Source organism: Corvus moneduloides, chromosome 4 (assembly GCF_009650955.1).
Source record: "Corvus moneduloides isolate bCorMon1 chromosome 4, bCorMon1.pri, whole genome shotgun sequence".
NCBI classification, from domain to species: domain Eukaryota; kingdom Metazoa; phylum Chordata; class Aves; order Passeriformes; family Corvidae; genus Corvus; species Corvus moneduloides.
The window spans coordinates 7,680,402-7,968,759 of NC_045479.1; the positions used below are offsets into that span (position 1 = coordinate 7,680,402).

General features: G+C 43.2%; 4 protein-coding genes and 3 long non-coding RNA genes across 14 annotated transcripts in view; 4 read left to right on the forward strand and 3 right to left on the reverse strand.

Annotated features, from left to right (window-relative positions):
- Nucleotides 1-38,139: 38,139 nt before the first annotated feature.
- LOC116443040 lies at nt 38,140-104,598 on the reverse strand. Of its 4 annotated transcripts, XR_004239737.1 has the most exons (6): nt 104,454-104,598; nt 103,318-103,473; nt 101,879-101,956; nt 90,809-90,886; nt 45,831-45,889; nt 38,140-38,569 (listed from the first exon to the last, which is right to left on the reverse strand). It is a non-coding gene; the product is annotated as an uncharacterized LOC116443040 (long non-coding RNA). The 4 variants fall into 4 exon arrangements; XR_004239736.1 differs by lacking the exon at nt 104,454-104,598 and having other exon boundaries at nt 103,318-104,018; XR_004239738.1 differs by lacking the exons at nt 101,879-101,956; nt 104,454-104,598 and having other exon boundaries at nt 103,318-104,017.
- Nucleotides 104,091-120,642, forward strand: NUP50 (nucleoporin 50). Of its 3 annotated transcripts, none has more exons than XM_032106833.1 (8): nt 104,091-104,338; nt 106,900-107,003; nt 108,116-108,199; nt 111,193-111,388; nt 112,891-113,550; nt 114,775-114,853; nt 115,890-116,008; nt 116,694-120,642. In XM_032106833.1, the coding sequence occupies exons 2-8, from the start codon at nt 106,935-106,937 to the stop codon at nt 116,894-116,896; spliced, it is 1,410 nt and encodes a 469-aa protein (XP_031962724.1). In that variant the 5' UTR covers nt 104,091-104,338; nt 106,900-106,934; the 3' UTR covers nt 116,897-120,642. The 3 variants fall into 3 exon arrangements, with proteins under 3 accessions (XP_031962724.1, XP_031962722.1, XP_031962723.1); XM_032106831.1 differs by having other exon boundaries at nt 106,925-107,003; XM_032106832.1 differs by lacking the exon at nt 104,091-104,338 and adding an exon at nt 104,614-104,796 and having other exon boundaries at nt 106,925-107,003.
- Nucleotides 120,643-126,115: 5,473 nt separating this feature from the next.
- On the reverse strand, nt 126,116-215,285 carry KIAA0930 (KIAA0930 ortholog). 2 transcript variants are annotated; one of them, XM_032106836.1, is made up of 10 exons: nt 214,910-215,285; nt 188,971-189,119; nt 146,919-147,023; nt 145,626-145,703; nt 141,140-141,241; nt 139,946-140,086; nt 137,695-137,889; nt 135,378-135,540; nt 132,597-132,752; nt 126,116-130,934 (listed from the first exon to the last, which is right to left on the reverse strand). In XM_032106836.1, the coding sequence occupies exons 1-10, from the start codon at nt 215,031-215,033 to the stop codon at nt 130,894-130,896; spliced, it is 1,254 nt and encodes a 417-aa protein (XP_031962727.1). In that variant the 5' UTR covers nt 215,034-215,285; the 3' UTR covers nt 126,116-130,893. The 2 variants fall into 2 exon arrangements, with proteins under 2 accessions (XP_031962727.1, XP_031962725.1); XM_032106834.1 differs by having other exon boundaries at nt 146,919-147,026.
- Nucleotides 151,785-153,805, forward strand: LOC116443033 (endogenous retrovirus group K member 8 Gag polyprotein-like). The gene is made up of 2 exons (XM_032106830.1): nt 151,785-153,633; nt 153,679-153,805. Exons 1-2 carry the CDS (start codon nt 152,282-152,284, stop codon nt 153,746-153,748), a joined length of 1,422 nt encoding a protein of 473 aa, XP_031962721.1. The 5' UTR covers nt 151,785-152,281; the 3' UTR covers nt 153,749-153,805.
- LOC116443038 lies at nt 179,074-184,210 on the forward strand. Of its 2 annotated transcripts, XR_004239732.1 has the most exons (5): nt 179,074-179,107; nt 179,200-179,300; nt 179,799-180,031; nt 181,980-182,066; nt 182,872-184,210. It is a non-coding gene; the product is annotated as an uncharacterized LOC116443038 (long non-coding RNA). The 2 variants fall into 2 exon arrangements; XR_004239731.1 differs by having other exon boundaries at nt 179,092-179,300.
- A 34,497-nt stretch (nt 215,286-249,782) lies between the features above and the next one.
- Nucleotides 249,783-259,733, reverse strand: LOC116443441. The gene is made up of 2 exons (XR_004239898.1): nt 259,104-259,733; nt 249,783-253,974 (listed from the first exon to the last, which is right to left on the reverse strand). It is a non-coding gene; the product is annotated as an uncharacterized LOC116443441 (long non-coding RNA).
- A 28,622-nt stretch (nt 259,734-288,355) lies between these two features.
- UPK3A (uroplakin 3A) overlaps nt 288,356-288,358 on the forward strand; it is a 3,620-nt gene continuing 3,617 nt past the window's right edge. Inside the window, 1 exon segment of the mRNA XM_032105711.1 lies at nt 288,356-288,358. This exon segment is cut by the window's right edge and continues 291 nt beyond it. The gene's annotated coding sequence lies outside the window, so the exon portion shown is untranslated.

Sequence of the window (288,358 nt, forward strand, 5' to 3'; positions counted from 1 at the left end):
AAGTTGTTTTAGCTTCCACTGTGCTGGGCCAGCAGAGAACAATCCCATCCTCAGCCTTCAAACTTGCTATATACAAAAAAATCAGTAATAAAACAGTTAATCTACATCTGTTTATTGTTTTTTCAAATCTGTACCAGGAAGCCACCAAAACAGGAAGCTTGGGAAAATTCAAGTATAATGAAGAGAAAAATATGCAATGGGAACACTGTATTTTTCTTGCACTAGTAAGTCCTTCAGTCCTAGAAGTCCAATCTATAACACCAACTGGTCTGACAGCCTCAGCAGCCAGAGCTGCGGATTCAGAAGTATAAACAAAAGCTAAGAGCCACAAAAAGATCACCCAAGTTAGTTATTTGCCATCTGAGATTGGGATTGGTTGGAGATCCCACCCCAGGATGAGAAGTGGCACCTGGAAAGGGACAGCAGAGGTGGCAGGCTGGGCATCCCAAGAAAGGCTGGTGGGCACCCCTTCTTACCTACCTCTTACCACTTAGAGGTTTTCTAGTGCATGGAAAGCCATTTCTCCCTTCAGCCAGCACCTGCTTGAGCCATCTGTTCTACTTCAATAATCAAAAAATGAATTCTCTAGAACCATGGGCTTCCTAGCAGGGCCCATCTTCATGTGACTTCAAGTTCTAGTGTAGCCATTATTATTACTATTCTTATTGCAATAGTCCTTGCCCTCAACTTGGTTGAAATTGTTAAATTCTTTTGTTCCAGGAAGCCAGGAACACACCACACTGTAACAGCCATGAGCTACCCCCAACCACAGAAGCCCTGCCAGACCCAGACCATGTCCGTGCACACACATGGCAACACATCACACATCCCACATTCTGCTCCCCAGGTCCACCCATGATTCCCCAGGGAAATACAAGTTATGAGCATATTCAATAATCTTCCCATCAAATAATTGCTGCCCTACTTTACAGGTCAAACAAAGTGTTTAAAATTTTAACATCAAGGACAAGGCTCCCACTTGCTCCATTAGGGAACAGGAGTTCACTTTCCAGCTTTAACTTCCACAAGCCTGTTATAAACTTATATTGTAATATTGGCTTCTCACAAGTATTAAGGTATATATTATATAATGTTAGAAATGCTTTTGCTGTGTGGATGTAGTTTTCTTTCTTTTTAGCAAGAATATTAGCAAGTGTGAGCAAGTCAGATAACCTCCAAGCGAGCAGAGGATGAGGCCCGAGAAGCTGCTGATCAACACTTTGTCCAGGGAACAAAAAGGCCCAAAAGCTACTCTGCCCGGAGAAAGGTGGGGGGGGGGGGGGGGGGTGGCCAGAGAGGCCCAGAGCCGCTATCACCATTCTGCCCGGGAGGCCAAAGAGGCCCAAAGCTGCAATCAGCCCTGACTGTCTGGAGAATTGAGAGGTCCACTCTACTATCAACTCTCACCTAGCGAGCCCAAGCCCAAGAATCAAAAGAAATAAAACCGCAAGGCAGAAGAATACGCATGCTCTAAAAAAGCGGAACCAAGGAATGGCCATACAGAACAGCTCCGGGAAAAGTCTGAATATGCATAAAGAACAGACAGTAAAAATGGTATAAAAAGGACTAACCTCGAGCTCTTGGCAGAGCACCAAGGCACCCGGCCATTACCTCTTTGCTTTATTTTATGTGTCTCTTATTGTCTTTATATTAAACCCTTTAAATTCTCACAGGAGAGTGAACCTCGTTTTTCACAAGCCCTTTCATTTGCCAAGATAAGTGACTTTCACTCCAGCTGTAGTACCTCAGCAGTAGTTCCTAACATTCCTTCCCCTTCCCTCACCACCACTTCAATGCTATGCGTATTTGCTCTTGGATGTGTCAGGACTGTGTTTTGGAAGAGAAAAATGACAATTAAAGAGGTCGCTGCTGCTTCTTCCCCCCCTCACTCTCTGCCATAATTTTCTGATGTTCCAAGAGTCCCTTGCACTAATCACCATTGAGACCTGTTAGTTTATACAACCATATTTTAAGATTCATGCTTTTGGAGGTCATTTGACTCATTTATACATCCACAGGGATGGTGTTGGAGACTGAAATGTTATAATTTATGGCTTAAACATCTTCATGAAGGACTTTTGCCTATTATAGCAAAACCATATAAAAGCTGCAGGGAAGACTACCAGGCCCTGACTAAGGCCCTGGACTGCTCATTGATGGAGATAAGATAAAGTAACTCAAGTCTGGGCTTAGGGAGAAGAGTACATTCACAGAGGGATTCAAACTTAGCACCTTTGGGGTGGAGACCACAGCCCCAGGGCTATCAGCTGCCAGGCTTGCACAGACCCTCACATCAAAGGGTGGAGGGAGGAGAAGAGGTTTTGGGTGTGTAGCGAAAAAGCCACTGGTGAGAGGCAGTTAACACCCATCCTCCACTGTGCAGAAGAGCTCAGCTGTGGGGCCCCTCCACCCCAGGAAAAGCCGCATGCACATGAAGCACAGCAGAGGGAATGTCATGGCCCATCAAAGGCCCCCCCAAATGGGTCCCCAGACTCTGCACCAGGGCACTACATGTGATGCAACACATCCACAGTGTTGCAAGGGACAGTGTCAAACTCCCCAGGGGAGGCACGTGGGCCTTCCCACCTGGCCCAAACTACAGAATCCACTGGACTCTATACTTTCCAGCAGCAGGTGGTGGGGGACCCTCACCACCAAGAAGACCAGGTGGAGGGGAGTCATGAGATGTCGTTGGGACCCTTGGAAGGGTGATATGTTTCTACTTAACCCCTGTCACTCTCTCCCTGTCCCACCTCCCTTCCCCCCCTGTTGGAATTGAAAAAAGTCCGTGGACTCCGGCGGTGGGAGAAATTGCAGTCCAAAACCAATGTGGTTGATAAGAGCAAGCTCCGTTTATTAGCAATCCAAAGGCACTTATATAGTATACCAGCTTGTTAACTCTTAAGTGGCTTAAAACTTACCAAAGCGAATTTCTGCTTCTACATAATTGGACTTACATTGGCAAGCTTCTACAGTTATGTTATGATTAAAAGAATTCAGAGTTCACCCTCCTCCCTCCGGGTCTTATCTCCACAGCTGTACCTTCTCAAAACTCCCTTCTTGTTCCCAGCCCTGTTTTTCACACAGGGATTTTCTCATGGAGAGTTTTTCTCACACAGGCCTTTTGCTTGCAGGCTCTTGCTACAGTTCTTTTATTGATCCTATAATTCTATCAATGATCCATGTCCCTGATCCTTTAATAATTTCCCAACACCCCCCAAACATCTTTTTCTATTTCTTTCTTTCTCTTTGCCTCTTTTACTATTAAATAACACATATCAAATTTTTTGGCACCGACATCTAACCTCATTTGGTTTTAATCAAGTTTTGGGGTATATTTCAAATCTTTCTGGGTTTGATCTGTTTCATTCACAGACACTTAGTTTCCTTTGCTCTTCTGTGTTTAAGCTGGTTCATAACAGATGGTCTGATTTGCTCAGCCTCACAGCCTTCACTTACAGTAGGGCTATGTAATTGGCTTTAATGAACTCATGAAAAGAGGCAAAGCAAAAAACGTACAACACGATGGACAGATATATGCATAGAGAAAAGTTTCTGCTGGAATGAATCAGAAAGAGCTAACTGCTGTCTGCAGTTCCTGCTCTGGCTTTATTATGATTTAACACCCCAAAGATTTTTTTTAATATTTTATCTTGTCCCTACCTGCTGCCATCTTACAGTCACAGAAAGCTCTTTCAGTGGAAAAAATACATGTAAATGCTGCCCCTTAAGATTTAAACAGTACATTTTCCAAAGCACTCAAACCCTTCACTCAGAGAAACATCTTTATACCAAACATTTGGAAAACATTGAAAATGGGGGGTTTGAACAGCTTTAAAAAGACAATACAGACAGAAGCATGTGTGCTTGTGGGATCGTCACATCACCATTAGCAGTCAAAGGAATCTGGCTGAACCAGCAAGGCTGAGGAAGTTATCATAAAGAATTGATCTTTTCTATAATTTTTCAGTCAAATGAAGAAGAGACTCTGGGAAAAAGACATTTTTTCTCATTTTGAGCAACTTCACCACTACCTGTTACATTCTAAAGAAAAGTGAAGCCAGTGATGGGCAGAAACCATGCTCATTTTATGTCAGAATTAAGTCTATACCTGCAGCTACAGGTTAAGTGCCACTTTCTGAAAAACGAAAGTCTTGTGCTTCTCGGATGGCTCTGGAGCTCCCATTGGTATATCCCCTGCAATTTTTGTTTGTCCACTGCACACATCAGGTGTGATACAGTGTTCTTATCCCAGTTTCACAAACTGCACAAAGGCAAAATCCTGTTTGGTATTGCTACAGGTAAGCAGGTCAGCTAAATGAATGAGACATTGCTTTTTTCCAGTCAGTTGTTATCCTGGTTATTGGAAGACTCAGGAAGCTAACACTGAGAGTGTGGTAACAGTCCAGGTAAGCAGGTAAATCTTCATAATGGGCTCCCCTTTGCAAACCCAGTATAGCCATCACACCTGGTGGAAGGGCTTCTCATGAGGTTCGGCTTACTGCTGCACAGAGCAAATACTTTTGATTGGAGCTCATTCTGACTCCTTTCAGGAATTCCTGTGGCCTGGAGCAGTTCTATATACTGTGGAGGGAGGTGATGGAAAACCAGCATTAAGCCCTTTACATTCATCTTCTGCAGGATGGCCTGCAACCTAATTCAGGCAAGGCTGACTGGAACCAAGCCAGCAGAGGTTGGAAAGGGCTTTCCTGAGAATAGAATTCCTGCCTCAATGGACAGCACCACTCAGACTCACCAGAAGGTTTCATGGTGGTGTTTATTTTAAACTTGTTTTGTGCTCTATTTTAAACTTGTTTTGTGTTCGTTTTTGTACAGAGTTTTCATTTTCCCCTACTTTGCATGTCCTAATTCTATGTAGAGCCAGGAAAAGATGTGGGAACAGACTTATTGTGCCATTACTGAGAGCGAAGACAGAAAAGATCATGTTCTCAGACCTCTAGAGCAGCTTGTAGGCCGAAAATATGCGTGCAGTTGGAAGAATCATTAAGGGGTTTGGGTGTCTATTAATCCTGATGTTTCACACATACAATTAGAAGTCAACCAAAATAGGAACACTGCCAGGGAGCTATTAATTGCTGTACTGATACGTTCAGTTTCTTAGCATACAGCAGGTGAATGGACTGCATGGCTATATAGTGTTATGACTACCACTTGAACATGGATTTGTCAAGTCATCCATGTGTTTACAGCATCTATTAATCCTTAAAAAAAAAATCAGCTAATAGCTTCTTATGAAGAGTCCTACACTACAGACAATCCACAGTCATGCATTATCCTGGCAGCCTTTCCAGGAAGAGAACAGCACTATTTATGTCATGGCCACTGAAGGCCATCTCTTCTTCTGGCTAATGCCTTAAGCCTTGCAGTACCTCAGTGGATAAAGCAGTGGCCTTTGGCACAAGTGAAAAAAGAAGCTTCAAACAGACTTCTTCTCTCTGCCTTTATGCTCCATACAACCAGGATGGGAACTACATGGTTTGTGCTTCAGCACATACTTGAAAGTTTTCTGGATGGGAATTTCCTGGCAGTTAATTTTCTTTGCTAGACAATGCACAATAATCCCTACTTGGGCATTTACAGCAGTAGACTAAATTTGCAGAAGAACTTGTGACTTTTAAGATTGAGCTGTTTCACAAGTCCAGGGTTATGCATCCAAAGGAATTGAGAAAGCCCACAATAGACTTTGTTGAAATAAAACTCCTTTCTCTGACTGCCACAACAGTATAATATTAAAGCAGCATACTAAGGAGTCGACCCATCACAGAGTCCTAACCACTCAGAGCAGTTCTACAGAGTTTATTGTACACACAAACCTACTTTGGGATGTGATTTCTTTTAAAAACCATTATCACACCACCTGAAATAAATACAGTTAGAGGAGCATTAATGCAACTTACATTATCATACATCTTATTACTTTTTTTTCCTGTATGGAAATAAATAATAATTATAAACAACACTTCCCCAAGTGCACACATATCAACAACAAAAGGGCTGCAGATGACTTTGTGATAAAAATTACCTTACTGTTCAGTCACATGAGGGCCCCAAACAGATCTTCTCCAGCATCTAGCTAATGCAGTAGAAAATCTCATACAGCATACCTCCACCCAGATGCAAACTGACTAATCCATTTTTGCCCAGAGGAGGATTTATAAATGCTTCCTAATTTCAATTCTGGCAAAACTCACCTGGACCAGCCTAAGCAGGCTAACTTGCTGTGAGTCATCAGCCTGATTTTGGCTCAAGCATTCAGGCTGGATTCAATCAAGGTAGCTATCCTCACCTGACAGAGGTCCTACCAAAGGCACCTTGGCTGACACCTCAGGACACCTAGGCCAAGAGAGAGAGGCAGCAGTCTTGCCTCATGGCCATGGAGAGCCCCTCATAAACCAAGTGCTACAAAAATCTTGCCAGACAAGCCAGCTGTTGGACAAAACCTGCTATGCTGTGCACAGGATCACACATCCAGCACTTTTGTGTTTTGTCTGAGACAAGGTGACTAATGGTAGAGTGAATCTTGGAGACAAAGCCATCAAACTGCTCTCTTCCTGTCAACAGAATAGGGTAGTTAAGAAAAAAATTTCAAAAGAAGCCTTTATGTCTAGCACAGAAAGTACATACTTGTCAGCATATTTAAATCTTAAAGGGGATTTAACACAGATAATTTCTAATAATGGTTTATAATTTCAAAATGAAGAAGTCCTAAGAAGTCTCTGAAGGGAAAAAACCCCCAACATTAAATGACAAAAGATCTTCCATTTACCATCCTACATACTGGGGTGATGCAAACCTCATACAGTCTTTTCTCCTGCCTGAATCATTGAATGGACTGAGATTCCTCTTTACTACCCTAGCATTGACTGAAGAGACAGTCTGACACATTTTGTTGCATAAAGGTTCACTAACCTTTTGCCTATTTTGCTTTGTTCTTAGTGTTGTGGCCATGCATTGTCGCTGTTTTACTGAGAACTGGCGAGAAATGACACAATCCAAATCCAAAGAGAAAAGGAATTATTTTATTATTTACAAGCTAGGTTATATATCTTTGTATGTGAGAGAGCATGATATGATTGGTCGCTTGACCAGCCACCCCCTAGAGGGATTGGCTGAGGTTCTCTAACACCTATTCAAAATATTTTTTCCAGAGTACCAAAACAAGGCTGGAAAACAAGCCCAGGTGCAGAGATAGAGAATTAGTTTGCAAAACCGTCTTTCACTGTTTCTCAGCTAAAGCATGAGAAAGAAAAACTTCACAAAATGCATCAGCAGCTGGAAAATTCCTCTGCTCCTGCCTTTTAGCATCCACAATGCCTTTATGCTCCTCTGTTAGAAACTGCCATCCTGGCCTTTCTAATGTCATTGTACACCTGATTTTGAAGTCTGCTAAGAATATAACTGTTTCTGAATCTCTACTAAGAAAAAAGTGGAAAGACCTGTGGTGGTATTTCTGAAACACATATGGGCTCCAGTGGCTTTGGAGCATCTAAATCCTATCTGAAAACCCCAGGCTTAGGTTTCTATTATGAACTAGATGCAACTTTTCCAGTCTTCTGCCAGAGTTCCATCAGTGTTACAGCTCTGTCCATTCCCTCTCACTCCCTGTTGAGTAAACTGAAGTAAATTATCTATGCCAGGTAAATTGGAAAGATTGCCTAAAAAGCCCTGTTTCTTCCTCAGACAAGTGTTTGAGTTAAGGACCCTTGCAGAGGGAGAGAATGAAACTCTAATTTCAAGTGGAAAGAATTAATACCAATCTCTTAAAACAGAGAAATTTCTCCTCATCTTTTGGTAGGAAGCAGGGGGTTTCCAGATCAACCCTGACCTCAGCATAGTGTCTTCCTTGCCTTGAAGCGGCAGCACGTGAGTGGTCCTGGACCCCATGAAAATCACCACATGTGCAAAAGCACATATATGTACACACAATGTAGATGCATATACTATATTATATATAGTGTATATCTATATATCTATATATGTACTATAGATGAATATATATGTGCATACCACACACTGTCCTATCTAACACGGTACAGGAACATTACTCTGGAAACCTGTGGGCTACAAGTTAGGCACTATAACTCAGAGTCACAGAAAGCCTGTGCTCAAACAGAAAGGGATTGCCAGACCCCTCGACGGCTGGGCAAACAGCCTAATGAGTCGGTCACCCTTTCCTCCCGAGCTGGAATTTCTAGAACAGGAAACACCCAAACTAACGGAGGAGAAACCTCACAAGAAGCAGTTATAGAGCAGCAGTGACCCAACCTGAGTTGGCTTTGGTGCCCAGTACCTCCCCCTACCGCACCTCTGTTGTCCCGAGGGACCACCAGAGCAGATGGAGCCCAAAGTCACAGACCAGATGAATTCAACAGCCATTTTGTGGACACTTTATGGACATTTTGCAGGGGTGGTCCATAGACTAAGGGAATGATATCTGTGTGTTATATCAAAGAATGGGAAGGGGGGTGGTGATTAATGAGGTTGTACTGAATAGTGTGGATCTGAGCATGACGTAAATGGTGTGGAATAAGGGGTGCAATGTGCTGATTTGGGCTGGGGTAGAGTTAATTTTCTTCCCAGCGGCTGGAATGGGCCTGTGGTTTGAATTTGTGCTCAATACAGGGTGGGTAATATAGACATGTTATTGCTGAGCAGGGATTGCACAGAGCCAAGGCCTCTCCTGCCCTTTGTATGGTCATGCTGGGGAGGCGCTGGGGGTGCCTGGGAGGTTGGGAGGAGACACAACTTGGACAGGTGACCCTGACTGACCAAAGGGATATTCCAGACCATGTGACATCATGCTCAGTGTCTAAAATGAGGAGAAAGAAGGAGGAAGGGGGGTGTGTTTGCAGTGATGGTGTTTGTCTTCCCCAGTCACCATTCTGTAGGATGGGGCCCTGCTCTCCTGGAGGTGCTGAACACCTGCCTACCCATGGGAAGTGGAGAATGAATTCCTTGTGTGAAGCTTTTGCTTTCCCTATTAAATTGTCTTTATCTCAATCCAAAAGTTCACTTTTGCCCTTCTGATTCTCTCCCCAGTCCCACTGGTGTGGGAGTGAGCGAGCAGCTGTGAAGGGCTGGGTGCTGGCTGGGGTTAAACCACAACAGACCTGTATTATTGCAGGCCTGGGCCCTAGGGTATATCACCATGTCCCGCAGCCATAGGGAGGAGGAGGAGAGAAGATCCAGCAGGCAGGAATTGTGCAGCAAGATTGATCAATTATTTTACAAACTCTTTTTGAGACTTTTTTCTTCATAGTCTAATTGGACAAAGGATCAGTCACCCCTTGGGGTGATTGGCTAAAATCCTAAAACATCCATTGTCAAAATATTTTTCTACTATACCATAAACAAGACTTTTCAAGGTTGCAGGTGGCTTGGTTTTTTACATACTCTGTTACCTCTTCTGTGAGAGAGAAAAGTCTCTCACGGACTTAGAAAATAGCAAGAAAATCCTTGCTAGCAGCATTTTTGTATCTACAGACCTGCAAAGAGCTGCCTTCAATGGCTGTGATAGATGGACAGGGTTTCTCAGTTCTGAATAAGCACAACGCAAACTGAGTGTGAGTAGGGAGCATTTCATTGAGCAGAGTACATATAAGGATCTGTGACTTGGCAATGGGGGCTCACTGCATGATGTGCATCCACAGGGCATGTCCACAGGACAAAGAGGTTTCCTTCACACTTTACAGCTGGTGTGCATATTTTTTAAACTGTCCACATAGTGAAACTCTGAGCCTGCTACTTATTAAAAACTCCTTTTCACTTATTTTGCCACCAGTGCTAAAAACTATAATTACCTGATTTTGCCATCCCCTGTCTGCAGTGCAAGGCAGTGTGGATCAGCTGTGGCTGTCTGTAAGGGAACAAGAAGTACACAGCTATGCAAATTGCCCTGCATAGTAGCCAGGTATCACCAGAATTTTGGAATACATGGGAGAAATGCACGATCTGAATATTCAGTGTAATTATGTGCTCTTAATCACATGTTGCTTTCTCTCAGCTGTTTGCCATGCAGCACCTGTTGTTCCAGCAATGCTGGAATAAAGGGTCATTCAGCCGTTATGATGCCATTGCTTCACCCTAATTACCGTTATTAGCAAGGACCAGGATGTGACCCAGGCCAGATGGCACATTTGTGCAGAGAAACACCTTTGGACTAATGGTGTCTGCAATACTCCTAATATTTTTCCAGGTTACATCCTTTTTCATTTGCATCATAAAGACTATAAAGTACTTATACATGACAACTCTAAATATCTTATAATGAGTCACGTCAGACAGCCCATTTAGTTGAGACTCTGTGGTATAAACAGCATAATACACTGAAGTTGCTATGCCAAATTGTGTCAAAAGATCTGCTTTTTTAAGTCCTCCCTAATTGTATGGATGGAAATAGCACATTGGAGCACTTCAGAAGTTGTTCCAGTGTGGCATGTCAAATACTGCAACACTATTTTGACATCAAGTCATCACACAAGACAATGAGATGAGACAAATATTGATGTGCCAAAATGTTTTCCTTTCTCTTTTTATTTTATTATTTTCTTTCTACTTTCTTTTCTTTTTCACTTCCTTTTTCTCTTTCTTTTTCATTTCCCTTTTTCTTTCAATTTTCTTTCTTTTTTCCTTTCCCCTTTTTCTCTTCCTCCTCCTTTTCCTTTTCTCTTTTTGCCTCTCTCAAATCCCCACCGTGGAGAGAGGAAATGAGGTGACTGGGAACGAGGTGCAAAGTAGTTTGGAAGCAGCTGACCTGCCATTAACAAACTTTTTTTCAATTATGTAAGTGAAAACAATTACAGACACATTAAAGCTGTGACTTGCAGCAAAGAAGAAGAATCGAACTGAGATGCCCTGGAGGGATTAGCAGCCACTGGGAGCTGGCAGGAGGGGGTTTTACCCCTCGCATGCCCACACGAAGAAGCCTGGAGGTCAACACTGAAACCCCTCTGGAAGGCAGTACCTCTCTGGTTTCTGGGCCCCGGACGAGCACAGGCACCTTCTCCTTTAGTCTTGCTCTCGGCTCATTGGAGAAGTGCCTCAGGACAGGCAGATCGGGCTCTTCAAAGGTGCAGTTCAGAAAGTTCAGGGTGAAGAGAGCTTGGCTCAGATGAACAACAGGTGAATAAGGTTCGAAGCCCCCTTTCTGCTCGAGGAGTCCCTTCAATGAGTGAGTCCTTTCAACGATCACGTGTCCTGTTGGCAAGTGTGGAATGCTGGTGGTGTGCTCGATTCCCCAGGACTGTAGAAACCTCTGTAGCTGTGCTGACATATATGCAGGCCCATTGTCGGTTTTTGTCTTTTGCGGAACACCAAGTGTGGCAAAAGCCTGAACCAGGTGCTGTTCCACATCAGCCGCTTTCTCACTGGCATGGGCTGATGCAAATGCGGCCCTGGAAGATGTGTCTACAGACATATGGAGGTACTTGAGCTGGCCAAAGGCTGGGAAATGGGTGACACTGGTTTGCCACACCTCACAACTATTGCGTCCCCTTGGATTTACCCCACTGCCAAGAGATGGAAGTTGGTGTCTTTGGCAGCCGGGGCAAGTCGCCACAATGGCTTTTGCCTGGCCATGGGTGAGGTGGAACATCCAGACCAAGGTGGGCACATTCTGGTGGAACTTTTCATGGCTCAGCTTAGCCTGATGGAAAGTGTCTGGCAGGTTGACATGCCAGACAGGCATGGCCAAAGCATCTGCTCTGCGGTTGCCCTCTGCTATAGAAGGGCTGGTGTGCAACCTCACATGCATCACATAAAATGGCTGCTCTCGGTGGGAGATGAGACAGATTAACTTCGTGAGCAGGCCAAAGATCTTTTTGTTTGAGATCTCTTTAAGCAAGGCATTTTCAGCTCTCACAGTTACTCCTGCAACATACGCCGAATCCGTAACCAAATTGAAAGGTTCTTTGAATTTCTCGAATGCTCTGACAACAGTGGCCAATTCTGCAACTTGTGGCGACCCAGATACCACTTTGACATTGGACTTCCACTTCTCTGTCTTGGGATTTCACCAAGTCATGACTGATTTATGCGATCTCCCAGAGCCATCTGTAAAAATGGTAAAAGCATCAAGTGGTTTCCTGCTTTGAATTTCACGTGGGATCAGGCTAAAGGTTGAATTGAAAATTTTATGTTTTGGGTAATGAATTGAAACCTGTCCCGGGTAACTATCAAGTGCGAACTGTAAATTTGCATTGCTTTGGAGTAGGTACTCCACGGTCTCAGATGTGATTGGTAAATAGATGTATGAAAGATCACACCCTGCGAGGGTACGTAGGCATGCTCTGGCCTTCATGATAAGTTGAGCCATGAGCTCCTGTGGTGTGGTGAGACTCTTAGTGGGCTGGTGAGGGAGGAACACCCACTCAATGATAAGGACTCCGAGTCCCACTGAAAAAGAATGCCATGAAGGCATGGAACCTTTCCCAAGACTGCAAGTTGGAATGGCAGTCTCAGCTCTTACCTGTGGGCCTTCCGTTCCTCCAGCGCCCACTGCACCCTTAGAAGCGATGTCTTGCCTTCTTTTGTGAGGGTCCTCGGTGACTTCAGGTCTCGGTCTCTACGTAGCAGGTTTAACAAGGGAGCAAGGTCCTCAGTGGAGATCCCAAGCCGGGTCCTCATCCAGTTGATGGACCCACATAGCTGGTGCAGCTCCTGCAACGTCTTTGGATTGTCAATTAGTTGGATGGGCTGGGGAACAATGGTGGTCTCACGGATTCTGAGGCCAAGGTACTTCCAGGGGGAGAGGCGCTGGATTTTCTCCTCCTGGAGTTCGAACCCATGTACCATTAGGGCCTCAGTCACCTTTTTGAAGACCCACTCTAGGCTATTGTCGTCAGGGGCACAGATGAGGACATCGTCCATGTAGTGAAGGAGGATGGCCCCTGGGCCAGCATGGCGTACAAGTGACAGGATGTGGTCGACATACCATTGGCAGATCATGGGCAAGTTCTTCATGCCCTGAGGAAGGACCTTCCAATGGTAGCGCTGCATGGGAGCTTCTCGGTTAATCTATGGAACCGAGAAAGCAAACTGAGATGCGTCATCAGGGTGCAAGGGGATCTGAAAAAAGCAATCTTTGATGTCTATGGTAAACAGCTTCCAATTCCTTCGAAGCATTGCAGGAGAGGGCATTCTGGGTTGTAGGGGTCCCATGTTGACAATGATGTCACTAATTTTTCTCAGTTCGTGGAGGAGCCACCATTTGTCTCTACCCGGTTTACGAATAACAAATACCGGCGAGTTCCAAGGGGAGTTGGTAGGTGCTATGTTCCCCTTGGCCAGCTGCTCATCCACGAGCTGATTGAGTGCCTTTAATTTCTCTTCAGATAAGGACCACTGATCAACCCAAACAGGCAAGTCAGTTTTCCAATGGAGCGCTTGGGTTGGGTGCTCCACAGTGGCCCCAATTAAAAATCCTGCTGCTTGGCAGGTATCTCAACTCTTGCACCCCATTGCAACATGAGGTCCCTACCCCACAATGTAAAACTGGAATCGATAACATATGGGCATAGAGTTGCCAATTGTCCATCTGGTCCCTCTACTTGCACGACATCTTTGCTGACTTTTGCTGCTGTAGATCCACCTATGCTCTTGACAACTCCACCTGCGGGCTGCAACTCCCAACGTGACGGCCACCGGGTCTCAGAAATGACCGTGACGTATGCACCTGTATTGACCATGACTCTCAAATTGACACTACTGTCTTCGAGATGCATTTTGCACTCCATCATGGGTCTGTCCCCCCTTACCAGCTCAACCCATCCCACTGATGGAGAGCGTCCCCGGGGGGACTGTGGTAGGGTGGTGGCTCAGGTAAGGACACAACCTGATGGCATAAAGAACGGAGGTGCAATGCATCTCACCGGGATTTGCAGTGCCCCTATGGTGTCCACTCTGCTGACAATGGGCATGATCTCTAATCCACGTAGTGTGTCATTGGTGGTCCCATGTATAAACAGTTGCATGTCTGGTGTGTAACGCTCGCAACTTACAGCTACACATGTCCAATCCGGTAAAAGGAGGTACAGGCCTTGGCTGGCAGTCAAAGGAATGTCAAGTCTGGTGATAGTTCGTGGTTGGGCCCACCCGTTGTGGTCTTTGATGGCTCTGCTTATGTCGTCACGCGAAGCCATCGTGTGCTGACCCTTCAGTTTCCCTGCGGCTGCATGGAGTGACGGTCTGCGGAAACAGGCTTGGTGGCTTGGTTAATAGGGGCTGGTGCCTTACATTGCCTTGCTATATGGCCTCTTTTTCCACACCTGTGGCAGATTACTTCTGCACTTTGCCTTGGTGCACCACGTGGTTGCGCTGACCTCGCTTGGGTTGGCATCACTTCCATGGTTCTCACTGCTCCTCCTATTCCCCCTTTTTTCCTATGGTCATCAAATGTTGCCAGCTTCATGCAGGCTTCTGTCATGAGGTCTAGGGTGAGAGCAGGATGGAATGGAAAACCCAAGATGATTTCCTTACAAACCTCATTTGCATTGGTCTTTGCCAATTGGCAAAGCAACTCATCTTGGGCCTTTGGCTCTCTAATTTGTTTCTCCACCACTAGCCTCAGCCTCTCCATGAAACTCATAAATGATTCAGTGGGGGCCTGTTTAATTGACACAAAGCTGGGACTGGGGGTTTCAAAAGGCATTAAAAGCCACGCCTTCTCTGCAGCTTCTTTCATGGCGGTGAGCACTGGTGCCGGGATCTGCCTGGCCTGATCTTGAGGCTTGGCCATCTCACCTTCGCCGCACAGGTGGTCGAAGGTCACCTTAGCATAATTTTCATTAAGAGCTGGGAGGATGCCTTCAAGCCGCCTTAGGTACAACAGGGTGTCTCCCCTTTGAGAAGTCCCTGCTCTGCTCGGGCGCCACTTGAGGGGTTAGCAGCCACTGGGAGCTGGCAGAAGGGAGTTTTACCCCTCGCATGCCAACACAAAGAAGCCCGGAGGTCAACGCTGAAACCCCTCTGGAAGGCAGCACTCAGTGCCCAACACACAATGAGAACGGGGTAGAGCTCCTCACCCAAAAGGGGCTGTATCCTCCTGTCGCTGTTAAGCAGGCACACAGGCAAAGGCAAAGAAGTAAAGAGAGGGGACTCTCCATTTGTGTTCCATGCAGGTTAATTCTGGTGAAATGACAGGGACAAAGAGACAAATTGGTGGGAGGGTCCAGGGATCTTATACTGGGTACAAGATAGGTGGGGAAAGGGATCTCAGCCAATGGGATAGAGACAAGCAGGTGGGATTGACAGGAAAGGAACCAATGGGAACAACACATAGGAGGGACTTAGGGAAGGATCCAATGGGGCATTGAGGAACAAAGAACTTTCTAGAACTGATACATATTAAAGAAGGGAAATGAAAATACATAACTTCATACTTTATGTATGAAGGGAAGGAAAAACATTAACCAATCAGGGGAAAACATGCAAAAGACAGAACAAGGGCATCATGGGTTCTCACCATGTCTGAAGTTACATGCTAAACTGGGTTGCCGACCACCACAACTGGTTGTCTGAGTTCTTCTCAGGAGACAGAGTGGCTGGAGCCATCTGCACTGCCACAACGCCCTCTACTCTTCTGGCAAAGCCTTGCGTTTACACAGCTTCTGCTCCAGTGCTAGGGAGTGAGTTGGAAGTAACAGAGCAGTTTTAATGCAGGATTTCCTCACCACTGCCAAGCCAAGAGAGACCTCTGACATTGCTCTGGGCTATTCTCTGTACATTGGGACAGATGTCAGATGAAGACACTGAACCAGGAGGCAGGAGGTCTGGACTTACCTCCCAGTTCTCTCACTGGAACTGGTGTGCCCCAAGCTAGTCTCTGGAGTGGAAGCTTGCTTTCACCCGCTGCTCAAATGAGCAGAAACACAGCATTTCAAGCAAGAGACTAAAGGGACAATGAAGGGAACATAGACAGCAACCTCATCACCTGTAGTAAAGATTCAGGATAAAATCTTTGTTCCTTTCACAGGAAATTCACATTTTCTTTTATGTAGATTAAGAGAGACCATGTTGGTTACAAAACTGGAAAACAAATTCTCGTATTAAGACCCAGTTCACATGTAGGCACAAAAACTGAGTTGGTTTAGTAAACTCACTCATTCAAGAAGTTCAAACAGATTCTGATGGTTTATTTGCAACTCCAAGCAGCACAGAGAGTAAACTAATGCTTGCACCTTATCTAATTTAAATGAGAATGGGACTGCTCCGGTTTACATGATATACCTGTCTGAAGACAGTCTTGTTTCAGGCTAAACCCAAGCTAGTTATAGATCTGCCTAAAGTGGGAAAGCACAAAACCAGGAGTGTCTGCAATATCCATATTACTCCACATCCAGTTTCTCTTCTGCTTCTCTGCCCTCTTTTTCTTCAGCAGAAGGTGATAGTTGCCTGTTTGTAACTAGCACTGTCAAATACATGCCAAGTGAAAGCAACCTAATTATATGTATTTGGCATGCTCATATAGCCTACCATAGCTTAAGAAGGTTTTAAAAGTATAGTTGTGCTAGTAATTATTATATGTTATAAAGTGAGGTAAAAGCCATATGACAGAGAACCTTGTGCTCATTACATGTCATATGCAGTAGCGGAACACAAATCTGAATCCTGATGTCCACAGCCAGGTTTCTAAATGCTTTCTGAAGGCAAGTGAGCAGCTACTGAGTCCACATTCACCACAAGGAGGGAAGATTAAGTGAAGCTGAAATGCAAGACCAGTGGGTTGAGCACATGCACGCAATCAGTGACTGTGAGTCAGCTGACATGCAGCTACTTACTGTGCTGCAGTAACTTGTGTTTGAAGCCCTTGCCCTTCCAAATCAGCTCAGAATTGGGATCAAAGCCTCTTTAATATAATTATCTACCAGAACGCGATTGCAAGACATGTCTCTAGTGGCTGCCAAAGAACTGGGTAGTGGGGCACCACTGGTGTTGCAGGAATGGCAGTAGGATTCCCCCATGACTGGAGGTGTGGAGGAACCAGTATTCCTAAGGGCAAAATGGAAGACCTGAAGGCAAGGAGTTATTTTCATCACACAGGACTTCCCCTCTCATTCCAGGACTGGGCCACCCCAAGCAGTTACCTCTCTACAGTATTAATGTGTGATTTTGAACTTGAGAGAAGTGTATTTGTCCTCACCAGTTGTTCAAATAAAATACATCTTACAGTATTGGCTCAAAATAACTTATGATGCTGCCCAGACCAACAACAGCTGGTAACCTTGTTCATCACACACTGGCACTGACATCACCTGTAGACATGGCGTTAACATCTCAACCACAGTGATATAAGAAGAACTTGTCAAGTCATCTGAAATTAGTATGGGCAGCAGGTGGGGGGGGGGATTCTCCTCTCTGGCCCCACTCAGGTGACACCCCACCTACAGAGCTGCCTCCAGCACTGGGATCCAGCACAGGAAGGACATGGAATTGCTAGAGTGAGTTCAGAGGAGGGATGGAGCACCTCTGCTGTGAGGAAAGGCTGGGAAAATTGGGATTGTTCAGCCTGGAGAACAGAAGCTTTGGGGTGATCTAACTGTGGCCTTCCAGTACCTGAAGGGAACTGACAAGGAAGATAGAGAAAGACTATTTACAAGGGCCTGGAGTGACAGGACAAGGGGAAATGGCTTCAAACTGACAGAGTAGGTTTAGATTAGATGTTAGGAATAAATTCTTGGCTGTGAGGGTGGTGAGGCCCTGGCACAGGTTGCCCAGAGAAGCTGTAGCTGCCCCATCCCTGAAACTGTCGAAGGCCAGGTTAGAGCAGCGTGGTGTAGTGGAAGGTATCCCCACCCATGGGAGGGATTAAAACTGGATGGGCTTTAAGGTCCCTTCCAACACAAAGCATTCTAGGATTCTAGAGGTTCTATGAGGGACTGTATAACCAGAGTAAAGTTAAAGCATTACCCACAGCAAACTAAACCACACAGTGACAGCATTAAAAGAAGAAATGCCAGACAGACCATTGCTGTGATGCCTGAAATTTCCTTGGTCCTGACCAAAGCAGGCAGCTGAGTCCATGCAAGTCAAAGGCACAACCGTCTGCTTGCAGAGGCATGCTACCTCACACAGACATTGTTTAAGTGCCTTTTTTTTGCAGGCACAATTAATACAAACACAGCTGTATTTTGATTTTTTTATGGTATGACTCACTTGAGTTTTGGCAAGGCTGCAGGGGAGCATCAGGGGACGTATAGTTCAGGTGTTCCCACAGTGCTGGTTTTTTGTGTGGGACAGACTCCATGCCCCACCATGGAATGTGGCCAGAGAATCCCATTCTGCCCATCAGTAAGTAGGTCAATAAGAAAAACATCCTTTTTCACTCTGCTGTAAAGTTTCTTCTACCAAGTACATTGTAGCATGTTAAACTGAACTCTAAACTCAATCTCCTGCAGAAAATTAGTGGATGGTCAGTTTAATTTCAAATTTTTAGCCAATCCAGAGCGTGAAGAGAATTTTGCCCCTAATGACCCCATTTTCTGGGGCAAGCTCACCAAAAACCAGCAATGGTTAAACATTGTATGTATTGTATGTAGTGTATTATCAAGTGCTCAGATGCAGTAAAATATGTGTTGTTTCCATGGCCTGACAGGGGCCTGGATAAAAGAAAAGAAAAGAAGCGAAGTTCTCATATTACTCTATCCCTGGCTCTCACAACAATAACCAGTTCTCTAGAGCCTGTCCCAAACTTTGCAGCCAGTTTTGAATTTTAACCTTGAGTCTTTAATGAATTTACCATGCGCTAAGGAAACTCAGTCCTTCCCAGTCAAAGGCTGGGTGAATCAGTTACTGACCCTTTTTGGATGCAGTTACATTTTGATTTTTGCCTAATAAACTCACTCTTGTCTCCAGGGTAGCATACCAACTTTCAGATATTCTGGTTTCTCTTAGATCATCAGTCCATAAAGCCAGATGAACCTACACATCAATAAACTTTTTTTATCCTAAATCTTGGCATGTAACTGTGCTAGCAGTATCCTTTTGTGTCAGGTCCCCACTCCCACTTCAACAAGAGTTTTGTCCTTGTAAAGCCTTAGGCATAAATGAGCTTTTTATATTTGTACATTCTGTAAAACTGTGAGATTACTTTCAAGGAGATAAAGATTTGAAGACAGATACACCACTTAATGCTAGGTTTGGATATTTTGGGCACACAGACAAATAGATGCAATCAAACTTAACACTCACTAAATATATCTCTTGCCTTGAGTACTTGTTATTAGAGTCCAAAATTAAATGAAAACATGCAGATTTAAAATTAAATTAAATTCTCCAGATTTCAAATAAAAGTGGAGTCTGGAAGCTGTAGTTTTTCTTATCATACAGTACTGAAGTGGTTAAGGATTTTTTCTGAAGAATTTTAGAGGCACAATGGAGAAGCACAGAAGCATAAATCTGAAGGTTAAATTTGTATTGGCTTTGTTCCCCCTTCCCATAATAGCACAGATGGTAAAAACCTTAAAGCTACCCCACTATTATTATGGAATAAATGAATTATCAGGATTCTCCCTCACGATGCTGACTATGGAAGGCAGCTTCCTACTCACATAATGGTTAAGATCATTTAAATGAAGAACTGATTTTTATTTGATCCAAAAAAAAGAAAAAAGGAGAAAAAAAGAAAGAAAGAAAAAAAAAAAAAGACATCTTTAAAAGTCCTGGATCACCCTTTGGACTTGGAACATTCACTCCTCAGCTTCTGCATCAAAGAGTTGCTGCTTATTTGTTGTGGTGGCTGCAAGAGATCATGATACTGCAGAAGTGGCATTCCTGAAGAAAAGGCAAAGAAAAAAGAAATCAGCCTTGTGTGTAGTTTTCTGGGAAGATAGTAAATCAACGTGAGGCATAATGAAAACTCAAAGCAAAAAGGCAACTCAAAGCACTAAAAACATACTGGAGAGAAATGTTCTCTCTGATGCCGTGATTAAAATAATCTCTTGGAAAAGATGAACCCCATTCTGTTCATACTTCTGCAAGCTTCAGTGAGGAGTTAAGACAACCTTAACTAACATTAAGACCCTGGTAGGCTTCAGGAAAGCATCTCTCTTCACACATAAGCAATTAAAGTGGATGAAACAGGGATTTCAGCTGCTGTTCCAGTGTTAAAACGTGGATGAAACACAACCAAATTTAAATCTGTATGCCAATACTTTTGTTCAAATTCAGTGATAAAAAAGGAGCAGACTGTGAGAACTCAGTGAGATAGGTCTTAATTAAATAACATTACCAATTGAACTCCAAAGGTCAACGCAAGCACTAACTCTTGTGTGCACTGCCTACAGTTACTTAGTGATTTTTATCATCTCTTCTCAATCCTCTATATAGTGAAATAAAAAAAAAAAAAAAAAGCTGTAGTTTTGCTGTAGTTTGGTTGTTTGGTTTTGGTTGGTTTGTTGTTTTTTTCCTCTGGATGTCTAGGGTTTTCATTTTTTAGCTGTTCAACCAGATGAAATTCTCAGTAATCACCTTGTTCCAAGAGCTGCAGCTTCATGATCAACTTGAGGAGTCCCAGCTCAGCAGCAGGAGGTGGCAGCCAGGTATACCTGCATATACGTTTGCTTCTGTATGTTCTGTGAAGACAACAGTGTGAAGTTAATGGGGTTGTGTTATACAGCTAATTTGTAGCTTGAGGTGTCAATGTGATAGGTCTGAACAAGAGGAAATGCAATTTTATTTTAAAAGGTAGGGATAATTTAAAAGAATATTTGCTTTTCTTCAGTCAAGTTGTATAGAGGTGCCTTTTCCCTTTATTTGTCATGGTATATAATTTGGAAAATATTAGTCATTCCTTTTTCAAAAATACAAGTAGTGAAATAACATAGGCACTGAAGCATTCAGATGCAAGTGATATCATTAAAAATAGGAGAAATACAGTAAGGAGAAAATTAATAGTTGTTCTCCTCAAAAAAGTTCAGCAAAATGCTTCCTCTGGCTTATGAATTTAGTCATTTGGGCTTCATCATTTGGACAGATGAAAGCAAGTTACTGCTCAATTGAATAACACATTTAGATTTTTATTGCTGAGCTCTGCTAGGCCACTTTAGAGCTGCTGTCTGCAGCACAGCAACTGGCCCCACCACACAGTGGGACCAGTTCCATGGAATATGATCAGAAACCAGCAGGGAGGAAGGAGTTCACCTGCTCGGGACCAGTACAGGTGGAACAATGAGTGGAAACTCAGTATCTTAGCACAGCAGAGGCTATTTTTTGCATCAAACCTCACTCAGTAGGTATGGATTTTCCTTGGGGTGCTTGGTCTATCTTCTGGCCAAGGCTTTTGTGGCCAACTGCTCATGCGGACCCACTGCTTTACTCAACACTGAGGTTTCCCTGGCTTGTAGAAACTATCCTTTCAAAGTCCCAGAAGCCCAAAAAGGAACTTCTAGTGGAGAAGCAAGCAAACTTTTCCCAGCTTTTCTGTTGGAAAAGACAAGTGCTTTTAATATCTTTGAGCCCCATGGATGCCATGAAGAAGGAGGATAGCTACAGGAATAATCTTGGATGTGGCTGTACTCTTTCACAGCCCTTTCCTGGACAGCTGAATTTGCAGAAAGCTCACAGCCATCCTCCCTGTACATCCTGCTGCCCCTAAAGCTTGAAGAGCAGCTGTCTCCTCATGCTTAGCTCCTCAGAAGCATGGTTGCTCCTAGAGCTCTCTGAGAAACACAATATAGGGTGGAACCGAGCACCACATCAATCACTAGTGTTTATCGCACAGAGAGACAGGGAAAAAACTTGCAAAAAATAGCAAGAGAGACAGTAGAGAGAGCTCAGGGACCACTATTTATCCTTGTAGGAGGCAAACTCTCAATGGATAAAGAATAATATTGCATCTCTACCAACGGTGGTATCTCAGCAATGGAGCCAAAAAGGCGTCGTGTGGGGATGGAGGAGGGGGAACAGATGAAGGCAACAAGAGGTAAGGAATACATCTTGCCACAGATAGGCAAGACAGTTCCCTGGTTTGCCACCTCCATGTTCCGCTCTGAATCCTGCTGTAAAGGCACAGACAGGCAGAGGTCATTCACAAATGGCTGGCTTGTGATTTTTATGGACAGTAGGTGAGCACTGAGTACCTCCTTTACTGTGAAATGACGCATGGAAGAAGAAAGCATCCTTGTCCTAGAAAACAAAGACAGAGGTGAGTTTAATTGGGCAGAAATGGTTTTCAAGCTGCAGTAGGGGCAGAGGGCTCTCTGAATGGGAAATGGTGAGGTGTAAGGTAGAGATACAGCAGCAGCAGCAGCAGCAACAGCAGTGATCAGCTCCAGAGTGGAGCTCTAATGCAAATTATGCACTCAGTGGACATTTCATAGGATCAGAATATCCTGAGCTGGAAGAGAGCCACGAGGACTGTAGAGCCCAACTCCTGATTCCACACAGGGCAACCTATAAGTCAAATCATATATTCTAAGATCGTTGTTCAAAAACTTGGACACAAAGAGGCTTGTGTTAACAAACACTCCTCTGGGAGCTGTACTTCCCTGCTTCAGTGCTGTACCACTCTCTCAGTGAAGAACCTTTTCCCTATATCCAAGCTGAACTTTCTCTGATGCACCCAGTCCCTTGTGTCCTATCACCAGACAGCAGAGAGAGGAGAACAGCACCTCCTTCTCTTCTCTCTGCCCCTCATGAGGAAGATGTAGACAACAGTGGGATCACTCCTCAGCGTCCCCTTCTCTAAACTGAGCAAACCTGGTATCCTCAGCTAATCCTCCTAAGTCTTGCCCCCTAAATCTTGCACTGTCTTTTTCTAGAATTTTTATACTCCTATGCTCTGGAACACAAACTGGCATGCAGCACTGGAGTTGAAGCTGCACGAATGCTGGGGCTATGAATTCTTTTACCCGATTAGTTGCTAAACTGTGCTTAGTGTGTCCTAGCTTGACCTGCTGCATGCTATCTTTCATTTCCATGGTCCTCAGCTCCTTGCATGGGAGAGGAGCTTTGAGCCAATACAATCAGACAGTAAAAAGTGGGAATAAGCAGAGGTTCCACCTGAGGACCACCATACTTTATAAAGAAAGACTCCATTATGTTGAGCTGAGGGAAAAAAAGACAGAGATAATCATCTTGAGCCAGACACAGCATGTGGAGGGTGATGAAGGTTTCATTAATTTCTCTTGAATATTAAAAATAAAAATTTAATAACCATAATAATGACTTGTGGACAAAATTCCAGCTAAATGCTTTCAGAATAGCTGCCCTCTGAAACAATCTGACCAGAAGATGCTATAACAAAATAAACTGAAGGTTTGCTTTAGGGTTGGTCAAATAACAGGAAAAAAAGGATTCAAAGCATATCAAATTTCATGGAACAGGTGAAATTAGTTTTCTCCAAATATAGCTCCCTGAAAGATGGAGGGAGCTCAGTGCCCATTCACTCAACCTTGTATTTGTCAAATGCTATTTGTCTGGTCCTTTGTTTAATGATGTTGCCTTGTCCTGTCTGATTTCATGCTTTCTGTCTAATTAGTTTTCTGTGGTAAAAGCCCAAAAGGTATTTGTTGAATGTTTCATGCAGACGTTCCTCACCTGCCTGTCCTACCAAATTTGCAGGTCTCTGACTGGCAATGTTTACTTTTCAGCATCCACTCGGGTGTGCTCTGGCATCCACATGCTCAATGACAGCTGTGAGAAACTGTTTTAATTAAATGTTTGTCGAGAAGAGGGAAAGATGTGATCTAATCACATGAACACTGGACTGGGGATGCTATTAATACCAAATTCTTCCCTAGTTTTGAGGCAGTGTCATGGTTTTGGCTGGGATAGGGTTAATTCTCTCCCTAGTAGCTGGTACAGTGGTGTGGTTTGGATTCAGGGTGAGAAGAATGTTGATAACACAATGATGGTTTAGTTGGTGCTGAACAGTGCTCACTGCAATCAAGGACTTCTCAGTGTCTCATGCTCCACCAGTGAGCAGGACACAAGGAGCTGGGATGGAGCATGGCCAGGACTCTGTCGATTTAAACCAGTGTTTCTGTGTTATTGCCTTTATCTTAATTTTCCTATTAAATTGCAATTCTGACTTGGGATCTCCCACTGGTTTGCTTTGAAACTAGCACACCCGAACTAGCCAAAGGGATATTCCACACCACAGAACATCATCTCCAGTACAGAAACTGGGGGCAGTTGGCCAGGAGCAGCTGATTGCTGCTTGGAGGTGGGTGGGCATTGGTCAGTGGGTGGGAGCAACTGTATTGTGCATCACTGGTTTTTCTTGATGTTTTTTCCTCTCTCTTTCTCTCTTATTATAATTACTATTATTGTTGTTATTAACATCATTAGTATCATTATACTTTACTTTGTTTCAGTTATTAAACTGTTCTTATCTCAACCCACAAACCTTACCTTATTTTTCTGATACTCCTCCCTATCCCACCAGAATGGGGAGAGTGAGCAAGTTGCTTAGTGTTTCTTATTGCTGGAGTTAAATCACAACAGCTAGTTATTTCAGTGCTTTACTTCAAGTTTTCCATTTTTAAAAGAGAAATTTTATTTCCTTGCCTCATGAACCACATTCCCACTTCACTGTGCTCACTTATCCCTCCAGATTGATAGCTACAGTTTTAAAACGTAATGCTCTTATTTAAGGAGGAAAGGGACTTCAGATTACTGGAAGCAATGGCTCTTGGAGTTTGAAAGCAAGTTTTTGTTTTAGCTCCTGGCAGGGCTGGTTTACCCTAGAAGCCTGTAGAATTCACTTACAACAAAAAAGAGGATGCAAAAACCATGACAAATTAATTCCCGGACAGATCTTGGTGCAAATCATGAGCCTGGTTGGTGAATTTCACACCTACCTGAGTATCCTGAGCACAAAAAAGGGAAAGAGTTGGAGATTGTCCATATTCCTTTATTCTTTCTGACTGGTGATTCCCAGTGAGTGTTTGAACACCCAGGGAAAGGTTTGAATAATACACCAGAGGGCTTGGCGGGTATGCACATTAAGCCACGGCACTGGCAGGACATCTTGAGCGGTGAAGTCTGTGCTTGAATTCTTTAACATGTGTGTGCCTTCACAAAGGAGGGCCTCTGTATTTTTCAGGCTACAATACTAAATGTCTCAGTCCTCCAGTTCTTTAATTCCCTGACCACAGTCAACCTGAAGTGATGTGAGGTCCAAATGAGAGGACTCTGTTCTCATGTACACTTAGCAATTCATTGCATTGAGAAGCATTGAGCTTCCAGCTTCTACTCCTGCCAGGTGAAGTTATTTCTCCTCCATGTTAATCATAGCCTACTGCAATAGATCATTAGTAGGTATTTGTAATTAGGGACTCATTACTGGGGTTCCTCTTTGATATACACATTGAAAAATCACTTTGCCCCCTCTGCCTCCAATCAATTTGCTATGCAGTTTGGGTTCAGCAGGCCTGGTACATTAGAAGTAAGGTCGTAATTATTGAGCCACTAGTTAAGCATGGTAACTTTCTGATTTTTCCTCCCCCTAAGTTGAATCCCAGAGAAGGTACAACACTTAAAAGTGCTTAGTAACCATCATCCATATATAGTGTGTTGGCACTGGCTGAATTCCAGGCACCCACCAAAGCTGCTCACTCACTCCCCTCCACAGCTGGACAGGAGAGAGAAAAGACAAGGAAGGATTCATGAGTTGAGATAAGGACCAGGAGAGATCACTCATCAAATACTGCCATGGGCAAAACAGGCTCAAATTAGAGATATTAATTGAATTTACTGCTAACAAAATCAGAGCAGGCTAATGAGAAGTAAAATAAAACCTTAAAAACACCTTCCCCCCATCCTTCTCTCACCCCCAGCTCTACCTCCTACCCCAGTGGTAAAGGGAGACAAGGAATGGGGGTTATGGTCAGTTCATCACCCACTGTCTCTCCCACTGCTCAGGGAAAGGAATCATTCCCTGCTGCACTGTGGGGTCCCTCCAACAGGAGGGAGTTCTCCATGAACTTCTCCAATGTGAGTCCGTCCCATGGGCAACGGTCCCTCTCAAACTGCTGTAGTGTGGGTCACTCTTCCACAAGGTGCAGTCTTTCAGGGACAGGCTGATCCAGTGTGGGCTTCTCTCTCCAAGGGTCTCCCACGGGGTCACAGCCTCCTCAGGCATCCCCCTGCTCTGGCATGGGTCTCCTCTACGGGCTGCAGGTGGATCTCTGCATCTCTCATGGATCTCCATGGGCTGCAGGGGCACAGCTGCCTCACCATGGGCTGCACCATGGGCTGCAGAGGAATCCCAGTTTTGGTGCCTGGAACACCTCCTCCTCCTCCTTCACTGACCTTGGTGCCTGCAGAGTTGTTTCTCTCACATTCTCACCCCACTCTTCTCTGGCCACAATTACAACTGCACAATGACCTTTAGTTTTCCTTTCTTGTTAAATATGCTATCACAGAGTCGTTACCACCATTTCTAATTGGCCCAGCCTTGACCAGTGGCACGTCCATCTTTGGAGCTGCCAGGGATTGGCTCTGCCGGACATGGAGGAAGCTTCCAGCAGCTTCTCACAGAAGCCATCCCTGTAACCCCCCCGCTACCAAAGCCTGGCCATGCAAACCCAATACATGTATATTGGACTTTATCTGTCTGGTATCAAATGCATTGGTCTCCTCTTTATCTCAGTCAACAGATCCTGATTTCAGTCTCCAAAGAAATTTGTGTACACTAATTATGATCACCTTCCTGTCTTGGGGTGATTTCATGATGATATTGTATTCCGTAATCGTCTGCTTTATGCCCAGAAATGGCTGCTGTAGCTTTAAGATGAAGTAGGGGAGGGGCAGGGAGCCTTGGAGCTCCTGGCGGGCTCTATTCAAAGTCTCCCTCCCCTGCGTGCTTTCAGCTGCTGTGCGGATTGTTACATCATTGCCTTCGCTGGATTAGTTTTTGCTAGCTTAGGCAAGAAGTTTCCTTTTTTTCCCTCCCCTGTCCTGGAGGCTTTCACTGGCAAATCCTTTCGGCGCCTTTTTGTTGTTTCTTTTTTTTTTTTTTTTCCCCCTTGAACTGTTTTGGCTTGTTTTTTTCCAGTCTGGAGAGCTGGCGGGAACCGCCCTGAGCACGGAACTCAGAGAAACCGAACCAACATGAGAAATGACACCAAAATCCACAAGCTTCACCTGCTGTGAGGAGGAGACTAACCCCAGAAGTTCAACAGGTTCCCATCTGTTCTGCCCAAGCTGCTTCGTGAACTTTTTTTTTCCCTTCCCGGAGACAAAGGGGCCAGCTGTCATTTTGCCCCCTCCCTCCCCCCATCCCGCGGCCAGCCCATCTATTTCTTCTCTGGGCATTTTTGAAGTTTTTTGTGGGTGGGTATGTGTGGAGGGTTAAGTTTTGAAAGTTTAATACCTAACATTTATTCAATCTTTTTTTTTCCTGTGCCTTGCAGGTATCTTGCTTTGTTAATAACCAGGGCTTTTTTCACTTTCACCCACTGGTATTCATTTATCTCATTGGAAGAAAAAGGGAATTGCCAAAGCCCTTCTCTTTAGAGAAAACACTCTTTCCAGAGCATTTTTCTCCTAAAATCTGTCCCTAAACCGGGACACTTCCTCACAATGGAGACCTTGTTCTGGCATATGAAATGCTGACTTAAAAAGAGAAGAGTAAAACTGTGCACAGATATACAAAGTGTTCCCCTCTGAAAACACACAGCTTGGATTTTCTGCAGATGAAGGGCTGGAGACACTTGCCTGGAAAAAATCAGCCCTGTTTATTCTGTCAGCAGGGAGACCCACTTTCATAGGCTTCCCTGCTCCTGGGCCTCAAACACTGGCCTGAAGGAACCCAGAGCTACTGTAGCTACTCACAGGGTACTTGCAGAAAGCAGCCAAGGTAGGAAGAAGTGAAGCCTTGCTAAAATCCTCCCAGTCTCTGCAACTCAGGTGTTACAGGGGTAGTCCCACAGAGTCCGAGCTGTTGGCAAAGGAGGATGAGATGGCACCCAGAGGCAGAGGGGCTCCACTGGAAAATGGGCTATCCCAGAGAATGCTGCTGATGCCATTGGGCTTGGGGTAAATCTGCTTAGAAACATGACCCCAGCCCAGATGCACTCAACTAGATTCAGGACAGGCAAAGCTTCTTGGCACCTGCTTAAAAGCCATGTGCACATGCTCTGACATGCCCCACAGGTGTCCACATCTTTGCCATGTTCATGCAGCACAATTCTGGGCTCTGAAGACAGCTGGGGTAGCTCTGGAAACCCTGCCTGCTACTTGCAAGGGCTTGGTTAAGACCTACACCACCATGGCTGTACTACCTCTGGCACCTGCACAAGCTCATTTAAATCTCATTTGAGTGTGTGTGATCTGGCACTGTGCTTTACAAAGAAATGCTTTAGGTTGTTTCCAAAGAATGGAGGAGAAATTTAGTTCCTCATGGCAGCAGTCAGATGTTCCAGTCCATAAAAACTTCATTTCCTTTCCTGAATCTCCCACCCAAATAACAACTTATTTCAGTAGGACATAGGACATGGAGGTCCTATGACAAAGGTTTTCTACATTATAAAGCCCTGAGTATACACTGCAAACATCCACTGTTGAAAGAGCCCTATGGAAAAACATACCACTCAAACTGATTACTAAAGTTTCTGTCATACTGTATATACAGGAAGAACAACCTTAACACTCACATTTCACAACCTTTTTATGATTTACTTTGTAACCTTCATGTCATTCTTTTAAATACAGTTGTTTGTGATGTCACAAAAATTGGCAAATATCTTACTTGACACCAGAAGTACCCTCTTAACTTAGAAACACCCATTTTCTTTCCTGGAATTACTATTTCTAGGAACTGACAATGACAGATGAGTAGTAAACAGAGCTCTTTCAGATTCCCATGATGAGTGCCAAAGCAGTGAAGCCAGGTGTTCTGCTGCTCTCACCTCCCTTCCAAGATGTGACCCTGTTTGGGTGGTATGTCCACAGTCGCTCCCCAGTGAACAGTGAGCCCACAGTTGCTGCTTCGTATAAGAGACGTACCAGGAGAACTTATGCCCCCAATTTGCCTTAACTATACTGAATTCAACCACTTCTTTGAAGAAAGGAAATGTTGTTCCCTGCCCACCTGCGTATTGAGTCGCCTTTCAGATCCAATCCCACACTGCAAGTCACTTGCAGATATTTCTCAGCATTTATTACAAAATTACACTTTCAGCATAGAAGCACATAAATTCAATTTAGACAAATAAAGGAAAAAGCAAAAAGCCCTCTCTGTTCAACCCTGAGTTTTTTATGTTTGACTGAGGACTGGCATTTTTTCCCAAACTGTTGATTGTCTTTATCTCTACGAGCACGCAGCTTTTCCCAAGGTGTAGACTTAGCAGTTAATAGAGTGACTCCAACACAACTGGCTGCTCTCCAGCACTTCCAGGCTCTAGGAAAAAAAGCTTTTATGAAAGAAAGACACATTCCTTCCTGCCTGAAGTTTGCTGGGTAGCAGAGGTTCCCTGGCAAAGGGTGTTTGGACATATGTGGGGACTGAGAATAAAACTATTGCTTAGAGATCTCTGGCCACTGAAATAAGTGTTACTCATTTCTACCTACTGACTCCCAACAATAACATCCCCTTGGTGGGCTACCTTACTATACTCATATGCTGAAAAAAATTTAGAGCGAGAGGTGTCTTTGAACTATGCAATAATTAAACTAAGACTGAGCAAAGGAACAAGAAACACCCAATCAAATCAACTTTGACCTTGGAATAACTCATGTCATTGCTAGGTTCAATTTGGCTCAGTATTTTTAGGAAAAAAAAGCAAAAAAGGAAAACAATAATCTATCAGATTAAGTGTTGAAGAGATGACGTTGTCCTACAAGGTGAAGTTGTGGTTGGGATCTCTTTTTCATCTTATGAGCCTGTGCTGGCTGTAACTCCTCTTAAAGCAGTATCAGACAAAAACATTGGAAAATTCGGTTTCTTGCAGCCCTGCATTCCTGAGTTCCTAGAATAAATGAAAGACAAAAAGGAGGAGGGAGGTGGGAGTGAAGCCTTAAGAACCAGGGGAAAAGGAAAATGGAAACAGATGAACAACTTGAAAAACAAAGGCCCCAAAGCTAGTTTTTCGCACCAGCTGTGACACAATCCTCAGCCTGGGAATGCTGTGGATATACCACCCATCTGTGTGACCAGTGTGCCCTGGCAGTGCACAGCGTGGTCCCAGCCTGCAAATACTGACACGCTCATAATGGCCATTTACATTTTATGGCCTGGAAACAATAGTAATGATGCTAAGAGAAATTCCTATAATATAGCAAATTAATATTGGTAGCAAACTGCTCAATAATACCTTTTCCAACAATGTTACAGAGATAGGAGAAAGCCCTAACAAATTATGTGCAAAGTATAAAAAATAATAAATTAAATTACAAGTGAGCAGCAACTCAATATTTTGCATGAAAAATCAATTTTCTCTCTCAGCTCTTGTAATACAACCAGAAAAAGAAAGAAGAACCCAGAATATTATCTCCTCAGAATCCCAAACTGCCCAAATAGGGACCTTATTGCTATTTTTCTAAGCCACTAAAGCATTTTCCTTTTGTACTGGGTTTTGTTTTGCATTTCTCCTTTTACCCTCTGCTGTCTTGGTGACCTGGTAACTCTAGAGGTGGAGCTGATAGTGCTGCCTAATTTCTAATCAATATTTGACATTTTGAGACCTGTTTTCTCTAATTATGACTTTGCCAAACTCCAAGTGTTTCAGGTGAGTTTTACCATTCCAGTTATCAGGCTTATGCAGAAAGTAGGTGTTTTTGTTTGATTTCATTTCATTCCAAGGGAATCCACTCTTCCTGTAAAAAAAAACCAATGGGAAAAGATGTGGACTTACCCTGGGAAAAGTAAACACACAAACTTAGTGCTCCTTTTGTTGAGTAGTGCCCAAATCCTTCCTTGTGATTCGTACCCTGAAATTCAGGAGAGAGAGCTTGCTTGATGGAACAAAAGCCTTTTGTGGGCAACATGAAGTTTTGGCAAAATTTGGCCCAGTTGCAAAACCTTTAAAAAATCAGTTTGTACATGTATGAATGTACTAGTTTGAAAGCAAACCACTGAGAGACTCCAAGTCAGAACTACAATTTAATAGGAAAATTAAAATAAATGAAATAGTGCAGTAACACTGACAGAGTCGGGATACAACCTGACATGGTGTTGGTCAGGGTGGTGGTAGCATTAAATGGCAGCTGCAGTCCTCTTGAGGTGATAGATGTGGTTCTGTTGAAGCAGTGGTCCTGTAGAACGATCTGGTCTTCTTCTGAAGGGCCATGGTGGTTATATAGCCCTTGTCCTCTGGAAATCCGGTAGGTAAAGGCTGACTGTGGTGTTCCAAACCTCAGATTATATCCTGGTAGGAATGCTCGGTTCCTTTCCCTGGGCAGAGCATCTCACAATGGGATGATGTAATTTTATGTCATACATGAACTCCCTAATTAGCTTGGTCTTTGCATGTTAAGTGTTTTGATTAGTTAATTTTGGGTTACACAACTTTAATTGAGTGTTAATGTTCACCCATCAGTCCAGGTACAAATATCAAGTTCTGCTATTAGTGTTTTCACTTGTTCAAAGCAGTTTATCTGCACCAGTTCCAGTTAAAATCCCCTAGTTAAAAGTGTCCCAGTTAAAATTCCCTTTCCAACTTTAAAAAAAGTTGTTTTTCTCATGTTCTCTGTATACTTTTGCAAATGTTTTAAGATGTGTTGGATGTATTTTAGTATTTATTTTAAGGGTTTCTACTTTGCTCAGAACCAGCTCCAAACCCCAGTTTCTAACAGCCAACAGGCAGTTTTAGACCTTTAGCCCTTGGTCTGTAAGTAAGCTCCATGGCAACCTGAATCTTAATAAGGACATGTTACCACTCTTACTCCAGCTGCTACTATCCCCCTGACAACGACGAGCTATTGGTAGACAGAGATAATCTGTCAAAAGGGAAGCACCAATCACTTAGGACCAAAGGGGTGTGCCATGGGCGGTCCGTGGGCGGACTGGGGTGGAGCAAGGGTACTATAAAATAGTGAGTCAGCCTCAGAGCAGGTGTAGACCTCTGCAGATTCAGCTGTAGTGGGCGCCAGTGCTGGGCACTTAAGCCTTACTCCTATTTAGGAGCCTTCAGTAATTTTTGTCTGACTTTTGGGTTAGCTAAAAGTCAGCGCAGCACTGCAAGTTTTCCACCGGAGGTCCAGTGCTGTCTAAGCCCAAAGATCTCTAATCCCTGCGTTTCCGGAAATACCTCTTGAGCCACTAGGATCCCAAATTTTGATATTTTCCTGATTTCTATAATTTTTCAATTTTTCTGTTTTAATAAATTATTTTAATTTTTCTAAGAGTTGTCTCGTTCCTCACATTTTATGAGTCATGCAGTGAGGCTAGATGGTCCATTAACAGAAGATATGTCCACAGAGGGAGGTATCAGGGATGTGTCATGGAAGAGACAAAGAACACTGCCCCACCTGGTTTTAACAGGTGGTGATAGAATATATACTTTTGGTTACATCTTACATTGTAACCTAAGATAATGGACAATTCTTTCTAGGCTTCACAGCTCATTTCTTTAACTATTTTATCCTCACTGAGACGGTGATGGATGCAGGAGAGACTAAACAGAATACTCCCTGAGACTGCAAGTTTAAGCGAAGATCTCAGGAAAAGTGTTTGGAAATGGCACCCTGGAGCACACTTACCCAGCATGACTGGAAACCCAGATGGGAGAGGACACTGGCTGATGGGGCTCAGAAGAAACCTGTGACTGGACCGAGGGTGCAGAAAATAAGACTAGTTGACACTGAGAAAAAATTAGGTGGAGATGGCTAGGACACAAAGACTGGTGACCCAAAGCCAGGAATCATAGAATATCCTGAGATGGAAAGGACCCCCAAGGATCATTGAGTCCAACTCCTGGCCCTGCCCAGGACACCCCAACAATCCTGCCCTGTGCCTGAGAGCATTGTCCAAATGCTCTTGGAGCTCTGACAGCCTTGGAGCTGTGACCATTCCCTGGAGTGACTGTTCAGAGCCTGAGCACGCTCTGGGGGAGAACCTTTTCCTGGTATCTAGCCTAAACCTCCCCTGACACAGCTCCAGCCATTCCCTCGGGTTCTGCCCCTGGTCTCAAGAGAGCATAGATTGGAGCTGCCCCTTCATTGCTCCTTAGGAGGATGTTGAAGAGCAAGGAGGTCTCCCCTCAGTCTCTTCTTCTTCAGCTGAACAAACCAAGTGCTTTCTCTAGGAGAATGTTCGTAACATGGCTGGAAGCATAAAAAATGAAAAAGCACATGATGCTGTCAATTGCTAACTCGAGCTCTGCTTCTGTGCTGGAGCGTGAGGTGTTGCAATCTCTAAAAAGCATCTCCCAAGCGAAGCCACTCAGCAGGATCAGCTGCATACACTCACACGCGCGCACGCACAAACACACGGATAGCTTCAGTAATATGGGTCGACGGCAAAGAGGCAGGAAGAGTCTTTGCGTGGAGTTCCACAGGAGCAGTTTCTTGCTTCCGCACTGCGAAAGCTTCTAAAGGCAAAGACCCGGAACAATGGAGGGTCTAGGTTTAAGTATGGGGGCGGTACAAAGGCGGGGCTAGGGAATGGGAACCAATGGTGACGCTCTGCGGGAGTGGCGAGGGGCAAAGGCCAATGGGGAGAACCTGGAGTGGAAAACTTTCTATTGGCATGGAACATATAAGGCAGCAAGGGGGTGGAGGGGCCATGGGCGAACCAGGGAAGCAGAACTGGGGTAGATTATCATAACAGAACAACGTATCCTGGGAGAAGCCTTTCTGGTCACCCTAACCTGAGGAAGTCCTTTTGGTACTAGGGATTTGTCTTACTGAGAACTCTCTCTGTCCTTTGTACCACAGGCTAATTGGCCACCACAGCTGTCTTCTAGGATGAGATGGAAGAAGGCTCACATCCCAGGAAAACCAGAGAAGTTTCCTCCCTGTTAGAGATCAAAGTGACCATCAGTACAATGCTGAGCAACAAATTTTTTTTATTAATTTGCTACTAAAAAACCTTAGGTGATTTCTTAAATGCATTAAAAGGACATTATTAAGATCAAAAAAACTACTGTGAAGAAGTCAGAAAAATGCCCTTGAGTATACAACAGTGACATGGAATTACACTACCTTTGTTTTGCCTTTTATTATGTCTTTATTTGACATTATAACCCTGGTGATGCTTTTTAGTGCAGCCTGTGCATCTGTTTATGTGTGTGATACTCACCACTGCAGACTTTAGATGGGCAGACTCAGAAATACCCTCTGCCTGACACTGGAGATGGCAACCAGGCTGTGTTCAAAATTCCACTATTGGACTCAGCAGGTCAGAGACAGAAAAAAAAACCCAAACCCGCACAGCAGGTAAAACATCTCCCACAAAAGTGGCCCCTTTTGACCTCCATCCAAATCCAATTAAAACTTTGCAAAAGCATCATTCTGTAGCCCTTTCTCTGGGATTCATTTCAATTGGCTTTGGATCAGGACATCAGTAACATTTTTACCCTGCCAGGTGGTATTTTTTCACCAGTGCAGATTTCCCATAGAGAATATCAGAAAGCCATTGACTAGCCACTGAGCAGGGGAAAAGAGGCCACTTAGAGACTTTGTCTCTTTGGATCTTACACATTCCTGCTGAAGCTTTCATCTTGTCACTGAGTGTGCAGTGGTCCCCATTTTTCTCTTGAAAGTCAGCAGTAAGTTTCCTGGTGCAGTCTTGACAGGGTTTGTTTTCGGGGGAGCTAATAAATGATGGCTTCAGCTGAAGGCCATGTACAGCTGTAGGCACACGTTGCTGCTACTAGTGTTAGAAGGTTGCCTTCTAGGGGTCATGTAAACGTAAGTTTAGCTGAAAGAAATGTTTTTATCACACTGAGGTTGATGGGATGTAAGCCCAGCTGATGCTGTTTCCTGGTCCTAGAATTATAAGCCAGATATGGTTAAGGGATATAAAGGGTTTTTTACCCTTGGTATTTAATAATAAGGATTCTTATGGTACCAACTGTAGTGATTTTGGTTCAAAATATTCATTACTTACTTATTTTCCTTCTGTGAGATAAGAATTAGGAGAAACCAAAGCAGGCACAAACCTTAAACAGTTTGCAGTACAATGAAAGAGTTTTATTACTAATAGAATAAAAGTAAAGAGAAATAACAAGAAATTAAAGCAAACCCCCCCCCCTCCACTTTCCAGCACTTCTCTCCTTTTACCCAACTCGCACAAAGGATAACAGAACATGGGATGTTAGTCAGTGTTGCAGCTCTTGAAAAGTCTCTCTCTTATACTTAAGGAAAAAGGGCTTCCTTCAGTTGCACGTGGTTCCCAAACTGCCACCAACAGCAGACCCGCCCGGAAACAATCAATCTGCTGTGGTGTAAAACATCTCTCCCATGAAAAATCTCACAGTTCCTTCACACTACAAAACATGGGCCATCACATGGGGTTATTCATCTTTTTAAGGATGAGTTATTTTGGCCTTCACACAAAGGCTTTCTTGGTCACAAGTTTCTAAAAGCCTCTCACTGCTTCTATATAGCCTGGCATAGGCACTCTTCACAATCTTCACAGGCCACACATGAATTCTTCATCCCCCCATGTTCTTCAAATGGATTAAAGGAGACAAACAGTTTGTGATATTACAGCTTTTATTACCACGGCATGCAAGGTTTTTTAAGCTACACGCGAGAATCGCTGGCACCGCCCTCTTTTCTCCCGTCGCCATGCTCAGCTCCGTCCCACATGACTCACTTCTCTTTCTCTCTGACTCTGAAGCCACCATGTTGAAGAGTGTTCTTGTTCAGGCTTTACGGTGGGGAAAGCCTTGCTCCCTTTGTGCTGCTGGCTGTGTAGTGTCCTCTTCAGTTCAGCACGAAGTGTGCTGGGCTTTGCAGACAGGAGGCTTGCCGGCTCCCGTTGACTCCGCCGGGTCTGCATGGAGAGGAGAGGGACCCGCCTGTCCCCAGAAGCCGCGCTGGATGGGTTTAGCTGTGAGCAGTCCATGGCTGGTTTTAGCTGCCTGTGGCTCTGGAACAGTCCCCCCGCAGCAACCCATGGGTCCGTGGCCACAGCGTTGGGAAAGGGGGGAAAGGGGCAGTGGCCCCAGCCCGGCCCGGCGGGACCTGGAGGCTCGGAGCCCCCCCCACCTTCCAGCAGGCAAGCTTGGACAAAAGGCAATTCCTGCCTTTCCGTGCGGTTTAAATATGTAAATTGTGAGAAGCCTCATTAGTCTAAAGGACTGTCCATCGACTCAGGTTCAACCCACTACAACAATTCGTCAAGGTGGAATATGCCGCAATGCATGCCTGGTATACTGCGTATACAAATTTTATAGACCTTGCAAATTAGCATATCTGACAAGGATTCCCCAGTAAGAAGCTTTAATGAATGGCATGACATCTCCCTATTCTAAAGTATTCCCCCCCAGATGGGGCTTGAACCTAGATTACAAAATATGTTCCAGAGAGAGAAGGTTAAAGCCTTGGTTTCTCAAGATAGCATAAGGCTTTCCGGCCTCCAAGTGTGAGGCCTTTAGGATGTTTGATCTTCGTGCCTAGCAGAATACTGGGACTAAGCTAAGATACCAGGCTAAAAAATTACAACTATGTATGCTAAAAATACTGAGAATACATAAAAATAAAAATATATTTAAAAGTATATAAAAAAAAGGCAAAAAATTATCATGGCATCACAGTTTCTAGCAGCAGGCTACACCGTATATCCAGTACAATATCTGGGAAAATAGGTATTCCCTACTTCTTTACCTTGGTAAAAACTTGTAAGCTACAAAATCTTCTGCTGATGCCCTGGAGGAGGAGCAGCAATGAAACCACCAATTTATGCCAGAAAACGCCCTGCTGTGTGAGATGAAACAGAGAGGTGTGGCAGAAAAGGCAGGATAGCCCCAAGGTCCACAGGGTGAGGGGACCATAAGCAGTGCCCCACCAGTCCCTGGAGGAAGGTCTATTGTCTGCCTCGGACTCACTTGTGCCTCTGGAAGCAGATGCAGTGCTGAGTTACTTTTCTGGGCACTTGGGCTACTGGAGTTTACTTGACACCTCTTGATTTCATAGGTGCCTGTCCCAAATCCACCACCACTGGATGAATTTTGCTGGAGGGCTGGCTCCAAGTCCAGAGGATAATGGAGAAGGCATACACATATGCCCACTTCCCCCTTCTCCTCCAGATGGATTTTGTGGAAGCAGTGAGATACACATTCCAACACAGCAGCTGCAAAATCTGGAGGAAAATTACGTCTTTATGTTTTGGGGGTGGCAGAAGGGAGCTGCCCCCAGCAGCAAGGTAACATTGGTGGCTGCATTGCCATCCAGCCCATGGGCATGCTCCAGATTAAGCTGGGATGGTATTCATGATCCAGACCTGCAGTTTTCATCCTGCACTGGAAACATTCCCACAGAGTAAGAACAGCCTCCAAGGGGGTTGTGGCAGGTCATGCAGTGAAGAAAGCCTCGTCCATACACCTAAATCCACTCAATAACAGGCTGAACTGCCACTGGAAAATATTAAGGGGTCTGCAATTGGACAATGTTGAAAACTCACTGATTTAGACTGGTCAAGCAATTGCTCAGCTTCAACAGCAAAACAAAAGCCACAAAAGTGTTGTGGAAGTGGAGTGACGCACTTGCAAGCAAAAGTATCGGTCAGGACAAAGTCAAGTGAGCCACTTCTAGAGCCTCTGTAGGGTCAGAAAATAAGGGCCTATTTTTAATTAGTGTCTTAAAGCCCCAGACTGTGTTGGTGTCCTTTCCTGTTTAGTCATAGCAGCTCCTCACTTTCAGGACACTTATAATGAGAGCCATGAGGGCAATGTGATCCCTTAGGAAACTTGCACTCAACAGGTACAATGTTCTGGCCTCAGCAGTGTTGGCAATTGAGTCACGGACCCAGACTGGCAGGGAATCTGAATGGTTATTCAAAGGAATGAGCTGGTTTTATACACTTTTCCAAGGCCACAGTATTTCCTTTATATGGCAATCCTCACTACATGACCTATATCCCATGTTGCCACATCAGCAACACACTTTCTAAATGTCCTTCTATGGGATGATCACTCGCTGTTCACCCATCCGTCAGCTCCCGGCAGGCTCCTTTCCATAGGGGTCTGCCGTGTGACACCTCCTCCCCCCAGGGTCTGGTGGAGACAAGCTTCTCTGTGCCGCCATGTGCTCCTTTGTGCTGCCATGTGCCTCTGCAGGCAGATTTTACAGCTCACAACCCAATTCTATCTTACTTCTCCCCATACAGCATTATCATCACACTCTTTGCAGAGGCAGGTCTGTCATTCCAGGGCTGCTGTAAGAGGCATTCACCCTCCAGGCTCCAGAAGAAATCTAAGTTGTTAACCCCTTTCAGAAGGCACCAGGGTGAGAATGAATGCAGGGTGGTAAAAGCATAATTATCTATTTGCAAAGGTAACAGCTGCAGTTTCTGCAATCAGATTTCATGCAGGAACATCTATGCAAGGGCTGTGCCATCCAATACCTGTCAGGTCCATTGCTGCACAAGGATGCATGCATGAGTTGAGTAGGGATGTCAGAGGAAGAACTGCACTCCCAGCTGAGATGCTGTGCTGCCCTGCTAAGGAAACAGGGAGAAGTTGAACTTAATGGAGATGTTTTTCACTGCCCAGTTGGCATCACATCCATACTGCCATGACAGGCACAAGGACGAGTGCAATCCTGCTATTGACACAGGGCCCCAGAGCAAAGCCATCCCAGGAGACAGCACTTGACTCCTTCAGCAAAGCCATCCCTCAACACCCCACATTCAGCAGCAGAGACAGAAAACATCCTGTCTGTTCCTGAACACCTGCAGGATTGGGACAGCCCAGCCAGTGATTCATCCAGCCCGTCTACTTATAAAAAACCATAAACAACTAATCACGCTTTTCCAAAATTGGCATTTTTAAAAATATCCAAGACAGATGCTTCGTCTGTTCTGCAGCAGTGTCACCCAGCTTATGTAAGTGGGCAGAAATGGCAGAACCAGAAACAAAGAACAAGAAACAAAGGCCCTTTGGGGCCAATGTCACTCAGACATTTCCCTCTTCCCTCACAGGTTATATGGATTTGGGGTTTGTTACATTTTCTGGTTTAATTTGGCTGAATTGCAAAGAAGAGGCGTGAACTATCTTACAGTTACATGCTCAAGTTCTTTGTTTTGAAAGGGCCAAAGTGACCATCTGTGAAATCTTGAGGGACCAGGAGGAGCAGATTCATCTCACAATTAAGTGTCCCTTTCTGTATGAGAAATAATAATGCCTCTCAAAGCAGCCAGCTAAGGCTTAATGAACACTCACAAGCCAGAATAAACTTAAATAAACCTGAACTGATAAAGACAAAGATAATCACAAAAGAGAAAGTTCTGCTCCTGTGGTGAGATGAGCTTGGGTGTGGTCACCACAGCACCAGCAGCAGGGAAACCTTTCCCCAAAGCATCCCATGGGCCGGAGGAGAGTCCTCACTGCTCTGGGAAGCTACAAGCTCCCTCAAAAGTGCCCTAAAACAGATTGTACTTAACCAGCTCACAGCCCACCCGGGTGAAAACCAGAGCTCACTTGAGTTCACAGTTCAGGTTATAAAACTACATGCTTCTAACAAAAGTATTCCCCAGAATAATGCCTGGGGCCTTGCCACTTGACAGTCCTCAAGTGCACACTCCAGTGAAAATAATTTGAGGATATAAGGGAAGAAGAAAAAGAGGCAATCTCTTCATAATATAATATTTTTAAAGTATTTCCTTATTTTAAATTGATCTGGTTCCCACACAGGTAAGGTTTAAAATTAAAGAATTGTTGCAGTGGGGATACTGCAACATGCATATATCAAACCAGGAGTCCCGTGGAAAGGAAATATTTAGGACAGACAGATTCTTGATAGCTGTTTCAGAGATGTTTATTTCTCCAGCCGCATGGCCGGGGCTCTGCCGAGGAACTGTTCCAGTCACGGGACCAAGGGTCCTTCTGCCCGCGCAGGGAACACAAACCAACCAATGAGAACGAGGCTGAGCAGGGGCAGGGAAACCCCATGTCTGTGCCCTCAGGGCCCCTCTCCCAGGGCTACATGGCAGGGGAGGGACCCCAACAAAGAATAAATCAATAGTCCATCAAAACAATAGTGTGATTAGACCCCTTGCTTTTGCTTTTCTGTTTGTCTTGCTGGGAGCCCTCTTCAGCTCCATTATTTTGTCTTGATATCCTCTGGCCAGGTATGGGAAGAAATAACCATGTCTTGGAGAGAGAGCTTCCTCCTCACTAATGCAGGCGAGGCTCTGGTGAAAGTTTTCAAATTATGGGCATGGGAGAGGGAATTTCAAAGCAGTAAACAGTATTTTGTTATATCAATTTTCTTGGCATTGAATTTTCTCTGAATGCTGGCCACATATTGGAATACATTCCCAAGAGTTGCTAACAGAAAGATGGTTTCTCATAACAAGGAGTGCTGACATGCAGAGTAACTGCAGCAATTCAAACATCATTTTGTCTTGTCTTATATAAACTCTTCCACTGAAAATAAATTTTTTTATGTTTGCATGCTCAATTCCTTCACCTCAAACTTCTCACAGACAAAACCAAATACATTCCAAATTCTCCTTAGGGATCAAAACTTATTCTCTCTTTTGAGTCACACCAAAAATATAGCTGACCCAATTACCATTGAGATGCTCAGTCAGAAATCAGCTGGGGAAAGCAGGATGAATGACATTCTGGATCAAATACATAATTAAAGGGTACTAAATACAGCTGGCCATAATTTTTCAAAGGAAGAGGATTTTGTATAGCTTTTTGTAAATCAACATCTTTCAGTATTTTTTATGTTGTCAAAATTTTCCAATTTTTTACTGTCTCCCATATTTTGAATTTAGCTATTTCTACCAAAGCAGCTAGGAACTCTTAAGAAAAAAAAAATAATCAAAGCAAGTTTTCAATAAGAAGTTTGTTTTCAAGTACAATTTTTTTTTTGTGGACTGTAACCTCTCTCCCCTGGAATTACAGCTTTATCAAAAAGGGAAGCATTGAATTTTTCTCTGAAAACTTTTACCTAAACTTACTCGGTTTTTCTTCTCAATTTTTTAAAATCCCAAAAATGTCTTTTAAGTAACAATTATTTTTCTGGTTAGATCAATAATATCTGCTTAACTGACATCTGCTTGCAAGGAGGTTATTTATAATTTTGAGGTGATTATCAGTACTTTCATTTTGCCAACGAGCTACATTAAACTCTACTCTTCTAGTTGGAACACTTAGAAGTTTTCCTTATCTTCCTTTATATGTGGTTGATATTTGGTCATGTTTTGCCATTTGACTGAAACATGAACAGAGTACATTATTTTTATTAGTTCTTCATTCAAGAAACAGAAGTTCACATTGACTGAAATGCTGATTACAGTTAAGTTGTTTTAGTCAGAAGAAATTCCTAAAAGAACTTCCTTTAATCTGTTCAGACTGGTCTTAGAGTTTTGTTGGAAACAAATTTAACCATGAAGACATGAAGTCACACAGAAATGTTTTATATTGTTTCAACTGAAGTATCTCCTTGTAGTGCCATCTTGACATTAACATTGTTTGATTTCTTTGTCTCCAAACTATTCTTTTTTAGCTCGTTTGCACTTCGAGAAGGAAACAAGTTATTGGCAGAGATCTAGACTTTGTAGCAAGTGTGTACATCTGCATGTCTGTGTGTTAATCCATGAATTTTCACCTACTCTGGGAAATTGATCTTGGACCAAATCACAGCAATGCACATGGCTGGGTACATGGCAATTATGTTCTTGCTAAGCTTCAAATTCATTAGATGGGAAAGATTTTTCCATCATTATATATACTGTGTCATAGGAAGAGTTGACTTGTCCCACCCCAGACAGGATGGCATTTAGATCTAAACCTCATGAATAAATTTAATCCCGTAGGATGGAAGATATTAAATATTGAATTATCTTTTATGTGTTTTATGGTCTTCCACCACAGCTTTATTTCACTATGAGTTTAGAAAAATTCTTTAAACTTTACAACTTACTTTCTTATCATTTGATATGATAAGCTACAGATTTTACTGTAGAGAATTCGGGTTCTTATACTATCAGTCTTAGTGCAGCCCATGTTGAGAATTAGTAACATCAGAAAAAGCGAAAGGGGGACTTACAGTCTCAGATAAATTAGGACAAAACTCCATGATTTATATTCAAACTAAACTTTTTCAGAAGACATGGAAAATTCTTCTCATTTCTGTTTTCCCCTCTCCTGGGTGCAGAATAAACAAACTTCAGCAACTGATACAAGAGAGAATCTGTTCAGATGTTCCTTTGGTGAGCAGAGAGCAGCAGAGTCCTATGGAAATTAAAGCATTTCTCTAGTGCTGCAAGATGTACTGAGAAGGAATTTGGGAAACAAAGCACTTGGAAGCAGAACAAGGGGACAGGCAGGCTAAAGAAATGAAGTTATCAAAACATGACAGTACAGTAACAAGAGGAATATACACTAAGCTGATGAAAAGCAACACAGAAATAGGAACGAAAGCTGCTTGTCAAATTTAAGTACTCAGTAGGCAAGCGTTTGGGTGGAGATTCTCCAAACAGCAGGCATCTGCTGAGAGAGCATTTGAACTTCATCGCATGGCTGGAATCCCCCAGCGTTAGCTGAGCTGCACAGGGAGTGCAGGATTGCCAACATGAGCTCTGAATTTTCTGGCTTTTGTGAGTTCCGTTATTTTATCACTGTAAGTTTTGTGTCAGTTTTTTTTTCCACGTATAGAGATTGTGATTCTGCTTACAGAGTTGCAACATGTGAAGAGAAAACTGGCTGCCCTGGCAATATTCCCTGATACACTTTGTGCAGCTCCTGATTGCATTCCCATCTCTCCCACAGCAGTCCCCTGTGCACAACGAGCGAAAAATACAGGCAGCAGAAAAACCACTGCCAGAGCACCAAGCTTTGACTAGCCCCTTGATTGCCTGTGACACACGCGAAGTGAGGAGAGGTGGTGGGTGGTCTAACGGTGACTGTTGTTGGCCAGTGAATACAAATTTCATGTTTGGGTGTCCTTGGTGTTGTGGAATTTTAATTTTTTACTGGTGAAGCTGACTTTTGAAGGTGATTTTTCTTGAGCGGCCCATGCAGAGCCATTGGCTGCAAGGAGGCAATTAGCAGGAATTAGTGCAGGTGCTTCTCTTGGCTCCCATCCATGGGAGCAGCTCGGAGCTCCTCACCCTCCATGCCAACCTGGGAAGACTCCTCTGGCAGGGTTGCACTGTGGTACTCAGCTCCTCCGCACAACATAATTGAGACTTATGCAAAGTCAGATTTTTGCCTGGGCAGTGGTTAATTTAAAGCTGACTTTTCATGCTAGTTACTGTCTCTGCATAATGAACAAGAGCACTTTAGTTCTCCTCCTTTTTGCTGCTGATCAATTGATCTGAAATGTTGATGTGGTCATTATGCATTTAGCATCTCTGGGAACCAGAGCTGGAAAAGTAAAAATTTGTACATGTTTCAGTTCCAGTTATTGTAAATTAGTCATGGGATATAGAGATTTACCATGCCAGTAATTCCAAGATGAACTGGTAAGATGAACAAAATTATTTTAGAGTTTAGTAGCATCACTGTGTGTTCAGCATCAACAGCTCATGCTTAGACTATCATTACCTGATTTTGAAGGGGCTTAAGAGACAAGTGCATATAAGATGGAGCAGCTGAGGCAAAGTGAGGTTCAGGGATTTCCAAAGGGATTTCAATGGATGCCTTGAGGAAGCTAGGAAAGAAAACCAATTCTCCAAGACGTAACCCTTCAGTAACACCCCTTCCCTTTATGGCCCCTTCATTTTCATTTCCTGAGAACCCACAGTTCTCAGCTGAAGAGTTGAATGTTATGAGATGGTCAAGGAGAAGGACTAAGTCAATCCTATGTATAAATGTGGTGCCTCACAACTATGACTGACATCCCTAGGGCTGACACTTACAAATGCTAGACATGCCACAGTGAATATGTTGATTAGAATATCTGATTCTTCACGATGTTACTGCAAGTAAACAGAGTCCCATACATAAACATAGTTATTCCTTGGAATACTGACTTTAACTTACAGATGAAGTACAACTTGTAGCTTGTTTCCTACACTTTGTTCCTAAAGTTCCAATTTGTACTCTTAAGAAAGAATATCTTCACAGAAGGATGAGGGCTTCCTTAAGAATTACAGGAAAGATGCTCTTAAATGGCAGGGGATACAGAGCAGTGCAGGAGTTGACCATACGGAGCCCTTGCTTGTTGATAAGTCCAAAAAGGTAAATTAGGGTAAAAATAGGCTCTTGAGACACTGAATTTATACTGATGGGCTAGAAGGGAGTGTTAGGTGAAATGATAGCAGGAAGTCTCAGATATCCTGGTAAACTGGTGGGTAATACAGCTGCTGGAGCATGGGTACTCTCCGTCACTACTGCACACACCAGTACAGTTCATCCCTTGCCTGCCCCCACATTGCCAGGCCCTACCCCAGAACACACATTCGCTATCTAAATCACAGACACAGATAACAGGCAAGGAGGGACTAGAATTTGTGCAAGAACAACTTTAACTGTAACCACGAGTTTCCAGCATACAGAATTTCATGCAGTGCACAGATCTGGATGACACAGCTGGCACTTCTCTACTGTCTCTTTATTCTCCAGCTGTACATAAGCTACAGCATAGAGTTTCATTAAAGTAATGGATATATCAGAACCTACTTGGCACAGTAGAACTACATTCCCACACAGCTTAACTGAGGCTGCAAAAAAAATGGAAGGTTGTCCTTCATAAATATATTAAACTGCAGAAAAGTCTGACTTATATCTCATCTTTGTGAACTTAAAGATGACTATTTCTATCTCTACACCTACATATGTTCCCATACAAAGTACTGCACTAGTTTACAGTAAAAGAATACAAAGGGTTGTATCCTGACTGAGACTCTACCTAAAACACAATAGAAATTATGATAATCAGAGATGCAGAAAGTACAGAGTGGAAAGATACATTGGGGGAAAAGGTAAATTAATAAAACTGTCTAAAAATCAGGTTTGTGAAGGGAGTTTCATTTTTGTTGCTGCAACTATAAAGGGGAATGGACAAAGGAGAGCCACGCTCCATGATATGGCCAAACCTTGATTAACATAAATCAGAATTAAGACTGACATGCAAGTATAACTTTCATTACAGACTTATATCTGATTGTCTTGATTTAAAATATTATATGAAATGTAGAAAAAGTTAGTGATAAAGATTATACAGGAGTTTTCCACTATTTCACGGTGGGGTTTTTTTTTTGTGTACAGTACAGCACCAATTTCTGATTATTTTTGGGTTACTATTTGCGTTCTTCACTTTTTGGAGAGCAAATTCCAGATTCATTACAATGTTTAGGTAAAAAATGGGCTTTTAAAAAGAACCTTCTCTAGGCCATCTGCATTTTTGCATTCTGTGCTGCATATGTAAAGCCAGTAAAGGAGATTGTAGGAATTTTTCCACTTACATTAGTTACAGTGCTCCATCCAACCAAAGCCAAACACCAAAACCCCAGGGACATGGCAGCTGGGTCTCCCCATTTCACTGTCTTTTTTGGGATTCATGGGATTTTTACCTTCATTTTTCACAGGTCTGCCACAGATAGGCAGGAAGGCTTTGAGGAAGCCCCATCACTGGGAAATACTTCTAGTCTCCTAATATACTGAATGCAAATAATGATACTTCCTTCATGTGCTGGAGTCCAGTAGGGAAAACTACAACAATAAAAGCCCAACCAGTTGTTACAATTAGAATAAATTTTCTATGCGCAGCTATTGGCTAAAAGAAACATCAGAAAATCTTACCATCTCACTGGTCCCCGTTAAGACTCTCCAATATCCATGCACTTAGAGTTATGCTGGTTCTGAAAAACAAAACAGCAGCAAGGCAGTATAAAAGATATAAAACCACCACTGCCATATAACTCAAAATGCTGCCCTAGTATAAGTCCACTCTCTGATTTTTACATATGTTCAGGAAGCACAGGCAACAGTGTGCAGTCTGGGCAGGTTTTTATTCCTACAGCAAGTATTCTCTGTCCTCCTGCAGCTGGGACAAAGCTGAAATGGGTGCTCTGGCTAATTTGATGGAAACAAAGTGGTATTTGTTTAGGAGCCCGCACACACTCTGGACCACAGTGGTGCTGCAGGTGACCAAGTCAGGCACAGACCCAGTTTTAGCTCCTGTAGCACCAAGGCCAAACACCCTGTATAGTGTAACCTGTGCAAGCCCACACTTGATTTGATATCTGCATGTTACAGGGGCCCATGATAATGTCCACTGCCCACAGCACTCAGGATAAACCTCCAGTCTTAGCACTCACAATGTCACTGAATGAAACCAGGATCAAATGGATCATCATGCTGGATTTGCTGCAGTCTCCAATAAGGCAGTGTCTTGCTTTGAAAGACAGGCGTCTGCTAAGGAAGGCAGGAGCCCCCCTTAGAATGGCAGATGCAACCCCCCTTCCCTCTGAGTTATTATAATTTTGAAATCAAGGGGCTTTTAGGCAAAGATGTGGAAAACAGGAATAACAGTTCTTTACTATTATATATCTATATGTGTATAACAAGGCAAACAACAGTAACTATGGCAGTAACAGCAAACAATCACAAACCCAGTCCCAGCCTTCTCGGCTGTCGGGCCCTTTCCCCTCGGGTGCAGTTCCGCTCGCAGCCGGCAGGGGCGCTGGCGGCTCCCGGTGAGCAGGGCAGGTGCGATGGTTCCCCCGCGGCTGCAGGGGGCGCTCCGGAGCGAGCTCGGGGAGCACGCGGCACCGGTGCCCTGGGATCCCGGGAAGAGATGGAACAAAGAAGCTTCACAAACCCCTGGGCAGCCGAGCCCGGTGTCCAGCCAGACCCTCGGGAACAGCAGGCTGGAACGGCAGGCTGGAACGGCGGGGCACAAATCCCGGGTGGCAGATGAGATGTATCCAAACGGGGAACCCCCCCAGAGGTCTGGGCAGGCAGGGTGAGCAGGGCTACAACGTAGCGAAGGCTCAAAGCAACGGCAGGGCAGGGCAGCCACAGCCCGGCTCCTAGCGGGGCAGGGAAGGTGGGCTGGGGATCCTGGTGTTTTTCTCTGCAGAAAGAAAAACAGTCGACAAAAAACAGCCTCCTTCTCCGGCGTTTGGGGACCAACTAACCGCACACCCAGGTGAAACAAAAGAGTAGCCAGATGCACCCCACCCCCAGTGGGTAGTTCTTTGTTTTTCTGAAGTACCCAACAATTTGCTAGCAACACGTATGGGGATATTTCCTTTAACAGAAAAAAACTAGGAGAACTCCTAAAACCCCAACAGGCAGTTCTCAACCCCACTGAACACAACTTTTTGGCTTGAGAGGCTCCAGCTGTATCACATACTCAGAGAGTGAACTTGAAAAGAAAAAATCCCAGACAGGTTTTCCCTGGATACCAAGAGCTGCATGTTTCTGCTCCCTGCAAAATTGCTTTCCCTGTAGCCATCTAGTGGAATGCAACCAGAATGTTCCCAATCAGGAAAAAATGAAGAGAGGGTTATTGCAGTCATTCAGAAGATCTCAGTACAAATAGAAATCAAACAGGCAGCAACCTTGCTGAAAATCTTCCTAAAGCATCATTTTCAGCTACACAGTAGCAATTCTATTAGGCAAACTCCTCTCTTTAAGAACACCCAACACCCCAAATGTATTAGGCTGGTTTCTCTTAGCAACTTGGCTCTACTTTGACATAACTCTGTTCTGCATTAGATGAGCTTGTTTCTGGTTACATAAAGGTAAATGAGGTGGGAACTGGGCATATTAAGTGTATATTGAGCTGCTTTCCTAAGCAATCTATTTTTTTGAGACCCAGAGACTGTCTATTTGAGATAGGTGTAAACAACTACTAGAAAAATGAACTCAGTGCTTGGTGAATCCTGGGTTTGTTCATACCATTAGCACAGCCACAGGTGGCCCCAAAGAACTGAAGTTTCCCTGCCGCTGTGAGCAGGTGTGTACTGATCCATTCAAGAAAATCCCTACTCTTAGAATGGGAAAGGAAATGCACAAAGTACTATACCAAATTAATAAGGAAACAAGGAACAAATAGGATATTTCTTTAGCTAACTGCCATAACTAAGTGAGGGGACAAAACAGAGTCAGGTCACACTGCATACCAGGCAAATACCTCATTTTTCCCCACATACTAATGAAACAAGAATGCAGAGCTGCACTACCTATCCTTTCTCCTGGTTCCTTCTTCACTCCAGTACTTCCATTTTAATTGTCAGCTGGGTTCACAAGAAACAAGTTACTCTGAAGGACTGCAACATGCTTTATTGAAGGGCAGCAGTGGTAACTGAACGTTAATTCTGCTCCTGACTTCCACTCACTTTTCAGACTAGAGCAATTTACAGCCATGTTCCTCCCGCAGTTTCTCCACCTCTAAAACAAGAAACGGCAGGATAAAAAACCACTAGCAGTTGGAATTCTTTTACTGTGAGGTTGGTTTCATCTTGTAAATTTTAATATTAACAGCCATGTCTTGCTGAAATAGTCCTCCATAAGATAAACAAGTAATCACCTCTTCGTGCCTTTGTCTAATTTACAAGTGCTGTGAACTCTGATGGTTTCACTCCTAGGTCTGGGTTATGCCAAAGCATTAAATGACAAGAGAATATGGCTGAACATTTGAAAAGCATTTTGAGGATAAAAAGCACCCATAAACTGCAAAATGGGTGTTATTGAATCTATACAGAGATGAACTGGAAAGGTGAAAATACCAGTCATACTAGTACTTTCAGATCATAACATTGAATTAAAATTCATCATTTCAACATGATTCCTCATGTTGAAAACTATATTTCTGAATGATGCCAACAGAGCAAGAGGATAACCCTATATAAGAAATGTATATGAAGGTTTCAGACTGGGAAGCAGGAGGTTCATACTGCTTTATTTGAGTTCCTTTTTACTCCACAAAAAAGCTGGGACAACTGAACAAGTTTAGATTGTCTAAAGAGCAAGTTACTGTCTAGGCTAAGCTAGGACTGTAGAATTTGTCTTTAACTGGGTGGCTTTTATTTGTATTTGGAGCTCTTTTTCCCATCCAGGATTGTCCCATAATACAACCAATTACAGATTCTGAGTTATTCGAGGCTTTTGGTTGCTAGAAACACAAAGGTCTGAGGTTTTATATTTCTGAATTCCCAGGGTTTACTTGCACAACTCCCGTTAATATTGATGTGAGTAAAATATCTTAAAAATCCCAATGCACACAAAAAAAGAATAGACTCCTAAGTGAATGTCTATTATTAAATGACAAAGAGCTGTAGTCTTTGCAAAAGCTAGCGAAGAGTATTCTATTTAATGCCTAATAAGTGTCACATTATCCATTTAGTTCAATTACATTGAATGAGTCTGTTTTTTCCAAAGCCTTTCACTTTGTCACAGGGAGTATGGGAGGCTGACAAGAAAGATGAGCCACTGTGAGCTCTCAGGTTGTTACACTGATCTCTCCTGAACCTCAGTGAGAGCTGGATCCACTCATTAGCAGAAAGGAAATAGGCATGACAATGGCCCCCAGTAGAGCCCTCGAGGTACTGATCTGACAATGATTCCATTGTAAACCTCTTGCCATCAAAATGTTTTTATTCTCATCCATTACTCAGTCTTCAGGGACTCAGACAACAAGAAGGAAATGGGTCCCTTCTGAACTTCTCTGAGGAATATAATACAGTGCTGAAAATTTAAGCCATGAGCTGCATCTTTTTTATGTACTGCTTAATTCTCAGAAGTTTGTCTTGCTGTTTTTCCACAACAGTGCCTTTTTCTTTTACGAGACATCGCTTGTCTTTTTAGGACAAGCCCTCCACGGTGCCACAGAATGGGACACAAATACACAGTGCTTTCCAGCAGAGAACACAAATACTCAGTACTTTCCATCCAGAGGTTTCTCAAGCATCAGTGACATCCATCACGAGTGTCTTAATCTTGTCCTACCAAGAGGGTCAGTATTTGAAAACAGGGAATGCAAAACAATTACTAACAGGGAATGCAAAACAATTACTGATTTCAAAAATATTTCATATTATTTCAGCATATGCTAAAAGGTGGAGTGTAGGGGCAGAGTTCTGTTTCATCACACCTCATTTTTCATATTTCATGTGCTAGCAATTCATCCAGCATGCAGAAGACCAGAATAATAGAACCATGGGACATCCTGCACTGGAAGGGACTCACAAGGATCATCAAGTCCAACTCTAACCAGTAGCAGAAATCTTACATATTTTTTCCATTAAGTAAATCATCCAGTTTCTTTAACTACTGAAGCTCACATGTATGCAGTGGAGTGTCATTGGTCCCCAGAAGCCCCCTTAATATATTGGGTAATAACACATGTTAAAAATTTCCTGCCTTTTCTTTTTCTTTTAATGATGTATACCATAACAGTAGCTTCTGAGGCATTACAACATGCCTGGTTGTCATGGGTTAGCTAGCATAGTCCCAGAAGTGATGTTCTCTCAAAGGAGTGCTTACAGCTTCCCCCATGACCTGACAGAACCTATCAGCTGGCCAGTTTGAATATGGACAATTCTTTAAGCCACTTAAAATTGTGACTGCCTCTGTGATCCTCACTTAAGAATAGACAAACCCCCCACAGCTCTCTCTCATTTCCGGTGCTGGGACAGGTGGCTGCAGGCCCCGTGTGGGGGCCAGTGGGCCTGGCCAGGCCCTGCTCGGGCCAGGCTGGGCTGGGCCACGGCCATCCTGGAGCCGATGGGCCCTGTTCTACCCACGGAACGCCCCCACAGCCTTGCTGTGGGCAGCTGAAAAAGCTCGGCTTCCCCCCCGCCCCCCCCCCCCCCCCCCCCCCCCCCCCCCCCCCCCCCCCCCCCCCCCCCCCCCCCCCCCCCCCCCCCCCCCACTGCGACAAGCCACATTCCAGCTGCAAGGCCGAGGTGAGATTAACCCTTTTAGTGCTGTGAAGAGCTGAAAACCTGAGGGAAGAGAAACAGGAGATGGTTAAAGCTGAAAGTCTGTTGTGAAGCTATGATATATCAGAGTATCTCATTGTAATTTCATGAAGATATGGGGGGGTGGAGTGTTCAACTCGTAAGCAAAAGCACCTGTGCTGAGATAGGCAGATGCTGACGCAGCTGTAATTTCATGAGAAGTTTGGACAGGGAGAGATGGACCAGATGAGGACTTTTGCTCCAAATGGGAAAGGAGAAAACCTCAGTTCCTAGAGATGCTCCCAGAGATAGTCCTAAAGATGAAGATGAGGAAGACCCTTTGCTCCCAGGGAAGGAGAAGGGCCTCTGTTCTTAGAGATGAAATGCTCCCAGAGATGGGTGAAGAGAACTTTTTTTCTGAACGGCTCAACCTTAAAATTGTACCCCAAAAAACTTCAAGAGTGGACCCTCGAAAGCAGTTGTGGGAAAAGCTGTAAGTCGTGGGAAGGGACTCACATGCGAGCAGAGAGACTCCTCTTCCTAAGTGGACTGAACAAAGTTATTTGGAAGTGGGCGGCTCTCTCGTTGTGATAATTTGTTCATAGCATGAGCAAGAGAGACTCCTCTTCCTAAATGGACTGAACAAGGTTATTATGGAAGTGATAAACAGACTGAACCTCTTAAGGGTTGTCTTTTTACATTGTCAGTGGGAGAAGGGAGGAAGGTGGGGGGAGGAGAAGAGTTCTGAAGGTGTGATATGATTTTTTTTTTTTCTTCTTTTAGGTCTGTTAATAAACTTCTTTATATTCTTTCAAGGTTGGTGCCTGCTTTGCGTTTCTCCTAATTCTTATCTCACAGAAGGTAAACAGTAATGAGTGTTTTGGACCAAACCACTACACTGGTAAACCACAAGAAACTAAAAAATTACATTGGTAAACATACACATACATAAAGATATGGCCTACATATATGTATATAAATGCTTACATACCCGTTATGGGTATTTGAATTTATTGCAGGGATTGGATTAAAAGGTGTTGTCCCTACCTTACATACAGTTACTCTGACACCATCATGTCTTGTCCCAGGTACTACTGTCCTACCCCAAGGAATAAGCCTTATTTGAGAAGTCACATTTTATTTTAATATAAATAAATATTCAATAAATCAACTGCAAAACAACTTCTGTGGAGATACTCCAAGTGTGCAGGTTTATTTTGCTCATTAGAGCAAAGTGTTGTCCGTGTATTCTCACGTCTTCCTGCTCCCAGCACAAAACCCAGCCTGCAGCCTGCACGTAGGGTCCTTCTTAATTTCCCTCATGAGAAGTGTTCAGCATTCTTCTCTGCCCTCTCCATTGCCTTTAAAACCCTTTTCAGTATTCAGTGATTCAGATCAACTCTTGTCTTTATGCATATGATAATCTAAGAGCTAGAGACTCCAAAAAATTTGAACTTCTGAAATAAATGAGTTTATCAATGAGGACTAAAACAATACGCAGAAGTATAACAAGATCAGAACAAACAAACAAAACACCCTCCCCAAAAGCAAAACCCAGAAAATCATCTGCAGAATTTCAAACACAATTCCAAGTCTGGATAGCTATAACACCTCAAAGACAGCAGGTAATTTGGACACAAACAATGTGTCAGGCCACTTTTATGAGTTAAAAATGTGCTGCTGTTTAGGAGACTGAACTCACTGAATAATTTAATAAATGCAAAGATTACCACTGTCATCAATGGGAATTGTATTGATCTGAAAATTAATTGCTGTCTCACTGCTGTGTATTTAAAAGTTTATCCTTCCCAATGTGTATTGGCCATGTCAAAATCCTGATTTTCAGAATCAATATTCTTGCTCAGATTCATATTCCTTTTATTTTTTAATCAGTGCCTACTAAAAGGAAATTACACTTTTCTGTAACACATTCTTCACAATACTTTTAGCTGATTAAAGGAAAGAAATAAGGCTTAAATAAGTATATCAATAAAATCAGAAGACTGAAGACCCATAGTCATATCAGCCTGGACAAAGATTAGCAAGCTAGAACTGACATTGGTTAGACTGAATTTATATTTGTATGTGCTTGGATTAAAACTTTGGATTTCCTTTTCTATCTTTCATCTGCCAGAAGTGATTGTACTAGTATGGTTTATTATCAGCAAGTTGTGCACAAATATCAAAAGTATTTCAGGAATATATACTGAAATCAGGATGCATTTTGTTCCTTTGAAATCCCATTTTCTTCCACTCTTCCATGAAAATTTCAATAGTCCACTAGGAGAGCAAAACTAATGCAACACAGACTTCGGCTTCTTAATACACACCAAAGAAGGCAATCAAGGATGCCAACTTTCCAGTGACCCTTGATTTGCCATGAATTTGATAAAATTTTGGGTAACAAACAGGCAGAAGTACCAGAACATGTTTTTGAACAAAATTCTAACATACTGAAGGTAAATGACCTGCCAGAAGTATTTTTCAGAGCTCTAGTTCATCTGGGGTTAGATGCAGAGAAAATTGCTTTGGTCAAACTGCAGCACATTTCCCAGCATGGCTTCAGTACATTATTTGCTGAAGGAAACAGAGATCCAGAAACTAAATTCCAGATCTCAGATTAAATTGATCTGAAATTAAAAACAAGCAAACGAACAGGAATTGAGGAAAGCTTACAGAAATAGGTGTAAACTGTTTAGAAATAGATGTAATGATTTAACACCCCTGGTACTCCACGCCAGTTTTCCAGGAGGCTTTAGAGGACAAGCAGAAATAAAGGCTTACTCATACACAGTCTTTAAACAAATGAAATGCCTGATCCAATTTGCTGTTCCCTAAAAGACGGTGTAAATAGCCACAAAAGGCAAATTCAACTGTGTTTATAGCCCATTGTTTTCTTTTCTGAAGGCTACACACTGAGTAATTATTAGAACATTCCTTATTGTCAGCATCTGAAAGGAATAAATGACTAGGTAGGAGTGTTTACCTGAGCACCATTTATTGATCAGTTGGCTTCCCAGTCATCTTTGGCAGAAGGGCCATTTCCAATTTTCAGTATGCAGCTGAACACTAGTTATTTTAGCAAATAACTACTTACAAGCCTCTCCTGGCTATGCCTGAAGAACCTGTAGGTTTCACAGCACTTTGAATTTTTTTGAATAGGGTTTGGAAGCTTGTATTTTTATGGTCAGAATTGTATCAAAGGTTGACAGAATTTAGAACTTTAACACTCCAACTGACAGTAGCTATGAGCCACACAAAGCCTGCAGTCCCAGTCTTGTGAAAGTTGTATGTGTGCCATGAGTGCACAGATTGAGATACTATATAAATTTTATGAAAATTTCTAGCTGAAGACAATAATGAGAATTTCACCCGTAAGAGAGTTTATGGCTGAATAGAATTACAAGAATTTTCAGCCATATGAGAATTTCTGGCTAAATAGCAGAACTTGGAGGTCCTCTGGAAGGTGCATCACAGCTGTCCAGCAGACTCCAGCTTGCAATCCACTCTTGGTGCTTCCCCTTATCCTAGAACTGCAAATGCTAAAAGAAATAGGCTTGTTACTTGCCTTTTCACCATCCCACTGCAAGGATGAAAATGGTCTCTTTCATGCATTGCTGTCTGGCTTCTTGAAGGACAAGGTTTATATTGCAGAAATCAGCCCACCTACTTCATGCTGTGGTACAGGAGTTGCCATGGGAGGTGCTTGTTATAGCAAATCCTTCCACCCAAGTGCCAACAGCATAAAATTGACTTGCTCTTAATATCTCACCAACTTTTTGAAAGTAATAAACGGAACATCTCTCAAAGTAACATGAATATCACAGTATTACAGAAAAGTAGTAAGCAATAGAAAAAAAACTGAATTAGAGTCATGGGATATTTGAATCATTTTTTACATTTGTTCCCAGAGCAGTTTTGCGAAAAGCTACAGAAAATGACTGTTCTTCAACCAGTGGATTTGTTTTTCTTTGGTTAATTAATGAAATTAAAAGACAGAGAGACTGGGCTTTCTAAAATAAATGTACTTGGTTTTCAGACAAGGGAAAATAACTTTGCTCTGCTAGGAGGCAACATAATGTAATCCATAAATCTCTTCACTTTATGGACAAAGAACTCAGCTGTGAACTAGGCTGCAGATACTTTCTATCAACGGAGTACCCAGAAAATTGGCAATCATACGCTGAAAATCTTGTCTTTAAACCTTTCAGGATAGGAAAAATAGAAAGAAAACAGCATTTCATATATTTCATGTCATGACTATATCATCACTTAGTCTCTATATAGGTACAGAGAGGGACATCTCATCATTTATTTCCTAGCAGAAAAAAATTACCATCCCAATTTCAGATGATGAAATGGCCAGGACCCAGTTCAATACCTTGTGTACTGAAACATGCTCCTTAAACTAGTCAAAAGCCAGCAGAAATGGCCACTGCGTGATGAAGACATGGCCTTCAAGTGATGAAGACATGAGCCTGTCCACTTACAGTTTTGGCCTCTAAGATGAAGGCTGAAAAGTTGAGATCAGTGTTTTTTGTTCTCTGCTTCAGATCCAAGACCTGGGTCCATTTTCTTTAATACACTAGGTACGTTACTCAATAAGGAAAAAAAGTTCTTCCAGTCATGTAGCTCAGTGGTTCAACTCATAAAACCCTAACAACTATGGAAATTCTTCTTTGCAATTCGACTAGTGAGATTTGCATTAGTAGGAAACATACTCCATACACAAAACTCCCTGTTGCTTTCAAACCTCTTTGTGGACTGATGAGGCAACACTGCCAATGACACTGAAAATTTCACAATTGCCACAAAAACCTAACATTTTCCAGCAGTTTATTGTGGGAAAAAAAATGTCATAAACAGCATTCTGTAAAAACCCCCTTGCCTTGTGTCTTGGTTTTGAAAGACAGGTGTCTGCTAAGGAAGGCAGAAGCCTCCCTTGGAATGGCAGATGCAACCCCCTTCCCTCCGAGTTATTATAATTTTGAAATCAAGGGCTTTTAGGCAAACATGTGGGAAATAGGAATAACAGTTCTTTACTATTATGTATATAACCAGTCAAACAAACAACAATAACTATGGCAGTAACAGCAAACAATCACAAACCCAGTCCCAGCCTTCTCGGCTGTCAGGCTCTTTTCTCCTCGGGTGCAGTTCTGCTCGCAGCCGGCAGGGGCGCTGGTGGCTCCCGGTGAGCAAGGCAGGTGTGATGGTTTCCTCGCGGCTGCAGGGGGCGCTCCGGAGTGAGCTCGGGGAGCACACGGCACCAGTGGCCTGGGGTCGGTCCCGGGGAAGGATGGAACAAGGGCTTCACAAACCCCCAGACAGCTGGCCCCGGTGTTCAGCTGGAGCTTTGGGAACAGCAGGCTGGAACGGCAGGCTGGAACGGCAGGCTGGAGCAGCAGGCTGGAGTGGCAGGGATGAGCACAAATCCCAGGTGGCAGACGCGATATATCCAAACGGAGAACGTCCCGGAGGTCTAGGCAGGCAGGGTGAGCACGGCTACAACGCAGCGAAGGCTCGAAGCAGCGGCAGGGCAGGGCGGCCACAGCCCAGCCTCCAGCGGGGCAGGGAAGGTGAGCCAGGGATCCTGGGCTCTTTCTCCCCAGAAAGAAAAGCAGCCAAAAGAACCAGCAGCTTCTCTCTCCAAACACCGAGAGCGAACTGACCCCACACCCAGGTGAAACAAAAGAGTAGCCAGGTGCACCCCACCCCCAGTGGGTAGCTCTTTGTTTCTTAAGTACCCAGCAATTAGCAACAGTATGGGGAAAATTCCTTTAACAAAAAAAAAAACAAACTAGAACTCTTAAAACTCCAACATTATCCACCCCGAATTTTTTCCCATACTAACATGTTACATGAAACTTAACCCTTTTAACCATATAAATACATGTATCACCTGAATTATATACATATATACATGCAGATACTGATACAAGTACAGAGCCATGGGTAGTTCACCCTAAAACAAGGTCCCCTTGAGGTATGCATCGGGTCTCTCCATCCCTTTGCATCACCCACCAGGTGCAACCTGATCCCTGAGCAAAAACAACCCCACGGATGGGTTTGTCTTTGCTCAAGGCAGACTTAACCCAGTTTTTCCAAGCATACCTTTCATGTGCACCACTGGAACCTTATCCCCATCTGTTGTTTGTAGGGGTTCAGATTGGGCAGGGCCTGCTTGGTTGGTGGAGCCTCAGGTGTTAACTAACCAGGTGGCTCTTGCTAAATGCACCTCCCAGTTTTGGAAAGTCCCCTCACCCAGTGCCTTCAAGGTGGTTTTAAGCAGTCCATTACACCGCTCAACCTTCCCAGCTGCTGGTACATGGTAAGGGATGTGGTACACCCACTCAATGCCATGTTCTCTAGCCCAGGTGTTTATAAGGCTGTTCTTGAAATGAGTCCCATTGTCAGACTCGATTCTCTCAGGGGTACCATGCCTCCAAAGGACTTGCTTTTCCAGGCCCAGGATGGTGTTCCGGGCAGTAGCATGAGGCACAGGGTAGGTCTCCAGCCACCCCGTGGTGGCTTCTACCATTGTGAGCACGTAGCGTTTGCCTTGGCGGGTTTGAGGCAGCGTGATGTAATCAATCTGCCAGGCCTCCCCATACTTGTATTTGGACCATCGCCCACCATACCACAGGGGCTTCACCCGCTTGGCCTGCTTGATCGCAGCGCATGTCTCACAATCATGGATAACCTGGGAGATACTGTCCATGGTTAGACCCAGCCCTCGATCTCGTGCCCACCTATAGGTGGCATGTCTGCCCTGATGGCCTGAGGCATCATGGGCCCATCGAGCTAGGAACAACTCTCCTTTATGTTGCCAATCCAAGTCTATCTGGGACACCTCTATTTTTGCAGCCTGATCTACCTGTTTGTTGTTATGAGTTCTTCATTAGCCCGGCTCTTGGGGACCTGAGCATCTACGTGACGGACCTTCACGGATAGCTTCTCTACCCGAGTGGCAATGTCTTTCCATTCCTCAGCAGCCCAGATTCCAGGAGAATTTGAATTGTTCTGTCTCCTTTCTCAAACACTTCTGTTGCGGTGTTCCCCCACACAATGATGTCATCAATGTACTGCAGATGTTCTGGGGCCTCACCCTTTTCCAGTGCAGCCTGGATCAGTCCATGGCAGATGGTGGGACTGTGCTTCCACCCCTGGGGCAGTCGGTTCCAGGTGTATTGCACACCCCTCCAGGTGAAAGCAAACTGAGGCCTGCACTCTGCTGCCAGAGGAATGGAGAAAAATGCCACGATAGTCCACAGTAAATCTCCATTCCCCGTCAGACTTGCGCACAGGCCAGATGGGGCTGTTGAAGGGTGAGTGGGTCTTGCTGACCACCCCTTGGCTCTCCAGCTCACGGATCATCTTGTGGATGGGGATCACAGCATCTCGATTTGTCCGATACTGCCGGTGGTGCACTGTCGAGGTGGCAATTGGCACTTGTTGCTCTTCCACTTTCAGGAGCCCAACGGCAGAAGGACTCTCTGATAGTCCAGGCAGGGTGTTCAATTGCCTAATGCCCTCTGCCTCCACAACAGCAATCCCAAATGCCCACCTGAGTCCTTTCGGGTCTTTGTAATAGCCGTTCCGGAGGAAGTCTATGCTCAGAATACATGGGGCCTCTGGGCCGGTCACAATCGGATGTTTTTGCCATTCCTTCCCAGTCAGGCTCACCTCAGCTTCCAAAAGGGTCAACTGCTGTCATCCCCCAGTCACCCCAGCAATGGATACAGAGTCTGCCCCCGCATGTCCTGATGGCATTAAAGTACACTGTGCCCCAGTATCAACCAATGCATCATATTTTTGTGGCTCTGATGTGCCAGGCCATCGAATTCACACCGTCCAGAAAATGCGGTTCTCCCGTGCCTCTTCCTGGCTAGAGGCAGGGCCCCTCTAGTCCTGGTTATCATTCTTTCCCTGGGCGTACATGCTCGAGGTACCTTCTAGGGGATCTGACATATCATCCTCCCTTTTGTAATACCTGGCAGCTCGGTCACGGGAGGCTGAGGCTACCTTCACCTTAGCGGAACCCCCTCGGTTAGTGCCTCCCTCCTTGAGTTCACGCACCCGCGCTGCCAGGACAGAGGTGGGTTTCCCATTCCACCTTCTCATATCTTCCCCATGCTCACACAGGAAAAACCACAGCTCAGCTCGTGGGGTGTACCCTCTCTCTCTAGCTGGGGGACGACGGGCTCTGACTTGGGGGCCTGTGACTCGCACTGGTGCCACACTGACCTTCCTCATCTCCTCCCTTATTTCCTTCCTCATCTCCTTCATCTTCTCTTTGAGGTCCTGGACCACAGCAGAGACATGAGCTTTCAGCGGGCCATTGACCATACTGTCATAATTCCTGAGCCTGTTGGTGAAAGAGCCCACTGTTTCTTGGTTATTGTCAGTATCAATCGTTGCAATGAAGGTGGTGTATTGCGGTGGCCCTAGCTTTGCCAGGTTCCACATCATCTGTCCTATGCACCTGACCTTATTGGGGTCATTATCATATTATCATATCCCTCCCAAAGAGTACCTCTAATACTGCCACCTCTCTTAGCTGCTGGATCCCTTCCTCAAGTGCATTCTGTGATGGTACTCCTGCATTCTCTCTTCGTGAACGAACCTTTCTCTCACACTCATTAAGAGCCGCTCCCAGAGAGAAAGGGGCCCTGGCTCCCTCACAAATATCTGGTCCACACCTGGGTCCTGGGTCAATGATCCCAGATACCTTGCCTCACCACTATCCAGTTGCACACCTGTGCCCATAAGGTCCCAAGCCTGAAGCAGCCAGGTTGTATAAGGCTCACGCCCCCTTCGCACAATGTCTTTTCGCATATTACGGAGACTGTCGTACGACAGGGACTCAGTGATGATTTCTGGCTCTGGCTCTCCTGCTGGTTGTGAGGGCCCTGGTTCCCCATCATCATTAACTGGGAATACTGATTTGGTCTTATACTTCCTCCTTTGCGCAGGGGCGACTGCTGCTGGCTGTGGTTGTCCTTGTGGTTCGGCTGAAACCTGGACGGTTGTAACATCCGTGGGTTCCACTGCTGCACCATTGGACTCACCCTCTTTGGGGCAGGGAGAGGGTTTTTCACTAGCTGAGGAGGTGTATTCCCTTAGCAATTGGCATCTCTCCTGGCTCATCTCTTGCATCCCCTTCACCAGTACCCCCACCCAGTTCAGGTAGTCCATTTCTGAGGTGGACTGTTGGGTGGTATCAGGCTCTGGGGCTGAATCAGGCTCTGGGGTAGGATCTCTGTTGGGGTCCCTCCCCTGCCATGTAGCCCTGGGAGAGGGGCCCTGAGGGCACAGACACGGGGTTTCCCTGCCCCTGCTCAGCCTCGTTCCCGTTGGTTGGTTTGTGTTCCCCTGCGCGGGCAGAAGGACCCTTGGTCCCGTGACTGGAACAGTTCCTGGGCAGAGCTCCGGCCATGTGGCTGGAGAAATAAACATCTCTGAAACAGCTATCAAGAATCTGTCTGTCCATATATATTTCCTTTCCACGAGACTCCTGGTTTGATATATGTATGTTGCAGGATCCCCACTGCAACAGATCTCTAGTGTCTGGGGCCGTGTCAGGTTCTGGGGCAGGATCAGGCTCTGGGGTAGGATCTCTAGTCTCTGGGGTCGGTGTCTGGGTAGTTATCCAAACCAATCTCAACTTATCCCTGAGAGCAGGCCTACCAGCACCAGTTGGTTAGTACTCAGAGGGAATCTAAACCCTTCGAAAATTGGTGGGGTGGGCCCAAAGAACTGGTTGAGGGGTTGGGAGAAAACTTCCCTGGTGTCATTTCCTCACAGAAGGTACCATTTTTAACATAACCCCAAAAATATGCACTTAGTGTGTGATAGCCCTTTATCCATGTACCCATATTCCGGAGGAAGTTAAAAACCCATGAATTCCTCACCTTCTCGACCCATAGTGCAAACTGGATAACACCAACGGTAGCCTTAGTCAGAGGACCCATGTTTAGGTAAGGAGCTGCAAAGGGGAAGAATATAGCCACAAACACCTGCCACCCGAACCAGGGTATTTAGACCACATAGTGCTGCCTAGCAAGGTTCCTATATCCAGCACACAAAACTAAGTTATCCAGGAACTGTTTTTCCTCTTTCACCCCTCTCTCTTAATGCCCTCAGGCCCCACAGTTGGGCGCCAAGACGTTGAGACAGGGTATTTATCAAAACACAATGGAATCTCTGAGTAGTGCTTTCTCACTGGCACTTGGCTACATGTAAGAGAGTAAAGACCAGGTTAGTCAATAACTTTGCACTTTACATAGGCTGAAAAGGACATAAAGTTAATTTTTAATTATTGGTTATTGTGATACTGTATTTTATAGGTGTCCTGGTATAGGAATGGCACTTCCCAGTTTAGTACTCCCCCTCCCCGAGACTCTCCCAAACCAAACACCACTTGCTCTGTGCTCCCCCATCCTTCCCCTCCCTCTTCCCACTCTGGGGATGGCTTTGAGAACTGGAGGCACAAAAAGGTAAAAATTATGTGTTGAGAGAAAAAACAATTTACTGGAAGCAGAAATTAGATAAGAAAATGAACTGCAACAGCAACAATATTAATAACGAAAGGTATAAGGCAAAAAACCGAGTTGCACAAGAAACTGCGACAGAGTACCAACTGGCTCTTCCCCCCCCACACCACTCTGAATGGTCACTGAAAGATCTTTGCACTTCCCTTGGATGACGCTTCTTTCAAGGTGTGACTAAATACATTTATTTCCTGGAAACAGATTTGATGAGTAAGAGATTAGTATTCACTCCTGTTCTAACTCTTCTGTACTCCTCCCAACATTGTCTTCATCAGTTTGGGAGGTTATTGCCACTTCAACAGTTCTGAGACTGAAGTCTTGGTCAGGTCTGGAGAAGGATCTAGCTGAAAATAACTCTAAAGGAGAAAGCAGTAACTGAAATAAGATCAAGCCCTAACAGTCAAATAACATATAATAATCTCTAGCCTATGACAGACTAAAAGCAATGTTAACACAGCTGATTTTGCCAATCTGGGAGCAAAGTGATCCAAAAGAATGGCAACAGTTACAGTCTGAAATCAGACTAAAATAATCTTCCTAAAGAAATCCCACAGAGAGTAAAGCACATTGATTCTACTGCGGGATCTGAAGAAGCAAAATTTCTGTTACTCTGCACCACAGGGCAGAGGTCATAGGGTAAGAAAGACAGGCATGTAGCTCTTTTAATGCATTAAAACATCTTTCTCTTGTGTTCTGCTCTCTTCTGGCTACAAAGATTAAATATGTCGGTTTAAGGAAGCTACTGGGGACTCCAGCACAAACTCTGACAGGTTTCTGATCCTAAGGCTGCTGAACTTGGAGAGTACAGGAATCAGCAGGCTCTACATTTTAACACACAATGCTCTCTTCACTCCAAGGATGTGTGGAAACAGCAATGTTAAACAAAATGAAAGGTTTTGCATTAAAAATATTCAGTGTATATTTCAGCTATGGTTAATACAGACAACTGCCCCAGCACTAATGATCCCTTCAGTTAGTATTAAACTCCTTATATCTTCACAAATACACCCAAAACCCAAAGCATTTGCAATCCCAGGTGCACCATGCACAGTATTTTTAACAAGATTATATAAGTTGCCATGCACTTTGCACAGGGATGACTGACCCAAGTGCATCAGCTGTCAGAGGCTGATTGGAGAAAAGGCAGCTTTCCATGGACAGGCACAACTGGCACATCAGTCAGGACCAGCTACTAACACACAGATCACCACTCTCTCGAGGAAAAAGCACCATCAAGAGTCCTTCAAAATAAGAATATTACAGGACTGATGTAGTCATGTTAATAATGGACAATACAGCTAAGAAGAGGCTTTTTATTAAAGCCTATTATTTGGCTTAGTGAAAATAATAGCATAACTGCTGCTAAGTCTGCTTCCTCCCTGTAAAGCATATTATTTCAAGTATTTCTAGAGGTGAAATGAGGGCTTTATTATCTAGGATTTTGAAAAATAAAGTAAAAGATGAGAGCAAATAATAATGTTTCCTGATATTTTTTTTATACTTGAATCACAAGGACTTCGAAAATATCTTGTACAATAGCTCTGAATACCATTTTCTTGAAATATTTGATTGTGACAAAAGCAAATAGCAGTTTCAAATAATTCAGACATCAAATGTAGCACCCTTAAATGTTGATCTCCTTAGAGTCCTCATTTTAACATTTATTTCAAAGTTATCTTCTAAAAATGCTTGTTCTCCTTTTCTAAGGACTTCTGAAGCTTATAATTTGTTTCATTTCTGACACTTATTAGTTATAAGCACTGTTGAATTTCCAGCCAGCTTGGCTGCCAGAAGAGCCCCTCTCTTCCTGGGAAGAGGCAATGGAATCAGATCCTATCTACAGAGCGGTAAAAGTGACTTCACCTGTGTGGATGACGGATGGAGAAACAGGTGACAGACTTTGCAGCAGATCTTATCTTAATTATCCCTACTTCAAATAAAGTCTATTCATAGTGTAGCTCATAATTATTAAGATGAGAACACAAATGCAATGGCTGCAAACTGAGCAAAGCAAAGACAGCACTGATGTCTATATAATTTAAGTCAAAGTAACGAAGTGCTTATATAGCTTGGTTTATAAGATATCTATGTAACCTAATATCAATATAACCTAAATCATGACTTTTTATCCATATAACCTGAAGAATATCAATATAACTTGAAGCATAGCTTTCTATACTTAGATAGCCTGAATCATAGCTTTTACTTATGTAGCCTGAATCATAACTTCTATATCTATTTAACCTGATGCTTATATAACCTGAATCATAACTTCTGATACCCATATAATCTGATATGAATAACTTTTTATATAATGTAATGGCTAGTATATGTTAACTAGTTGCTTATATACAAAATAGAGAAAAAGAGAAAAACAAACAAAAAACAAACAAACAAAAAAAGCCCAACTTGCCAGGTCTATAGTTTTAGAGATAGGTAAGTGTAGTACTAATGAGAAATTGGCAAGCCAAAACCACTTAGCCACAAAACAAAGAATTTAAGCTGGTTAAGACCAGATGGACCAAGGAGCACCGTAACTGTGCATGCCCCAAAGACAAAGTTGAAAAGTTCAAGTGTGAAGAAGACTTTAGAAGCCTTCATCAAAGACTCCCAAAGACCCCCGAATTGGGGAAGTGCATGCGCAGTGCAAAGAATTATCTAATAACCATGAGATCGTGCTATGTAAATTAGTTCCAGCGCATATGTGATGATGCTGTAATGACATTAAGCAAAATTTACTGTATAAATATACCACAGCACTTGACAAAGGCAGGTGAGTTAGGAGGAAAAATCCCCCTCACCACCAGCGCTGCAATAAACAAATACCTGCGCTATAGACATTGGTCTGTGGGGATTTATTTCCAGCCTATCTTTTGGGCATCAGTACCAGACTTCCTTCCTAGCTGGTGTTAGATGAACAGTGGAAAGATCCAGTTAGTTTTGTTTTTACGAAAGATCATAGAGCACATTTCATGAATATACGTTATATAAACTCCCTCAAAATTTGCATCTGGTTTAAAAATCTCTGATGGTAAGGAAAAAGTTACTCTTTGGAGTAGGGTGATTGCCAGGAACAAGGCATGAGTTGATACTCTTTTCCCTAAAGACAGCATGTGAAACTTTCTCTTGTCTCTATAAGGGAGATTTGCAGTGGCACCTCCTTGCTAAGAGAGACAAACAAGCAGAGAAGTCAGCAAAGCAGTACTCCACAACTTTTACTAGCCAAAATAACAATCAAGATATATCTCTTACTAAATTTAGCATCAATGTTTTCCCCTTCCATAAATATTTTAGAGATATCAACTCCCATTCTTTGGGAGACCAAATAGGAGGACTTTTGTTGGGGGTTAGGATTTTTCCTTTTGTTCCTTTCTCTCATGGAATTTTGTCCCACCTGTTGCTAAGAAATGATAACTACCAATACTTAAGAGAACAAAAGATGAGGCTGGGAGGAGTAAGAGGAAGGGTGCAGCTGGCTATTCTCTTAACTGAAGGCTTTTCTCTTGGGAAGGGCAGAGTTACCTTGAGACTTTAGGCTGGGGGGAAGGAGGCAGGGCGTAGCTCCTCTTGGTCTCTCGCTGTGAACATTGGGGGAGAACAGTTGAGCTGTTGCTCACTGTGGGGAGAATTCACTGCCACCGCCAGAACCCAGCCCTGTACTGCTTCTTCCTTACTGTGGGTGAGCCTTCGCTCATAACAGCAGCCATTGGACCTTATTAACACCCTACCTCACTAGAAAGGACTCTCACCATCTACTGGGCTGCCTCAGGGGAAAACCCGGGGCCCCGACCCCCTCCGAGGGAGCCTTTCCCGGCCGTGCTCGGGAGCCAGGCTGCTGCTGCCCAGCCCCACCGCTCCTCTGCCACTGCTCCAGGTTTTTTGCTACACGGTAACCCCACACCCCCTGCCTGCCGGGACACCCCGCGGCTCCTGCTACAGCTGTGGAGTTTCTGATACATTTCATTTGCTCGTCCCTGCCATCCCAGCCACCGCTCCAAGGTTCCTGCTGCAGCCCATTGTCACCACCCAGCCCGCCCGCCATTACCACGTGAGGGAGACACAACTGAACTCGCTCCGGAGCGCCCCTGCAGCCGCGGGGGAACCACCGCACCGGCCCTGCCCGGCCGGGAGCCACCAGCGCCCCTGCCGGCTGTGAGCGGAACTGCACCCGAGGGGAAAGGGCCTGCGGCTGAGAGAGGGCTGTCACTGGGTTTGTGGTTCTGTTTGTTTGCCTTGTTATACATATATACACTAGTAAAGAACTGTTATTCTTTGTCCCATATCTTCACCTGAAAGCCCCGTAATTTCAAAGTTATAATAATTCAGAGAGAAGGGGGTCATATATTTTCCATTCCAAGGGAAGTTCCCGCCTTCCTTGGCAAGCACCTGTCTTTCAAACAAAGACAACTTTTGAATGAGAGAGAGAGCAACAGACTGACTTTCAAGGTCAGCATAATGAAACCAAAGAAAACACTTCAAACAAGATACAAAATATGCACCTCAGCCATCACCCAGCCATGCTAGTAAATAATTCACTGACCACAAAGATGTGTCTGACAAAAGCAATAAACCAAATTACTAACTTTTTCATTATTATTTATTGACTCCTTGGCATATAACATAATATGCCACATTAAGAAACTACTTTATGTTAATGAATTTAGAAAAAAGCAAAACTCAGTAAATGTGAAAGAAAGGGTCCCATTGACAACAAGGTGTACGCAGCAACTACAGGGCACAACAGAGGTGATGTGTGGTGGGTTAACCCTGGCTGGATGTCAGGTGACCAACAAGTCACTCCATTATTCTCCCTCTCAGCTGGACACAGCAAGTAAAAGATCTTGACCAGCTCATGGTCAAGATAAGGGCAGGGAGACATCCCTCACTGGTTACCAGCACAGGCAAAGCAGACTCAACACAGGGAAATCAGATGAATTTTTACCAATCAAATCAGAGTAGGATAGTAAGAAAAAAACCTGAATCTTAAAGCACCTTCCCCCACCCCTTTCTTCTTCTTGGGCTCAAATTCACTCCCAATTTCTCCCTGTCCTCCCCCTGAGCAGCACAGTGGGACTGTGGGGAATGAAGGCTGTGGTCAGTTAATCACTCACCTCTGCCACTCCTTCCCTGTCACACTCTTCCCCTTGCTCCAGCATGGGGTTCCTCCCATGGGAGACTGTTCTCCATTAACTTCTCCAATGTGGGTCTTTCCCATGGGCTGCAGTTCTTTATGAACTGCTCCAGTGCAGGTCCCTTCCCCAGGGCTGGTCCTTCAGGAACAGGCTGTTCCAGTGTGAGTGACCCACAGGGTCACAAGTCCTGCCGGCAAACTTGCTCCAGCCTGAGCTAATCTCTCCACAGATACAAGTCATTCCAGGAACCTACTCCACTGCAGTCTCTCCATATGCCCACAGCTTTTCTCTGCCATCCCGCTGCTCTGGTGTGGGCTCCTCCATGGGCTGCAGGTGGATCTCTGCATCCCCATGCCCTCCATGGGCTGCAGGACAAAGATGCCTCACCCTGGTCTCCACCACAGGCTGCAAAGGAATCTCAGATCTGTTGCTAGGAGCAGCTCCTGTCCCTCCTTCTCCACCAAACTTGGTGTCTGCAGAGCTGTTCCTCTCACATAGTCTCACTCCTCTTTTCTCTGGCCATAATTGCTGTTGTGCAGCAGTTTTTCCCTCCTTCTTAAATACTTTATTCCTGAGGTGCTGCTACTGTCACTGACAGGCTCAGCCTTGGCAGGTGTCAGAGACTGAAATGTTATAATTTATGGCTTAAACATCTTCATGAAGGACTTTTGCCTATTATAGCAAAACCATATAAAAGCTGCAGAGAAGACTACCAGGCCCTGACTAAGGCCCTGGACTGCTCATTGATGGAGATAAGATAAAGTAACTCAAGTCTGGGCTTAGGGAGAAGAGTACATTCACAGAGGGATCAAACTTAGCACCTTTGGGGTGGAGACCACAGCCCCAGGGCTATCAGATGCCAGGCTTGCACAGACCCTCACATCAAAGGGTGGAGGGAGGAGAAGAGGTTTTGGGTGTGTAGTAAAAAAGCCACTGGTGAGAGGCAGTTAACACCCATCCTCCACTGTGCAGAAGAGCTCAGCTGTGGGGCCCCTTCACCCCAGGAAAAGCCGCATGCACATGAAGCACAGCAGAGGGAATGTCATGGCCCATCAAAGGCCCCCCCAAATGGGTCCCCAGACTCTGCACCAGGGCACTACATGTGATGCAACACATCCACAGTGTTGCAACGGACAGTGTCAAACTTGCCCTCGCCAGGGGAGGCACGTGGGCCTTCCCACCTGGCCCAAACTACAGAATCCACTGGACTCTATACTTTCCAGCAGCAGGTGGTGGGGGACCCTCACCACCAAGAAGACCAGGTGGAGGGGAGTCATGAGATGTCGTTGGGACCCTTGGAAGGGTGATATGTTTCTACTTAACCCCTGTCACTCTCTCCCTGTTCCCCCACCCACGCACACATTTTTTTCTCTTCTCTTCTCTTCTCTTCTCTTCTCTTCTCTTCTCTTCTCTTCTCTTCTCTTCTCTTCTCTTCTCTTCTCTTCTCTTCTCTTCTCTTCTCTTCTCTTCTCTTCTCTTCTCTTCTCTTCTCTTCTCTTCTCTTCTCTTCTCTTCTCTTCTCTTTTTTTTTCAGGGGACAACCTGGGGCCCCGACCCCCTCCGAGGGAGCCTTTCCCGGCCGTGCTCGGGAGCCAGGCTGCTGCTGCCCGGCCCCACCGCTCCTCTGCCACTGCTCCAGGTTTTTTGCTACACGGTAACCCCACACCCCCTGCCTGCCGGGACACCCCGCGGCTCCTGCTACAGCTGTGGAGTTTCTGATACATTTCATTTGCTCGTCCCTGCCATCCCAGCCACCGCTCCAAGGTTCCTGCTGCAGCCCATTGTCACCACCCAGCCCGCCCGCCATTACCACGTGAGGGAGACACAACTGAACTCGCTCCGGAGCGCCCCTGCAGCCGCGGGGGAACCACCGCACCGGCCCTGCCCGGCCGGGAGCCACCAGCGCCCCTGCCGGCTGTGAGCGGAACTGCACCCGAGGGGAAAGGGCCTGCGGCTGAGAGAGGGCTGTCACTGGGTTTGTGGTTCTGTTTTCTTTTTTCTTTTCTCTTCTCTTTCTCTTTGCCTCTTTTACTATTAAATAAAATATATCAATTTTTTTGGCACCAACATCTAACCTCATTTGGTTTTGATCATGTTTTTTGGATATATTTCAAACCTTTCTGGGTTTGATCTGTTTTATTCACAGGGGCTTAGTTTCTTTTGGTCTTCCGTGTTAATTCGGAGCGTAACAGCAGGTCTGTCCTGGAGCCACCTGGCCTTGGCTTTGTCAGAGGGGGGGGAAGCTTCTAGCAGCTGCTCACAGAAGCTGTCCCTGTAGCTCACCTACTACCAAGACCTGGCTATGCAAACTCAATACAAATACAAAATATAAGAGCTTCCAGGCAGATGCCTTCAAGGTAGATGCCTACTTACGGCAGTGGTGACTTGCTGCCCGTGTGGAAAGAAGAGTAGGGAAGAGGAAAGGGAGGGCAGTCTGCCTTCAGCTGCTCCTCCCATTTCTGGCATAGGAGAGGGAGGCAGTAGATGTCATGTGCTAATTCATCTTTGTCCTCCCTCCCTAGTTTGACCAGATTAGGGCTTTTAGCACAAACAAAATGGAAGTGGGGGCAGACAGAGCAGAACCAAATGTCCATGCACATTCAAATTCCTCATCATGATGTGAAGAAATAAAAGTATTACCAAAAACTCGGTAAAATAAAAAACTCTTTAACACCAATGTAGCATTAAGAAGCAGGCATTCTTTATTTGGCCGGATGCACGGGGGCATAGCTGCTCCTAAAGCCATGCATCCTGAGTACAGGAAAGTTTGTCTTTGTATACGGTATTTTGCATACATATTCATTGATTGTCCCGGACTAAACATACATACAATAATCATTTCCCTGAAACCATTAACATATTTCTCCTTCCCTTCACACATGCATTCTTCTGTCCTGGGGGTCTCTCTGGTGGTCTCTGGTGGTTGTGGACCCCAAAGTTCCAGTTGTCATGATCCAGTTATTAAAGTTCTTAGAAAGGTCTCTGCCCAAATTAAGGTGCAAATGAGACCACATGACAATTTCAATACTATGGGTTTTATTTGATAGTAAATATGAGAGAGACAGAAAAGAGAGAGGAAAGAAGAAAAAGAAATAGAAAATAGATGGGGGGGACAAAAAGAGAGTGACAGAGACGGAATACGGAAAATATCACCAGTCCATGGATCCCAATGATGTTCCGTTGATTCTCTCCAGCTGGTGGTGAAGGTCCCCCCAAAAAGCACAGAATCCAATGGGTTAATATACGCTCAGGCTAGGTAGGAAAACCCAGGCACCTCCCTGGAGCGGGAGAGTTTGCCATTGTCTCTTTCAACAGACTCTGGGTTTGTTGCATCACAAGCAAGGCTTCAGGAATGACTCTGGGGGGCACTTTGGGGGGTCTTTGAGGGATTATGACACCCCCTCAGCTGCCTCTCATGTGAATGTCCTGTGGATGTGGCCTGTGGGGCTGGGGGTTCCACAGCTGGGCCAGTTTGTGTTAGGGAGGATGGGTGTTCACTGCCTTTGACCAGAGGTTACACCTGAAACCTCCTTCCCTCCTTGTTTCAGGGGGAGTAAACCTGGTTTCTGTGGGCTGTGGTCTCCCCCACCCCAAATTCAGCCAGGGAAGAATCTCTGCTGCGCTTGGCTTTCTTGTGGATGCATTCCTCTCCCTCAGCCTTGTTTCTTTTTCCCTAGGTGTTGCAGCGGGGATTTCTGCAACATGTATTGACAGCGAGGCCCATGGAAAGAAGCAGGGATCAATTCTTGATAGATGTTTTAGAGATCTTTATTCTCCAGCCGCATGGCCGGCGTCCTGCCGAAGAGCTGCTAATCACGGGACCAGCTGGGTCCTTCCCCATGCAGGGGAACACAAAACAACCAGTGGGGAACGGGATGCACCAGGGAGTAGAGAAACCCCGTGCCTCTACCCCAGAGTCCCCTCCCCTGGACCCCACGGCAGGGGGTAGGAACCCCAACAATTCACCTTTTTGTTTTAACTAAAAGAGGTTTAAAATTGAACATTGAAAACAACTGGACAAACATAAGATAACAAGAACAGTTTCAAAAGAAAACAAGCCACCCTCCTGAGTCTCTAAATGTCCAAACAGATTTTTTCTCTGGAGCATCTTAGGGTTGGCAGAAGGGAGACAGGACTCTCTGAGCATGCTTTGTGGGGAAACTGAGGCAGGAGAAGGTTTCTTCTATTTGTACCTGTTGGAACTCTAAACAACAGTAGTTAATTTCTTCCCTCCCCTTTTTCATCCCCCCCTCGGTATCGGAGAGGAGTTGTGGGGAAAGGGAATTGTATAGGGAAGCCATGGGGAGAAAAACAGATTAGGAATAAATTGGGGAGGGGGTAAACTTAGGAAAGGGTTCATATTGGGTATAGGGTAAAAGGGGAAAGTAGGCTGCAGGGAGGGAAGTGGCTGGGATGGATATTGTTTATAATTTTGTGCATAACGGCTGCCTTTGACTGGAATACCCCCAGGCCCTGTTACGTGGGCCACCTGTGGGCCTTTTCTTCCTTGCACTATGTCAAATTGTACAACTTCTCAATCTCCTGCACTGTGGAGGTATTTTTCAGGGTTATTCCTTTTAATGGCAGTTCTATGGATGAATAAATCTTCCCCTGTATCATCTCGTGTTATAAATCCATAGTTGTTTTTGACATTGTACCATTTCACAATTCCTGTGATTTTCATTGCTAGAACTTCTCCTATTACGTGCTTGCTTCTGTGTCGTGGCTGCTGGTCCTGCGCAGCCACTGCCTCGCTGACTCCAATGTCTCGGTCTGGCCCCTGCATTGCTGCTGCTCCGCGCCCTCTGAGCGGCGCTGCTTCAGCTCGGCGCTGTGCTGCACGGCTTCTCATGTCGCTGTGGAAACTGCCGCTTCTTGCTCTACAAGGCTCTCCGAGCCGTGTGCTTGGAGCGGGTTTCCACACTGACCCCCGGTTCTTGGCTGCTTGTGGGGGTTGCCTCTCTGCTGCACGTGGCCCACGGCACCCATGGCGCCTGCAGCGTCACTCCCTCGCGGTTGTGTGGCTGGGGACCCTGAGACAGGGATGGGGTCCACGATAAGGCGCGCGCTCCCAAGGGGGCCGGGCGCATCCAGCGCAGGCACCTCCACTGGCACCGGCAGGGGAGATCCCGCAGCTGCAGTCACGCGCCCCTGGGATGGCTGCCGCGTGCTTTCAGACGTGATGACAGTCATCTTCCGCCACAGAGGTAATGGGACCATGCAAATGCTCCTGAAGAGCTTCACTGATTACAAAAGATGCAAGGATAAGTTCTATCACTAGTCCATGTTCTGATTGAGCCTTTATCTCACCCAAGATCTCAAACCAAAAATTCCAGTTACCAATTCCAGGAGGATCAATATCAAAAAGTAAGTCTCGAGAAATATAAAAGAAATTTTTGAAAAGCCAGTCAAAAAATTGTTCTAGATCTCCCAGAGCAAGTTTCCTGTTTTGCTGTGCTAGGATTTCTTTAACTTCCAGATACATTTCCTTCTGTGGCATAGAAAGCCACATTTCCCATGATTCCTCCATAGTCCAGAGAGAACAGCCAAACTAAGGCGAGAAGAGAGAGATACAGAGTGGTTTTTACTCATGAATTTTCGGGGATCTTCAGAATTTTGGTTATTTCACAGGCGCTGTCTCCAAGGGATCGTCATGCCCACGTTCTCCGCCATTGTTGCAGCAGGGATATCTGCAACATGTATAGACAGCGAGGCCCATGGAAAGAAATAGGGACTGATTCTTGATAGATGTTTTAGAGATCTTTATTCTCCAGCTGCATGGCTGGCGTTCTGCCCAAGAACTGCTAATCTTGGGACCAGCCCGTCCCGTGCAGGGGAACACAAAACAACCAATGGGGAACGGGATTCACCAGGGAGTAGGGAAACCCCGTGCCTCTACCCCAGGGTCCCCTCCCCCTGGACCCCACAGCAGGGGATAGGAACCCCAACACCTAGGCTGGAATAACTGAAAAATAGCATTATCTAGGCGGCATAACTTACAGTCCAAAGTTCTAGTCAGGCATCTTCAGGAAGGTTTCTTTTGTTGTAGCTTCTTATACAGTTTTTGTTATAATGGGCAAAACTCCTTTATATCAATGTTTGAGGCATGAACTCTTTCAGTTTCTGACACCAGTTGACCTGAATGAGTTGGCAGAACACTCGCTGGTGAACTTCCAGTTCTCCTTCTTACACAATGGGCATTGTGCGATTTCCATAGGCCAGTAGTTTTGGAGAACAAACATTGTGTTAGTTCACCAGACAATTTATCATCTGGTAACATCCCCTCCTTTGAGGCTTGTGAAGCTTTTGTTCTTTTCAAGCCTTCATAAGCCTCACCTGGTTTTTTTTTAGTAATATCATATACATTTTTAAGGCAGGTAGCATAATCACAATTATTACTATGATTACGATTATACTTTGCAAAAGTGAGGCCAACCAACCAGTCAGAGAAAATCCAAATTCTTTAAATATTTAATTTAACTAGTTACTTTCTAATCCTGTCCTATTTGATCATTCAGCTTAGCAGTCACATTTGGAATATGCACACAACAAACGTTGTTTAAATACAAGTAGCCACATACTCCACAGTCATGTAACAGTAATCGGTCTAAAGCTAATCTGTTTTTTAAGGCCCCACATGTGTTCCAAATTTTTGTCAAATTGTTGACTAAAGTTCCCCATGGAACTAGATTTTCTGCAGAAGTTGGTGCTGGCAAACAAACTCATTATAGAAGTTATATTCTTTAATCTTTCAAAATCTTGCACTAACTTCAAGACTACAATACCTTTCCTAGAAATTAAGAATACAGGTTCTATTATTACTATAAATATGCAATTAATTATAATTTTCATCTAGATCCAATAAATAATATTCCTCTAGAAAATTATATCCTTTACTTAAAACGATAGGATTTATATATATACTTAAAAACTCCATGGTGTTAGTCAGCCTTGTTTCTGCTTTTATGTGTTGCTGGTTTTACCCACTTGTGATGAACTCAGGTTCCTCAATTCCTTCCACCTTGAGTACAATGTACATTACATGGGGACTTGATACCATCATCCCTTTCCCTTCTCCTGGATTGGTCCAAAATTCTAGGTTTTGGTGCCCATGGTATCTTTTGGTTGTAAAGGATGTACATGTAAGTCTAATGCCAATGATTTGTTGATAACAATGTACTTTTTAAAACTTAATTAATTTTAGTACTATTATATAAATTTCAGCAAAAGTTTGAGGCTTCCTTTGCCTTGTGGGTGTGACATTGGAAGGTTTCTGGCTATTCAGAAAAGTACCAGAATACCAAAATGTACTAGCCTGCCATTCTGCCTGGGCAGTTCTGTAAAATCAATTTGCTAATAATTACCTGGTGAATTCTTCTGTTTTACTAGTCCTGGAGGTGGCCTTCTTCCTCCCTTGAGATTATTTTGAAAAACAAATTATTTATTTTTCAATAACTGATCTATTAATTTCTGTTATTTTTATGCTTACCATATTCCTTTGTAAACTAGTTACCATATTCTCTATTTCTTAATGTGTTTCCTTATGTTTTAATTTTATTATCTTATATATTAATTTGGAGGTACAATTATCTGCCCACATGAGCTTACCAATCACCTGCTGGGATTTTCTGTAGTTTCCAACGATGGGGCTAACTGCCTGTCGTGATTCGGCTTCTGTTCTAGGACATTCAACTTTTTATTAGGTGTTAGTGCAAGGATACTTTTTTCAGCAACCTCTTCGTTTTGTCAGCTGACTGATTCCTTGTATTAACTGGGGAGTCTCCAAACTGATGGGCTTTACAAGGGCATCATAGCCACCTTTTTCAGTTTTTGCACACTTTGTAGCAGATGACTAATTTCTTCTTTGTACTTCATAGGAGACCTCTGTGCCGGTAACAATCCTCTTTCCTTCCACATCGTTTCATTGGTGTGTACTTTCTTTCCTTCAATGATTTCTAGCACTCGGTGTGAGGTCATTCATGCTGCTTTTTGTGCCGATGTCTGTACTAGTTTGAAAACAAACCAGTGGGAGATCACAAGTCAGAATTATGATTTAATAGGAAAATTAAAATAAATGCAATAGTACAAGAACACTGACAGAGTCGGGATACAGCCTGACACCCTGTTAGTCAGGGTGGTGGTAGCAGTCCAGATAAAGTGGTCCTATTGAAGCAGTGATCCTGTAGAAAAGGGTGTGGTCATCACCTGAAGGTCCAGTGATAGCTCTTGTCCTTTGGGAGTGCCATAGGTAAGGGCTGCTCATGCTGTTCCAAACCCCAGACTATATCCAGGTGGGAATGCTTGGCTCCTCCCCCTGAGTGGAGCATCTCACAATGGGTTGATGTAATTCTATGAGTCATGTGGTGGGTCCTTGATTGCCCATTAAACAGAGATAGCTCCCAGAGGGAGTTATCAGGGATGAGTCATGGTAGGAGATAACAAACACTGCCTCACCTGCTTTAACAGCTTGTGAAGATGATAATAGAATGCATGCTTTTGGTTACATCTTACATTGTAACCTAGGACAATGTATTAAAAGGTAAAGCCTGGGCTTATAGCCTGCGTCGAGGCTCCCCCTGCATACCCAGCTGCCCATAACATGCTGCTCCCATTAGTATGCAGGTCCATTTCCGGGTCCTGAATAGGATTGCTCTTGAGATCCAGTCTGCCAGAACACACTTGTTCCATGGTTACCAGGCAGTCATGGCACAAAGGTCTCCGGGCTTCTGAAGCATGGAGAAACACAGCTGGGGTTTAAATTAGTCCTTACCTTAAGTTCAACATTGTCCTGCTCCAATTGAGCAACCTGCTATTTCAGCATCCTGCTGGCAATATCCAATGTTTTTTCTGTTCCAAACCATTCATTACCATACGGGGTACATACCAGCTTTTGTGTTTCTCTGCAGCTACCACTGCTCTCAGGTATTCAGGTCATTCTTCACTTGTATTGTCCGATAGTTTGGATAGGATACTTCCATGACCCCAAACACTGTCCAGTACTTCTAGGGCCAGGTGCATCCTTTCATGCACAAATAACTCAAATGGTTTGATTTGAGTGTGAGAGATCCAGTGCAGGGGTTGTCATTAAGGTTCTTTTAGGGCTTCAAAGGTCCTCTGACTCTCAGGAGTCCATACCAAGAATTTTCGGTGGAGGGCCATGCAAGGGTTTTCGCCAGTATCCCATAACTGGTGATCCATAACTGACACCATCTGGCCAAATCTATGGCATGTTGTAGTCCTTGGCTCCGGAGTCTGGAAATGGCTTCTTCTCAGCTGCTTCACAAGCTTCTTTCCTGAGAGATCTCAAAACTAGACTATATTACTGCTTCTTTGCCTATTTGTGCCATTTTCTTTGACCTCCTGTATTTAGATTGTTCTAAGAAATGTAACAGACTTACAGTAGCACTGAGGCAATTATTTTCAGTCTTGATTGCTGTCAGAATACTTTCCATTTTTTTTTTTAATTTTTGTTTTGCTTTCACAATTCATGTTAGCTTGTTAGCTGCACCTTTCACCCAGTGTTTAAGTTTCCCCACTGAAAAGCAAACAGTTTCTTAAAAATTATCTGAGTCAAGAGGTATTACAGAAAAAGGCATCCTTAAGATCGAGCACCATGAACCATTTGTATTCCCTTTTATGTGCTGTCAAGAGTATGTACAGATTAGCTACTACTGGATGAATATCAGGTACTTTTTATTAATGGCCCTTAAATCTTGTACTAATCTGTAACTGGTAATACTGGTATGTCATACTCTGATTCACATTCTTTCAATAACCCATATGTTAAAAAATTTATTTATAAGTTTTTACTAGTTTTTCTAACTTTTTCTTTGCCTCACAGTTAATAGAATATTGGTTTTGCTTTACTGGTCTGGCTTCAGGTTTGAGAGTAATCCTCACTGGTCTGGCCACCTTTGATCATCCAGGCATTTCAGTCACCCATACCAACAGGGTTACAGCATTCTTTGCTCCCTCTGGGATTTCTTCCAACTCTTCTGATTCCTGTAATATAAAGTCTTTGCCTCGATGGCTTTTGATTCTGGTGTTTGAATTTGTATTTCCCCATCTTAAAAAGTTATTTGAATCAATTTTCCCAATAAATCTCTCCCCAACAAGGGGATTGAGCATTTGGGCATATACAAATTGGTGTTTCCCCCACAGTTTTATTAATTTAAATAGTAATAGTTGTAAAAAAAGGCCCATTCTCTTTCTTCTTTGTCACACCCACAATGCTTACAGGTTCTGAGCTTAATTTTCCTCTGCACGTATTCAGTACTGAATAAGTTGTTCTTGTAGCAATTAAAAAATTTACCTTTTCATTCCCAGCAATAATGTAACCAAGGCTCAGATAAAGATGATTCCTCTGTTTCCTTCAGGGGTGTTTTTCATTTTCACTTAAGGTCTTGAGTTTGATGGCTTGAATAGCCTGGTTTAGGTTCTTTGTCTGACTTCCCCTGGCTTGGGGACACTCCCTTTTCCAATGTCCTCTTCCTTTACAAATTGCCAAATACACTTCAGCTACCGCCTATCACAACGCAAACTGCCAAATACATTTTAGCCACTAAATATCACAAAGAAATTGCCAGATATACTTCAGCAGCTAATTAATACAAATTACTAAAGTATACTTTAGTCACCAATTATTATAATAATTAACCAATTGTTTCTGAGTCCTGAGTCCTAATTACGGTTTCAAATACTTTAGCAACTCTGTCCGGATTTTCCCTATAAACTCCTGTCACCTTTCTCCATGACATTAAATCCACTATTAAAACCAGGATTACCAGACCATAATTCCCGACTACCTGCCAGAGGCACACCATCAGAACTTCCCCAACTTCTCCCCCAACATCTCTTTGCTGCCTTCTAGTGCGTCCCACAATCAGACCAAAATCCTCCGATCCCCTAAAGTGTTTCTCTGTTCCAGTCCACTTTCCTATGACTTACTCATGTGTCTAACCGTATTCTCAGGTACATCATTCACCCCCCCCAATTCTTTGCCACAGAGCAACCATCAGTCCTAAATCCCCCTCCTCTTGCCCGCACTTTAAGCATCTCTGTCCTATGCTGCACAGAAAACAACACCTCTTTCAACCGTTTGCCTTTCTTTTCCTTTTCAAGTGCATAAGAAACTTCATCCCACTTATTTTCCCTTCTACAAAACAACATTAATTGCAGTATGGTGTTATACTGTAAGGTTCCATCCTTAGGCCACTTCTCTTGATCTTCCAGCATGTAAAGCAGCCAGAATTGATTACAAAATTGTGTAAGTTTTTCACGTGTGAGAGGATAACCCCCAATTTGTTTCCAGTGTTTCAAGATACATCCCAGACATGACACCTGTGATACCCCTTTTGAGGTTTCGTTTCCCATTATAACAAATTACCGTAGAGGAGCTCCTGGGAAGGGACTCTAACCCTTCCCTTTTTGAAGGGACTCTAACCCTTCCCTTTTCCCACCTTAGGTACCTTTAAACCAAACCCTGTGTACCTTTTGCTGCACTTTACAGGTAGGTTAACAGTTAACACCTTTAAAGTAAAGAATGCCTTTATCTTACCAGGGCTCTTGCTCCAATTTCCTTGTACCAAGGATCGAAGTTCTCCCCAAGAATCCCTTGGCACTGGCTGGAGGTCCTGCGATCCCTCAGATCCATTGAAATTCAGGAGTCTATCCCATCTGGGTTGCCAAAACTCTTACCATAAATTTGGTAAAATAAAACCTCCTTAACACCAATGTAGCTTCTCCCAAAACCGTGCATCTGGCCGAGTAAAGAATGCCTGCTTCCTAATGCTACATTGGTGTTAAGGAGTGTTTTATTTTACCAAATTTTTGGTAACAAAAAGGTCTCTAAATCCTGGAGACAGTTGAGGAAAATGGACTGGTAGAGAAGCAGCTGTATCTGCAAACTGCTTTCCAGAGTATGGCCATCTACATGATACCAAAATCAGCTGGATAGAAACTTTCTAACACAATTTTGAGTATTAGAAAGCAGGCCTTCTTTATTGCAGCGCACTGGTCACTTGGAGGATTGTTCCTCCAATTGAGTGCCCAAGTGTTGGGTGAACAGTTTTTATCCTCCTTTTTCTTAAGACTAAGTTCCTTATGGGAACCAGTCTCTTGACATCTTTATTTCATTTTATTGTGTAAGGCATTACAACAGCTATAACACTGAATCATGATGCAAGCTAAAGTACATACAGCAATTATGATGGTAATGATTGTAAACAGATGTTTTAACCAAGTCCGTGTGGGTAACCATGAACTAAGTTTGCTCCAGATTTCTTCAAATCCCTAGAAGGTGTAGTCTTGAGCTGTGTGTTGTAAAAATTGGATTCAGATTTCCTGGGCATCTGTAGACACTCTACCACTTTGATCAACGTATACACAGCAACTGGTGTTACTGACCATGCATACTCCTTCTTGTGATGCTAAAAGAAGGTCTAGTGCCATTCAGTTTTGTAAAATAACTTGCGACAAGCTCTTGACTTCTTCCTCCAACACAGTAATTGTGGAGATACAGCTAGAAAGAAGAAGTGAGAGCACTGCTAAACTCATGTCAGAAGTAGACGCGCTAATGCTGCTAGGCCGCAAACTGTGGCAGGCAGTACAGCCTATAACGAAATAGTCAGCATAGAAGAAAGGCATGCTTGGTATGTACCTGTGATAGTTAGTGCTAGCTTTTAGTTTTGCAATGTTATTAAGAAACATAGATATGGTTGTTATAGTGATTGCTGCTTATATAAGAATTTATTTTTAGTAACTGCTGAAAAGGTATAAATACTCAGCTCTGTATCAATAAAATTGGCGTATTGCATCCAAGCAATCTGCCCCGTCTCTTTCATCGCCAACTGTCTCACAACAGTAATGGCATCTATTGTACGATTTTCTATATATTCTATGTGTTGGGGTTTTAGTTTAGTCCTAGTTTTTTTTTCTGTTAAAGGAATTTTTCCCCCCCTATACATGTTGCTAAGGGAACAAATCGCTGATCGTTGGATACTTAAGAAAACAAAGAGCTACCCACTGAGGGTGGGGTGTGCCTGGCTAGTCTTTTGTTTCACCTGGGTGTGGGGTCAGTTCACTCTCTGCGTCCGAGTTGCTTCGGCTACTTTTCTTTCTGCTGGAAACAACACCAGGATCCCAAAGCCACCCTCCCTGCCCCGCTGGAGGCTGGGCTGTGGCTGCCCTGCCCCGCTGTTGCTTCGAGCCTTCACTGTGTTGTAGCCGTGCTCACCCTGCCTGCCTAGACCTCCGGGACGTTCTCCGTTTGGATACATCTCGTTGTCCTCCTGGGATTTGTGCTCATCCCTGCCGCTCCAGCCTGCTGCTCCAGCCTGCCGTTCCAGCCTGCCATTCCAGCCTGCTGTTCCCGAAGCTCCAGCCGGACACGAGGGCCAGCTGTCTGGGGGTTTGTGAAGCCCTTGTTCCATCCTTCCCCGGGACCCCAGGCCACCGGTGCCGCGTGCTCCCCGAGGTCGCTCCGGAGCGCCCCCTGCAGTCGCGGGGAAACCATCGCACCTGCCCTGCTCACCGGGAGCCGCCAGCGCCCCTGCCGGCTGCGAGCGGAACTGCACCCGAGGGGAAAGGGCCCGACAGCCGAGAAGGCTGGGACTGGGTTTGTGGTTCTGTTTGCTGTTACTGCCATAGTTATTGTTGTTTGTTTGACTGGTTATATACATACATATAATAGTAAAGAACTGTTATTCCTATTTCCCACATCTTTGCTTAAAAGCCCTTGATTTCAAAATTATAATAACTCGGAGGGAAAGGAGTTACATCTGCCACTTCAAGGGAGGCTTCTGCCTTCCTTAGCAGACACCTGTCTTTCAAAACCAAGACACTATGGTAGCAGAAATGTTTGCTATTGTCTTTTCTAATTTACTTACTCCTAGCCAGGGTAAAAACCATCTTATAAAATCATGAAATTTAGCTGGTCACAGCTATAGCCTTCAAAGTTCATTTTGTATGCCCCAAATAGTTTCTCATCCGAAGTCCTCAGGTCTTTATCTGTGGTGATCTGTTTACCCACTGCTTTTCTGATCCCATATTTCCCCCCCGCTTTCCCTTGCTCCTAGCCCTGGCCACTCCCTCAGGCTCTCCCTATTGGTTCCTGTACTCCAACTCTGCCCATGTACCGTCCCTGAGCCCCTGAGAAAAAGCCCCTGCACCTGGATCATGAGGTCTCTCTGCCTCTGGGGATTGCTGGGACAAGATGTAAGATTAAAGATCCTCTTAAACCCTTATGGAGAGACCCTTCTCGCCTCCTTTGCCATCACTGTGTTGTAAAGCTGATAGCTAGCTGGAGCAAAACTGTGGAGCTGTTCGAAATGGACTACAGGAGGGGGAAAATGGTCGCACTGCCCTAGCAGCTCCGCTGAGTTCTCAGGGGAAGCTGCAGCTTGCTAAACTAAACTTAGCATTACAACATTTACCAATTATTGTTATGTTAGGGACTAAGGCTCCTAAAGTATAAATGCCTTTCCAGCCTAGGGACAACCCTTTATGGGCTTTATTATCCAATATCACCCTGTTCCATTTGGTACTGACCAAGGATGATTTACTTTTCCAATATTAAGTGTTTGCATATATTGTGTGTCATTTCATTCATTAGTTCAATCTAGTTCTCTTGTTCCTTTAGGACAGTTACATCTTTGCACACATATGTGACCATAAGAGAAGTTGGTAGGTACTTGCACACTAACTGGTATGTCTTCTTCTTGGCAAAAGGAGTGTTCACCCAGTAAATAGTATTAATTTCTCACGAAAATGGAATTGCATTAATGGTTAATGGCTTCATCATGTTTTCAGCTAAATGGGTGCACACCCAACAATCATTTCTGTGCAACACTTGGATCACATTTTGTAATAAAAGTAGATGAAAGTTTTGCTCCCAAGTCAAGGCTGAACTGACTATTGTCAGGACAGCAAAACAAGACTTAAGCATCTTGTTCTCAGACAACTGTTCAATTACCCAAGGGGCTTTGATCCTTTTTAATTTTGGAATAATGTATCCATTATTTTACTCCAACCAGTTTCAAAGTTATCAATGGGACTTAGGAAGGTCCCTTCTGGCTGGAGCAGAGTGGTTCCCCAGTCTTTCAAGTAGACTTAGTCTCCTCGTTGGAAATTCTGTACTGGTGTGTCCAATCCCATCAGTCTGGAAATCACCACTGCTAGCTACAAATCCTGTAAGATTTTACTAAGAAACACGAGGTAATTATTCAAATTGATCCCTCCTTTTACATGTGTGTTTCCTGGAATGTGTGGTACTTGGTAGGGTCGACCATATAGCAGCTCATAGAGGCTTATTTTGCTGGTGCCCCACCGGTGAATTCTAATTTGGAGTAACAGGTAAAACTTGGAGCCATGTCAAGAAGGTGTCCTGACATATTTTACCCAATTGCAATTTGATTGTATGATTCATTTGCTCTACTTTGCCTCTAGCTTCGGGCCTCTAAAGCGTAGGAACATCCCAAGCTATTCTCAAGGCTTTCCTAACCTGTTGTACCACTTCTGCAACAAAGTGAGAACATCTGTCTTACGACATTCCCAAAGGTATACCTTGAATCTAGGTATTATTTGATCCAACAGTATTTTAGTCACTTCCCTAGCCTGATTGGTGTGACAAGGGAAGGCTTCTGGCCACCCAGAAAAGGTATCCACCAGAACTAGGAGGTATTTATACTGCCCTTCCAGTAAAATCAATCTGCCAATATTCACCTGGAACATTTCCAGATTTTATGGCCCTAGCCCTAGCCCTATTTTATTAGCTTTGTTTGGGTTGTTCCTTTAACAAACTATACATTGTTGGATTCTTGATTGTACAATCTGAGCCATTTAAGACCCAACAATAGATTTTTGCAAATGTTTCAAAAGTTTTTCAGTACTCCAATATACACTTGGCTTTGTGTTCATGTTCCACTACTTCACACAAGATTGGTTCTAGGACTACTATTTGCCCTGTTAGGGAAACTGCCCAGCCTCATGGATAAGATCTTGCTTCTAAGGTTTCAATTAATTGACAGTTCCTAGCACTACACTCTATTTTTTTCTACTGGGAGAGGTATCTCTAGCAGGGTTATCAAAGATAAAATTGTTTTTTAACATGCCTTTTTCTGCAGCCTCTTTGCTAAATGATTCCCCAATTAGTCTTATTGGCTAAATGATTCCCCAATTCCAGTTTGGTCTTACCCACTTGGTGTGCTCAGCAATGCACGATGGCAACTTCTGCTGGTTTCTGGATACTTTCAAGTAAAGTCAAGATTTGTTTTCCATTTTTGATCCATTTTGATGTGCCTTGAGATATCGAAAGGCCTCTTTCTTTCCAGATGGCCCCATATGCATGTACCACTCAAAAAAAAAAAATTTGAATCAGTCCAAAGTTAACTCATTTTGCTTTACTCAATTCCAAAGCTGGAGTGAGTGGAATTAGTTCTGCTTTCTGAGCTGAAACATCAGAGGGGAATGCCCCCAATTCGATTACCTCATGGTGTGTAGTCACTGCATATCCAGAGAGCCATTTTTCATTTCAGACAAAGCTGCTCCCAGCAGTAAACAATTCCCAATCAGGTCTTTCCAAGGCGCTGTCTCCTAAGTTAGGTCTGTTGGAATACACTTCTTCTATAGTCTGTAAGCAATCATGATCTGGGCTTCCTTCTACTTGTTGGGCAGATAAGAACATAGCAAGGTTAACAATAGAAATTGTTTTGAGCGTTGTTGGGGTCCCTTCCCCCTGCCATGGAGCCCTGGGAGAGGGGCCCTGGGGGGGAGACACGGGGTTTCCCTGCCCCTGGTCACCTTTGTTTCCCATTGGTTGGTTTGGGTTCCCTGATAACGCCAAGGACCCTCGGGTCCCGTGACTGCGGAGTTCCTGAGCTGAGCCCCGGCCATGCGGCTGGAGAAATAAACATCTCTGAAACATCTACCACAAAACTGTCCATATATACTTCGTTTCCACAGGACTCCTGGTTTGAAATATGCTTGTTGCAGTAATCCCCGCTGCGACAAACTGGTGGAGGAATGCGAGCAAGATACCGATCCCTGAGGAAATTTGTGAGTAAAAAACCACTCTAGACCTCTCTCTTCTCATCTTGGTTTGGATATTCTCTCTGGACTATGGAAGAATAGTGGGAAATGGGGCTCTCTGAGCCACAGAAAGAAATGTACCTAGAAGTTAAAGGAATTCTTGAACAACAAAACAAAAAAGTAATGGAACCGGGAGATCTAGAACTTTTTTTCAACTGGCTTTTCAAAAATTTCTCCTATATTTCTCGAGACTTACTTTTTGATATTGAACCTCCTGGATCTTGTCAGGGGTGTTTTTGGGACGAGATCTTGCGGGAGATGAAAGATCAAACAGAACATGTATTAGTGATTGAACCCTTGCGTGGATCCATGGTAGTCAGTGAAGCTATTCAGGAGCATTTATATGGTCTCATTAAAGCAAAGGAGGGCCATAGTCCCGTGGCCGAGGCCGCGCGGCCACCATCCCTGTGGCACACGCCGGCGGAGGTGCCTGCGCTGGATGCGCCCGGCCCCCTCGGGAGCGCGCGCCCTATTGCAGACCCCATCCCTGTCTCGGGGTCCCTGGCCATGCGACCGCGAGTGAGGGAGCGATGCCGCAGGCGCCGCGGGTGCCGTGGGCCACGAGCAGCCAGGAACCGGAGATCGGCGTGGCAGCCCGCTCTGAGCACACGGCTCGGAGAGCCCTGCAGAGGGAGAAGCGGCGGTTTCCACAGCGACACGAGAAGCCGCGCAGCGCAGTGCCGAGCCGAAACGGGGCCACACTCAAAGCAGCGTGGAGTTTGCGGAGCGGAACCACTCACAGGGCACGGAGCCAGTGGCGATGGCAACGCAGGGCCGCGCAGAGCCCAGACACGCACCGGAGCTGCGCCGCTCGGAGGGTGCGGAGCAGCCGCAACGCGGGGACCCGGCCGAGACGTCGGAGTCGGCGAGGCGGCGGCCACGCGGGACCAGCAGCCACGACAAACACGCAAGCATGTGATAGGAGCAGTTGTAGCCACGAAAGTTACAGGAACTGTGAAATGGTACAATGTCAAAAACAACTATGGGTTTATAACACGAGATGATACAGGGGAAGATCTATTCATCCATAGAACTGCCATTAAAAGGAATAACCCTAAAAATTACCTGCAAAGTGTAGGAGATGGAGAAGTTGCACAGTTTGATATAGTGCAAGGAAAGAAGGGTTTACAAGCAGCAAATGTTACTGGGCCTGGGGGTATTCCAGTCAAAGGCAGCCGTTATGCACAAAATTATAAACAATATCCATCCCAGCAATTTCCCTACCCACAGCCTATTTTCCCCTTTTATACTATAACCAATATGAACCCTTTCCTAAGTTTACCCTATCCCCAGTTTATTCCTAATCCGTTTTTCACCCCATGGCTTCCCTATACAATTCCATTTCCCTACAATTCCTCTCCGATGCCGAGGGGGGGATGAAAAGCGGGAGGGAAGAAATTAAACCCTCTCCTGCCTCAGTTTCCCCACAAAACATGCCCGGAGAGTTCTGTCTCCCTTGCGTCAGCCCTAAGATGTTCCACAGAATCTGTTTAGACATTTAAAAACTCAGGAGGGTGGCTTGTTTTGTCTTGAAACTGTTCTTGTTATGTTTATCCAGTTGTTTTCATTCTCCTTTTATTAAAATAAAACGGGTGAGATGTTGGGGTCCCTTCCCCCCTGCCATGGAGCCCTGGGAGAGGGGCCCTGAGGGGGGAGACACGGGGTTTCCCTGCCCCTGCTCAGATTCATTCCCCATTGGTTGGTTTGGGTTCCCTGATAACGCCAAGGACCCTCGGGTCCCGTGACTGCGGAGTTCCTGAGCTGAGCCCCGGCCATGCGGCTGGAGAAATAAACATCTCTGAAACATCTACCACTAATCTGTCCATATATACTTCGTTTCCACGGGACTCCTGGTTTGAAATATGCTTGTTGCAGTAATCCCCGCTGCAACAGAGCATCACATTATTTTGCTCCAGAAAGACTACCTGGTATTTTAGCATCCAGCTGGGAGATAGCCAGTGGCCCCCTTTTTGCTTAAATATCAACTGGACCACATGTGGTACATAAATGACAATGCTTTGTCCCAAAGTCAATTTTCAAGATTCTTGGATCAAGAGAATTGTAGCTGCTACTGCCCTCAGACAACCTGGCCAGCCTTGGTTGACATTATCTAGTTGCTTTGAAAAGTAGGCCACAGCTTTCCTCTACTCCCCAAGGAACCATGACAGCACTCCCAGTGCTATGTTTCGCCTTTCATAGGTAAATAGTTCAAACGGACACACGGGGTCTCTTGGGTTTGCATGGCCTGGTTTTGGTAGTGGGGGGGTTACAGGGATGGCTTCTGCGGGAAGCTGCTGGAAGCTTCCTCCATGTCCGGCAGAGCCAATCCCTGGCAGCTCCAAAGATGGACGTGCCACTGGTCAAGGCTGGGCCAATTAGAAATGGTGGTAACGACTCTGTGATAGCATATTTAACAAGAAAGGAAAACTAAAGGTCATTGTGCAGTTGTAATTGTGGCCAGAGAAGAGTGGGGTGAGAATGTGAGAGGAACAACTCTGCAGGCACCAAGGTTAGTGAAGGAGGAGGAGGAGGTGTTCCAGGCACCAAAACTGGGATTCCTCTGCAGCCCATGGTGCAGCCCATGGTGAGGCAGCTGTGCCCCTGCAGCCCATGGAGATCCATGAGAGATGCAGAGATCCACCTGCAGCCCATAGAGGAGACCCATGCCAGAGCAGGGGGATGCCTGAGGAGGCTGTGACCCTATGGGAGGCCTGGGGAGAGAGGGGCCCATGGTGGAGCAGCCTGTCCCTGAAAGACTGTACCCCACAGTAGGGTGAGCCACGCTGCAGCAGTTTGAAGGGGACTTTCATCCACAGGATGAACTCACATTGCAGCAGCTTGCAGAGATCTGTTGCTTGTGAGATGGACTCACATTGGAGAAGTTCATGGAGAACTCTCTCCTGTGGGAGGGATCCCACGGTGCAGCAGGGGATGACTCCTTTCCCTGAGTAGCAGGAGAAACAGTGGGTGATGAACTGACCTTAACTCCCATTCCCTGTCTCCTTGTGCTGCTGGGGTAGGAGGTAAAGCTGGGAAGGATGGAGGAGTGGGAGGAAGGTGTTTTTAAGGTTTTATTTTACTTCTCATTAGCCTGCTCTGATTTTGTTAGTAATAAATTTAAGTTGTATCTCTAATTTTGAGCCTGTTTTGCCCATGATGGTATTTGATGAGTGTTGTCTCCCAATTCTTGTCTCAACTCACGAACCCTTTGTTACATTTTCTCTCTCCTGTCCAGCTGTGGAGGGAAGTGAGAGAGTGGCTTTGGTGGGTGCCTGGCATCTGGCCAGGGTCAACCCACATCAGGTCTGCATAAGGGCTTGCTTAAGTTGGAAAAAGGCAGCCCATGAATCATCAGTCCAGACTATAAAGTCCTTCTGAGTTGTTTTCAAGAGATCATACAGTGACTTTATCAGCAACTGTCCCGGTTCAAGACAGATTTGGAGGAATGTCCAAATTTGAACATCCTCTGATAGAAGGCAGGCTACAGCCCCCCCTCCCCCGCCAGGTTCAGGAAAAAAATATTTTCCTCGGAGGAAAGTGAAAGGGGAAAAAAGCTATTTATTTAACAGACACAATGCACAATGGGAAAAGAATAATGCTAAATAATAAAACCTCTTGCTGTGAAGAGAAACCTGGGAAGATTTGAGAGTCCTTTGTGGGTGTGGCTTTCTCCTCTTCAGAGCTGGGTTGGCTTGGGCCCCCGGGCCTTGGTGCAGGGTCTCCCAGTTCGTTCTGGTATTGTTGAAAGTCCAGAAGAGAAGAAGAAGAGGATGCCAAAGTCCCGGGGGAAAAAAACTTTCTTGCCTTAGCTTGCAGACTAGCTGAAAAGCAAAGGAGTTTAACTCTCTGTCTCTCTCCTGAGAAAAGGAGCCAAGAGCCGGGAAAAGCAGGAAGGTGCTTGCCTCTGCTCTTGCTGCCACAGAAGCACACAGAAAAGATAGAGTGACCTTGGAACACAAACTGCTTTGAAAAGTTTGTCTGGCTTTTTTTTTTTTCTTTCTCTCACACCTAGTTTTAAAGACACAGAAAGGCACAGGAATCATGTCTGGGCATAGAGCAGCGATAGGGGATACAACGTCATAAAGTCACCCCAAGATAGCAACCCATAACTGCTGATTCACAGACAACACCATCCCCCCATCCTGAGAAACGCATGCAACTCTCTTACTATTCATGGCTGTGGGAGTTGGCAAATTGCTTCTTTTTGTTCCTGTCCCAGCCTCCTTTGTCCTTGAAGGATTTTTATTTCCACACTGGTTACTCTGGTCTGGACTGTTTGTGCTTTGTCTTTGGATACTCTATATCCACTTAGTCCCAAAAAACTCAACAATGCCACAGCCTGATCCCAACAATGCTGTTTAGTTTCAGTGGATACCAGAATGTTATGTACATACTGTAACAAGACTACAATAGGGTTCTGATTTTTCCATTTCTCCAATTCTTTTGCCAGTTGGTTTGCAAATATGGTGGGGCTATTTTTAAACCCCTGCGGCAGAACCATCCAAGTGTTCTTCTCCCTGTGTTTGGATTTTCCCATTCCGAAGCAAAAAGCTCTTGACTTCCAGTACTCAAAGGGATACAGAAAAAGGCATCTTTCAAATCTAATACTGTGAGCCATTTTAATTTTTCACTCTAGGTTGTTAGCAAGGTATAAGGGTTTGCTACTACTGGGTGTATATCTTCTATCTTATTTATGGCTCTAAGGTCCTCTACTAGCCAGTAATCCTTTCCAGTTGCCTTCTTAACTGGCAAAATAGGGATATTAAATTTGGATTCACATTCTTTCAATAGGCCATATTTTATCAATTTTTCCACAAGGGGTAACAACCCCTTACAACTTTCTATTTTCAAAGGGTATTGCTTTTGCCTTACTGGTCCCACTCCAAATTTCAATTTAATTCTTATAGGCTCTGCTCTTTTGGAACGCCTGAGCACCTCTCCAGCCCAAACTATTGGAATCACTGCATCCTCAAGTGATACTGGCAGACAGATCATGTCAAATTTCGGAGATTGTAGTGCAAAAATAGAGGATTCCATGTAATTAGATTCTGGAATAATCACCTGTATTTTGCCATGTCTAAATTTAATTTCAGCATTTAGTTTTTCCAATAAATCTCTCCCAAGTAGAGGCTTTGGTGAATTGGGTGAGTCACCCATTGTTTTCCTAGTTTAAAATCAATGGACTTCAAAAAAGCCGAGTTTTGTGATTCCCTTTTGCACCAATGATTGTTATAAAACCATTCACACTTCCTTTTACTGTATTTAGCAGAGAGTAAATACCTCCTGTATCTACTAAAAATTCTACCTCCTCATTTACCTCCTCACTCTCCAGTTTAGCTGTAATCAGAGGTTCTGCCAGGCAAGAATCCTCAGGTCTCCCTCAGTCATCATCAGTGATGGCCATGAGAGTTGTATGTTGCAACTGTGACAGTCGCTTTTCCAACACCTGTCTTTCTTACAATATGCATATTGATTAATACCTAGTCTCCCAGGGGAGCTTGAGATAGGTTGTCCATGCCCTCATCCCCTTTCTTCCCCCGGGAGCACTATTCCTTTGGAGATTCCTTCCATAACTGCAACTATTTTTTGTTTAGTTGTTTCTTGGTGTTTTTCTCTATTCTGATAAACTCTCCAAGCAACATCTAACTGCTTCCCTAAATCATAGTGATTTTGTCCCTCAGCCTTTTGTAGTTTTCTTTTAATATTATCTGAGGATTGAGCCACAAATATACGGGCTAATTGAGTTTTTCCTTCCTGTTTCAGGATTGATATTAATATATTTTTGAGCCGTTTCTTTTAAGAGATTTGAAAATTCAATAGGTGATTCCTTATGATCCTGCTTAATTTGGAATAATTTGGACATATTGATAGCCTTTGGTATGGCATGTCTAATTCCATATAGTATCCAAAATCCCTCTCTAAACATGGGCACATTAGGGTCACACTCAGAATCCACAGTGGGAAAACTAATATCTAATGTACCTGTAAATTTACCAGTCAAAATTAGCTCTTCCACAAACCTCCTACTGGTTTTAACACCCATCTCTCTTTCTGTACTACCAAACAACATTTGTAACATAGTAGCTATATCCTTCCAGTCCAGATCCTGAGTTTTAATCATCATTTAAAATGCTTTTGCCATTTTGTCTGGGTCAACTTGGTAGGTGCCAGCCACTGACTTCCAATTATTAAGGTCTGTTATTGAAAACAGAAATTTTACTGTGATTGGACCATCCATACCTACCCCCTGATGGAGGGGAGCTACTATCACATCTCCGTATTTAGCTCTAGGTTGCCCTGTAATTGGACTAAACCCTCTGGTCCTTGATACATCCTCTTTATCCTGTCTTCTCTTCTACATGTGCTAAACCTGCCTCTTTATGTGCCAGTTCCTTCAAAATACCAGTCTCAACAGCCTGATTATCTGTATCCCCATCCAACCTGCAGTTAGGACTGACCTTAAGATTTAAATCACCCTCCTTATAAGGGAGATGTTTATAACAAATTTATCCTCTGCTGAATATAGAACAACATTTTAACTGTTTTCCTTGATTCTCTTTTTCAAGATCCAGCACAAAAGGGTCTGAGGGCATTGGATCCAACCCACAATCTTCCTGCCATTCTGGATGATTCTGCAAAGTGAAAAACATACCAGCATACGTCACCTTATGCCATTTCTGTTGCCGTCTTAAAATAGCGTTAACTCTAACAATGTATCGTAATTCAAGGTTCCATTTTGTGGCCACTTTTCTCCAGAGTCTAGTTTGTACAGTGGCCACCATTGATTACAATATTTAATCTCCCTGGTCACTGTTCCCCCAGGGACCACACCAATCTTTCTCCAATGTCACAAAATGCAACCAAGTGGGGATTTTTTCAGAATGTCCCCCTTAGATTGTCCACTACCCATTTCTGAATAGTAGACCCAAAATGTTAAAATACAGATACAAATACAAATACGAAACAATTATCAATTGATAAAACCAAGTCAAATACCAAATTCTGGGATACCTAAAAACTCACCCACTGTGCTAGAAGATCCACATGCCTTATTTGGGCAGGATTAAAAAAAAATTCCTTTATATCGAATGGGGTCTTACCAGTGTCCCAGACTGGTACGAGGGTCTGTGGTCTTCTCCAGGAAAGTCTCAGTGCTTCCATGAAGATCCAGAGACCTCCTTGGATCCATGGGAGACCAGGCAGAGTGTTCCATCCAAAGTTGCCAAAAATTATATCAAAATTGGTTAGATAAAAACTTTCTAACACAGTTTGAATATTAGAAAGCAGGCATTCTTTATTGCAGCATGCTGCTCACTTGAAGGATCCTTCCTCCAGCTGAGTGCCCTGAGTGTTGAGTGAACAAAATTTTTATCACACACACTGATTACATATTCATGAGCTATTTCCATTTCCTTGACTTTATTTGACAGTCGCACCCCTTATTGGAAGTCCTTATATGGTTCTTTGGGGTCTGTCTTCATTCAGTGTCCTTTTTATGTGGCTGTTCCTTGACCCCCACTTTTGAGTAAGCACAATATCATTGTTTTGCATAATTTCTGCTTTATCAGCCTTGCAGAGCTGAGCTGGCATCCTGCTTGCGTTTTGCATGACTTCTGTTTATCGAAGTTACATCCTTTATTTATTTTTCCAAGGCTATGCTGTTCTGTTCAACTGTCCTTGATAAGAGTAAAATGTTCTGTTCTGCTATCTTTATCAAGTGAGTAAAATCCTGTTCATTTCTACTGTCATTATACAATCAAAAGGAATGGACCAGAGAAGTATAAAGATGGCCACCATAAATCCCTCTAGGAACTGGCTGTAGCCCTCACACTATAACGGAAGAAACTTCTCTTCTACAGACTTTCACATCTCTGCTAGGACCATACACTCTTATCCACAGCCCAAGCAATCTGCTTCAGGCCTTCCTATTATTCCCACCAAGCTGTGGCTACAGAAATGACCTTTGCTGCTGCCAGCAATGGGATCACACAGGCAACTTTGCCCCTTACCCTAAGGGTGGTACAACTTCATTTTACCTACACTGCTGAGAAACACTGAACTTGCTGCTTACATGTATAGCAATATTTTTCCTCAAATGCCCGTTATTGAGAAGAAAGACACTTCAAATAGGTGCTGTAAGAGTGACAGTCTTGAAGAAATCTCAGTGATGGGAGAAGTATCACTGTTTACATATATGCATGAATACATATATGAACATTGTATTGTATATGTATTATAGATATATTAATATTGTATTTACATATATAAAAGGTAATGCTGAAAATCAAAACCAGCCAGCAGCTCAGTATACTTAATAACCAGCAAATTATCATTTGAAGAAAACAGAAGAACACTCAGAATGGAGAGATAATTCACAAATCCCACACAGCCAATACATTTGTACTCAAGAGTACAGATGTACTCCTTCGAAGAGGTTGTGCAAGATCCCTGTTTGTCTACCAAATCAATAAACACATCACTTACTCCAGAAAATACCATCAAGTGCTAACAGTAAGGAAAAGTGGGGTAGTGGAAGTTGTGTTGCTCCAGGACTATATTGTTGGTGACAAAAGTAAGTATTGTATAGGGCTGGTGCAGATATAGTCAGTATATGAAAAAGGGAAACACTTAGATGCATTCAAAACTAAAATACATTCAGGACTGCACCAGGACTGACTACTGTTATCACTCATGCTTTCTACTTCCAATACAATGTCTGCATATTTCTTGTAGACAAGTCCTGGGGGAAGAGAGAATTGAAATGAGATACACCACACTTTGGCTGTCTTGAGTCAGTCTGATTAGACTTTCATATATTCTGGAAGATTTACAAATGTATTGTGTGCCTTTATTTTGGAAACATCCTTGTCTACATGACAACCAGCCAATCCAAAGCTGCTGCCCTCTCAAGAACACCTGTCCGGAGCATAGGAAGGTGTAAAATATATTGACAATGCAGTTCAAAATCTTTCAGCTTCTGTAAAGCAGGAAACGTGAGACAGCCTGTGTAGAGGGATTCCTCCTCCCTCCAGGAGGGCTTGGGCATCCCAGGGCTGTTGCAGAAGTACCCCTGATGGGGCCTCAGGCCGAAAACAGGCTTGCAAGGCACCTGCTAGCTGGCAGCCTTGAACAGCCTTGGGAAAAGGTATACACTGGTCAGCTCCCCCGCTGCTTAGAGGCTTTCTCATGGGAAAGGGGCGTGAACTTTGGAAAAAGTATAACTTGGTGTAACCGAATAATAAAACTGGAGCATGATGCTCAAATCGTATCGGTGTTCGTATCGTGACTCTGGCTGGATTCCCCTGCTGCCGGGACCCTCCCCTGCTAAAAGCCTGGAGGCTTTCAAGAACCTCAGCTAAATATTAAACATCTATTCTGTTGGCTTTGAAAATGGATTCAGTTATGAAAACTTAACTAGAACCAAACATTCACCATTGCAATTTTTTCTGCATCTCCCTCACAACGCTATCTGTATTCTTACAGTATTATTCAAAGTCTTTCTGTAGTGTTCATGTGTCACATAACTTTACATCCCCTTCATACCAGCAGCCACTGACAAGCTTTGGGGCCTTGACATGCATCCCCAAGTGCCACAAGGAAGGCAGTGCAGACCTTCAACAACCAAGTTCCCTGTTGCCCTCTCATGTGTCAGGAGCCCGGCATCAGTGAGTGCCACAAGCTGCTCTCTAGTTCCTTTTCTTGTCAAGGCCACGGTCACAGCCGTGGTCACTGCTGCAGCCACAAAGGTTTGCCTTGCACTGAGCTTTCCTGCTGAACCATTTATTCCTTGTTTCATTATAATCTTTCCAAATACTGACAGGAAATGCTGCCTTGCTCCTACTTTTCTTAATGATTTCATGGTTTTTGCCCTTTGTTCACCCATCTCAGCTCTGGAGACACATCCTGGGTGCTAAGAGGTGCTGAATGAGACACGCTGCACCTGCCAGTAGATCCCTGGGGTCTGAGAGTTCCCTGGGGGGAGCAGGGCAGGCTGGGGCTTGCCAGGGACAGCCCCTGCCTGGACACGGGGACAAGACAGGTAGCATAAGCTAGCCCTGCTTGCAATTACGTCATACTGAAATCTATACTATCTCCTGACTTTGCTTGGCCTCTTTCATCAAAGTAATTTTTGTATACTGTGTGAATTATTCTACATGATCCACTCCTCTAGCTTCTTCTGCAGCACAAAGAAGCTGGAATAAAAGGATTTTAGTAAGGCTGAGGGAATTCTAAAAGTCTCCATTCCTTAATTCATCAATTCATTAATTTCTTTAATCCATTTCTCTCCACAAATTAGAACTAAAGACATCTTCTGAAATAATGCACACAAATATTGCACATATTGTGGACAGCATTCAGCTCCGTAATTAATTTACGTATACCCTCTGTAACTTGTCCAGCTGAAATGTGTGGATTCATAATTCATATTCTTATATTACTAACCAGGGTGGCCTAAAGAAAAATAGCTTCCATTTAGAGCTCTATCCTGGACTTTGTGATGCCATCCCCCTGAACCGGCAGTGTTGTTTCTGCAGCCAGGTGGTGGAACCTGATCAGGAAACTCACCTAAGTGGAAACCATCCTGGCAAAGAAATAAAGACGTTAGTATTAATCCAAACCAGCTCTCCAACGTCAGCTGCAAAAAACATGTGCCAACACAGAGGAAACAACAGCTCGAGCTGGGAATGGGCAGTAGAACTACCTTTTCTCTTCTGGCAACAGTACCAGTTGAAGTGCCTATAAAACTCAGCTTTTCTCATTGTAAGCCTTATACAAGGCTTTCAATGCCAGCTGCACACAGACAAGTGGTTGAATGCCTTCTTGAAGAAGCCCCCAGAAGAGAACCCTTCAGAGGAAAATCAGATTAATGATCTTTTCTCATTAATTTATGATCAACATTTTGTACTTTGTTGTGTTGGTTGTTTGGGGATTTTTTAAATTGAAGTTTTCAGTCTGCTTCCCAATGATCTATGTGATGCGACACGGGGCTAAACCATGACTTGGTTGAAGAGACTGAAGAGAAAACTGGTGTTACAGAGGGTACAACTGACAGTAGTAATTTCTGCTAGAAACTTCCTTTCTGAAGTCCTTACCTCCTCAGCCTGAAAGAAGCATGGAAAGAAAATTACCCTAGTTGTGGGGAGATAAATAGTGAAACCCCACTCTTGAGTCATTGAACAATCCTCACAAAGAAATAGCTACACTTGTTTCAAGTTTAAAATGTTGTTTTTAAGTTTCCCACCAATTTAGAAACACTTCCTTAATGCTCCTTTAAACTTTGCCCCATCCCATTTTAACTAAATCTCCTTAAAATCAGACCTACATTTGAAGACAATACATAACACTTAAAACTGTTAAGGATATTTTGCAGACCTTCTGGAGACTCAATTCAACTCAGAGTGATATCAGGAAGATTAATCAGTTTTATCAGTAATTTCTTCTAGAGGAGAATTGTGTAAGGCTGCAAGATCCTCAAGTGTAAATTAGGAGCACTTAGAGTAATGAATACTGCAGGGGTGTGGAACAGTCTCTCATCAATATAAGGTAAGATTTAACCCTAACTGTGCGTAAAGCTGCTCTCCAGGAAGTGCAACAATTTAAAAACAAAACTATTGATTTACTTTATGACTAAAAAGACACATTTTCTCTGGCTCTCTTAGGGAAAAAAACTAAAGTATTTTTCAAAAACTGGGACTTCCAGTTCCACAGGCGATAGTTTTTTCCATTATTTATCATGTAGAGGGAAATACTAAAGAGATTATATGAGTATTACAAACAAACACAGGGATTTATCAAACACCCAACATGTATCATGACACCTGCAGAGTGTTTTAAAAGTTTAACATCTTCCTAAGGTTAAAGTACATTAGAAGCCCTCTTCCTTTATTAATCTGTTGCTCTGCTCTTCTGTCTATTAATTGATATCATAGTATATCATACTATAAAATAGGACTGTATCTCGATAATGATGCCTAGAGGAGCAAGCTTCCGAAGCATTTTCAAAACATTTTCTGTACTTTTGAAAATTATTAGAAAGTATTTCCATTACAACCTTATAAATAAAATTAATTTACTTTAAAATAACCCAACAATTAACATATAAAATTTCCCCCATTTGGTAAATGAGACTTCTTCCTTTCAGTTTCCTTCCTAAAAAACGACAAAGCCAAAAAGGCATTATCCATTGAAACCAAATCCAGGGAAGTTGTATACAGTGTGATGCATTTACATGTACTGAAATTCCTGCCTTTATGTGGGTACATCATAAAACAAGTTAATAGCACAAACATACCTTTTTCAAATGCATGGAACTATTTCCAGTCAGGTGAAATGCAGATAAAAAAACTATACTGAAGGGCAAAGCACTGGTCTAAATCCCTTTCCGTATACTTGGGTGAACAACAAAATTATCCATCACCTGATTAAAAAGCCAAGTACTTAAACCCAAGAAAACGAGTATTTAAAGACCCTATAAATCTTAGGCTGCCTACATCGTAGATGGACCATTATTTCTAGGTATAAAAAAATGTCTACTTCATCATAACAAAACAGCCCTCACTACAAAAATCAGAATAAACATTATTCTATATGTAAATATAGCATAAAAAGCCCTGCAAAAAAATAAGCATGAAAGCATGCAACACTGGCTGAAAAAATAAAGAGAAATAGAAACAATTTCTCTATAAAACAAGGTTGAAAACTGCTCCTCTTGGATGGCAGGTACAGTATTATTGCCAAAAACCAAGATATATAAATATTTTATAACATATTACTTAACAGAGTTTTTCTGAGCTGAAAGGACATGTCCATACCAGTGTGTCTATATCACAGCAGAGACTAGCCACAAAAGCCTGTGGTGTCTTTTAAAGCACCTCCAAGTTTCTCCCTCATGGAAAGTGTCTGCCACAGGACGGGTGCTGCATCCCAAGGACACCATACACTGCTGTAAAAAATGCTTTGTAGTTTCCCTTATATTTGGCAGAATTTTTAGATGGATTTCCAACAAAAACTCATGCCATTCAGCACACAAGGATGCTTGCTCAATGAGAGACTCCAGTCTTTCTTATTGCACACTATTCAAATCCTGCTCCAAAAATGCGCATTTTCTCCTTGCCCTTTATATTTTTCACTGTCCTAATATTTCTCATCAAACATGTGTCTCTCTTGAGTAGCCAGTCTATTCTTACCTAGCAGAGTAAAAGAGTTGTGCTGATGGCAGCTGAAGACCTGAGATCACATGAATCCACCGATTTTAAGTGTTAATTTGAGCAGAGAGGGTGCACCAGGTTTTCTCTAGGTAGTGCAAAACTGCACTGCCTGCCTTCTGCAGCTTTCTGTTACTTTGGGATTTCTAGGGAACAACTGCAATTTCTGTCCATGTGAAGTATCACTAAAGTACTTAGCAGGGAAGTTTATGTATGAAGACTGTTGTGGCTTTAAATCTGCTTGAACACTGGAAAAATCTTACTCAAAGTACAGAATTTTTACAAGTGTTCACAAATAGTGATCATGGACTACACTTTGCAGATAACTCAAACACTCAAGGCTGTAAATGAAATCAATTACTGCTGTCCTTAAATATGAGGTAACTGAATAACACTAATTGTTGAAAAAAACCCAAACAAAAAACAGTAACAGGAAAAACATGCTAAGAGATGTCTCTTTCATCAAACCACTTCTCTTTCTCTACCTTCAAGCTCCATGTTTCTTAACTGATCAATAAAACTGGTCATTAGACAGCACAGCCTGGCCCAGGGAAGAACAAAACACAGGTTACCTGACAACTATGTACAGTAGGTGACAGGCACAAAAGCTGCAACAAAAAAATAAAAATATATTGCTTTTAGATGCAATATGGCTCATAAGCATGAGTGTTGCACATCTCCAGCACAAATTATCCAGAAATTTGGATAATCCCAATGGATTATCCATCCATAAATCCACCAACACAAAGCCCACAGATGATACCCATGGTTACTAAGAACCTTCAAATACTCCAAGAAGAATTAGTTCTAGACTCCTCAAATGCTCAAATCTTTCAATAACACTTTTAGTGATAATTTTTTTCCAGAAAAATGTTTCATTTTCTCCCTCTACCCCAGTAATTAGTGAGGGTTAAAGGTATTTGGTTTGATTACTCTGGGGCTGATTCTGTGGATGAGTAAGCAGGTTACTGTGGGGAAAATACATTATTCTCAGACAACAGAGAAAATATTGACTACCATGCAGAACCTGAGTTTTAAGGCTTAGAGATATCCAAACCGCCTTAGTAAATATATATCACAATTTCTGCAGAGCAAAGTTAAATGAGGACAAAAATAAAAATTCATTTGTAAAAAGCTTAACAGTTTGATTATTTTAAAAGTTTGTTACCTTTTTAAAATCTATTTGTTCTTGCTGTCACATCTTTGGAAGAGGTTTTCCTTAATACTGACTGAAAATCCCCAATTCACTCCTTAGACATCCCTTAAAAGCCCAGTAATTCACTTTCCCTATATATTACTTTGTTCAACTGCTTCCTTTATAATCTATTAAAAGCAAAAATACAATTCCTTAGGGAAAAATACCATTATGTCAACCCTTGATTTCTGGGAAAAATAAAAAAGTCAAACTTAAGAGATACATCAGAATCAATTATTTCTATAACTGACTTGTGTTTTAACTTGTCTTTACCCAGCCCCCCTGGACTAGACAGTATTTTGAATCAATACAATGAGAAAATAAAATAACTTGGGAGTGTGCAGAAAGCCGTGTGGCTTTTTGCATTTGTGGCCTATAGCATACTAACACACAGAACCTGAATGCAGACTGTATCTGTTTCTTAAAAGTACCCAGAAACAGGCAAGGCTACACATTTTCTAGAAGACCTCAAACTGTAACTAGTACTGCAGGTGGCAGGAACCTCTTTCTGGCTTATATATCCCTAAACCGGGGACTGTTGGGCTCAAAGGTCTTCAGAGGTTGGACTCGATTTTGGAGCTCTTTTCCAACCTCAAAGATTCTAAGATTCTGTTCCATTACCTTGTGAGAGGGAAACATGAAAGTCAAGCAAGACAAACCCCCAGATATGTGGATGCTGAGTGTTTTTGAAGGCATATGTTCTCTGCAGAGGAACAAAGGGAGACAAGGAAGGTGCTTTTCAAATGGACCAGGCAAGCCCATCTCTTAAGGAAGAGATTCTTTAGCAAGCAGCAGCAGGGCTGTAAATCACTTTCTGCAAACATGAGGTGAAGACTAATGGTCTCCATTAAGTCAAATTTCAGATGATTATATTGAAACCAGCTTTGGAAGGTAATAGGGAGACTCATGGCAGATCTCAGTCCTGAGATGAAGACATAAATCTAGATGTCTACCTGTAGATGACTATGCAACCAAAGGAGATATAGTCAGTATCAGCTGGTGGTTCCTGGAAAGCTCCCAAGCTGGCCTGACATTTAGCATGTCTCGTCTAGCAACTGAACTGAACTGAATTACACACTCTGTGAGAACTCATCGTCAACAAGAGCTCATGCACAAAGAGCACGGGCAGAGACCCAGATCCTTAACTCTTGAGAGCATTCATGTTATTTACAGCATTACGAGTTCAGCCATGGGGGAAATGGCTTCCTCTGGTTCAGGCAACCCCAGCAAGTGACATTTTCACAGACCTGTTTACCACCACATGAATTAGGATTAGAACCAGTAGAGCCCCTGTAGCATAAGATGGAACAAACGGACCCTCACCTTGCTGGGAAAGGAGAAGACAGATTAACTCTGTACTACCAGAAAGGCTCCATTTATCCCACAGGAACCAGGTATGAAGAGCAAAGAAATGTAACGTGCTATGCCTGGACCTCTCCCATTGGTTAATATTTGCACATGCCCCACAATCCAAAGTGCTTTTGACGAAATCTACTCAGGCAAAGTACGTTTGTTGAGGAAGTTCAATATCTTCTGTCTTCCTTTGATCTTCATTAACACTGGCCTAAGCCAGGAATGCAGAAGTAATACAGCTGGCTCTCTGTGAGCGTGGATTCACCAGGAATCTTGCTGGGGAAAGCCAAGTTGGTGGCAGAAGATGAGAGAGCGGAAAAAGAAAAGAGGCTGTTAGACTGCTAACTATGTTAACGGTTTAGAGTTCTTGGAAATACAGGAGAGGATACAAGATCTGCCAAACACATTTACTTGGGGCGTCAGACTAGCAGTGGTCAGACTTATAGCCTGCTGTAGCCAAAGGAAGTTAGGAAAGGAGTGGCTAAGGAAAAGCTGGGTTAGAAACAGGACTAGCTATGATACATAAAATGACAATGCCATTGCGATAGATACTCCTAGGGAAATGGACTGACAAAAGGAATCCCTGCCCTTCTTCCTCCTCAGCATTTTATGAGTGTATCCAGACATGCAGCCAGCATCATTAAAGCAAGGCCATGTTTCATGAAATACATCAACAGTTCAACAACTTTTATTCAACTAACTGCGAAGTATCTGAGGCTTCTGGAAGTTTGGCCCATGACAGCTAAGATATTTTTGTGTATTGAGAAGTCTACCCTTGATTTAGCATGTCTTCAACTTAATGAACATATAAAGTCTGTTTAATAGCAAGCTTGCTGTCATTTAAAAAAAAGCTTTATAAGTTCTGTGGTCAGGATAGGACACAATAAAAATCACAGAAGCAAATGAAGATTCATAATGAAATGTGCATCTGCCTTGGCCACCAGGTTAAATCACCAGCAATCCAGAGTACTTCATGCACAGTGGTTTGAGGTTTTTCGGCTCAGAATTGGCATCAAATGCTGCCTAGAAAAAGGTGGTTTCTGTTGATTTCCCCTCAGCTTCCTTCAGTCAATAGCAGATGGAATTTCAGTTTTCTCACAAAGACTGTAGGTTTAGAATAACAATTCTTACATTTCCAAAAGAGATGATGGAAAGCAACAGCAACAATAAAAAAACCCCCACAAACATTTAGTGGCCATCTGGCCACTGAAAGGCAGATCTGATGCTCCACTTCACAGAGGCTCTTGTAAAGTGCCCACAGTGGCACCATGGGGAGAATCACGTGGCTGTATTTCTACCAACTATCCAGCTGTAGATTACAATGTAACCTGATGATTCATGAAGAAATAGCTTTCTAGAAAATGTTAATAAACCTGATAGCTTCCTAAACTTTTATAGAGATAGAGCCAAAATGATGTTACCTGTTTCTGCAATAAGGAAAAGCTTACATGTGAAAAATAGCTCAAGGAATTAGTATTTTTTAAATTAAGACAGTTACTGCTGGAAAGAGCTGAAAACTTGGTACAAACTAATCTTTTGCTTGAAGTCTGGGAGAGAAGAATTTACATTACAGTCAGAGAATGAGAAAAACTGACAGTCCTGACCTATTGGCAACTGAGTGGAATGGTGCTTTAAGCACTTTTGGACTGCTGAGATATGTTATTATGACAAAATATTACACTCTTTCAGAACAAGATTCACCTTAAATATGAATTTGTATGTGTATTTGGTGTATTTATAAATATGAATTAGGACTAATGACCCCACTTTGTAGTGAGTAACTACTATTACAATGATGATAAAGCAGAGTTCTAATAATATACACAAGAATATTGAAAATGGCATCAAAGAAATCTCTTTCACAGACATTTTTCCAACTGAGCTAGCAGAAACCAAACCGAATAGATATACCCCTGGCTTGGAATTTTAACTTGGAACTGTGTCTTCTTTGGACAAATCTGTGATCTCTATTTAGGGATTATATATTAGTTGATGAATGTTTAACTGAAATTTTACCCCCTCCTCAATATAGGGAAGAATGCAGAAAATTGATACATTTTCCTTTCCTTTTCCAATTTTCTAAAAGAAGAATTAAAACACCCCCACACAAAATGAATGAAAACCTTTAGTTTCATTTTGGACAAAGTTTGTCAACTTGTCCTCAATTTGTAATTTTTGCCTTTCTTTGCCAAAAAAACTTTTTGAGTTAATATGAAATTCTCATTTTTAAAAGTATTTTAAGGGAAGAAACCATTAATAATTGCATAGATCATCTACTGTACTGACCCTCTGTAAGATGATGTGGAGATCTGTCTCCTTAGGGAAATGGATGTTATGTCTTCCAGAGCTCTTTGATGCCTGGAGATGAACCTTCTTATGCATCATACCTGCAAAACCTCTATAAATGTTCTAATTACCTTAGACAGTCACCTTTGGTCCTTGCTGTGCTGGAGATGAGCACAACACGTCAGAAATAGTTTATGGCAAGGACAATCCTATTAAGAGACAAAAAGAACAAAGTTGTGTTTGTTCCTTCCATGAGTATTAAAAAATTGGGAGTTCTGATACGTTTTCCAACATCCTCCTCACTGGGGAGAACAGCTCTGTTTGAGGCACCTTGATTTTAGCAGAATTTGGAAAAATAAATTGAAAATACAGGAAAGAGGTTTCAGGCCTAACTTTACATAAATTAATAGATTAACAACTGAAGTCAACACATCTTATAGACCACTAGGAGAAACTTTTCTTTTTTACCCATATTAATCCAAAAGGTTATTTTTAATGCAAACATTAATCCCTTTCTAAGAATTGCATTTACTATTATTTCCATCAACTTTCAAATTTCTAAGTCAGTTGATATTTTGAAGTGCAGCTTTTGTAAAAGATCTCCCACATGACCTCTCACTTTGCTATTGTGATTTTTGTTGTTTAGAACATATTTAGTTTTGTTATTTAAGAAAAAACTCTATTTCATTTCAACTCATATTCTTTCCCACTAAGGACCAAGAGACAACATGGTATTTTGAGGGGCTCATGAAGAGATTGGTGGTGACATTTTAGCAAATCCAATTCACTGCTGGGAGACATTAATTCTCTCTTTTATAATATTTGGTCTACACCCAAAAAGCCCAGGAAACAAAGCCTTTTAAAGATAGTTATTTGAGGTACTTGGGTTTTTAACAGTTGATCAGGTAAATACTGCAAGCCAGAGACAATGACAAAAGGAAAACCTCTAACAAAACTCTAACCCTGGATCCACACCGAGTTTGTCACCTGGTACCTGGTACCTGCCAACAGAAATAGGTGCCGACACCTGTATTACCACACCGGGCTGAATATTTCTAATCATCAAGTTCTTTTGCTTAGCGTAGATCAGGAGTCCTTATACAACAGAACAGCCACGTTTCCAGTTCAAATACTTGCTAGGAATTCCTCGGAAATCTTCCAAGCACCGGCACAAACATAAAAAATATCAATGAGGAAATGCCTGAATACTATTAAGTGACCCTTTCTTATTGAAAGAATATTTTACAAATGGACTTTCCCTTCAGCACCATGAGTGCCTTACTTACAACAAATAAGAGTTGACAGATAAAGCAATTTAAAAAGCTACACTTCTGGAATAACAAAATGCACAAACAATGAAGAAAATGTTTACTTTAACAAAAATGTATTTTAAAAAAGATTTTTTTCCCCCTGCTTCTTGGTATTTGACTTTCTTGGTTCTTTCCAGTAAACCACTTCAAACGCCTCACCCTTGGTAAAAGCAGTCTGCCACAGCCTCATACCCTCAGCGGCCGTCGTGATGCAATGATGTGGGCAGTGACCTTTTCAGCTCAAATCGAATGTGTCTAACCAGGGCAACGCTGGATTCGTCTTTCTGCTGCTCTTTGCTGTTCTCTGTCCCCCACTGAGACAAAATTACCGTCTTTATTTTCAGCATTCAGGCCGGAGAAAGTTGGATGGAACCCCCTGCCTCGGGGTGACTTTCACCCTGTCACGAAGGTATTTCCTATGATCATCGGAACAAGCCACCATTTAGCAAGTTTCTGGACTATGTTTTCCTACAGGTCTAGTGCACACACTACCACACTGCTTATAATTAATATCCTGATCATGATTAATTTAAAAAATTAATTAAAAATCAACGAGAAAAGTGAATCAGCGGCAGCGAAGCAGGGAAGAGGAAGCAGGGCCGAGCAGCAGGATAGCCCGTGACAGCCCAGGGCACGGCCGCCCCTCAGCCGCCCTGAGGCGCCTCCCATGTTGGAAATGATTAATTATGTAATTTAGAAGCAGTGAACATTATTTTGATAAAAATGTATGAATAGGTGAGAAAGTTTTTATCAGCGTCTGTGTGGAGGCCAGAGTTTTGTCAGGCACCCACAAAAGGCTCCTGGCCAAGGATTTAGTGTCAGCCCGACTCGCTGACACTAAAAGACGACGTTGGGGGGTTTATTTTTCCCGACCATTTCGGAGAGTTTGGTAAGACCGCGGCTTGCGCCGGAAGCCACGTGACGCACGGCTCGAACGGCGCCCCCCTTCCCTCGCAGCGGCCTTTGGGGCGCCCCCCCGCAGCCGCCGGCGGTACTGCACCTCCCGGCCCCGCCCCGCTGCCCCCGCCGGGCGCACGCGTGGTGCGGGCAGGCGCGGGACGGCGGCGGCGGACGCGGCGTTCCTGGTTTGGCTCCCACCGAGCCCCGTCCCCCGTGGACACAGCGGGGGCGGCCGGGCCGGGCGGCATCGGGGATTGTGGGGGCACAGCGGGGGATGCTGAGTGCGCCCCGGGGCCGCGCAGCCTACGAGTAGACCCCGCCTCCCGCCCGCCGCAGCGTCGGCCCCGCAGCGCGGCGGGAGAGAACCGCCCGCCCGAGCGGGTGAGTCCCGCTGGGGGGTGGGAGGGGTGACCGGGCATGAGCGGGACCCGCACACGGGGGTGCGGGGTGGGGATGGAGGGAGCGGGGCGGCGGCGGGGGTTTGGGGGCCTCGCACCGGTGCAGGTTCGTAGGGTTCGGAACGCGCGGAGGGGTCTGTGAGGTGTGCGGGGAACGTGCGGCGTCCCCGGAACGGAGGGAGCGGAGCCGGGAGTCAAAGCAGAACAGCAGCTCCACGGGGGCGCGGGGTGGCCACGGCAGCATCCGGCTTCCGCTTCCTCCCGCCGGAACCGCGGCGACACCGCCGGGGCCCGGCACCCGGCTCCGCTCCCTCCAGCACCGCGGGGGCTCCGGCCCCTCGGTATTCCGGTGATGCTGCCCCATGCAAATCTCCAACTAAGCCTCGCTCGCAAACGGCTGCGTTAAATAGGGCAGTGAAGCTCCTGGGCGGATCTCTGTAGGTCAGCAAAGCATCTATGTTGTGTTATTTTTAAACAAGAAGAGCTTGTTAATCGAACAAGAGTTAGGCCGGATATCAGGAAAAGGTTCTTCCCTCAGAGGGTGCTGAGGCACTGAACAGGCTCCCCGGGGAATGGGCACGGCCCCAAGGCTGCCAGAGCTCCAGGAGCGTTTGGACACCGCTCTCAAGGATGCACAGGGTGGGATTGTTGGGGTGTCTGTGCAGGGCCAGGAGCTGGACTCAGTGATCCTGGTGGGTCCCTTCCAACTCAGGATATTCTGTGGTTCTTTGATATGTTTCTCAGAATACTTCCATCTCAGCCTGTTCAGAGCTTGTGTTCCTAAAACTTCGAGAAGTTTGTGAACACCAACCAGATGTGGGTTTGTGTTGGTTCTTGTTTCACGGGATAGAATATACATCAGGTTCTCTGGTTAGATTCATGTTAGATTAATGCGTGCTAGATCCTCTACAGTGCTTTTGTAGAGAAACTGTGTAAACACAGATGGGTGCAGTGAACATGGAGCCCAGGTTGAAAAGGTTTTCCCTCTTTTGGTGGGGGACAGGCTTTGTAGTTAATGTGCTCTTTAAATAACTCAAATATTTAATTTAATAATAAAACGAATAAATTTAAATAATATAATACTACATTATATGTTTAATATATGCAGAATATATATACAGAATACTGTTATTTATTATAAGTTTAAAATTAAAATGTATTACATAATATAATATATTCTGTATAAAAATAAAGTAATGAAACAATTATTTAAATAAATGTGACTTTAAAATAACTTCTTTTTTAGCTTTTCAATGGGTTAGATTGAAATAGTCTCCCAGGGATCAAGCAAGGACGTCTACTTTCAGGACAGTGTGGATTAGGGTATTTAAATATGTATACACAAGCCAATCTTTGTCTCTCTACTTAGAAGCTCTAGTAACCTGACCTTATTTGTGATGTGTGTCAGACAAAATTCAGGACCTGGATGTGTGATTTCCAAGACTGCTGTGCTGCTGGATTTACTGTTCTAAAACATTTCAACAGCTAAACAAGATAGTCTGTAACAATGTATTGCTACAATTTCAGGCTCTGAAATTCAGCTATTTTGGATTTTTTTTCCTTTTTTTCTGGGCAGGTCTTAATCACAAACCCAAGGGGGTTTTGGGAAGAGTTTTAATTTTTGTGCTTGCTTGAGATTTAAATTGCAACGAAACTACATATTTCCTTTGGAAAGTTTTCATATTTAGTGTCAGAAGATATGACCATAGTTAGTAAAAAACCTCTTTTTTCACATAAAATTCCAGTAGTGTGATTGCTTACCAGGTTTTTAGATTGAACCCAGCTACCATGTTTTTTTTCTTTGGTTTATACACAGCTGATAAGTTGTACTTTAGTAAAATGGGACTCAGAACTGTTACAGAAAGTTACTTCCCCAAGCTGATTTTGCTTTACATCACAGAGAAAAACAGCAAAATGATGATTTGTCTGCTTACAGTAATTGCTCTAAAATCCATAGTATGACCTATGTGTCCTTTGTAGGAAAACCAATCTGATTTATTTGTAATTTTTCTCAAATTTCAAATTAGTAATGGCCTACCAATCCCATTTTTTAAAGGAGAGCATTGTCTTCAGTCTTAATCAAGCTCTCTGCCCAATTGATTCACTGGGTCCTCATCAGTATTTATTTTAGACATTATAAAGCAATTTACTTTTTTCTTGCTGCTTACATGGGTATCCTGAGGTGGCAATGTGGACTGGAATACGGAATGTTTCAGCCACAGCTTTGGGGTTTTTGTAGCCCTTCAGAATGAGAGTGTATGAGTTATGGTTCTGAAAGGAATTTTTCCAGCTGCTGAAGGAAGCTTGTCACATAACTGAACTGCACATTTCTGTTGTTGCTTTAATTTAAGATTGAATATGGCTGATCACCACAACTTTAATCTCAAGTGCTGCTGATTGTTTTTGCCACAACACTTGGTTTTCAGTTGTCATTCCAATCTTGACCTGCTTCTACAAGAACTGCAATTCCTGTTTTTTTGTTCTAAGAATACAAATTGAAGATCACTGCTGCTTAGAATTTAATTTCTGTGTAATTCTTTCTAGGATTTTTTTTTTTTCTTCCACTTAGGTGGGGGAAAATGGCAAAGAGAATTGCAGAGAAGGAACTGACTGACCGAAACTGGGACCAGGAGGATGAAGCTGAAGAGGTAAACTACGCATTAGTTCCCCCCTACACACCCCTGGAGGTAGTAGAGTTGCTGTTTACATGTGCTGCGTATCTTGTTCGTAAAACCTACACTAAAACTGGTCAAAAGTGTAGCAATTAGAGATAATTTTATAGAAGTGAATTTTTAAAAAAATTTTTTTATAAAACTTGCAGTTTTGCAGACCATATGGCAAAGCAGCTTTTAAGAGTAAAAATTACATCCGTGGTTCTGGAAAAAGGAACTTCATGTTTCTAGAGGGAACCTCAGGTTTGTTAAAATGCTTTTGGACTCTTCAAATGTGTGATAGGAATTTATTTAATTGACAGGAAAACCAGGTTTGATTTTTGGAGATAAATGCTCTTCATGCCTCCAGTATTTTTTTGGAGGGTCAGTAATAGTTAATTTCAGAACTATGTTAATTTTAGCTGAATGCCCCCACACAGCCAGAGGAATTAGGCAAATAGCTCAAGTGGTATGTTTAACCTGATTGTAAGAAGAGATTTTCACCTTTAATGTCTCACACTTCCTTATGGCTCATGTTTAAACAAACTGGTTTAGTTTTTGTCCGAATGAAAGTGTTAAATGCTTAGGCCTGTAAATGTAGGAGACAAAACTGACTCTTTCAGGAATTTGAGTATAAGAAAACTTAATTTTCTTATTTGTTTCAGGGAGCCATTAGCTCCTACTGAGCCATAAGCTGCCTTTGCTAAGTTTGAACTACAGCAGGCTGCAGGAGGTTTCCTTAGAGCCTACCTCTCCATATATCTGCTGCAAACTGTGGATTACTGGCAGATTCCCTTTGGCAGAGAGAGCTTAGAGCTGTGTTTAAGAAAAGCAAAGCAAAACTTACATTATTTGTTGTAATAAAATGGAGATAGCACAAAGAGAAATATATTGCAGAACAAGAAAGAGTTTTCCAAGTATCAACTCACATTCAGGTCACTGGCAAGCTAATAGATGGTGCTGTATTTTTGGGGTGGGTTGGTTTTTAACTTCTTCCCTTGTTTGTTTGGGAGCAGTGTTAGAGTTGTGTTCAAAACCTGATCTTGGCTGTCCCTTCATGTTGTGCATTTTGAGAATTCTAGTAATGATTCCATAACTTCCTCTTAAAGGTGGGAACATTCTCTGTGGCAAGTGAAGAGGTCCTGAAGAACAGAGCTATTAAAAAAGCAAAGCGCCGAAACATTGGGTCAGAGGTAATGTAGTCACTGAACATGAGTGCTGGAGATTTACTCAGTTACAAAATACAACATCATGCTCAGGATTTTACTTACTTAGGTTTGTGGTGATGCTGAATATCATTTCAACTCACCAGCTCAGATGTGCACATGAACTTTGGCTGTACTGTACCATGCCAAGAATAAGGCTAAGGCAAAAAAAGGATAAAAGTTTGACTGGGTGAGGAGGGTGTTCTTGCATATTTTTGAAGTAAAAATAAAGAGCAGTTCGGACACAGTTTTGTTTACAAATGGGTAAAACAGCATTTTTACTACTTCCATTTTTTTACAGAGATGGAAGTATGGAAATGCAAAGTTACTGGTTATCCATACTGGAGGGCTGGAGGATGTCTCAGAAGCTGTATTTGTATAGACATCCTTTGAACAGGACGTGCATCATGTTAGAAATAGCCCTGGAGTTTTACCTGTTACATAGATTGCTTTAGGTTTGGATGGGACTAGGCACAGTTAAGAGCTAGACAGTCTTCTATGCTTTTGATTTTCCTTCTGCAGTCCAAGCACTGTAAATGAGGAAGCTGCCTTAGCCCACTAATGCTTTGAGTAGTTTTAGCCACAAATGTGGTAGAGGATACAGTTAAATAAAGGATTGTACTGGAAAGAAGTGATGCAAGACATAAACTACAACTTGAGAAGGAGACATTCAGGGGCAAATGGAATAGGAAAAACAGAACAGTATGAGAAAGAGGACCAGATGTGTTGTAGAAATGGTTGTAGAAATAGTCAGGAGACTGGGAGGAGGCTGTTAGAGCTGGTAGAAGGGCCTGGTGTACTTCAACCCCAGCTGACAACTAAGGACCATGCAGCCCCTCACTCACTCTTCCTCCTAGCGGGATGAGGAGGCAAATCGGAAAAAAGGATAAAAACCCTGGGTTGAGGTAAGAGCAGTTTAATGATTGAAATATAATGATGATGATGATAAGGGAACCAACAAAAAGAGAAAGAAATATACCCCAAGAAGAATCAGTGATGCACAGGACAGTTGCCCACTACCCGCTGACCTCAGCCCATCCCCAAGCAGTGATCAGCTGCTCCCAGCCAACCCACGCTCCTCCCCTCCCAGTTTCTGTGCTGGCCATGACATTCTGTGTTATGGAATATCCCTTTGGCTAGTTCAGATCAGTGTCCTGGTCATGCTCCTTCTCAGCTCCTTGTGTCCTGCTCACTGGCAGAGCATGAGACACTGAGAAGTCCTTGATTGCAGTGAGCCCTGCTCAGCACCAAGTAAAACATCCTTGTGTTATCAACATTCTTCTCACCCTGAATCCAAACCACACCACTGTACCAGCTACTAGGGAGAAAATTAAACCCTATCCCAGCTAAAACCAGGACAACAGGCTGGACAAAGTCTAAAATGCAGAAGAGATGACAGGACAGCTGAGGTTGCGTAAGAAACCTGTGAAATAGTTACAAAAACGTGAACTTGAAACTAACTGATGTTCCCACATGGAGCAGGCAGAATGCTGCAGTGAAAAAGACTGCAGTTTAACTGGAATGTCCAGAGAGAGAGGTGGGACTGACCAGAGAGAGACAGAATAAAAATGCCTACCTAGTAATGAGGAGCAGAGGACTGCACTGGAAAAGATAGCACAAAAGGAAGCAAAAAGACCCATACCCACAAGGTCACATACTGGAATACAGCTAAAATTGACAAGCTTTGCTATTTCTTCAATGGCAAAAGCAGATGAAACTTGGAAGCAGTTCTCCTCTGATGGTTTTCCAGAGAAACTGAAAGTTCACTTCCAGTAGTAAAAGTTCATTACCTCCAAAGACCTAGAAGTGGCAGTGTGTTGCTATTTGGGAGAGACGAGGGTAGACAACCTGGTGTGTCACGACCTTCCTAGAAAGAGTGTCCTGCAAGGAACAACTCTTCCAGGAGTGGTCTCTGGCTTCCCTGGGCAGCAAGTGATTTCACCAAGTGTAGTGATTTCTCAGCTACAAGTGATTTCAGCTCTTGTGATTCAGCTCGTTGTGAAATTACCCAAGGCGAACTTGGGAACAGAGAGACAGGAGCCTCGTATAGCAGTTCCACAGAGGTGGCTTTTATTGTCCAGCAGCCCCTGTGAAGGGGAGGCCAGGGACAAGAACTCCCTGTTGAGGGGCAGAAACAGGGCGCTTTTATGGGAAAGGCAGGGGTTGGGGTAGAAACCAGCTAGCCAACTGGGTACAGGCTATTACCATAGAGAAACAAGGCCTGCTGGGGGTGGTTCACTTTCTCGCCATGACCGGGAGGAAGGTTGCTTATCTCTGGGGAAGGTTGTCTTGCCCTCAAGCCTCTCTGCTCCAAGGGAGTGCAGAGGGCTCTCATGCCAAGGGCTCCCAGCCCTCCACAGCAGTGCTTTATTTGCATGTTAATCAGACTTTGTCTTTTAGAAACATGTAAGAAACTATACCATGAAATAATATTGTTGCAAAGACAGTGGTCAGAACTGGGTAATGAAAAGGCTGCAGAGATAGATATTTTGTGATCAAGTACAGTCTGTCTTTGCATCTTCCATCAGTCACATTGGAATATTTTGGGTAAATCACAGAGGTTTCATAGGTGACTCCAGAGTAATGAGTGGATTGAAGTATTGGGCTCTTGATTGCCATTGTAAATGCTAAAAGTTGTTGAAAATAAACCTGAAATTCCTGTGTAATTATTTAAAGAAAACAAGACGCTGTGAATGTCTAATAAGTAGTCAAACACGTCCACAGCTCTGAACAACTTCCATGTATCCACATCCTAGACCCAGTTTATTTTCATACCAAACATCTGAGTCTTTTAAGAACAGTAGCAGTGTGTGTCATAAGGAAGCCGTTAATTTTGTTTGCATAGCTGACACACTAATGCATGGAATGACATGCTGAACTGGGGAAAAATAAACTGAGGATATCAGGAATAGTAAGTGGGGATAGGATTAGTGTGGAGAAGATGTATGTAACTGGTTGTCTCTCTTCTTTTCTCTGCCCAGTCTGAAAGTGGAGGAGCTTTTAAAGGGTTTAAAGGCTTTATATTGCCTTCTGGAAAAGGCGGAGGTGGCTTCAGTGGATTCGGGAATGGTGCAGGAATAAAGCCTTTAGAAGGGCTATCTAATGGAAGCAGTAGTGTCTCTGGTACTCCTCCTTTCAGCAGTTTGAAGGGTGCCTCCGAAACACAATCAGCATTTGGTAAGTTTTAAATAAGCATACATATTTATCAACCTTCATGACCTTTAGTCATAAAATCTGTAGGGTTATTTTAGTAGGGAAAAAAACACATTTAGACCATCCTGTAGTTGTGTTTTAAGGTTTTGAGACTTTAGACCTCTTTGTAAGATTTCTTAAGAAGATTTTACAGTGCTGGAGGGACAAGTTTTCAAATGCATGCAGTTTAAAGAGGTGGCAGCTAAATTCATATTGCTAATACTGGAGGTAAAAGTTTTGTAGGCACAGATGGAAACGGAAGGCGCTGGCATAAGGCAATCTGCAAAAGGTGTAAAGCATCTGGTAACATGTTCCAGTTAAATAGTTGTCCCAGTTCTTTGAATTTCAGTAAAAAATACATGCTGCATAGCTAAAGTCTTCATCTTTTTTCCTTGTACATCTGATGTTGCAGACAGTCTTACTAGAATCTTATCTGTTACAGTTATACCTACATTTTATGCATTTGAAATACTTTGGCAAGTTGAGCTCTCATGCTTTGGAATTCCCTGAGAAATATTAGTTCTGTCCCTTTGTGTTGGAGATGCAGAGATGTTAACCCTGCCACCACAGAATTTTGGAGTCACCATGCTGTAGAATAGAAATGGTGGAGTTTGAAGTTTAGAGTAACTGAGATTTCAGTGAGCTTGAATAAATTAAGGGAAACTTAATTTATGTTAAGAAATATATTCAATGAGACTTTTTCCAGTTTGCTTCTTAGGTTTTTTTATATGGAAGTGCTCAAAAGCATGTAAAATCATGGGCTAGTGCACTCAGGGTGGTTTAAAGCCCAAATGGAAAGAGATAAGTTGAGTATTTTGATTTAATAAGTGTTATAACTTGCTAAAGTTGTAAGATTTTTGTAAGATTTTGAAGGTTTTGGCAATATATAAAACATGTATTTTTTTGATGTTCTGTACAAGATGTCTTTGGATTTTTTTTTTTATACACCAGTGTCCTCCATCTACTTTGTCTATCCCTAACTTACTCGTCTAAGCTTAAAACTTGGGTCTGCTCACTGGCATGGCAGTACCTGGGGCACAGTGTGGTGACCCAAAAGAAGAAGCTCAGCTGAGTAAGGATAAGTGATTTGATTAAGAAATATTGAGCATGTAAGTTAGACTTTTAAGAGAGCTGTGCTTTCTGGGGAAAAAAGAAGGTTCTAAGCCACATTTCTTACTAGGTCAGCAAAGCATCTGTATTGTTTTGTTGTGTTATTTTTTAAAATCAGAGCTTATTAACCAAACGTATTAAGTTGGATATCAGGAGAAAGTTCTTTCCCCAAAGGGTGCTCAGGCTCTGAACAGCCTCCCCTGGGAATGGTCACAGCCCCAAGGCTGCCAGAGCTCTGGGATCGTTTGGACAACACTCTCAGGCAGAGGGTGGGATTGTTGGGGTGTGTGTGCAGGGCCAGGAGCTGCACTCGATGATCCGTGTGGGTCCCTTCCAGCTCAGGATATTCTGTAATTCTGTGATTTTTCTTGTAACAGGATCCCCAATGTCAAATGGTCCCACTGCTGCTGTGTTTGCTGAGAAAAAGGCCGTGAGCCCAAGAGCCAATGGTGGCAGCCAGCCCTGCTCATCTGGCAGCGCCTTGAGTGCGGCACATGGCTCCGGCACCTACCACAAACAGCTGGCTGCTCTCAACTGCTCCGTGTGTGACTGGATAGTGAAGCATGTTAACACCAACCCCCTGTGCGACCTGACCCCCATCTTCAGGGACTACGAGCAGTATTTGGCAAGCATTGAGCAGCAGCATGGAGGCAGCAGTGACAGTGGCTCTGAGAATGAAAGCAGCAAGACCCCTGGCCCACGGGCTGTTCCTGCGTTTGGGAGTTCAAAGCTCCAGCAAGGCTCCACATTTTTGTTAAACAACAAAACTGAGGATACCTCAGACAAAAAACCTGAATCTGCATCAGAAAAAAGAGACCCATCGTTAGGAGCTACGTCAACTGTCTCGTTTAATTTTGGCAAGAGTGTTGACAGTTCTGTTTTGGGTTCCCTTGGTTCAGGAACACTTAGTAGTTTCTCATTGTCTCCTGGGAATTCAGGTTTGTTTGGAAAAGACGCAAACCAGGCTAAGTCTGTCACTGCAGCATCCACCAGTTTATTGGAAGCTCAGACAGACAGTGGCAATAGTGATGACAAAGGTAAATTCTATGTATTTCTATTGTAGTTATTTTAATGGTCAGCTGTGAGTGTATGTGACTTAAGAATACTATAAAAATGCAATATTGCATTGATCACGATCATGGCCTGGTGTAGTGTCAGAGGAAGTTTGGGTTGGTTATCAGGGAAAGGTTCTTCCCCTAGAGTGTGCTGGGGCACTGAACAGGATCCCCTGGGAATGGCCCCAAGGCTGCCAGAGCTCCAGGAACGTTTGGACAACGCTCTCAGACACAGGGTGGGATTGTTGGGGTGTCTGTGTAGGATCAGGAGCTGGACTCAATGATCCTGGTGGGTCCCTTCCAGCTCAGGAAATTCTATATTCTGTGATCATCATTATTCTTGAATTTGAAAGTGCAGAATTATACTCCTAACTGGAGATCCCAGCCTTATGTAAGCAACACCAAAAGTATGTGCTTTTCAAGACTTACATATTTCTGTCAGATTTATACATTCTGTAATGTAATATATAATATAATCCTTTTTCTGAGGACAGGATTTGAACTGATGAAATTTAAAGCAGCTGGTGTGTTCATCTTTGAGCCGGCTGGACTTCTCAATCCTACTGCTTTTCCTAGTAGGTTTATCAAGAGATCCCTGCAGTAAAAAGCATGAGAAACAGAAGAATTTAGTCCATTTGACTGAATAGATTGTAAAGCACACAAAGTTACATAGTACCTGGCAGCTTTACTCTGCTCTTTACCTGTGCTGGTTACAGTAGGCTGATAGAAATCCCAGTAGCTGAGGGGCTGGAAAGGCATAATCTGCCACTCTCTCTTGTCTGTCATTCTGCAACTTAATTCCCTTCCCCTAAAGTAAACTTGGCTCTTGGAAGTATTTATTGTGCTTTACTTGAACCCATTTGTGGAGCATATTTGAAATGTGAAAACTGTTTCTGTTCAAACAGGAGGTTTTGACTTACTAAGCTTTATATTTTTGGGGCTTGATTGTTTGGTATGGATTGGGTATTTTCATCGCATATAAACTGAAGGTGAGGATGAAGTTGCTTTAAGAGCTGAATGAAAAGCAAGTAACACTTTTTTTCTGTAGCTGAAGCTGCTGCAGAGTTCATGTGGACTGAAAGGTGTTCTGGCTGTCACTGACTGGCCACATGTGTCCGTGTCAACCATGGTGGGCATAAGGGACTTCTAATACAGTACCAAAATCTGTGCTCACAACATTAACATATTAAAACTTTTTCTGTAAAGGAGGGGAAGAGGAGGAAGAAGAGCCACCAAAAGTCATTGTTAATGAAATAAAAGAAGATGATGCTTTCTACTCAAAGAAGTAGGTGACTTTAACTTGGAAAATAAAATTAATACCTGCATATTGCTATTCTTCACCACTGCAGTGCATAATTAATGATACGTTTGTGACTTCCTAATTAATAAACTTGTTAGGAGTCCACACAGAATATGAACTCCTAAAAAACCTTAATTATAGGCAGGGATGTGTAAGATCTTACTAAAATTCTTCTGTATCTTGTACACAACTCTAATAGTTTGTGTTGTACATGTGATCAGCTTTTTTACAACTGAAGATGTTTCTGCCTGCATCAGGTTTTGTACAGTTAAATTGCAGGGCCTGTACCACAAAAATCATGTACTGTACTGCTGGAAAATCCATCAGATAGATATGCATAGCCTAAAATAAGACTCTTCCGTTGGAAAATGCTGATTATTATTATTATTATATAAAGCAGTGAACAAGTTGCGCTTTTAAGCTCAAAATGAAACTAGCTCTACTAGAAGCAGTTTTTCTAATCATGTTCAGTAGTCCAAGTAATTGCATGTCTGCTTGACACTCAGCACAGAACTTGTCCTGCTACAAAAAGCCATTAGCTTTATCTGAAAGAAAGTGTGTGCTACTTTATTAAAATGGCATTAGGTTAGAGCTTCAGTTAGAGCTTCACTTAAAAAATGTTTATAAATTGTACATTAAAGTCCTATTACAACTTCAGAATGATACAGCAAATTCTTCTGGCTTTCTAATTAGTGTTTTTTAAAAGTAGCCTACATTTATTGCTCCTCACAGACCCTGAGTACAGGTTGCTGTGCCTTTTACTTTTCCCTGAAAGTAATGCATTTATCATTTCAATACTGAAAGAAATAATTCACTTTCTCTTTGAACTGCCAGTGCTGTCCATTAGCACATGAAACAAGGTCAAGAATAATAAAGATTTATGTTACTCACAGCATGTTAACTCCTGATTATTGTTACTGTGAGTCAGATGGATACCTGTATTTGGAAGATATCTTTGTATTTCATCTCTACATGGCTGCACAAACAAGGATTTTGGATTTGTTTTATTTTTTCTCCACAGGTGCAAACTGTTCTACAAAAAGGATAATGAATTTAAAGAAAAAGGCGTAGGAACATTACACTTAAAACCAGCAGGAAATGGAAAAACTCAACTCTTAGTACGAGCCGACACCAATTTAGGTAAGTACATTTCTCCCAGTAACAAGTCTTGATGTCAAAATTCCTTGCTAAGCATTAGGATTTTTCTGTCTTTTTTACACAGCATTAACAGACACAATTAGTGAAAACCTTTCTAGGTTTTTTTTCCTGAATAGTTTAGAATACTGACAAACACTTGGATGCCTCTAGTGAGCATTACAAAAGAGAGCGCATGAAGCAGTGCAAGAAGTAAAGGTTGTGGTGTATGTTTGGGGATACAAAGTACCTGTTTTACCCTGGTTCGTCCAGGTTAACATGTCTGTCTGTATCAGAACATTTTGCTTTGCATATGAACTGCGTCTGGTGGTCAGAATGAGTAACTTGGCATAAACTAAGCACTGTGACTGGATTCCTCATTTGCTGCTTCTCCCTTGTCCCCTTCCCTTTCTCCTGTGTGTCCCTACTATCATTTGATATTCAGTTTCCTCCATTTAAAAAAGAAGGATGCAGTATTTGCAGAGATTTTCTCATTTCTAGTGAGGAAAGAAATCTGAGAACAATGGCCATGAACGGATGCTATGGGAAGAAGACCAACATACACGATGTTTCTGAATTGCCTTCCTTCCAAACACCACCCTAAATCTCTAGTTAGTACCTATACTAACACTGTATTGCAGTAAAAGCTAGAAAATGACTAATTGTAATTTTTTCCCCTCCTCATATGCAGGAAATATACTGTTGAATGTTCTAATTCCACCTAAGATGCCATGTACAAGAACTGGAAAAAACAATGTTCTTATAGTTTGTGTTCCTAATCCACCGATTGATGAGAAGAATCCAGCTGTTCCTGTCACTATGCTAATAAGGGTGAAAACAAGTGAGGATGCAGATGAATTGCACAAAATCTTACTGGAGAAAAAGGAGGCTTAAATAAGTTGCAGTCCATAATTTGAGGAATTATTGCCAAACTGCTGCTGCTCTTTTTTTTCCCCCTAACTTCACTTGAACATTTAATTCTTTACTCTGATATTAAAAACTGTTATAGGAATTCTGGAAAAATGATGTGAGGAAAAGCTAAACTAGCTAATAAAAGCTTTAATAGAACTCAAGTGTTGGACTGTGCTCCCTCATTTTCAGTATCTAAATGCAAGACCTCTTCTGGATAAAGCACATGGATGTAAATCCAAGCATATGCTTTTAGCACCAGTCGACCAAATGGACAGAAATCCAAGTACAAAACCATGGTACCAGAGCTTCCTCACAGACAATGCAATACAATGCAACCACCTCCTCTTTTGAGAAGGGAGGATGTTCAAGTTTACCTGTTGAAACTGTTTCTAGACTGCAGATTTTTAATTGGTCTGTTGTATTCTGGTGAGACTGACTTTTCAGACTCGGTGACAATACTGCACCCCACCAGTAATGATCTACATTGTGCTGTGTCTGTACCCTTGCAGACCCACGTGCTTTCAGGACTCAGAAACTGCAGATATTTAAAAGAGAATTTGCTTGGGTAGTCTTGTTGACAGTAGTGGTTCCGAGAGAGGAACTGTCAGTTCTGTTCTTACTGTAGCAACAAATGAATGATGTGCAATATAGTACAAGCAGACAACTGGAAGACAGTTTTATCTTGGACACTCTGGCATCCCCTGGCTTCTGACAGGTCAGAGGCAAAGGGTTGTAACATGGTCCTTCCGAGGTGTTTGTCCCTAGTCCTGAAACCTGGCTGGGGCAGAGCTGGACTTGCTGCTTTGGTCCTGCTGCTGGTACTTTGCTGAAGAGAGCTCTTCCCACCAACAAACTTCAGGACTTTTATAGACCTTTCTGTTGCCTGTGGCCCTTGCCAGGAGACACATACACAAGGGTGTCTGTCAGTATGTATTCTTCCATGTGGTAAAGCTTCAACGCTGTGCTGCACTGCATTAAATAAAACAGCAGAGTGCAGCTTTGGCACAAGCTTTCTGTTGCATGTAGGGGGCACGGGGTAATTTGTAAACATAGTTTTCAGCTGTGTTAAAATTAATCAGATGGCAATAATTTGGGGATCAGAACATTCATTCTGGTCTTGGTTTCCCACAACTTTGTCAGACTGTGTTTGGTGGTTTAATCCTTTTCTTTTTTTCAAATGTTTGCTGGAAACTCCTTCCCTAGTAACTTTTTCTACTTTGCTTCCAACTCTGGTGGGACTTCTCCAGGAGCTTGATGTTAGTATGAAACTTGAACTGCTCTCAGATGTATTGCACTGACTAGCTCTGGCAAGATGGAACAAACGTACTGTTTTGTCTCTGGAAAAACAGAGGAAAAACCTCTGACACAGAGGAAAAACCCTTTTCCTTAAAAAAAGTCGGTGTGACACAATTCATATAGGGGACCTGGAAATCCAGCACAGTGGCATCCTGTGGGCTGGGAGCAAGGAATAACACCATTTGAGGAGGTGCAGCACATCTCACCTGCCCCCCTTGCTCTGGGGGGTCACAAATGGCTGCCTCTAGGCCTAATTCACTGCACAGTTCAGGTTATGGCCTTTTTTCCCCTCTTCATTAAAAGGAGGAAAATCTTGATTTTATCTATAGCCCTGTTGACCAAAGTTCCAAAACAAAGGCCTTTGCTCACATTTCAGCCATGCTTAGTCTACAGGAATTGCATTTTTAACACTGGAGTGTGAAGGGAGCTTAGATGCCATTTGAGATATTTGAAAAATAAACTGGTGCCTTTTGGGGTTTCTTTTTGCATCTGGCTAAGTTCTTAAACCATTAAAAGTCAGTGACATTGCTTTCCTCAAAATAAGATGCTTTTTTAAAAAAAAACCGTCTTGCTGCTACCTTAATTGGAGGTCCAAAGCTGACACGGTGTATCTAAATGTGTATGAATGAAAAGCAGAACGTTGCCTAACAGTTTAGTCCAGGCTCTGTTTAGTCCAAGGGCTCAGTTAATTTTGCATTTGTCTTTTGACTAATGTCTTAACCCTGTCTCTGTGCAGAAAGGTTTACAGAGCTTTCGTTATGCATCCCATAAAGAACAGCTCTGTCTATAAATGCTTGGGCTTGTCTTTGCTTACTTCCAAAAGCTCATGGATTTGGAACTGTTCCTTCATCCATAGAAACGTGGACCAACAAACTGAACTTAACACTTCTTTCCTTATGCTTTGCCTCTGAAGAGGGGCAGTTGTGGGGTTTTGCACGCATGGATGTGGCCCAATTCAGACAGTACATCTCAGGCCTCTTTCAAAGGGGAGGGCACAAAGAAAAAAGAAGTAGAAGAATAATAAATTGTGTTGGAAAGAATTAAACCTTCCCCTAGCCATGAGTCCTGAAGTTCAGCAAGTAACACCTGAATTCTTCAGTGCATGTATCTAATCAGTAGAACCAGGGGAAGGTAAAAAACTGGGATGTCACCTTCATTAGAATATCAAATATATGTATAAACATACAATTTTGAACATTTTACATCGGGAAAATTGCCTCTAAAAGAACAGGGAAGAATTTCCCTGCAAGTCAGATTTTAATCAACATCTATTCATGGGGACTGTATCATTATGTGGACTATGAAGCAGGAAAAGTCAGTCACACACTGACATACTTGGTGCTCAGGTATAAAGCACAGCCCTTTCCCAGCACTGTTAGAAATTTTTGATGATGCTTCAGTTTCTGTTTAAGAAATATTAAAATGCTGTAAAAGGCCAGAGATTGTTACATAGAAATAAAGGCCTTAAATGAAAAAGCAAAGTTCATGGAGTGCACAGACATCAGTGTACTGCTGCCTTCATAACAGACTGGCACATGCTATCCAAGGAAAGAATTTTGATCAGAATTCCAACTCAAGGAGGCATTCCTATGTTTTGGTTGGTAATGTATTTAACAGCTGGATATCAGACACCTGATATTAAAGATGCGAGTTTCTGCCCGCATTTGTGTTAATGCCTTTGCTGTTCCAGCTGCATGTAGATGTTGGAGTGTCTTATCCATTCCTCCTCCTCCTCTAATTTTGAAGTTTCAGCTGGAAAATATACATCTCTGCTTCTTTTAATTCTCAGAATAATTTCTAAGGGAGATTATTACAATTGGCTTGAATTTTATTTTAAAATATTAAATTGCAATATTCAAGTTTTAGTTTTTTGGGGTTTTTTTTGTTGTTGTTGTTTGGTTTGGTTTTTTGTTGGTTTGTTGGGTATTTTTTTTGCAATGTACTCAAAATTACCTATTTTGGAGGACAACAGTGTGTTCCTTGAACCCCTTTTGGGTGATGGATGTGAAAGTTTAAATTAAATTTACAGTTCAAATGAACATACTGTAGAACATAAACCAATCAGGAGGTTTGCTTTGCTATTAAAACTGAAGTTCAGCTCCCTTTGCAGCACTGTAACATTTAAAATGTCATTAAAGACTTTCTTTCTGATGCCTTAACTTACTTGCATTTAGTAAAATTTTGTAGCTGATGCCTGTGTGCAGAAATTAAATGACATTAAACAATGTAAAGTGGCATGAGCTAGTCTAAATCCAATGAAGATGCTGAATGTGATGATCTGTTAGTTGTTAGTAGATTTCAAAATGCTCTGAATTTTTCAGTGGATCCGTAAGTTTTACATAACATGTATATTAATGTTTTCATTAGTTCTGATACACTGAGGACATGTACAAAAATCCATGGAAAATGTGAATAAATGAATGGAAGAATAATTTGCCTTGTGTGAATCACTTTCATTTTGAGTGTATAACATTGCATTAATAAAATGAATTGTATAACAAGTTGCTTGCAGGTGAACTCCTGCCTAGAAAATCCTGCTGTTAAAGGATCTGAAGACAGCTGCACCCCTGAGCACTGACCTCGCCACTGCGCAGTTTGTTTGGCCTGTGCCATGGCCAGTGTTCCATGCAGGCCTCATCAGCTGGTAGCTGCCTTCCGCATTGAGAACACTTTGAGTGCCTAGTGAGTCTTGCTTGCCTTAGAATATACAACTTTATTGTCACCTGCCTATGGCTTTTATCAGCCCTTAACACTCATGGTAGTTTCCTCCAACAGTCTTGAAACAACATTTGTACAGTTTTGCCACCCCATAACTTCCACTGTTGCACCCAGCTTTCTATAGGCCTCACACCTACTTTAGTTTGGTTTTAAACTGAAGGATTCTTAACACTGAATTCCCCAGCAGCTTTTGCAGCCTTTCCAAGCCTGCCAAGAGATAACCCATTATTTTAGCAGGATGCTTGCCACAGTGTCTATCTTACTGTGTTCCTGCTTCCTTCTTTGTTCCTACTGGGATAGTCTGTGAGCTTATGACTGAACTTGACAACCACTGCATTTGAGGTTCCTAGTCTCAAATAATCCAGTTTGTATGACTTTGTCCAAGCCAAACTTCTTGCTATTACAGAAAAGGGTAAGCAACAGAAAAGGGTAAGCACTCTCACTGGGACAGTGCCTACTTCAAAGAAGGAATAGTGTGTGTGGAGCAGCATGACTCCTCTCCTAGGAGGAAATGAGAAGGGGTTTGCAGGTTTGGGCTGGGGTAGAGTTAAATTTCTTCCCACTAGCTGGTAGTGGCTGTGTTTTAGATTTGTGCTGGAACAGTCCTCATAACACAGAGATGTTTTAGTTAGTGCTGAGCAGGGCACGCACAGAGCCAAGGCCTTTCCTGCTCCTCTCCCACTCTACCAGCAAGGGACTGGGGGACACAAGGACATGGGAGGGAACATGGCTGGGACAGCTTTTCCCAGCTGGTCACAGGCACATCCTAGACTATATGGTGTCGTGTTTAGCATATAGAGCTGGAGGGAGATGGAGGGAGACATTTGGAGTGATTGTGTTTGCCTTCCCAAGTCATAGTTGTGTATCATGGAGTCTGGCTTCCCTGGGATGGCTGAGCACCTGCCTGCCCATGGGAAGTGGAGGATGAATCCCCTGTTTGGCTTTGCTTGTGTGCATGGCTTTTGCTTTTCCTGTCAAACTGTCTTTATCTCAACCCACCAGATTTCCCACTCTCATCCTTTTAACCACCCCCATCTCACCAGGGGGAGGAGTGAAGGGCTGAGCTGCTGCCTGGGGCTAAACCATGAGAAGGCTGTGCATGTGTGTCACTGGCTAGAAAATACTGATGGCAAGAAGTACATTTTAATCATGATACAAACAATGCCTCAACAGACAAGTTACCTGCTGTAATAAACCTCATGCTAAAGACAAAACTGAAAGTGAATGCAGAGCAAGAGCCAGCCAAGGAACTCTGGGTACCATCTTTGCACAAGGCAGGACATGTGAAGGTGTGAACAAGTTCAAAGTTTGGACAACAGCTTTGGTAAAATACTTGCTTCATTGGAAGTTTGTAAGAGACTAGACAACTAAAGTTGAGGTGGAAAAAAGCAACAAACTGCTCTGAATATTCAGGAGGTGATGGCTGGAGGGCAAACCTCTGCACAAGCTACAGTATATTACTGTGAGCACATGAAGATGAGTTGCATGAAATACAGCAGTAGCACAAAGGAACCAAAGGCTGTACAAGATGAATAAAGAAATAGCAGCAGAATTACACTGTCTGAAGTAGTCAATGTACTTATCCCAGTTTCTGTTAGGTTTGTGTATTTTTTTAGGCATCACACTTGTTTAGAAATTCTTATTTGCTTAAGAGCATCCTGTATATGGATATTTATTTTGATTACAATCAAAATTGATTATAATACAAATAAATACCCATAATAATCAGTTTATTGGGTACTACTGTTAGGGACATCATAACCTTTACTGAGAGGTAACTCAGAAATTCATCATCTCTGGAAGTCTGCAGAGGCTTCAAAGATATGAACAGAATTTTCTTGTTCAGGCAGTACCACTGAGGAAAAAGTGTGACTTTAGTTTACTACCTTACAGCATGGATGACATAATACACTATAAATTTTTTTGTCTGAACTATGGTTGATGCTGTATCTGGAGCCCTACCTGGACTGGTGGGCACTTGGGGCATTCTACTCACCTGCAAATAGCAATTCTGTTGATGGCAATTACAAGGAAAGCTTGCAGATGGTTTCTTCATTGTAAAAAAAACAAAACAAAACCACTGAAAAGAAAATGGTGGTTTACATACCAAACTTACTTACTTTGGCAGTTTACGAAATCTGTTTTTCCTTACCTTTACAGTGAAGTCAGGAATGACACCTCTGCTGATCTCCTGTGGTGGGCAGGGTAACCACAGACACCCATAGCAGGAAGCATGGCATTCCCAACTCTTGCTGAGAAGGAAGCTTGAATAGTAATTACTCTTCTTGCTCCTTGATGATACATCTATCACTATTTTTCAAAAGAGAACCTAGTCTGACACTTGCAGTGATTAAAGAGTAGGTTCTGGCGACCCTCTCATCCTTCAGGAGCAAAGGAAAGCCTCTAGACTTGGTGCAGGCTTAAAGCATTCACTATTTCCAGTAGGGTTTAGATGAACAGAATGATTGCATCGGAATTAAAGGCTGAGTGTGGGAATTCAAAAGGCCTGTAGACTTGTAAACTGCTTTTGCTGAATCTCCACAGCAATATTGCTCCAGCAGGAAAAGCAGAACTGTAATCATAACCACATTTTAACGTCTGGGGGAGATGTGAGGTGGAAGAGCACAGGGTGAGTCAGCACGCATTGTGAAATTCTGATTCATGAATCACCAGAATCACCCACATGTTGGCATAAACAGGTAACAGGGAAAACCTTAGTGCAGCTGTAACTAACGAGACAAGCTTTTTTGTAGTGTAGGTACTCTCCATTGAGCTGTGCAGGAAGACTTGGTATTTCAGAAAATTATCAGCCAGCTCCATTCATTTCAACAAAGGTTTAAAACTGTTTATTCCCATTTTCCTTGAAAGAGTTTATTTGAAGTGAATTCAGGAACATGCAGTTTAACGACCTGCACACTTACTATTCATACATTTATGTCATTACCTCAAGTTCACCCATGTAACAGCAGCAGCTCCAGCAGAATGCTCACACTGCCCAGGAAGCTTCTGCAGTGGCCTCATCTGCTTTGCTGAACAGGCACATCCTTGTCCTCTCCGACCCCTCCCACTCGTATCATGTTCCAACCAGGAGATTTTGCCTAAAAATCCTTCTTTCTGTGCAGGTGCCATGAGGTACACATGTGTGAAGGTCCAAAGACAGCTGTGTGGCAGGTCAACTTTATCTTCTGCAGTGGAAGAGCATGTGCCTCACGTAAGTAAATCCTGTTTGTGCACACAAACCCTTGTGTCTTGTCTAAACAAAAGAGTGGATCATCTTACCTTAGTTTTCATACCACCACCTCAGTCAACATTAACCCTACTAGGAAAAGTCAACTAGTTTGTCTTGGTGAAGAGTTTCCTGGCACAATCAAGCATAAATTACTTATTTCTGACATTTGAAATGACTTATTTCTGAGTACTTATTTCTGACAAGAAAGTCACTAGATCCCACACTTACCTCTGTGAGGAACCAGGCTGGGGACAGAGTTTGAATTAACTCATATTTTCCTTGATGTATTTTAATGTCTTCTTTACTGAGGAGCATCAGCCCCTCCCAGATTCTCATCTACACTGTTAATGGAAAATCAGACCCATATTCTTCCTGCATTTTACTCCTTTGCTTTCTGCAAAGTTTCAATTACAAGTTTCAGGAACAACACACTTCTGAGAAGAGTACACAAGTAACTGTTTGCTAACAAAGATGGCTAGTTTTCCTTTAATCTCCAAAGTGTGATTTTACTTTGTAAAAGCAGACCTCAATGATAAACTTCTGTGCCAAGCAATATTAGGGTATTTCTTGGGAGGATCCCTCCAGGTGTGGCCAGGCAGGACACAACACTCCAGGACAAAAGAACATGAGTTAACTTGGCTGCCCAAAGCAGGGACATTATAGAGCAAGATGTATTTCCACACTGTTAATCCTGTATTTGTATTTTAGTATATTGAAGAAATTAATTCAGTAAAGCTGGGAAAGCTCTTCAAATATGTACATGGCAGTCTTCTGTTCCCTCAGCATTTGGATTAAAAACCAAACCCCAAACCAGCAAACGTTTTTCTGTCCGAACTCCTGAATGACTAATAAAGCAGGGGAGGTTTATTACCACCACTCGTGAGGTTCTGCTGTTCTTTACCTTTTGTACTGGTTTAAATAATGCTTCTCCATTATGGCTGCTTCCAAAACCTTTCAACTTAAAGCATTCAAGGAAAAAAATCAGTTTGTTTCAAAGCCATATTTTAGTATTTCCCAACCAGCTAAGATTCCTGCCCAGTTGCATGTGCAGTCACAAAACAACACTGCCAACAATCTGCTCAAATATCCATGTAAAGAACTGAGACATCCTGCTCTTCTTAAGCTCTGTGTTATAATTCTCCCTAATATCTCACACATTTCTGAGCTATCACACATGGCTTAGCATAAATGTTGTTACCTACCACATGGATTCATAAAACATCCTGGTCTGGGATTCTTTGAAATGGAATCCTCAGCACACCAACTCATGGAGATTGTTGGTAACATTTGTTCAAGGAGAGTTTAATTAATTTAGACAGAAAAATCCCCTGAAGGTTTATTTGACTGTGAAATGTTAGTCATAAAAATCAAGTGGAGAGGGAGGAGCCAGAGCCCTGCATGTCTGTAAGTCAAGGCAGATCCCTGCCAGTACACACAATTTAAGGCAGTGTAAACAGTGCAGATCTAAATGCAACCTCCTTTTCGTGACAAGCACAAACCCGCACTGAAGTTCTTCCTGAATTCATCAGGAAGAAACCATTACAGCCATCAGTCCTCACTATTATACACTGCACAAACATAAATGTTGATGACATAATCAAGTTTAGAACAAACCACAGATCAGTTTAGAAGGGTTGTTCTAAAGGCAGAAATGAAAAACTTTTGTAAACAAATTCAGGACTACACTGACTTTTACCTTCTTTCCCCTTATCCAATGTCAAGTTGTCAGGGGCTGACCACTGAGAGGTTCCATAGCAGAATCAGAAGTTGGGCTTTCCTCCAAATGCAGTAAGAATGAAGAGCAATGAGGCCACTCTGCCTCATTAGTCTGGTATCTGGCAATGCCTACATGAGTGCCAGGGAGCACTATTCCACCACTGGTGCCGGCCACCAGAAAGGAATACATCCAAACTCCAACATCACCAGGTACAGTAGAGAGAAAACACCACTAATAGAGCTCATGGTCATTAAAGAGGTCTGTTTATTTGCTGCAGGGTCCAACACTTTCTTCACTGCTGCCATAACCAAAGTCAGCTTTATTTTTGGTGCACAACATTCTCCTTGCTCTTTGTTCAAATGGCTCAGTACAGTGCCAGCACGATTTTCAACCCATCACCTTTTAAGCAACACCAATGATCGATGAGGCAAATAAAACCCAAACCATGCAACGTGTTAGGCTGATAAAATTAGGCTGAGAATATTTATATATTTACACAGAGAACGTTCAACATTACAACCTGCTTGCAGACTTGTATTATCTTGACGAAGTATCCGAACAGCTACATTCTGGTGTAAAATACTCTTTTTGTTTAAGGTTTGGTGTAAAAGCTACTTACTTCACAATGCCTTTGACTGGATTCTACTGCACCTATTTTTGACACAGAATTTCTACACACCAGCACCACACACTTTCAGTCACACCTCACAGAATGTGTAAGGCATTTTCAGACATCTGATCACTGTGAGCACAGGAAATCCACTTTCTAGAGCTTTCAGCCATGACCTTTGGAAACCATGAGAGTCTTTCAAACATAAAGGGTGAGTCCATAAGAGAGACACTGTTCTTCCAAGAACTATAAACTTGTCATTTCTTGACACTGCTACACACAACACAGATAGAATTTAAGACTAATAAATTATTTTCCTAAATAAAAATTTGTTCTTAAACCCCACTGGGTAACAACAGGGCTTAGGCACTTCTGAAGATTTTATCTGTCTTTAATATGGAAGCTTCAGACTACAAACACAAGGGCAAGCAATCATTTCGAAAAGGAAAAAAATAATGACTGGCAAGAAGCAGGTCAATAGTCTAAGAGTGTAGTCTATTTCCCTGAACTCCACATCCATACAGAACTTCAGTGACCAGACAGGATTCTGCACATGAGGGTCTGCTGGAAGAAATCTGCCTGCCGGGCCAAGGACTTCACTGTCTAAATTATGAACATACTTTGGGAAAAACACGTTACTGTGAAAAGCCACCTGTGCAAATAATTCTCTTTTCTGGAGAGCACAACATGCCCAGAAATAGAAAACTGAGTAACAGCAATCCAGAGCCCAACATGCCCAAGCCTTGTAAACAATGAAGACCAGGAAAATAAAAAGAGAAGGAACAGGGACCAACACAAACTGGATTAGCCAAGACAGATGAAAGGCTCATAGAGATTCTAAAAGCATCTTCTTTTAAAAGGAGATTTGGAATCCACCTTGTCCTGGCTGGCAGTAAGAGAACATAATTTCATGTACATGGTGGTCTCTAAGGCAGAGCAATAATCAGCTAACAAAAAATCATTGATTTAAGAGCTTTCTTTAAAAAAAAAACAAGCTTTTTATATTGGTTAAATTGATAGCAGTGAAAAACTTGTTATGGGTGAAAAGATTCAAATCCTTGTATTTGATAATTTGATATCTATCAATATACAACATCTATGAAGAGCTCAAGTGGTAAGCCTTGATCTCCAGAGGGAGTGAATGGGCAGAAGGATGGAAGGAGTTAACTGAGCAATGACATATGATGGAATTCCAAAAAGAAATAAAGCTGTTCTGCAAAGTTTCCCGAATTTGTTAACCGAGCTGCATCTTCAAACATCAGCATAACTGATGAAAGTCACTGTGCCCCAACCATTAAGACACTGACAGCCAAACAGCCTTCAAGGCATTGCAGGACACGCCAGCTCCCTCTGCAGCAATTACTTAATGGCCAACAGGGGCTGAATCCAATTTACTGCTTAGGAGCTACAGAATTAAAATCCCTTCAAATTAATATGGTGAGAGGTTCTTACTAACATTCACTTTTCTTTTTTCATGTAGTGCAATAGAATGCTAAGGGTCCAGCTGTGCCATCCTGACCCAAGCAAAACTGATCAAATTCTCTGTCAATCTGTCCACACAAGGACAACCAATTATAATTTTCAGGGTTTGTTTAAAAGCAGAAAAAAATGTGGAATTTGATAACAGAAAGTGGGAACCACTGGCTACACATAAGAAGTCCAAGATAGTTGTTTAAAGAAGGAATAACCGAGAATCTCGCACATCTTTGCTTCCAAAAAGCACACAAAAAGCACATTCAGTAGACTTTTTGACCTCTATTTTCCATGGATGTCCATGAGGGCATACTTGTAGTCCTTTTCTACTAGAAAAGGAGAGTCTTCAACGTATCTATAGCATATCGCACTAGGAAGATACAAGAAATAAATTTACTTTTTTTAGGACATTACAGCCCTTCAAACACTAGACATCAAAATCCAACCATATACATGTAACAAAGCAGATGATACCTCCTGAACAACAGATGTAGGATCTAAAGTGTACCTTCCATAGCACTGCTTTTAAACTAATGCACTAGCTTAGAATCATTCCTCGTTTGCTCTGAAATCTTACACAGCAAGATTTTCTCAGTCTTTCAAATCACACAAAATTAAACCACCTAAACATAATACACAACACCAAGGGAGCATTACAAATCCCTGTCCACTGAGAAGTGTTCAGGCACCTACCACTGAGGGTCCTATCTGGATACACTTCATTTTTACATTGTTCCTCCAGCTGCCTGACTGAAAGGTATCTATTGTCACGATCAGTACAAATGTGAACCCTCTCTCCCTTCCCTCTGCAACGAGCATTTAAAGGAAAACCAAGCACTGATTTGCCCAGTCCAGCAGTATGAAAGCACAGAGTAAGGAGCACACTGAGAAGCTTGTTTTCTAGCTGAGGAGTGGTTTAATTCTCAGCATGGGCAAAGAGAGAATATTCGTACCAGCTGATGTCAGGCACACTACCTGGGGATCTCAGGTACCCACCCAGGCTGCCTGGCAAGTTCCTTGAGAGAGCACTTCAGCTGCTGAGTGAAGACTCCACCTCTCCCCGGGCTCAAGGAGAAAGCCTGGGGCAACCAGGTTAGATGGTAGAAACACCCTCACATACACACAAACCACTGGCAACATTCCAAGGTTGCAGCATGAAAAGTGGGTGTGATGGTAATGACAAAGGGAACGTTTTTCTAACGCCTTGCAACATATTTGAAGCCAACTGAAAACTAGTCAGCTGTCTCTGTCATACACTCATGCTGCCGGTGTAAGAAAGGCCACCACGCTGTGCTAAGGTGACAGCTTCCAGGCCTGGCCTCAAATACTGACAGACCTCCTTACCATGCCAGTCATCAGGCTGGGCTGAAAGGCAAATTTGGTCTGCCTTTATGCTGAAGTAGAGCTATTTCCATGGAATCTAGCCTGAGGAAAAAAAAGCAGAAAGTTCTATTTGAGAGGTTAAGTCAAGATGCTACTGTGAGAGTAACAACAAAGCACTTGGGAAAGACCAGGTATGAGGGAGACAAAGGTCCAGGCTCAGAGCACATGCCACAGCATCAGGTTTAGGTGCTCAGAGTCTGAAAAGTGACAAAAACGGCATCTTTGCTCTCACTCTGTGCGGGTGCTGGAGTCTGACGTGCCCCAAGAGACACACCACCCCTCCCACTGTTGTGTGGTCCTAAATAAACCTAAGTATGTACTGGCTCTCACATCAAAACAGACAGTCAGAGCACAGTAACCTCAGCATTCAATCATTTTGTTTTCAAATGTCAAGGACAGCAGTTTTGCTGTTTAGAGAGAGCTGCACTTCATGTGTAAACATAAGGCTGTTTTCCTGAGAGCTCCTGACACACAATTTTCAGACCTCCCACTATGCAATTTTTAGTCACTTTTCAGAACAGAATTATGTTTCCATCTTTTGGATTTCAAGAAAGGTCTCTGTGCTTCAGCATATAACAACCAAAGATAGAAAATCCGGGCAAGCTGCCTGACCATAAAGCAGCTCCCATGCCCTCCTTGGCTACAAAGGGTACCGCAAGGACGAGTCTACAAACTCTCAAGTCCAGTGCATGCAGGAGGATGGGTTACTGGTAAGGTTTTAGGCCTTTGGAGACCGATTACAGTCTCCCATTTTTTCACTTTAGACTCAAACTGGTATTGACTCAGCTGAGAGAAAGGTAAGCAGCATTAGTCCTGGAGATGAACCTCAGCTTTACTATAGCAGCACATTTTAGCCTTCTTTTCACTGGCTTGTTTTCTTAGCCAGTTCTTGAGGATGAAAATGTTGCTGTTCTTTGGTAGATACAGAAATCTGTCAGCAGAGTTCACCTCTCCTAACACTGACAGATGAAAAATGGGAACATTTTCAGCCTCTTTTAAGCTCTGACCTGACCTGCTGCACAAACCAAAACAGTGATGTATCTTTTTCCTTTTCCTCCCTTAGCAGGAAGTTGTTCTCTCCCCCACTCCGCTCCACACACACACGTGCACGCGCTCGCACACGGCTGATGAGATGAGGGTATGGCCAGAGTCTATGGAGCGATGTCCAATAGCAAATCATTATGGAATTCTCAGAATGTTTCTCCCAAAGAATATAAAGTTTAACACATTCTGTACATATTGTTGGCTTCTTAGTTATAAAGTAAACACAGTAGCAAACTGTCCATAAAGTGTTGACTCAGTTTAAACACAGCCCCTTCTCATTTTATCTTGCTGAAAGTCCTCTTCCAGTCAGAAACACTCCAGTGATGTGGGCATTCGGTGTGTGACAGCAGAGGAAGGAAGAAAGAGGCACTTTTGATCGGCTGGTATTCCTGGACTTCCCTTTTTCCTGCGGAGGTCTATGTTCCTGACACTAGATGGTAGTGTTAGCACGGAAAACCGCTGTGGATAGGCACTTGGCAACAAGGCTCCAAGGCAGTGCCCGCTCTCTGCTATGTCATCAGGATTGGTTTCTGCCGCACTTCCAGGATATCTGGGCATGGGAGAGAAATAAAGAGACATAGTAAACTTAAGAGGCTTCTGAAAGCAGCCACAGTACCAGGAAGTACAGAGAACTGGAGATGTAAGCATGGACTGCGGCACAGCCCACCAGGAATCTAAAACATGACAAGTACGCAGCTTTGCCTGTTAAAATCTGAGTTAACCAGGATGCAACTGGGAAGATCTGAGAGATGAGAAACTGCAAATATATCCCATCATGTGGAGAGGACAGGTGATCTACAATCATTTATACTGGGATGAAGCAACATATGTTATACAGGGAGTGATTTTCCAGGGAAACAAGCGCAAGTGCCATTAACAAGAGCTGCTAAGGGGTTTTCCATTCTTTAAGGGAGAAATGCAGCATCCCCAAGCCCCTTAAGGAGACTTCTGTGGGTACAAGTATTTCACCTCTTTTATTCATTCTATAGTCCAAAGCCTACATTCCTGCACTCAAAAAGCTGCCAAAAAACCCCACTCCTCTTTTTGGCTTCTCAACTCCATATTGCCCAAGTGGGACAGAATATGACCCTGTAAAACTTCTGTTGTAATCATGGGCATCTTTCTAAATATGGGTAGTAAAACCAACGTGGCAAGGCACTACGCAGAAATATCTGGAAACTGGGCTGCTATGTTCTTTTCTAGGCTACACAAAGAACAAGGAACATGGAAAAAGGGAGCACACAATTAAAAGGCTGATCAAACACAACTGCACAAAGAGGATGACATGAGCAAAAATTGATCCCCAGCTCCAGAGGGCTCCAACCACACCTGTAAAGAATTGAACACAATGGAGCGAGTCCAGTGAAGGGCCACAGAGATGACTAAGGGACTGGATCATCTGACATTATAAGGAGATGGTGACAGAAGTGTGATTATCCAACATGGACAGAAGGGTCAGAGTGAAGTCTTATCAAAAAACTCAAGACATTTTTAGAAAGTATTTTGATCACTATCACTGGGATTTTAATATCTTAGTACAGGTTTTCTGAACTACCCAAGAGAAATGAGCACCTTTCCCACTTCACCCTGCCCCACATGTAATGCTCCTGCTTCCTGGAAAGCTGCTACTGGCACAAATATATTGATTACAAAAAGGCCTTGGAAACAGGACCTACACAACATGTCAAGCTAAAACAAATGTGGGTAGTGAAAAACTGCAGATGAAAATTCTGCCTTACAGCCCAGAAATTTCATGCTCTATTTCTGTGTATCTCGATACATACCCCAACTCCTGCAACTGTATGTTCAACAAATTAAGTCTTAGAAAGATGTTCAAGCTCAAAGCCAGTATTTGAGCATGGAGGCATTTGTGCCACTCTCTTGAGCATGTATTAAATGCCAGCTGAAACAATACATCTTCTGTGAACTCCAAAATGCCTGTGCTGAGAGAGTGAGTGACCTTGGTAATGCCAGCTAACTTGCTGTAAGACTATCAACACAATGATCATAAGGAATAATTACATATTTTGCTGAAATGTTCAAAATCCATCCTTAAGTACAAATGACCAACTTTTTACTGGAATCTGTAATTTCTTCTGAATTGAAATAAACTCCTATTTACAGTGGCATTACAGAGGAATACTCCTTCCTCTGTCTTAACAGCAGAATCCCCCAACATTGTAGGCTGTGCACAATGCATGTCAAAATTCACCTGTTAAAATTCGATGCAATGGCAAAGTGATGTATGTTAAGTGTGCATAGAGTAGAAAATTTTCATCTGTTCTGTTCAGCTTCAGCCACGAGCCCACCAGTGAGCGTCCTGTTCCAGACAGGGACCGCGACCGGAGATTTGTCGCGTTGTGAAGATCTGCAAAGGCAGGAAGAGACAGCAAGTCTCAAGGGATTGTACTTTACTGGAACACTTCTGAAACTCAAAAAAGAGGAAAGCCTCCTATTCATTGTTTAGAGACAAATCACATGCAGGACACTATCATAACTGCTTTTTAAAAACCAGACAGACCTTGCCTAGCAGAGAGTTCACCATTTACACTGAAGCTAATGGTAGCAGTAGCAGCTGAAAAAAAGTCAGGAGAGGGCTTGTGCTACCACACTGCACCAGCAGAACCCTAACTCAGCCTTCTCTCATGCACAAAGTCATAGAATAGCCCTAAGATTAAGTACTTACTCATGCAGAAATTCACCAGAGTAACAAAACAGAAATTGTTTCTTTTGAAGAAAATTGACATCTAGCAGACATGCGGAGATGCAGCATTAATACCACAGTTTCCTGCACACCTCCATGCACACCCTGAGGCACACCTACGACCCTTCAGCTCAGCCACTGTTCTCCGAATTAGTTTAGATGTCCCCAGGTAACTTTTAAAACAAAAAGATACTGAGTCCCCTGTAGGCCAGAGGAGTTTTTTATAGGTGCAGGTCTCTACCACAGCCATGTGCTACATTTTTGAAATGTTTTTAAATCTTTGCTCTATTGCCCTGTAAAATTCAGCCCTGTCCCACAATGCTAAAAGCAGATGTTGAAGTTAACATATCGATTCTGAACCAGGGTGATCCAAGCTCTGGGACTGAAAGCAGATCCTGATCCAAACAAAGAGGAAAATTCATGGTGGCAGCTACTATAGAAAGATGCATAACAATGTGGGAGGAAAAAAATTCTGAAAATCTTTCCCTCCTTCCCTATACAAGTGTATGTATAGTCAAGCTGTATATTCCCTCTTCCCATGCATGACCACTATGCCAGGAGCACTGTGGTGATTAGGGTAGAAGGAGCTGACTCTGGTAGCTGCAATAAACACAACTCTCCTGGTGTATCATGCTTGCACACAGCAAAGCCACTGACTTGGGCCTAGATTGGCTGTTCCTGTTCACCACAGGTCTGTCTGCACTGGGGCAACTCTGCAGCAGCACTGGCTGTACCAAGGACACTGCTGATCTTTACACAATCCACATCTTTTCCTCCACCCACAAAGCCAAGATGCACCCAAATCTCTGCTCCTATCTCTGCATCTTCTGCATCTGCATCTGGCTTTTTCATGACAAAATAAGAAGGTTTCACCACTGCAGCTCCTGAGCAAACACTGGTAGGACACTCAGGTTTCTGAAGTTTGTAAAAAAATCTCAATTTAGGTACTACTCCTTGTAGAAAACTCATCTTTGAATAAATTAAACTTCCTAGCATAAGCTGTTAAAATAGTCCTCTTTTTATTTTTCACATGAGGAACAATAAGGTCAAAACACTTAGAAACCATTTCTTGGTATTTTATATGAATGCTATAAAATATCTGAAAAACCTACAATTTGTTTACTTCCATAAATATATTAGAAGGAAAAGGATATGAAAATAAAAAACATTTCCATCATTATGATTAAATAGTCTAGGATCAGACCCTGCAAGACAACCCTGAGGACACACTGCATCATGCATGAAGGCTGCCAGAGAAACACCTTGAACCCTGTTCTCTCCTGGGCAACCTCCAAAATAAAGACACCAAAAACAGGACTGCATGTGGGGAAAGCTGCCCTTCTCCCCACACTACACTGTGCCTAGTAAAACATACTCAAACACATCACATTTCAAGTAACATAGATGCTGATTAGACAAATTAAGGAAAAAGAGATGAGCGAAGGTTTTTATTGATAGAACCCTGAATTAACTACCATCAGGTTTTTTTTTTAAACTGCCACAGAATTTGCATTAAACATTATCACTTCAGTTTGTTTTTTAATGTGCAATTCTTTACTAGCTAAGGTGGTCCAGTACTTCTGATAGGCAGTATCTTTGCTACTTCAAACAGAACTTGTAATCTGGAAATTACCTTTGTGTTTATCTGTTAGAATGCCAACAGACAGATTTGTTGACTGAATTGTTTTTAAACATATGAAAAGCAGTTCGGACATTGACATTTTTGAGTTTCCTGCCTCACAAGACTGTGATGTGATTGGGATTTATATACTATATTCTGAGTCAGGCTTCATCTTGTCAGGTGTTTCCTGCTGAGTAACTAGAATTTAAAGGAAGAGTTCCACAAGTCATTAAACTATTATACAAACTCATTAGGTTTTCTCTTTATAGAGTTCAGAACTGATTTAAAGCCAGTTGAAGTAAAACACCTTTTCACCAGCTTTAACCAACTCTGGATCAAATCAGAATTCAAAGAACTTGTTGCTGAGAACATGCCCTACCCAACTATACCTGGAGAAGTGCCCCCAAAGTGTGTGACATCTGGGAAAGGGGGAGGATCTCAGCTGCTCCAGTTTCTCTCAAATGGGTCCACATAAAAGAAATAAGTTTTAACATATTCAGAGATACTCAAGCTTGTGAAAAATCTTATTTTCAGAGAGGCACTGGCTGTTTGTGGAGCTCTCGTTTTTCCACCCTGCAAACCTGCTTGAAAACCCTTCACTGGGATACCTTTCCACAGCTCTGTGCCCTCTCCAGACAAGTCTGTTTAGCTGTCAATACTTCTCTCACCTCCACCATCATCATCTCTGAAGAACTCCTCACTGTCGTTTGCTGAATGGGACTTTTTCATCTCAGCAATTCGATTTCGGGGCACTTTTCTCTTGAGGGATGGGGAGAAGAAGGATGGGCGGTTGTTACGTTCTGGGGTTGGCGGTGTGCTGAAAGAGGTAACCTGAAAGGGAAATAGAAGAAATGCTGGAGAAAGTCTTGGCTTTCCCTCCATGTGCCACAAGGCGGTCACATGTGTAAAAATCAGAATGATGACGGGTATCTAGATATGTTTTATCAAAGCAGCTAGAGAATTTCAACTGAGTAAACATTTCAGCTTCAAAATGCTCATCAAGGGGAAAATATTTTGGTATATCACAACCCTCAACTGTTACATGAATAAAGAAAAACCTCTCTCCTCAGATGATCACTTTTAACAAGGATTTACAGTCATAACGGCACAAAATTAGTAATTTAGGCACCAAGAATGTCAATCTTATTTTTGCATATTGAAATTCAGGAGACTTAACATGCTAAGAATGTATTGTATTGAACACACTCAAATCGTGCACCTTCATTTCTTTGGCACGCACAAGGCAGCAGTTTCCCTATTGGGAAGGCTGTCCCACGGGATCCCTGTGGAAGGTCAGTGTCCCTGGGGAGCAGGGTCACAAATTCCTGAGCACAACACACTGAGGCAGACATGAAGTCAATGTTCTCTTTTATGTGTGTCATGTTTCAATACTGGAAGGAGAAAATGAAGCTGTGGTGCCTCAGATGATTTGGTTAGTCCAAGTGATGACAAATACATGGATGGAACCATCTGTGGTGAAACACAAATTAGGGACAAAACTGTGGAGACACCCTTCTTTCAGAGCAGTAGTTGCCATTGAGTAAACTACAATTAAAGCCAGCACACCTGTTTTGGAGAGAACTGAAATGTAGTGCTGATGTACTGGCTGTGATTGCACTATTTTAATAGTTTCATTTCAAAAGGAAAAAAAATAGGGATAACTACTTTGCAAATGGATGTGAGTAACTTTTATCTTGTCTTTTCTTCTTCACACAGTCAATTTAACAACCCCCTAACTCTTCCTCAGCTGGCACCTGACACTGCTCATATCTGTCCAAAGGAATGCAGAGGGAGGTGACATGGAGTGACAATGGCAGCCAAGCCAGGCTGATGTTACACTGCAGAAACACTCCATGTTGTCCCTCTATCACTAACGTTAAAAAAATAAAAGAAAGGGATTGTAACACCCAACTGATCCTCTCCCCAGCACACTTAATTTCTAATTTGTGCTTGCCTCTGTTTTTAATTTTGGAGTCATTTCATATCACACTGTGGGTGGAATGAGAAACAGACATATCACCGTTAAAACCACTAGCAAAAAGCAGTGGTAACACATTATCAAATCTAATTTGACATTTTCCAGCTGACACTGGAAGCCTTGGAGACAAAAGATCATGTTGTCCCTCCAGGCCTGATTTCTTCAGGCTGTATTTCTGTGGTAGAGAGCAAGAACATCCAGTTAATGAGTTCTGTGCTGGTAGCTCATGTTGCTTTCTACCAAGTCAGAAACAAAAACCACACTGCCTGCATGGAGATCTCTAGAAGCAGTTCTTCAGATCTTTAAATGATACAGGTTAGCCACACTACACAGAAAACCATGCTAGACTCTAGCAGGTACTGACCCAGCCCAGGTCTGTGCAAATATTTTGAAGACATGTTGCCTAATCCCCATCAACCAGGTAAAATGTTGTAATGGAAAATAAAGCTCAGGATTGAATAAAGGCCAAATTGGCATCTATGGTCTGATTCTATTGGCATTTTACTGTACTTGCATTAAAATTAAGCATATGTATGATGCATCTGGGTCCGTGATCTTTGTTTAGCATTATACAGGCTTTGTGTTGGCAGTATTCCTCAGTGGCAAAACCTAACAATACCATTTCCTGTGAGGTTTAGCAAGCAACCTATATAATACACAAATTCCACATTTCTAGGTAAATCCCATTTTGCACAGAAGTGGAATCTACGTATTTAATAGAAAACAGGCAGAATCCTCGGTTTCCTTGGCATCAAGACTGCTGTTGTTTCAACAAAACACTCCTCCAGAAGTATGAATCATCCAGTCATCTCTGTATTCAGCATTTGCTCAGGAGAAACTGCATTAAAAAAATCCATCTCATATACTGAGTTCAACCAAATTACACAGAGGCAAACTTAAGTGCAGCACCTCGATGTGACTTAACCCCAGCTTCAATCTGCCTCCTGCCTTTGGAACAAAGCATGTTCATGCTTCACCTTCAGAAAGTATTTCTGTCTGCTACTTACTCTCTCATGCACTGGGGAGTCTGGATTTGAATCTTCTTCTGTCCCATACGGTGAAGTGTCACCAGTGGAAACTCTACTCACTGCCATCTCCGCATGCCCTTTTCCCTGCGGTCCTTTCATTCGGACAAACTCCATGTTGTTGTATTTATAAAAGCCAAAAGACATTCTTTGAGCCATCTTAGCTGCAACGCTCACCTACAATGCATCAAGACAGGAGAGAAAAACATGTAATAACAGCTCTACAACTTGAAAATAACATCCTCTGAAAGCAGTTATCTAAGAAAATGTCAGAACCATAGTGGATAATGATTCCTAAGAAACATTTTAAGCCACAATCTGAAGTGATCTCCAAAAGGAAAGTAATTTTACAGAGACAAAAACAGGTTCTGAGAAGAACCAATTCCTTCAGCCATCCAAAAGGCAGAGTTACCAATGGCACACTGAGAGAAAACCAAAAGTTTTTATCCAGGCCCACACACTGTGGCACAGGAGAGCACAGGCAGGTACATGCACAACACAATGCATCCTGTGCCGAGGCACTCGTTTGAGTCCAAAAGGCAATAGACACACACACACAAGATGCTTCAAACCAGCAAAGCACACCCCACAACTGGGCCACTACTTTGTGCCAAGTAATTTCTGACATTTTTATGTCCATACTGTCAAGGCCAAAATATGAGGAACCAGCCCCAAGCACAACTAACTTGCACTGCATGGCTCACCAAGACACCCTGACAATTTTAAATCCCATAAACAGACACAGGGGCTCAATTTCCAGTCAGCAGAACTGAACTGAGAATTGAACTGAGAACTGAAAAAAGGAACAGACCAATATGAAAACAGTCGAGCTTTTGCTAAGTGATGTAAGTAGGATTTATCCATAAGTTTAAGTGATTTATTGCAATTTTCGTCAGTTTATGAAAAGGACAAGATGCTCATCAGCTTGTATAGTACTGAGAATTACAGAATCCTAGAATAATTTAGGTTAGAAACTACCTTTAAGATCATTAAGTCCAACCAAGTCCACCACTAAATCATGTCCTTAAGTGTCATATCTACACATGTGTGAAATATCTCAAGGGTTGAGGACTCCACCACTTCCCTGGGCAGCCTGTTCCAGTGCTTGAAAACCCTTCCAGTAAAGGAATTTTTCCTAGTATTCAATATAAATCTTCCCTGAAACAACTGAAATGAAGTAACCTTCAAAAGCATAGAGATTACTCCTGTTCTGTAAAAATAATGGTAAAATTTCAAGGTTTGCCTCTGGCCATAATGGAATATTTGAAAAATTAACAATTTTACTTCATCTAACAAAATAATGTCAAGTAGCTGTGTGGTCAATCAGAACATTCCTAGACTATGTGGCGACTTTACCACATCAGATCTTATCTTTCCACTGCAGGACTTTCTTTTTATGTTGTCCTCAGTGATTCTGCATTCCCATTTATTTTAATAACCCAGCTGCTGATTGTGTAAGGCCATAAGATGACAGTGGGAGAGAAACAACTTCTGTTTCATATTCTCTCAGAAACCTGCTGGAAGAGTGTAATGGCTCACATTTAAAACAAGAAGAAGGGAAATTATTCAGCATCTCTCCTGACAAGGGCAGAAACAAAGAGAACTTTACAAACACAGTAGATATTGTGGGAATTTCTTCTGTTTGTTTCTAAAAATCTCTCAGGATTGTCTTCATAATAAGCCATTTAAGAAGTTTACTGACTTGAAGGTGAAAGTGCTGGTATTTCATGTTTCTGTAGAAAGCAGAGAAAGCTTTTCTCAGTGGCAGTGAGACTACAAGGGTCTTTTGAAAACAGCCATGAGTGCAAAATACAATGAAGAAAAATACATGTTATCGCAAGGTAGTTACCAGAGTTTAAGATCTCCCATGAAATCATACCTTCTCTGAATACAGAAATATCTATGACCTTTCAAGAAAATGAAGGGGCTCAAAGAACTGTTGTTCAAGTCCATTCCAGTGTCACACTCTTGACTACTTATCCCTACCTCCCCTCCTTTTGGCAAACAGCAGAGGAATATATCCCAATCTCAATACCCTCAGCTATCTGAGCCAAATCCAGTAGCTTTCACCTAACTTTCAAAGCCAAAAAAGACAGACAATGATGCAGCTGATCTAATAGGACAAAAAAAGATGACAGCATCAGCCAAAGAGAACCTAGAAATTTTCTTTACAAAGAAAATTTAGTCAGAGCACCATTGCTGCAAAGGACATGGTCTTTCAGAAGCTCCTTACCCTGTTGTCATAGACCTTCTTGAGTGCTTCATAGCGGATGGACCCCTGGAAAATCACCCCTTGGAAGGTGTTGCTTTTATCACTGGCCACCAGCTCCACACAGACCATTTCTCCTTCTCCCACAGTCATGTCACTGAAAACCTGCCAAAGATGCAAGATGAAACACTTGGATGCAAACTGCAGTTGTTCAAATTGAAAGACGTTCCGATTCCTATGGCTGTCCTTACACCCAAGGAACTTTCAATATAAATTGAAAGGGAGCAGAATGTTTCACCCCAGCCTTTCAAGAAAACAGACTCCAGGCAGTGCACACTGCAAATCACACATTGAGATGAGCAGCCCTCACATCAGCCTTTCATGCTTTAGCCCATCATAGGTACTGATGCCTAAATACAGCTTTAAGATCAGATTTCAAATATTAAAGACAGAGGAAGGTAACATAAAATAAAATAAAATAAAATAAAATAAAATAAAATAAAATAAAATAAAATAAAAAATGTGGAGGGTGGGGGGCCTGCTGGACAAGGAACAAAAGGAGTCCTATGGTGGAACAAGTCCTAGGTTCTTTTTTAGGTTAGGGTGACTGAAAAAGCTTCTCCCAAGATGCTCTGTTCTGTTATGTTAATGTACCCCAGTTCTGCTTCCCTGGTTGGCTACGTTGGCCGCTCCACCCCTTGCCCCATCACCACACTCTCAGAATTTCCCTATTGGTTCCCTTACCCTGGCCCCACCTGTGTGCCGCCCCCTGCCCTCAGATCATTGGTTCCTGATGCTCAATCTGCTCCCATATAAAACCCTGGACCTTGCATTGTTCTCAGGCTACTTCTCTGGAACCCTGCACGAGTGTGGCTGCAATAAACCTCTCCTGTAAAACCCATGCGAAGACCCTTCCTGCTCCTTTATCGTTGGACTGTTTTTGACAGCTATCTGGTGTATCTGTGCGTACGTGTGTGTGTGTGTGTGTGGTGGCTGCATCGAACAGCTTCCTCCCTTGGAGACGCTTTTGGGAAGGTCGCGGCATTTTACCATCCAACACCACTGCGACAAAGTAAAATAAAATATAATAAAATAAGATCTCGCAGAAGATAAACCACAACTACCCAAGAACATTTGTTCAAAAGGTACAAGAAAACAGCTAATCAGGACCTACGACTAGAATAGGACAAAACTTTGCTGCTGCGACAAGGAACTCACCTCTTCAAAACTGTCAATCATGAAGAATATATTGGGGTAGCTGATCTTTGACTCCTCTCCTTTACTGTCCATTGGGTGTTTGCTTGGAGATGCAAACACTTGCTGAGAAAGATGCAGAAAAAGATACCTCTTCTCAGTTAAATGTGCTTGGGAATAGACACACAAACACAAGGCAAGTAATTACAAAACATCTCAGGCTGGCACTGCTAACTTACGCTAGAGATGCTGGACATCCTTCAAGCACAGCTGAGCTGGTTTCTGACTAAAGCCAGATTTGCAGTAATGGCACTTGAGAAATCCTTGGTTTCCACATGCAAGTAATCAAAAACCCATTTCTCCACAGTAAATCTACCTGTGTACCTAACCTCTCACCATACTACAGTATACCATCCTACTTTTTCATCATCACTTTCAGATGCCTTTATGTTGCTGCAATGTGCTGCAAAGTAAAATACCACAGTGCAAGAAAGTTACCATGAAGCAGCTGATCCAACACCTTTAATTTGTTATTGTTTACTTAGTACCACACTAAGATCAACCTCCCTCAGTAAGGGCAGCGTGGCTGTCCTGGGGTGATTCATAATGCTATTTTATTCCATATCTACCTGCACACAAAAACCGTTACTGTATCTTTATAACCCTACAGCCTCAGACCTTGTGTGTGTGAGGTGCTATCACAGGCATTTTTGAAATCGGTGCAGAGGCAGTTTCTGGGCTCTTGGCTGTGTAGTATTCACTTTGCAGGCTACTTGGTCTTTGTTCAGGCTTTCCTTCCATTTTTTTGTTCTCTCTTAATTTTGCGGGTTTTTTTTTCCTTGTATAGGGGAGACTGCAGTTAGTGATTTTGGGCTGCCTTGGGGCGAATTCCACAGGCGCCCACCTGTAGCAGCCCTCGCTCCAACCCAAGCCCTTCCAGGAGAGAAGGCTATGGAGAGTCTCTCTTTTGTGGCGGCTTTGGGTTTGCAGCTGTAGCTACTTGTAGAAATTGCATTTTGCAATTAGAAACTGTTTCAAAGTGAACTTGCAAACTCTGCCAACAGCCAGAAAAAAAGCGAGCGAGTTCCTGGGGCCAGGCCGCCCTGTGCCAGTGCCCACAGACTGGCCCTTTCCCCCTCAACTCCACACCCAGGCTGCAGAGCCCGGCAGCAGCAGCAGAGCCCGCGAAAGGCAGGAGGAAGCGGCTGCAGCAGCGCAGACCCCACACAGGCTGGTGAGTTTCCATCTGCCTCTGGAACTGCTCTGTGGGCTCCTGCCTTCCTGGTAGGGGTTGCCACCATCTTGTCTCTTTGTTCCTGGGGACATGTGGTCACCTGGGAGGTGCCATCTTGGAAGGGAACAGTGTGACACCATCTTCCCTTTGTCCCTTGGTTACATGGCTGCCTCCTGCAGGCGCCATTTTGGGAACAGGTATTTCTGGCATTTTGGGTTTCTTTTTGTTCCCATGGGGTTTTGAGTTTTAACAGTTTGGTATCTAGCAGTTATTTACTTTTTCGCCCTGCCTGTTGGTGTCTGTTTGTTAATAAAATGTTATTTTTTCACTTAAATCTACTTGTATTTCATTCGTTATTGGGGGAAAGGGATTGGTTGGAATCAAGGGGGAGGTTGCTCATTTCAGAGTGCCCACTTCTTTAGACTGTCTAAAACTGTTCGAAATGATACCAAGTTTAATTTTTTTTAATGTAAATTTAGTCAGGGGTTTTGTTCATCTTTGCCCTGGGGGGAAGGCAATCAAAGTTTCTTTTCAGGGGACTGTTTCATCACTCGAGGCCTGATGAGCTTAACATCTCGACAGACTGGGAGTAGCACAGAAGATACACAAAAAATAATGACCATCAACAACCATTAACGAATATCAACTCCAAACATCACCCCTGGCATGGTCAGAAACACCTGGTCTAGGAAAAGAGAGATAAGGGAATGAAGAATGAGAACCTATTAACATTGAAGGCGAAGAGATTGATAACCAATAGGAAAGCAAATACTAAGAACTGTGTAACTTGGGGCCAATGAACATTGAACCAATTAATTTCTATGGGTTTTGACTGTATAAGTATGTGAAAAATCTAGTAAAAATTATGTGAGAATGTTGTGGTTTAGTATAGCTTGGTTTTCAGCTAAGGAGAAATCCATCATGATGGAATGAATTTCTCTGCACAACCCGGGCAATGTGCGGATGAAATGATTTCTGTTGCACATCCTGGCAGAACAACATCCTGGCCAGAATAAAGTAATGCCTTGATTCTCTAACACTAAAAATGTTGTTGGAGAGTTTTTGTTTTCCCCGCAGTTCTGGTGACAAAACCAAGACAATGGCTCACAGCACTTGGTTTCTCATCCGCATCTTCTGGTTCTTTCCCTATCACTGTGCTTCCTCTTACACATTTCTCCCTCCTAAGCAGTTCCTGAACTCCTTTAGTGACTTTGTTTAAATAGCTAAAGGCTTTAGATTTTATCATTCCAAAAAGTTTAGCGACCAGGTAAGGAGGGAGAAGGAATTCATACCAAGCAGATTTCTTTCCTTCCGCATTTGTTTACAAACAAAGGTTTGAATTACAGAAACCTGTCAAATCTTAGCCCACTGTGAACATGCTGAAAGCTCTGGATCTGACCAGGCTGTCAAGTTCGAGACATTCTTGCTACAAACCATTCAACACAAAACATAATTAAGGATAGGATATTAGATATTCATGAGAGGGTTGCTTTTCCTTATTTGTATCTATGTGGCCTTTAAGCACATTGAAATACAGTTAAAAAGAAAGGTTGTTTCAACACCAGAAACATCATTAGAAAGTACCCAGACTCCTCAAAAATGCTACTTGCACCAATGCCTGAAACAAAGATGTCTTCCAGGCATCCTCATTTTTATGCCAGCCAATGAACAGCAAAACATCCTCCCAAATTCATCTCCAGTCGGGCACACCTGAGGAAAATACAGTTTGTGGAGATTTTATTGTCAAGCCAGCAGTTTTCAAAATAAAGTCAGCCTTTTTCCTTCTGGCTTCATGCCGTATGCATTCAGTTGTATGAGCAGAGTAGATTTGTCATAGGTCTGGAGTAGGACAACAGGTCTTAGGCCATCAACATCTGGCTACATATGGGCAGGAGAAGACGCATTTTTTAAAGCAAGAACCATCAGAGCAGTAATGCAGATCCAAACCAGCTGGATTTCCTTCATTTAACACCAACAGCTCAATGGTGGACGTGACAACGAAATGCCCAACTGCAAACATGCTTTCACAGCATATGGAATTGCCTTTGCCCTCTCTATAGATCAACGCAACGATGCTGAAATGTTACTGGTATGTTCTGGTAAGTTTAAATGTGGAAAAAGGGAAGACACAATTTATAAGCAGTCCCACAGTAGGAGCCTCTAGAAAGGAGGAACAAAAAACTTCCTCTTCCTTCTAAATACTGCTCACATGCAGTAAGGGCATATCCCTCATCTTCTCCTTCCTAGTTTTCAAATCTGCAAATAATATTCACAGATTTTTCTCAAAAACATTTGCAGAAGTTAACTTGGGGTGAAATTTGGACTAGCCAACAGTGAAAAAAGCAATGAGAAATAACAGGCTTAAATCAGTAGCGCAATGTGGCATCTCAACAACACCTAGAGAAAAAATTATGTGCTTAATCAATGTAAATCACAGAGACAACAATCAGCATTCCTAGTTTTGTTTGTAGGCAAAGAAAAAGTTCTTTTAAAGTGGCAAAACATAATTAAAAACTAAAGAGCACTGGTTAATTTCGGTAAAGCCATGCAAACACCTGCATGAACTAAGGGAATGGAAATGCCTGGGATAAACAGGCTTTTGAAGGCAACAGGAGCCTTTTAAAGAAGAATTTCTGCTAACTAGAAGAAGTTGTTGCAAGATCTACTGGAAATTGAGTGGGGAAGCCTCAGGTTTCTTGCTCCTATCCCCTTTATGCTTGTTATTCAGTCTCTTCCACTATGCTAAACCCTGGATTAACTGCACAGAAAAGATAAAAGCCTAGGGTATGGAGAATAAAGGAATGAGCAGGTTAAGAGACAAACTAAGAATCTTGTAAAATAATAAAAATATAAATTGGTAATCAGTAAATTGTCTGCCATTTAGCAGCTCTACATTAGAAACTTACCCTGAAGGCTCCTCGTAACCCAGATCTCATACAATTTCAGGTTTAGTCTCGGACTGGGGAACAGTTAGGCATCATATTCCTTCCCATCCCCAGCACCTTCCCTTTCTCCCCTAAATCCACCAGGCAAAGATATACACCCTGAAGCATGCAAGGGTCTTTACAATTTACAAAATTTACAAAGAGGGGCTATAAAGGATATTTACATCTCCCATCTAGGTAACTGGCAAGAAATGTCACTATACAAAGACTTGAGATGCTTCACAAGGATGAATCTGTCAAAGCACAGCCTGAGAACCACTGCCCCAGCTTTTAAGATTAGGTAATACTGGATACCAACCTCTGATCCACAGCAATAAAAGGGGAAGCTCACCTGAGATTTCTTTTTGTGAATATGAATATCACCTCCATCAGAGCGTGTGCACACAGCACAGGTCACCACATAATCCAGCTGGAACAGGGCACCATACAGAGAAATGAACATTTAGAGTCGGGAAAACAAAACATTGGTGTGCATGAAGCAGAACACATTCTGTTTCACTTTTTTTTAGCTGTCTGTCTAAAAAGCACGATATTTTGGTGTTGCCATTTTCTTTACTCTCTTTACTATACTGAACCTCCTACGATTTTCAAACCTGTGTTTTTTCATTAACTAAGTAACACCAAAATCTCTTGCACAGCTGCTTGTTGAGGTGCACAACCAATGGGTAAGGAAAGTCCTGCTGATATAGTTTAACATGAACTTAATTTCAGATGGGGGAATAAGCAGCGCGCGCGCACACACACACACACACACACATCCCTAAGCACACTTTATGATAGAAATGGAAAAGATTTCCTCCCTTTGAACAGGGAAAAAGAGACACACTAATGAACACCAGTGACATGTTAGAGATATCAGAAAACACTAGCACAGCCTTCCAAACAACCTGAAAAAACTTAAAAGGAGAAAGTGCAATAGCTCTGGACAGCAATGGCCAGCTGTAACAATATCTCTGAATTCTGACTGTGGCAAATATATCCTGGTTTTACTGAGTATCAAATAAAGGCAAAAACTGCTCTCTGCAGAGAAGTTCTGCAAAGAGAGTTCTGGGAGAAAGGAGGGAGAATGAAAACAATTTATTTTCCAGGATGTGTGCCTGAGCCAACAGTTTCCCATTCTGAGATCATAATCAGCAAAACTCTTAAGGGATCTCAAATGATTACAGTAATATTCAGCTTTCCTAAGCACCAATGTAACACACACAATAACCAAACAACCTACGAATTAATTAAAGAAATAATTAGTTCTGCCTTCATGTTCCTACCACCAAATGTTTTATTAAAGTTCTGCTGTCAAGAGCAGTAACCCTCCAGCATAATACATGACACTGCATTTACACTTACCACTCTTCTGTCTTAGCTGCACCAGTACTGTGAACTCTAATGGAAATGCTGCTTGTCTAAGTCTCATTCACTCTCAAAACCCATTAAAATGGATGAAGCCTTCCTTTTGCAAAACTTTGTTACGGAGAACAAAACTCAGCCCAGCTTCACTGCATACAGTTAAAGTTTTTTGTAGAAAGCTATTAGGACTCTATCGAAAAATAATAAGTATCTCAGTTTAGATTCTGAAAGGCAAAACTGCATAAATAGCCTGTGAAAATTAGATAAGCATCACTGTTACCTTCTGCAGGATGAGGTTCAAGTAGACACTCTCTTCCCAGTCAATATCGGGGTCTCCCAGGCCAGGAAGCTTCTTAGAATCCCTCCGGTAAACTTCAACTTCAACCTGCTAAGAAAATACCACATCTCTTTGAAAACTATTACTTAGAGGTACCTATTTCCAAATATAAAAGTGGTATCAGAAGCTGCACATCATGTAGCTTCCTAGTTTTCTGCCAGGATCAGATTTTGCTGATGATGCAAGGCTTTGTGTAGAAATGAACTGGGGAAACATGGGATGTGTGGGCAAACAGGGAAGAAAGGCAAGTCTGTGCAGGAGAATCCCAGTTTTGGACAGGAGCTTCATTTATTTCCTGTAACAGGTATGTTTTAGCAAAAATGAAATTAATAAAATCAGGGATGCACACACATACATATTTCTCTTAACACAATCCCTCAGAATCAAGCAGGTCACTACACTAATGCTCAGCATGGTCCAGCCTGTAGCTATTGCTTATTTTCCATTGGTATGGGAGTCTCTGGGAAGACAAAGTCCAACAATTAATCACAGAATATGACAACTTGGAAGAGACCCAGAAAGATCATCAGTCCAGCTCTTGGCCCTGTACAGACCATCCCCAAGAGTCACATCATGTGTCCCTTGGGGATGGTCCTGTGCGCGCCACAGAGGATATTTTGGAAACCCCTTTGTAATGGGTTTGTGTGGCCAGGTTTTGGTAGCAGGAGAGTGTCATGGTTTAGCATAGTATGGTTTTTTGGTAAAGAAGGCTCCATCAGCCACAGAAGTGATTCTCTTGCAAAGAGGTGCTTACAGCTTCCTCTATGACCTGACAGATCCTATCAACTGGCTAGTTTGAATATTGGCAACTTTTTAAGCCACTTAAGAAGCTTGACATGCCTCTGTGATCCACATTTAAGAACAAACAGAGCCTGGAAAAGCTCTCTTGTCTTCTGGCTTTCGGAGAGGTAGCGGGGGGGGGGGGGGGGGGGGGGCCTGCAGGCGGCCCAGCAGGGCTGGGCTGGGCCTTGCTCAGCCTGGCCAGGTCGGCCGTGGCATGGTCCGTGCAGGTGGCGCAGCCCAGCTCCCCACCATCCCCGCCTCCAGTGTGGCCGAAGATTCATCTGAGGATGCCCACTGCCCAGCAAAGATTATGTGACGAACAGCAATAAGCGAACTCCACTGCAAGGCCCAGGTGAGATTAACCCTTTTTTAGTGCTGTAAGTTTCCTCCAGAACAGATGAAATCTGCAGACATCAATCCTCTCCCAAGTCAGAGGAAGAGGAAAGGTGAAGGCGTGTGAAAAAATGCCATAGAGACACCAAAGTCAGTGAAGCATGAAGAGCTGAAATGCTGAGGGAGTAGAAAGAGGAGTTGCTTCAAGCTTAGAAGCTGAAATTCTGTTGTAAAGCTATGGTGATGGAGTGATATATCAGAGTACCCATTGTAATTTCATGAAAGCATAGGGGGGTGGAGCATTCAAACTGCAATTGTGAGCAAAAGTATCTGTGCTGAAATAAGCAAATGACAGTAGCTGTGATTTGATGAGGACCTTTGCTCCCAGGGGAGGAGGAGGGCCTCTATTCCTAGAGATAAAAGTGATGAAGACCCTTCAGGGGGAGGGCTTCTATTCCTAGAGATGAAGATGCTCCCAGAGATGGATGAAGAGAACCTTTGTTTCTGAACAGCTCATCCTTAAAAATGGTACCCCACCCAGTAGCTCAAGACTGAACCCTCAGAAACAGTTGTGGGGAAAGCTGTAAGTCGGGAGGAGGGACTCTCACATGCAAGCAGAGAACCAACCAGGGCAGCTCTCTCCCTGTGGCACTGAAGCCATGAGAGAACTGTTTCTTGTGGAGATGTCTCCATAGCATGAGCAAGAGAGACTCCTCTCCCTAAGTGAACTGAAGAAGGTTATTATAGAAGTGGTAAACTGACTGAACATCTCAAGGTTTGTCTTTTTACATCGTCAGTGGGAGAAGGGAGAAAGATGGGGGGAAGAGAAGTGTTCTGAAGGTTTAGTCTGATTTTTTTCCTTTCTTTTAGGTCTGTTAATAAACTTCTTTATATTCTTTTAAGTTTTGTGCCTGCTTTGCTTTTTCCTAATTCTTATCTCACAGAAGCAAAATAAGTAATGGATATTTTGAACCTAACCACTACACTCAATTGGTGTTCCTGCCCGGTTTATGAACTGAACCCTCTACAGGGAGCAACACGGGCGGCTCCTTTGAGCAGCTGCCAGAAGCTTTTCTTATGTGCATCAGAGCCAGTGCCAGGGCAGCTCCAGGATGGATGCGCTGCTGGCCAAGGCTGAGCCTGTCAGTGATAGTGGCAGCACCTCAGAAATAACAGGTTTAAGAAGGGGCAGGTGGATGCCCGACAGAGGCTGTGACCCTGTGGAGAATCCACAATGGAGCCGGTTCCTGGCAGTATCTGTGGAGAGAAGAGTCCAGGCTGGAGCAGGTTTGCTGGCAGGACTTGTGACCCTGTGGGGGACCCATACTAGAACAGCCTATTCCTGAAGGACTGACCTTGTGGAAGGGACCTGTTGCTGTTATCCCCAGAGAATGGCGAAATCACGACAATGCAGGTCAGATGATATGGCCAAAGCAGAGCTAAGACCTCATTTAATGAATTTCTCCTCTTTTATAGTGTAGTTCGCAATAAAGAAATTACATGATTGGCTTATTCACTCACCACCTCTCAAGGTGATAGGCTGAGCAGTAAGACACCCATTTCCAAATATTATTCTCACAAGACTGAAAAAAATTCTACAGTTTCCAGAACAACTTGCAAGTGCAAAAATGGTTTACATTCTTACAAACTGTTATCCATCCAGTTCTCATGAGAATGAAAGCTCTCACAGGGAAGCTGTGAGAAGCTGGATTTCTCTGTTTCTCAGCTAAAGCATGAGAAAGGAAAAACTTCACAAACTACAGAGCTGGAAAATTTTTCTGCTCCTGCCTTTTAGCATTCACAGGGACCCACACTGGAGCAGTTCCTGAAGGACTCTCCCATGCAAGGGACTCCGCTCTAGATGAGGGAAAGAGTGTGATGAGCCCTCACACTAAGGACAAAGTGGAGGCAATGTGTGAGGAACTTAGCATAACCTCCATTCCCCATGACCCTGTGTTACTGGAGGGGTGAAGTGGTGGAGAAAACCAGGAAAGAAGGCCACGAAGAAGGGAGGGGTGGGGAGAAGGTGTTTTTAAGATTTAGTTTTATTTTTCATTGGTAATAAGTGGAACTAAATTCCCTAAGTTGTTTTGCCCATGACAGTAACTGGTGAGGAATCGCTCCCTGCCCTTACCCCAACTCACGAACTTTTCGTTGTATTTTCTCTGCCCTGCCAGTGATGCTGTGGTCTTGGTGGGCACCTGCCAGCATCAATATCCCACACTTTCTTCTAAAGATTTCACAATGGAACTACTGACTGGATGCAACTACATACACGATTTTCAGCTATACTAAAAACCAAGCAAATGCAAAATCCCAAATAATCTCAGAACACAGAAACAACTCTACCTATCCTAAAGAACTGGAGCAGCTGAGACAAATATAAAATGATGACGTAGCACACTGAGGTAAATGTAGTTAAACATTTCCAATACAAACTAGAATAAAAATAAATAAAGTTGGAATACTAAAATATAGTGAAGAACAGCAAAACAGTAAAATTTCAGGATTGCCACTATCATCCGATACCATGAAAGCTGAACACACTGTTCTTAACCATTAATTTTTAAACTTAGAAATATTTTTTTAAAGGTCTATAGACTTATCATTCTTCTTTTGCTTTTTTTTTATTTCTTCCAAGGTTCCCATCCATGATTTTTTATTGTCAATATAATTACACAAACTAATGACAGTTACTGCAAAAACCTAAAGATGTGAGCAGTTGAGGCAAACAACCTAATTTAAATTCATCTCCAAACAAAGGTAAAAATTGCACTTCTGCACCTAAAAGCACAGAAACACGACATGAACGAAAATCCAGAAATATCCTGTCTCTGAAGGAAAGATGCAGTGAGAAAACAGGGTGAAGGCAGGACTGAGTAATGGCAGGGTAAAACTCCAGCTCTAAGTAACACCAGGGAAAGCAAAACCAAGTGCTCAGCAGACACCGTTTCTGTCTCTCCTGCCTCTGTATCCATGGAGCCTTTATTTTAAGCCAAGTAGTAGTTAACCGCTTCATAACACTGAAGTTTAAACCTCCCCCTGCAGAAGTCAGTCACTAATTCTCTCTGCTGGTGAAATTCACTCACATATGAACAACTTCTCCCCAGCAATTACAAAGCCAGTGCTCAACAACTCTTTCTTGGAATGCCTCGCAAGTCTGTCACAGATATTGAAAGGAAAAGGGCTTTCTTCAACCTTTTTTCCCCCTGTGCACTAATTCGAGGTAGGATTCCTTGGTGTACAACCTGTGGGTCAGGGCAGAGTGGATCTCCATGAATTACAGCTCTCCGTGGACTGGAGAACTGTGAGAGATTGGTTACGTGAAAAGGGACATATAGATTTGGGATATACAGATTCTTTGCAGCTTACTGATCTGAGAAGCTGGCTACGTGAGAACGGGCACATAGACCCTTGCAGCTAGCTGAGCAAGGTCTCATAAGACAACGCACCACACATCCTGTGTAACAACTGAAGTTACAGAATATTACATGTATCTTGCTCAGTAACTGAACCACCATTGAGTCTTACTGCTGAACTATGGGTTTATTTGCAGAGCCAGCAAGGTTAGGTTTTGGCAGCAAAACAATGGACATCTGTGGTTAGAAGGCCAGAGAAAAAGGCAGAACTGCTGACCACGAAAGGGGAACTAAGGAGGGGTTTAGAATCAGCTTAATCGACGTGAACCACTTAGAATGCGCCGTTATGAATATGCATAAAGCTTATTATTGTTAGTATATAAGGAGTTCTGGTACAATCAATAAATCGGATTCCTGCTGATCACTCATATTGAGCGTCTGGGTTTCCCCTCTATCGCGACATTCTGGCGCCCGAACAGAGGACGGAAAAAGGGACCGTAGAGACGGATAGCCTACATCCGTCAGCCTGCGGGGGATGGGGACCGTAGAGATGGACAACCTGTAGCCACGGCACGATAGAGAGTCTGCGTCGGTCCCGTAAGCAGCTCGGGAGGCTGCAGAGGTGGTGAAAAGTCCACACGTCCGAGCCCAGGAGCACCTACAGAGGAGTCCTGCTGGCCACGCACCGCCGGGTCTTGCAAAGGCTGCAACAGCGCTGACATTTAGGTATGGCTAAGAGACAAGCGGTGTATCAATTGCTCAAATGCTTTTTAGGAAAGTGGAGCACACCAGGGATAGATTGTAAAAAGGATCTCCCTGGACTTTTAGATTATGGAGTTGCTAAGGGTTGTTTTACTGATCCGAATGAAGTTTTTGAGAGGGAGCAGTGGAAAGTGTTTGGGGATATTTGATGCAGCTACGCAGGATGATAAGGTGGCTAAAAAGATGATGAAACCGTGGCGGGCAGTGAGTAATGCTTTGGCACAGTATGAGGCAGAGCAGAAGGCTGCAGCAGCCGCTGCGCAGCGCTTAGGAACGCCGCTTACTCAGGAGAAGGACATGGGTGAGAGCAGCTGCCCATTACCCCCCTCTGTGAATACTTCTACCATGCAAAAGGAGAGGGCAGCCTCAGATCCTGTTTTTTCGTCTCCCGCGTCCCCTCAACCTGTTAGTGCACCATTAGCACCTTTAGAGCATGAGATAGTACCTACAGCTCCTTCGTTAGAGCTGCCCACAGACCCCCCGCTGTTTGTAAAAACAAACTCAGAGAGTCAAGAGATAGCTAAGGAACGAGAGGAATTTTGGAGGGAGGTTGCTAAAAATATTGCTGCTGAGGGAGACATAGATAATGCCAGAGAACTTGCACATGCTTTTCCAGTCGAATTTTCACCCTCTGATGCTCAAAGACAAGTTACTGTTAATATTAAACCTTTAGATTGGAAATTGCTTACCCAACTGCGAGCCACTGTTAATGAATCTGGGTTAAAAGGGGAACCAACTCGTCAAATGCTTGATTTTTTGTTGGGCTCTATGCTCTTGCTACCGAATGATGTTAAAAATATTACTAAGCTGATATTAACACAACACCAGTGTCTATTGTTTGGAGCTTACTGGCAGACTTTATGCCAGCAGTCGGTAGCAACACAGCGGAGAGCAGCAGATCCTTTGCATGGGGTAACCCTAGATAAACTAATGAGTACGGGAAATTATACGCAGATAGAGACACAGGCTCTCGTAGGTCCTGACAAGGTCCGGGAAAGCGTGCAGCTAGCTCGGCGAGCAATAGATCAGATTAAGGACTCAGGAGGATTGCCATCATATATGAGTATCAGACAGGGAAGAGAAGAACCATTTGGTACCTTTATCGATCGAATAGCAAACGCTATTATTGCAGCCGGGGTTCCAGAAGCTCTGCATGGTGCCTTGCTTAAACGATGTGTCATTCAGAATTGTAACCCCACTGCACGTAGTGTGTTAGTTACTCTGCCTGCTACTTGGACGATTGAGGAGGCATTAGAGAGGATGTCACAGGTCCCTGTAGGTCCACAAGCTATGCTTGTTAATGCAATAAAGGAACTTGGAAAGGAACTAGGAATAGGGATGAAACAGCAGGCTGAGGTAGCTCAGAGGCAGATTGAGGCAAATCAGAGTCAGGTTTTAGCTGCCCTTGCACCTTTGCAAAATCACTGGAGCGGGTCTCGACGACAGACCACCCAACTGCGATGTTTTCACTGTGGAGTCTCCGGTCACATGAGACGGGACTGCAACTCTAGCAACGTCTGGTGTCAGCATTGCTGATCGGACACCCATGCCAGCACTGCCTGCCGGAGGTCGGGAAACGGGAAGCTGAGCCAAAAGCGGCAGCATACCCAGCGACCCAGGAAATCAACACCTGCATGCCTCTACCGACTCTGACCAGCACTTTCGTCTCCAGCCCGCAACCCGGGGAAGCCTCGGATTGGACTTGGCAATCTCAATAAACTGTACTCTTATAGACAATCGACCGCAGCGTGTCCCCACCGGGATTAAAGGACCTATAATTATAAATGGGAAAGCGGTCGGAGCACTTTTAATCGGACGCTCATCAGCTGCTATGGAAGGATTACAAATACTTACAGGACTAATTGATGCGGATTATACTGGAGAAATTCAAATCATGGTACAGACTTTTTCCACCAATGTTCATAGAAAAGGGCACTCGACAATTGGTGCCTTTGCCGGTTCTCACTGAAGGACTGTCACCCATACACTCTGATCCCAGGGGTGAGGGAGCCTTCGGATCCACAGGACCGGCAGCCATGCTCACTGTGAGCCTGAAAAGTTGGCCACGCCGCACAGTGGCAGTAACATACCAAGAAGAGACTGTTACCCTGACAGCACTCTTGGACACTGGCGCTGATGTATCCATCATCAGCAGTCACCACTGGCCTCAGCATTGGCCCACCTTTGAATCTGGATCTACAGTCACTGGAGTGGGAGGACTTACCCTCGCTCGCAAGTCCCCTCCATTGCAATGGACTATAGCTGATCAAGTGGTAAATTGCAGTGTGTCTATCATCCCACTGCCACTTGGTGTTGCTGCTCTGGTGGGACGAGACATACTCGCTCAAATGGGCATGGTTCTTACCACAGACCAAAATTTTTAGGAGTGGCCATTGCTTGGACTTTTCCCCCCCACCAGCTCAAAGAGGGACTGGAAGCTATGTTCACTTTAAGGACATGGCTGCAGGGGAATGGAAAGGCCCTGCAGAGGTGTTATATTTTGGTCGTGGCTATGTTTGTGTGCTTACTCCTACAGGTCCGCAGTGGATACCCAGCCGCTGGGTCAAACCAACACCGTGCAAGCCTGGAGCCTCCACAATATCACCTTCCAGAGCTGAGTCTGCTTCGGCTACATCTAGTAGCTGATCCGGTGATCGCACCTCTTGCAAACATCGTGCCTACCCGACTTAGGCACTTTGAATCCTGGGAGGAAACAGAACAGCTACTGGACGCCCTTGAACAGTATTATCCAGGGAAACTTAATTGTCGAACCTGTGGTGTTTGCGGGAAGCCAGGGCATTTTGCATGGTTTCTTATCCGATGTGGGGGTTGTAACAAAGAGTGGTGGGTTCATCAGACACTTCTGTTAGGGGGAGCATGGTGTATTAATTGTGAGGGAACTTGGCGACGTGACACGTTACAGAGAGATTTAGAACGGGAAACTGGTTTACCAATTTTTCAGGGTCTTACTCTTTATGAGGCAGTAGAACAATGAGCTATTGCTGAATTTCGCTATCGAATTAATCACGAGGTTGCTCGCATTCGCTTACAGCTTAAATCCGCAAAAGTGCATAAAGTTTGCGGAGATGGCCTTAAAATACCACGCCAATGGATGGTGCGTACCCATGAGTGGGAACGCATGTGCTATCGCTTTAGCGCTTGCAACATTGCTGATAACCGTGCACGCTACCGATCCACACCACGTTAGCGCTATAGACCACCGAAAAAACATGTGGATTACCTGGGCTAACCAAACAGGCCAAGATTCTTTTTGCTTATCCTTAGCAACGCCTTCTGACCCTTTCCGCACTTGCCTTATTGGGGTTCCATTAGCAGAAACTGGTAGCCTTAAAAAATACACCCTCAGCTACTCAGAGCCGGAAATTGCACTCTCAACCTTTTGTAATGCAAGCCATTCTACCCTCACTGATAACTATCTCGATACTCACCTCTCTACTTTTAACATCTGCAATGACCTGAAAATAAAGAAAAACCCTCTAGCTGCCCAAGCACGAGCAATTGCCTTAGGCCTTAATACATCTATGTTTGAGCCACAAGAGCTAGATCTCTTAGGCTCTCAGCCTAGTCCCTATTGTCTTATGTTTAAAGGCAGTCACTTTGACAGCAGTGTCAGCCCCCAAAGGCCAAACAAAGACAGTACATGGCTGAGCCCTACCACCTCATGGTACTTTAACACCACAGTGTACTGCAATGGCTCAGTATGGCCAGTTGATAATCCTCCACAAGAACCTAGGGCTTTGCCCTCAGGAACTTTCCTCATTTGTGGGGACAGGGCATGGCCAGGAGTGCCTTCTAAACCAGTGGGAGGACCGTGCTATTTTGGGAAACTAACAATGTTTGCTCCTAGCATTCAGCAACTGTTAACTATTACACACAAGCGATCACGACGAAGCGCTCTTCCATTAGATCCTAATTGCAGAGACGATATGCAGTTATGGAAAACTCCTGCTGTCTTTTTTGCTTCTCTTTTAGCCCCAGGAGCTGCATCAGCACGTGCCCTCACTCAGCTTAGAAGGTTGGCATGTTGGACAGGCAAGCAAGCAAATGTCACCTCACACCTGATAGGTGAGCTTGTTGCAGACGTGGATAGCTTACGCCACGCCTTACTGCAAAATCGTGCAGCCATTGATTTCCTACTGTTAGCACATGGACATGGATGCAAAGACATAGAAGGAATGTGCTGCTTTAACTTATCAGATCACAGTAAATCCATACATTCTCAGCTTCAATGGCTCACTGAACATACCAAAAAGCTCACTGTTCAGGACAGTCCTTTTGATAGATGGTTTCAAGGGACCTTTGGAGGACTTGGAGTTTGGGCCGTAAGTCTCATAAAAGAAGGTCTTAGATGGGTCGGCATCATACTTTTGCTATTGCTTGGAGCACGCATTATATTTTCTTGTTTAGCCAAACGTGTAGATCAACTAACTCAGGGAGTTTTGCTTGCTCAAACTAATATAAACGGGGGAATTGTGAGAGATTGGTTACGTGAAAAGGGACATATAGATTCAGGATATACAGATTCTTTGCAGCTTACTGATCTGAGAAGCTGGCTACGTGAGAACGGGCACATAGACCCTTGCAGCTAGCTGAGCAAGGTCTCATAAGACAATGCACCACACATCCTGTGTAACAACTGAAGTTACAGAATATTACATGTATCTTGCTCAGTAACTGAACCACCATTGAGTCTTACTGCTGAACTATGGGTTTATTTGCAGAGCCAGCAAGGTTAGGTTTTGGCAGCAAAACAATGGACATCTGTGGTTAGAAGGCCAGGGAAAAAAGCAGAACTGCTGACCACGAAAGGGGAACTAAGGAGGGGTTTAGAATCAGCTTAATCGACGTGAACCACTTAGAATGCGCCGTTACGAATATGCATAAAGCTTATTATTGTTAGTATATAAGGAGTTCTGGTACAATCAATAAATCGGATTCCTGCTGATCACTCATATTGAGCGTCGGGGTTTCCCCTCTATCGCGACAGAGAACATGCTGGATTTCAGACAGCTGAGTCCTCCCAGGAAACAAATCTGTCCCAGCCAGGCATCCAGAAGACACTGGGTCTTTTTCCAGGCCTGCTACTGACTCACTTGGCCATGCCTCATCTTTGTGCTTGTTTACCTGGCTCTAGATCAGATGTGCCCTTCTGCAAGTGCGAAAAGTTATTAACAGAAACAACTATATAAATACTAATTATTTATTCCCAGTGAAATTTAGAAGCCAAACTAGATATTTGTTCATTGAAGTGAGTGACCCTTCTGGAGCTGAAATCCATGATGCCACCATTGTATCAAGTTCCTGAGGTTCCTGAGCCACAGCTGTAAAGAAGGGCCTCAGCCAGGCTGACCTCCCACATGCCACAGACATTTACCCTTTTACTTCCTCACATAACCCAGTTAAATGACCTTTGACTAGACAGTGCCTGGGAAAATACCTTGTTTTGAGAACTCCAATGATTCCAATGATTAATCATCCTCTTGGCTCCAAGTGTGCAACTTCATTTAATTTGGCTGCTTTCCTTTTGCCAGCCTCTGGATCTTGTCATGCCAATTTATATATTTATATATATATCAAGAAGATCTTGAATACTCAGTTTTGGGTTTTTTGGTTTTGTGCTTGGGCTTTTGGGGTTTTTTTTGTCATGTGTTAATCTTTGCTAATCTTTTAGACCAGACAAAATACTTTTAGGACACCTCTGTGCCTCTCATTAGGCACCTCCTCAGAACTTGTGCTCCTTTGCCACCCACTTAGTGTAACATAATGCACACCTTAAGTTATCCACTTTCAGATAGCTAGAACATTTTTATCATTAAACATGGAAAAATCCATTTAAGACCCCAGTCCAGGTTTAAAGTCTTCATGATAAACAGGGTTTACAAGAAGCACTATTTTGTTGGCAGTGAGAAGCCAGCCAAAACAGCAGATCCTGGTTTTCTTCTAAATAGAAGTCTAATGGAATTACAGGTCTGCTTGTAAGTAGAACCATTTTCCAGGATTTTTTCAGACCACATTCACTAAAAAGAGTAAAGGGGAGAGGATTGAACATGAAAAGGGAGAGGAAAAAGACTCAGGGAACAAAATTCAAGACTTTTTCCACAAACACAAGTTCAACAAGAAAATACTTCTTCTGTCCCCAGAGCCAGCTGAAATACAGAGACCAAAATTTGATTTCTATGATCTTACATTGACATGTTTGCTTCAAAACACCAGGAAAAATCCACAAAAGCAAAAAGCTTCTTTCAAATGGATCCATCTGCAATGAAATTAGAATGATGCCCCAGCACGTGCTCAGGTTTGAAAAGCCCCATCACACAGCATGTCCAGCTCTCATGGCTTCAACATTAGAAGCATCACTCTCACATTTATCCAGGTACTTCCTTTTACCTCTCTTTTCTGTAGCAGAAAAGTGTCATTTCAAAATGATGTCTTAAATTCGAACCAAATTAAATGGTCTTTCTAAATTTGCTGACCAAAGGAACTAAAATCCTTCTCTTCCTCAGATTCACACCCAAGCAGCCCTAGTTTCTTCTGCTCTTTTCTTGTACATTATCCATCAGCCCCTTGTTTTATTTCCTCACACTTTAAAAACCTCTTTTCATACTGAGTACTTTAAATGGTGTAACCTGGGTGGACATTAACAGAGCAAACTGGTATTACCACTGCAGAGCATAATCTCCATTTCCAGACAACACTTCTCTTGGACAACCAATACTTTGTAGCTCCACAGACACTTACTTAAGCACCTCATCACACAGCTGGGATTTCTGTGTGCCATCCTGTTCCCTCATTCCAGCAACTCAACTTAGAGCAGCAGGAAACCAGATCCCTTTGGTACCAGTACCTATGGATTGCCACAGCACGAGCCTGGCACAAGACAGCAGCTGTTTGGTATTCCTGTTCCATCTAAGCAGCTTTCCATGAAGCAGCAGCACCACCACAGTGTGAAGCTGTTTCAGAGTTTGCAGGCACAGACATACATCCTCATCCATCCCCTCTCTGAGCAGCAGTATTGGTTCTCCAGGATCCAAAGCATCAGGAAAACCTCCCTGGGCCAGTGGATACTCAGTTGCTTCCATATCAGTCTCGTATATAACTAATACAGATCACACTTCACACAGCACAAGCTATTTAGTTATAAATTTGGACTTACAAGATTAGTTTTTTACAAGAATAAACACTCAGGAATTTTTTTTCTCTTATGGGAATGAAAGATGTCTTAAAAGAAAAAAATCACTAAAAATATGCAAGGTACAACAAAGAAGTGGTGCTAAATGCTAAACACCAGCCATCAAGCCACAGCAGGACAAAAAAAAAAATTAACATTGCAGTTACAGTTAACTTCTAATTGCATATTCCTAAGATGGGCAGAACACTAAATTTCCTTTTCTTTCTGTATCCTTTCAACACACACATTTCAAATAACTTGAACCACTTCATACAGCACCAGAGGTACTACTGCAGTAAGGTGGTTTATGGATGCGAAGGAGAGAGAATTCGTGACTAAAGCAGATTTTTATTCAAACCACCTGGTTAGACAGCAAGAACAAACTCTGGGGCATAAGTAGTCATCTCTGGCTCCTTCTGCCACAAAACTTAATCTATTTTTCCCCAATACACACAAAGACATCAATTCTCACCCCAAACCTCAGCTCTCCAGTGCCCTTATAATGTAGTATCTTCAATGAATTCTCAAAATTCATGGATTTCTGCAGCACCTCTGTGACTAATGTAACCAAGGCTATCATTGATAAATGTGTTTTGGAGGTAGCTCAAGCTATAACAAGTCATTGGAATGCTTAGAAGAGTCCTAAAAAAGGGTCTGATTGTAGTGGTTTGGTTTGAAATATCCATTACTTACTTATTTTCCTCCTGAGATAAGAATTAGGAGAAAGCAAAGCAGGCACAAAACTTAAAAGAATATAAAGAAGTTTATTAACAGACCTAAAAGAAAGGAAAAAAATCAGACTAAACTTTCAGAACACTTCTCTTTCCCCCACCTTTCTCCCTTCTCCCACTGACAACGTAAAAAGACAAACCTTGAGATTTTTTCAGTCAGTTTACCACCTCTATAATAATCTCTTTTTCAGTTCACTTAGGGAGAGGAGTCTCTCTTGCTCATGCTATGGAGACATCTCCACAAGAAACAGTTCTCTCATGGCTTCAATGTCACAGCAAGACAACCGCCTGGGATGGTTCTCTGCTCACATGTGAAAGTCCCTTCCCTCGTCTTACAGCTTTCCCCACAACTGTTTTCGAGGGTTCAGTCTTGATCTAACGGGGTACCATTTTAAGGATGAGCTGTTCAGAAGCAAAGGTTCTCTTCACCTATCTCTGGGAGCATCTTTATCTCTAGGAACAGAGGTCTTCTTCTCCCCTGGGAGCAAGGGTCTTCATCACTTTCATCTCTCTCTGTTCAAGCTTCTCATCAAATCACATCTACTTCAACATTTGTTTATTTCAGCACAGGTACTTTTGTTCACAACTGCAGTTTGAACGGTCCACCCCCCACGCTTTCATGAAATTACAATGGGTACTCTGATGTATCATAGTCCATCACCATAGCCTTACAACAGAATTTCAGCTTCTGTGTTTGAAGCACCTCCTCTTTCTCCTCTCTCGGGGTTTCAGCTCTTCCTTCTTCACTGACTTTGGTGTCTTTATGGTGTTTTCTTCATGTGCGTTCACCTTTCCTCTTCCTCTGACTCGGGAGAGGATTGATGTCTGCAGGCTTCATCTGTTCTGGAGAATCTTACAGCACTAAGAGAGTTAATCTCACCCGGGTCTTGCAGCTGGAATTCACCTTTTGCTGTTGGTCACCTAATTTCTGCTGGGTGGCGGCCAGAGCTTGTTTCGGTGTAGCATTTCTTTTCAGCGACCGCACTGGAGGGGCTGGCTGAGCTGTGGGGCCAGCACGCACGAAGCAGGGCCACGGGTGGAACAGGGCCGCGCGGCTCCAGGGTGTCTGTCTCCCAGCCGGCCCGGCCCAGCCCGCACTGAGGGGGCTGCGTTGGGTGTCCAGCAAGCAGAAGCAGCTGAGATCTCAGCCAAGCCACGCCACGGCCAACCCGGCCGGGCTGCCCCGAGCAGGGCCCCACCTGGCTCCACTGGGCTGTGCCGAGCAGGGCCCCCAGTTACCTGTCCAAAAGCCAGAAGCAAGAGAGCTTTCCCAGGGTTTGTTCATTCTTAAATGTGGATCACAGGGGCGTGTCAAGCTTCTTAAGTGGGTTAAAAAGTTACCAATATTCAAACCAGCCAGTTGATTGGTTCTGTCTGGTCTAGAGGAAGCTGTAAGCACGTCTTTGCAAAAGAACCACTTCCGTGGCTGATAGAGCCCTCCTTAACTAAAAACCCAAACTATGCTAAACCATGACAGTCATATAGCAGTGTACCTCCATTGGAATGCAAATGATAAAGGGCCTTCAGTTTCTTTACTTTCACCGTAGTTCCTGAACACTTCAAATCCCAGTAGGCTTGCTCCTAACGAAGTGAACTAAAGGAATAAAATACATATACACACCCTTAAAACTTTCAAAATATTATTTTAGATAAAGATTTAGAGACCCTAAGGTTCAAATCAGCCTCACAAATGTTCTAAGTTAATTTAATATACTAGTAATGGGGAAAGGATGGGTTATATTGATTTCTGCAATTAAAAAAATTGAAAAAAAAAATTAGTAAGCCACATGACCCTGATTTAATGCAGAGCAATCTTCCGAGGCTGAACATTTCATGGTGTTTTTACCAGCAGATGCCTAGTTTGAGATTAGCAGAAGGTAGATTCAGTCTGAGCAAAAGCTACTCAGCTTTGGTTGGGTTTGTGTGCTGTGATTCCTGCTCGTCTGGCTCTTGAAGAGAGGGTGCAGGTAATTCATTAGGAAAAGGAAACACTGCACACAAGAGTGCCTGAAACCAGCAGCAATGTAGGTCTGTGTGACAAACATTGCAATCTTTGCAATGTCTCTCTTTAGCTGTAGCACCTCCTTCAGCTTCAGCAAGGTTGGTTGTACGGAGAGTGACCTGCCAAAACATGTCCAAACTTTCCCTGCAGCACGAAGCTTTTCTGGCAAAATCCCCCAACTCCAGACAGGGAAACACAGGTGACTTCTGATTTCCCTCTCTATACACATCAACAGCATGATGCAATTCAGGAAAAAAGACAGTATCTTGGAGCTGCTTGGACCCTTTAGCACAGGAAAAGGGCGTTTTTTTTCTCAGACCAAGAAACCGCCACAAACAGCATGGGGGTTGTTGGTCTAATATCCCAGGACTTGTGCTTCCTGTGTTTTAACAAGCTGGGAAGCCCCAGAATCACAGAGCTGAAAGGAATGAGGGATTTACCTTTACAAACAAGCTGTGGGCCTGCTGGTAGATACAACTAGCATTGAGAGATAAAAGAAACAATGGTTGACGGATGGAATGAGAGAGATTTGCCTTTACAAACAAACTGTAGGTCTGCTGATAAATGAAATTAGATACTGAGAGATGAAAGAAACAATGGGAAGAACCATAAATTCCATAGGAATTAAAAGGGGGGGTATACACTATAAGGAAGTCTTATGTATTAGGCATTTCAGGAAGTCTGTACCTCTCACGTACCTCAGCCAATGCGGAAAGAGAGAGGGAAATGCGGCCAGGAAATTAGGATAAATAGGAGGCTGCGTCCTCCAAAAATTTGAGAGACCCCAGGGGAAATGCCCCATGGCCTCTCTCTTTATTCAAATAAAGTAACAGGACTCCTCTGTCTCCTTTTTGGACATAAACCTCTAGTGTTTGTGGATTAATTTTCCTGAGAGAGCCCTGTTCAGAGCAGGGCTTGGCTGACCAGCAGCCCTGTAGAACAGGTAATTGATAGGACACAGGCTGGGCTGGCCAGTTGGCCAGGAAAACCCATCTGCTCATGCATCCGTTCACCAGCAACATCCCTGTCTCTGCTAAATGGGAAGGAAATCAAAGGAGCCTGCTATTTTCTGAAGCACGCAGAGAAGCCCTGTGGGAAGGGTGCGCTCCTAGTCATGTCATGCAGGGAAGCTGATGTTACAAGCCTCCACTAGAATATTTACATCCAAGATAATATTTAAAAGGGGACAATTGTATTCAACAATGCAACAGTGTCCTAAAATGAAAAAGAAAGATTATTTCAGATGTCATATGGAGGACCTTTCTTCTTAGGATTATGGCTACTGAAGTTTTCACCAGTGGTAACAGCAGAGGACAATGCAAAGAATGCCCTCCAAGACAAAATTCCTATTCCCTTTTTCTGGATACTATCAATTATTCAGAAGTTGCACCTGATTCTCCCAGAACACATTGTGGAGCCCACATAAAGGCCCACATAATAAAGGCAGCATAGCCCAGTAGCTATGGCAACTCAACACCCACCATAGCTATAAAGCTGAAACAAAGCCTGCTGCAACAGAGCAACTGCAAACTGTGAGAAGCAAAGTTCAGCTACAGACAAACCACCCATTTTGAAAAATTTGCTTCAGTGTCAATTACTTGAATTCTGTACCCACAACCCCTTTGTATAACCAAATGATCACAAACTTTAGGAACTTTTCCTTGTGCTAGTGTCTTGGTTTAGAGACAAGTTTAGGAGAAGAATGCTCTGGAATGAGTGTTTCCTCTAACAAAAAAGGGGTTCCAACAATCCCTTTCTGCCAATGAGAGATTAACAGTAGTGGATGAAAGTGAAGAAAACCAACCATTTATTCACAAACAGAGTGCCAACATGGCACGGGAAAAAATGGTGAATAAATGCTAGATACTGAACTGTCAGGCCTTGCCCCCCTCCATACACACCCCCACACCAGAACAAAAAAACCCCAAAATGCCAGGGAAAGAGAAAAAAAAAACCAAAATGGCTGTCACATAGTGGGGAGGAGAAAAAAAAAGGTGTCAGCTTTTGTCTCAGGGAAGGAAAAAAACCAATGGGTTCACACAGCAGCCTGGGCAAAAACAGATGGGAACCTGATGAATCTCTGATGTTGGTCTCCTCTTCACAGCAGATGAAAATGGTGGATTTAGGGTCCTTTTGGTAGGGAAGATGTCTTTACAAACAATTTGATGGGTGAAGGTATGGGTGTTAACGTCTTTAAAACGGGTCTTAATGTCTCTACTAACTTTGGGCAGCAGGTTTGTTACAGAGCCCGGACAGCTGGGCTCCTGAAACAGCAAGGGGGTCTGCACAAGCCTGAACTTCTGAACTTTGGGGTAAAATGACAGATTCAAGAGGGGATATGTGGTAGGCCGTTCAGGAAGGCCGTACCTTCCTAGTACCTCAGCCAATGGGGAACGGAAGAGGGCACCATGCGGCCAGGAGTTTAGGATAAAAGGAGGCTGCACCTTCCAAAATCTCAAGGGAGAAAACACCACAGGCGTGTGCCCCAGTGGACTCTCTCCCTTTATTTGAATAAAGCTGTAGGTCTCCTCTGTCTGCTTTGTGGACACTGGCTTTTCATAGCATGATTTTCCATACAAATGGGGTATTGTCCCGAATCCTTCCACCGTCTGGGTCCGGCATGTAGCAAGAGGAGCTGGAGGCGTGCCACACCCAGTTTTGGTGACCAGCTCTCTTCGGCGCTGGCCACTGGGTGATTGATTGGTACCTGAGACTGTCCAGGAGACAGATGACAGGTGGACCAGGCAGGTCCGTGAAGAGTCCACAGGAAAGGACCACTGGACATGGATGCCCAGAGGGGGCAGTAAGGGAAAGTTGAGAAGGGTCTCGGCAAATCTCACCAGTGAGTACAACTTTGGGGAGTAAAACATGGCAGGATGCCCAGGATGGGCAGCAAAGGAAAGTCAAAAAAGGGTCTCAACTATAGGGATGATGATCCCAAAATACCTCTGAAAGATCCTTTGGGAAAATGTTGAGATGGTTTGCACATTCTCCCAGAGGTAGTTAAGGACATGGATGCCTAGAGGGGGCAATAAGAGGAGCTGAGAAAGGGTCTCAGCAATCCACACCCAGAGGGGGTAATATGGTGCTGGTTTGGGAAAGGATTGGTTGAAGGGGAGTGTGGAGAAACATGATTAAGGCAAAGAGCAACGGGAGGCTATGTGATAAGGAAAGAAAAGAGAAACAGGGAGGTCTGGGAAGCTCTCCACCTTAACTTCAAAATCTGCAGTCTAATATAGGGCTGGCTGCAAGTCTTTTGTATTCCTGGCTTCCAGGATAGGGAAGGCAGGGAGGTATTGTTCCTACAGCCCTACCCCTCCTCGGGCCATTATGGAGCCAGGGGGCAGGATTTGGGTTTGTGCACTTACTACTCAGAGCTTAAGGGGGTTTCTCTATGGTGAGGAGCGCCGAGGCCAGGTGTGGAAATGCAGGACCAGCAGCACGGGTTGTGGACCTGTGGGGGAGATGCGGGACCGAGCCAAGGCTGTGGGGCAGCCACCGCCCCCGCGGGCAGGGGCAGCAGTGGCCCCCGGCCCCCATGAGGTTGCAGGACGCCCTGGCTACCTGCCCATCCCTGTGGCATTGTCGGCTGTGCCCGCCCGCTGAGCTGTGCCTTGGACCCGGTGCTTTACAGAGCTTGCGGTGCTGGGAGAGTGGCCCAGGGGCCTGGACAGGTGTGCTGGGGGGGTGACTGGACACTGTGTCAGGACGGGGAGCGGCTTTGGTGTGCGGTGTAAAGTACAGTGACCTACTTTGATTTAAGATACAATGTGTCACCAAAGCTTGGCCCAATATCAGAAGGGATTTTGCTTGGGTCACCAGGGAGGAGAGTGATTTTGCAGAGAGTTCGGTGGCTGTGGGAGAGTGAGAGCCCACAGACAGTGGGAGCAGGGGCTGGAGAGGTGGCAGAGTGGGCCCTTGGAAGAATTGGTTTTGAAAGGCACATCAGGTATGTGAAAGAAAGGATGAGGAAAAGGTAAAGGTACAGGCAAGGATAATGGCACAGTTTTTACAACCCCCAATGAGAAAAAGTGCAGGGAGGCCCAGGACCAAAGGGAAGGGGGTAGCCACCAGGACAGCGATTGGGAAGGAATGAATGTGCCATTTGTAAAAAAGAGAACATTAGAAATGGATTGTTAAGGGTATCAGGATCTCCTATTGTAGCAGGGGCTCAACACACTGGAGCCCTTGCTGGACTGAGAAGCGTGTTTCCTAGTAGACATAGGAGCCTCTCTGTCTAATTTGAATTTTATGCCAAAGGGGGGACAATTATTCAAATGTTCTTTTGCTAAGTGGGAAAGATGAGCAGGTGTGTTTCAGTCAACCACTGTCGGTGAATCTGTGTGTTAATTTGAACTTAGCCAGTATAAAAGTAACACAGGGATACCCGTGAGTGTTTGCTGAATGTGTGGAGCTGCCTTTTTGTGTAGTTTGTTTGCGAGTATTGCAGCTACAGAATATCAGGTTTTAGTCCTGCAAGGTGTACCTGCCTGGGCTATTCATGTAGCAGGGTTTGCTTAGGTGCTTTGAATTTTTTAAGGGAAGTGTGTTAATTTGAACTCAAAAGTGTGGGCAGTCCCAAGGGAATATGGAAAACTGGATATGGAGGCCTCTCCAGATTACTCTGAGGTAATCTCTGGACAACTGGTGTCTAAAAAAGCAATACCCTCTTTCAAGGGAAGGAAGGAAGGGGCTGCAGCCTGTTGCTGAATCCCTGCTAAAGGCAGATCTTCTGGAGCCGTGTATGTCCCCCTATAACACTCCTATCCTACCAGTTACGGTGCAGGACCTGAGAATAGTAGGTGAGACTATTAAAACAAGGCACTCCATGGTCCCAGATCCTTATACCATCTTGAACCAGGTTCCCTCCTCACACTGCTACTATTCAGTACTTGATTTAAAAGATGCTTTCTGGGGATGCCTACTTAGAGAGCACAGTAAACAGTATTTTGCCTTTGAGTGGGAACAAGGGGGAGAATGGATTATTTGTGCAAGGTATTAACCGAATTTACTCCATCCCTAGGAATTAAGTTATTTCAGTATATGAAGGGCTTGCTCCTATTGGGAGAATGGGAAGAGGTACGGGAAGCCACTGTGATTTTCTGGCTGGAGGAGGGTGACTTGGAGTGTCTGAAAGGAAGGCACAGGTTGAAGGAAAGGTTGAATGTTTGGGGCGTATTTTAATGGCAAGCTTGCAGTGTGTTGGCCCAGAGGGGGTCCAGGGAATCTTGGAGATGCCATTGCCCAGAACTGAAGGGGAGCTGTGACAATTTTTAGGATTAATAAGGTATTGCAGGACCTGGATTAAGGACTTTTTATTCTGTGACTTTTAAAATCCAGATAGCCCCGATGTTGTGGTATGGACACCAGAAAGACAGCAAAACTTTAGCCAGACTCAGAAAAGGAATTGGAATTGTATGTGGATGTTAAGCAGGGCTGTGCCAAAGGAATTCTAGTGCTAAAATGTTTGACCCATTGGCAAGGGGATGGCCCATTGTTTGCTCTAACAGTAACTGAGGCTCTGTTGTCTGCAGAATTGTGCAGCCACGGCTTTGATGGTAACTGATGGCAGAATTGTTAAAAGTCTGGCATCAAGTTCTAAATGGATGACCAGCACCAGGCTGTTACAGTATGAAACCTCTTTAATGGAACAGGAGGATTTAGAACTGAGAACCCAGCCTCCTGTTTAACTGGTCCTGAGAAAGGAACCTTAAAGGAGACTCATGACTGTATCCAGGTAACAGATCTCCAGACTGGAGCTAGGGAAGATTTAGAGGATACCCCCTGGCCAAATGGGGGAAAGGTATTTATTGATGGATCTTCAAGAGTCATAGGGGGAAAACAAGTCGCTGGATATAGTAAAAGGAGGAGAATTGCAAGAAGAGGGGAAACTACCATGCACATGGTCAGTACAGACCACAGAATGGTATTCCTTAATAAAAGCCTGCAAAGTGTATCAAGGAAAGGTGATGAATATATCTATAGATTTAAGGTATGCATGTGGGGTGGTACATGCATTTGTAAAACTGGGAGGAGAGGTTTGTTAACTTGCAGAGAAGAACGTTTGCTTAGGAGAGCTCAATTACTCGCCTCTTGGAGGTGGTGAATTTACCAAAAGAGGTAGAAATAATACATGTTAGGAGACATCAGGCAGGGTACTCAGAAAAGTCAATAGGTAATCAACTGGCCAGTGGAGATATTCAGAAAGCAGCACTTCTGCCAGAGGTCTCTGAGATCCTCCCTTTGCTCCCTGGCTCAGCCACTGCCAGGGGGAGGGGGCAGTGGTGCTGTCTTTTCCACCAGAGGAGTTGGAGATAATTAAAAGTGGTGGGGCAGAAGAAAGAAGGGAGAATTGATTTACAAAGGACAGTGTAAACAGTGGATTCCAGGAGCTTTGACCCTGCAAATATTAAAACAACTCCATGGGGGGGTGTCATTGGTGCTGTTGAAGATTGGCAGAGACCTTCCTAAAGACGTACTGCCTTGGGTCTTTTTGTTTTAGCAAAATGAGCTATTGAGATTGCAAGGTGGGGAGTGACCCTGGGTTATATGTCCTATCCAAGGTGTGTTTTGCTTAGATGCCCTGGGCGAGAGGGCTTGAATATCTTCTGGTAGTGGTATGCTAGCTGGCAGGATGGCCAGAGGCGTTTCTGGTCACATCAGCAACTATTGCATCAGTTATTAAAGTATTTCTGGAACAAATAATTCCAGGATGTGGGATTGCAAAGACAGTGGACTTGGGAGAACTCATTTTACAAGGGGATCCTTCAAGGGATTATGGCTGCTTTGAGAATTCACTGGGACCTCCATAGCCCCTGGCACCCTGAGAATTCCAAAGAAAGGATAAATGGAGAAATAAAGAAACACTCTTTGAAGCAGGTGACAGAAATTAAGATGCCATGGGTAACGGCTTTGTCACTAGCTTTGGCAAGAATAAGAGCCAAACCCCGAGGAAATCATGCCCCTTTAAATTAATTTTCAGTGTGGTGGGGAGGTGAAGATGTATATTTAAACCAGTATGTGGCCAGAAAACTGTGTCTCGTGAAATCTCTTTGACAGGACACCCAGTTAGCACAAACGCTGCCTTTGGACTTTGCTGTTCGTAACATCCAACCAGGACTGCAGGAACAGCAGTCAGGACAGCTGAACACAGGTGGACCCGTCATATTCTAGTCAAGATCTCTAAAAAGCCAGAGATTTAGACTTCTCAGCAGGAGGAAAAGGATGGGAAACTCTTGGGGTCTCCCCCCCTGCCATGGAGCCCTGGGAGATGGGCCCTGGGGGGGAGGCACGGGGTTTCCCTGCCCCTGGTCAGCCTCATTCCCAGTTGGTTGGTTTGTGTTCCCCGGTGTGGCCAAGGACCCTGGGGTCCCGTGACTGGGGGAGTTCCTGAGCAGAGCCCCGGCCATGCGGCTGGAGAAATAAAGATCTCTGAAACACCTACCAAGAACCTGTCCATATATACTTCTTTTCCACAGAACTCCTGGTTTGATATATGCTTGTTACAGTAATCCCCGCTGTAACAGGAAACCTTTGGTATCAGTAGCCATGGATCACCTACAATGACCTCTAATGATTAATGGGCTAATATGAACTGTCATTGTCTACTTTATTCTCTGTATTTACTTGCCACACCTGATGCAGAGGCCAGATGTGGAAAAGCTGGGAGGGGGTGTTTCAAACGTTAATCTTTATACCGTGCCAGGTTGCTAAAAAAGGTTAAGTTAATGTCTTGGTGTGACTTTATGATGTGTGTCCCCTGTTATCTGCTCTATGCCCAGACATGAACCCTGTGCCTTTCTGTACCTTTATGGGAGAGGGGGGAGAGCTGGTGGAATTCCTTCAGCGCTGTGTTCAAAACACAAGATAAGCTCGCTGGCGTCTCCTGCCCAGCTGCTCTGCTTCTGCAGCAGGGAAGAGTTACATTCCTCTTGTTTTTTTAGCTAGTTTTTTGCTCGTTAGCTAAAGCATGAAGCCCTGGGACTTTGGTTTCTTTTTCTTCTCTTTCGGAACTGTTTAGAACACCGGAACATCATCGGGATACCCTACATCACTGGCCCGGAGGGGGCCCACGCCAAACCCCAGCTCCGGAGAGGAAAAAGCCACACCCACAAAGGACTTTGAAATCTACCCAGGTTCTCTCCACAGCAAGAGGTTTCATTATTTAGCATTATTCTTTTTCTTTCCCGTGTCTGCATGCACTTTACTTATTAAATAAACAGGTGTTTTTTTCACTTTCCTCCGAGGGAAATTCTTTCCAAACCTGGTGGAGGAATGGGATGGCTGTAACCTGCCTTCTATCAGAGGATGTTCATTTTGGATGTCCATTTCGGACATTCCTCCGAATTTGCCTTAAACCAGGACAAATAATTAGTTGTGCTCAGCACAGGGCCTGCAAGAAAGTGAAAAACTGTGATAATTACATTTTGGTTTTAATTACTTTTTTATTGGGGTAAAGTAGTCACCATGTTGGTTGAGTTCATAATGTCTCTCTGGTTTGAGGTACTAATGTCTATCTGGTCTCTAGGCCTGTTTGCCTATCCACAGATTGGTCCGTTTTTTTCCCTGGTACGTAACTTTTACCGAGTAGGGGCACGAATCCAGATTTCTATTTTGCTGTGCTCAGTGATAATGGTTTATAGGAAGTTAACAGAGGTACTGGAAGTTGTTGAAAATGTGCAGGGTCTTTTGTTTCTCCATCCTAATCCCAGTCCTACTTTCAGTAGCCTGTTTTGGGGATTTATTAGTAATTGCATCCAGTTTGTTAGAGGAGGAGGAAGGGATGGGGTTTCCCTGCCTTTCATCTCCTTCCCCCTTAAATTTGATACGTCACCTTTTGAGAATGTTCAGTTTCCCCTGGATGTTAGAGAGACCACCTTCCTGGTATTTTATCTGGTAGGTTTCCTCTATATGGTCTGCAGCTTGTCTAGAATGAGGGATGAGATTTCCAGGGTGGCTGATGAGACACCTGACCCAGGCGTGGAAAATCCTGAGTGGTGTGGGGAATGGGAGGATATGGGCCAAGCCCTGAAGGAATTCTCTGACTCAATAGCCTGGAATTTCCCCCCCGAACAAATGCAGAACCCAGCTGAGGTGGGGAAATATCTGAAAGAGAAGTGCAATGACAAGTCTAATGAGAAAAAGTTCATTGCAATATGTCGGGCCTTGGCATATGCCTATCACACACTGCAGCAGGTGAAGGTAGAGGGGCAGGAAGATAAATCAGCAGACACCTCAGTCACTCAAGCTGCAGCCAAACCAGACTGTGAGCCTAAGCCATTGACAGTTGTTCCTACCATGAGAAAAAAACACACAACCAAAACCAATCGCCCAGTGAAAGATGATGATGCGGGGTAAGGATCCTCAAAGCCAGCAACTAACTCAGAACCAGAAATCATTATTGAGTCCATGTCCATGAAGGACCTTCATGGCCTGAGAAAGGACTACACCCAACAGCCTGATGAATATATATTAAATTGGATGCTCCATATTTGGGATGCTACAGGCAATGATACAATTTTGGACAGTACTGAAGTGAGGCATATGGGATCCCTGTCACATGATCTGGCTATCAACCAAGGGATAGTAAAGAGGCCTGAACCTCTCAGTCTTTGGACACGGCTCTTGAGAAGTGTGAGGAAAAGACCTGTGCCAAGATGATTTCTATGTGCAGCAAACCCCATGGAAGACCATAGAACAAGGGATCCAGTGCTTGAGAGAACTAGCAGTGGTAGAGATTGTCTAAACAGATGACCCAGGATTGAGGAGTCCAGACAGGGTAAGATGTACATCAGTGATGTGGCAAAAACTCGTATGACTTGGGCTGCAAGAATACGCTTCTGCTTTAGCAATGATGAAACCAGATGATGGGGATGAGACCATGGGTGAAATGGTGAAGAAGCACCAAGCATATGCAGATGCTGTACATGGCCTAACACATTGTAGTGGGTTGAGTTCGAAACCAGGCAGAAACACCAATTAAATGTAGTGGTTTTGGTTCAAAATATTCATTACTTACTTATTTTCCTTCTGTGAGATAAGAATTAGGAGAAAAGCAAAGCAGGCACAAACCTTAAACAGTTGCAGTACAATGAAAGAGTTTTATTACTAATAGAATTAAAAGTAAAGAGAAAATAACAAAACAAAATTAAAGCAAATCCCCTCCCCTCCAGCACTTCTCTCTTTTTACCCAGCTCACACAAGGGATAACAGAACATGGGATGTTAGTCAGTGTTCCAGTTCTTGAAAAGTCTCTCTCTTATGCTTAAGGAAAAGAGGGTTTTCCTCCAGTTGCACGTGGTTCCCAAACTGCCACTAACAGCAGATCTGCCCGGAAACAATCTGTGTGTAGAACATCTCTCCCATGAAAAATCTCACAGTTCCTTCACACTACAAAACATGGGCCATCACATGGGGTTATTCATCTTTTTAAGGATAAGTTATTTTGGCCTTCACACAAAGGCTTTTCTTCGCCACAAGTCTCTAACAGCCTCTTACTACTTCTATATAGCCTAGCATAGGCATTCTTCACAATCTTCACAGGCACACGAAGATACTCCATCCCCCCATGTTCTTCAAATGGATAAAAGAGACAAACAGTTTGTGGTATTACAGTTTCTTACCACGGCATGCAAGAAGGTTTCTTTTAAGCTGCGCGCCAGAATCGCGGCACCGCCCTCTTTTCTCCCATCGCCATTTCCAGCTCCGTCCCACGTGACTCACTTCTCTTTCTCTCTGACTCTGAAGCCACCATGTTGAAGAGTGTTCTTGTTCAGGCTTTATGGTGGGGAAAGCCTCGCTCCCTCTGTGCTGCTGGCTGTGTAGTGTCCTCTTCAGTTCAGCACGAAGTGTGCTGGCTGCAGACAGGAGGCTACACCGGCTCCTGTTGACTCCGCCGGGTCTGCATGGAGAGGAGAGGGACCCGCCTGTCCCCAGAAGCCACGCTGGATGGGTTTAGCTGTGAGCAGTCCATGGCTGGTTTTAGCTGCCTGCGGCTCTGGGACAGTCCCCCCAGCGACCCAGGGTCCGTGCCGCAGCGTTGGGAAAGGGGGAAAGGGGCAGTGGCCCCAGCCCGGCCCGGCGGGGCCAGGAGGCTCAGAGCCCCCCCACCTCCCAGCAGGCGAGCGCCGACAAAAAAAGGGGAAGTCCCGCCTTTCTGTGCGGTTTAAATATGAAAATTGTGAGAAGCGTAATTGGTCTTAAAGACTGTCCATCAACTCAGGGTCAACCCAATACACACATGCAAGAATTTGCAGCTGTGGAAACATGTCTGCAGAAAGTGGAAGATAAGATAGAGGAGAATCACCAAGAACTCAAGAAAGAGATTAAAGAGGGCCTTCTCCAAATCTCGGTGGTACAGATCAGAGATTCTGGTACCAGATGCCGACATCCCCCAGGCAGAGAGAGAAGATACACTCCGTGAGGTGAGCTGTGGTTCTTCCTATGTGATAGTGGGGAAAACATGAAGAGGTGGATAGACAACCCACTTCTGCTCTGGCAGCACGAGTGCATGAACTGAAGGAGCACAAGACTCAGAAAGGAAGTTCCACCAGAAAGGAAGCAGTTCCAGTTGCCCATAGCCGAACCGTCAGGTATGATGGAAGAGGACACGTCCAATCCCCTTGAAGGAACCTCTAAAATGTATGCTCAGGGAAGGAACGATAACCAGAACTAGAGGGGCCCTGCCTCTAGCCAGGTAGAGGCCAGGGAAAACCATATTTTTTGGACTGTGTGGATTCGTTGGCCTGGCACATCAGAACCACAAAAATATGATGCCTTGGTTGACACTGGTGCACAGTGCACAAGAATCCCATCGCAACATGTGGGGGCAGAATCTGTTTCTATTGCTGGGATGACAGGGGGATCACAGGACTTGACCCTGGTGGAAGCTGAGGTGAGCCTGACTGGAAATGAGTGGAAGAAACAAATCATTGTGACTGGCTCAGAGGCCCCGTGCATTTTGGACACAGACTTCCTCCGAAGTGGGTATTTCAGAGACGCAAAGGGACTCAAGTGGGCTTTTGGAATAGCTGCTGTGGAGACAGAGGGCATTAAGCAATTGAACACCTTGCCTGGACTATCAGAGAACCCATCTGCAGTAGGCCTTCTGAAGGTGGAAGAGCAAAGAGTACCAATTGCCACCTTGACAGTGCATTGCCAACAGTACCGGACAACTCGAGATGCTGTGATCCCCATCCACAAGATGATCTGTGAGCTGGAGAGCCAAGGGGTGGTCAGCAAGACCCACTCACCCTTCAACAGCCCCATCTGGCCTGTGCGCAAATCGGAAGGAGAATGGAGATTGACTGTGGGCTATTGTGGCTTGAATGAAGTGACTCCACCATTGAGCACTGCTGTACCAGACGTGTTGGAGCACCAGTACGAGCTGGAGTCCAAAGCAACGAAGTGGTACACCACTATTGACACTGCTAATGCATTTTTCTCCATTCCTCTGGCAGCAGAGTGCAGGCCTCAGTTTGCCTTCACCTGGAGGGGTGTGCAGTACACCTGGAACCGACTGCCCCAGGGGTGGAAGCACAGTCCCACCATCTGTCGTGAACTCATCCAGGCTGCACTAGAAAAGGGTGAGGCTCCAGAACATCTGCAGTACATTGATGACACCACTGTGTGGGGGAACACCGCAACAGAAGTGTTTGAGAAAGGAGAGAAAATCATCCAAATTCTCCTGGAAACCAGCTTTGCCATCAAGAAGGGCAAAGTCAAGGGACCTGCCCGGGACATCCAGTTCCTGGGAGTAAAGTGGCAAGACGGACGGTGTCAGATTCCCACCGAGGTCATCAATAAGATCACAGCAATGTCTCCACTGACCAACAAGAAGGAAAAACAAGGTTTTCTAGGTGCCATAGGCTTCTGGAGAATGCACATTCCTGAATACAGCCAGATTGTGAGCCCTCTCTACCTGGTTACCTGCAAAAAGAACAATTTCCACTGGGGCCCTGAACAGCAACAAGCCTTTGCCCAGATGAAGCAGGAGATCACTCATGCAGTAGCCCTTGGCCCAGTCAGGACAGGACTGGAAGTGCTCTACTCTGTAGCCGGGAGCCATGGTCTGTCCTGGAGCCTTTGGCAGAAGGTGCCTGGTGAGACTCTGGGTTGACCACTGGGATTCTGAAGCCGAAGCTACAGAGAGTCCGAAGCCAACTACACTTCAACAAAGAAAGAAATCTTGGCAGCCTATAAAGGAGTTCAAGCTGCCTCAGAGGTAATCGGCACTGAAGCACAACTCCTCCTGGCACCCTGACTACCGGTGCTGGGGTGGATGTTCAAAGCAAAGGTTCCCTCTACCCACCATGCCACCAATGCCACATGGAGCAAATGGATTGCTCTCATCACACAGCGTGCCCGTATCGGAAAACTGAATCGCCCTGGGATATGGAAATAATCACAACTTGGCCCAAAGGTGAAAACTTTGGTCTCATTGACGAAGAGGAACAAGTGACATGTGCTGAGGAAGCTCCACCATACAACCAACTGTCATCAGAAGACACACACTACGCTTTTTTCACTGACGGTTCCTCTTGCATCATAGGTATGAAATGAAAGTGGAAAGCAGACATATGGAGTCCCACATGACAAGCTGCAGAAGCTAATGAAGGAGGAGGTGGATCAAGCCAACTACCTCAACTCAAAGCTGTTTTGGCTGGCCCTGGACATTGCTGAAAGAGAGAAGTGGCCAAAGCTATACCTCTACACTGATTCATGGATGGTAGCCAATACTCTGTGGGGATGGCTGGAAAAGTGGGAAAAGGCTAATTTGCAGCATAGGGGAAAACCAATTTGGGCTGCTGAAGAGTGGAAAGACATCACTGCCCAGGTAGGAAAGCTACGTGTGAAGGGTCTGCCATATAGATGCCCATGTTCCCAAGAGCAGGGCTAATGAGGAGCACCAAAATAATGAGCAGGTAGATCAGGCTGCAAAGATAGAGGTGTCCCAGATAGACTTAGATTAGAAACACAAGGGAGAGTTGTTCCTAGCTCAATGGGTCCATGATGCCTCAGGCCATCAAGGCAGAGATGCCACCTACAAGTGGGCATGAGACCAAAGGGTGGATCTAACCATGGACAGTATCTTGCATGCACTGCGATCAAGCAGGCCAAGTGGTTGAAACCCCATGGTATGGTGGGCGGTGGTCCAAATACAAGTATGGGGAGGCCTGGCAGATTGATTACATCACACTGCCTAAAACATACCAAGGCAAGTGCTACGTTCTCACAATGGTAGAGCCCACCACAGGATGGTTGAAGACCTACCCTGTGCCTCACACTACAGCCCATAACACCATCCTGGGCCTGGAAAAGCAAGTCCTTTGGAGGCATGGTACCCCTGAGAGAATTGAATCTGATAATGGGACTCATTTCAAAAACAGCCTTATAAACACCTGGGCTAGAGAACATGGCATTGAGTGGGTGTACCATATCCCTTACCATGCACCAGCTGCAGGCAAAGTGGAATGGTGCAATGGATTGTTTAAAACCACCTTGAAGGCACTAGGTGGGGGATCTTTCAAAAATCGGGAGCAGCATCTAGCAAAGGCCACCTGGTTAGTTAACACCTGAGGCTCCACCAATCGAGCTGGCCCTGCCCAATCTGAGCCCCTGCATACAGTGGATGGAGGTAAGGTCCCAGTAGTGCATGTCAGAGGCCTGTTAGGAAAGACTGTTTGGGTTAATTCTGCCTCGAGTACAGACAAACCGATCTGTGGGGTTGTCTTTCCTCAGGGTCCTGGTTGGACATGGTGGGTAATGCAGAGGGATGGAACAACATGTTGAGTACCACAGGGAGATTTGGTGTTGGGTTAGAGCCACATGTAATGTGGAATGCCTATATACCACTGCTTCCTGAGTGTCACTGTTTGTACACAGCTGTATCTATATATACATATATATATATATATATGTATGTATGTATGTATGTATTGATGTGTGTGTGTAGTTAGAATACATTAGTTTGGGCACTGAGCTGACAATATGGGATTAGGGGTGGAATGTTGTCATGGTTTAGTATAGTTTGGGTTTTTTGTTAGAGGCTCCATCAGCCACGGAAGTGATGCTCTTGCAAAGAGGTGCTTACAGCTTCCTCTATGACCTGACAGATCCTATCAACTGGCTAGTTTGAATATTGGCAACTTTTTAAGCCACTTAAGAAGCCTGACACGCCTCTGTGATCCACATTTAAGAACAAACAAACCCTGGGAAAGCTCTCTTGCTTCAGGCCTTTGGACAGGTAACTGGGGGGCCCACAGCGCAGCCCCGCAGAGACAGGCCGTGCCCTGCTCAGCCTGGGCCGGGCCAGAAGACAGCCATCCTGGAGCCGTGCGGCCCTGTTCCACCCGCAGCCCCTTAGTGCAGGCCAGCCCCGCAGCCCTGCTCCATGCAGGCGGCACGGCCTGGCTCCCCCCCTCCAGTGTGGCCGAAGATTCATCTGAAGGCAAAGGCAAAGATCATGTGACCAACCAGCTGTGGGGCCCAGGTGAGATTAACCCTTTTAGTGCTGTAAGTTTCCTCCAGAACAGATGAAGCCTGCAGACATCAATCCTCTCCCAAGTCAGAGGAAGAGGAAAGGTGAAGGCACGTGAAAAAATGCCATAGAGACACCAAAGTCAATGAAGGAGGAAGAGCTGAAATGCTGAGGGAGTAGAAAGAGGAGTTGCTTCAAGCTTAGAAGCTAAAATTCTGTTGTAAAGCTATGGTCATGGACTATGATACCTCAGAGTACCCATTGTAATTTCATGAAAGCATGGGGGGGTGGAGCATTCAAACTGCAATTGTGAGCAAAAGTATCTGTGCTGAAATAAGCAAATGACTGTAATTGTGAGCAGAAGTACCTGTGCTGAAATGACCAAATATTGAAGTAGCTGTAATTTGATGAGAAGCTTGAACAGAAAGAGATGAAAGTGATGAAGACCCTTGCTCTGAAGGGAGGAGGAGGGCCTCTGTTTCTGGAAATCAAGATGCTCCCAGAGATGGGTGAAGAGAACCTTTACCTCTGAACATCTCATCCTTAAAAATGGTACCCCAGTAGCTCAAGACTGGACCCTCGAAAGCAGTTGTGGGGAAGGCTGTAAGTCAAGGGAAGGTACTCTCACATGCAAGCAGAGAACCAACCAGGGCAGCTCTCTCCCTGTGACATTGAAGCCATGAGAGAACTGTTTCTTGTGGAGGTGTCTCCATAGCATGAGCAAGAGAGACTCCTCTCCCTAAGTGAACTGAAGAAGGTTATTATAGAAGTGGTAAACTGACTGAAAATCTCAAGGGTTGTCTTTTTACATTGTCAGTGGGACAAGGGAGAAAGGTGGGGGGAAGAAGGTATTCTGAAGGTTTAGTCTAACTTTTTTTTTTTTTCCCCTTTCTTTTAGGTCTAATAAGTTAATAAACTTCTTTATATTCTTTTCAGTTTTGTGCCTGCTTTGCTTTTCTCCTAATTCTTACCTCACAGAAAGAAAATAAGTAAGTAATGGATATTTTGAACAAAACCACTACACTCAATTGGTGTTTCTGTCCGGTTTACGAACTGAACCCGCTACAAATGTCTTGGTGTGACTTTATGATGTGTGTCCCCTGTCATCTGCTCTATGCCCAGACATGAACCCTGTGCCTTTCTGTACCTTTATGGGAGAGGGGGGAGAGCTGGTGGAATTCCTTCAGCGCTGTGTTCAAAACACAAGATAAGCTCGCTGGCGTCTCCTGCCCAGCTGCTCTGCTTCTGCAGCAGGGAAGAGTTACATTCCTCTTGTTTTTTTAGCTATTTTTTTGCTCGTTAGCTAAAGCATGAAGCCCTGGGACTTTGGTTTCTTTTTCTTCTCTTTTGGAACTGTTTAGAACACCGGAACATCATCGGGATACCCTACATCATTGGCCCGGAGGGGGCCCACGCCAAACCCCAGCTCCGGAGAGGAAAAAGCCACACTCACAAAGGACTTTGAAATCTAGCCAGGTTCTCTCCACAGCAAGAGGTTTCATTATTTAGCATTATTCTTTTTCTTTCCCGTGTCTGCATGCACTTTACTTATTAAATAAACAGGTGTTTTTTTCACTTTCCTCCGAGGGAAATTCTTTCCAAACCTGGTGGAGGAATGGGATGGCTGTAACCTGCCTTCTATCAGAGGACGCTCATTTCGGATGTTCCTCCAAATTTGTCTCAAACCGGTAAAGTTAATAATAACTAGGTTTTATAAAGATAAATAAAAAGAGGAGGGATTGATAGGGAAGATGTCTTTACAAACAATTTGATGGGTGAAGGTATGGGTGTTAACGTCTTTAAAACGCGTCTTAATGTCTCTACTAACTTTGGGCAGCAGGTTTGTTACAGAGCCCGGACAGCTGGGCTCCTGAAACAGCAAGGGGGTCTGCGCAAGCCTGAACTTCTGAACTTTGGGGTAAAATGACAGATTCAAGAGGGGATATGTGGTAGGCCGTTCAGGAAGGCCGTACCTTCCTAGTCCCTCAGCCAATGGGGAACAGAAGAGGCCCGGGAGTTTAGGATAAAAGGAGGCCACACCCTCCAAAATCCGAGGGAGAAAACACCACAGGCGTGTGCCCCAGTGGACTCTCTCCCTTTATTTGAATAAAGCTGTAGGACTCCTCTGTCTCCTTTGTGGATGCTGGCTTTTCATAGCATGATTTTCCATACACTTTCTTTCACAGGGTTGGCTTTTCTGAGATCTGGGAGCAAGATAGTGCAGCCCCTCAGCTTCCTGGCCATCCCCCAGCCAATTCTTCTCCCGTCAATTCTCCAATCTTGGACCAAAACCAACCTGAACAGTTCAGGAAAAAAAACAAAGGCCACCGAAGGATTGCTGTCACAGTCTCCAAGGCCAGGAAAAGGAAAAAAACTTCTTGCCTAAGCTAACAAAAAACCAAGCTAGCTACGAAACAAGGTAACGCTGTCACTTGGGAGTGAGGCTTTGAACAAGCCCGCCCAAGAGCCCCAAGGCTCCTCCCACCCCCAGACCCACCTTAAAGCTACAACAATCATTTCTGGGCATAGAGCAGACAGTCAGGGACTAGAAAACCACCCTAAGGCAGCTAGCCAAAAGCTCTTAGGGAGAAAGCCTCACATAGCTGTGAAGGAGAGCAAAGCAGAGTTTTTTTCCTTGAACAAAACTCTGGGTAAGATACGCTAAAATTCTGATCTTTCACCACTTTATTATCCCACCCTGGTACCTTCTAGGTACTGATGGTACTCAGCCTGGGACTCTCAGAGGGAGCTGCACTCACACACTGGATCCCTTACTGTCTCCACTGAACAACTGCAGTTGCAGTCTCAGCTTGAAACAACGAAGTCAACTCACACGTAGACTTTATTCCTTTTGATATTCAGTCCTGGAAAGCTATTCCCATTATTCATGTGGGTTTTAGTACTGCTGTAATTCCTCTAATTCCTTACAACCTAATCTTTCTCCTGTCATTTATGTTTCTGGTTGCAGGTAGTGGCTTAATAACCTAAGACTGCCCTGGAGTTAACAATTTAGTTTACCTTAGAATGAGAAGTGCTTTGATTTGTCAAGTCCAGCCCTAAAATTTAGGGTTAATTACACTGCTCATTATCCCAACTCTCTTAGAGAAGATGAGCTATCACTGCAAACATCTCCCAGCTTTGATTTGCTGGCACCCTCTCCTCCCACCCAAGTGTCCTTTTGGGGGAAGAACAAACACTGGTCTATGAGTAGCTCTGAACTGAATGGTGAAGTTCAAAAGTCAGATCTCATTTAGCTCTTAATGAGAACAAGAGTAAAAGGCATGCTGGGCAATCTATACCATCAGCTGGCAGCTAGAAACAGCAGCTTCCTCCATCTTCAAAGACAAAAAACTCTCCTGTAACCTTTGCCCTTCATCACTCTACAGCAAATAACTGTTTGCCGTCCTCATTTGAGGGTACATATCAAACACAAGTTTTTTAGATCCTGCACTGCCTTGAGATTGTGTTTTCTCACTGAATTCTTACTTTCTTCTCATGGTTACATAAGTTTATATCTCAGTATTAAAGAAATCACCTTAAAATTAATTATAGCTCTTGTAAAAGTACTTCATCACAAGGAATACCTACCAAATGTATTCTGTTTTCTTCTTTTCAAGAAGCACATGACCTTCCTTCTGATTGGCAAGTCACAGACATAGGAAACAAAGATTTAACAAGCCTACACATCTGCTTTCAGTATCTGCACATCGTATATGAGAAAGATTCTGGAGTGATAAGAATGAGTAACTTATAAGACTGAGAATGCTAACAGGACTCTGAGAATTAAAAGCTGACTTCAACCAACCATAATTCAAATTACTTAGGTGAAAAGGACCCCAAAAATCTAGTTCTGCCTTTGTAACTCCAGAAATAGCAAAAGAGGTATAAAAGATGAAAAATAAAAGTGCAAGTTGTTCAAATAATGGAGCAGTCTGAATGCTTGAAGATGCTCATCAAACAAATCAGGGGAAAGCAAAAATGTGCAAACCATAAGTCACATGGGTGTGGAAACAGTTTATCCCTAGCCTGGCTGTGGCACCAGGACAGTGGTTAACAGTGGCTAAGTAAGACAAGGCTGGGAGTTCAAATATGCTGAGCAGTATCAGCAAGGCAAGAATGACTTGGTTTTGGGATCCTGACAAAGTCATCTTTGCTGCTGCCTCACACTTTTACTATGTGAATCCCACCAACTTTCATTCCCCAAATGCTCCATGATCTGCTAAATCAGCTTTCCAAAATGAAGGGAAGAGATACATGTGTGACTATTTAAACATTATCAAACATGGTCCTAGACCACAGAGTAACTCATATTTTCAGGTGTAACAAGTTGCTCACTGTTATCTTATTCCTGTATTGTTATTTTCCAGCCTTTCTGAAGCTCATAGAGAAGCACAAGTACCTGAAGCAACACACAGCGTGCCTCCTGCAGTATCCAGTCACCACGATTCAGGAAGGTACGTTACATCCATAGGCAGCAGACACTGCCATGGGAGAAGGAACATTACAGAACGGTAATAAATCAGTGTGTTTCAAACCACCTCCGTTGAATACAGAAATGCATAAACTGGGTTAATAACCAGAAGACAGGGTGGGAGTAAACCCTGGTCCAGACATTAGACATTTAAATTCTAATTACCAATGTTACTACAAACATGATGATGATTTTCCAGAGCTCCAATTGAATTGCATATTAATTTTAACACTGAACCCAGACATTCCCATACCTCTAGTAAGCAAGTTGACCAGCCTGTAACCCACAGATCAAATCCACTAAGTGCTCTGATGAACCAGTGGCCTGATGAGGCCTTTCAGGGAGCTCCAAGCAGACACTTTTAGCTTTTCCAGGATGCAAGCCCAGCCTAGCAGTGCTCTTCTGTCCCTCCACTCCCCAGTGACTCAGACAGATATGATGCATTTCTGATACTGAATTATTCAGCATAATTCATCAGATGGGAAAACTGGGTCTGGGCTTCTTCCCTACCCAGTGAAGTTGCTCTCTGCAGTCGAAAACAGAGCATCTTCTTGGCCACATGGCTCAGGGCTGCCACTTTTCAGTGCCATTCATATTAAAATCAAATCTGATTCTGGCTTTCTTGTCATCCTGTTTGACTGCTTAAGAAGATTTCTTCAGAGACTGAAAGCAATATAAAGCAATTCATTAAAAGTGCCCCTGCAGCCTACACCCCCTCCTGAGTCTGGAGTTTTGCAACTGTGATACTGTGAAAGTATTTCAGCTGTGCACTTGTTTTGCCTCAACAGGAATTTACTCTGGAAATAGGGCAGAAGATGAGAGCATCACCACCCTGGACTGGTGTTAGCCTGTCACGTGTGTCACAAGCATAGTGAAGGTCACAGACAGCATGGATCATTCTCTGTGGAAAAAAAGATGCTCCTGTCACACTCATCATAGTACATTCTTTCTTTTGCTTTTTTTCCAAGCAGTCTGCCACAGCACACAGAGGAAATGGAGATGGCCTTGATGATCTTAAAGGCCTCTTCCAACCCTGATGATTTCGTAAGTGCATCATGAGCAGAGGTTCTCAGGTAGCAACTCCTTTATGCTCACACATTTAGACAATCAAGTATCAGCAAATTAGCATGAGAAAGCACAGGGGTTTCTGGCAAGGGGAACTGCAAAAGAAAGGTCAAATCTTTGCACAGAAGATGCTGAGCTCCTTACAAAAACATTAATCAATCTGATAATGCCAGGGTTCCTTTTTCATGTTTCAAAATAAAAGCACCGTTTGGATGCTGAACTTTTTGCAGGAGCCTGCTCACTGCAATACCTCTAGAAGTGCAGCACAATGGCAGAGCTGAGGCACAACAGCCAACTGTATCTGCTTGCAGGTGTTGCAATCGTTTGTTCCCACATACTACCCATGTACAAGGAGAAAATTTATTCAGCAAGAAAGATGCAATTTTTGGCTATTTACTTCTCTTCAGCATTTGGGTGGTGGCATGGGACTGCCATGAAGTATAGCACAGAGCTCTTCTGGAGACATCCTGTTTGCTTGCAGTGCTGAAAAAAACCCCAACACTGCAACAGAGCCAGTAATGAAGGATTCTTAAAACTTGTATTTTTATTAGATGCTGAGTTCATGTTGTTGAATCTTCCAGGCAGCCAGATGGTGACAGTGAATTATGGATTCAGTTAGGAAAATCCTGTGATTTTCAGTGCAAGTCATGTGCCTGAAGTAATTTAGGTTTGGAAACTGACTGGTCACACCACAAGCAGTATTTGTTGAGTCACAGGTCCAGATGCACATGAACATGTAAACCATGGCTCTGTTCAGTTCTGTTTCTGAAGTTGCAGTCACAACATCAGTAGCTTAAGCTTTTTGAAGACTTAACAGTCCTAATGACTAACCTGTGCATTTGGCAGCAACTCTACTCCTCCACATTCATAGGATGCTTGTGGATACAATATTGCTGCTAGCAAGAATTTTTATTGCTTCTTTCTAAGCCCGTGAGATACTCTTCTCTCTCACGAAGATATTTGCAGAAGTTCTGTAAACTATGAACACCTGCGACCTTGTAGAACTATGTTTATGGTACAGTAGAAAAATATTTTGACAATGGATATTTAGGATTTCTAGCCAATCAACCCAGAGGGTGGCTGATCCTTTGTCCAATTAGACTATGAAGAAAAAAGTCTATAAAAGAGTTTGTAAAAGAATTAAATAAATCAATCTTGCGGCACAATTCCTGCCTGTTGGATCTTCTCTCCTCTCTTCCCTATGGCTGCGGGATACAGTAACAGATGCTGAAGAAAATAGGAACTACTCCAATATCCAGGCAAGCTCAAAACATGACCAAGGTGTCTTACATTTATTGTTTTTATTGCTTTGCCCTGTAGATAAGGTACCTTTTCAGGTGAAAAGGTACGCTGAAAGGCAGAATACAACCTGCTGGTCCATCACTGAAGTTTTATCTTCATTTCCCAGCTGTCTGTGTAACACTATATACTTGCATCTTCTGGATTCCCAGGAGAACATAAAGCTGCTCTCTACAGAAAGATCAGAGTTAATCAATCTTGACCTAACAGCATTTTAAAATCATAATCCAGAGTCCAACCATGTTAACCTTTCAAACCTGCAGTGTCCAAGACTCTTTGGAAGCGAAGATCAGGACTTACATTTTCTAGTAGGTCTCATCAGCTGGCATGAGAGGCAGCAGCAAAGTGGCTTTTGAGTCTTGACTTAATAAAGAGCGACAAGTCAAAGGGATTCCACCTTACAAAATCCTGCTAAATTCCTTAACCTTGGGAAAAGCTACACTCCATAATGCCTTGGTCTGCACAGAACCTGACACAGGAGGTCTGTGGTTTTGCATAAAGACACCAAGAGAAGAAGTATCTTCAAAACTTGGCAAGGAAAACTTCAAGAGTGTTACTGTGTCATGCCAAGGAAAGACAGAATTAAATGTACTTCTCTGGGATCCAACAGTCTGTGTAGTGGATATAGTCCAGAATTCCATAAGGCAGTTCTGCCCTGGCATTCATGTATTAGGAGCTTAATTGCTGTTTCATCCATCTATGCTCAGTTTAGAAATTGGTGGGAAGGAAAAGAGAAGCAAACGGAAAGTCTCTTAGACCTGACAGACTGCAAAGCAGATAATTTAAAAAGCCTTTTAAAATAAAATTTATGATGGTAGAGAAGTTTAACAGCAGCACCTACTGGACATACCAAATGGTATGATTTATTACTTAAAGCTAGCGTGACTAAGCTGCATCCAAAGCCCTTCTCATCCAGTCTCAAAACAGAGAAGAACCTCTAATCTTGATCCTATCAGGTTTTTTCTGCTTATCTTCTGTTACACTTCAACTTAAAATCAAATGTTATTGCCAACGCTCTTCAGCTCCAGTAAGCACAGAAGAATCCAAACCCACAAGCAGGAACTACTTTTAATCACACAAGACAGGCACCAAAACCTGGGAACCACTGGATTCATTGACACTTGTTTCCCACTGACACAGACCATCACACCAGGGCATGGAAATGACACAAACACCACCACTGTCAGCATTCAGACAAACAGCCTCTCCACATTCAACCCTTTTTGTCCTTGTCATCAGTCCGATGATTGCTGTGCTCAAAGCTGCACAGATCTTATTTTCATGAACATAAACTAACGTTCTGAGCTGACATGGGATGAGTCACCTCTGCCAATATTCTTCAGCCAAAACCTGCAGCAGCCAGTTAAGCACTGAGCACATATATAGCGGTGTTTGTGGAAGAACTACAATGAACTAGTTTCACGGTGCACCCAGACTACAAAGCCACCCTCAATGTGGTCCATGAAGGAATCATCACCAGACCATTTGGCTCAGCTTGGCATAAAGCAGGAGCCAACAGCACAGCTCCAGTTCTAGTCCTAAATGTCCCCAAACATCTGAACTCTCCCCTTCATTTGCCTTTTCAGTCTACCCCATGGAATCTAAATGAGAGCACTGTTTGGTGGGTGGCAGGGAGGCTTGTACTTCTATCCAGCTTCTACAGATACCAGTCTCCATCTCCCTCCCCTTTAACAGTGTGACTTTGGCATTTTGGCATCATTTTTCAAGAAAGAATGTCCAAAACCACAAAGTAAATTAAAAACCCATACAGTCATACATTGGGGTTTTAGGAGTTCTCCTTCTGCTTTCTTTTTCTCTTAAAGAATTTTCCCCATACATGTTGCCAGGGGGACAAATTACTGGGTGCTTAAGAAAAACAAAAGACCTGGCCACAGCGGGAGGGGTCCATCTGGCTACTCTCTTTCACCTGGGCTTGTGGGGTGTTAGTTCCTGGTGTTTGGACGGAGAGGGAGGCTGGAAGGAATTTGTCAGCACGGCAGGCTTCTGCTTTTTTTCAGCTGCCTTCCTTCTACCAGAGAAACCCCAGGATTCCCAAGCCCGCCTTTCCCTGCCCCACTGGGAGCCGGGCTGCTGCTGCCCTGCCCCCGCCATTGCTTCGAGCCTTCACCACTCTGTAGCCCCCGCACATGCTGCCTGCTGACACCTCCAGGGGTTCCCACCGCAGCTCCGGAGTTTGATACATCTCATCTGTCACCCAGGATTTGTGCTCGTCCCTGCTGTTCCAGCCTGCTGTTCCCGAGGGTCCAGCCACACACTGGGATCGGCTGCCCAGGGGTTTGTGAAGCTTCTTTGTTCCATCTCTTCCCGGGATCCCAGGGCACCGGTGCCGCGTGCTCCCCGAGCTCGCTCCGGAGCGCCCCCTGCAGCCGCGGGGGAACCATCGCACCTGCCCTGCTCACCGGGAGCCGCCAGCGCCCCTGCCGGCTGCGAGCGGAACTGCACCCGAGGGGAAAGGGCCCGACAGCCGAGAAGGCTGGGACTGGGTTTGTGATTGTTATTGCTGCTTGTTTGCCTTGTTATACACATATAGATATGTAATAGTAACGAACTGTTATTCCTATTCCTCATATCTTTGCCTGAAAGCCCCTTGATTTCAAAATTACAGTAATTTGGAGGGAAGGGGGTTGCATTTTTTTTTCATTTCAAGGGAGACTCCTGCCTTCCTTGGCAGACACCTGTCTTTCAAACCAAGACATCATAATTCAAAGTGTACGGGCAGTTGTTTGCTGTCTCACTTCACTGGACAGGCTCAAAAATCAGATAAAAGAGGAACTGGAACTACAAAGCAGACAAGTCAAATCAAACAGGAGGACAGCTGAACAAGTACCAATGAATCACCAACTACGAAGTTTCACAAAGCAACTGAAGTACTTCAAAGTCACAAGAAAGGTTCAATTCTTAGAAGCCAAGCAAAATACAGACAGCCAAGGGAGAGTTACAAAACGCTGTGTGCTATAAGGCCCACTTCTAATCCCAACTGTTACCACACATGATTCACTAATGCTGATTTTGTAGTCACCATCACTTACGAAACCTCCTCACAAATAAAAATTATTTATAGTGCTTTTGGAAAGCTTAAATAATGCTCTGAGAGCAAATACAAGGGTTTATGTCACTGTCGCCTATCCATAAGAGATTCAAACACGTTAAGCTAATGAATCAGTTAAACAGATGGATCAGGGGTCTGCAAATGGATTTAAGCAACTAGGCTGTCTCTGAGATTCACCTTCCCTGTTGAGAAGGACAAGAGGTTAAACAACCCATGCTTTTACCAGGCTGAACAAAGCCATAATATCATTTGATGTGAAACAGGGATGCATTTACCGTCACTTAAACAACAATCAGGATGGAAGTTTCTCCCACGAGTCTTAAAGCTCCAAACACATTAGCTGAAGACTAAACCATTCATCTGATAGAGAAAGAACCATATTTTGCCATCTTCTTCTTAGTGGTTGTCACGATGGAAGTTGGAGGGCCAGGGAGAAGAGAGAAGATAATTCTGTCCATTTTCTGCATCTTCACCAAAACTGTGGGAAAACGTTCTGGAATCTTTTTCTCAAGGGAGCTGACAATTGCAGTTCTTTGCACTACCAAATCTGAACCCAGAGAACTCTTGTATAGCTGGTTACAAACACTTTCACATACACCATTCACTAATACCTGCGATTTAACAACAGTGTCCATTATTTACACGTGTCAGGAAATTAATCCCCGTCTTTTCTTCCTCCGTTTATCTTCCTGCAGCCACCAACCTTAACTCCTAATAAAACCATCCTATTTATTGCTTCTGTTTCCCCTACCTAAGATGAAAACTGCCATGGAATGCTAAGAAGTTTCTCAGATCTCCAATGGGGAAATAAATACCTGTGCAGCAGTACTAGGATACTTGACTATGTTTGCAAGGAACAATAGTTCTTTAGGAGGGGCATATTGTCTTAAATGTAAACTATGAGAACACAGTAGTTTCTCCGCTGTTTGTCATTGCTGTATCCCAGCTCCAGGAGGCTGCTTGCATTCTGCTACTGAGTACACCCAACAGATGTTCATTCCTGATACTCTGGTATCTCAGGCAGTTTTCTTCTAGAAATACCAGTGTGACCATCTTCCTTCTCCTTTTTTTCTCTCTTTCTAGACTTGCACTTTGAGTTTCTAAAGTATCATCACTGAAAAGCAAAACAAAAATCAGCTTCCCAAAAAAGCAGGCAAGCTTTCTTATTTTCTCAAGTCTATGACAGTGCACCTCATTTACACTGCTGCTGATGTTACAGAATCACAGAATCATTAGGGTTGGAAGAGACCTCTGGAGATCATCCAATCCAACCCCCCCTGCCAAGGCAGGGTCACCCGGAGTTCACAACCTTAACCATGGGTCCTTATGGGTCAATTTTGTATAACTGTGGCGAGCAGAGTTGGAAATTCCTTATCCTTGGTTTGCAGGTACTCCACAACACCAAATCCTATGTTATCTTAAGCTTCCCAAATTAAAATACATCATCACTCACCTTTTTACCCTCGGTACTCTCCCCACTGACATAGGACAGTTTCCGACGGACGTAGAAGAGCATATCATCCTGCCGGGGGGCCCACTTCTCCATGAAATACGTCGAAAACATCCAAGTCCAGAACACAATACGGTCATCTTTGAAACACCCTAAGAGGTATAAAAGAAAGGAGAGATAAGAGTTGTGAATGAGGATGTCACTTTTGCTTGTGCTTAACACCAGAACTGTAGCTCTAAGTTCTTCTATGGTGCACAGCCCAGCTGTCACTTGGCCTGAGTCCACAGCCTATCTTGGCCCACTGTCAAGCACACCCCAGCAACCAATCTGCCCCTCTGCCCCACAAGCACAGGTCAGGACCCAGGAGGAGACCGTGGCTCTGCCTGTGCCATGAAGAAGTGCAGGGCCAACACACTGTGGGAGAACACATCAAAGCCATACTCCAGCACTTTCAAAGACATGCGGTGACAGTACATGCTCCAGTTAATGACCGGAAGCCATAAGGTGCCAACAGGTTTCTTATGGGCTCTTGGGGGACTACAGCCAATCCTTCAGGAACTAACAGCTGATGTCTTCCTTAAACTGATACACAGGAACAAGAATGTGCCTGTGCAGGGGCAACTGTAATTCACGCTCTCTGACAAAGGAACAAAATCCAACTCAAGGAAACGACAAGTTCACAAGTCTTGAATCCCAATTACACAATAAAAAGCGGAAGGAGAAGGGCAAAACTGGGAAAAGGAAGATGCCACAAAGTCTCACTCAAGGAGACAAATGACATCAGCATCAGCAATAGCACTGCAGTTGGCCTCTGCCCAAGAAAAGGAGGCACAGTAGAGGTGACATCTCATTTTGTGAAACTCTTCAAAGCACTTAGCTGTAATAAAACAGCAAAGGGTGCTGCACCCTTTGTGTTGTTAAAGATAAGAAGAAAATGTAGTACTGTGCATGGTGATAGGGGAGCTGATTACTCCTCTACAGAGTGATTGCATCCCCTCCTCAAAGCCCTACTGAGAGATTAACTGGCTGTTACAATCAAGCTGTTTTAAACATGTGAGGAGAGAAACACTAAAAAAATACAAATAATTATATTGCTGACACACAGCAAAACCCTGAAATGGATAATGGGGATAATGGATGGTTATTATGTACAAGACAGCAAGACAGGTGGAGGTATATGTACACATGTGCAACTGCCAACCCCTCCTCCAGAACATCCACCCTTTACAGGACATCCTCAGCACATTTTCCTACTTCACTCCGTGTGCAGTATTTGCCAGACAAATCTTTCTTCCAATCTTTAATTACTGGGTTGGGCAGGAGATTAGACTTCCAAAATTTTCAGAGACAGATGTGTGACTGAAAGAAAAATATTAAGTGTCTCTAAACAAAATAAAAAAGTAATATTGAAACCACACTAAAATTCCACTGATGGACCATGCACAGAATACGTTAATCAACATCAAGCAGGACAGTATTTGAAAATATGTGTATAGCTGGTATTAAAAAAAAAATGGAAAGGCTGAGGGAGAAAAGAAAAAGGCCGAGGTGGATCCCAGTGCAGGTTAATTCCAGGCCACACTGCAATTACTTTATTTGCATGACTGCAGTGAAGTAATTTCAATTACTAAAGGCAGCATGGAACATAATGTGTAATCCTGAATAAAATCTGCACTAAATACTTGAGTACTTAAGGACTATCAATTTTTTTCCAGCAGACAAATGGAATCAAGCGCTGGAGAGATCAGATACAGAATGCTGGGCATCTTCATCATGGGAATGTTCCCTTTGGGAACAGGTGAACTGAACTGTGTATAGTGAACAATTACACCTGAGAGCATACCATGCAAGAGTGGATTCCACTGTGTTCAGACTCACAAAACCAGTCTGAAAAAGGACAGGATTATCACCAGTCTGTATATTCACACAGGAACATCCAGAAGAGAAAAAGAACTATTCAGGATTTAAGGACAAACCTCCCTAACGCAAGGACAAATGGCTCTAAACCACCCACAGATACATATGCAGGCTGGAAATTCAAAGCTGATTCCTATGCATTAAAGCCACAAAGTTCAGGAGCAGCCCCCTCAATTGGAATAGTGAAGGTAAAAATCGCTGCAGCTAAGACAGAGCTCAACTTGGTTAAGAAAATTCCTGTGGTACCCGTGACAGCTGAGGACACCATGACCCAGTCCCTCCTTTATATTTAGCAAAGAGCAGAAAATGGCACACATTCATCGTGATTCACTAATAGTCTCAAAGACACTTATTAAATCTCATGGCATTAGAGTACCTGAATTCCCAGCCTTAATTAGATGGGGAGGGAGAAGGAAACACGGAAAGAGGATTGCCCTGAGTTCCTCTGAAATTCTAAGAAAGACAAAGGAAAAACTAAAAAAAGAATGTACATTCTATAAGAACCATATCTTAAAGTGCTTTAGTGTTCAGAAACTGCTTTGGGTTTGCTCCATAGACAAGGAAACAAAATAACTCTAGCCAAGCCACTCCTAGGTTTATAATGCAAAATCAAGTTACCTAAACCCAGCATTATAAAAAAGGGTTTATTAACCACTTCTACATTCTGACAGTACATGCAGAACTCTGAGAAGCTGTCCATGAGCTGCTGACACTATCAGGTGTGGTTTAGGCTATAAACCACAGGAATTATTATGCTCACCTAACTATTTAGGGGTAGTTATAGCATATATATTTAGGATATATATATAGCATATACAATTCTGGGTGGTTATACCTGCAGGAGAACAATAGAACTGGGTAGGATACCAGGACTTTGTGTGTGTGCTTTTCCCTCACTGGGGAACACAGGAAAAACTGATTCCATGGATTCAACCTTAGTTTAAACAGAAAACCTGGGGTCAAAAGCGCTGCAGCACTCAACCTACTTCAGCACTGCAGTACAATGCAGGGGAAAAAACCCTGGAAACCCTTAGAGCCACATTGGATCACTGTCAATTCCAACCCCACCTGCAACTGATGAGATGCAAAACTCTTCTCCATGCTTCAGGGATGCTTGCAGATTCTGCTGTAATTAAAACCAGCCTGAGGATGCTGCGACTGTTGTGACTGCAGCGGCTAAAGGACTTGTCTTGAAGCCAAAAAGAGTCAAACAACAGCAAAACAGCTGCTTTTATTCAATTCTAGTAGAAGCAGAGAGGATGTGCAACAACACACAAGAAGATTTAGCCGTCAAAATCTACTATTAAATAGCATTAACTTGCAAAGGAGACAACATTTTTATTTGTAACCAGAACTTCTTAAAACTTGAAAGGGAGAAAATCTACTACAATTTAAAGCCAGAAACTGTCAGACCCAGTATGTCCACTCATGAATGCCTTCAACTATTAGATCCCCACATTACAGTAATTTTGGTCATTTACAGCATCTCACTGGAAGCCTTCCAGCTTTGCCATGAAGAAAACTGGAATTTTCTATAGTTGCATCTATAGTTGAGAGCATGTAGCAAGTCAGCTTGCTGAAAACGCTCCTTCCCTAGCAAATCCTACTTCTAAAGGAATAAAATGGAATTAAGAGTTCAGACTATAAATCTTAATAAACCTAAAGTTGGTTATATGAGACCTTTGTCGTGAACAAGTCCTAATTACAACAATTACTGTAATTATTCATTTACATGTATTTTATCCTCATTAGAAGCAAAATTTATGCCAACTGCTATGTAACAAATGTCTTTCTTCTTACCTATTAGATTTTTATACTGAATATTCATTTCAGGGAACTGACTTCATATCCACATAGGAAATTGTGAATTCATTTTTTTTAATGCTTTCCAAAAAATCACTGGATAAAGAAAAGTGTCAGGTTATTATTTTGCTTCAAAGGAATAGAAGAAAAGACTTCCCATTCAGTGGATAATCATTTTTTCAGCATGCACCACTCAGAGCTTAGAGGAACAATAATTTCAGCTAGACAGGGTTTCTTCCTATGCTTTTATTCCTTTAGTCTGCCAGGAGATACTCCTCACTGTGAAACATTATAAAACTCATTTCATCCAATACTCCCATAGTGATCACCTGTAAAATGGCCATCCTTAGATGTTAAGGGGTTACTTAAACACTAATGAAGATCTTTACAACCCCAGCATAGTGACAAAGTGAGAGTTCTAAGCAATTCACACTGTACTTAATTTTTGTTTTGAGTTTAGCAAGGACAATATGTGAAATGCTTCACGTATATTAAAACTGCCTCTGATGTTATAAAGTTGTAACTATGACTGCATAAAATCAGAATGGATGTTCCCTCTCTAGAGTTAGTTGCCAGCTAACCAGATCATCAGAAATCTATCCCATGACTATGTACAGGGACACCACTTAATCCCTTCAGCTTGACCTTATAAAAAGAGGACTCCATTGAACTTCCAGAAGTTCAGTGGCAACCAATATTTGGAAGGCAGGTGACACAGAGGGAAAAAGTTTTATTGGCAGAACTTTGGCTAAAACAGGAAGGCATCATGGTAGCAGCAGGGACAGGGGCAAGACATGCCACAGACACAACCCTCCTCCTCACCCTAGAGTTAACTATTCTACCCCACCAAGTGTGGCGTGCACACATCTATTAATCGAAGATGACAAAGACTCAGTATTATTCCAGTCAAAAGAACTTGAGATCTCTACCTTATATGTTTATCCAGAAAACAGCTGGAGATGAGCCAAGAAATCCATAAAAGGGTGTGGAACCAGGCTGCAGGGAGGCAAGGATCGATTTCAAGGAAATCTATACTTGCACACTGGGCTCCCCAGCTGTGCAGTTACAAATTCAGGAAGTCTCATAGTGCTTGTGCCATCTCACCAACTTTTTGGCTGGACACAATCAAATGGTCTGGAGATAACGAGAACAGAAGAAGCTCTCTTCCTTCTCCTAGCTAAACTGAGGAAGCACTCAGCCTCCCTTCCTCCTCTTGAGTCTGGGAAAATGAGCTGCTTCCCTCTTTCCTCTCCAGCTTCAGAGACTGAAGAAGCCCATGAAGGTGAGCAGAAAGGAGAGCAGCAGAAAGCACCACTACAGAGAAGCAGGCAATGAAGAACCTAAAGGGTTTCTGATGCTGCTCCACCCAGAAGCAGAAGAAAACCCAAACTGACTGAAAAAGAAGAAACTCTGTCACCAAAAACAGGTATCGACTGTCTTTTCTTCAGCCTTCAAGTGATTTTCTGCTGGAATCCTGGGTTCAGAGAATTTCAGTCTTTCAGTGCTGACAGGCAATGATCTTCAAAAGCACACTGCATTCGACCTGAGGCCTTGGGAAAAGCTTCCCAGATTATGTAACAGCACTGAGATTGTTGCTGTGTAAAGTTGTATCACTGGGTGGAATATGTAGAGGCGTAGAAAATTTAGGTTTATGGGATATAGTAACAATATGGAGGATTTTGGGTGTGGATTAGTTCTTCTTCGTTCCTCCTTCTTCTTCACAAATCTAGGTGGTTTGGTATTGGTTCAAAAAACCCGCAGTGTGCATCATGAATAATTAGTTATTGGATTATAAGTAAAAATAAATTAGTTGGCATTCTATATTTGGATGGTTTGGACTTTAAATGGCCTTAGAAGTTAGAACTCGGGGCCATTTTCCACCTTGTTAACTTAGAAGGCACACTGTGCAGCTATGCCATAGATAAGAATTAATAAACATCAATTAGAAGAACAACTCCGCGTCTTCCGCCTCTTAATGCAAATGCTGAGTAAAAGAACTCGCGAGTCAGAGGCAAAATGAAAAATAGAAAATTGTTGGAGAATGGTTAGAGGATCAGGGACATGGATTATTGATAAAACCAGATCAATAAAAGAGCTGTGCAGGCAAAGGCCTGCAAGCAAAGGCCTTCATGAGAAAAAGCCTCCATGAGAAAATGCCTGCGTGAGAAACAGGCCTGAGAACAAAAAGGGAGTTTTTAGGAGGCACAGTGCTGTTCTGATAAAGATGGGCTGACCATGAGAAGGGAGGAAAATCTTTAATCTCTCAAGACAAAACATAAATAATAGAAGCTTGCCAAATGTAGTCTTTGATCTAACCCAATTATGTAGAAGTAAGAATGCGCTTTTGTAAGTTTAAACTAATTAAAGAACAGATAAGCTTGTACTTTCACACTATATAAGTGCCTCTGTATTGCTAATAAACGAAGCTTGCATTACCAATCACATTGATTGTCTGCATGTCTTCCCCCACCAGAAAGTGAGCAGAAAATATAACAATTTTCAACACGCACACAACCTTTACCTCCCCCCATCTCCTTCTTCCCAAGATAAGAAGCCCTGCCAGGTCCTTCCAGACTCCCAAAGCTCCACTGGCCAGGAACTGAACAGGCACCTCCTTTCAGATCCAGGCCCCCACCTGCCACCACAGATGGGCTGGTGCTCTGCCTCACCAGACAGGAGCGACACAGTGCCATATGATGCCACTGACAGCTTTTCCAGCTCTGTCACTGGCTCCTCCTAGTGCCTGGCAGAGCCCCAATGGGGGAAACGTCCCAGTGCTCTGGGAAAAACTCTCAAAGAGCCACAGGAACCCCTCAAGCTCACTGGAACAGCTCCTGGGTGCTGCTCTTTTCCTGATTCCTTTCCTCCTCCGGCAGCCAGTTCTCCACTCCCACTGCCTGCCAGCCAGGGCACGCTGCCCAAAGCCACCCCTTGGTAACACCCAGGGGATGCCACAGAACATGCTGCTCAATGTGACAGCAGCTGAATTGCCACCAGTAGGACCAGAACTTCTCAAGACTCATTTTTACAGGCACTTCCCTTCAAATCCAGGCTGGGCTTGGTCCCACCACTTGCTTCTCCCAGCTCCTTCCCAAGAGGCACCTGGAAAAGCTCTGCCCTGCCCTCAGCACATGTGCTGCCACCTCCCCTGTGGTGACTGAAAAGATTTATCTGGCCAGACTTTGGGCTGACAAATGTCTTTTATCAGGTGTACAGCCAAGAGAAGGTAAACTTAGATCCAATAAATTTCCAAATACAATAAATCTGGACCAAAGCAACACTAAACAGGCTCTGCATAAGGCATTTCCTCCACCCATGGGGCTGTCCCATCCCGAAGGTGTGAATACCCCAGGAGGGGTCTGTACCTCAGGAGAGCTCCCTTCATCTTCACCAGCCCCAATGACAATGTGCCAGGGAGTAAAGGCTTTTGGGAACTGCTGCTTACACAAGGGCTTCCTATGCAAGTAACACTGGCCACTGCTGTGGCCTCAGGTTCCAGGCATGGAACCCTGAGGTCACCAGCTGGCCCCTTCTACATGGCCTCTTCTCCCCAGGAGCCTCTGCTCCCCAGGCCCTTGCAAAGGCTCCCAAGCACATACATCTTCCACCAGAGCAACCCCAGTGCCTTCCGAAACCCTGGGTCACTTCCAACCACATCTAGCCAGGGAAGGGAAGTCTCAGAGACAACAGATCCCCATAAGTGCCAGGAAACAGAGGCACAACCAAGGAACTCTGCTCAGCACCTCTGACACAGGGCACAGGGGAGACCTGAGCTCTGCTTTACAAAACACAGAATCCACATAATAAAACAAACCCAAAGAACCCGCAAGTGCAAATGCCCATAATCTTGTCCTTCCTTGCCAGCCCTGAGCCAAGGCAAGGACCTGGCAGGTGTCATCCTTTTCCCCGTGTCAGACACAGGTGATGCCCACCTCCACCTTCATGCCACTGGCACTATCCCACAGCTGCAGAAAATAAAGCTGATGAGAGATTCAGTCAAGCAGCATTACTTTCCCCTTCCATGCAGGATCACATGGCACTTTACCACACAAATTTCCCTATGCTGTCATCCCCCAGCAAATCCTGTCTGCTGCACAGACATTGCTGGCTCTTGCTATAAGCCTTTGGAAAAGCCCTTGGAAGCGACTGGGGCACTGCAGCCACACAAGTTTGACAGGTGACTCCACTGCAGCTCCCGCAGGAGAACTGCCAAGGCACTGCTCCCTGACAGCTCAACAGCCACACTAACTTCTTGTCTCCCATCCCCTTCCCAAAACAGCCACAGGAAGAATGCAGGAACACCAAAGTCCCTACCCCTGGCTGCCTTCGTGTACTCAAGCACTGCACCCGGGGCTTGCGTGAATCTGCCCTGATTAACAAGAAGTTTGGCTGTAGAACCAAATCAAATAATTAAAGACAAGGATAGCTGGTGCCAATCTAACACATGTGCACAGACTTCCTACTAAATGTAATTATGGTATTTCTGTAACACCTTTTTGAGTTTTTCTACCTTCTAATTAGCCCCTGGCAAGCAAGAGGAAGAGTGCAGACACAGCCAGTGCCGAGACCAGAGCAAGGTTCCTCCACAAAGCTGCTCTCATTTGACTCAGGACAACAGCACAGAGCAGAGCTTTAGACTGTTGATCTGTCAGTTATTTCTGGTTTATTAACAGTATCTATAATGATTTATCCAATAGAGACAAAGGGCAGATCTCTTTGCAGACTTTTGCAAAAAAAACCCCCAGCTTTGTACAAAAAAAGTGGCAGTACATTTGTTCTACCACCGGCTGATTTTGTACAGAAGCCCATATAGTCCAGGCACCTAATTATACATGACTCTTACCAGGTGTAACTACCTATTATGCTCACTTCTAGAGCATGTTTTTTAAGAGGTTACCATAATTATCTTATTTAAAAAATTATCACTAGAGAAGTATTTCCTATAGCTCATCCATCTGGTGGTCTCTTTTGAATTACTTTTGCTTTTTCCATTTAAATCATGTTTTACCAAAGTCAATGAAGTTAGTCTTGCTATCCTACAACAACGTCTGAAACCTACAATGTTTCCCTTCCTTCTCCTGCAGCTCCTACTGTTTTAACCTCTCCTGACAGAAACTGCCTCTTCTCTGTGCATCTACAAAGAATTAAAGTCAGACCACAGCAAGATTAATTAATATAATACCATGCAGCACCTAAAAGGACTGCTGGTCATTACTTCTGTGCCTGAGCACAGACAGCCCTGCCAGTCCAAGTTACAAACACTTAATGCACAGCTCATGCATTTAAAGACTTAATTTGGCCCCAATGGTACTCATAGACTTTTGGAATGGGGAGAGGACGGCTCAGGGTGAAGAGAATCCTCAAACACGACTACCAATTCCACAATTTGCAGGAAAAGTTTAGGAAAATGAAGGTGTCAGCTGGTTTTCAAAGGAAAACACAGTACTTCGAGATAAGAAAATGCATAAGAGATGGTTCAAGCTCACCTAGGAAAGGCCTTAAGGAAGAAAAAAACAGCCAAAAGCAGTTCTGGCCTTGCAAACCTCCCCAGCTGGAGAACACAAAGTGGAGGACAAAGCACAGAGAGTAGGGCTTAACAACTCAGTATCTGAAGGGTTTTTTTCAACATTTATTTTAGGGCCCAAAAGTTTAATTATTTCCTCAGTAAAAAAGGGGAGTCAGGGGGGCGGCGGGGGTGGGGATGGCAAGGGGTGTGAAGCACACTACTTCTGCACACTTAAAGCATCAGAGAAAGAGAGACTAATCAGAAGGAGATGAAACAGTGAGAGCAGAGTCAGACAGCTCTAACCATAGTACCTGCACATTTTGAAGGAGCTCCTTCACATATTTAGACATTGAATTCAAAAAGAAACATTCCCAAATGATCCAGGTTGTACAGAAGGCATGAAAACGCAAATCAAAAAACCACCAGAAGAGGGTTGTCTGCCCCCATTACCAACTCTTTTGGTCTGAATAAGTTACTTAGCAGCCCTGCCTGACTATTCCATATGTCATCCTGTCACAGAGACAGATCAGTTTAATAAATACCTTCCAAATATTTCATTTGTACTTAGTGAGAAACATGCTTTAAGCTATTCTTTGTCAAAAATGCTCTCATATGCGTAGATTACGACTCTAAAGTAGTGTAAGCAGAGATGAGCCTAAGAGCATCCATGGAAACATAGGAAAGATACCAAGAACCTATTTAGACACCAATTACCAATATAAGTATCATCAAGTGTCTGGAACTACCACTTGGAGTGTCCGGACAGGACACCACAGAACTGCAGTTTAACGTCTTCCTAAACCATCTCCCCGCTATCACTTTGATCTGCCTTGTTTAATTAAATAGTGACACAAAGAGCTTATTTTTCTTGTCTCCTATGAGCTTCTTGGGATTAACACCGGAGTATTATTCTGCAGCACAATGTCTTACATTGGGTTTAATGATCAAAGTTATACATCCAGTAACTCCACAGAGTTACTAAATGATCAGCATAGAAATACCACAAAGTAGCTAAATTCAGATAATCAAAAACTGCACAGTATGAAATTAAAGAAGAAATATTTCAAATTCTTTCTGTATTACACCCCATAGTAAAACACTACTACAGGGTATTCCTGATGAGGAAATCCCTTGAAGAACACTTTCCTTTTAATTCCAAGGAATACAAAAACATCATGTAAGAACAGTGAGTTAAGCCCAAAGGTTGTTTATTCCAGTATTGTGCTTTAAACAGCTGGCCCTGGAAATGGACAGGGAGGAGTAGAGGATGATGCAGGGGTGGCATTACCTTTCTCCTCAGTACATTTACAGCCCCCAGTGTTTCTGTGCCAGAGACCAGTGAACATGGCAGCTTGTGCTGGACGGCCATTCTAGTAACCTGTTCATCATCTCCTTGGACACACCTAGACTTTCACAACCTACAGTTGTTTGTGACCATGAATACCACAGCTTTTACCATCCAGGAGGTGGTTTTGTTTGGTTTGGGAGTATTTTAGAGGCCTGGGGGGTTTTTTTCCTACCAATTTCCAACTTTAAGCACTGGTTTTATTCACAGAAAGGCACAGTGAGCAATTACTGCCTACACACTGTAGTCACACCATCTACTTCACAAGTATCTTGTGGCACACAGGACCTGAAGCATCCCATTTCCAGGCTGACAAGTCCTACCCTACCAGATAAGTATCCCCCGTACAAAAGTCATCCCCATAGCACCTCTACTGCCCTTCTCTGAACCTTTTCAAGTCTACAATATTAAAGATGAGCAAATGCCATGGAAATTTTTTGTGGCAAAACACTGATTTTAATCTCTTCCCTCACAGCTTCTAACACCTGACATCCTCTTTTGACTGCACTGAACAGGGGAACAATTACAGCTCCTAAACTAGGTAATACCAACTGCTCTGTGAAGACGATGTTTGCTAATCAGCTAAACCCAGTGGCAGAGTTTCTAATGCAACAAGTTTTGGGGCACAAACATGCCTTTCCACAAAACTACTTCCTCTTTTCCCTTGCTCTTCACATCTCATTGCAGAACTGTAGCACAACTAAAAGGAAGAACCTTTATGCACAGGCAGAACAACAGTGCAGATTTCAAATGTGCTCATGCACAAGTGGACACATTACCAGGCCTAGAAGAGGGTACATTAGAGCTTCTACAGGCAACACTTCAAACACAACCAGGTGTGAAACTGCATAGCTTTGCATCAAGAAAATCCATCCCAGAGCTCTTCACTTTGACTGCATCTTTATCAATACCTTACATAGGAAAGCTCAATATTTAATATGCTTTAATTTTCCAAGATTAAATTTACAAAAACCCACAGCATCAGCAATGGAAACAATTCCAGCCACCTGAGGAATACCCTTGACACTGAAGAGCAGTCAACCAGTACAAGTTTCTCAGCTGCCTCCCTTGCTCCTAAGATCTTGTACAGCCGTTTCTGAATCCAAACAATTCTTTTCTGCTATTTTATGTTTTACTGAATTTCACCCAAGAGAGAAGGCATTCACAGAAGTAAACCTGAGTGTGGCTTTAGGCACATCTGCAATGCACAATGAAAGGAGAACAATACACAATACAAAACGGTTCTCTTAAGGACCAAACTGCTTTTTCTATGGCTAATTGAGCACCTCCTTATATAGAAAACAGCTAAAATCCAGTAGAACAACTCCCATGAAGAGCTGTTACCTTATGAGGAAGGGACAACATGGTTCAACTACCAGAGTTAACAAGCATCATCTTTCAACTTTGGGGTTTTTCTCTAACTATTTTCTTACCAAGCTAACATTTTCTGCCCAGTATTCATCTCACCGTTCTAGATACCAATAACATGTCTTATCTACATCCTCAACTGCTTTCTGATGTACTTGTGGTTGCTTCAGAAAACTTCAGCTTCTGGAATGCTTTTAATTCCATTTTCTGAACTTCACATATGATCTGCCACTGTGATTACCTCTACCACATTTGTCTTCCCTTTGTTTTCTCTCATGGAGAGGAGCACAGAATGACTTTGGGGAAGTCCAGCACAAGTTCATGTACTATTTAAGCTGAAGACACGTGAAGAGAGCAACTCATGCTAAGGTTTACACAACAGCCATGCTGTGTCACATATTACAGTTTTATACATATTACTGGAATGCACTTAATGCTGGCCGCCAAAATGCAAGGGACACACAACTTTTTGTGCAATATTTTGAAAGTTCACTAAAAGTGACAGAGAAAGGTATAACTGAACATGCTTGAGATTGAACACTGGCCACAGAGTTTGGCTGTGGCTTCAGAGCTTCTTCAAATTTGGACCCTTTGATTCCTCACATCCTGGAAAAAACCAGTATTGCTTATTTGTTACTTCATTTCATGCAGGTAGTGAGAATATTGAAGAAAAATAAGTGTTCACTTGCACAAAAGCATCAAGAAGTCTCCGTGTTTGGACTCTGGGCACTGCAGTTTTCTCCTTTATTTTACTTGCGATGGTTTCTGTGTTACTCAGAAGTGGAAGGTGGGAGAGAGATTACTTTCTTTCATCCACATTGTTGGGGTTTTAGGAGCTCCCCTGGTTTTTTTTTGGTTTTTTTCTGTTAAAGGATTTTTCCCCCATACATGTTGCTAGGGGAACAAATGGCCAGGTGCTTAAGAAGAACAAAAGACCTGGCTGCTCTTTTTTGTTTCACCTGGGTGTGTGGTCAGTCCGTCTCAGCGTTCGGAGAGAGAGGGAAGCTGCTTGTTCTTCGGCCGTTTTTTCTTTCTGCCAGAGCAGCCCCGGGATCCCAAGCCTGCCTTCCCTGCCCCGCTGGTGGCCAGGCTGTGGCCACCCTGCCCTACTGCTGCTTCGAGCCTTCGCTGTGTTGTAGCTCTGCTTGCCCTGCCTGCCCAGACCTCCGGGGGGTTCCCCGCTTGGATACATCTCATCTGCCATCCAGGATTTGTGCTCGTCCCTGCTGTTCCAGCCTGCTGTTCCCGAGGGTCCGGCCGGACACCGGGATCGGCTGCCCAGGGGTTTGTGAAGCCTTTGTCCCATCCCTTCCCGGGATCCCAGGGCACCAGTGCCGTGTGCTCCCCGAGCTCGCTCCGGAGCGCCCCCTGCAGCCGCGGGGGAACCATCGCACCTGCCCTGCTCACCGGGAGCCGCCAGCGCCCCTGCCGGCTGCGAGCGGAACTGCACCCGAGGGGAAAGGGCCTGACAGCCGAGAAGGGATGGACTGGGTTTGTGATTGTTTGCTGTTACTGCCATAGTTACTGCTGTTTGTTTGACTGGTTATATATATATATATATATATATATATATATATATATATCATAGTAAAGAACTGTTATTCCTATTTCCCACATCTTTGCCTAAAAGCCCTTGATTTCAAAATTATAATAACTCGGAGGGAAAGACAGGTTGCATCTGCCATTCCAAGGGAGGCTTCTGACTTCCTTAGCAGACGCCTGTCTTTCAAACCAAGACACACATTTATTTCAATTCTCCATTTCCATTTTTACCTGCACTTCTTCCACAGCAGAAAATTGCTGTACAGCATCACTGCTGAGAAGACAAACACAATCTCCTCTAGAAAAAAATTTTGTAAAATATATTCCTAAAGTTCACACGTCTTCCTGCAGGTCTCTTCTTTACTGTTACATCATATGCTGAGCAAACCATCATTTCAGTTAACACTCACCATTGAATCAAAGCCCATATAATTTAAAAGCATAAACTACTATGTACCATCTACAGATTTCCACTTTGAAAAGTGAAATTCAAATGGCACCATAGCAGCATGAGAAATACTTTCCAACAAGAGTAACCCTAGAAGATAAATTTAAAGAAAAATCATCAAATATCGCAGGTCAGTACGAGACACCAAATAAAGACAGCATTTTACAGGTGGCAGTTTACTTTCAATATCTAATCCTAGCAAGGGTCAATACAATGGAAAGGATATGGTTACGTGCTACTGAATTGCAGTGCACAGAAATAATAAACCCATTTTCATCCAACAGTCGTCAGCTACTTTGCTGTACTTCAGTCTCTTAAAGCATGTGGTAGTTCAGTTCCCTAGAAACTGCACCCAAACTTCTCTCAAACCATGTGCAATTCCACAAAGGACTGCAGCATCACCTCCACAGATTTTATTTACTCATTAGGGAAGCACCAGAGGAATCACCTTGTTATGCCTTTCATAAGAAACTACTGCAGAAAAGCTGCTGTGTTTCAGAGCTGGCCTGAGGATTTAGTGCAGGTGAAAACATTCTCCTTCAATGGAGGCAACCCCACTGGATGCAGACACTTTAAACCCAGTGAAAGAAGAACAAATGGTTACACATTTCCTACTGCTGCTTCCAGGATTACCCAGCGACAGTCCCAAACTTTCCAAGACCTTAATCCAATCTCGAAAGGTCACTTGGCAACTTACAAAGCATGCTGGCACTGCTGGAGTGCAGAAACTTGTCTATAACAGTACAAATGTGTGTTTTTCACTGCTAAATTACATGCTATTTTTGTTCTCTGCCAAAGCAATCCCTCCAATCAAAGGTTGCTACTTCTGTAAATTTATGACATCCAAAGTCTCTGTTTTCACACTTAATAAATACTACTACTGTGGTAGATCAGGTAAAACCAGCAAATTGTATTTTTGAAGTATTCCAGCCTCACAAAACTACAAAAGACTGTGGTTATTACTGATAATTTCATGTACGTATCTCCACCAGTACCTTATCTTTGCCCAGGCTGCTAGTTAGCAACGTGCTGCCAAGGCAGAAGGAAGGAGTAGTTATCACAACAGCAGTTTGCAGAGAAGCAGAGTTATTTCCTACCCATACTTACTATCACAGGCTGGTATTTTCCAAATTCTGTTTCTTTTCTGGTTAGAAACATCAGCAGCATCTTTCTTAGTGAGCACTTGGCAACTTTATGCTGGAAGCCATAATTTTCACTTACCTTCGACACCACAAACCCACTCACTTCTAGAAGTTGACAACCAACACTTTCATCTATCTTGCAGCCAAGATTTTAAAAAACCAACTTTGATACTGCCATCTTTCAGCTGGGTGTCCAACTTGACATGCACACGTAAGACAATCAGTCTAAAGAAGGATGTATTTCTTTAAAAAAATTAAAAAAGCCCGTTAAAAATCCCAGTTTAGGTTGTTCAGAGTTGGGTTGTCCAACAGAGGGTCTTTGCCAGCGACTAGATATTTCAGCTAATTAGGCATCGCTCCCTTTAGCATTGACATTACTGTTAATGCAGGTTTCTAAGACAACAAATATAGCTGTTTAGCTAGAAATAAAAGTGAACTGCCTGCCCACTCACCTACATCCTAGTAAAATCTCCTCTTACGGCAAATGCAGGCCACTCTCTTTAAGCAAATCACAGTCATGCACGGAAGAAAAATGTTTCCTCTAACAGCTGATCACTTTACTGTGAAACCAGCAAACGGTCAAGGGAAGCACTCCCAGGCTGTCATGCAGGCAGTGCAGGTTTGGAGACCATCGATCCCCTTATCAGCACCACAGGTTTTCATGCTGCAGGCACCTTGTACATGTGAGGAAAGAGACAGTTTCTTGACAGCCCCAAGTAAGGCACAATAATTTAATTTAGTCCACAACCAAACAACTGGAAACAAGAAAAAAACTGGCTCTCTGGGGAAATGGTCATGGGAGGGGAGGGGAGGGGAGGGGAGGGGAGGGGAGGGGAGGGGAGGGGAGGCAGAATTTTAGTAACAGATGTGACATACTACCTTCAGTCAGAGAGAACCCAAAAAACTGCCCTAAAGCCAGTACCCTACTCCTTAAGGGAGAGCAACTACTGCAAAGCTGCTGCTCTATTTCATAAACAGAGGTTCAGTCTTCCATTACTATTTTAGCTACAGAAAACATGCCATCCCTTTCCACTGGTAACCAGCATCACTGTCCCACTGTCTTCTCCAAAGGGGAGACTTGCACAGCTACAAATCCCTACAGACCTGGAAAGCTTGTACATGGGTGTACTACAGCAACCTGGCCAAGGCCACACAATACTGGGCTAAAGAGTTAAGACAGTTCCAAGCTTTTTGCCTCCAACCTGCAACATGACTATTGTTTGGCACTTCAGCTCTGCTTCTTTCCCCCTCCTTCCCTCCCTGGGTCTCTCCCACCCACCAATAACCCTCAACAGGCACTCTCTCCAGGCCAAAAAGAGTTACAAAAAATGGTTTATAAACAACCAGAGAAAGTCACAACCTTTATCTACTGAGAAATCACTTCTTCTATCTCATGACAGTTACAAGGTCTCAAGTGGGAACACGTGAGCTGAAAAAGGAAGGTCTTCCTTACAAAATTCCTCAGCACAAGCACCACAAGGCAATGTCTTTTACTGCTTTTCCCCACCACTGGGCTTACAAACATCCTCCCCATAGATTTTGATTACATAGTTCACTGCCTTTTGATGTTGCAACTACAGTTTAGAAGTAAAGAATAGAAATCTTAATATTCTTCTATTCAATCATTAAAGCACTGAAGCATAGATCCTGCATTTGAAGAGACACACCAAGGATTTAGATACAGCCACAATAAGTCCAATTTCCCCCTATCCTTTTGTTTTCTGTAAATTTTAGGAAATGCCCTCAACCTCAGGTTTCAGAGACAGTGACAAGAAAGTACAAATTTTTACTCGTTGCATTCTTCACGGCATTTTGCTGAAGAAACATTTGTGATTCCCTTCAAAGTTTCTTACCAGAAAAACAGACAGAGGAAGGACATGTTTACACTTGATTTTCCCCTTTTGCCCCATTCAGAACAATACAGAGTGAAAAATTTGAACCCGGACTTTTCTTCTTTTCTGGCAGTTGTAGAAAATGACTCAAATTGGAAAGGAACTCAGAATTCCAAGTTTTTACACAAAAAATCACAGACCATTCTGTATTTTTATTTTTGTTAAAAAAGCAGAATTTATGTTATTTACAGGCCAGGTGGTGCTCCTGGCCATGTCACAGGAAGGAACAGAAGACAGCACAGCTTCCAGGAACAGGACACTAGCCTGCTCCAAGTGCAACTCTGACACTGCTGGCACCAGCTACAGCAGCCTCAGAGCAAAATATTAGAGTGAGCTTCAACACAGCAAGTCTAAATTTTTAATCTCTTTATTTTGGAGACACCTAGAAATGTTACTTTAGAAATGAATTCAAGACAACAAAACTGTAAAACTGGCAAACAGCGTACTTGGGATCTTACACTTTGCCTGCCTTTCCACTTTTCCATTTGAGACTCACAACCACATTTTCCCCACTGGCTTCTAGGAACAACTAGATGCACTCAAGTGTGGAACAAGTGCAAAAGGTATCATTCTTCCATTCAAAAATATTTCTGTTGTGTCACAGGATTAATGCATTGTATTAAATATGACACATACGACTACTTAGATATCTATCACCAAATGAGTTAGCCTGACAGTTGTTGAACAGAAGAAATTAAAAAATCTCATAAGAATTATTCTGGTCCTGTAACATTTTTAAAGCATCTAATGCAAATCTTTAAATCTTTGTTCCTTTGTTAACTGAAAGAAAGGAAAAACCACTAAGGAAGAACAATCCAGAATGAATCTGCAGAGTCAGAGCAAAGAACTCAGCATAACATAATCTACGCTTTTAATTTCAAAGATCGAAGAGGATGAAATCAGTTTCCCTTTAATAATGTAAAATATGGGCTACTAACAATTCAAATGATGCTTTGAGTAGAGTTTAGTCACCCTCGTTATGAAAAACATGTTCAGACCTTCATTATTCAGGCAGAATTAAATTACTCATTAAAAACAAACAAAAAAAAGGTACTTCAACATTCCTACAAAGTATATAAAAAGCTGTATCATCATTATTCAGATGTCACCTGGGTTTATAGAGCTTTATCTCCAAGTTGTACTGCCATGAGCTTGCTGCTTTCCTTATGAAAGGATGAGATCAGGTAATCACTAAGCAGGAGTGACCCTCATGAGGCAATAAACTCATCTCCTCAAGATCAATTATTTCAATCACACTGAACGCCCTGTGTATTATTGCAGAGCACTGAGTTTTATGGAAATTTGAAACCCACCTCTTAGGGTCCTTTAAGGCAGGTAAGTAAACATATCCCTTATTGGAACTGTAACGCTGCTAGACATTCGAGATCTCCTGTATCTGCTCTCCAACAACACAGAGGAATACATTTCTAGTGAAATCCTTCGCAGCTCTTAGCAGAATGTTATAAATCCATTTCAAAACACTTCCCTCATCTGCACGGTGTTTCGGAATCTCCAGGCAATTAAATCAAGCTCTTCATAGTGGAAAGATAGCTCAAGCTTCACTGGCATTTTAATCCATTTCTCAAGTTTCTGCTGATCAAAGCCCTGCAAGGCAGGACCAAGAACTCTCAACACACTTCTACCTTTTATCCAAGCTTGGCAGTTAGACATGCAAACAGAGTTAAAACTACCTGCGTTACTTCCAGACATAGATAATCAGAAGTAATCTATCTTCCACCTCCATGTGCTCAAAGGAAACCCCACCCAAGTGTTCACTGATACTCTACAGAAGACCCGACACAATGCAGTACCAACAGATCAATAAAATGGGAGCAACACCTAACACAATATTCCTGACACTTGAAATCACTCTGGGCATGGACACAGGGAAATTCCTGACATGGGGCCTTTGCATGGGAACTTATGAAGAGCTGGGTCACTATTGAGCCATAAAGATTTTCATCAACACAAACAGCAAAACTAGGGGTAGTCTTGGCCTGACTCACTGAGCATCTCTTGCCTAAAGAGGAGGGACAAAAAGCCCAGTGATGTCATTTTCTAGAAGGAAACACAGCAAATTTCAACAGGTTAGGTCACCTCAAATGCACTTTTGCATATCCAGCACACTGTTGTATCTGGAAACAACCCAGAATGCTTCAAATGTGAAGGACTAATGATTGCCTGCCGTCTGCTCTGCTTTCTGACATAGGAAAGAAAATTATGCAAAAAATATTCTGAAACATCTAATGCAGCCTCAATTCCAGCACCAGAAGCTGTTTCCTCACTGCTGTGGCAGGACAGATACGGCTCCAAAATGAATTGCTCTTCACATCACAATACATTACTTGCCTGCAAAATACTACATTCTCCTAAAGGGATTTAACTTGTGGCCCCTAATGAAATATGTCTAGGGAACCCCCAGAGTAAGAAGATAAAGAATACTACTGTTTTCAGAGTTCCATTTCTGCATAGTACTGTCTAGAGACAAGATGAACCAAAACCTCAAAAAACAAGAACTTCAGTTTTAAAGCATTGAAATTGCAGAAAACCCTATAAATCTTCACACATATAATTTGTGCCTTAAACAGTAAGAATTCAGGGGAAAAAAATTACTTAGGACTGTTGGTGCACCTGACTAACTTCAGCCAATGGAACTACCGCTGCAGTGTGACCAGGTGACCACAACTCCACAGCAGCAGCAGCATGATGCTGAATCTGCTGTTCCTGTATTCTGACTGCATTTTATCTCCTGCATAGAGAAAGGTAAACAAAACCCTCTTTAGGATCACACGCCCCCAAAAAAGAGTAATCTTGATTCCCTGAAATTCACTGTTTAACCCAAGGGACTGCAGACAGACCAAAACCAGCTTCTTTCACATACTTTTGAACACTGTCTATAGAAAGCAGCTTCACTATTCAGTGGGCTCCTGACACCATGAACTGATTTTGTGCAGACTTTCTCTTTCTACCTTATTGTTCACTTCCTGGTAATACTTAAAATGTCAGTGAGCTGCTACCTGATCCTACTGAGACAGTTTACAAGGATGAGCAGATGCAACCATCATTACTAACTATTTAACTGCAGGGTTTTGGTTTTCCAGAAATGCAGCTGGAATATAAGACACAGTGTATTTCACCTATTGAAGAGTCTGCATCCTCTGAGCTTTTTCTGTTGATCAGCACCCTGAACACTAACAGTTAGAGGGGAGACCAACACACTTCATTCTTCAAGAAATTCCAGTTTTCATTTCTTGGAAAGAATCCAAAGAGATAGAATGTTAAACCTTTAAAAGATCCATCCTGAAATTTATAGGTAAGATGTGTCCTAATCCCTAAGACAAACCTCCCATCCATCTTAAATTCCAAAACAGAACTCAGACTTCCAAATGGATTTACGGCTTAGTACCTTACTAAAAATTTAGGGTACACTACTAGAACAACAAAACTAAGCAGCTAGGGTTACTAGAGCTACAGTACTACATAAATAAGAGATAGGTGTTCTCAAATACCCTGACTGTTCCCACCATCAGGCTTATGGATCCATAATTCTGCCTGGAGGGACACTCAAAAAAAAAAAAAAAAAAAAAAAGGGGGGGGGGCGGGGTGGTCCAGCAACTTCTGCTAGCATCCAAAAATGAACACCAGTATGCAATGACTTAGAAACTTAATTGTTCATTTTGGTAGGGCAACAATGTTCTGCAAGGTATTTTGTAGGGATTTTTGGGGGGGGGGGCGGGAGTGTTGGGTTTTTTTCTAGTTTTTAAAAGAATCTTGCCTCTTTACTTCAGCATCTCCAGTCTGACTTTGACAATTAGAGCATGCACACTCCCAAGCAGGACATGAAAAATCTCACAGGCTTTCATCTCTATTAAAATGAAAGAATAAACTAATAGCCCAGCTGTTTAAAAACGAAGTGAAATCTGTAATAAAAAATAGTCTGTTATATTATCGATGTGGCATGGAATATCTGCCACAATCCAGACAGAAGCTAACCTTCACAGCCACATGACAAATCCCTGAATACACCGGTGAGTGATGGAAAGCCTGACAGGCCATTAGTGACATCAGCATGAATAGGGTTCTAAGGAACAATCAAAACAGAATTTTAAATTAATCGCCTTTAAAAGACAAACAAAACCAAACATAAAAACCCCACACAAAAAAAGGTATTAACCCTGGAGGGCTGCAGGCCTAGCATTTAGCCACAGATTGCCATTCTCCATGGCCTGATCCTACAGGGACACTTCCACTCTCGACTGTAGAAGTGACAGGATGGGATCCCAGAACACAAAGCCCTTGGACAAGCAGAAACACATTCCCATCCCCCGGCCAAAGCCACCAGATCAAAGAGTTTGCTCCACCTGTGGTTCCTCCTACACCATCCAAGTGCTCAACTACACATCAAATGTCTACATGCGTTTTTTGATTGCAGAAATTTCTTCCAGACTTTTTTTCAATGCCAGCAACAACAACAAAAACCAACAAAACAAACCAGCTTCAAAATCATCTTTCACACTGCAATTTCTTTGCTATTTGCTCATCTTTCTCCAACTACAAATCTGAGGTTCAATACCTCAGGGTATTTACCTGAGGGTAAACTGGTTAAATCACTTTGACTTCAAAGTATCTACTTTAACTCTGATTTACATAATCTGTTCTGATCTTGCATTGTGTTTGCACTTTCTAGAACTTTTGCTGGAAAGAAATAGATTCTTCCTGGTTGCAATGTTGTGGGGGGTATTTTTGGTTTTGACTGATTAGGAAGCTACTCTATAAACACTTTTTTATTTTAATATTTGTAAGTTTCTTACATTAGTATCTTTTTTTTTCTCTTCAGTATTTGACTATACATTTTTTACTGAACATTTCATATTCATTAGCTGCAAAACACTTTATAAATAGGGCAAAAGAAATAGTGTAAATAACAAGTTAAAAGTAATAAAAAATGTATTTTAAACTGCAATCAAATTGTTCTAAATTAAACAAACTCATTACAGGCCACATTACCCATAGTTGGTGAATTTGGCTGTATACATCCCTCAAGTTTTTGTCACGACAGATGTGATTTTCATACCTTCTTGTTATTGACAGATCAAAAGTAAAAAAAGCTTCTCAGCTTTTATAGTTTCTCACCTGTGACTGCACAACTCTCTGAACTAACTCCAAGAACCATGAATGAAGAATGTTTTGTGTCTGCTGGAAAGTGACTCCTGTCAAACCAGTTCTATGCTGCAGAAATTCTCTGCAGACACTTCCACCTACTCTGTGGATACACTTTCTTCAAAGTTACAGATGAAAATATATCCTTCTTGAATATTATAATTTAAGTAAAAGTTACTACACTATGAAGAAGGTAAGGCCTGAATCTAGTAATTTCAAATCCAAATTAACCCTCCTTTTAATTTTTCATTTTAACCTCTTTTGTTTTCCAAAAATTTCTTCCCCTGTTCTTCATCCCTTTACCCACATTATGTTTCCATCACAGGGACCAGCATTTACTGTATGCCACCTCACCTTCCCTTCTCTCAGGAAGGCTGAAGAATTCTTTCTAGGTCTTATTCATCAAGGCAATGTGGCCCATGTATCATGCCACAGTCTTTTCTCACATGATGAGCCCTGAGGTTTGTGCACTGCTGCACAAACAAGTCCAGGCAACCCTCTGGCTTTGAGGATGAACATTCCTGCTTCTGCTGCCCCCATGCCAGGTACACCCTCGTCTCCTTAACAGCCATTCAAGTCCCAGAACAGCCCCAGGGCTGCCAGGAAAGCAAGCACAAGAAACTCTCATGACAGGTAAGACTATTGGGCCTCTCTGCTGGCACCTGGAACAGGTTCCCGTTACACACCTCAGTTTTCAGCTGCTTGTTAAAGCCCCATGTGCTGCACTCCACAGGGCATTCACCTTCTTTTCAGGATCCCTATGACTTCTCCATTTTTCACCCACTACATGTCTCCATTACTGACCAGCCACAGTTCAAGAGATTCGGATCTATCTATTTACTTTTTCTTACTCATTCTAAGTTCCAGTACGAATGAAGTCACACCTCCACCCAAACCCACTCTACTACTCTAAAAGCAGGGCAAATTCTCACTGAAAGACAGAAGGACAAGGAAATTAAGCATCTGAAAATGTTACACAGTAGTATCAGGAACCACCAAAAATAAAACATTCCTGGTTCAGGGGTTTGGTCAAAAGGTAACTTCAGAGCCTTACATGCAGCCTGGCTGAGGAGACACACAGCACATCTATCATTCCCTCAGGAGGAGAAATATTTTGCCAGAGAAATGTTGTAACCAACAGCATTTCAGAGGGAGCTTAGTGCACAACACCAGAGCAGTACTGTACAACTGGGTGACACGAACATCCAGCCAAGAATTCTTGGAGAGACATCACCCTTCCCAGCTTGGTAAATAATGACATGAGTCATTATTTTGAAGTGCTACCTTTTGTACATTACACAAATAGGACATTACAGAAAATCCCCACCATACAAGGGGATTTACACTTTTGAACAAAGCCTGTCCAAATGCTTATGTGACATTCTTGAAACAAAGCAATTCCTCTCACCAAACCTCAGCGTCAGCAAAAACAGCAGTTTCTTCCTCCTTGGGCTCACTTCTAGGAAATACACAAAAGGAGAGAGGATGGCCAAGTTATGACCCATTGAGTCCCATTTTATTGTTGAGGGATTAGCAGCACCTAGGGAAAAGCCACTGTTGGAGTCTTTTCCAGCTGATTTGAAGAGAACTGAAAAACAACAGGTTTCACCTACTGATACAGCTCAAAAGGATATGGCCATTACCAAAAACCCCACCATGAACATAAAACCAGCTGTGGGTGTGCAGGTCCTGAAGTCCCACAGGTTATGTGCCACCCAGGCACAAAAGGCAGACAAAATCTCTGCGTTAATCACTTGAACCCAGACAAGACTGTGACTACTTTCATGACTTCTGAACTTGAGGAAAACCCTTTACATCTGCTGTGCTGCCAGAGCCCAGCATACTCCAGAACAGCCCAGGCTATTCCAGCTGTGTTGCATGCCTTGCAACAGCATTCACTAGTACAGAGCAGACACGCATAAATTTAAGCCACAGAATTACAGCTTGGGTTCATCTACAGTTTCAACCAAGCACCACTCCAAAAGCTCAGTATTCTTCCTAAGGGAGGTATTTAAACAATTTACTAACCTGGCAACAATCACAGCATAGGGGAAATAGCTCTTATTAACTGGGAATGACAACGTTATGGATCAGGGAACACGCAGCACTCTGCAAAATGCACATCTCCACACAGGAACAGACATACATGAGCAAGTCTCTACAGCCACGAGCAGCCCCTCAGTGCCACCAGCTAAGCAGCTTTCCTGAAGCTTTCCTTTCAAGTCTTCATCTGGTAGAACAGAGGTACACTGTCCTATTCCTCATGTGACTATCCCAAAGCTACTCAGCAGGACTTCCCATGATAGGTTATTGTGGATGTGTGTTCAAACACAAGCAGAGAGGAAGTATCCGCACGGTCTTACCAGCTACCACAGTTTTTCCCTTTTCCAATTTCAGCAAAAGAAAGTGATGGTGGTATTTCTCTTCCCTGGGAGTATTTATCTCACATTCAAACATGAGATGGCCAAATAGGACCTGACAGAAGCTTTCCAATGAATGCAGTCTCACAGGCATTTAGATTTTGTGGGATTTCTCCCGTTTTGTTTACAATTTCTTTGCCACAACATTTTACTTACTTTATTAGGGCCTGTAACATTTCAACACCACATTACAGCACACAGAGCCAATTCCATTAGAAAAAGGCATAAAAAACAAAGAATCATTTCTCTTTGTTCACACAAGATTTCACTCTGTGGCAAAGCAAAAAGAAAGAACAGAGAACTCACTCCTTCCCAGGGAGACCACAGCAAGCACTGGCAGACAAACTCATGTATAAAGGCAGAGAACCAGAGATTCCCCATGTCAATCCACACACCTCACAGCCTGTAAGACCTGAATAAGAACTTATTCTGAGCTTTTAACAAAGACTCAAAAATGGAGGAGACTTTTGGGGCCTTATAAATGAGCTGAGGAGGGAGGAGTCATTAATAAAGGCACCATGGAAGAAACAAGTGTTGCACATCACTTCTCATCATTTCAAGCTCTGCCCCTGCAAGAACTTCTGGATATTCATCCCCTCAGAACATAGGTCCAGTCCTGGCTACACAGAAGCTTTGAATAAGGTAGACAGAAATTCTGGATGTGAAGAACAATTTCCATGATCTCTACTGCTGCATATAAAAATTAGTAATTTCTATTCACTAGCCTGGCCAGAAGAGTTTCCTGATGTGAACAATTTTGGTTAAGGAGCTGTCATACCATTCTGTTGCCTAAAGTCGACTGAATTTCAACCTGAAACTTCTGTTTTACAGTGCATAAGCTTTGCCAAAAGCTAAATAAAGACGTGCCATGTGAAATCTGCATCAACCAAGATGAAAGTAAACAAGACAGAGCGCTACAGAAATCCTCCACGGTTTAAAAAATTAACTGACCTGCAAGAGCCACAACGTTCTGTGCTTACTAGACCATGGCAAGTGGTGTGAAGTCATTTAAACAGAGAAGGGAGGTGTCAGGCTCAAAATCTCTAGAGAGCGTCTGAGAGCCGCACAAAAGCGAGCATTGGCAAGAAGCATCAAAAATCGGTTCTGTTTCCATCCCAAAACACACGATACGTAGTTTACACTTAAAAAACACAATATGGGCTGATGTGCGCGGTGCCTTCTGACCATTTTTCTCCAAGGGCGTTTCAGACAATAGAGCAGGGGGATGAGCCCGAGAGGCGCCCGGGGGCTCGGGAAGGCAGGAGGGCCCCTCCCCGTGCCGGCGGAACACAACAGGTGTTGTTGACAGCGAACCGGGCGCGGTGTCGGGCCGGAGCTGCCGCTCCCTCCGGGGGCTCCCGGCGCCGGTGCCGCTCCCCGCCCGCCCCGCCCGACTCACCGAGGCCGCTGATGTCGTGCCGGAGGCCGGCGCGGCTCCGCTCCTCCGCTATCGCCCGCAGCATGTGCCGCAAGGAGCGGTCGGGCTCACCGTCCGCCTCCCCGTCCCTCCGGGCACAGGCCATGCTGCCGCTGCCGCCGCCGCTGCCGCCGCCGCTGCCGCCGATGAGCTCATGTCAGGCCGCCGCGGAGGCGGCACCCGGCGCTCCCAACACGGGAATGACCAGGAGTCCTCCTGATCCCGCTGCCCCCGCCGCTTCCCCCTTGAGAAGTTTCCCGGGCGTCGCCGCCGGCCCCTTCCCGGGACACAGCGATCACTCGCACCGACGCTGCCCGGCCGCACTCCGCCGCTTCCGGCTACTGCGGCCGCCGGGCGGGACCAGCAGGGCCGGGATCCGCCCGGACACGCCCACAGGGCGGATCTGCCACCGACCGTCATCCTGGGCAACCCATCCTGCATCCCTGACATCAACCAGCATCCTGGGAAACCCATCCTGCATCCCTGACAATCCATACTGCATCCCTGACATCAACCAGCATCCCGGGAAACCCTTCCTGCATCCCTGACATCTAACGACTGTTTCCGGTCAGGCTTTCTGGACACCTTCTTCACTATTCTTCTTTCTCACTATGTCCCACAGATTTGTCTACTCTTACTGCAGGCAGATCTCTCCTGCCCACCCCACTGATGTCATAGATGAGCTGCTGCCTCCTTCTTGCTCTCCTGTTCCCATGTGCCCCCTGTGGGGACAAAACCCAACCTAAGGTGTCCGCTGAAGTCTCTACCAAGATCTGAGTCACCTCAGTAGCATCTCTTGTGTAAATAATGAATGGGTGATCTCAGGGAATAACCCAGGTTGTGCTGCAGAGATTGAATCCTACGTCCTCCTGCAGCTGCTGGTGGTTGTGCAGAGCAGATTCCAACAATGGCCAAAACTTCCTCAAAAATTAAGGATTTTCCAAGCCACAGTTGGAGAGCAATACCACCACCTGCTCAGTTCTCCTGCAAACAATTCGCTCAACATTTTTTTTTTTTAATAATATTGCTTTAGGCTCTCCTTAGATCCTAAAAATACTGTAAAGGCCTAGGCAGACTTCTTTTCTCTGAAGCCCCATTTGAAATTTGGCAGGCCTTGCAAGTGGTGATGGGAAGAAGCAAAAGGGTCAGAGGACTTCAAATGTGAGTTGACAGCATTTGAGAGTTGGGCTTTTTGCTACAGCATAATAAGAAAGAAAAGTTTTCAAATACTGCATGTCTATTCTCCACAATGGCATATATTTACCCCATGTTGCCAATTTCAGTTTCATGTCAGCTTTTGACACCAATAAACTAACAATCAGACACCTGCTGAATGCAGTTTACAGCCATGCACTCGTTTCCTGTGACACCAATGTAGGTGAGTATTTTCTGTGGAAGGCCCTTCTACTGAATTGTACAGAGGAGAGAAATTTGAAGTTGATGTAGCGTTTTGCTAGTAAAATGATAGCTCTTTCACAAAGCAGTAGAAAACAGGGACATACAATCTCAGGACTTAAGCACCTCTTCCCTTGGAGAGAATGAAGGTTTGCAGTCACATGCTAGCCCTGTAAATGAATTATTTGCCCCATGGGGAAGAGCAACAGAAGACTGTCCTGTACTGTTACCCTCCAAGTTGTTCCCGACATTGTCAGGAGGAATGATTCTCTCTGCTGCCAGAGAAGCAACAGTCTCACTTCCTTCATGCCACGCTGTACTCATTAAGGATTAGATGTCTTTCCCCTGAAGATTGCTGCTGGATCCCAACAGCACTGTCTCATTGAGGGCACATGGGAACACTTGTGTCACCAGCCAGTAGACAACCCTGCAGCAGTTTCTCCAGTCTCCAGGAGTTCAGCCTCTCTGCTGTGCCCTGAACATTATCTGTAAAGTTCCAGCCACCCTGCTTTAAAAAAGCAGTCAAGGAAACCTGCTGCTGCCCTATCCAGGTCTTTTGTAAAATGAAAAGGTATTCCTGCCCCTTCTTAGTTCCCCAGCCTACCTTCTACTTTCTCTGGCTTCTATCAAAACATGCCCATGGAAAAAAAATGCAGATGTTTTCCTTCCTGTAGGCTTCCCTAGCCAAACATACCTCCTAGTAGATCACAGCACTTGACCAGAAAACAGAGGAATAAAGTTTGTTTTCTTAAAGAGATTATCGATTAAGTACCCTTAGGATCAGTTTGAATCCTAGAATACTAATTGATTTTGGTTTTTAAGAATCCCACAGTACATTGCAAAACAAGAAACCACTCTGTCTAGCCAAAGTCTTGACAGAGAGGGGGATTTGTATCTGATCTTTATATATTGGTCCTAAAGATCTTCTTCAGTGATACTTAGCATGATGTTATCACTACAATGGGCACCAGGAGCACTATCTGACCATGCACGCTCTCACTGAACTCAATTGTGCACAAAATCTTCTCTTACAAACCGTAATGGGTGTTATGGTCCTGAGGGCTCTAAAAAGCCTTAATTGCCCTGATCACCCTCACCTGGGGCCTCCTTTCCCAACCCCCCCCCAGACTGGGGTCCCTATTTAAGCTCAGCCCTGAGGCCCTTTGGAACATGTGGTGGTCTCTGGGTGTAGTTCAGTTGTGGTTGCTGTTCCTCTGGCCCTTGAGCTGCAGGCTCCTTGCTGAGCTTAGCCCCAGACCTGCCTCCAGACCCTGGAGGCGCCTTTGGGCCTGAACTCTGTTTTACCCTGTTCCCTCACTGAGGTTCTGTTATGCTAAGCTGTGGACCACAAAGGCCCTGCCAACCTGGGAGTGCCTCTCCAGGGAGGTTTTAAACTGCACAGTGCCCTAATGATAGAGTCCTGTGCTTTCTTATATAACAATGCACTTCACATCCTGATGTAAAGTATTGATTAACAAGAGGGATAGGCCTTGGGGCAGAGACTGGGCTGGATTCATTTTTGTAACTTAGGATGTGTGTTCTATACAGCAGAAAGGTAAATACAAAAGCCTTAGGCTATTAAAAATATCTAACTGGCTTAATGTTGTGGGGTGTTTCTTTTGCACTAGTTGATAACAATCATCTTTGCTATGCAAAAGTCATATAAGTTATTCATATATTCTTACTATGCTTATTTTAGTAGTAGCTGATAGTGATAGCCTGCAGTGTGTGCTAGTAAGACCACACTGGGTGTGAATATCTAATGGTGAAAACGAGCATGCAAGTTAGCAAATATGGGCTTATTGAATGCATTTGAGTGTCCATCTACTGGCTGAGTCCTAGATTACACATACCTGACAGTCCTGATGCTGGCAAATCTGTGTGGCTACTTACAGCCCATCAGAGACCAGCGTCTTACTTGAGCGCTTCAAGCTCTCTATGTGCATAAACTATTGCAGGAACAGATTTTGTAACTCTGAAGCTTTGGAAGTTCTATTCAATCCATTATAAACATGCAAAGTACCCCCATTTTTCTCATGTCTTCCCTTACTGATAAAAAGAAATTAAGATTAATAACAGCTATATGTAGCAACTGAATGTTATATCTAGCTTATAGATCATCACAGGGCATGAAATGCAGTTTTTTGAGGAAGAGATTAGGCAATTTTAAAATTCTAATCCTATTTCAGTCTTAAATTGGGATATTGCCATCTTTGGCAGTCTGCTGTTCTGCTGAGGGCATGCCTATGGGTCAGTGGCCATCCAGGCAGTTTATATGCAAAAAGGAATTCTGCAATCTTTACTTAATTGCCTCCCTAATTGCATCAAGGCATTCTGACTTAGGACATGGCAGTTTGGGGCCTCCCATTATAAACTGTTTTAAATTGGCCAGCTTGAAAGATAACTCAAAGCTACTTCTAGAACTTCCTCGTGTCGAACATGGGCCTGATTTTGCTCCCAAGATTAAACATACAAATTACTGAAGGTTTTATCTACAGAATGTTACAAGATCTTTTTTCAGCTAAAATAATTCTCTGGAGTTAGACCTCTGAATGCACAGCAGAATATTTAAGGTCATGCAATTTTGAAGTTAGAGGTGTTCTGTGTGTTTAGTTTTCTTTTGCTCTTCCCCCTTTCTTTGTACCACTCTTGCTACCCCTGCTCCTACTTTCATCTGTTAATTGCCATGGGTTATACTGAATGGAAGCCAGAGATGCTCAGCCTTGCACTGTAGGAGTAGAAACAAATCTGAACTTGCATGTAGAGCTTTCAGCCCAGTCTGATCCCTCTCCTCTTCAGCCAAAACCACTGAGCCTTCTGCATTTGAGACTTTTATCCCAGGTTGTTCCTGCGCTGTTCCTGAGAGAATAAATATCTCAATAGGAGTGACATAGGAATCATAGACTTTGTGATAACAGACTTCTGAGATTTATAAGCCACTAACACAGAATCCATGTTTCATTGTTTTTCCTGAGCTGTATTTGTACTTGTACCCATAAGCCACTTATGAACCCATCCCAAGCTCTTCACCAGCTCAGCAAATCTGAAATCCCTGCAGGAACTATTTTTTCCATATAGCTAAGCTCTTGGATAAGAGGAAATGGGGCAGTCCCTTGACAAAAGCAAGTTCCTTGCAGGAAAGAAGTCCCTGTCAGGCTAGGTAGGGTTTTCCATTCAAGGCATGGGATTCTGCTGAAAAAACTGAACTGTCTGGAAGTCACCTCAGAGAGCAGAGGTAATCAGGAGCTTGCACAGGCCAAGTATCTGCTGAGAAGTCTGTCCCAGAGAGTGACACAGCATTGCTTTCCACAGGACTCTTACTTGATGGCAGCATATTGCTTAATTCCTTGACATGTTACCTTACCTGTGTCTCACCTTTATGTGCCTGCACTCTTCAGCCTCTGTGTGTTCCAGGCTTTGAATTCATAGGTAGCAATTGCTAAAGAAATGTTCACCACCTCTTGGACACAGGATTTCAGAACTGTGAACGTGTAAATCTGCCTAAGTATTACCTGTGTCCTTTGAGAGGACAAATCTGGTGGAAGAGAATTGGGTGGTGAGGCCACAGGGGCTCAGTGAGGTGAGCCAGGGCTGGGAGGTGACCTTGTGTCACACTGAGAGGCTGCTGCCGGGAAAGTGTGTGTTTGCCATCCACTTCAGGTGGTGCTCAAGGCTAGTGCAAGACCTGTTTGTAACCACAAAGAACAGGTTTCAGTCTGCCTTAAAGAGAAAATTCAATCTCAACAGGCAGTAAAAGAGGGTATAAAAAACCCACTTCTCCAGAGAAGTGATCAAATAATGCAAAGTTTATAAAGAATGTAGTGATTACATCCTTAATTCTTTTGGGAAAAGTTATGTGATAACTTTCTAAAAATAAACTGACTTTTCAGAGGTAATTTCTAAATAATTATGTTATAATTTGGAAATTAGTTTTTCTTAGCTCCTGAATTAGTGTGTACACCTCTGGAAGTATAGGGGCAAAATAAAATCTGAGTAACCATTCTATGAATGCAACTAGTAATGATGTAGATTTTTTTTTTTAGAAATGTCTCAACAATAGAATTATCTAGGTATTTTAGAAATACGTAACCAAAAGGGTGTTGGAAAAGTTAAAAATTTTGGAACTAGTGTGATTTTATTTTACTGGTTTTAGTGCTATATTACACTATATTGTATAACTATGTTAGTATATCAGTATTAATGAACATCAGTTAATATTTTTAATAACAGGCTAGATAAGAAAGAATCTGTGAGCAGAGAGCAAAAGAAATTGCTCTTTCCACAAGATCTGCTCTTATCTGGGTTGCTCTAATAGATGACTCAAGCAGCTGCTCCAGATAAAGGACTCAGTGTGGCAGGTTTTTTAGATTCATATTTACTTAAACATTCAGTAGGTCAACTACACTCAAGACAATTCAGGTAATCTTTGGAGCTCTGAGCAGCCTGTTCTAGTGGAAGGTGTCCCTGCCCATGGCAGGGGATTGAAACAAGATGAGCTTTAAGGTCCTTCCAAGTCAAACCAGTCTGTGATTCTGTGATCTTCAACAATTTACCTCTAGAACAAAGATTTTTCTCTACAGATTACCTCGTTGAACGCTGCTCTGACGTGCTCTCTCATATAATAAAAATACTTTTTCACCTTTTCAAAATATTTTTTTGCTCATACCAATATATATAATAAATACATGAATTAGGGAAATCAAGTTTTCCACTAGAGAAATGCTTTTAACATTAAAAAAAACCCAACTATTTTCAGGATGATTTTGAGTGGAATTTAGCCTTACTGACTCAATCATGTAAAAGGAAGAGGTCGGTGGGTGTCAAAAAGGTCAGGAGTTCATCTTGAAGGGTTTTTTTAATTAACTCAATACTTTTTTTCTGCCTCTGTAGAATATAGACAATAAACGTATCTTACAAAAGCATCAACTCATTTGCATGCGCAAGAAGAGAAGTTGTGTTCAAGTTGTAAAGCAAACAAAAGAAGTTGAAGGCTTAAAGTACTATTTATGTTTAAATGAAAGTATGTGAAATGTTGCCTTTTTCTCTCAAGTCGAAACACAATAACCTTGTTTGATCAGAGGTAGGGAGAGAGGAAGCCTGTGAAACAGGAATTTTATTCTGAAGATGGTTCTCTAAATTTTATGGTGCATTGGTTTGGAGGATCTGATTACATGCACTTTTCTGCACACTAGCTCAGGGTGAGGTGCCAGCCTTTCTGCACACTATCTGAGGCATTAAGCTGTTGCTGTGACCCATCCCACTGCGGGGCTGGGGCAGCGTGATGCCAATCAATCCCAGCCCATCCCCTGGATCGAGTTTCCCGAAGAGGCAGACTCAGAGGGTGGGTCGAAGGGCGGCTCAGAAGCCTAAGCCGCACCCCCCCTGGGCGGTGCCCGGGTACAAGCCGCCTTCCCTGGTTCGGGAAAATTCTCAGTTACTCGGTTGTTCATTGGCTCTCTGTTATAACTCCCGCCTCTTGGTTTCCCCCAGTGGTTCTTGTTAAATTGTATCCTCCCCCTGGCTTGCAACTCATTGGTTGTTTTCCCCTTTCCCCGCGGTTTTCAAATTCCCTATAAAATTGAGGACAAGCCTCAGGGGAGGGTCCAATCGCATTCTATCCCTTCTGAGCTTGTTTGGGTTGTGAAACTTCTAACAATAAACCTGTTAGGAGCCAGACCAGAACAGCCTCTCTCTTCCTTTGTCTCTGAGCTAACGTGAGCCGATCCCATTGGCTCCTGCGGTGTTTCCCTCTGCAAAGAAGCCAGCTAGCTAGCTCAGCCAGCAGCTCTTTTCCTGATGCTGAAATCGCTCCAGTGATGCACAGAAGTAACGCAGCTGGACTCTCTCTGACCTGGGGCACGCCAGAGCTTGTGCCTCGAGCACAAGTACTGCGTTATGCGGCTCAGTCAGTTGTCTCGAGATCTTCCTTTTTCACCAGTGGTGAACTGAGTAAATGCAACTAGCTAGGGTAGCTTAAACTATGAAAATGGTCTCAATTATTTTGTGGTGTATAAAGCATTTATTAGTGCCCAAAGTGATTATTACACCTTCAACAAATGCTTTTATAAATCATGTGATCTGCTATTCTTGCAAAAAAAGATAGAAATTATACCAGTATGTATTAAGCAGGTACCCATCTAATGAGTTCACAACAATTTATGATCACTTCAAATAAAACTTTTTCTTATCTAGTTGAATTACAAACAATTAACTCCTAAGTTTCAGACCATATATCTTGACAGTCACACATTGCAACTTTTTGTGTATTATACAGTGTTTGATGCACAGAAATGCCTGGAAAATATGTCTTGTATCTAAATCAGCTGTGTCTCTGACAATGAACATATATTTACTAAAATTGAGCAAGTTCATCCTGACAAGATGAAACATAAAAAATAGATAAATCAGACTTAAATCCCGGTAAGGCCCGGATATTTCCAGAAGGCTTGGAAGAGTGTTGTGTTTCTGTATTTTGACACTGTCTCCTGTTAAAGACAATTTATATATGTGTAAATCTTAACTGGGCTTGTGGCATCCTTTAACAATGCCTAAAGAATTCCCCAAATGGTACTTTAGAGGGCTTGTGTGTGTTAGAAGTTTCTGTACTGCTTGTAGACAAGCTTACTCTGTGCTGTAAGGCATTTGGGTCCCACCAGGAGGAAAAAGTAAGACATTTGGAGGCTTGAGGTGTTCAATGCTCTTCCTGTTAGCGGCAGGTGGTTCCCTGACTGGTTGCACATTCCCACACTGTCCTGGGGGATGTTGATCACACTGGTGCAGGCAGAGCAGGAAGAGATGAAGTCTTAAGCCAGTCAATTTCTGGGTATACTCAGGCACAGTACTCTTTCATGTAGTGCTGTTCTTCCTTATCCAAATATTTTAGAATATAGACTATAAAAAGTGCTCCCCAGATCAGCTTAAAATGTAGAGACATCTGTTAGATTTAGGGAGCTTATTATGTGCTTATCTCAGGCAGAAGGCTATGATTTCCTTTCTTCATGCAGTTCAATGAAAAAGAGGCAACTAAGGAGCTTCAGGAGGTGGGATATGTCTTTCCACTGAAGAAAGGCTGTTCTTAGCATACTTACAATAAATAAGCTGAAGAACATCAATTTGAATTTCACAGTTCAAATGGCTTATAGAACACTGAGGATTAATTGATTCCATGAATTTAGGCAGAAACTTTTCACTCTTGAAACATGAATTTGGTCGCTAAGGCCAAAAGAAATCCTGTATTGCAAACATCTCTTCCTTCTTCACAGCTGTCTCTGTCAATCCACCCAAAGCGTGGTCATAGGAAAATCCTTTCTCTAGTCAGTGTTCCATGTAAGGAAGCCAAGGGGTGCTGCCGTGTCTGCTCTGAGCTGAAGTGCACACCAATGCATACACCTACTCCTACCTGCTTACCGGGACTGTTGAAGCTTCATGAACATCAGATGCCAAAGTCACAGAATTATTTCCTGCATCTTACCAGTTCTTTATGGAAACATTAAGAGACAAAAGCAACTTCCTGTAAGGAAGATCTAGCATCTCCACATGAAAGCACCAAGTCCCTGCAGAGCAGGGGTTTCACACACTGTATCTCTGAGCCAGGCACAATCAAGTAAATAGGAAGACTTGGGAGGTAATTAGCGAGCGCTTCCCTGTCTGTCCATGGATGTTTGGCTGTGTGTTAGCTCTGACAAATGCTTTCATTCAGCAGTGTCATGGACAGCTGACAGAGTTTCTCTTGACGAGCCAGTTTGATGTCATGCTTTGTTCCAAAGGCTTGCTTGTAATGCATGTTCAGGGGAAATACACCTGTAAGGCTTTGCAGGAGGTAGAAAGGGAAAATTATACTTGGGAAGACCATATTCTTTTGTTTGGCAGTATGAAAAAAATAAGGGTAATCTTTTCCAATTAAACTAAAGGAAAAATGCCATGCATTTAGCTTTGAATACTACAGTATCCCACACATGCACTATCTAGAGGTTCTAAATTATGCTAGGTCTAATTACTATGCATGGACAAAAGAAGAGAGTCCTTGTCCTGAAGAGATTAAACACTGTAGTTATTGCTTATGAACAAAGCTTTAGAAATTAGATGTCAGAAGTCTTTTAAAAATCACATATGACGGCAGTCAGATAAAGAAATTGTTATAACAAAAGCATCACAAACTGTTAGGTCTTTTCTTTAACTTGGAACTTTAACATTAACTTTAATGTCACCTGACATTTCACCATCATAAAAATCTGCTTTCCATATAGCTGGTTGCAAGCCTCATTCCTTACTTTGTTTCTTTTTTCCTTTTTTTCCCATTCTCCAACCTTTCTGTCAAACCTAAATGAATCCTGCAACCCATGAGGAAAAGGAACCCTGTTTACAGCTCAGGCTGCTGAACTTTGAAATGTTTTTACCGTATCTTTACAAGCAAACCAAGTACACCAGAGACTGGCTCTGAACTGTGGCATTGCCTGGGGTTGCTGTTGACCCTGTTGACTTGGCCCTGTTGACCCTCAGTCCATTTGCCTCAGTCCATGGATCCAGCCTGTCCAGGTCCCTCTGCAGAGCCTTCTTGCTCTCCAGCAAATCTACACTCCCAGCTAACTTTGTGTCATCCACAAATTTATTAAGGGTGCACTTGATCTGGACATCCAGATCATCAATAAAATATTAATTAATCTGGCCCTAGTACTGAGCCCTGCAGCTTTTCCATACTTCTAATATATCTGTATCTTAATTTGAAAGGACAAATCCAGTGACAGAAAATAATTTGGCTCCTCAGTCCAGTAGTAGAGTAGAACTTGGCTTCTTCCATTGCCGTAAGAATGTGAAATGGAACTGCACTGTTTAAAGGTTAAAAAAAATAGCTTTCCCTTACATTAGGTCTTTACGATCCAGTCAAAAGGACAAGTGACACTAACAATATTTGGCAACTCCATCCAAATGTTTCACTCCATTTCTAGAGCCAAGAATGGATCACATTAATGATGTTTCCAAAGCAGTAGATAGATGTGCTGTGAGCTATGAATCATTTATTAGTATCCATGGCTGTAATGAGGAAGACTTCAGAAAGGGAAGAAATGAGCACAGCACTTGTGATGGTAATGGCATTGAAGTGCCACAGGTATTCAGGAGCAATTCATGATACATGACTCAACAGGTTTCCCGTGTTGGCCCACTCCTTAGCACTTAATATTTGAGAGAAGAGAAAGTACTGATAATTCCAGTGTGGTTATGTTCAAGAAGCAGTGTGATAATGGAATTAATTTTTTGTGCCATCTTTAATCTATAGTATCTACTATATTTAAGAAATCAAACCAATCATAGAACTACTTTTAAAGGCAAAATTAAATAACAGCTTCTGAGCACGTGAAGTTCTGTAGATAGAAATGGTCATCAAATCAACTTGGCCAAAGTAGAATGATGGACCCTTAACAGATTTTGCAGTGTCTTCAATTACATGCTTCAGTGTTTTAAACGCAGGATTGAACATGCTGAAGATCCTGAAAGTTCAAGGGATAGATCTTGTTGACTTTGCAAATATGAAATCAGGGAATTCAAGTGATTTGAACCTGTCAACAAGATGACAGTAATTAGGAAAAAAGTGGCAGAAATCCCTTCGAAGAGCAGTCACTTATTTTTACCTCATACAGGAAAAAATGGCAGCTACTAGAGTTCACCTGGTTCTGACCAAAGAAAAGTAAAACAGCCCCTTTTGTGTCCTTCACAGTTCCCACGCAAAGTCCTTTGTTAGTGACGGTGATAGAGCCTCTTAGGCACAACCCTTACGTGCAAACACACTTTAGAGTTGTTTAAGGACACTGGTTTCTTGGTTTCCCCATGAAAAGGGCTAGAGGTTATATGCAATACCACAACATGACTCCTGAAGGTGAGCAAAAATCCTCCTGTGCTTCCAAATTCAAATGTTTGGCTCGTATCAAGAAAAATAAACTTATCATGAAATACTTGTCTTAAACTCTGAAGGTCTGAAGTTTTGACTCTGGTTCCTTGTTTTATTTTTTGATTCTTAGTAGGATCATAAAAGGCTGCCCAAAGCTATTGAAGGAGAAAAGCAAACTTGATCCAAAAAAGCAAACCAAGATGGTTCAACACCCAGGAGAAACACCCAAAATTCTGTATCTGGGCTATGACAGTTTAGGGCTTATTCTCCCCTTAATTTCTTTATCTACAAAGACTTATGGGATTTCTGTGCCTGTTCAGTATGTTCCTGTGGAAATATGAAGTGAAGAAGGAGAAGTAAGAATTAGGTAGGACAATCAACTTCCTAAACTTAGATAAAAATCAAGTCTCTGACTGACTGTGGTTTGTACATGAAGTTCACACCACTACAGACATCCGTGGCATTGTTTGGCCAGGATGTTTTAAAAAATTAAATGCCTGAAGATAGGTCAGGGTTCAAAAATATTTCTTTTCAAATTATTTCTTTTGAAAAAATTATGCTAAGTATCATGTTAGCTGTGGTTGCTGAACTCTGAAAAATGTTGGTCATTGCTTAATGGTCTTCAGCATTATTGAAAGTCTGGTTAAATTTTTGGCTGACTGAGAATTCCATCGATTCATAGACATAAGTCCCTTCCTGCACAAAAGTAAATAACTTGTGTGCAAAAATATCAGGTGATTTATTTTCAGTTCTTCAGTGGGATGGTATAGTAGATATGTTTTTTCTTAGTCTCTATACTATAATGCACTCAAGTATGTCATTAGAATTATGAAATAAATCAGAGGATTGCTAATAGTTGCCATTAGGTGAATCTTAACATGAAGATTATAGCAAATCTAATCAAATTGAACGGATATAATAAGAGGCCAAACAAAAGAAAAATATTTCCTTCCTCATGGTAGACAGTTGAGTGTAGTGAAAGCTCTGCTGAAGACAGGGTGGGTGGATTGTAGAAAATGTTAGGATACTTTATAGCAGAGTCTATATAAAACAGCCTATGTAAGTCAGCAGGAAGCTTGGGGAAGTATTGATAAGAGCATGAGAATACGTGGAGAGGCACATTTGATGTTCTTCTTGATCAAAGAAATAGTCAACTATTGTTCCTTTCAGATCTTTAGATGCATTTTTATGAATAAAAAAAATTCCTTAAAAGAAATATACGTTCCTTATGACATCAATATTTGAGTCAAACAGAAATAAACCTACAACTCTGAATTTTGGCTATTTGGGAGACAGTGATTTCCCGTATGTTGAGAGATAAACATATAATAGTTTGTGGTTTCCAAACAACTGAAATAAATTACAGCACAATTTTTCATCTCTGTGCATATTTTTTGTTAAGAAAGGCTGACAAAAAATAGCAACAAATAAAAATGGCTGCAATATTTGTTCTGCACTGGTCAAGTAACTGCATAAGAACAGCGCTGAATCTGGCTTAATAATTCTAGCTCCACAAATTCCCTATGTCTACAGTGTGTAACAGGTAGAAATACCAAAAGTACCTTGAAGTAAACTGGTTCAGATTTGATGGCATTACAGGAAACTCTACCCAGGCAAGTTCAGCCGAACTTACGTTCAGCTGGAAGCTGCTCTGCTTGCATTTCACTGGGAAATGTAGCTCAACCTGTGCAACTGAAAACTGCCCAGACTTGGACAGCATTTATTTTGCTGAAGAGAACAATGGCTCTGCACATTTTGTCATATTAGCTGCTTATAAACACAGAATTTACAACATCACCAAGAACTGAGATCAGGACTCGGCCAAAGTTATTATGTGGGCAAGTACATTCTAAAAGGAGAGTTTTAATCTTCTCCTATTCTGTAAAAATCAGAGCAAGCTGAAGTTAATGTGCTGTCTTGGCATTGACGCTGAAATAGGAATGCCAGCTCTTCCACTCTCCTCACTATCCAGCTTCCAGATGTGGCTGCCTTCCAGGGACAGCTCAGCATTTGCCTCACATCTTTGCAGGATATTCTAAGCCCAGCCTGTGGGCAGCACAGGAAGTGCTTCTTCCTGCTCTGATATCCCTGTTATGATAAGCAGCCAGAGCAGCAGAGTGCCTACTGACAGGCACAGCGTACTCCAAGCATGGCTGGAATTACAGCACATGGCTCTGCAACAGTTCAGCTACCACTGGCCTACCACAATTAAGGCAGAAAACCAGTCATGCTGGTCTTTGATTTTGTGTTGTTCTTTTTAATTTCTGTCTGTGCAACAAAATGAACCTTAACAAAAAAGCCAGAGCTTTTAATTTTAGAGGTATTACACTTTTTCAGTGGTGAGACCTTCTTTTTATTTAAATTTGTTATAAGTCAGTATCTTACCTGGTCAGCAAAAAATGTAATGCCACCATGTCTTTGAAATTATTTCATTAAAGTTGTAATGCACTCATAGAATGACTGATTTTCAGGAAAAGTCAGTGAAAAGATATAAAAACCTTCTAAATATTCAGATCCCTTTTTATTATTCAGTTAATTTAGGGTTATGTAGAGAACTAACTTGAAAGAATATCTCTGGTTTAGAAACTAGGTATGCATCTACTAAATATCTTCCAGGAGAAAAACTCAGCTGAAACAAGTCTGGGCTTTTTGTGCCTGGACAAATCACAAAAAATATAGTTCTTGCTTTATCAGGCAGATATTTCAGATGAGTGTAAAATTTTTTGTGAGACTTTCTGTCCTCAGCCTTTCAACAATCAAATGAGTAAAGGTTTTGAAGGCTGTGTTCCGACCTGGGATATATTGGCTATGTACCAATGGAGCTGTGCAAGCCTAAAGTGCTAAGGATTTGGCCATGTGTTAGCAAATATCATAAATCTTTAATATAAATACCTTGTATAGATATATTAGATAGTCATACACTATCTGCTTTTCATGGCATGCAGTGTACTTGGGTTTTGGCTGTTAATGAAGGTGAGTGCAATTTCACAGCTTAATTTCTAAGAGGCTTATGGAAGTGAAACCTGAAAGGACAGCTATAGAACAACACATTATTTCTGAAATGAAATTTGCATTCTATTGTAATCACATTTTTCATTTTGTGGTTCTCTGATCTATGTCATTCCCAGCAGGACCCATCGCACTGTAACACTGTGCTGCAGAGGTCTGTCTGTACCACAGTAAAACACAACAAATACATTAATAAATCAAAATAACATCAGCTGTGGAGTCCACATTTGTACACACACACAGAGATTTCAAAAAACAGGTGAGCTCATTTTTCTCAGCCACTTCTTTGCTTTACATTTCCCCCAAAAGATAATGCAGGACTTGACTTTTAAAGCACTTTCCAATTAGTGAAGTGGTATAATTCTGCTTTCCCACAGGCTGCTGCATTCTGTGCAGGAAGCCCTTTGCTCCATGCTGGCATGGAGCCAGCCATGCTGCAGAGGGCCCAGGACAGCCAGGTCTCCCAGGGCAGCTTGTCCCACTGTCTACTCATTCACAGGGCACAGGTGAATGGACACAGGAATGGGGCCTCTAAGCAGGGAGCAGTTTGGGCCTGAAATGGATGTGACTAGGGAGCTGCACAGATTCCTTCTGGTCTGTGTGAGGTCTCAGCAGCCCAGTACATATTGTTGTGCTGTGCTTTCTTGTTGTTATAGTCCTGGTTCATTAATGACCAAGAGAAATGCTTCCTTATAGTTGTCACCCTCCATGGCTCTTTGTGGCTCAGGGAACCTGTGACTGAGAGAGATGGGGTCCAGACCTAAGGCAGTTAACCGCAGTGATTCATCTCCTCACCCCTTTAATTCACGAGTGAAAACTTTCAGACCTTCAACCCCCTCCTGTCCTGCTTACACCAGGTGTTAAAATCCTCTTTGAACCCTGTCCTTTGAACTAGCATGAGGAGCACTCCTAAAACCAGGAAACACAAGAAAAGCTGATGGTAGTGTGACTCATGTAAGCAATGCAAGATACAGAATAGTCAGAACAAAGTGATGTCACTCATCTTGCACAATATGTGGTTAAATGTAGGCACTGCTCTGATTTGTGGATGTACCTGCTGGACTTTAACTTTAGAGTATGTTCTTGGGGGTTTTATAGGGGACATACCATGGCTGCAAACATGCCCTGTGATGTTGTAATCACTCCTGCAGGAATCCTGGTTCTGGCCTTTGCCTGGCTGTGTTCAACCTACTAATGATTCAGACTGCATGGCTGTCTGTGTGTGTACAGGAGTTTTTGTGTGTGCTTGCATGGTGGGCAAAGTCTATTTTATGAACAATATTCACTCTTTCTCGGAAGAGCCTGTATGATAATGCACAGTATTAGGACAGGATAATTTTTTATGTGGGATTTATTGCTTTATCTTTATAACTATTAATTGCTCTATCACAGCATCAGATTATTCCTCTCTAGATGAGATTCAGAGTGTTATAATGATTTCTCATCACATCCAGTGGAAAATGAAGGATCTCGTTTTCACTTTCACAACTGTAAAGATGGAGTTAAATGACTGGAGAAGTAATAACAAAAAACCAGTCAAATCCCTCAATTCTTGCCAAGAAATAAAAGCAGTGTCTAAGAGTCATATTTCAAGATAAGAGGGGGCTGGATATGTGCTCCCTTTCTATTTGGAAAGAAATTCCCAGATAGTGCTGTTTTTTATGCAGCTTGAGAAACATGCTCAGCCTACTGCTGTGCAGCTTTTGGATGATTTCAGTTTCTATAAAAAGGAGGTGATCTCATCCTCACTACTTAAAGATGCATCACCCTATCTTTCCCCCTTGGCCCAGCACAAAGGGGAATTTGAATTTATGAAGCCTAAAGTGACTATTAAAGGATTGACAAAGGCGTTAGCATTAACCCCTCCACTTCCAACCTGTCCAGACTTGTGTCATGGCACTGAGAGCAGCTGGGAATTGAGATCCATGCAGGGCGTGTGTGGTGCAGCAGGGACACTGCATTCCCTCTGAGCTTGGGAATCACTCGTGTGGCAATACATGGGGGCAGACAGTGTGTATGTGCTCAGATCTAGGAAAAGAGATGGAGATAGACCACCCCATGCATTCCCTGGTTAGACTGTGAGAGAACTGGTAGCTCTACAGAAGGGAGAAATGCAATATTACAGGCATTTATCAGCATATTTGCCAATAGCAAAGTAGAGTTTGAACCCTGAAGTTACATTTTGGCATGCCCACTAGGATTTTATTTTCAAAAGCACATATTTAAGTCTGTGAGAAATGCTTCAGGCCAAGCTATTCATTTGGGGCCAAACACTAAAAGTTCTTTAGGCTCCAGAAACTTCTTGTTGCTAAATTTAATTTGAGGATTTCAGAATTAAACTCAGCATTTGCCCTGAGGTTCTTTTCTTTTGTCCATGTGTATGCAACAAGGCAGATTGGTGATAATTTGTTTCACCTGCTTGCATTTTCATGACACAACAGTGGTTTTTTGCAGGGTCATTTAGTAAACCTAGTCTAATCCCGAAGAAATTTTTTTTAAACTGTAGAAGGGACACATACTATGTTGAGAAAAAAATTTGTGCAGAATGGTGCATTTGATGCATAGATCTTTGTGTATTCTACAAAGGTTTCTTATGAAGCCAAAGCCTAAGAGGAGGTGGACTGGAATGCAGAAATGGTCAACTGTGCTGTACTCATAGCATTTCATGGCTAAATATTCAGCTCTTTCTATCTTACCACTGCTCTGTTCCTGCCTACCACTGACAGCACACACATCAAAACTGCAATCCAGCCCTGTATTTACATTTCAATCCCTTCTATTGCATTTCTTCTTAAGAAACTCCTTAACTAGTTTTAAAATAAGCTATAACAGATGACAAGTTGTCCTGAACACAACAGGGGTCCTAACAGGAAAGAAAGGTTTCATTATCCTTACAGTACTTTATAGAATGGTATTACAGATTTGTTTGAGTTGGAAGGGACCTTAAAGATCACCTAGTTTCAACCCCCCTGTCATGGCAGGGGGCAGGGACAGTCTTCTTTTTTTTTCCTCTGTTTTTGTTTTTTTTTAAGCATGAATCTTTCAGACTGATTCTAATCAATGCAGGTTAGGAATCTCAATTTACTGCAGCCAGCACTATGCTTGGAAAGGTTGCTCTATATCAAAAGTAATTTTCTCCTGCCTTTAAGCTCAGGCTCAGATCTTGCTGCCAGGTGCAGCACTTCTCATTAGGGGTAACACTGCTTATGTATTACATCAGAAGAGAAATCTGACATGGAAGAGTGATTTCAAAAGAAATTATTTTATACTGTGATCAGTAGATGCTGATGTTACAATTTTGTTTGGAGAGGGAAGAGACAAGCTGTGAATCACTCTTGCACAAGGCCTCTTTTCCCTTTGGTTTCTCATTACATATTCCTCACCAACAGAGTTCAGAAGCTTTCCAAACATTCCCTAAATGAAGGAATTTCACATAGCAGAGAAATAAACAGAGCAATTAAAAGGTACTCAAATAATAATTGCAAATTAGAATACTTCACATGTGAAAAATGTCTTTCAACAAAACCTTTCCAAAAACCTTTTTTAGCATTAACAAAATCTCAAATATTTCTTAAAGGAAGATGAACAGTGTTCCCAGTATGGGGCTTACTGGTAAAATACAGCTGCTGTCAGGGTGCAAAATCCAGATATGCAATATGTTCCTGTAAGATTACAGTTTAGAAAGAAAGCCATGAGGATTCTGCGAGTGAAAACACAGGCTGAAGTGCTGGAAGTAGAACTCTAAATGATCTCAGCTCAGAGTTGGCCAGAGCTCAACAAATTACAGCTCTGGGAAGTCTTCAGTGACTGACAAAGGTTAGCAGGCAGGAACATTCTTCTGTGCTGCAGACAAGCTGGGATGTTGCTAACCCTGCAATAAAACAATAGATCCCCTCAGATTCCAAGTAAGGCAATCTTACTGACCCCTTTCTAGGAATGATACCAGCAGGGAACAGCCGCTTTATTAAAATCACAAATCACAGAATGGTTTGGGTTTGAAGAGATCTTAGAGATGAACCAGTTCCACCCCCCTGCCGTGGGCAGGGACACCTTCTACTAGACCAGGTTGCTCCAGGCCCTGTCCAACCTTGCCTTGAACACTTCCAGGGTTTGGGCAGCCACAGTTTCTCTGGGCAACCTGTGTTATCCACACAGGGAAGAACTTCTTGCTAACATCTAATCTAAACATATTCTCAGTCAATTTAAAACCATTCTGCCTGTATAATGTAGCTAAATGTTTCCTTTTACTACAAAAAAAAGTATGTTTATGGAGAATAAACTCATTATTTGACCCTAATTTTGGGCCTGAAATTTGGATCTTTTACTTTTGCTACAGGCACTGAAATCTAAACTAAAAGTGGACTCTTACCCTCCACCAATCACCCCACTCCCCACATCTGAGGTAGTTTGTTTTGGGGGTTGCTGGCAAAAAAAAGTTTACAAAGAAACAAACTTTGAAGCAGAAAAATTTGTTCAAGTTTGAAAAAAAATATATATAGAAAGAAGTGAAAAAAACAAAGAATAGTCAAAAGTTCCATTTACAACAGAGTGCCCAAATTAGAATTCCATATTACTGAAATGTCACTTGTTGAATGTTGTTTTGTCTAGAGGCATTTTGAAGAACTGGAACTTCTCCTTTTATGCTAAAGGCAAAATCTCTCTTCAGACCACTTCCCATTTATGGATTGTTGAAAACCTGGATGCAGATATCTTGAGACAGGATGCTTCTTAAAATTGGCATCCCATTTTACTATGCAAATGAAATGCTGTGCTGCCCAAAATGACAGTAAACAAGGTACACAATAAAAACTCCCCTCCATTTATCATGTGATTTGTATAACAGAGTAAGTCTGTTACTCAAAAGACTTATTAAACGAAAAGATAAATATGAGAAGAGGAATGGGTTTCCTGAATGGGTTATCCCTCTACCCTTCAAGAAAGTCATTCTCAGGTAAGCTTAAGAGATCTCTGAGATGCCTAAGGCAGGACCTCAGGAGAGGTCCTCTAAAAATAGGGGGTTTTTGTGGTTGACTTAGAAGCTTCATTGACATTCAAGAAAAATTGGAAACCTAGGACATAAATAGACATGGGAAGGCAGCCTTAGGCACGACCAAAGCCTAAAGCTATGCATATTCCAAGTCCATTGTTCTTGCTTTTATTTCCATTTTAAATGAAAGTGTGAATAAAACACATTGTTTTAATTTTGAGGGGGGTTTTACCATTTAAAATTAATTCCACAATTAATTAGGGATGCTATCAATTTCTATGGAGGTACATACTGCCAAAGCAGTGTTGCAGATAAAGCAGGTTGGTGTTAGAGGAATGGGGATTTATCTTCTCCAAAACTGAAATGCATGTGTGAATCAGTTATTGTCAAGTGCCAGAGGCCAGAAATCATCCCAATTAATTAGGAGAAAAACAATCAACCACTTCACAAAATCTCATCTTATTTAATGCAGCTTGCAGCTGACCCTGAGTCAGCAATATTATTAGCTGCAGTATTTGTTTGCCATGAACACAAGAAAAAAATAGGTTATTTTCCCCTGTTCTTCACAGCTTTTTCTCCTTTATCACAAAGTAAGAATGACATTGATGATGTATTTTAGAAAGTTGCTTGCAAGTCAGAATCCCTATCTGAGACTCCTGAAGTACACAGCCTAAGGATCAATGAACTAAAGTGAAAGACACCAGTACAGAGCTATTCAAATGACACTTCAGTGGCAGCAGTTTTCTCTAATTGCAGAATCTCTAGAATACATTGTTGCATTACCTGAATAACGATTTTTTAAAATAATTGTGAGTCACATCCTAAAAATATGAATCTATAATAGGTCTGTTCAATTGTCAGCTGAACAGAGAGCATGAAATGGCATAAAGGACACCTGAATTTTAAAGAGAAAGAGCTGTTTAGTATCCATAAGAAGCGCAGTTTTAAGCAGTCATGAGGTCTCACTTATATTAATGGAAAATACAGCCACCCCACAATTCAGGGAATTAGTTCTTAGTCTTCTAATGCTTATCAAAAGCAATCCATTATAAAGATGGCATTTTCAAATATTTACTTTGTTTTGATTTTATAAAAGTAGACTATAGTTAGAAATTTGACAAATAAAAGAATACATTCAGTACAACAGTAAATCTAGTGTCTCTCTGTTTAACATCCCCATTAATGCTCGGGATGGGGGAAGAGTGGTCTCTTGGTAAATTTACAGATGACACCAAGCTGGCAGGAGTGGCTGATGCACCAGTCTCATGCTGCCTTCCAGAGGGACCTTGACAGGCTGGAGAAATGGGCTGACAGGAACCTCAGGAAGTTCAAAAAAAATGCAAAGTTCTACCCCTGGGGAGGGACAATCCAGGCACTAGTATATGCTCAAAGCAGCTGAGGGGGGGAGGTCCTTTCAGACCAGGACCCCCTGTGTGTCCCTCTGAACATCAGGCTGAACATGAGCCTGCAGTGTGCACTTCCTGCAAAGAAGGCCAGTGGCATCCTGGACTGCATTAGACCGAATATAGCCAGCAGGTAGAGGGCAGTGATCCTTAGTCCTGCCCCTTTCTCAGTGCTGGTGAGTCCACACCTGGAGCGCTGTGTCCGGTTCCAGGCTCCTCAGTACAAGAGAGACATGAACATAATGGACAGAGTTCAATGAAGGGCCAGGCTGATGAAGAGACCAGATCTCCTCACATGTGTGGAAAGGCTGAGAGCTAGAACTGTTCATCCTAGAGAAGAGATGGCTTGGGGGATCTCACTGATGTGTTCAAATACCCGAAGGGCGAGTGAAAAGAGGATGGAAGCAGGATCTTTTCGGCAGTGCCCAGTGCCCAGCAGAGGCCATGGGTACACACTGAAACACAGTGGAGGGTCCCTCTGAACATCAGGAAATGTTTTTTTGCTGTGTGGGTGACTGAGCACTGGCACAGGTTGCCCAGAAGAGTTGTGGAATCTCCATCCTCGGAGACATTAAAATAACCAAATGGGTACAGTCCTGGGTAACCAGCTCCAGGTAACCTGTCTTGAACAGAAGGATTGGATAAGATGATTTCCAGAGGTCCCTGACAGTTCAACTGTTTTCTGAGTCTGTGTTAGTGTTGAACAGAAAGTTTTAAAATGTATACTTTTGCATTTCTAGCTCACTGACTGACAGTGATTAATCAGTTCCATGGATCCCACAGAACTGATTCCCTCTTCATGAACTGGCTGACTTCATCTTGGATAGCAAGCAGGATTAGAAGAAGCCGTTCTGAGTTTGTATTCCAGGGAGAAACAAGGGGTAAACCTTTCTTGAAAGATGAAATCAAGTTTTTTGCTTAATTTCTACCACTGCAAAACTGAAGTCTACACTCATCACATAGTAATGTTGACCTAGAAAAATACTAGTCCACATTCAGTACGTGTTAAAATCAGAGTAAGTGGGGAGTACCATGAGTCTGACACTTAAATGTGAGGCCCAATGCTGTACTTAATCCAACCCCCTGTCACCCATGCTATTTGCATGGAGGAGTCCAAGCATGTTTAGCTCCTCCTGGGGGTTTAACCTCTCCTTCACATAGTCTCAACAGTCATGTTTGTAAGTTCATGGAAATATCAAGGGAACAGCTAACACCTTGCTTTTAATGTATATTGTAGACTTACCTATGGCAGTGTGTATAGAAGGCATTATTAAGCAAATAAAAAATTATTTGCTCACCAAATTAAAGGACATTCCTAAGGTAATCAGATGCAAAACTACTTTGCCTCCCAGGTCCTCCTCTAGCCCTTTCTCCGTTTCATTTAGCTCAGATTACTTAATCAATGGATGACTCTTGAGATGGAATGTGTTCCTCAAGCCTGTACATATATTATTTCACTGTGGTGAACATGAAATACAAGTTCATAATTCAGGATACAATGTACATACCCTAAGCGTTGCCCAGGGATTAACAGGATTTATCAGCAGATAGAGCTCTGACTGGATACAGCCTTTAATATGCCTGCAAGTCCAAGCAGTGATAAGCTGTAAGTGTTTAAACTGGGGAAAGCTCTTGTTGTGTTGCCTAATTAAACCTCTTCTGGTATCACCTTTATTACTCTGGCTGATATCATGCAGACAATTTGAACTGCAAATTGGTGAGTTCTCCCTAGACTTTGGTAATTGCTAATTATTAAAGCTTTTTGGTTCATATTGGAGAAGGTGTTTTATAATTGTGTTGGTAGGGTGGTCACAGTATCATTTGCAAAATCCAAATCAAGCTTGCTGTTACTAAGATATCTGGTGCTATATAAGACAAATGATAAATACTTTCTCATATAATTCTCATTATCCCTTCTCATAATGAAGCAGGCAGTGACATAACAGTGAAACAAGATTTTTTCATTTGACACTCAGCTCTGTTAAACTGTTCATTGAAGCTATGTTTACTTAAAATATAAAACTATCCCTTGCTAGAAGAGTTCTCATGCCTATTATTTTTCTTGGATTTCATAATACTTCAAGATGGCTTTGATATTAAAGCCTGTCAAAAGCTTTTTTTAAATACGTGAAATTTGTTGGCCTTTGCTACTCAATGATCTCTTTGATGACTATTCTTAGGCTAAAAATCTGGTGGGCCCTTGATTTTCTGGAAAGAACTATATCTTGATCTTTCTTTACTTTTGCCTTAGTTCATTAATTCAGTTTAAGTTGATTCTGTCTTTGGAGAAGACTGAAGGGACCCCAAAGCCTTGATAGTTTGTGCATATGCTTAGGTCATCCTTGGCATTTTGAATGAAGTCCTGCTTTCACATTGATGAGAAAGCTTCCCGTCTCATAGAGGTTTTAACCTTGTTTGGTGATTTTACTAAGAACCTCACCAAATCCAGATTTTTGTGACTGGTTTCTTTTAGAGCTTTTCCTCTTTGCCTGAAACTGCACTGGTTTTACATTGCTTTTTCACAGCTCTGTTTGTGATGTGGAATGATTCGGGTTCCGGCTATGACTGCTGACTGACAGCATCGCTGGTTTTCCATGCTGCTTGCTAGTATTCCATCTCTTAAGCATGATTTGTCCACAGGCTTGCTTTTTTCTGTTTCTAAATTTGTCTTCTGTTTATTTGTAACGGGTCATCCAGTTGATATAAACTTGCCAGTCAGAATTTTGCTTTTCTTAATTAAGTGATTTACATTGTGGTTTTTAGAAGCCTTTTCAGTTTCTGTGATAATGTTGACTAGCATATTTGCTTGTTTCTCCCAATTTTTTCCCCAATATATTATTTACAGGGGGGTTTACTGCTTCTTTTTCTAGAGGCATTTTTGGGACTTGGATGCTAGGTTCAGCTTGCACCTCTTCTTTTAAAGAGCTTTCTCTGCCTTCACTCATCACACCTCAGATTTGTTTTTCCAGAAAAATGTTGCAATTGTTAAGGATTCCTCGGTATGAACACAACAAAGATCCCAGGCCAATTACCTATTACTTGGACTGGTCTAACCATCTCCAAAGTTATTCTTTGGTTCAGCTTTACACTCCTTTTGTTATGCTTCTTTGTTAACTTTTTTGCTCTCTGTAAAATGTTCGAGCTTTGAGGAATTATGTTCTTTTTTTTAATGTAATCTCAAATTACCCCACATGAATGAGTTCTGCTTTCCCATCAGCATTTGTATATGCTCAAACATTCCTGGAGATCTTCTGCAGTGAAACTTCAGTGAAATTCTCTGGATTAATTACAGCTGTCTGTTTCCAGGGGGCTGACTTTAACATGAAGCGATTGGCTGTTCCCCTTCACAGCTGCTTGCGCAGTCCCAAGAGGTAACAGGAATGTAGGGACTGCAGCACCATCATGGAGAGTGCGAACACCTTTCCAAGCTACAGCACTGGTGCAGGCCAGCCTGGAATGTTTGTGGAGCTCCAGTGTGAGATGATCCTCTAGGCAGTGCTGGCAGTCAGGATCTGAAGACATCTGCACCCCTGAGCAATGACCTTGCCACTGCACAGTTTTTTTGGCCTGTGCCATGGCCAGTGTTCCATGCAGGCCTCATCAGCTGGTACCTGCCTTCTGCATTGAGAACACTTTGCTCTGGGCGCTGTAATTAATGCTAGTCCTACTGAGTCTTGCTTGCCTTAGAATATACAACTTTATTGTCACCTGCCTATGGCTTTTATCAGCCCTTAACACTCATGGTAGTTTCCTCCAACAGTCTTGAAACAACATTTGTACAGTTTTGCCACCCCATAACTTCCACTGTTGCACCCAGCTTTCTATAGGCCTCACACCTACTTTAGTTTGGTTTTAAACTGAAGGATTCTTAACACTGAATTCCCCAGCAGCTTTTGCAGCCTTTCCAAGCCTGCCAAGAGATAACCCATTATTTTAGCAGGATGCTTGCCACAGTGTCTATCTTACTGTGTTCCTGCTTCCTTCTTTGTTCCTACTGGGATAGTCTGTGAGCTTATGACTGAACTTGACAACCACTGCATTTGAGGTTCCTAGTCTCAAATAATCCAGTTTGTATGACTTTGTCCAAGCCAAACTTCTTGCTATTACAGAAAAGGGTAAGCAACAGAAAAGGGTAAGCACTCTCACTGGGACAGTGCCTACTTCAAAGAAGGAATAGTGTGTGTGGAGCAGCATGACTCCTCTCCTAGGAGGAAATGAGAAGGGGTTTGCAGGTTTGGGCTGGGGTAGAGTTAAATTTCTTCCCACTAGCTGGTAGTGGCTGTGTTTTAGATTTGTGCTGGAACAGTCCTCATAACACAGAGATGTTTTAGTTAGTGCTGAGCAGGGCACGCACAGAGCCAAGGCCTTTCCTGCTCCTCTCCCACTCTACCAGCAAGGGACTGGGGGACACAAGGACATGGGAGGGAACATGGCTGGGACAGCTTTTCCCAGCTGGTCACAGGCACATCCTAGACTATATGGTGTCGTGTTTAGCATATAGAGCTGGAGGGAGATGGAGGGAGACATTTGGAGTGATTGTGTTTGCCTTCCCAAGTCATAGTTGTGTATCATGGAGTCTGGCTTCCCTGGGATGGCTGAGCACCTGCCTGCCCATGGGAAGTGGAGGATGAATCCCCTGTTTGGCTTTGCTTGTGTGCATGGCTTTTGCTTTTCCTGTCAAACTGTCTTTATCTCAACCCACCAGATTTCTCACTTTGACCCTTCCAATTCTCTCCTCCATCCCACTGGAGGAGGGTGAGCAAGTGGCTGCTTGGGGCTGAGCTGCTGACTGGGATTAAACCATGACAGAAGGTTACAGCCCTTTTCTAGCACTCTATCCTCTCTGTTTAAAAAAATGAAAATAAATTAAAATTCTTACAATTTCTTTTTTATTTTAAATTAGCAGAAGCAGATTGGGAAAACTTAAAAAATACTTGTTAAACTCAGAATGTCAGACCCAGATCTGCTGAAAGTTACTGGAAGTATTAAACACATCTGTGAGAGTTAGCCCACCTCCAGCTACGTCCCATTTTCCCTTCCTGGAGTCAGTGATATACTCTACAGCTCCAAACATCCAACAAGATACAAATTTTTCCTCATGTCCTTCTAGAAAGTGTATATATGTAATTCACACAGCAAGCTCAGCCAAATTCCTTATCCAGTATGAAAATTAGAGCTGCTCATAAAAATACCTTGGGAAGTGTTTTGGCGAAAAATGACTTGCCATTAGCCCTGAACACAGATGATCGAAGCAGCTCTGTAACTTGTCAAAAGAAAAGGACTTAAACAAAAAATACACCAAACAAACACTTCTCCACAAACAACAATTTTACAGGAAATGTTCAGCCTTTATGTAGGCCTGTGACTCCCCAGTTACAATTCCCACCTCACCCTCTGCCTGCTGCTGGAGAGCCTGTTACTACCCTGTGCAGAGCACAGGATGCACAGAGAAGGCACTAGAGGACAAGCAGGTATCACAGGACTCTTCCTCCTTGGGAGAGGTCTTTTTACTTTGACAATTGTGTTGCTTCAGAAAGGAGAAAGGAGGCAGCAAGGCTTAGAAGACCATGTAATACCCTCCTGTCCCTCCTTGTGGCATCAACAAGGCTGATCTCACAAAGTTCAGAAACAGGGTAGAAGTAGTCAGTGTAGAGTTACAGTGCACCGAAAAACTTCGAGAATGGGCTGTTTATGGGAGCTGCTGAAACATGTGGCCCATGCTTACCTGTTCTAGAAGCTGTTAGAGCTATTTTGAGAGGTATTCTGATTTCCACCGTGAACCTTTATGAGCTGCATAAAACGATGAGCTGCTTCATAGCTTTACAAGTGCTTGAGATGAGACTATCCCCAAAGAGTAACCTGTTTATAGGCGTATTCTCTCAGGCCTTGTCAGAGGAACTTACTGGCAAATAGCTATACGCAAAGTCACAAGCAAGATTCTGCTCAGGAAAACACTTACCAGGCAAAGGTGTGCAAGCAAAATGGCTGAAATCTCCTTACAAACCAAACTCATCACTGCTCTTGACATTGCAGTGTGAGAATTAAGAGACAAGGGCAGCGTCTGTGGTAGAAACACCTTCCTGCAGTGACAGAGCACTTCATCACCCACTTCAGAGAGTAGAGGACAAGGCACACACAGAGAACAATTACCAAATGCTGACTCAGGCATGAAAACAAGGCAAAAAAACCCTCCCTGAATTATTTCAGAGAAGCTGACAGAAAACAGCTGTTTTGAACAACACCTCAATCATCCAGATGTGCCAGAAATATGTGTCTCCATAACAAGACATGAAAGGGCTGGGATGTTCCATTACTGAGATTCGAAGTAGCTAAAATGGGGACAAAACTGGTTAATACTCAGCCTGATTAAATCAACTGTCTTTAAATTTAAATGGCAGATTACTAATCATTTCAAGCATGTTCTCAGCCATGAAGTTGTCACAGCCTGAGGATGAGCCAATTCAGAAGATGCATCCAGTGGAGCTGATCAAGATCTGGTTGACATACATAATTTGATTTCTATTTTTGTTTCTCTCTTTTTTGTCAATCACTTGTGTGTTGAGAATTTGCAGCGATTTACCCTTCGATATCCAGACTAACTACCACAACACACATAAGGTATTTCTTACATACAAATAACAAAATCTTTTTATTTGCATTTTTCTAGAAATCTAGGCATGTGACCTCTCTGCTAGTTTTTGTAGCTAGCTCATTGTGGTTAAGAACTCACACCATGAGTCTCCTTAGGTATTTAGTCTGGCTTTACTGGACCAGCCTGAAAGAACTGGGAAAAGCCCATTGAAAAAATTACAAAAACCATGTCAACAGTAAGACTTTCTCTCTAAACCAGCTAGTTAACGATTGCTTTGTATCTTTCACCTCCCAATACTTGCTGCATTTTCACTGTGCAGTTTGTAGCCATGAGAGGGGGGAAAAAGAATAAAATTTGCAGGCTGACAAAACAGTCTCTTCACACGTAAAATATTAGAAATATCCCTTTTCAAAATATCCCATAGCTGCTTACAGGTTTTTGTACATGAGAACATGTACTGTGTATACAGGAATATCTTTGAGCTCTTCCTGTGACTGGCATCTGGGTTTAACTTTTGAACTGACTGATATTTTATAGAAATGCACTGAATCTCTTGAATATGCCATTACCATGGAGAAATATTTCATGTTCATTGGTATCCAGCCCAATTAACCTTTGAGTAGTCATTAGAGGTGTGATGTTTTAGTTTGTTGTTCAATTCCTCAACACCTATTCTTCACTCACCTGAAATCATAACATGCTGTGGCACATGCCTACCTGTTCTAGAAGCTATTAGAGGTATTTTAAGAGGTATATATGTTATTTTTTTTGAGACATGAAAAGCACTAGCTATTATGTTTTGACCAATATTTTCAACTATGTCCTCATTTATGTATTCATTCTGAGGGTTCAAACCCATGAGTGATATCCCTGTGGTATTGCACAATACTACCAAACATAAACCAAGTAGCCTTCATTCTACATTATCTGTTTGTCCTCCAGTACATTTCCCTAAATCAACCAAGCTTGACTTGCATTAATAGATTTTTTTGTCATGGGGAAAATTCTGGACACTGTATTCACTTCTGTTAGTTTCTTCTGTGTTTTGCTATTAAAAGATTTCTCCACAGCAGAAATAGGACTACAATTCTTCAGACATAGTTGAACAACCCTTTTGCATCTTTCTGAAATAACTTCTGATCATTTTATTAGGCGAAATAGCAGTAAAATGTATGTTTTGTCCTAACCCAGATGCTTCACATTATCATGTGACTTCTGGGAGAAACAGCTTGGAAAGTGTCAGGGCTGAGTAAGAACATGTGAAAACAAAGGGCTAAAAATAAAGCAGAAGAGGAAGAAAACTAGGAAGGTGGAAAAAAAAACCAATCACAAATAAGAAGAAAATACTTGGTCTTTTTAATCACAAAGAAAGAAGATGCAAAGTAATACAATAATGACCACAAATTCACCATGACCTGCAAATCAACCATATTACACACAATTTTGAATTGTAAAACTGGATACAGTTCCATGAGCTAAAGTGCCAGTCAAAAACTACAACTGCTTAGGCTACAGAAGATGAATATATGTGAATTTTTTCTGATGTGCAAAGCGCCCATGCCCATAACTAAACATCCAGAGGCAACCAAGCTGTGTGTGGCTCTTTGCAAAACCAATACAGCCATTATGAATTTCCTCTGGCATTGCCTGTTGTGGAAATGGTTTGAGCAGCTGCTGGATGGACTCCTCGAGCAAGCTCTAGACAAAGCATTCAAGAAGCTGGATTGGAATGAAGTTTGAGTCTTCCTCAAACTACGCTACCTCTAGTCATTCCTACTGGAAATAAATTCTCAAGATAATGAATTCTTAATTCAAAATCAAAATTCTTCCATTCCTATTACTCCTAGGCCATGCTTTACATATTTTCTAGATTAAATCAATACAGTTTCCCTTCCTCACTATAGTTCAGCAGTGGGATTCTTTTGATTGACTTCTTTCTTTCGATGCTTAGACTGCTCAGAGACATGATTGTCACAGCAGGTACTTGGGCTTCACTTCTTTGTATCTCATGTAGTCATCCACCTTCTCCAGATAAAGCTGGTGAGTTTTAGCAGTGGGGGGTCCTGGGTGCAGGGGAACCAGCCAGAGTCACGACACGAACACTGATACAATTTGAGCATCATGCTCCAGTTTTATTGTTTACCTTCACCAAGTTATACTTTGCAAAGTTCACGCCCCTTTCCCACGAGAAAGCCTCTAAGCAGCGGGGGAGCTGACCAGTGTATACCTTTTCCCAAGGCTGTTCAAGGCTGCCGGCTAGCAAGTGCCTTGCAAGCCTATCTTCAGCCTGAGGCCCCGTCAGGGGTACTTCTGCAACAGCCCTGGGATGCCCAAGCTCTCCTGGGGTATCCTATGCCCCTGTTCCACAAGGAATTCCTCTACAGTGAGTTATGTGAAAAACTCCCCACTTACTAATAATTCATTATATACAAAAACAAATGTTCATTTCTTGGCTGTCACAGCCCTGGGAGACAGTATAACCCTCACAGCCCATTCAGCCCTTTACAGCCTCCATAGCCCACAGAGACCTCTCAGTCCCCTTAAACTGGGGGTGCTCCTGTAAGCCAGAGCCTGGCTTGGCACCTCACTTGCCTTTGGGTGTCACCACTGTGCCGTGGCCATGCCAGATATTCCCTTCCTGCTCTTGTGTAACCTCAAGGGAACTCAGGGCTTGCTCTTCACAGCTGGAGCACTCATAACCTTCAAAGACCTCACAGCCCCCATAGGACTCATAGACTCCATACGCTCGCAGACCCTATAGCCCTAACAGAGCTCACACCTTTCACAGCCCCCACAGCCCATACTGCCCCCATAGTCCTTACAGACATTGTCACGGGTGGAGAGGGAACTTCAGACAAAGTTTATTCAAAAAGCCCTCCTGTTGAGTCATGAGGTGCAGAAAAGGACCCCCTCGCTTTCTAAACTCCTTCTCAGAGAGAGACCAGGATCCAGTCCTAGCCCCAGACTTCGTAAATAGTTTAAGTTTTAGAACTTTGTTCCGCACATTTTAATGATTTCAAATCAGATATATTTATATAAAAGTTGATTATTTATTATGCTAAATATGAAACAATAAAAATTAGACAAAAAGAACTCAGTCAAGATTATTTACTACAGTATAAAAGCTAAAACTACTATTATGGTATGAGATAAGATAGTGCACTATATCAAAGCAATATTAAAGCAATTAAATTAAAGCTAGCAAGAAGAAAAATTTTTAGAGACTGATGTAATTCACCCATACCCACAACTGTGGGCAAATCTCTTTCTCTTAACCTCGAGGCGTATCCTTGATGGCTGTCCCCAAAACCCAAGGGAGTCATCCTCAAAGAAGGAATAAGTTTGAAGGATCTACCTTACAGAAAGTGGATGGGAGTTTGACAGTGTAAAGGGGTTGACTGCCAGTCATATGCCTCCAGGTCAGTTTAGCAGCTTATCTGCCAAATCTTTGTCTCACTACCAGGAGGCTGATTTGGGGTTGGTGAGCCAGACAGGTTTCAGCATAATTCAACACCAAAAACCAGCACATGATTCCCCTCGTGTCTACCACTGATAGCCTTGCAAACAGGGTGTTGTTTGAGTTGCTTTACCACATTCCAGGGCACAGCATCCTGCTACGCTCCACCCCATGACAGCAGTCAACCACCTTTACCTCAGGAAGTGATAAAGCAGGTACTTGTGCCTCCATGCTATTTAAGCATCCACTGCATAGGTGTACATTATCCTTAAGTATGTTCAGATACATCAGTCAGTCTCCTAGGTTTCACTATTTTATCTTCCCTTCTATAGTTTGAAAAAGTGTTAGCTATATTACAAATATACATTATACTTTCATATACAAAATTATTATAAAAATCAGTTCGAATTTAGTTAAAAATATTAAACAGCATAATATTGAATTAGGTATTGATTCTGGAAAGAAAAACTGTTATCATTTCAACTTATGTATGTCTGGAATGGTTAGTATCCTTGTTTGTTGTGTTAGGTACCACACCATTTTTTATATATGTATATATGTACATGCACACACACACAATGACAACAATATTATAAGAACAGGGTATAATATCAAATCCAGAATTCCCATTGAGGCTGGGAACCATCCAAACAAGTAAATCAGGATGTTCTCCACCCCGTGAATCTGAAAGGCCTTATTACAATGGTATAGACACACCCACAGAAAGGGGGAATGTCAGGATGTACGACGGGAAAGTGCCATTCAGTAAAAGTTCTACAACATAACAGTCTGGTTGCCTTAGGGGGATCAAAGATATAACAAAACTCACATGTTATTCCAGTCAGGGTCCTGGATTGGTGTTGGAGACTGTTATGGTTTATGGTTTAAACGTTTTTTGAAGGACTTTTGCCTATTATAGAATAACTGTATCATAAAAGCTGCACGGAAGACCACTAAACCCTGAATGGGCCTCCTGACTGAGTCCCTGGACTGCAAGTTGATTTGAGATGAGTCAAAGTGGCACTATTCTCAGGTCTGGAATAGGGAAGAAGAATACTTCCACAGGAGGATTAAGCCCAGTACCTTTGAAATGGAGGCTATAGCAACAGGCTTATCCACTGCCAGGCTTGCACAGACCCCCACATCAAAGTGGGGAGGAGAGGTTTTGGGTGTGTGGCATAGCCTCTGATCAGAGGCAGTGAACACCCATCCTCCGTTGCTCAGACTGACCCAGCTGCAGGGCCTCCCACCCCAGGAAAGCCACATTTATGGGACAACCACATGAGGGGCAGCAGAAGATGTGTCATGGCCCATCAAAGGGGTCTCCAGGGCCTGCACCAGAGCACTGCACATGATGCAGAATGATGCAACTGACCCAGAGCCTTGCAAGACGCAGTGTCAAACTTGCCCTCCCCAGGGGAGGCACCTAGGCATTCCCACCTGCTCAAATGTATATTAATCCATTTGATTCTATACTTTTTAGAGGGGGACCCTCACCACTAAGAAGACCAGATGAAGCAAAGCAACGAGACATTGGGACTCACAGAGTGATGATATGTTTCTCTTTAATCTGTCTCTGTCACTCTCCCTTCCCCCGCCACCTCTTTTTTCTATTTCTTTCTTTCTTTTTTTCTCTTTCTCTTTGCCTCTTTTACTGTTAAATAAAAAAAAAATAATAATTTTTTGATATCAAAATTTAACCTTGTTTAGTTTTAACCATGTTTTGGGGAATATTTCAAAACTCAGGATTCATCAACCACAGACAGCTCACTTGGTCCTCTGTGATTAAAGTGGATTGTAACAGTTGGAATCAAATAATTTACTAAACCCTTTATTTGTTTCCTGGACATGAAATCTTCTCTTCTGTTCTGTCAGTTTAACCACTTATGCCTTGCCTTCTTCACCTACAGCTGGAGAAAACTTTCCAGCTGCCACCTCAGCAACTCTGTCATCCCCTTCTTCTGCACAATCATGCTTTACACATTGCTTGTTATTACTACATCCTCTTCCTTTGGTACAGTAACAGATCTGATTTCATAGTCATATGAAATCCTGTGTGAGCTCCAAAACTCAGTTCAGGGAGGAACCTTTTCCATCTGCTGTGGTAACCATAAAGAAAATAGAAACATCCCAAAACCTTGCTTGTGACAACATAAAACTTATATACATCCTGAGAAGACATTAAAATGCAATAATCACCATTAATAAAACTTCAAATTATTTAACATCTTGACAATACTGATGAAGAGTCCTAACACCACGCAGACAAATTTAAGTTAGATTACCCAGTCATTTCTTTGAGACCTTTTCGGTTTTGGAAAAATAATTTTTTTTTTAGAAAAAATAACATTTCATTTACATAAATATGAAATAGCATTTCCTTTACAAAAAATGTGGTGGTGGTAAATAAAAGTGTTATTTCTATCCATTTTATTAAAGAAACAATCTCTATTATTTAGACTTTTCCACCAAAACAAGCTTAATGCTTATCAAGGATCAGTGGTTAAATAATATTATATTACAAACAGCTATTAATTGCTGAAACAGGGTTTTCTTGCCATAGTCACAGACCTTTGAGATTGTACAAACACAGAAGACTAAGATATTTACAAATTTCACCTTTAACTTAGCAAGAGCCTTACTAAGAATTGCAAAAGAAGTGTAAATTGGAAGTGTTTCAGGCCAGGTTGGACAGGGCTTGGAGCAACCTGGTCTAGTTGGTGTCCCTGCCCATGGCAGTAGGTGGACTGGATGAGCTTTATGGTCCTTTCAACCCAAACCAGTCTGGGATTCTATAGCACAGAAAATTTTCTATCAGCAATTGCCGTCTTTTGGTCTCCTAACTGTTACACTACAAATGCGAACGTTGTTGGAGTTGTCAGTGTCCTGATTAGAAGCAAAAGATGGCACTAGGAGCTAAAATGGTAGATGTTCTTTGCAACCTTGGTTTAAACTCACAGAAGCTGGAAATGGTCAGGGCCTGAGGATGTCCTTCTACTTCCTAGTTTTCCTAGTGGAGACTTCTACCACTTTCTATACTAGATTCCTATATATGGTTCCTGTATTGTGGAAAAACTTTTAGTGTTCAGGTAGCTTATGTTTTCCCTCAGAATTTAATTGCATTACCAGTATTAACATACTTACACAACTGTTCAGTATTGCAACATAGGTTTCCACAGTACTGCATAGGTGAAATTTAAAGAAGTGGGGTCTGAAATGACCTATGGTTCTTATTACACAACACTGCAAAGATGAGTACTTTAATTCTTAAACCCCACTTCAGACCTCCATCAGAGTCACTTTTATAATGCTTATTTTTTATTCTGTTTTTTAAAAGTTCAGAAATTGGTAGATGAGCTTCTTCTCTCCTTGGGAACTGATCCTACTTGATAGTAGTAGGATCAGATTATTTTTAATGTCTGCCTTCCCCAGATACACAGCATTCCTTCCTGCATGACACACTGCTTCAGCATTTGAAACAGAAAAGAGTAGCTGCCTTTATGATTACTATTTTCAAATCTAATTTCAGTTTATCATTAAATCTGCTATAAGTTCTCTCCAATTGTGCACATTGTTCTTTTTTTATGTTCTTAACAGCCCACAGGAACTAGTTTTGATTCTACTACCACATATAGTGTCAATTTTCAATTCCTTTTTTATTTTCTTTTTTATTTTCTTTTTCCATCCAAAAGGGGATAATGTGTAGGGATGATTCTAGGATTTGACATTTGTGTCCACTCTAGCAATGTTTTTAAGATTATACATTAAAAATTACTCCCCATTTCAGCTTCTATGACTGAGAGAAATAGGTAAAATATCACTGTAAATGTCAAATGGCATTATCCCACCATTCAATTTTTATATCCCTCTTTCCATACAAAACTGATATAGAGCTAAGGTACCAGAATAGCCATCATTAAAAAAAGATATATATATATTTTCAAATGTGTTGGCAGTGTTTCAGTTTGATATTTTAGTTACCAACATGACCTGTAAAACTGATAATAATGGAAAAAATCTATTTTGAAACCTGAGATATCAGGATGAAGTATTTTTCCAGGTGGCTGCAAGCATGTATAAAATATTCTTGTTATTCACACTTCCGAGATTCTTGCATGTAAACATCAGAGAGCAGAAAATAAAAACTTTATCACTTGTACGTGCTTGACCATCGTATTAGTAAAATCTAATTTCCTTTCATAAAACTCCACTGACAAAAGCAGAAGCCTGTATCCATCCAACACAATCATCGCAAAAAAATCGAGTATTCATTAAAGAGCATGTTGAATATCATCCAAGCCCATGGGATACACATGCAACTATTAGAGCTAGTTATATATGCTTATTTTAAAATAATAGAAGGATGACAGCAAAATAGAGCCTTCCACTGTGGAAGGACATGCTCAGTATCTCCACCATAACATGCAAGGTTTAGATTTTCTTCGTGCAAGAAATGCCTAATGGATCTAAAGGAATGTGAAGCACATATGTGTAAAATCAATGTTCCTCCATGAATGCTTCTCTCCCAACCATTCAATTTGCACAAATAATACTATACAACCAACCAAACATCAGATTTGTTTAAAAACCTTTTGCAGTTCTTTGATGCTGTATATAATGAACTTGCAGAATATCAGTGCAGCTATTAATGTTTGTGTTTTCAGGCTACTTGGAATGCAAAAGAACTATGTAAATATATCCTCTGGCTGCACCTGATGTGAAAAAAAAATTGTAAGGGAGATAAGAAACTTTGCTTTGATGATTTCTTATTAGAAGTTTTACTTGCTTAGCAGTCCCGTCTCATCATCCTCCTGGTCTTACTGGTGATGTGGGATGCAGAATGCTGACTCAGGTGCATGTGCCTCAGATTCTCATGGTGCTCCATACTGCCTTTTTGCTTAGATGTCATTGCCTGCTTTGTTTCAATCCCAGAGTTTCCAGTGTTACTCAGCACATCTCTCATAGTGTGACAAAAATGTTGAAACAATATAAAGTACAAGAATTCACAGCATAAAAAGTCTGTAGACCCACTAGGCCGAGCAAGGCAGAGCCAGCACCACACCTCATCCTTGTTGCCCTGGTGGCCTCTGCTGAAGTTACCATCTGCTTGGCTTCTGAATCCCGCTGGACAGGGGCAAGAGCCTCTGCCAAGTGCCATATGCTGCCACCTCTTTTTCTTGAACTTTACTTCCTTGATATATTTCCATTTCTATTCTGTCTCAACAGAAAAGCAGAGTATGACCCTTTACCTCCTTTTCTTCCTCCAGTGGTACTCAGGCTGAAATTTGTTCTTTTCCTTTGAAACATTTCTGTATCACATTTTAAAACAGCCTTATATTGAGCTTCAGAAGATTACATGTGAGTTGAGATGATAACAACTATGAGAATTATACTTTATAAGAATTCCTCTGTGTGTGTGTGTGTGAGCATGTGTATGTGTATAAAAGCATTAATCACTGAAATTAGCAATGTAAATTTTGTTCCTTTCTGGAAGATTTCATTGTGCTGCAAGAATGGGGGAAAACAAGAGACAGGTAAGGCAATACACTCAGCACAGGTTTTCTACAGCAAGTCAGTACTTTTGTTTAGCTGTACATAAACAGCCTTACTCTCACTTGGCAGGGATACCTAAATTGTAAAGGTTGTTAAAACAACTTCACAGGTTCACATAACAAGCAGGATGAGGCACTGTCTGGTCTCATGTTCCAACCACTAGACCTTGTGCATCCTCCACACTCATGCAAGTTACAGTAATTACATTAAGACTAAACTGCCATTGGAGTAATTTTTCCAATGAAATTTACCAGGTAAAGCATTACATTTACTACATGTAAAAGGTGGGACTCTCTTATGTCTCTGTAGTCACAGCACATTTCTTCAGTAAAAGACGATGATTTCTTGGAGTTATCGTTACCTCATATCACCCATAAGAACACCAAATTTGGTACTGGCTTGGTTTGAGAATATCTGATAAAAGACTTCTCCAGTGCATCTTCCAACAAATAGAACTGTCAATTCCCACAGGAAAATCAAGGATCAACGTTACCTAATCCTAACACATGAATAACTGCATAAAGCAAGTTTAAGTGTTTTTGTATTAGTGTGGATTTCAAGCAGCAGCTGCTTATTCAGAACTCAATCCTAGCAGTTTTTAAAGTGTCTTATTCAGGTAATTGCAGAGGGACATGTTTGACACTTCATACCTCAGTAGCTTTTCAGAAGAGACCCGTGAACAAAAGTCAATTTTATAACATATACATATATATAATATGTATGTGTGTGTATATATATATATATAAATAAAAAATATATATATGTACGTGGCTGCAGCATATATTAATAAACAGTTCACAAAAAATTATTTTCAGTGATGACATATCAAATTTGTTTAGGTGGGCTGAGATTATTTTTTGGAGATCATAGCTGTATGGTAATTTCCCATAGTCTTTTACCAGATTCTACATATCATTTCTTCTCTGATAGGCACATTCTCACACACGTAACCCCCTACCTTTTAGACAAGAATTTCCTTCTCCACTTTTAAATTTCTTTTCAGCACAATATTCTTAGTTTCCACTCTCTCTCATTACTGTACAGGTAAAAAGTTGTTACACACCATTCCAGAAGTTCAATTTCAGCAGGAAACACTGAAATTTGTGAATTGTAAATGTACATTACAATTTGTTCCTTTTGTATAAATTCTTCTGGTTTTGGTAAATTTTCACCAAGAGTGACATCATTAATCCCAAAATTTAGGAATTTTTTTTAATTGACATTTCAGCTACTACTTTTATTTTTTAAGTTGCTTGAGAAGAACACAGGTTTTGTAAAATGATGGGGGTTTTTATCGTTAATTTTTTTCAAGATTGCTTGAAGGCTTTAATAATCTGACATGCCATATGATGCTGCCTACCCTTCTTTGATTCCAGCAGGTGAAGCAGGCAGCATTTACAGAAAAACAAAAAGGAAAATCCATAAAAAGAATCAGTAAGTTGAGTGAAAATTAGTAACTACTGCTGGAATTAGCTCTTATTATGAAGCAGAAAGAGATAATGTTTGTGGCTTGGCTAGTTAACTATTTGTTATGTTATTTTTCTACATAAGCTACTGACATAATTGCTAAAGAAACAAAAGTGAAAGGATCAGAACACCCTGTGAGCACAGATGGAGCTTACATTGTAGATACATTTTTAAGATACTAAATTAATTTTAGCAAGAGTGTCATCAGTTTCTCAGAGATGAATAGATAATTTTTACATGCTCATTGAGGCACATGGAAGGCTGTGGTATGGGCACAAGTTTTGGCCTGTTAACAAACTCCAACTATTTTGGGAAGCAGACTTTCTGTTCTGTTAGGGAAGTTTCTTATTCTAACACATAAGGCCACAGCATCTCCAGTTTGTTTGTCCCCAGTGCTTTTGGTGTTCTTGTGGCTTTGCTGGGCAGACACGTTACTTGCATGAAAAATATGAGCCAGAAAATAAGTTATTCATCTTCCTTGTGTAGTCCTCAGTCTTTGTATTTTGAGTGTAGATGGACTTAGCAATTTGATATCAGAAGGTTGTTTGTGTGGTAGTTAATTGCTGTCTCTCCCAGGCAGCAATTTTTCTTACTGTTTCCATTAACACACAGCACTCTGCAAAAAAAAAAAAAAAAAAGTACAAAAAAAGCAGTGTTCTCTATTTTCATATACAACCCCCACCTTCCTCTTGGATTTCCTTCCATAGGATGCACACATGTAGGCACTTATTTGCATGTTAAACAGAGAAGATAAAACTGTTTCTACCCTACACAGATGAATCAAACGTTGAAAACCAGTTGAGGACAAACAGTCATTCAGTATTCTCTCAGGTATAACAGCTACAACTTACAAGGTTTGGGAGGCAGAAGCTGACACAAATTGGCTTTGTCTTGCACTTCTCAAGCTCGCAAATTGAAAGGAGAATCCTAGAAATGCAATATTAAAATTATGAAACTCTGACCCTCAGTCTGCCTTTCAATGTCAGTTGCTTAAAGGGCAAAACCAGAGAGATACAAAGAAGAGAACAGAATCATTCAGGTTGAAAAAGACCCTTTGGATCATCCAGCCTGTCTAGTCACATTATTGGGCTGTCTGTTGTCTTCCAGTTGGGAAATCTTTGTTGGTCTCTCTAGAATGGGTTTCTCCTGCTTTGCTTCAGGGCTCTTGCTGTCTAGTATCAGTTTCCTGGCCTCTGTGTACTCCATCTCTCTTTGCCCCAAGTATTTCACAGGTGGAGCTGGTCTGGCAGAGTGGGATTACTGTGCACGCTTTACATCATTGGCTTCTATAAGATCCAGATCTGTGGGGAAGGACAGAAGGGAAGGCTGTCATCCTGAATCACCATCAGCACTTCAGGAAGAGACTGGTGAAGAATCGGTTTGCACTAGGAATTTATGCCACAGCCAAATAAATCTCCAGCATGCACTACTGTTAATGAATCTTGGCAAAGACCTCAACAAACAACAAAGCTGTGTCACAATGAAATACTATTCAGAAGACTGATGGAATTCCCTGGAACTCTGCACAGGTAAGTTTATTAGCAGAAGTTAAACACATAACCTGGTAGATTTTACAGGTTCATAGATAGCGAAATGCAGATGGGCCCAGGCACAGCTTATATAACCAGTACCTCCATAAGAGGATCTGCACCTCTACAATCTGGGGAATTATTATGGGTAGAAATACAAGAAAGAATAACTTACCTCCTTGGCGGGAGGAACAATTTTTGGTATCGCTAACTTTTCTCAGCAGTAAAGGTAAAAAGAAAAGCAAGTTGGATCCATCACTACCATCTGAAATTTGTGTCAGGTCCCTGTAATTCTATGTGAGCTGCAGCATAGCATAATAAATTGCCAATTCTCATGTTTTTGGAAGTTCCATGTCACAGGAATCTACTATTATCAGAAAAGAACTGTCTGGTTGCTCTTCATTTTTCAGTTTTTCTCTGAAGCCTGACAGAGGTCTGTGCTCTGTTAACCTTGAATCCCATACCCATCGCTGCTCAGCTGCCTTTTTAGGTGTCAGATCTTACCAGCAGCCAAGTGACGGATATTTTCTTCTGAAAACAATTTCTCACACAACTTCCAATTTCTTATTCTTCAGAATAAGGGCTTGCTTTGAGGATCAGGGGTTCTATCACAGATACATTGTTAAATACAGTGTATATACACGGACAACACGTAAGGCTTTATCTCCCCATGTAAACATAGACTTAGTGCTTTCACCTTTGTAGGGCTTCCCAAATGAAGCCTCCCAGTTGCAGCTTACCACAGAAGGGTCTGAAGTTACAGACACTTTGCTGTTGGGAAGATTCAGGACCACTGTTTTATGGAAGCTTTTAGGCATGTGTCGCATTTTTTAAGGAGGTCAACACATTTGTATTTATGACCACTTGTCACACATTTTTGCACTTACCTTATTTTCCTTCTTACAGATAAAAAAAGATAAAGATCTAACTTAGCAGCATGAAATGTAAACATTGGACCTATGTACGGGAAAAAATATTGTTGATGCTATAAAAGATTTTACTTTATTTATTTTTTTCTAGAGAGCTCTTAACCAAACAACTCAAGGGAAGTGCAGTCATAGCCTACATTAATTAGCTGTAGCGTAAATGGCTACAGCATGTGAGCAAGCAGTTCTGATAAGTTGTGCACTGTGTGTAATACATAAAACAGCTATGCAAAATATATACAGGGGAAATTCATCTGACTTCCTACACTCTATGGTTTGATAATTTTTACACAGATTTAGACATCATTGTTGCTTTTTCACAATGCCATAAATATGAAAGATTAAAAGTCACAGTGATAAGACCTCTGTAAAGCATACACAGTCAAGTGAATTTGTATTACGTGCACGATGAAGTGATAGCTTACATGGCACAGCAGCTCTACAGAATATCAATATAATCAGCTTTTGCATGAAAAAGACCTAATTTTTCCAGCCTTATTTCATATAAAAATTCTACCCTGAGATACTTAAAAGTGTAAAAATTAGCCTTTCTTTCAGATCATGACATCAAATTTGAGCTCAGTAACAACTAAATCATCACACCCATGCTTCTCAGAAGGAGGCAGTTTCCTTGGCACCAGACCTGTTCCACTCCCCACTGCAAACCAGGAGAAGGGATGCTCCTGTCATCCTACTGACCATTCACTGAGCTGAGCTCCCCAGTTTAGCAAAGCCATTGGAAGCCTGATGCTCTATTCAGATGTTGCAGGGCAGGGACAAGAAGGCCACAAACACCCCAGGTACTCCTTCCTGGCACACAGAAAGAATGAGCACAATGTCTCTGCATGCTTGGAGTCCTTTATATAGTCACACATAGTTAGAATTGGCTGAAATACAGTAAAAAATATTAAATTTATTTCGAGAAATTTAAAAGTGAAAGAAAACCTTGTTCCCATCAGGAACCTAACAGCCAAAAAAGTGTTTTGCTGAGCCTAGTGAGAGACAGGAACATTGTTTTGCATTACACAGGCAGAGGACGTTGACAGGTAGCAAAAGGATTTTACATGTGCATGGTGTTATGCAGATGTCTTCAGCTCTGTCTTGTGAACTACAGATCACACTCTAAAAAGTGTGTCGCTACAGATGGGCTGCTGTTCTTTTTTAACGTTTAAAATCTCAGCAGAAGGATTCTGCACTTTTAATTAAAAAGATATTATTGGGTTATGCATTTATATACCACAAGAGTCCTCCTGGATATAGTTGGCAAATGGTTCTCAAATACTGAATGGTGCCTTAATTCACAAAAAGTTGTAATATTCTTTATCATTCAAGCTATCTCAATCTCTTTCATTGCTTCTCTGGATTAATACTTTTGTAAAGTCATACAAGTTTTATTTTGTCATTAATCCCTCACAGGTTCTTACACTTCTCTTATTATGCTATCTCAAGTCTATAAGGTATTAACTGCTCAATGAATCCACAAAGGTAATAAGGAAATCACACCCCAAATTTGTAAATCTGCAACATACAAAAATCTCATATCAAACCTCATTAAAATGTTGCACTAATACCTAAAAATAACAAATAGCTGTTTCAGTTCTACAAAAAGAATATTGGTAATTTTTTAAATCTCATAGACACAATCTCACTTTTAATTAAATTTATTTGTATGGCTATGAATTTATAGACTATCTCATTAAACTGCTAAAATAGTTTGTTAGGAATCCAGGACTAAATTCCACTCCATCTCAGTTCTGGGTGAGCAGTGAGGATCAGGAGAGGGTGGATTCTGCTGGGGGCTGCTTGCTGGTGGGCACACCTGTGCATAGGGCTGCTGGGGAAAGGGGAAAACCTTTCAGGTTTCAGGATCAGGTGAGGGCGGTCTCTCAAAGAACAATGGTTAGAGCATCTTGCAGGGGGTAGGGGAGAATCTGGATGCACCTGGCATGGAGCATTGCTCAAAAATGGTACTGAGGGATGAGCAAAGGGCAGCACCAGAGCAGGTGGGGCAGTGTGTGGGGTCACAGGGGAGATTTTTCTCCTTTCCCCTTTCCATTTCTTCTTGTCAGTCCCTCCCCAGTGACCCCAGTCCCTCCCCAATACCCCCATTCTCTACCAGTTTCTCCCCAGTGCCCCCAGAAAAAGGGGAATTATGAGGAGAAAAGGGGGTTAAACTAAGGGAAAAAACTACTTTTCCATTATTGACTGTATTTAAACTGGGGAGGATACCCCTTCACCTGCAATTTTAAGGATATCAGTTAAAGGAAAACCTGCCTTTTCCATGCTATTAGGGGTATCGATTCATGGAGAATCTCCATTTTCCATTGCTCCCAGGCAAAAGCTGCCAGGACTGACAGGTCTGGCTGGCCATGTCCTCTTAGGGGGCAGCCTCTCAGCTGCCTTGAGACACTGAGGTGCTGGGCTTTCCTTCCTGTGGAAGAGAGCTGTCCTTTGCAGCCAGGAACCCCTGCTAAAAAGTGGGATTCTGCCTCCTAAAATTGCAGATGTCTAAGGATTGCTCTCAGACGAAAGCTGCCAGGACTGACAGCTCTGGCTGGCCTTGGCCTCCCAGGGGCTGCCTCCCTGCAGCCCCCAAGACACTGGGGTGGAAGGCTTTCCTCCCTGTGGAGACATCTGCACCTGAAACACTGGGGCTATGTGCTTTCCTTCCTATGGAAAAGGACTGTCACTCTTTTCCAGCAGCCCATGGAGGAAATTTAGAATCTACCTCCAAAATTCAATACATCCAAGGTTGCTCCCAGACAAAAGCATCCAGGACAAACAAGTCTGGCTGGCCTTGACCTCCTGTGGGCCACCTCATATCTGCACCAGAAACAGTGGGGCTACGTACTTTCCTTCCTATGGACAAGAGCTGTCTTTACATCCAAAAGCTGATGGCTGATGTTCAGATTGGACCTCTAAAATTTAATATATCCAAGAACTGCTCCCTGACAAAACACGCCAGGACAAATGGGTCTGGATGGCCTTGACTTCCCCTGGGCTGCCTCATCTGCAGTTGTAACACTGGGTCTACATGCTTTCCTTCCTATGGAAAAGAGTTCTCATTCTGGTCCAGGAGCCAATGGCCTAAATTTGCATTCCACCTCCAAAATTCAGTACATCCAAGGATTGCTCCCAGATAAAAGTGGCCAGGACAGAGGAGGCTTGCTGGCCTTGTCTTCCCCTGGCCATGTCTCATCTGCACCTGAATCGCTGGGGGTATGTGCCCCAGGACAAAAATCTTCCTCTCACCTTCCCTCCTGTATTTGGAAACTTGTATTTGTACCACAGTAATGTGACAGTCCTCTTGTCTTTTCAGCATGTAAGCTGCAGTCACACTATGGTGCTCTGCACACTGCTTCTCAGACTTAAATACCATCACGTACTGTCAGCTTCGCAATGTCCGAAGAGCCTAATATACTTTCGCAAAAAAAAAAAAAAAAAAAATTCGCCAGGACAAAACCAGTTGCTGGCTTAGCCCTTCTCCTCGAAGCCTTTCAACTACACAACATACCCTGAGGCTATGCACCTTCCTTTTAAAGCTACATGAAACGTTATGGGTTTTGATCTCACAAATCCAAGTTTCAAACATTTACACATCCAGGAGCTGATCCCATACAAAAGGTCCTAGAACAAAAGCCCAGCTCCTACCTTAACCTTCTACTTGAAACATAGAAACCTGTCTTGGTTTGAGCCATTTTAAAGAGCTGGGCGCTCTGAAATCGGTAACCTCCCCTTGATTTCCACCAATCCTTTTCCAACAATAAGGAATTAAATATGAGCAGACATAAATGAAAAAATAACAGTTTACTAACAAGCGCGACAGCATCAGGTAAAAAATAACAGTAAATAACTGGTAGGCATAAAATTGCCAAATCTCACGAACCCCACGGAAACAAAGAGACAAGATGGTGGCAACCCCTACCAGGAAGGCAGGAGCCCACAGAGCAGTTCCAGAGGCAGATGGAAACTCACCAGCCTGTGTGGGGTCTGCGCTGCTGCAGCCGCTTCCTCCTGCCTTTTGCGGGCTCTGCTGCTGCTGCCGGGCTCTGCAGCCTGGGTGTGGAGTTGGGGGGGAAAGGGCCAGTCTGTGGGCACTGGCACAGGGCGGCCTGGCCCCAGGAACTCGCTCGCTTTTTTTCTGGCTGTTGGCAGAGTTTGCAAAGTTCACTTTGAAACAGTTTCTAATTGCAAAATTCAATCATTATGTGTGGCTACGTTGCAAACCGAAACAGCCACCTTCGAAGCAGAGCTCCTGCCTCCGGGGAAAACTGCCAGGAAAGGAGAACCTCTGCTTCCCTAGTGTTCTCTCCTGGAGCAGGGGGCCAATCGAGCTGAGCTGGCTCTTTGGAGCGGGGCCACCTGCGGCAACAGGCAGGCAGCTGTGCAATTCGCCCTAAGACAGCTCAAAACTGCTAACTGCAGTCTCACTGAAACAAAACAAAAAAAAAAAAAGAAAAGAGAATCCAAAAAGGGAAAAAAGCCTCTGCTTAAGTAAAGACCAAGCAGCCAGCAAAGCCAACAGCACGTAGAAAAAAGGGCCGAACTGCCTGAGAGCACCGATTTTAAAAGTGCCCGCGGTAGCCCTCTGCCTCCCCCGAGCTTCCTGGCCGCAGGGTCTTAAAGAGACAGGAACAATTTTTGGCCTCAGATACATATGGAACACAGCAACATTTTGGGTTACCCCAGGATAAAACCACAGCAAACACGCTGTTGCTATGAGCTTTCCTTCTCAGCTCGATGTACTATCACATTCTGACACTCCTGATGTCTGAATCTAAATTGAAGAGTACTCAGCTACAGCTTGCACTGACCTTCTTCCTCCTGACATTTTGAAAACTTGTTTTGCACCACAATCACATGCCATTCACTTTCCCCCTACAACCTGTGAACTGCACGTACACCATGATGGCCTGCACTTCAATGCACTTTCAGACTTGCACAGGTTTGGCTTGTGGTGGCTTGTTGAAAGGCTTGGAGATAGAAGGAAGAATCCAGCAACTGCTTCTGTCCTGACACATTTTTCTGAGCAACAGGTAGCTGAACACTTTGGACTCTGCGAAAGTGTATTATGGTACACATAGCTGAAGAAAAAGTGAAGAGCACATTGGGGTGAATGCAGAATACACACTACAAAAAGGGAAAGGTGAATGCCATCAGTGAGCTTCTGTTCTTAGCCTTGTTGTATGGGAGCAGCTGCTGGAGGCTTTAAGGTTTGTAACTGGGCTCTGTGAGAGTGAAGAAATGTGACAGTATATATAGCCCAAAAGGAACATACCTAGCCCCAAATGTGCGGTGAAAGACTGCCATGAGAAGGAGTAACCCAGTAAGGGCTTTTGTCCTGGCACATTTGTCTGTGAGACACTGACACTTTAAACTCTGCCAGACTGAAAGTGTGAGATGGTACTTAGAGGTGACAATGAATATGCAGAACATCATGGGCTGTGCACAGTTCAGGCTGCAAGAGGAGCATGACTGTCCCCTGAATGCAGTCCAAATGGACAAGTTCTCTATTGTAAGGGGTAAGATCAGCGAAAGCTTTCTGTGCTGGCACATTTTCCTAATAGAGGTCTAATAGGAAATAATTCAGTTTAGCTTTAAACTCTGCACAATTGAACATGATGTGATTGCTGAGAAGAAAAATGCATAACAGCAGTTTGTTTGGGGTGGTTTATAGGCTCTCAGGGGAATGTGCAGGCCAGCTCTGCACATTCTTAGACCATTCCTATGGGAGCAGCAGCCGAATGTTTTAAGGTTTGAAACTGGGCTCTGTGAGAGTGAAAAAACGAGACAGTACCTATAGCTGAGGAGGAAGGTGCATAGCCCCAGCGTGTGGTATGTGTGTGGATTGCTGCCTTGAGAAAGAATTATCCTGATATTGCTTCTATCTTGACACAATTTTTTGTTCAGAGTTACGTGAACGTGTTGGTCTCTGCTTAACTGAAAGTGCTGATGGTGCACATGGATGAGTAGGAAAGTGCAGAGCAACATAGTGTAAGTGCAATTCCACTAGCTGCAAAGAAAAAGTAACTGTCACTTTATTGTGATGTGAATAAAAGGTTCTCAAGCTAAGGGGCAAGGTGAGTGACCTCTCTGTCCTGGCACTTTTATCTGTGTGAGTTTTAGCTGTAAACTTTACAGCTTAGATTCAGACTGCAAGAGTGTGATTGTACAAGTAGCTGAGAAGGAAAGTGTAAAGCAGTGGTGTGCTTGGTGTTGTTTATCGCAGCAGGGGAAGGCCAAAGCAGGTTTTTTGTTGTAGTACCTCTTTTTCAATGGGAGCACCTGCTGGATGTTTTATGGTTTGAAACTGGGATCTGACAGTGAAAAATGTGATGGTACAAACAGCTGAGAAAGAAGGTACATAGCCCCAATGTGTGGTGTGTTCATGAAAGGCTGCAAAGCTAAGGGGAAATTGAGCAACTGTGTGTGCTGGCACATTTTTCTGTGAGAGAAGTGTGTCAGACTCTACAAGACTGAAAGTATTGGTACACAGCTGAGAAAGCTGTGCAGAAAGCACCATGATGTGTGTGAAGGTCACAGGCTGTAAAGGGAAGAAAACTGCCATTTGATTGTGCATCAAATACAGGTTTCCAAATGTAAGGGGCAAGATCTGAGAAAACATTTTGTTCTGTATAGTGGATTGACCCTGGCTGGATGCCAGGCACCCACCAAAACTTCTCTCTCACTCCCTTCCACAGCTAGACTGGGAAGAGAAAATATAATGAAGGGTTCGTGAGTTGAGATAAGGACCAGGAGAGAATGCTCATCAAATACCTTCACAGGCAAAACAGGCTCAAAATTAGAGATACAACTTAAATTTATTACTAACAAAATCAGAGCATGCTAATGAGAAGTAAAATAAAACCTTAAAAACACCTTCCTCCCACTCCTCCATCCTTCCCAGCTTTACCTCCTACCCCAGCAGCACAAGGAGACAGGGAATGGGAGTTAAGGTCAGTTCATCACCCACTGTTTCTCCTGCTACTCAGGGAAAGGAGTCATCCCCTGCTGCACTGTGGGGTCCCTCCCACAGGAGACAGTTCTCCATGAACTTCTCCAGCGTGAGTCCATCTCACGAGCAACAGATCCCTGCAAGCTGCTGCAATGTGAGTTCATCCTGTGGATGAAAGTCCCCTTCAAACTGCTGCAGCGTGGCTCACCCTACTGTGGGGTACAGTCTTTCAGGGACAGGCTGCTCCACCATGGGCCCCTCTCTCCCCAGGCCTCCCATAGGGTCACAGCCTCCTCAGGCATCCCCCTGCTCTGGCATGGGTCTCCTCTATGGGCTGCAGGTGGATCTCTGCATCTCTCATGGATCTCCATGGGCTGCAGGGGCACAGCTGCCTCACCATGGGCTGCACCATGGGCTGCAGAGGAATCCCAGTTTTGGTGCCTGGAACACCTCCTCCTCCTTCTTCACTGACCTTGGTGCCTGCAGAGTTGTTCCTCTCACATTCTCACCCCACTCTTCTCTGGCCACAATTACAACTGCACAATGACCTTTAGTTTTCCTTTCTTGTTAAATATGCTATCACAGAGTCGTTACCACCATTTCTAATTGGCCCAGCCTTGACCAGTGGCACGTCCATCTTTGGAGCTGCCAGGGATTGGCTCTGCCGGACATGGAGGAAGCTTCCAGCAACTTCTCACAAAATCCACCCCTATAATTCCCCAGCTACCAAAGCTTGGCCTTGCAAACCCAATACACTGGCATATTTATCTATGTGAGATGCAGATGGAAACTTTTTGGTTTAGATTCAGACTGCGAGAGTGACAGAATATGATGGTACAAGTAGCTGAGAAGGAAAGTGCATAGCATCAGCATGTTTTGACAGAAGCAGTTTGCTGGACTGATTCAATACCGATGCATTTTCCTCAGCAAGAAGTAGATGGACATTTCGGACTCTGCAGAGACTGAAACTGTGTGATGCTACATGTAGCTGAGCCTGAAAGTGCACTGCACCACACTTGTGTGTGCAGTTGACAGGCTGCAAGAAAAAGTAACTGCGAATACATGTTTTCAAATGGAAGGGAAAGTTATTGAATTCTTTCTATTCTGGCATATTTTCGTCGAGAGAAACGGACTTAGGATCTTCACCTTTGATGGTTTGGAGCTAACCATGGTGCACTTGCATCTTTGTCAAGTACACACCGCCATCAAGTGGACGTTCCCACTGTGGCCACTCAACAGCTCCACTAGACAGTGCTGTGCACACGCTAAAAACCCCTAAATGTGGCTCCAAAAGTGGAGAGAGACGTCTAGTCACGGTCCTCAAAAAACATGTCAGGACAGAAAGGTTTTGCTGACCTTCCTGTTCTGTGCGCAAACTCCTATTTCCACCACATTCAAACTCCTTCCCAATTATATGTGCTAATAAGTTCTATCAAACTCAAAGAGTCCAGATCCAAAACTGGAAGCATCTGACAAAAATGTAACTCACAAAACTGCCAGGTGAGAAAGTTGTTACAATCAATCCATCTAAAGACTAAGAGATGAGACAGGTATTTCTGGATTTTACCTGTCCTGGGTCATCTGTTATCTGCACCTGAAACACTGGTGCTGTGTGCTTTCCTTCATATGGAAAAGAACTCTCATTGTAGTCCAAAAGACCATGGCTGCTTTGGATTCCTCTTCCAAAATTCTGTATATCCAAGGATTGCTTCCAGATGAAAGGTGCCAGGACAGATGAGTCTGGCTTGCCTTGACCTCCCCTGTGCTGCCTCTCATTTTCTACCTGAAACAATGGGACTACGTGCTTCCCTTCCTACCAACAAGAACGGTCATTCTGTTTCAGGAATCAATGGTTGAATTTTCAGTTCCTCCTCCAAAAGTCAGCACGTCCAAGGATTGCTCCTGCACGTTAGCTGCCAGAGCAGACAGGTCTGGATGGCCTTGACCTCCCCTTAGCCAGCTCTCAGCTGCACCCGAAACATTAGGGCTACGTGCTTTCCTTCCTATGGTAAAGAACTGTTGTCCTTGTCTAGGAGCCCATGACTGAAATTTGCATTCCACCTCCAAAATTCAATACATCCAAGGATTGCTCCCAGACAAAAGCTGCCAGGACAGACAGCTCTGACTGGCTCTGCCCTGCCATGGGCTGCCTCTCAGCTGCTCCCAAGACACTGAGGTGTCAGGCTTCCCTTCCTGTGGAAAAGAACTGGCTGCCTCCTCCAGATGCCTGGGGCTAAAATTGGGATTTGTCCTCCATATTTCTATACATTTGAGGATTGTTCCCAGATGATAGCTGCCAAGGCCATTCAAATTGTTTACAAACAATGCCATGTTCACTACTAAATCATGTCCCTAAGTACCACATCTACATTTTTGAACGCTTGCAGGAATGGTGACTACACAGGTTCCCTGGGCAGCCCATTCCAATGTCCAATGACTGGTTAAGTGAAGAAATTTTTCCTAATGTCCCACTGAATCTCCCCATATGCAACCTGAGGCTGTTGCCTCTTATCTTGTCCCTTGTTCCCTGGGAGCAGAGCCCAACCCCCACCTGACTGCACCCTCCTTTCAAGCAATTGTAGAGAGTGAGAAGGTCCCCCTGAGCCTCCTTTTCTCCAGGGTGAGCCCCCCCCAGCTCCCTCATCTGCTCCTGGTCCTCCAGACCCTTCCCCAGCTCTGTTCCCTTCCCTGGACATGTTCCAGCCCCTCAATGTCTTTCTTTAAGTAAGGGGCCCAGAACCAACCCCAGGACTGGAGGTGCCTCAGCAGTGCCTGGCACAGGGGAGGCTCACTGCCCTGCTCCTGCTGCCATACAACATGTAATTCCAATCCAAAAGGAAAGATTAAATGATTTGGTCTTGTGCCTACATGTCATGGAACATGGTTTTTGAACCATCTGTGCATTATCTGTGTGACTTCTAGTTTTTACTTTTCAATTAACCAATAATGATTTAAATCCACCAATGACTCCTTAGTGCATCATTTGTCATGGACTGTTTAGATAGTTTATGTATATATTTTAAGAGTTACTCTCAGTTTTTCATGGACAAGGCTTTTTCTGTCTTTGCTTTTGCCAGGCTTCATTTTCCTTCCTCGCTTCTTCCTGTCTTTCTCATAGATGAAAGTAAGAGATTAGAGTACCTGGCCTTTTCTTCCTGCTGAGGCTCTCACACACTGTAACCAAGTTCTCTCTTCATGCAGTACTTTTGGATAAATTCAAATCTTTGTCATAATAAATTTATGGAATTTTATGCCAACATTACTTCCAGTAATCATCATGTTGTAGAAATATTTTAGTAAAAATATCTTCCAATTTCCACTCACAAACATGGTGTGAGTTATTTTTATCTCAATATCCCAATGGCAGTTTTCTCCTTGGGGTCAGTTCAGTCCTTCTCCAAGGACTGAACTTGAGATCCCAGTTTTCCTGCCCTCAGACAAGGTTTGCCTCCCTTGTTTAGATGGGCAATATTTATTGCAGCTGACTATGCATTTTACTACTCTCAAGGTCAGCTTGTGTGTTGCTCTACTTGCCTTACTCTATCATTATACATATTTTTTCCAGGTTTAGTATCACCTGCAATTTTATCAGCAGTGTGCATTCCCTGTCATAAGCTACAGTTTTCTGCTACTTTCACTTACACTGCTTCAGCAGGACTTAGGTGCTGCTGCACAAGAAATTGTTATGTCCAAATGAAATGACAGAACTATTACATTTTTCCTGACACTGCCTACCCAACATCACCGGAATGCACCTGTCATGGTGGGAGCCTTGGGCTGTCCTGTGCAGGGCCAGGAGTTGTGTGAGTCCCTTCCAACTCACGGGATTCTACGATCCTACAACATAGGATGTCCTTGGTGTGCCTCAAAGATACCCAAGTTCTTACCCTCCAGACATTTTTTTGAAGCTGAATGTGTTCCAGGCCCTTGTCTAGTAATGGACCCTGTTGATTTGGACCTGTGAGTTGAGTTTCTGGCTTGAACACATGCCTGCTGTATAACTGTGGAACTGCCTGGTGATCACTGGAGTCTGTCTGACTCTGGTTGCCATTATCGGACCAGATCCCGACCTGTGGATTGTTTTCTTTTCTTGTTGGTGGACCTGCTTCATCATCTCGACCCTGTGCTTCCCCTGTACTCATCCCTGCCTCTCTTGCCTAGGGCTGTGAGGTGGCCCCTGCCTGGCTGCGGCACCTCCTTGGCTTCTGGCCTGAGGGAGCTGCTGGCCTGTGCTGTGCCCTGACATGATGTCTGGAGTCAGAAGCAGGGCAAATTCCTCTGGTGTGAAAGCATGTGAGACTAGAAAAAGCAGTGAGGTGCCCACAGCCTCTGTGTGCTGCAACCCCTCTTGCTCCTAATGGGCAAGCAGAGGTGGGGAGCGGAAGTCCCTGTCCTGCCCCGCTGTAAAAGGAGTTGGGGAGGATTCTTTTTGATAGATTTCTCAGACAAAAATGAAGCGCAAACACAGCAAAGCAGGGCAGAACAGGTACAGACAAGGAAACAAGACCACAGAGAGTAAAAGGTGGGGGGGAGGAGGGCCAAGCTGACCCTCCAAGCGAGCCCCTGATCCCTCCAAGAAACCCAAAGCAAAATGGCTCATGCGTCGCAGTTAACAGCTTCTATGTGCTAAAGCTCCTCCCACAGCCTGATTTCCCAGACATTTTTCCACGGGCCACTATAAAATTTCAGCTTCCTTTATCCTGGACTCGGCAACAGCATGGCAATTTAATAGTGCAAATACAGGACCGGTTGGCATCTCATGCTAGATAAGCCAAAGTAAAACAGGTTCATTCTTGGGTAGTAACAATGTTCTTTATATTTCTTCTTCACTAGATAATTTTTTACTCCTCCCTTTCTAGAATAGTTAGTGCTGCTAATGTTGTGGACATCCTGCTCACAAAGTGCTTCTTTGTCAGTAAACAATTTTTAGTTTCAGCTTCCTGACCTGGTGAGTATGTGTGTGATGCACTTCTCTCTTCTCTTTGATCCTGAGTAAGCGCAATAACTTTTTCTCCTGATAGGGTATCTTGAAAGATATTCACATAGGTCTTACCAAACAGACATGGAAAGACTTAATTGACTTCAGTGGAAATAAATCATATTGTACAAACTGCTGGACAGATACAGTAGCTTACAGCAGACTATCAATTAGTAATACAGTCTTATCTCAGGGTTACACTTAGGGACAGAATTATAGGACACTTAAGTACAGTGATCAGGCAATGCTGACCTAACCCTGGTTTGTCAGTATCTTCTGATTTATGTTTTTTAGTGCTCCATTTCCCAGTTCTTAACCAGATATTTGTTATCTGAAAACAACTCCCCTCCATGTTCTTGCTCCACATCTCTTAAATGTATTATGCTTAAAACTCTGTAAGGAGCACTAAGAAGCCACAAGTGCTTTGTTTCCACAAATACCACTTTAATATTAGGTGTGACTACATAGTCACTGTGTATGGTGAAAGTAATTCTGGGGAAAAGGAGAAAATACCATATCTTCCTGTGGGTCCTTACGGAGTTGGACCACATGGAAGGACAGGCATGGAGTTGGACTGCATGCTGCCTGCATAGTTCCCCCAGAGACATAGACCATAGTACCACAGGGAAGGAAGATCTTAGGTCAAACTGTTCAGAAATTGATACATAAAGCAAACTATATATCTAAGGAATAATTTGAAAACAACTCTCACTTTGTCACATCCAGGGCTTTTCAGGTAATGTCACTAGTGGAACAAAAGCATTACAAAAAATTACGTTCTTGTTGGCAGCAACTACACTCTGTGCATGTCTCTCTTCTTTCTCACACATTTATGCTGCAAGCTTTTCAGGGTGAAGAGTATTCTTCAGTGCTTCCTTAGAGACTTGTATAATGAGGACAGCATCTCTCATGGGATTGCTATGACCAGCTGAAATATAATAAAAAGAGAAATACTAATTGCAGCAACCTAAGATATACAGAATGGAGATGTGTGGTTTATTTTATTCAATATGTGCTTTTTCCTCCATGTCACTTAAAGGGTATTTGTGTTCTGTGCCATATGTCTATGTCATAAACACTATTTCATTCCAGAAAGACTTGCATCCTATAATTAAAGGCTCATCTGATTACCATTCAATGTCCAAACAGAATTATAGTAAAGGCAGATTAAAAAAATCTCTGGCCTTACATGTGAGGCGAATATTTTACCCATTTAACTTATGCTACAAATATAATTATTGTATTCCATTAAGATTATATACGTTTAGAGGCCCAGGTTTCAATTACTTTAGATCTCAGTCAAAAAGGTGGATGACTGAAAGGAACTATGCAGTCAGGTAGCAGAACTCTGTTCTTGCAGGTCACGTTGAAGTATGAACAAATAAGCAAATATGCTCGTAAATTAGGACTGACAGAAACCATTCTCTTTAAATCACTATAACCATTTTCAAGTGCTCTGAACTGGCGTGTAAAGAAAGCTGGCTTTACTGCCCAGTTCCAGCTGGATGAGAAAATGCTGTATGTAGGTGAGAGATTGCTATCACTAACCAAGTGCCTTCAGCCATCAAACTATCAATTCATCCATTATCTAGTATTTTGCTGCAAGAGGGGAAAAAGAGTCGTAAATGTTAATGGAGATGTTAACTTTGCTCATAAATATTTCACTGTGTGAAAAAATGCTTTAGAAAGGGACAGTGTGGCTTACATGCTGTACAAAACCAAAACTCTATCCTTCTTCAGACAATTTTTCCTCTAGATGAGGCTTTTCATAATGTTAGTAAGATGAATTACAGTTTGCATTTATAGTACATTTATTTCAGATCCTTTTAGACTCTAATCTTTTTAAACATGCAGGATTTCATTTTAGCAGGATTTGGATCACGTGTCACCTCCTCAATCAAAGAAGATACTTTCGAAAAAAAGTATGTGATTTTTCCTGGGAGACATTAGTCTATTCTACAGTTACAACATAAATTCCAACATGAAATACTTCATTAGTTTTAGCTCCCTGAATGCCTATAAGACAGAAGAGTATCAAACTAGGGCCATTTCCCAGCAGAGTGACATGTGGAAGCAAAAGGTCAAATTCTGAGATACAGCTTCACAGAATGTATGTTTATATTCCTGGCAATGTTGAATTCACCCTTACACTGAGGGAACTGTAAGCAGAGACTGTCTTGAAACTATATTACTTATCAGCCAACCAACATCAAGGAGTTTCTCCCCAAATCCTGATTTTCAGACTGCTGCTCAGATCACTGGACCAGAGCAGGGTACATTCCTGTAGCAGTGTCAGTGACCAGCATCCCTACAATGTCACAGACACACCCAATGCAAGATTCCTTGGGCAACTGTAAGGGGAACTAGGCCAACTAAGATACACATTAAACTGGACTGGACAAAAAAAATTATAGAGACTCAGAACCAGTTCATTTCTGTTTACAGATAATATAATGCAATTCATTAGAGCAACATTGCCAAGCACTTTGTCTTGACATTAAATCATGATCTGTAATGTAACCAAATAATTAGTATAGCATAATTCCAGGAAATTATTTAGATGTTGAAATAACAATTTATGTTATTGCATACTGTCTTAGGATATAATATTACTTTGAATATGTTTTAATGTGTATTCTTTGGTACAAAGAAAGCCTTTCTATAGGATGGACAGCAAAACATACACCCCCATTCCTTAGCTTTTGCTCAAACAAACTGGTCAAAGTTGACTGTAGTTTAGTTTGTGGTAAGATCAAGTGTGGGGTGGGGTCTGGATCAACGAAATGATAAATAGCACACATAAAGCACTTATCACTAGCAATTTATTCTATTAAAAATAGCAACATAGTTTAAATTCCCTGTGCTTACAAATTCATTAGAACATCATTTGTAGCCAGTAGTTCTTTATTCTACCTACCAGTGTTACACTTTGTAATCCATTCCCTCCTGTCACCATCACCATTTGTACTACAGGCTGACATCAGTGAGCTTTTAATGCACTTAGCCCTAGATTTTTCTCCAGAGCACCTTTTTTTTTTATTATCTGTTTCACAAATTACTCTATGTAAAATTAATCCTATCTCAAAACTGAAGACTTGAAAAGAAGCTTTGATGTTGTCCTTGCTCTACTTCCAGAGCTCTCCTGCTGTGTCACTTTTGACACAGCAGTGTCTCAGATTTGCAGTGCCAGCTGGAAATTTGCAGGCGATTCAAAGAGGCTCAAGGAAGCGTGAGTGACCCCGGAGAGCAACAAACAGGGGCATGGCAGGGCAGTGAGGGTGTGGCCTGGCAGTAAGGATATGGCCCAGGTGTGGCACGGCAGAGCAGGGCAGTTCACACAGACAGGATGAGCAGGAAGGTGCAGCCACCCTTCTGGTGGTGGGTTGTGTGCAAGGTGGCTGGGATCTTTTGGGTGGTTGTAGGGTGTTTTTGGTTTTTTCCAGCAATGGTTTACAAATGACGAAAAGCCATTGCTGCTGCTGCCAGCAAGAGTGTGCTAACCCAAACAGAACCTCCCACAAGGACGCAGCTGTCCTGTCGGCTGCAGGGAGGGTCAAAGCCTGATGTTAGTACCAGAGGACAGTGCAAAAGACACCTGCATGCAGTGTGAGCAGATGAACAATCTGCTCTGCCTAGTGGCAGAGCTTAAGGAAGAAGGGGATATGCTAAGGAATTAGGGAGAGCAAAACAGAAAGAAACTGGTGGAGTTACACCCTTCCAACCCTCAGAGAAGCTCAGCAAAAGGAGACCTAGTAGATGATGGGAAATGAAAATGGATCCCTACTTGAGGAGGTAATAAAATTCCCTCCTGACCCCCATCACCTTCCCAGGTGCCCTTACAGAATAGGTATGAGGCCCTGGACCCAGAAAGTCAGGCAGATGACACTAAAGAAAAAAATCTGTCTGGAGAGTCTCCCAGTTGCCCTTCATCTGTCAGATGGATCACAACTTCAAGTATTCAGCAGAAAGGAAGGGTAGTTGTAGTAGGTGTCTCCCTTAACAAAGGGCTCTATATGTTGACCGGACCCATCCCACAGGGAAATCTGCTGCCTCCCTGGGGCCCGGGTATGGGATACCACCAGGAGACTCCCTGAACTAATTCAGCCCTCTGATTATTATCCATTATTATCCTGCTGGATGTCCAGGCTGGTAGTGATGAGGCTGACAAGAAGGCCATCAGGGTAATTAAAAAGGACTTCAAGGCTCTGGGTCAATTGGTTGATGGGACAGAAGTTCAGGTGATGTTCTGTTCTCAGTCCCTTCAGTAGCAGAGATTAATTATGAAAGGAACAAGAAAACCCACATTATTAATGAATGGCTTAAGGGCTGGTGCCAACAGTGGAATTGTGGGAGTTTTTTAATCATGGGGCAACTTTTACAGCACCAGGCCCACTAGAGTTAGATGAGCTCCATGTATTTAACGAAGGCAAAAGGATTCTAGCCCATGAGTTGGCAGGGTTCATTCACAGAGGGCTTTAAACTAGGTTTGAAGGGGAAAGGGGATGAAACCAGGCACTCCAGAGATGAGCCCAAGGGTGGTAGGCCCGAGTCAGGAGTGAAATCAGCAGCCCAGATGAAGTGCATGTACGCTAATGCATGCAGCATGGGTAACAAACAAGAGGAGCTGGAAGCCATGGTACTGCAGCAAAGCAATGATGTAATCGCCATCGCAGAAACATGATGGGATGACTCACATAGCTGGAGCACTGCAGTAGATGGCTACAAGCTCTTCAGAAGAGACAGGAGAGGGAGAAGAGGTGGAGGGGTGGCTCTTTATATTAGGGAGGCTCTTGGTGCTCTAGAACTTGAGATTAATGACAATAAGGTCAAGTGCCTATGGGTAAGAACTGCGGAAGGCCAACAAGGCTGACATCCTGGTGAGAGTCTGTCACAGACCACCCAACTGGGATGAAGAGGTGGATGAATTTTTCTATAAGCAGCTGGAGGATGTTTCAAGATCACCAGCCCTTGTTCTTGTAGAAGACTTGCCAGACATCTGCTGGGAGCTCAACACAGTGGAGAAGAGGCATTCCAGGAGGTTCTTGGAGTGTACGGAGGACAACTTCTTGTCACAGCTGGTGAGCCAGCCTACCAGGGGTGGGGCTCTGCTAGACCTGCTGTTTACAAACAGAGAAGGGCTGCTGGGACATGTAGTGGTTGGAGACTGTCTGGGGTAGAGTGACCATAAAATAATAGAGTTCTCAATACTCAGTGAAACAAGGAGGGGCGTCAACAAAACTTTCACACTGGACTTCTGGGGGACAGACTTTGGCCTATTCAAGAGACTGATTCAGAGAGTACCTTGGGAGACACCCCTTAAAAACAAAGGGGTCCAGGAAAGATGGACACAGTAAGGATATGGCCCAGGTGTGGCACGGCAGAGCAGGGCAGTTCACGCAGACAGGATGAGCAGGAAGGTGCAGCCACCTGGATCATCTAGGTGATGATGATCACTAGGGTGATGAGGGAGATGGTGGAAGAGCTTGCCAAATCACTCTCCATCATTTACCATCAGTCCTGGCTCACTGGGGAGGTGCCAGATGACTGAAAGCTGGTCAGTGCGATGTCCATCCATAAAAAGGGCCAAAAGGAGGATCCAGGAAACTATGGGCCTCTCGGTCTGGCAAGATTATGGGACAGGTCATCTTGAGTGCAGTCACACAGCCCCTACAGGATGGCTGAGGGATCAGACCCAGCCAGCATGGATTTAGGAGGGTCAGGTGACCAGGTAACTTGCCTGTGGATGCAGGGAAGGCTGTGGATGTTGTCTACCTGGACTTCAACAGAGACTTTGACACTGTCTCCCACGGCACACTCCCGGAAAAGCTGGCAGCCCATGGCTTGGACAGGTGCACTTTTCACTGGGTTAAGAACTGGCTGCATGGCTGGGCCCAGAGAGTGGTGGTGAATGGTACCACATCCAGTTGGCAGCCAGCCACCAGTGGTGTCCCCCAGGGATAGGTGCTGGGGCCAGTCCTATTTAACATCTTTACTGATGATCTGGATGAGGGGATTCAGACCACCATTAGCAAATTTGCAGATGACACTGAGTTGGGGGCCAGTGTCAATCTCCTGGAGGGTAGGAGGGATTGGAGGAGGGACCTGGACAGGCTGGATAGATGGGCCAAATCCAGCGATATGAGGTTTATCAAGTCCAAGTGCCAGGTCCTGCACTTTTGCCACAACAACCCCCTGGAGCGCTACAGGCTGGGGACAGAGTGGCTGGACAGTGCCCAGGCAGAAGGGGACCTGGGGGTACTGCTTGAAAGCTGACTGACCGTCAGCCAGCAGTGTGCCCAGGTGGCCAAGAAGGCCAATGGCATCCTGGCCTGTATCAGGAATAACGTGGCCAGCAGGACCACGGAAGTCATTCTTCCCCCATACTTGGCACTGCTGAGGCCACACCTTGAGTGCTGTGTCCAGTTCTGGGCCCCTCAGTTTAGGAAGTCTTGGGGTCCCTCCCCCTGCCATGGAGCCCTGGGAGAGGGGCCCTGAGGGGGAGACACGGTGTTTCCCTGCCCCTGCTCAGCTTCATTCCCCATTGGTTGGTTTGGGTTCCCTGATAACGCCAAGGACCCTCGGGTCCCGTGACTGCAGAGTTCCTGAGCTGAGCCCTGGCCATGGGGCTGGAGAAATAAACATCTCTGAAACATCTACCACGAATCTGTCCATATATACTTCATTTCCACGGGACTCCTGGTTTGAAATATGCTTGTTGCAGTAATCCCCGCTGCGACAAACTGGGCGTAACCTTAACAACTGAGCAGGGGCAGGGAAACCCCGTGTCTCCCCCCCAGGGCCCCTCTCCCAGGGCTCCATCGAAGGGGGAGGGACCCCAAAAGGTTTCGCTGCCAGCACCGTGCTCTGTGGGCGAGAAGCAGACGACTGTTCGTCTCCAGCTAAACGAAAGCGCGACCTGCTACGAAGAGCATAAGAACGAAGGCAGAGCAGCAGGCTGCTGTGCGAATCGCCCAGGCTGCAAGAGGAAGCGTGCCTGCTGCTCGCTTGTTTGCGGATTCACTTTAGCAGTCGGAAGCAGAAAGTTCAACTTGCGGCTACTTGTGCTGCTACCTATTTCTCTTCCAGTATTCCCTGGAACCAATTCTGCTAGCTTCATGCTTGGAGATGCAGAGATGACAGTGGTAGATGCGGTGGAGAAGGGAAAAACAGAGTGCAGAGGACAGTTTCTGGTGCTTGATGTGAGGCAAGGGGAAGGTTCAGCCCAGCAGTGGTTGTTAGACCTGGAGCCTTTTTCTTTGGGAGCAGCTGCTGCAAGTGGGCAAGGGAGCTGCGAGAGTGCATCATGTGAGGAGGGCGCGTCTCTCGGAGAAAGAAGCTGCCTAGGCGCAGTGTGTTGTGCTCAGTTTCAAGGCTGCTTAGAGAAGGGGGACTTGGAGAACGCCTTCTTTCTGGACGCGTCCTTCTGCGCGCGCTCAAGCTGCGTGGACTCTGCAGCACTGCGGGTTACACAGTTACAAACTGTTTCTGGCCAGCTTGTGTGGTGGAGTGCAAGGGCTGCGCCTTACTCTCTGAAGCTGCCGGAGCGTTCTCAGCTGCATGTGCTTGTGAAGCAGCTTTGTGCTGAACTTATGCAATTCGGTGCACTGAGTGCATGAGCCCGGTGCCCAGCTGCTTCGTTCTTCGCCTTCTGTGCTCTGGACAGAAGTGAAGCCCAGCGATGGCTCTGAGCTGTCCCGCTCTTCAGAGTGTATACTGCACGCATGCACAAGGTTCTGTGCAGGGATTTTCCTTCAGCTCGAGGTCCAATCATTTTTCTTGCTGCTTTACAGTGTCCAAACCGTGTGTGTAGCTCTCACTCAGCCAAATGCTTCAGGAGAGAAGCACTTGCTGGATTAGCCTTTCGCTGGCCAAGACTTTCAACACAGCACCACAATCCGGGCGACGACGAGCGGAAAGGAGGAACATCTTTTCGTCCTGGCACCTTCCTCTGGGCGAGACGTCTGTCCGCATCTTTGCTCTCTGCAAGGCTGCAAGGTGCGTGGTGGTACTTGGAAGCGAGAAGAAGGCGGCAGAGAGCACGGCGATCTGACGGCGCGCTGTGCAGGCTGGAAAGGAAAGAAGAGTACCCCTGGAATGTGCTGCAAATCCAAGTTTCCACGCATCGGGGGCAAGCTCTGGGTAAGCTCGTTGACCTAAACCTGTTCTCTGTGCCAGACGTAGCTGAGAAGCTTTCCGTTCAGCTTCAGGCTACAAGGCACACCGAATGTGCTGCTACCTAGCGCTGAGAGAGAAAGTGCAGAGGCCAGGCATGTTTTGGCAGAAGCAGCAGCCTGGAGGCTTTTGCTGCCGGCACCGTGCTCTCTGGGCGAGAAGCAGACGACTGTTCGTCTCCAGCAAAACGAAAGCGCGACGTGCTACGAAGAGCATAAGAACGAAGGCAGAGCAGCGGGCTGCTGTGCGAATCGCACAGGCTGCAAGAGGAAGCGTTGCTGTCACTCGCTTGTTTGCGGATTCACTTGAAAACAGAAATTTCAACTTGCGGCTACTTGTGCTGCTACCTATTTCTCTTCCAGCTTTCCCTGGAAAGAATTTTGCCCAGGTGTATGCTTCGAGATGCAGAGATGACAGTGGTAGATGCGGCAGAGAATAGAAATACAGAGTGCAGCGGAGAGTTTCTGTTACTTTACGTGAGGCCAGGGGAAAGTGCAGCCCAGCAATGGCTTTTACTTCTGGAGCCTTTTTGTCTGGTAGCAGCTGCTGCAAGTGGGCAACGGAACTGCGAGAGTGCATCATGTGAGGGCACATCTCTCTGAGAAAGAAGCTCCCGAGGTGCAGTGTGTTGTGCTCAGTTTCAAGGCTACTTGCGGGAGAGGGGTACTTGAAGAACGCCTTTTTTCTGGACGCCTCCTTCTGGCCAGCTTGTGTCCAGGAGTGCAAGGGCTGCGCCTTCCTTTCTGAAGCAGCCAGAGCATTCTCCGCTGCAGCTGCTTGTGAAGCAGCTCTTGGCTGGACATTTGAAATTGGCTCCCCTGAGTACATGAGCCCGGTGCCCAGCTGCTTGGTTCTTCGCCTTCTGTGCTCTGGACAGAAGTGAAGCCCAGCCATGGCTTGGAGCTTTGCCGCTCTTCAGCGTGAACACTGCACGCAGCCACAGTGTGCTGTGCAGGGAGTTTCCTTCAGCTCGACGGACAAGCATTTTTTTGCTCTTTCACCGAGTCCAAACTGTCCGTGTAGCTCTCACCCAGCCAAATGCTTCAGGAGAGAAACACTTGCTGGAGTAGCCTTTCGCTGGCCAAGACTTTCAACAGCACCACAATGCAGGCGACGTAGAGCGGAAAGGAGGAACACCTTTTCGTCCTGGCACCTTCTTCTGGGCGAGACGTCTGTCCGCATCTTCTCTCTGCAAGGCTGCAAGGTGCGTGGTGGTACTTGGAAGCGAAAAGAAGGCGGCAGAGAGCATGGCAATCTGCCGGCTCTGTGCAGGCTGTAAAGGAAAGAAGAGTACCCCTGGAATGTGCTGCAAATCCAAGTTTCCACGCATCGTGGGCAAGCTCTGGGTAAGCTCGTTGACCTAAACCTGTTCTCTGTGCCAGACGTAGCTGAGAAGCTTTCCGTTAAGATTCAGGCTACCACGCAGACCGAATGTGCTGCTACCTAGCGCTGAGAGAGAAAGTGCAGAGGCCAGGCGTGTTTGGGCAGAGGCAGCAGCCTGGAGGCTTTTGTTGCATCGGGGATTACTGCAACAAGTATATTTCAAACCAGGAGTCCCGTGGAAACGAAGTATATATGGACAGATTCGTGGTAGATGTTTCAGAGGTGTTTATTTCTCCATCCCCATGGCCGGGGCTCAGCTCAGGAACTCTGCAGTCACGGGACCCGAGGGTCCTTGGCGTTATCAGGGAACCCAAACCAACCAATGGGGAATGAAGCTGAGCAGGGGCAGGGAAACACCGTGTCTCCCCCCCAGGGCCCCTCTCCCAGGGCTCCATGGCAGGGGGAGGGACCCCAACAGGAAGGATGTTGAGATGCTTGAACGTGTCCAGAGAAGGGCAACAAGGCTGGGGAAGGGTCTAGAACACAAGCCCTATGAGGAGCGACTGAGGGAGCTGGGGGGCTCAGCTTGTAGAAGAGGAGGCTCAGGACAGACCTTATCACTCTCTACAACTCCCTGAAAGGAGGCTGTAGCCAGGTGGGGGTCAGACTCTTCTCCCAAGCAAACAGCGACAGGACAAGAGGACGGAGTCTTAAGCTGTGTGAGGGAAGGTTTAGGCTGGATGTTAGGAAGAAGTTCTTCACAGAAGGGGTGATTGGGCATTGGAATGGGCTGTCCAGGGAGGTGGTGAAGTCACTATCCCTGGGGGTGTCTAAGAAAAGACTGGATGTGGCACTCAGTGCCATGGTCTGGTTGACAAGGGGGTGTTAGGTCATAGGTTGGACTTGATGATCTCAAAGGTCTTTTCCAATCTTGTTAATTCTTGTGATTCTGTGATTCTGGTGAATGAGTGCTGAGTGAGGGGTGAGCACAGGCAGAGAGAGAGTAAAGAGCATGGCCATGAGGCACCTAGGAGTCCCAGAATCACATAATGGTTTGGTTTAGAAGGGACCTTAGAGATCATCTAGTTCCAATCCCCTGCCATGGGCATGGACAAAAGAAGCAGGCAATATTTCTGGATGACATACATCATTTGGGAATACTGCAGAGAGAATAAAATTTCCAATGACTTTTAAGGTTTTCATATCTATTCTGATTGTGGTTTCAAGCTAAAAGATTATGTAATTCCAAACTCCTGTCCTTAGCTATCAATGCACTTGCAACTTGCTTTACTGCAAGATGGAATATTTTCCATAACTCAGTACTTCTGTTTGGATTGTCATTTTGACTTTCTCCATTTGTTTGTTCTCCTTTACCATCTCAGCAACTCCTAAGTAAAATGCTTCCTAAAGCAGCTCTGGTTTTATTCACCACTGACAGGCATGGGTCACATTTCCACAGCATTTCCCACTCTCTGCTTCCTAATGGTGAAAAGGGACACAAGGAAGTGCAGGGCTAGCCACAGGCATGTTGCTTAGGAGGGCTTTGCTGCTCCTCTGCTTTCCACTTACTGTTCCAGGAACAAGGCCCTGTGCTTAGGAACTTGTAAGGGAACTTGTTGACATATAGGTGGAGGAAAACCTGTTTGATCTGTGGTATTTGCCATCTTTCTTTTCACATTGGTCATGGAGAGCTTGGTCTTGTTTTGTTGTTGATATCATTTAGCTTTTTTGCTTTGTTTCTCATCTTTGTGTTTTCTCCCCTTCCCCAAGGAAAGGCCTGGGCCAGAGAAGTAAAGCTTTATTTCAGAAAGGTTTTACTTGCTTTTTATTATATACCTGGTGCTAAATATGCTGTATTCTTGGATGGAAGGAGGTTCATTTTCTGGCAGACATCAGTTCTCATGGAAATCTATTACACATGCTGAGAAATCTGGCTCCCTCACATATGTGCTGTGTCATGTCATCAAGCCTTTCTCTTTAAAGCAAATACAGCTCTGCCTTCCCCTTGCCTTTGTCTTTCCCTCTCGTGATTTGCAGAACACTCAAGACTATAGTCAATTAAGAGGGATTACTTCTTGGAGGAGACTACAGATACCACACTTGGTATAAATCTATGTAGCTTCATTGACTTCAGCTCATTTTGGCTTTGTAAGTGGCATTCCTATTTATCATATTGGATTTATGATGTTATCCCCCTGGATGACAGATGTGTATTGTTAAATGCTTATACAGTTGGATGGTGGCATTGACTTGTTAGAAAACAAGATGGATTCTTTATTTTAAATTGTATTTTTTGCTGCTCTGATTCATGGAGTACTTCAGTGTTTAATATAGAAAGCCATGCCTGATAATATTAGACCTTCGTTACAAAGATTCTCCAAATTCTGGCATGTCAAGTGTCAGCTTCACCAGTAATTTTTTAGTACAAAACTGCTTTGCCCAAGCAGGACTATAAGTGTGTAACACTGCAAATACCTGAGCTGCTGCGTGGCTCTCACAAGGTATCTGTGTTGTGCCCTATGCATCCATTGCACTTAGAACTGACTGCAGAGGAGACTTCAGGCCTATATGGGCTACCTATGCACGTACAGAAAGTTTGGTAGAATAAAACCTATAATGATCAATCATCCTTGGGATATGCAGTTCTTAATGAAAGAACTGAGATTAGTGGAAAGTAGAGCAAAAAGTGTGTCAGTAACAGGAACTGAAATGCAACCCTCTGGTAGGTAAACAAATAAAAGGATAAATAAAAGTCATGTGAGATAAGCATCAGGACAGACATTAAGCTTTGCTTGGTTGAGATCCAAGTACAAGTTTATAGATTTTCTTTGGGTTTTTTTGTAGCTGCCCAGGTCTTGCCACTACTAGATAGGGCACTACAACAGCAGAGCTGTGATAGGAAGTTAACAGGTTGGATGAGTGCTAAGCTAAATATAATCTTTTTTAAGCTAGAGGAACTAGAAAATTAATTAGGCTTGCTCAAGTTTTTCACTTCAGGCTAGCAGTGGGACTGATGTGTGATCCATATGTATAGATAGTTGTAAATTATCAAATTTCTCCATTTTAATGATCTACTATTCATCAAATAACACACAATAACTGGCAGTGTGATGGGCTCTTACACTGCTGTAGATGTGTAACGAAATGGCCAGGTTACGTGGTTTAAGTTAACTAATTTTACTCTACTGAATTGCAAAGGCCTGGGAGATGATGTACATCCAGTCACGTGGTTCCATTGGAAGCTGGGTATCACAGCAATTTTCTCATAACCTGTGACTACCTCTAGCAGTCATCAAGTAATACATTTGTCATACTAGCTGCTGTGAAAGAAAAATTTAGTGTATTTAATTTCCAGTTTTAAAAGTACTTAAGGCCAAAAGAGCACATAATTCCTTAATGTTTATGATGACCTGGCATGCTGGACTTCTCGAATTACCTCTGCTGAAATTTATTAACTCTACCAAACAGGCTTCTTGTAGCTAGCTACAGCTTTCTCTTGAATGTTTAACAACAAACATAGGGGGAAATATCTTAAAAATATAAAATGCAGAAGACAGCAATGAAACATTCTGGCTTGTTTGGTAGAACAAGAACTACAGCCTGACTGGAAGAGGGTGAAAAGCTCTTCTGCTACTGACAGTCTGTTTAGTACCTTTTCACTCTCATTTTCAGGACTTATATACTAGGGATAAGTGACATGGGCTGGCTCAATAGGTCGAGCTCTGGCGTGCCCTCGGTCAGAGGGAATGCAGTGTCACCTCCACGATGTCTTAAAAGAACGCCTTTGGTGGAAAGGCAGGACGCAAGCAGGACGCGCGTGCTGCTTCCTCCTCGGAGGACGCACGACAGGCAGCCGATGTCTGGGCTTGTGTCAACCCGGAGGTAAAGGAACAGACAGGGGCCTCTGGTATGGGCTCCAACAGGTTTATTGCCGGAGGGTCCAGGGACCAGAAGGGCCCCAAGGAGGGTTGTGCATACCTTTTTATAGGGGAGTGGAACAAGGCAGGGAAAAGGGAAGCAACCAATGGGGTACAGCCAAGGGGGAGGATACAATTTAACAAGAACCAATAAGGGAGACAAGGAGGCAGGATTCACAAGAGGGAAGCAATGAACAACCGAGCGGAAGACAAATTTCCAGAACAGGGGGAGGTAACTTGGGCCCGGGAACCACCCAGGCGAATGCGGCTTAGACCTCTGAGCCGTCCCATGATCCGCCCTCTGACCCACTGTCTTGGCGGGGAAATCCACCCAATGGATGGCCCTGGCATGAGTGGCATTTAACGATCTCAGCGCATGAGTGGGCTGAGCCACCCCAACAGATAAGCTTTAGCAGGCGTTGTGTATGATTGTTTGCTATTAATCCCAAAACCAGCAGAGCAACTGAGGTGCTGAAGTCAGCTGTTTCTGGTTTAGCACCAAAAGCAGCACAGAGGATCTGACTTCATTATTGTCTTTAAATGAGGGACGATGCTGAGCAAAGATGTGTACTCAAACAAAACTGTCCATGCTCTACTCCTGAACTTGTGAATCAGGTATTCTGCTTGGTCTCTGGTCTAGATTACAGCAGTTTTGGGTCACAGAGCTTCACATGGGAATTTTCTAATCTTGACTTGTTTGACTGTCCTGTCTTCAGCATATGTACAACTAAATCCACATCATGCTGCATTGCAGCCTTCCTGAAAAAGCATTTAAAATCATTTAAATGAGTTTTAGAGAAAGACTTTTCTTCTTAGTGAGATGATTGTTTATAATGCTGATGGGCACTTCTATGTGGAGAGCCCAGTAAGTCCATTTGGTCCCATCTTTCCACATGCTTCTTCCTTTGGCTATCTTCTTGTTATAGGCTTCATCCCATCAGGTATTTACATGCATTGATCAGGTTGTCCTTGAGCTTTCCCTTTTCAAGGCTAAAAAACTGCATCCCTCTCAGCCTCTTATCTCATGCCAGATGCTCCAAACTTTTAATGATCTTAGTTGCCCTTCCCTGAACTCATGGCAGTATGTCCATGTCTCTCTCATTGCGGGGAACCCAGAACTGGACACAGCAGTCCAGTTGTGGCCTCCCAGGGCTGAGCAGAAGGTAAGGATCGGCTCCCTTGACTGCTGGCCATGACCTGCATGCAGCTCTAAAAGCTGTTGGCTGCCTTGGCTGCAGAGCCCACTGCTGGCTCTTGGGTAACCTTTTGTCCATAGTAGTCCAGCTCCTCTCCTGCACAGCTGTTTTCCAGCCAACTGGCCCCATTGTGTACTGGTATATAAGGTTATTCCTTCCAGGTGCAGAACTTTGACTTCCCTTTGTTCATCTTAATGAGATGCCTGTTGGTCCATTCACCACCATGTTCAGGTGCCTGTGGGTGGCAGCCCAACTATCTGGTATATCAGCCACTCCTCCCAGGTTTGTTATCTCCTGCAAAGTTGCTGGAAGTGCTCTCTGGTCCATCACTGAGGTCAGTAATGCAGCTGTTAGTACTAATCCTACAATAACCTTAGGGGTACACCATTAGTGACTGACCTCCAGCAGGGCCTCACAGTGCCAACCACAGCTCCCTGAGCCCAGCCATTTGGAACACCTTGCTGTCTGCTTCTCTGGTCTGCTCCTCAATAGCTGGTCTGTGAGGATATACATATCTAGAGATACACAACCTAAACCTTGAGTTTCAGAGTCTGATCTCTTGGTATGCAGTGATACTGAAACCAAACCTCTCAAGAATTAAGCCCCATCATGCACCAAAATGCTATGTGTATATAAAAAAGCACAGCTGGGTCTCAGCAGGAATATCTGTTTAGTCTGTGTTCATATGAAATTCACTCTTGGAAGTCAAATGCATTTAAATTATTTATTTCAACAGTTTGTACATACGGCACACTATATAGTGAGGGTTTTCTTTACAAACGTTCTGTGGATGAATGCTTGGAAACTGCAAGTGAGTTTAAGGGTTGTATTCTATGTCAGCCCAAAACTGACCAGTGAACTGTATTGCGCAATTCTTCTTTTAAAGGCTAAAACAACCAATACCTGAATGCAGTTAATAATCTTTCCCAAAACATGTACAGTTTGACCAGACAACACTAAAAGTGGAGAGCTTTACATACATTATATATTAATTTGTATTCCTCTTTTAAAAGTGGGCAGCTGAAAAAACAGATTAAATAGTTTTTTTCAGAGGATGCCACTAACTATGTATAATCTTTTGGATCCTCATCCAAGGTCCTAATCACAAAACTCTTTCTTAAGGCAGAAATTACCAACTGAGAGCTGAGCCAAGTGCACTGCAGTGGTGGGTGGGCTGGAGACAAGGATAAGACTGGAACTGAAGCTGTTTAGAAAACAGATTTCAACAAAATGCCTTTCACTGAGTCCCACTACAAGTGCATTGAGAGGAGAAAGAGAATGTTTAAATAGCTTTATATAACAAAAGATAAGTTTCTGGCTGCCATTGTAAGTAAAAATATCTAAAAATGAAGTTCCTTGAAATAAGCTTACGATGGAATCAGCTCAGTACTTCAAATGCTGGACTAGGAACCGTGAGAGTTGAGACAGGGGCTTTCTTTACTATTGCAACACTCCAGTCAAGTCATTACACCAGATACCTCTGTTTAGACAGAGGCCACAGCAATGCTTACTATTTTAATAGAATCTCTTTATGACAAATACATTTGGGTTTACTTTTTCAGGTAAAAGTTTAAACCCTAGGTTTAAACCTATTTGACTGCAAAGAAACACCAGCTCAGCTGAAATTCTAATATTGTTTTCTCTACTGCATCCCTCTTCCACCAGCTGTTTACACTGAGTACTGCCTGTTTATTATTATTAATACTTATTAACTTATATTTGCCACTGATATTAGCTGAAAGCTTAGAACACCAGGAACATATGAGTTAGGAGAAACACTGTCCTTTATTTCTTATATTGTTTCTGAAGTGAAACAATATTTTCTAAATGTGAAAAAAAAAAAATCTGGAATGTATTTTTGCAAATGCCTTCTATAGCATCAGATTGACTTTTCTTCTGCCTTGAATCATTGACCAAAACTGTTTACTGCTAGGATATCCACCATGCACATGATCTCAGAGAAGCCGTAGAAAAACACTGAGGCATCTGAGTCTATTGTAAACTGAAGCAGTATAAATGTTATGTTAAACTCCAAACCATACAAACACAGCTGGGCCAAGCCTTTCTCTCCCTTTTCCAGAGCAATGGTGAATTGCAGTAATTTAGTACCCCTGGATGCCTTTTCTTCCCCAAATCTCTTCTTCTAGGCATATTCCAACTGCACTTGTGCATGAGAAGTTGCTGTCTATCATGTTATCAGACCATGAGAAAAAACTCTAAAGAATCAATCTCTTGATGCTGCTCACTGACATAGAGAGGTAACTCAATGCATGGCTGGCAGCATTCCTGCTGACATGTTCCCATGGCTTATGTTCAAATCAGAGTTGAACAAGAAGTCACTACACATAGTCCTTTGAATACTGAAGAGCAACTGAGCCATTTCAACTCTATTTGTAGGAACCCATATGCAAATTCTAAACAGGATTACATTGCCAAACTCACAAAATGAGCTTAAGTAACCAGAAATAGGGATGTTGCTTAGAACGTAAATGTTGACTAGCAGCAGGTGGGCATTTGGTATCCACACATACAGATGACTCCATCTTCCTGCAGAATCTACACCATAGATATGGATACCATGGACTTGCATATCAGAATTTTTTCGTGAGTCCTTTCACACCTCTTGGAAGTCAAATGAACAGGGCGTTTCCGTGATATTGGCTGAAGAATAAGGATCTAGATTCAACAATATCTGATTCACATGCTTTGTTTTCAGGGGGTGGTTCTGGTGTAGGGTTTGTATCTGGTTGTTAACTTCAAACAGCATCTATCAGACTTTAGCATAAAGCATATTGGCTACAATGTGAATACTAAAGTCAAGGCCAGCATATACTTTTTTTTCTTCTGGAAACAATGAATTAGACAGTGTATTACAATTCAGTGAGTAAAGGAAGTCCTTACAGAAAGCTTTTTCCACTTGTAATTACAACACTATGGACCTAATTAATCATTTTGTAAAAAAACTTTTGCTCCAGTCTGACTGCAGTAGAATTTGTCACACTGCTCAGTACAGGAGCCCCATTGTGTTGTATTTCACATTCATATAAAACTGCAGCTATTGCACCAAAGTTCATCTGAGTCCCAAAGATATTAAACTGCCTTTATGAAGTGATATTTCAGGACTGTAGATTCAGGAAGGTATTCCAAGCCCTACAAAAATCTTTGTGAGGAAAGATCTTACTCTCCAGCTGTTACAGATATCCATCCCAGTCCTTGAATATTAATAACATTTTGTCATAAAATTTCCTCTTGCTTGCAAAGCCAGAAAGCTGTATTTTATCTACCTAGCAAAAATAAATGTAAAGGGCTCCATTACATAAATATACAAAGAGCAACCTGAGGTCAAAGGTGAGGGATTGCACTCACCACTTAGGGAGGCCTGATTCCTCACATCAGCCAGGGAAAGGGTCATTGCACTGACCCACATCAGGCCAGCACAGTCAAGTTACCTCTGCACAGACCCAGTTAACAGAAACTGCAGGCTAGGGAATGTAACCAGGACAAGATTAACAAGAAGATTATCTCCATCCCCTGTCATCTTTGCTTAGTTCTTCACCAAAAAATGTTACTTTGGTCATAGCTAAAACACACAAATATCCAACCTCTCTGAACTACCAAAGATAATTCTTCCTCTTCTGCAGCAGAATGACTCCTAATTGTAGCTGATATATAGAACAAGCCCTTCAACCAACACTGGATTCACTGAAGTAGGAAAATACTACCACTTTCTAAGTGAAGATATGTGAGTCCAGTCTCTGTTGACTTGCCTGGCACAAATGATCCTTCACAAGGAGCAGTTCTGAGGCAGCAGCAAATGGTCTTTGCTTTTATTAGAGACATCTAGACTATCATGTAAGCCCAGGGCTTTCATAAAAAGAATTATTTAGTGGTTATTAACAGTATGAGATTAAAATTCAGGCAGGTAACTGTAGGCATTTCCTCAGCAAAGAAAACAGTAATTTCTGTGTAACAAACAGCCTTTCATTTTAACCTCTGGCTTCTCTCAGCTTCAGATGTTCTGCAGTTGTTTGGAGCTTACTGCAGTGATAAGATCTTAAACGTGATTTCTGAGGGGAATGCAAGAAGCACTCGTTCTTGTGTCCGTAGGAAATGTACCTCAATGGAGCTAGGCCAATTTATAATAAGCAATGGTGTGGCCCCGATTTCTTAAGCAGAAAGATATTTTTCCCCATCCTGATGTTTTCACTGCTTCACCTTTCAGGTTTGCACAAAATTAATTGCAACCAGATGATAAAGTTTGAAGTTCTCATTTTTCTGAGCCTTTTTATTTCCATATAGACACATGAAAAATCTCTAATGTACAGAGATAAATGGCTCAGTGAGTCATGATGCTCCAACCCATGCACAGCTGGGACTTCCACACTCAGCACACAAAAGTGCTCCTGTGCTGAGGGAATGGAGGGTGGAGGTTATTTCCATCACACCAGTCCCTTTGGAACAGAGTGGTTTGCAAAGCTCTTCTGCACAGTCATAATGAGTACACACAAAGGGACTTCGTTAGGAACGAAGGAAAAAAGACCCTGAAAATAATTCCTGCAGCCTTTTGATATAGTGCCATAGTGACTGAGAGTTATTCCATTAAGAATATGGAATTGGTATATTCCATATACCAATTGATATGGTATATTCCATATACCATTAAATGAAAAGCTCCATTGCTCAGATTTCCAGACACTGCCTTGTGACATTGTATTACTAATACCAGTCACCAGGACAAGCCCTTCTGAAGTCTATAGTAGCTGACTGATAACCTCTTTGAATAAACATGTTCAGTGCCACTCTCAAATGGTCAAATGTTCCTACCCCAACAGCAGCATGAGGGCTGCTTCCCTTGCCGTGAACCTCTTCAGAACAGTTGGTACAGGAGACTGAGCTGCAGAGGTGGCTGTAGTTCCCGTCAGGGAACCGTGCCTGAAGAATGCTGACCGGACAGAAGAGAAAACTTTTCCACTGTTTGACATAACACCTTGGCAACTTTCACAATATTTTGTAATGCTGCCACTCTGTCCTTCACCACTTTTAACTGCCCCTGCTTTCCATTACTCTCCCAAACCTTGATTGCCTGTTTTATGCACTTTTAAAAAATATCTCTGCTTTTGCTTCCATATTCATGGATGCTTTTTAGAAAATTAATTCACAAGGCATTACTCCTCTTTCAGCGCATTCCTTAAGGCCTACACCCACCAGGATATCTGCAGGAACTCACAAGCTAATAATAGCTTGTAAGTGAATGAGCAAAATGCAAGGAATGTTTCTCCATTGCCTCTTCAGAGAATGAGGTTTGAAAGTTAGTTTTGAACTGCCTCTTACATAAACTTTAGAAACTGCTTTATTTTAGAAAATGAGGCACCCTGTTTGAATGTTGTTAAAAGAACTTGTAGTTGATTAACTGTTGCAAAGGTTAAGAGGAATTTTATTACAAGAACTTGCAGTTAAGTGAATTAGAACATAGCTATGCAAAAGAACTAGTGAGGATCTTCCAAATACTTTAGGATGGATTCTTTGCTTTACTCATCTTTCTCACCCTTTGGATTAGATTATCTCTTGACTGGCAGATGTCATCACCATGCTTTTTAATTAAACACTTTAAGGTGTTTAATATGCACAACCAACATGGAGCTGGGCTTGCAAGGACTGTACATTTTAGCCTGTGCAGTGGACTGGAGAGATGGACTACAGCAGGGTATGGACAGTTGTGTTCATTATGTCTCCAGACAAGAATGTAAAGAAGGTTTGGACTTTAGATCCTGGAAAGTTCCACACATTTCCCAGCCTTTTGTGACTTCAGGCCCCATCCTTCTCAAATCCTTATGGGCTTCACATAGGCCTGCAAAGCCAAGGCTACAGGCAAGTTTTGTTCTCACGGAGCAATCAATACAAACTGACTCTAGAGGCTTCTATAAATTACCACAGAATTGCCTACAAGCAACACAGAGCAAGAAAATTGTCCTTGTTGCTTAAATGAAGATACAGGAATTTACACTGATCTCTTCTCTTGCACTTTCTTCAGGAATGCTGTAATTATACTGAGGTTACATTTGTTCATGTCCTTTACATCCAGACAAGCTCCCTTGACTTCTGTGCAGTTTATGTGGATTTACACAAATATAAGTACGGATGAGATCTGGTCCTAATTTAGGACACATCTGCCAGCACAGATTCTGCGGAGAGAGTTTATTGCCATGTTAATTTTCTGCCTTTCTTTGCTCTTCTTGTGAATATGAAGCAAACGCAACAATTTGAAAATCTTACTGGTGATGTTATCCCTCTTTGCTATGGCTGGTGAATTCAGCCAGAGCACAAGATGGTCTGGTACTCAACTAAAACATGATGGCTTAGAAAAATACCCACATAAAAATAATGGCTGAAACTTTCACTCTGAAAGGTGATTTACTTTCTGTGAGGAGCAGCTCTATTGACATACCCTCAGCTGCTGGAAAATCAGTCAGTACTAGTTTGCATGACTAGCCCGTGGAGCAGTTTGCTACACTCTTCATCTAGGCAAGACTGCAAGGTGGTCATGTAGAGTTTTGTCTGAGCAACAAATTCTGAATTTGTTGGATGGCTGTGAATCTAAAAAAAAAAAAAAAAAAATCAGCCTTTAAATCAAAAATTTTGTTGTGATTGTGGACCTTATGCTGCTGGTTCTTAAAATTGGTATTTTTTCC

Coding starts and splice junctions, on each gene's coding strand:
- NUP50 (XM_032106833.1), top strand. CDS start 106,935: ATGGCAAAGAGAATTGCAGAGAAGGAACTGACTGACCGAAACTGGGAC. Junction 107,004..108,115: donor AGGAGGATGAAGCTGAAGAG/GTAAACTACGCA, acceptor TTCCTCTTAAAG/GTGGGAACATTCTCTGTGGC. Junction 108,200..111,192: donor GCCGAAACATTGGGTCAGAG/GTAATGTAGTCA, acceptor TTCTCTGCCCAG/TCTGAAAGTGGAGGAGCTTT.
- LOC116443033 (XM_032106830.1), top strand. CDS start 152,282: ATGGAGTTGCTAAGGGTTGTTTTACTGATCCGAATGAAGTTTTTGAGA. Junction 153,634..153,678: donor GCCCTTGCACCTTTGCAAAA/TCACTGGAGCGG, acceptor ACTGCGATGTTT/TCACTGTGGAGTCTCCGGTC.
- KIAA0930 (XM_032106834.1), bottom strand. CDS start 215,033: ATGGCCTGTGCCCGGAGGGACGGGGAGGCGGACGGTGAGCCCGACCGC. Junction 189,120..214,909: donor GCACGACATCAGCGGCCTCG/GTGAGTCGGGCG, acceptor TATACCTCTTAG/GGTGTTTCAAAGATGACCGT. Junction 147,027..188,970: donor AGAGTACCGAGGGTAAAAAG/GTGAGTGATGAT, acceptor GTATTTTCTTAG/CAGGTTGAAGTTGAAGTTTA.